This window comes from Argopecten irradians, chromosome 6 (assembly GCF_041381155.1).
Source record: "Argopecten irradians isolate NY chromosome 6, Ai_NY, whole genome shotgun sequence".
NCBI lineage: Eukaryota > Metazoa > Mollusca > Bivalvia > Pectinida > Pectinidae > Argopecten > Argopecten irradians.
This window is the reverse complement of record NC_091139.1, coordinates 17,774,974-18,053,265: the sequence shown is the minus strand read 5'-3', so window position 1 is coordinate 18,053,265 and position 278,292 is coordinate 17,774,974. Positions and strand designations below refer to the sequence as shown.

Here is a 278,292-nt window from a genome sequence, read left to right as displayed (position 1 = left end):
TTCTTATATGCTTTATTCTATATTCAGAAACGACTAGCATATATGTAGATTCCCAATACGTAGAGTATTTTTTTGTGCATGAAGCATGTATTTTAATTAATTTTTTCCTTGGAAGAATTATGGACCGATTCTATTCGAGATGGCAAACGATGATTAATTAAATGAGTTGCCAAAATGTGCTATACCTGTGCTTTAAGTGTGGTAGGTATGTGTGAGTTGTCCCAGGAGTATGTGTAGACACGGTTGCGATGACATTCTGCTCCAGATAATGGTTCCAGCTTGATGAACTCAAGTAAAACTCAAAGACATAATTGCTGTCTCTTACGATAAATTTATTGGACCAATCCTAGAAGAGCACTTGTGTCGGGTTTACAAATTAAAGACAGAGGAGTTCTAGTCAGTAATATAGGGTAGTGTTGTTATCGTACACAAAATAGATAACAGGACACTATTTTTAACGCATTAAAATAAACAAGTCGCTCACCAAGCACGTGCTGCTTATAAGCATATGACGTCATTCTCAAAATGATTGATAACTATGAAAATTAAGGATACAGAAAACTCGGTGGAGCTTCTGTATGACACTAGTCGTGCTTTTAGATCCTGTGCTTAAGCCTGACAGATTGATTGATGGGGCTTAACGTCTAGATGTTCCGGTTACAACAGAGTTGAGGACACTTGTGTGAATGGATATGACAGTTAATCAAAAACACAAGTGTTACAACAGTCAACATGTTTAGAAGGACACGTCTTGACAGGCGACTTGCTGGATGGTAATTTTTACAGAGTTGCTATTGTTACCTATTGCGAATTCCGCTACCACAGAGGAAGGGAACCGTTGTTTAGCTACTGATATAAGGAATTTCACCACCACTGAGGAAGGGAACCGTTGTTTAGCTACTGATATAACGAATTCCACCACCACCGAGGAAGGGAACCATTGTTTAGCTACTGGTGTAAGGAATTCCACCACCACTGAGGAAGGGAACCATTGTTTAGCTACTGATATAAGGAATTCCACCACCACTGAGGAAGGGAACCATTGTTTAGCTACTTGTGTAAGGAATTCCACCACCACTGAGGAAGGAAACCGTTGTTTAGCTACTGGTGTAAGGAATTCCACCATTGTTTAGCTACTTGTGTAAGGAATTCCACTACCACTGAGGAAGGAAACCGTTGTTTAGCTACTGGTGTAAGGAATTCCACCACCACTGAGGAAGGGAACCATTGTTTAGCTACGGGTGTAAGGAATTCCGCCGCCACTGAGGAAGGAAACCATTCTTTAGCTACTGATGTAAGGACAAAGTGACCCTACAAGTTATATTTAAACAGGACTTGAGCAAATTGCAAGACCAGAAAGATACCTACAAATACGGGTGTATTGTTGTAAGTAAACGAACTGTCAGAAAAAAACGCGTGTGTATCTGTAATAAACCTCGGCATAGGATGGACTTGTAGGGTATCCCGAGGCCTATAGCAAAGACCCTTCTCCTATTTTAACCCCTAACCTTCCCGAACATGCGTAAAGCGAACAGTAACAGGAAGGTCGAGCGACGCCAAGCGGACGATAGCAGAACTAGAGGCTGGGGTCTATGAAGTGAGGAATTACCACTGGACATAACTCTGTCATTTGATATGATATCAGATGATAGGAACACATCTTGGCAAATCATTCATACGGTATTGTTCGAGCATATCACAAATTTAGACAGCTTACAAATTACTTGGCATTTTTCAATATAGTGTCATAGACAAAAATGTTTACAACCATCACAACACACGAATGATTTACGGGAAAAATATTTTCCAATATGATATTAATTCACATTTATAATACATACATTCACATCAAGTGTACAAAATCGATCAAAATAATTTTGGGACCAAAATACCAGCATGTTAATCAATCAACGGATTTCCAATCGAACGATACATAAGTTTCTAAAAATATGTCGTACTTTCATGAACTGAAAACTGCGATGTTCAATCTTCAATTAAGAATAGTCTTCCAAAGCAGTCACTATAAGACATCATGAGAATTACCATGCATTCGTCATCGAATTTTGAAGTTTTTTTCTCAAATTAGATGTCTTCTGAAGAACAAAATCCTTTCTACAATCACCATGAATACCTATATCAGTTCAAATCTACTTAACAACAAGCGATTACGTAACAAAACCAACCTAACTTATCTATGAACTTTCAATTCACTCCTATGTTTTCACTCACTGGTATGTAAATATACATGAATTTCAATTCAATAAAATGTAGAGATAATTAAAGCTGTATAATGTGTGTTCGATAAGTAAGCATGTATAACATTGTAATTTTTAAAAATATATATCAGCTGTACAGACCAATGACCAACAGTGGGTGTATATAATAATTACAATAAAAGATAGATTTACAACAGTTTTTGAAGCCATCTCTTCTGAAATGTTTCTCAGAATTTGAAAAATAAAACGTTATTTTTAGGACAAATTATGTTTAGCGTTTAAACTTCATTCACACTCAATCTGGAAAAGTTATTATGAAATGCTTTAGACTTAGTGGGCTGATGTTGATGTAGGAGTTAATGCCGAATTTGGATGGAAAAATCAGCTTAATGTATCTATTAAGAACTAATTATAACTTTATAATCTGTGGAATCTCTTAAACGCTTTACAAAACCTTTTGCATGATTCCAAAAGTTAATATATTCTTTAGTACAATCATAATGTACGTATGTATAGAGAAGTATCAACTTGAATTTACAAGTCAATATTGATAGACAAAACATTTTTCTCTCTATGCTTAATTCCAAAAATAGTACATTTAAGCTGAATACAAAACAATCATTAAGGTAGGCCCAACACCAAATTACCACCATCCACTATCGACTTATGTAATATCCATAACATCGCTTAATAATTAAGCAGTAAAATGTTAGCAAGTCATTTCGTTCATTTTGACAATTATGCAAGTTAATTAATCCATAGTGCCAGAAACCGGATGTATGGACAAACACTTTATTTGTTTAAAAACGAGATGACATGGTAAGGTGTTTTTAACTAACTGTATCTCTAAATATCCGAGAACAGGCCATTTTATGTGTAGATCGTAACCTCAAACGGAAATTTAAGGGTTACTTTCGTTACCAATGAATATGCATTACGCACGAAACAAAAATCATAACCAGCAGCTTACGACAGAAATATACAATACGAAAATACATTTGATTTCAAGAAAAAATCATTTGAAATAGCAAGAATTGCTTTTGAGCCAAACATTCAAGGGGATAGGTTATTTTGGAAAGTAAATGGATCTGAGTTTCACATGTCTTCATTCTATTATTCACGTCTTTGGCAATAAGTATTTTCAAAGACTATATACTTATACAATATAGGTTTTACCCAGCATATACAGCCGAAATGTGTGCCCCATGACACTTGACACAAATCCTACAATATCGCACAACCTCCCTTCTCCTTGAAGGGATTGTCACTGGGCCTTTGGAAGCCCTTTAGCAAAGCGTCCTCCTCCGAGTGTTGCTCACAGTACTTCTCGATGTCGTAAATACACTCAGAAACACGCACGCGCTGGATGGCTGCCTCCAGGCGGAGCTGCTCTACCAACTTCCGTTGCTGCTGAAGACCCTCTTGAAATTTATTCATTGTCTAACTGAAAAAGAGAGGTAAAAATTAGTTATGAGTTCTGTACCTTAAAGGTGATAAAAACAGAAGGGACATGGAAAATGAGATAATAGGCTAGAAACATTTGTATGTCCTATTTAAACATATATCAGTTTGATATTTGCTTATATTTTGTCTCTAAATGGTATTTTTTTTTATCGGATCATGCGTGTATTATTACTACTGTACATGTTATTCTATTTTCGTACGGAAAGCCCCGAAATTTTGTCGAATAAATCCGTAAAACTCATTACAGAACTTTAAAAAATAAATTAGCCTAACCCTTTCTGTGCGATGTCCTGAAGGATTAAGTTACGATTAGGAAATAGTGGTGTGTAGTACATATATAAGGCGGGATAAGGGTACGTTTGTCGCGGTATGATTGGGTTTTAGAGAGGGTATGAAGGGTGGCGGGGTCTACTTTTATAAATATGCATTATATGTATGTACTGTACATGTAGTATGTAGCTCATTGTTTTTTGGGTGTAAAGTTATATTTCTTCATGTTGAACTTTAAAGTCTATGTTTAGAGTTTTAATTTACAGACATAGGTAAAGCGCAACCCCCTCGAACCTGAATTGACATACGCACACGATGTCAAATGGCTTTTGACATACTGAACATAACAAATTTATAGCCCAGAATATGACGATCATAATGAGTAAACGATCTTTTTTATTTTATCAGGGTATGTTATAGATTGTTAACTATATACGAATACATTTCCACTCATCAATATAGCAACTACACGTAGCGCGACAGTTTTAAATATTTATAATCGCCAATACCGAAACACTCCCCAATTGAATTTCCCGGCTATTGCCACAGCTGTTTATCTCAGATGACGTCACGAATCTACGGCCACCTGGTGATACCAGGGGCGCTAAGCGATGCGATCGTTCTACAAAAGGGTCGTTGTAGACTTCGTTTCAAACACATTTTATTGAAATTACGTCTAGGACAACCTGTATTTTTTTGGGGAAATTATAAAGTGCATCACAATAAACAAATACATTGTATCAACACAAAAATCGCATATTTAAAATCTGTTTTTATCACCTTTAAGCAGGAACGGGGCAAGGAATTGTATACAGCGGATTGTTAAATGTACACCAACTTCTTTTCGCGGTGACTTATTTTCGCGTTTTCATGCTAAGCTTCTATTTCGCGGCTATTAATTTTCGGGTTTTTAGATATTACTTTACCTATGTTTGACATTTCTCCGCGACGATTTATTTTCGCGAATTCCACGTGGCCGGGAAATATGATCTCACGCGAAAATAAGTTTGTTTACACTATACTAACATATCCCTTATAAATATTGGAGGTACCACAAAGACATAGGAATAAAGATGGAACTTACTTTTTCATAGGAAATTTTTTTTTAAATAAGAATAACTTTTCGGCATTATATTTTTGTCGGTTGTACTTGAGGAAAAAAACCAATCCAACTATATCAGAGTTCTATTGAACGAAACCATTGTTCTATGAACGAGGTGAAAGAACTGTGCTGTGTTTCGATTTATTTATATGAAGATTGAAAAGCATGCGATGGGTTTAGTTTAAGTTAGAATTTATGTGTGCTTTTTAGGGTTATAAAAGAATACTCATGGAAGATACCGGTACCGAAAATAACCAGCAGGTGGCCCAATATGGTTAGATATTTTAATACCATTGCTTAAGTTTTGTTTTATTATCAAAACAGTTTTCAGAAACTTTGATTCTGCTCGAAAATGAACGAGAAGCTGATATGGCAGATACTTAGTTGAGAGACCGAAAGTGTTTTCATTTGAAACGGATTTTTGGAATCCCTCGTTTTATTACACATTACATCACGAGGGCTTCAGCTGCCGACCTGTTCGATCTACCTGGGTATCGTGCCTAAGCGAATAAAAATACACGATCTTGAAACCCGATAGGGCAGGAATACTGAACAATACATCACGAATCATTTAATCAATGCCTTGACATCTGCACGCGATCTACTGAAGTACCGCTTTATCCCTGCCACAAGGGTATCGAACGGTAATTTTATATGTAAACAGGCATGGATATCAATTATGTATTATGACAATGGAGAAAACATACCAGGGGGCAGCTATCATTGACCAAGGAGTAAACTTCTGCCATGGGCCAAAAGTACCTGGCAATGGCGATAATTCATGCCGTACAGGCGGTCACATCGTGATAAGTTAAAGATAAAAGTAGTGAACATAAAATATCACAGGATGTGGACACAGAACCGTGAATAAATATAATCTATAATTTAATCAATTTCCATTCACATGGCATGTTGTAGCTGTTGTAATAAAACATAAGTGAATAATCTACACAAAGTTTTGAACTTGTTATTTTGTATTTACCATGTAATTTGATACTCTGGCCACGTGAACTAATAATCACGTGCACGTGTTTGGCATTTAATGTGGAATGAAACTGGCAGTTTATGGACTTAAACAGTTGTCATGTTTGTGACGCTGTTTGAGTGAGATAAACATTACACCTCTCCTTGACAAACTGTTTTCTTCAGCAACTTGTTCACAAATCTTTACCTTTTCAATGAGATTTTATTTTAACAAGCACAAAAAATCTGTATTTCGATAACTTTAATGCCATAGTTGTTACTGGTCATGACAATCATACGTTTGTGTATGACTAGATGACTTTAATATCTTTGCAGTATCCTCAAGTTATTTAAGTTTTCCGGAGTTCAGATATTTTAATGTGCCAACATACTTCAACAGATGTTATATTTACTGCTGTCATAACTGCCATTTTATATACAAATTACATTATCAGTAGATGAACCTCTTATAGTTTACAAAGAATACTTCAACTATTTGTTTGTTGATAAAATAAGAGGTAGTTCATGACATTATACGTAACAATGTCCGGAATTGAGATTCATTTTGAATTCGGTATGAAAAGAAAAACATAGTTAGGATGGTAGTTTATGATTGTAATGATGCATATCACCAGGAACTTCTGGTTAATTTGCAATTATTGGAATCCGTGAGAAACATTTCTATGAAAAATTATTTGGCTTCCTGGGCATAATCCATTCAGGATATCAATCAATGACTAGAATAATTCTGAATTGCCTAAAAACGAATTTTGAATGGTATGTATGCAGGACAAAGACTATTTTACAATAAGTTTTTATTTATAGTTTTTTCCTTCTCATTTTACCATTGACTGTAATATAAATGCTCTCTTTTATTTTCCTCAAAACGTTCACTGGAACAGCCAATTAACCTTTTTGCTTAACATAAATAACTTAATCTCCTGGTGATAGAATATCAATAATATACAAGTCCTCCTTCAAATTCCCATTTTTACTACTGGTTAATGTTAGTTACCATTTAGACAACTTCATATTGTTGTGAGAATATCGATACACAAAACCCTAATTGAATACTGGTTTAATCTTCAACTTTCAAATTCTTGGAAACTGAGAACTGGTCATAGAAATGTATGTATTAGTCGTTAATTGACGGATCTGTAGATGACATCTCGCTTGTAAAACGTGAGAGTCAGTTTAAAAGTCGATACATAAGCAAGTTCAAAAGTTTAAAAGAATGAGTTGATGTATTAGAAAGTTTAAGATTGTACAATTGTATTTGGTGTACATGTATTTATATCTACATGTACCTGATAATCATATTTATTTCAGCTTATTTTTTGCAGCATCATAATGTGTACCAATTTTTATTACATGTATAAATGTGATACCGATACCAAAAAGATCATTCAAACTAAAATGGTATGTTTTAAGCAACTAGTATCCCGAAGTAAACAAACTTCCAGACTACCGAACTATTTTACTATACCATGAATAAAATATAAGCACACGTCATATGAAATGATCCGTTGTCACATTAGAGCACAGATGTGAAGTTATAACTTCCTGAATGACAAATGTATATTTTAGCCACTTTTCGCTATTTATTGTGGCGACACATATTTTAGTAAGTGGTGAACACGCTTTAGTCCAACCTACCGAGTTCTATCTGAAACTAGGAATACCGTATATCAACTGAATACTTAAATTTAACCGAGCATTGAAAGATTGTTGATATTTGATTAAAACCACGTCATAAAAACAATGATTATGCGAAAAACGTTAAACATGGTGCATATATAACTATATCTATCTTGATACTCTAAACCAAGCCTTAACACTATAAAAATTGTGAAAACTCCCTATTCGTCTTTCCATGACCTCTACTTAACCTTTGGTCTTAAATGTTTAAGATGTGTATTAAGCATCATGTATTGCACACTATAATTCCCCTCAATGAATATCACTATGGCTTCAAAATTGTTGTTTCTAACATAACGATCTTATCAGTTCTATATAGTGAAAGCTGGTCAGCAGTATCTATAGAAACGTTACAAAGATTTGGTTTGATAATTCTGTCCTGCACTTATCTGTAACAACTATGAGGAGATAATCTAGTATTAGAAGTCTGAGAAAATTTTATCAATAACCTTGGGTCTGTTGGCTAGCCTAGCACTGTCTATAAGAGCGTATTTTGGGTCTCCTAACAAGTCTATATCTAGCAATGCCTGTGAGAGCGTTTACTAAGTCATGAGCATATCCTATTCATGGATACTTTCTTATGTGTTTTGTAACTTGTTCCCTATTTTTAAGTTCTTTGTAGCGATCTTTGATTTCATTTTTGATCTTTGATTTCATTTTTGTATTAAACTGATTTCGTTGTCTTTTATATCCATGATTCTATATACAAAAAACAGCGATCACCATTTCCTGTGAGATACAATTCAATCTGACATATCAATACTGCACTTCAACAAGATTAAGCTTTTACGTATACCTACGATCTACAAACGTATACGAGGCTAAAATCAAAAGGACTGCTAGCACTGATCACATTACGACAGTTCATGTTTTCACATTTGGACATAATTTAGATCATTTACATACATGATTTGCAAAAACAAATTGCGTAACAAACTCCATCACGATTTGCGTTAACTCTTTAGGTGTGATCAGTAAATACACTACTAGAGAAATCGATGTAGATTCTGAACTCCGGCGCTGTTGATTTGTTACGTATGTTATTGAATGATTTTCTAAGACATAGATAAGTGGGTAAACAATATACTTTTTACGAAAAAGAAGTAAGGCCTTGAGTAAAATAACACTCTTTTATTCAGACGAGAATTCCGCCTATATATAAATACTATGATCGATACAGTGCGTGTGTATATGTACATGTATATAAATTTTATCGGGCTGCAACGCTACTTTTTTAGCTATCTAATGTACAACAAAACATGCATGCAAAATCTTGAAAACACCAAAATAATATCTTGAGACATGCAAACGACATATCAAAGAACATATATGCCAAAATCGAAATTGCAAAGAATACTTGAGATAACGAATACAGTAACTCTAATTTGCTTTGCTGTTGTTCATTTACTTCGTTTTTGATTTTCACAAATGAGGGCTCAATTTTGATGTATGCCCTTTTTATTGACCCGAGATTTTTTTTTAGAATTTTACATAAGAGGCTACAGTCACAGTAAGATAAGACAACACGTAGAACCAAAAATCGTTTGTGTCCTAGTGACACTATAGCGTTTCCTTCCGATTTAAAAAAAAAAGTTGTAAAACCTTAATTTCCATATAAAACACGACATACTGTATAGTTGTTACTCTTTACATTTTATTCGCGGGTATTTAATTATACGGAAATGATATCTACCGTGATAGCGAAATTAAATTTCCCTCAAATAAAAGCAACTGTACAGTTATAAATCAAAATACACAAGGCATCTAAGCTATTAAATGTATATATATGCAACGAAAAGAGCCAAACAAATTAATGATAAGTCCTGAAATATGAATCATTCTTAGTTGCTTCGTGTTATCCCATCTAAACACCCATTAAACACTTAACATAGTTATATTTGCAAGGATTAAATAACTGGGTTTTAAAAATTAACATTTAATATGTCACTTGCACTCGAAATTATCTAACTAGAAACACCAAACTCGAACAACATATTTTACAGCTGCCCCTACGGCCCAAATCCCTATATATTAGTCTTCTAATAGAAATGGTATTAACTAATCTAAATCTCAATCATGTAGTTGAAACCTCTTTCCGTAAGCCATGTCGTTTCCATGTAAACTACGTAACGAATACATGTATGTAACTGCTGACGCTACAAAGACACTGTTATTGATGGGAATTGTCATCTTTACAAAACAAAATCAATATCTAAATATAAACTTGAAAATAAATCTATCATGGATAAAGAAACCACCAGCCAAATGATACATATACAAAAACAGTGTGTACGACGGAGATTCAAATGTGTGATTGACATTACACTACAAATATTTGTACTGCAATCACTAGAATGCTGTGCTTATTAATCTACTCAACAGCTCATAGTGATACACGATGAAACTTTGTTCACCGACTTACGTCAATCGTTAATGGAGCTTTACCTTGATGATAAATGATGCATCATCATTGTCATAAGAAAGAAACCTTTCCTTTGTAACACAACAAGGTTTAGTGCATTAATCATTAGTGTGTTAACAGTATAAAAGTGCTTCGTAAGTTTTTTCTAGCAACATAAAATAACCTTGATTTACCTTTCAAGCTATTAATGAATTTCCCATACTTAAGATGTCGATATATCATTTTCTGTATAACGTAGCCAGCCAGATGTTGACGGTACTAAAATAATCATAGATCGATATGTCAGTAATGTGTCGTAAAGAAGTTTATGTCGAGAACCACTTCTAGCTCTAGGATATGATTTTAAACGATACTGATCAACTAAGATGTTTATATAGCAAAGTGAACTGTATTGCAATACCAAAGAGTATCAGTATTCATAAACAGAGTATACCCATCCCTCCTCAACACAAGACACGAAATGACTACAGATCTTAAAATGGTTAAGATATAACGAAGTAAAACTTAACATTCCAAAATGTTATGTACAGTATCAGTGGTTGAACACATATCTATATTAAGTCAAGATTACAATAGCCCATTAAACAACAATCATGATCCATCGGTGTAATTTTTGCTATGTAGTATTTACAGAATTCGAACAACGACTGGACTTTGGAATGTTGCACGTTCATATTATTGTGCATATTTTACAAGGGTCATCCTTGAAATGGTTGTCCTTGACAGGATATACGAGCGGATCGTTAGCAATATTTTGTTGACAAAAAGTTATCATTTCCTGGATCGAGACGCTCATCGGCGTTCGCTGGCATTGCAGGTGGCGCTTCATCTGATTCACGTGACCTGTCGCTTTCTCGATTTGATCACTTCGGCTTAGAATTGGCATGACGACACTGATGACTTGGTACACAGGATGATAATGTGGTGCACAGATGTTGATGACGTGTCACATATATGATGATGGGCACGAAAATGTTTCACAAAGACACCTACATCCAATAAGCAATGCACTTTGCTACAATAAACGAGCAAAAATAAACACAACATAAACAAACCAAAAAAAAACTAAATGCAAGCAAACAACTAAACAAATTCCAAGAAATTCTACTCACAACATTTAACACATTAGGACAACACAAACTGATTAATTCTAAAATGTTAATTGATTGTTGGGCGTTTACGCCAATTTTGAAACCAGGAGAAACCATTTAACATAGTCTTTCATCGATGTTCGTTTTCAATTACGTCTTCTTGTAATTAATTAATCTACTTTTTAACTAAAGGGCGTTAATGAGTTAATTTTGTAAGCGACAGAAAATGAAGACAGACGTTTGAGAAGCAAGGTTTTCATTGAACACGCGGTTGCAGAATGACACTTTGAAATAAAAACATGCCTCTTCATGCTGTACCAAATTAGCGACATCAAATGCACAAGACTGTTAGTGACAGGATTCTCAATACACCAGATACAGGCTTATCTCATGCTTCTGTACACACATTTACGTCTTCCGTGAATATGGAAAGGGTGTTAAGGTTGCTCAAGATGTCTTCAAATGTACAGAGAAAGTCATGCGGGGCCATAGAGTTACACATGCTTTAATAGGGATACTCTATAGTTTAATTTACTTAGGCAAGACATTCCTCTCGGATATTCTATGCGTTTTGTTCATTAATTAGAAGGCTAATACAACCCTAATAAAAAGACACGAATTTCACGTCATAATTGCATCTCCTATGCTTGTATTGTGATTTTAATCTTGTACAGTATATATATAGCTTAAGGTTTGGTAGCTAGAATACTGCAGTCCCACAAACTCATTGCTACTGTTTTACGAATACATTTTTGGAGGGAGTACCGATTAATTTTCTGGAGTTCATTTTCAGTCACAGTTCATAGAATACTAACACCGAATGAACTGGTTTTGCTATTAGAAATTGTCGTGACTGCTTTCAAAATATCTGAGTTTTATATAATAGGCCTACCGTATTTAATCCTCCAATATATACATATAAAGGAGTTTCGAAATTCAGTTAGCAATGAGATAGCACAGACAAAATCAACATATCACATATACTAAATTAAACATCTGGTAATCAAGAAAGTCATGCGCATTTAATCAAGGTGAAACAGAACATTAATACATGCTGAAAATAACATATCTCTAACAGGGAATCAAACATGTCAAAACGACTGAATGGAAGGGAATATATTCATATAAAAAACTTACTTGTGTTGTTATTAATCGCTGATCTTACGCCGATACTACAGACCTGAAAATAAAGTATTAGGTTTTCATGACTGGTACAGTACAAGACGGACTATCGTTTACAAATACGGACTCAACCTTTTGTGAATCAATATACTGGCAGTGATTTCAACATGCACTGAAATATAAAGGTGGGTGTCGTGGTTGTTAGCATAACTGTCTAGGGAAGTAATGAAATATTTATATAATTAGATGTGTATGGTATTCCTTTTCTTATTCGACACAATTAAAAACGAAAGTCAACGCAAGTTTATTTTTTTTTTTAATTCTTCTTAATCGTCCAAGTATTTCGTTTCCACACAATAAATGATTATATGGAAAAAAAATCTTCATTTCTCTTGTTGATTAAATAATAGACCATACTTCTTTCGAATATCAGGTTTTGTTTTGGAAATACTTCTGAGGGTGCAGACGACAAGACACAAGGAAGTAGACATCCAATCCTACATATAGTCTGTTTCATATTTATGTCCACAAAACCGACTCATTTAATTCGCCTGCACGAGATTCTTTAAATGAAACAAGATCAAACAAAGCAGAAAAGAATTTCAAATCAATAAATGATACTCTTGAAAGAGAGCACTCTTAAGTATCGTTCAGCCGATTGGGTTTTACTATAATCTCCCTTCGTGTCCACTTGATACCTTGAATACACAGATAAATGTTGATCCTGGTGGCTGGTTGAAGTTCCTGCCAGAACTTTGCTAATGATGTGAACAACGAAACAAACACAGGTTGAGTCGCTGATCTCGGATCGACACGATTGGCCAAGGATTGGTCAGACATATAGAACACCCGATTACTAATTCGATTTCTGTCGAGTGATTTACCAATAAACCCTGTCAAACGACTCTGTGCTATTTGTTGCTTAATTTGGTTTAGGTTTGATCAAATATTGAAGCGCAATACAGAAAGCTTTTACTATAATGACTACTTGTCTTCTGTTATATTTCAGGATCCTGAGAAAAGGGAAGCAGTCATGTTAAAAATATTTTACCTAAGAAGCTTAGAGCTTCGTGTTTGGGTTATTAACAAGAAAAGAGAGAAGTTAACATATACCAATGTAGTGCTGGCCTGGGATAAGGAACTCCAGTAATGAGCCTCTAGATACAGGTTCTGTTGACCCGAGCTCGAGGTAATTTGGTTATCATGGGGGAGTTAAAAAAGGCATATTTGAAACCGTGAGATAAACCATTTTAAAATATTTTAAAATGTAGGTTTTACAATGAAAACTTGGCGGTGACTGGTTAGATATTAATACATATAATCAGGATTTGTCCTGGGCGATTACTAAACAGATATGGATTCTGATTAAATCAATATAAGCCAAAAATAGTTACTAACCGTACTCATACCCAAGAAATAAAACCATACATATATGACCCTTTTACTTTAAAATGAACGGAATATTATTCATATATTATTAAACTACTTCGAAATTAACTCCCGTCCTATAGGACTAACATTTAATATCAAAATGTAAGAGTTCAATTCCCTCCAACAGGGCAATGTGCGTCATCATTGTCAACTTATTCCTAGCGAACGTAAATCAGGCCAATGTTTCGCCAAACTTTACATATCCTGCCTTGATCACGTGGATATTCCACCAATTCAAAACTTTTCTTATTTTTCAAAGATCACCAAACTCTCCTTATTCTTCAGATATCACGTCAATTGCAGACATTTGCAGTGACCAAACTTATTCTTAATTAATCAGTCACGCCAATGCATCAGCCAAATACGCTACTTATTCATCGTAGTCAGATTAATGTGTCACCAGACATTACTTGCTCAATTTATTTGTCATAAAGCGCCACCCAAATTGCTTTGTCCTTTAAAATGTACAAGTCATAACTTATGATCACCCCGATACAAACGATACAGATTTTATCACGCGAGCATTGTGAAATACACAAACCTATATTAGTATCTATACTTTCTGCTTATGGGTACTTTTTCAGCATGTGACCTTTGATTATAAATTCGTACGTTTTTGAAATTCTAATCGGTATGTTCTGGATATTAAGCAATTGTCAAGTCGAAGTTGGAAAGGTCATATGCTCCCAAACATCGACAGTTCATGTTCCGAACTTCACCTACCCCAGCAATATGCGACCCCATTGTTTTATGCATTCATATAATCCATACTACGACATTGTATAATGTTAGGCTGTATAGACAAGCTTCTGATTCTACCAAAAATTCGACAGACATTTCTATCATCCCTTTATTTCTCACAACAGGATTCAAACTTGATCGGCATTTCTGATTCAAGATTATGGCGTCACTGTATTGCAGTCTTTTTTATTATACTATACCAAGACTTAGTCAAGCTCATAAATTAATTCATGGACTTTTTGTCGGGACATTGGGGGATGTGACCCAATGTCATGTGCATCATATAGTGTTTTTATTTGAAAAAAAAATGTTGGCCTTTTGATTTAATGACATTAAAACCTTTGCCTTGTCGGAATTGCAATCATGTTTGCTGTATGGTTCTGTTTATTATCACATCATTTACTTGGTGCAGAATTCGAAACTTTCTCCATGACACTTAGTTTTGTTGACATTTTTTTTAAAACATTAAATCTTTATTTTTTGTGTTTTGTAATTTATAGGTACAATTAGTTTCAATTATTCTACTAGAACACTGCCAAAACAAGTTTTGTCTTGCTTTATTCAGATACTTCTGGAATTAACGCATTGTTATGAGAATTTGTGCATCTCATCTAACTGCTGTTTTCCATTTGACTGCATTTATACAGGCATTTCCCAGCTATGTCCAGTGTGATTACTTGCTGAAAATCGATTTACTATGACCAATGTTATGACATTAGTTTTTAATTCATTTTATATTGTAAAAGTATGAACTTTTGCATAAAAATGGCCATCAAATTATAGTTACTTCTATAGGCTTGTCCCCAACTGAATCGCAGTAATATAGCTTAATATGGGGTGATTGAAATACAAAAATCTAGAAACAAAGAAAAGAACAATGGTCATAGTTTACATTATCCATAATTTAATACAAAAAATATCCAAACTCCAGCTTTACTTAACACAAAAATACTTTTGAAGCTTTATATACAATATTTACATTTCAAAATGAAATAATTTCTGTTATCCATCATGTGACCTAATTACACTAATAAATTACAATGGCATAGATAATTGAAGCTCCAAATATGAAACACTATTTGCATATATATAGCTACATTTCACAACCAATTCCATTGCACAAAACTCTCTTTACACAGGATGATAATGGATAAATCAGCACTTTTAAAAGCACACCAGATCTAGTGAGAATCTGCAATTAGGTTATATTTCCACATGTGGTCGTGTCCACTTCTGTACCCATACTAATAACTTTAACTTTAGAATAAGATCAAATTCACAAAATATAAAAAAAAATCAATCTTTTGTTATGTTATTCTTTTATTTAATGTAGATTTTGATTTTTTTTTTATAATATGTGAGATAGGGATGAATTGATAAGGTAATAATTAACATAGTGTTTTATGTGTGCTTGATCTAAATTTTTTGTTGATGAAAGATAAGACATCTAAAAGTAATTAATGTCAGTCGGACAGCAGTATTTGTGTATAACTTTATAATAGTAACATTCCAGTAATTAATCCAAATCACATGCGAGTAGCATTTTATATCTATGGAATCAAAAACCGACAATAATGATGTTAAGGCACATTATGAGACCATCCTAAAATTGCAGCAATTTAAAGTGTACTTAATTTAGGCTAAAATGCAAACTGAATACATTTGTCTAAACAAGCCCCTTTATTCCACCTGTACATTCAGCAGGCTCAAATTTTATATCAGCACAGCTCATATTTCAACACAAAAAAGGATTTAATTCAATTCACATTTGAACTATTACCATACGTATACACATCCAAATGTTTCTGTTCTTGAAATCATGCAATCCAACGATATTGAATCAAGATCAGCTACATTATGTATTTATAAAACTCTGAATCATTGATGCATATAATTGGAATATACTACATGAAAGATAACATAATTATAGAAAGCCATATAGTGTTTTCAGAGACATCTAGGTGTATAATAGGAATTCAGGTGAGTGTCAAGAAAAAAAAAGAGTTCATACATAACGTTTTTTTTTTGTTTTTGTTTCATATACCAGGTTAACAAATAGGAAATGTCATCAGAAGACATTTGGTGGCAATCCCAAGCCAATCTAAAGCAAGATGGCATGCAACAATATGCAACTAAAAACCTGGTACAAATTTCTACCACCGATTTCTACATTCTGGTTTATATACAGACAAATATATCTCCTTTTTTATCTATTGCAAGATAACGTCTAGAGTTAAACATGTGTCATAATGTAGACAGATAATACTTAATAATTTTAACAGCTCTAGTTTTTGTTAAAATAGGTAGGCCAATAAACACATCTATGCAACCAGGAAGTATGATCACTAACTATGGACCAGAACATAGATCAAGTGTTAATTGCTGTTATCCACAAAATAAAATATTTGATATTTTCCCCATTCTGTTATCAGCGATTTGTTTATGAACCAAAATGACCTGTTTTACACCCACCATTTTTGAATCAAATAAAATCTGAAGACTATATTTTAGAATTTGAAATAAATCTTAATACAGTTGAATTGCTTTAGTGATTCCTATTTCCACATGATCACCCTAAAAGCCCTGCTTAACTCATTCATCCCTGAAGAAACATTTAGGCTATTCCAAATCAAAGACTAGACCAGTCCATTATGAAATTTCAGGGGTGAATGAGTTCCAAGAAGTTTAATTTGTTTGCTGTTAGATAGTTATTTAGTGTCATATCACCTAATCAATGTTGCTTCACAAGCGACAAGATCCATGCAAAAATATTTAACGACGGCCTTATAGTCAATGTTACAATATACTGCAGGATTTCTTCTCCTTGAAGGGGTTCTCTTTCACTGGGTATACTAAGGGATCCCCTGTGATATTTTGCTGGCAGAATGTAATGAGTTCATTCATGGTCCGGCTGGCACGCACCCTGTCGAGCTTAAGGTGGTGCTTCAACTGTTCCACCTGACCTTGGAGCTTGACGATTTGGTCATTCTTGTTTGGGATCACCATGGCGAACAGATGCTAAGTGAGGATTCAGTCAGTGTGTATACTACGAGCACACCCAGCCACACAACACCATGCACTGATCAGCTAAGGTAAACAAAACGAAACGAAAAAATGAAAATAAAATAAAAAGCTAAATAGAGAATAGACACCATGAGACGGACATGCAGGAGTTCTACTACAACATTCAACACAACATCAAAACAGAAGGCATACTAAAATATAAAATGCGTGAAATCATTCAGTAGAATAGGAAAATTCATTCCAGGAAGAAAAGTGTCAGGCCAAACCAAATAAATTTGTTTCTAGCCAATTACTGACCTTAATTAGAAAGAATGTGTATAATCTTAGCGTGTTAATTAATATTAACCAATCCTATTGACTTGTTATTTATATAAATACCAGTTTATGCCAACAAAATTTAATGAAATGAAAAATGAATCTTTGGATTGGTTGGATGGAATTATAGGATTTCTCAAACCATCAAAAATAATTGGAACACACGTGCACCAAAATATAATTTTTTCTTTGTTTCACCTACATTGCATAATTTGCAAATAGTTCACATATGATTGAAACTATTCAATTTAACATGTGAATTGATTTCATAAACATGACACAAGAGTTATCAAAAGCTGAACCTGAATCTTGTGTAGTCCGTCTATAGACTTTAATTACTATATACATACCCATGAAATATTCATAACAAATACACTGACTTGTACATCTCCATAAGAGCATTTATTTCTAGAGGTAAATAATTGCAATAAATAAAAATCTAGTCTAGAAATAAATAGAAATATCTAGAATAACAAGGCCCCACCTCCATATAAAAGCAGAGTGGGACGCAGTGTAACTATATAGTAACTATATATGGTATATTGAATGTAAATTCACATAGCAAAATAAAGGACTTCCAATTCAAGCTATTTAAATCAAAGTGAAAACAAAATTTAAAGTGCTTTATAATTAATTTACTTGACATAATGTAACTAAGTTGTGTCTAATAATCATTTAAATGTGAATTGTATATATGTGACAACTAGTGTAAATTATCTAGAAAATGTACAATTATTAACACCCGTCATTGAGTCAAATTTTAGTCATTGTTGAAATAAAAAAAATGTTTTAGTTCAAAACAAATGAACTTAGTTAAGAATTGTGTTGAGTCCAATCAATTTTGTTAATTTGAACTGCCGATGAATATTCATTAATTCTTATCCAGGTTAAGTGTTGTTAAATGCAAGACAATTGAAGAGAGGGAGCTACTGTTACCAGCCCCATGGTTCAAATTATTATATACAATCAAATACAGTTAGACTTAGGCTATAGATCGAAACATGCATCATGCAAAGATGTAATATATAGTTACCTCTACATGACACAGACTGTGACAATGTCTTTCATAACTGCTTGTTGCAGTTGAACAGGTCAGAATATCATATAGTTCACCTTTACAGGTAGCTGTGATTTGACAGATTATGTGCTACCCTTGTTATCTCACAGGTAGCTGTGATTTGACAGATTATGTGATACCCTCTATCTCACAGGTAGCTGTGATTTGACAGATTATGTGTACCCTTGTTATCTCATACACAGGTAGCTGTGATTTGACAGATTATGTGCTACCCTTGTTATCTCACAGGTAGCTGTGATTTGACAGATTATGTGATACCCTTGTTATCTCACAGGTAGCTGTGATTTGACAGATTATGTGATACCCGCTAGTTATCTCACAGGTAGCTGTGATTTGACAGATTATGTGATACCCGTGTAGTTATCTCACAGGTAGCTGTGATTTGACAGATTATGTGATACCAGCTAGTTATCTCACAGGTAGCTGTGATTTGACAGATTATGTGATACCCTTGTTATCTCACAGGTAGCTGTGATTTGACAGATTATGTGATACCCGCTTGTTATCTCACAGGTAGCTGTGATTTGACAGATTTATACCCTTGTTATCTCACAGGTAGCTGTGATTTGACAGATTATGTGATACCCTTGTTATCTCACAGGTAGCTGTGATTTGACAGATTATGTGATACCCTTGTTATCTCACAGGTAGCTGTGATTTGACAGATTATAATGTGATACCCGCTAGTTATCTCACAGGTAGCTGTGATTTGACAGATTATGTGATACCCGCTAGTTATCTCACAGGTAGCTGTGATTTGACAGATTATGTGATACCCTTAGCTATCTCACAGGTAGCTGTGATTTGACAGATTATGTGATACCCTAGTTATCTCACAGGTAGCTGTGATTTGACAGATCATGTGATACCCGCTAGTTATCTCACAGGTAGCTGTGATTTGACAGATTATGTGATACCCGCTAGTTTTCTCACAGGTAGCTGTGATTTGACAGATTATGTGCTACCCTAGTTATCTCACAGGTAGCTGTGATTTGACAGATTGTGCTATTTATCTCAAGTTGATACCCGCTAGTTATCTCACAGGTAGCTGTGATTTGACAGATTATGTGCTACCCGCTAGTTTATCTCACAGGTAGCTGTGATTTGACAGATTATGTGCTACCCCTTAGTTATCTCACAGGTAGCTGTGATTTGACAGATTAATGTGCTACCCTAGTTATCTCACAGGTAGCTGTGATTTTGACAGATTATGTGATACCCTAGTTTATCTCACAGGTAGCTGTGATTTGACAGATTATGTGATACCCTAGTTATCTCACAGGTACTGTGATTTTTACGGATTAATGTGTAATATGGTAGTGTTTCAAATACACAATCTGTGGACATATACTAGCATGATTTGCTCATATAGGCCAGAAGGAAAAGTGTGATTTAACGATTACCTGGCTCACCACGTGCAGGTCGTGTCGAACGTAGTCACGCGATACGATTAGGAATCACAAACCCGAAGTCACTGAACATGGCGGTGATTGAAGGCGCTTTATTCAAAACAAGGGATTATTCCTAGATTTCGGCTCTCTTATAGGCCAACATATGCTTTTGGGGAGCTAAATCATCAAGTTACATGTCAATGTTTTTAAATATCAAATGTTTAAGTTACATATCGTTACAACTTTAACAGTCAGGGTCAAGGACAGCCTCCGATGTGTGCGGTGTGTTGCGTGTATGTTAGTTCGGATGGTGTTTTGGGAGACTGCGGTATATTCGTGCTAAATAAATAACATAATAGAAAAAAGTATTTACAATACAGTATTTGGGTAAGTAAAGCATGTATGTGTAACAAGACAATGTTTAAAGACGAAAACTTGGTACTAAAATAAAGAAGCACATAGTATCACAGGAAATCATATAGGTTAAATTTAGGTTAATAATGAATACTAGTCTGTATATCACACAAACGATTTTATACACTTACATCTTCGCTAGCCAATGCTTCTGATTACGTTACACTGAAACGTAGCTTCTGATTACGTTACACTGAAACGTAATCAGAAGCAGATGATACACTTAGAGTGTATTGTACATATATGCTTATATGACAAAGTGTAAAATTTGAGAGTATATATACTTTTATAGTGTGAATTAAAAGGGCTATACTAAGGGATATACTATGTAGTGAGTAAGTAGATATATGTCATACATGTTGGTGATGCGTACCTAGCTTTAAGGATTTCAGTTCCTCCGTGACAGGGCACCACCGGAACAACTCACACTTGTAATAGTCCAGAAATAGAAGGGTCTGTTTGTCATCTTCCCAGTGAGGTCCTTCGCCCTCCCCTAGTTCCAGATTTATGTTGGGTATAGCGACAGACACCGACATGCCACCTTTCTAATGCGACAATAATAATGCTTTTTGTCTCGCAATACAACTTATCAGTTACATAAAGGTTGTTTTTTTTTACTAAACTATGCGCACACACCGTCAAATAAGAAACAAAATTGCAACCAATGCATGTAATGCTATAAATAGCATTCTCCGATAAACCTATGGAGTTTTGTAGATAGTTGTATCAATTTTCCCGTTCTTCGTTGAAAATAGGAACGAAATTGAGCGTGAACATTTTTAAAGTGATAATAACGTAACTCACTGTTACGCACAACTCATCGGAAGATTTCTACCAAACTAGACATCAACAGCGAGGTGTTTCTGATTACCACCACCTCGGGTTAAATATTATGAACTAGAGCACAGTAATCCATGAAATATTTGTATAATATCTATCTTTGAAATTGGGAACGGTTTTTTTTTAATTGAGCAAAGCTAAGCGGTCCATGAAACAAATATCGATACCCTCAGCTTTATACTTTGATAGAACCATCAGAAATTCACGGTTCATTCCAAATATCGAAACCCTACTCAACTTTATCCTTCGATAGAACCACCAGAACGATACTTTAATCCTTATATTTACTGTCCTAACTATTATTTTCATAGCTTAATATTGATCCCATTTAGTGTTCAAAAATGAATTATATCATTTGGCTCCGATGGGCATTTGGAACATTGTCAATGAATATACAAATAAAATGAGTTGTGTTTGAAGAAGCATATGTCTTGGATTATCACAATATGAAACTATAAATCGTTTTATTTTTCATCGGAATGTGCAAAACTTTATTAAGCACAACATTGTTAATGTATCCCACGCACAGAAGAGATTCCCTATTTCGTTTGCGAGAACGGATCTGTCTCAATTTTGGTGAAAGTATTGCATGAATTCTCTTCTTGTTGTAATTAGACATCGAAATATTTCAGCTTTTTTTGCCGAAATGAATTAGAAAAACAAAGAGAGAGTGATAAATATATTTTTGAAACATTTAATTGATTTTCACATATTTACACCTGCTTATTTACTATCATATGCGTTCTCGTCATGGTAAGTGAACTTGGATTATGAGCGTCTTCCTGATAAGCTTGTTACTCTCGTACATTATCCTTTATACACATCTGCTGGTAAACCTTTGACCCCTAACCCCGTGACCTTAAATATCGACCCTGTCATTGGATAAGCTGCGAGTTCCTCCTCGGTTGCTCCTTGTGACGCACATGTAACGTATAATTCGTCAAGATTCTTCCCGCCAAAGCAGCATGATGTTGTTCGCATGGCTGGAATTTGAACAGTCCTCAGCTTTTTCCCTAAAAGAAGTAATCATATAAACAGTACTATTGGTATACGTGTAAATGAAATCCGCAAATCAACCGGAATGCGGAAATGGTTAAAAAGAACGCCTGTAAGACCTAGTATACATATTTTGGGGGACAAATACAATCTAAAGTTAATGAACTAGTCCCGATGTCAGTCTACAACATACGTTTTCAGAAACAATATGTTTGTGATATGTCCCTTGCAGGTCAGAAATGAAATAACAATGATTTTATTAATGGATACCTGTTTTAGGATCAAAACAAATGATTTTGCCGAATCCCCAGTTAGCGATCCAAAGATTTCCATCTACGTCGCTTGTCATTCCATCCGGGCGTCCCATACAATCATCGTCATCATAGTTCTTGTAATCAATGACAACACGTCTGTTGGCTGTAGAAAGATAATGAATCTTTGAGGCTGCGCGGAAGGGTGTGATTTAATTAATGTTCTATTAACACTTAGGATCATATAAGGATGGCCTCCAATGTATGCAGTGTGTTGCGTCTGTATGAAGTTACGTTTGTGTTTTGGGAGACTGGGGTATGTTGTATTTTCTTGTATAGTTGATCGTTTGCCCTTTTTGTTATGCTATATCACTGAAGCATGTCGCCGAAGAGTCCAAGCCATACACCGAACCCGGTCACATATACTGACATTTTTTATTTGTTTCGTCTCTGAAAAATACATAAATATATGTATACCTCTAGCTAGTATTTCTCAAAATCCATCTGATGACCTTGTGCCCATAATGCAAAATAGAATATATGACAAGAAAAACATCCAGGTAAATCTCACCCAGACAAAGTTACCATTATGAAAAAGACTATAATTGTGATGTAACAACATACTTGCTGGCATATGTTTTTAAAATGTAGGCGTTCCGGAATACAGCCCAAGGGCTAACAGTCTTCCCACTCCCCTAGTGCGTGAGAGCTAAGCAGGAGCAGAAACTACCAGTTTTTATAGACTTTGGTGTGTCTTGGCCAGGAGACCAGAAACCCCGGCGATAAAAACAAAATGGAATCCAAATTCAACATAAAAAATGATAATATATGTAAACGAAAATTGATTTCAGCGGAGTTTCTTAATGCATCAGGGAGCAAAACTGGTGTCCCGGAAGAGTGAGTTTTCTGTGTTCCATCGATGACACCATCGGTTATCAAATAATAGTGTAAATATCTTTGTCAAAAATTTATGGGGATAAATCCTGTTCAGCATATATTTGGATGCAGGGGTGATGCTTACTTTACACTGATTTGTAAGCTTATCCTGTTGTTTTAGACCAACTTCAGATAACAAGCCCTGGAAATATTTGAAAGCAGATGCAGTTTTTTTCTATATCAAAATAATAAATAGGTTGTTCCCAAAGTACTTATCAATCTAGAGGATTCCTATTAGTTGTGATTCTATGTATATAGATAAAATATTGTGTTTATATATATAATATCAGCTGGTCTAATATATAAACTTATATATAGAAATTTGGATGAATAGAAATTAAGTCATTATTACCCCTTTTTTCCAATCTTAAAAATGTACTAAGATTATATGTGTAACAACGCTAAGTTCCTCGTTTTTATAAATTAAAGAGTCTCAGAGTACGAAACTGTACAATTTTAAGATTGCATTGTGTCATTCGCAAGTTTTTACTTTATCGGACATCACGTCAAATATTTCCCCACGTCGTTTAAGTGGTGAGGTTCTGTTCTCCCTTTAGAGTTGACGAGTAGTGTTATCTTTATATGCTCCTCCGTGATGAATGTAGTTGTCGAACCCCGCTACACAACCTGTTTCTGGAATGGTATTCGTATATAGTTAGCATGGTACGCGCAAGATGGATCCTGGGTTAGCCAGCACACTAAGTCGCGAAAGATTCCGAGTTCCCAACTTCCGTGCACTCCAACTCCCATACTATTGTTTACTTGTCTCCCTCAGATACTCATTAGTCAGTTATAGTCACTTCCGTTCTCTAGCATCTCGAATAGGTTTAGGATATCGTTCAGAGTATCAGGTGCCACACATAGCCCTACTCTAGATTATCACGCAAACCCCTGACGATACAAATGCCAAATATAATTGAAGGATATTTATTTCATGTCCTTTCACCGTAAATTTCAGATTGACATTCTTTATAATGCTATCGATCGAAAACATTGATTCGGATATGGCATTGATTCGATGGATCGCAATACTAAAGTCAACGGTTATATATAGAAATTCAACTGTGCATGGCCAAGTTCTGCAAGGCCACGCGCACAACACTTCACTCTGATAAGTGACTGCAGTTGTGACATCACATTTGTGTAAACAAGCGGTAACAAACATCAACCGCCAGCTAATTGGAAGCATCTAGCCTATCATTGAAGTCCTAGCACGTGCATATAACTAGCTGTTGACACATGTATTACTTATGGTTACGTATAACCTTTAAAAATCTTGCAAGAATAGCCATTATGAAATATGTCAAGAATATAGTTCGTAATCCTGTTTAATGAGATCGATGATACTTACTCCTCAACTTCCATTGACTTTCATTTGCGATCAGGAAACTGGTATACTAAGTGTGACTGTTCTAAAGTCAGTAATTACCCTTATCCTGTCGCTACCTTTCCAAAGTAGACTATCTAGGTTATCGGAGAATAATTGACCACATAATTTACGATAATTTTCAGCTCAACTTTTAGTTATTTCTTATTTAAATTGCCATCCCGGCTTTGCAGAATAATATTTCAACTTCCGTAACACATGCTTATATCTATGTATAATCTATCCTGTTTTAGTTCCAAATAAGATACTGTTTAACTCATCTAGCGTATATCGAGATAATTTAGGTAAAATTAGTTGACAGGGATAATGTGTATTGTTCGCGTCAGTGTATTCTACGCTACGGCCATAAATGATGATAGTGCAGAAAAAATAATAGATAAACACAAAGTGTTGATGCCAACATTTTGGAGTGACTTATGAGCTCATGCCACAGTAGTATCTATGAGAAGGCTGTTTTGGTATCGTTTATAAAATAATTTGCTGATGACACTGATTCTAAAATCTTCTGGCTGTGTCTACAGAGGCAGACAGATCACCTTAGTGCGTATCCATGTTTGTTCACTTGCATTAAGGATCCATTACCGTGATCCAGAATCATGACTGATTTCCTCGTTAGAAGCTGGAGAAAGGGATTGTTTGACTTATGTCTACAACTTTGTGCATTTTCGCGGTATAAATTGTGTTATCAACCTCATTTTGGTGCCATTGAGTAGTTAGTTTACCTAACATCGTAATTTTGTCACCTTCTGGGGAATGCAAGTCCCATAAATGTGGAAACAGTTCGACCCAGTCCACAGATAGCCCCCTTTCTTAACAACCGGTACCGCACGGCTCCAACTGGATTTTTGTGTTGGTTGGTGTGCTTTGATTGTCATCTATTGATAAGGTGATGTGAGTGTATATATTGGTAACGCTACATACTCATTGACTGTAACTGCTAACACAGTCATTGTGGTTCGAGTTTAACAGGGATACATATGTCATTGTAATCATCAAGACACATTCTTTGACATATCAGAAATTAATCTCCATGGACGTATTTTAGCGGATAGCTGCTTAATCGAATGTCAATCAAGAGATATAAGAGAAATTAAGATTTTTTTCTGGATAATATACTAGCACGTACAGTATCACTGACTAGATTCTACTACGCGATAGAAAAACTATCATAAGCATCGAGAAATTCAGAATTCAACAAAACAAGAATCAATATGAACCGAATCTACTGATCTTTACCTAATGTCACGCTGTCCAGTTGATCTGTGACGGGGTCCCATTTGTAAACTTTATTGGCAAGTATATCCACGAAGAGGAGTTTCTGTTCCTGATCATCCCAGTGTGGTCCCTCTCCGAGGAGATTTTTAATGGTCGAGATAGCTACCTCCACCGCCATAGTTCCGATTACCAAACCGGCTGGCAAAATGTATACAAATATTCCTTGAATAAACATTAATGTGCCTTCATTTTATTTCCAGCAATGTCCAAATCTTTAACAATAATTTCGAAAGTATGTGTCATCATTTCTTATTTATTTCTACTTTTTTATGATTTTTTTATTTGCCTAAGTAACATCCCTGCTGGTGAAATCCCATTTCGATTTTTCCGTATGAATGTACATAAAGCTCCTTCTAAGAATAGTATTAGTCTCAATTAGGAAACATTTTTCAAGGTAACAAAAATATTTTATTTGGCGGTCGCCACATAATTATATAGCTGTCGCCAAATAAGTTATTTTCATTATCTAAAATATCATCGGAATCAGATAATAACTTTTGTAACTTTAATAACTTCTACATGAATTAGTTTTCGCTGGGGAACCTCTGTTCCTATTATACCAGTATTACCGTGATCTAACGCTTTGATAAGTCACGATAATAAACTTGGGATGTATATTCAGGTTTTGTATACCGTAAATAATCTATTCATTTCTTCGTAGTATATATTTTTAGACATTTTGATGCTGAATAGCGTCCTCGCACCCCCCCCAGCCCAAGCCCCTATGGTGTGTTAACAAACGTATTTTTTGTGGGTTTCTTTTTATTTATTATTAATCACTATCATTAATATTATGATCAAATTAACTGATGGATTTATTTTATTCACAGTAAATGTTACGTAATTTGTACCTGTATTTTGCTACTAAAATGTATTATGTTGTATTATAATGTAATCTTTATTATGGAGGCAAATAAAGAAATAATAATAGTATAAGATATGTTTGCGGGAAAAACGAAGATTGAACGCTAGCAGAAGAGAATCCGTTAATGTTCGAGATTTGTTACAGCTACTCTGAATAACCATTTAACCTACACTGTTCTATGTATTAGGGGTTGGACAAGGGGAATACTTGTTTCAAATTATATTTGCTACAAAAGCCCGAAATCTACAAAATAATCTAAAAAGAAATGGTACAGAATGGAAGTTATCTGAACTACCATTATGATGTTTGTCATTAAGGGTCTTAAATTGTATGTTATTTAGGTTGTATAAGATACCGTTAATATACGAAATTGAGTTGAAACTTATAGAGAAAAATATGTTCCCCGAAAAAAACCCACATGCGTGACCAAAATATTGGTGTTAAATATCTTTTATTTTGCATTTGTGTTTTTTTCTTCCCTGAAAAATAAATAAATATACGTATACCCCTAGATACTATTAGTAAAATCCATCTAACGACCTTTTGCCCATAATGCTAAATATAGTTTTTATTTCCAGGTAAATAAAAATCGCAGGTACGATTCTCACATAGATATGATACAGACTATAATCGTTATAAATCATACTTGTTGGTATATGTTTTAAAAAATGTAGTACAGGGCCTCCCCACGGTCGAATAGTTCTATTTTTTTTTTTAACGTTAGGTAGATAAAATATCAGTGACCGGTGAAGTGTGTGAACTGTGACGAGTGATTTAAATTGCGTTCAATATAATTATTTACAATATAGCGATATGAGCATGAAAATTTTCTTACCTGTGTGATGTATACTAAGTCAGTTGATAATCGGTTGTTTCAGGTAGTGTACTGGCCCTTATGATAAGCGGTGGCGAGAGGCAGGTCGCTCCATTCGCCAAACCAAGCGATACCGACATACTGCAATAATAGCAGGAGTGTAATGGATAATCTTGCCTTGATATGTGAAGATGATGGTCGAGTGACGGGTATTTTAGTGAGTTTGGTTACGTGAGGTAACAGTGGGCCAAGGACACATGCAACGAGTTAATCTTGTGATAGTGAGGAAAGTGTCCAATGAAAAATAAAGATATTATCAACGATCCACAATATCGTCGTTTCGCATCTGAATCTCTATCAAACTCGTGTAACACAAATTTTGAATATAAATCTTAAACATTCATATTCATTATACAACTCGTTTTACGAGAAAACTAGTCAAACCCCAACTATTTTTTCGCGAAAACAAACACTTTCTTACCTCAACACAAATGATAACCATTGAGATTGGTTTGTTTTTATTTAGGAGTATCAAGCTCTCCCATTACCAGCCCGGGGTGTCATTTAAAGACGGTCTCCAATCGGCATGCACGTGTGGAGTTGCGAGGTGATTATGTGGTGAGGTACGTATTACATCTTCGTGTTCGTGTCTTCGTGTATTCTCCAGTGTATAGTGGTGTTCATGGTCGTTTTAAAGTATATTTTTTCTTACTGAAGAATGGACGAAAACCGAGGGACCGACCAACAGAAAACGAGGAGCGAAGACACTAACATCTTTGTTACTTGTAGATCTCAGAGTGTAGGTTTGTGTACCGAGGGAAGTCCGATAGGACAGCGAACAAACCCCAGTTTGGAAAGGCAAATGATAATCACTCCCAATTATACATGTCGACCATCATTTACTAATGATGCAACTATGCAGCAACCACTACAATCATTATATATAACGCCCTTCCTGCCACGGGCCAGTTATCATATCATTTCATTTTTCATCTATTTGTAAGGATCTATCCATCTGCTGACAGAGCCTATATCAAAAATTACCATTGGGAATATTTAGGTTTTTAATCGGTATTATCTATATATCGAATAATGTCCAGGCTTGCAGTCTTTTTTATTCAGAACTATCAGTACCTCATTCCTTGTAAGGGGCACTTTGGAATGAATACTTAGTACTCCTCCTAAACTAATTGACCGATTTTGATAAAACTTTGGTACACAGAACCCTGACAAAAGAAGGGGGAATGGCATAAAACTAAGTGGCTATTCTGCTTATGTTCTATTTAAGGCGAAAGCGATTATCGCTAAATTTATGCAGCGTGGGGTTTACGTTTGTCCACTTCTGGCGCCAGTTTCTAGGTCTTCTATTCAGAAATCAGAACAATCAAGCCTCAAACTTTTAGCTATGGTGTGTATACGGCCTATTGTGGTAATCTGCAGAACCAGAGCCTTCCAATAATACAACTACAAACAAGTTAAATTCGACCACTATCGGAAAAAAAAAAACCAAAATAGTTATTCACACATAGGCCATCGTTGCCTTGGTGTGATGTAGACTGACCCAAGACATGCCTCAACCGACAAGGGAAAATGATATATACTCATTTTTCTTTTTAACTGCGAGCCCAGTATACTCTCACTTATTAGTTCATTGATCCTAAATACACGTCCGTTTGGATCTTTTCATGATTTCTTCTAAATATTTGATTAAGCCGTATTATTTATTCTGCTGTTATAACATAGTGTGTTCTACTAGTTAAACATTATATTTTGCTTGTTTGGCTTGATTTCATTTTAACGGTCCGTTTATTAACATCCACTGGGGCATGTAAGAACGGCCTCTCCATGTATTGCGGTGTGCCACGAGTGTGTGAAGTGCAAATTGGTGTCACTGAACGCATGTAGCAGACGGATAACAAGCAGCACACCTCTCCCGGATTCACTATTATACTGGTAAAACGGGCGAACGCTAGTACGTCTCCTACTCTCCTTAATCGACACGAGCGCTAAAGCAAGGTGCAAGAAACTACCACACCTTTTTTGAATCAGACATTGGTGTGTCTCGGCCAGGGGACAGAAATATTCTTAGCAAACATGTAGAAGAAAATCTATCTTATATAATGAGGAAAGGCGTTATTTTATCGCCTTTTGCAACGAAATTTAATTTTGTTTATAAATACAATTTCCAATGAGACACACACACACACTCACACACACACACACACACACACCACACTCACACACACCCACGCCACAAAACCCAATTAATTACAACAAGCTATTAGCTGGATATTACATCATGATATAGGGTCATCCTGCAAGTCTTGTATGTAATGTCGCACAGTTCATACTATTCTCGAACGATTTATTACAAAGTCAATCCAAAAAAAGAAATGATTTCCTGCTGGAATGCAATTCTTCCCTGACTTCATGAATGTTAAGCTACAACAATGTCTTGCTAAATAATAACGGATTGCGCATCATGTTATCCCACAATCAACACAATATAATGCATATCTCCTACTTATTTTCACAATTCACATTAATGGCCACCGTCGATAGGTTTCCTTCGGTACATGAGAACAAGCACAAACTTGGTAACACACAGCCAGAGTCTCATCATGCTTGGTGTCCTACAGTGGGAGGCCTAGAGAGGAAGTTATCCTTGAGAATGTTTGGATCTGTTACCTCGAGAGACACGTCTGTCACATTAATATAAAACAGTTCACGTTTAAGTAAATAGCAGATTATTGGTGCAGTCTAGTGACAGAGGATGTTATCAGACAGATAACGTGAACCGTGGGAAGTAGTACTCGGCTGGTTAATGGGTCCAAACGCAAGGGTAAACACTATTTCATTAATAATCGTAAGTACAAAAATGGAATGAATAATCAGGTGTCTATTTTATCACTTACAGGTATTTGGAATTTATCTAATCAGACAATTACGCCGAAGTATACTCGATAGAATTTTAAGAGTTCCAGTGATTAAAGAATATATTTCGTTATGTCCATCAAATTGGTCGGGTGGTTGGTTGATAATGCACTTGCCCTCCTTGTCATTCCTCGATACTCTCCAGGGGTTTCCGATCACTGTGGTTGACTGTCGTCGGCTTTGATATTAGGCGTCGCCTCTCTCTTATAGTCTTCTAAAGTCTGTCAAACATGTTTTCCGACTGAGCTGCCCTTCAAACTTCTCACTTAATGAGATAGCCCAGGCGATGTAGAGACTAGTCTAAGTGATCGGAAACACCCCCGATGTATACGATGGATGTCTCTCTTGTATAGCAATGTTGTCTTGAGTGGTTGACTCTCTATTTGTTTGGAAGACTGCTGTGTTATCTCTTTACATGTTAATATTAGATAATTAGTCATTTGTTAATGCTATAGAGTTGTACATGAAAACTTGAATAATAGCTTGTATAAATGTTTCTTTATTCAAAGCTCTAAGTTACAAATAACATTGTTTTACGTTATCTTGTACTATCCCGACATAAAGAAAATTGCTTTTTTCGAATTTTGGCCATTAATGTTTATGTGCTCGTCTCGGCATTGATTCGAACAAAGTGTAATAACAGTTATATTACGGTGATTTTCACTTTGGATCTGTATTCCCTAAATTTGAGCGTGAACATCAATGAGTGTACAGTGAGAAAATAAATTGGTGAAAAGAATATCTCATAATTTAAAAACAAGTCTTCTTCATCGTACTGGAAAGCAGTTAAAAGCGGCTCTCAATAGCTTAAAATTCTAACAAAATTCAAGTAGATCATTGCTATTTTGGCTTGATGGGGAAGGAAATCTGAACAAGTCTTTCAAAATACACCTCTTATATTTTTTCAAACGCGTCTGCGCAATTACATTCTGCCAACATTTCATACAGTCTCAGGTTAGGTAAAAAAGTATACTGTGCTTTGAGTGTATCGTAAACAAGTTTAAGGTGTAATCTCACAGGACTCTTATTTGAGATCATTACCAGGGGGGTATTAATTTCTAAGCTAATTACTGAGGCTATGAAATATGATATGAATTCCATGCTATATATCTCCATAGAAAAAGCAGACTAGAACCTATTTTGTTTCGGATGGCGAATGTACGTTATGCGAGCGTGGTAGGTTATTACCGAGTTTGGAGTCGCTATCTAACATACAGTTGCGATATCGACATTAACCAAGATAACTTAATTTACTAACAATTAATTTTTTCACGATCATGATTACATGACTTACACGTATACATCCCGTGGGAGGGTAAGAATGTCATAAACACCCATCACATCCCAGCAAAGCATTAAGCTGCCATAGGCCAATAGTCACGACGGCCGATAACAGATCGTTGATCTTAACAATGATCAAATCTAGGAACCTAATCTTGGATTAATCCAGGACCTGCAACGTACGATATCTCATCTAACAAAGATAATCCATTTGTTGTAAATGAACAAGGCGTTCTATACATACCCAGGCAATTCTCGTGTAAGACGTACTCAGTATTCATAAAGAGTAGGCGTCTAGCTTAGCGAGTCTGCGCTATGCGAATCTTCTTTGTATAATCAGTTCCATTTCTGTTGGCCCTTAAATTAGTATTGTAACAAGAGAGTCTACTGAAACGCCCCTCTAGATGTGGCCTGATTACCTAGTGCGCGTCTAATGATATTTCAACAGAAAAGGAGGCCTCACACAATGGGAATTAAATTCATATCGCTGGATTAGAATGAAGGATTGAAGAGTTTTAAACTTTTAGGTAATGTTTATCTTTATAGATTATTCATCGTCATAAAAAATAAACATGTCTTTGCCACCTATATTTCCAGATAGGTTTTTTAGGTTCTTAACGTTGGAATAATTTTGGTTCATGGCTTATCAATCGAGTCAATAAACAGACTTTAAGACTGGTTATGTGCTTTTGGACGGGTGTACTGTGGATGGCATGTGTGTCTTGAAGACTAGTATAGTTAAGTTGTGTATATTGGAATTTAATGTGCATTAAACCATCTTTGTATATGAAATAAATTGTCTTCATTTATACCTGAGCTTTGCAAATAAAATATTTTTCAATACTGCCGCGCAGCGCTCGTATGAATTATATATCCTGGCTTAAATCCATATGTAAACATACATTTTATAAAAGTAGTTTTATGTTTATATCAGCATTATTTGTCATTTTGGGAGGTTCTATGCTTTTAAGTTTTTGGGTTAAACTAAGAAAAACCATTTATCAACGATGGTTTAAATATAAAAAAAATCTTTCTGCTTGGTTTACTGTCTCACTGAAGCATGTCATTGCGGTACCCTCTGTGCGTTAAGGGTAGGGTGGAGCAGTATTTCTCTGTTCAGGGATAATATGAAATTAAAAGACTTTCACGGGACACTTCCACACAGGTCGAATGTTCAAAGCTGATCGCCAAACGCGAGGCAGTGTCAATGGATACATTACAAAAGAAGAGAAGAGAAGATCCTAAAGAAACCACAGTTTTCACATTAGCAGTTCACTTCTGAACTTTAGCCAGAAAACCGGTAATCAATGTGTAACGAATATTGTTCTCTCATATTTATCAAAATATATATCAATCTCACGTAAGAAGTTAGAAAACTATTCGGGTTTTTGTGGCGATTGCTGTTTAGCATGTCCGAGTGGGGCACCGGATGGATCCGCCTCGACTCAGGTACGATTATAAGAGTTTTAAGTATATTCAGTCAAATTCGCAAACAGTATATATACCTTAGGTCTTAATTAAGTAATTTAATCCAATATTTCCATGGGTATTTTCGTTGTAAACACAACTTTTACGTGATTTACTGTGACTCGTCTGACTGTTGTCATATTCCGCGAGAATTCGGAACTCTCTAGTGCGGGAGGCGGGATACTAAGTTTAGTAGCGCGAGCTCGTTGTCACGGGCAACGTTTTTTCAATATAAATAGCCGTGTTAGCGGCAGTTTCAAACACAGTTAAATACCTAGCTTTTACATAAATATAACCAATACTGTACAAACTTCCAGTCTTTGGGGAACCCGATCTGGTTCATATATTATATTTATATATTACCGGATTTTTAAATACCTAGCTATATAGCAAAGAGGTAAAAATTTAAAAGTATCAAAAACATGTCAATGTCCATGGAGATCGTTCTGAAACTGGTATTGGTATGTGTGTAGCTTATATAGGAACCTACAAGTATATGTACAGCAACCATCATGTACCCTATAAGGTTCTTCTGTACGCTGGAGATGTAACCATCATAAATCTGGCATAATATTTCATGTTTTAATAAATAAAACAATTTGGATGTAAAACTCTGTTTTGGTTTTCTTTCGGTTCAGTGCTAGGCTGGGAACGAACTAAAAAATTGTATGTAACGGTACAAAGCGGGACCCGACCACAAGAGTGGCTATCACAAGGTGTATATCTACATGTACATGTAGAGAAACTCAAATGTGAAAGGACGATAAGGGTCGAAAACGTTACATTGGCGTCGTCGGCAGGATCGGTCAGGATAATCCAGAAAAAACAAAAACAAAACCAGGAAAACATTCAAGTTTTATTTTAATACAAATATAAGCTATGGATGACTCCGATTCAGAAAGTGAGGTTACATTTCGGAAAGATGATGGTTTCTCCAGTGTAGAGAACAACACTGTCGGGCATAGTGTATCTTCTGATATCTCAGAACCATGATTCTCAATCTGAAAATATACAAAGTATAGAACAAATCAGTAGTGATATCATTGAGGGAACTGGGAAACAGTTGGATTCATTTAGCCAAGAAATATACAGAAACCTAGATGAAATTCGATCCGAGATGAGGCAGCAAATTTCTGAAATAAGAACAGATGTAAATGGGCTGGTTAAACGGGTAGATCATTTAGAAAAGAAACTAGAGGGAGATAATGGTTTAGGTCAGTCTTTCTCCAGGGGAGACAACTATAACAATTCCCGAGTCCAAGACAGAAATGAAAACCACCAGGAACCCGATCACACACTTTTTAGACCAATGACATCAAAAAGCAACACAAGGCTTAAACCACAAACATATAATGGGTCAGAGGATTTCGAAGAATACTTATCTCAGTACGAAATCATTGACCAGATAAACAACTGGGATTACAAAGAAAAATCTTTGTACCTAGCAGGAAGTCTCAGTGGGAGTGCTCGTGCGGTCCTCACCGAGTTGATGTACCAAGACAGGCAAGACTATGATAGCCTGGTAGACATCTTGAACATGAGGTATGGTTCTGTTGAAAGATCGGAAATGTACCGTGCAAGGTTTACAGACAAAGGTTCCGAGGTAAAGAGGAGTCTTTGTCGGAATTAGCACAGTCAATCCGTAAGTTAACACGGCAAGCATATCCGACAGCAGATTCTTCACTGATAAATATTTTGGCTCTGGATCAGCTACATTGATTCAATCCAAGACTCTGAGTTAAGATTACGGCTACGGTGAGTTAAGGCCCAAAAATAAAAATGAGGCCGAAAACACATGCTGTTCGATTAGAGGCTCACGTTTAGCTGACAGGCAACGTGGTAAAGCAGTGAAATCTGTTCAAAGTCACTGATAAATCACCAGCTGAAGCCTCTATGTGTCAGGAGAAACAGACATCCAGTTCACAAATGATGGTGAAGTTCTCGACATTGGTTGTCACTAACTAGGTGTTATGTTCAACCTTGACAGGTTCTACCAGATTGTTGGTAAAAGCCTTGAACAATCAAGGAAACAAACCAGCTAATCAAACCCCAAAGGCAGCCAAGTGTTTGGAAATAACACTCCAAAACAGGCAACATGGTCCAAACCGAAATAATGGTCCAAGCAGGGAGATAACCGTAACAGACAAAAAATCATTCATTTAGGCAAGGAGACATCCCTTTCCTAATGGTAATCAAAGGGGGAGACAATTTCCAAAATTGTCAACCAAACTATCGGCACAGAAACCAAGCTTCGGGAAACCGTTAGTAGAAGCTGAGTTCGAGGGTCAGAAATCGGCTAAGGAATGGGGAGAAGACCCACTGATATGATAATAAACTGGTGTAAATAAAGATAGTGAAGGCCTTATACACTTGTGTCAAGATTTTGAAAAAACCAAGAGGTTTTTCATTATTGGTTGACACAGGGGGCCAATGTCACTATTTTAAATCACAAGTACCTTCAAAAGTTGGATTCCAAAAATAATCTCCAAATACAGCCAATACGCTTGAATCTGGTAACGGCTACTGGAGAAAGGAAGCCATTTGTTGGAAAATGTCGGTTTGCCAGTCAGACTTGGTCCTCTTACTGTAGAACATGAATTCTTTATAGCTGAAATAGAACAAAATGGGATTTTAGGCTTGGATATTTATGACAAAACATTCAGTAAACATACTCTTGAACAAGAACTGTTTAATGGTTTAAAGGTGAAGTTGTCCCATGTTTTAGATTCCAAGATGGAATCGAACCTATGTCTAGCAGAGTTTCAATTTTCGAAGATGTTGTTTATTCCAGCAAATAGTGAAACTATAGTTACTGGTAGACTTGTAGATCCAATATGTCGAGAGAAAAACAGCGCCATACACAGGCGCTGTAGAGCCTACACCAAGTTTTGTGCAAAGACACACGAGGTGTTATTTGGCTAAAGCAGTGCGTTGGACCCGAGTAGGGGAATATAATACCTTTACGAATGACCGTTTTCTCATATATAGGTAATGAAAGTTGTAAATTGTACAAAGATTCCATTTGTGGCCAACTATAGATTAGAGTAAGCCAATGTATGGAAGGTACAATCAGAAGAAATTTCTGTTAATAATATTAGTACAGGTAAAGTCTAAAAACCTGATCTGCCGACAAAATACCTGAGCACCTATACCAAGTTATTTCAAGAGTCATGTTCTGAAATCTCAGTATGAAACAATCAGAAGTCTTTCGAAAAGTTTACTGATTGACAATTTCAGGGATTCATTTTCCAAGCCACTCAAATGATCTAGGACGTTTAACCAGAATATCTGGTGCGAGACATAGAAGGTAAACACAATGGTTCAAACACCGCCCCCCAATTTAAACAGCAACCAAGGCGAACTCCCTTTAGCTAAAATTAATGAAGCAGAAAAAGAGATAGAAATTTAAGGACATGGTGGTTGCAAAATGGCCGTCATTGAACACCAGTCAGTTTTGCCTTGGTTCAAGTCCTGTTGCTTTTAGTTAAGAGAAGAAAAAATCAATGAACCATAAGCAGGGAGGGTGATTACGTTTTATGTCCTAGCATATCGACAAATCTGAATGTATTGCTGACTAATAGAAGGGATACGTCATCCCTCTCTCCATGAATAGATAGCAGACCTTAGTTGAAACACATTATGGGTGCAAAGATTGGTTTTCAAAATGTAGATCTAAAAACAGTGGGATACTGGCAGCGTCAAAAGTCTATGCTGCACTGAAGATCAACGCCCAAGAAACCGCCATTCTCCCTACCTTGGAGGATGAGACCTCTGGATAATATGTAACAATGCGCCATTCGGTCCTCACCCAATGCTGGCAGCCACATTTCAGAGGCTTATTGAGGAGAAAATAATTAGCAAAACTATCATGGAAAATTCTGTATGGCATATTCCTGGATGATATCATCATTCTAATCAAAGACTTTTGAATGATCATCTCGGGACACACCTGCACCCAAGTATTCGCGTCGAAGCAGGGATTGCCAACCTGAAAAATGAACGCAAAGAAATGTAAATACTACTTGCATAATGGAAGTTCTTACGTTCCATTGGCCATGTGGATAAATGAAAAACGGTATCAGCGGTACCGATCCTGGGAAATACATAGAGGATACCCCTGTAAGGAATTTGGCCTGTTCCCCAGTCAGTGAAAGATGTTTAGACCTGTTTTCTTGGGTTATGCTTCTTATTACAGAAAGTTTGTGTTCAAGTTTGACTGATATCTGCCAAACCATTACACCAAACTTCCACAGAACAATATCAAAGATTTAACTGGACATCAGACTGTCAAATAAGCATTGATAAAGCTCACAACGAGCTCTAACCAGGAGCTCACCACAATTCTCTGGCTGTATCCTAAGTCTGAAGGACTTTTAGTATATACTGGACACCGATGCATCAAATGATGGCTTAGGTGCAGAGTATTATCTCAGCTACAGAATGGGGAAGAAACAAGCGCTTATTGGTTACTTCAGCAAAATATTTTCAACAAGCTTGAAAGCAAAATATTGCTGTAACTGCTAATACATGCAAAGCTAGGAATTGTATAGATAAATACACGTCGTCCAGTTCAACGTTAAGCCACTTTCATCATCTAAATGTATGGTCCAATACTTTAAAGTAAGAAGTGAACATAGGTGACCTCCTAACACTAAAGGCTTAGCAATTCTCATAAAAACACAATCGAGGGAGTCAGGCATAGCTCGGTACGGCTTCGAGTTTCCTGTCCTAATATACATGTGTCAAGTTAGAAAATAGAGCTGGTCGTCGCTCCATAGGGAAAGACATGTATTGCCTTTTCATCTCGCATCACGTAGGCTTTAAATAAAATATAACGCAATGTTGGGCCAAGGACCAAATGTAGCTACATTTCGCATACACTTCGAGCCCGAAACAGAAATACAACCCAAACTTATCCTACTACAACAATGAAAACTATTAAAACCACATGATTTGCACCTACCAACGTTAGCTGCTTTGAATTCCGGTTTATTTTCAGACTTCTGCGTGCAGAACAGGTCGTGCAGCTGATCTCTTCGATGCAGTAAACAACCAGAAACTATAAGATAGTGCCCAAGAAGTCTGTAGCAACCTTGAAATTTACAGAAACAAATAGTAAACCAAAAACCATGGAGATCAGCTGACACCACGTCTTCAGCCCTAATTAAAAGGTGGCTACACTAAATGGCGCCTCAAAGCTAGGAACACTGTTCCACCTTCAAAATGTTCAGTTTAAATGGGCTCCAAAAGTAACAAACGAGCAGCCAGAATGGCAGTATGAAATATTTCCCTATTTCAAAGGAAAGCCTTTAAATATTACCTGAGGAGCAAGCGTTTGCACTCCATGCTTAATTAAAATAGGATGAGTAATCATTATAGCCTATTAACCGTAGGGAGCACATCTCAATTGCGAGGCCTGGGCTGAGAGCACCTCAAACTCACCCCCCCACCCAACTCCCCCTCACCCCCACCACCCTTCATCCCACCCCATAGTTAAGTTACTTGTTGTACACCTGCCCCCCTAAATCTACATAAACTCATATGACACTACAGCAACTACACATCCAGACTTACTGTAAGCAGCACCGACCCTTGGTGGAGATCAAAATATGAGTTGCTTTATCAATAAATTAGAGGACCCACAGATATTCTTATGGTATCCAGATGTCGAGTACATGTCAAAACATCTGCTCCGGTCATAAGATTATGCGACCGAAGTGTGCCAGAATAAGAATATCTACTATAATGAGCAAAGTAAGCCAAAGGAGCTTTACCCAAACTCTACAACTGTAGCGCGGATGTTCCTAAGAGGGAAAGAGTGAGAGCCTATTCGATAAGTCATCGAGTCCTTTCCACAAAACGCAAGTAATAGCGCGAGAAAAGCACCATTTATTGTGTTGGTCTGTTAGCAGAACTTACTGTTTACGAAATGGTCCAGTCCGATCTAGACCCATCTCCAATGCGCGACTCAGCACGGCCATCATTCAGTGGAACACTAAGTTTCTTTAATCGCAAAGGTAGCGCTGGTTACCAATCGTTATGGACTCAAAGCACCAATGGGAATGACCATTATGTACCACTAGAGGAACTAATTTTCGTAGTCAGGATGATATTCAAAGGAGATATGCAATTATCTTTGGAGGAATAAACAATACAACCTATAACTCAATCTACATACTCTGCTAACATGAACACTAATGTCTGACGCGCGATAGGTTGAACGATGCCAACATGAAACACAACCTTCGAAGCAATGTCTGTCTGCTACTATATATGAATAAAAATTAATAATGAACAGCATTGGGATGACATCTCATATACAGTTTGTTGATGAGCTGAGAGATATCGCCATCTGACGGAACATGAATCCTCCTGGGCAGTGCTCTCCTACAACGATAGATGGTTTTTGGTCGCTTAGACATCCAATCATCCACCCTTGGACTCGACCTGGCACTATACTGGGATAGAATCAGTTCATAGAAACACGTACTTAAGAACATAACAGATATATGCGTATAGGTCCTTACAAAAAATACTTAGAATCTAGACATGATTTCGCCAGAGGGAGGATAAAAATCACCTCTGAGCATATAAAGAAAAACCACGATAGAAATATCAAGGTTAACCAATTCAAAAGGGGAGACCCTGTCTGGCTTTTCAATTCAAGGAAAGGACTTGGGTCAAAGTTATGTTGTCCATGGGAAGGTCCTTATCTGGTGCTTGACAAAATAAACGATGTAGTGTACCGAGTACAGAAAAGTTCCAAAACCAAGCCAAAAGTAGTGCACCATAATATGTTAAAACCATATATTGGTGAAAATAAACCAGCATGGTTGAGGGACTAATACTACTACATTACATTAACGAAGAAGAGAACAAATAGTATCTATCTGTACCAAATGTTGAAAATTGTAATATGATGTAACATTAGTGACAATTCAATACTTACAGATTCTATTGTTCTTTTGTAGGTCACCAGGTACCAATGCCAAATTTGCAAAGCAGAAACAATCAAGCTTTCGCTATGCGAGCGTCACATCACCACAGCCCATTCAGGGGTGGGGTTCCAATGCAGTGATTGCCACGCCATTCTCAGCAGACGTGACACACAACACACAGGCTGTTCTCCCAACAAAAACCCTAAGAATGGTGTCGAGAGCCACAGGGAAGTTCTCGGAGGAGGACAGGATGGCTTACGAGGTGTTCCAAAAGGAAAGAGCCAGGCATGTCAAAGTTATCCGACGCCCTGCAAAGAGTGATGCGGAAAAGAAAGAGGTAGAGTCAAGTAGGGTAGATAGGCCAGCAAATAGGGACCGGAAACGGAAAGCATCACAAACATTATTGCTTACCAGGGCACCAACAAAGCCGAGTAAACCCTACAATAAAAAAAAAGGAAAACTGCCCGAGGTGCCTGAGGTACAAGTTGAGCCACCAGTGCCGGTTTCCTGCTCTTGTAGAGGAGGTCCAGGTGGCTGCCCTTGACCTCAGCACCTCAGGGGGCAAAGAGGATGATGAACTCTCTTTGATTGCTCCGAGTACGTACTCTGTGGAGTCATCAGACGTCGCCTATACTCCAACCAGAAAGCAAGACATGAGGTGAAGTTAAAAGGGATGGCCCTCAACCAAGCCCAGAGGGTAATACTCAACGTTGGCGGAGTCCGCTTCGAAACTAGCGCTCCAACCTTAGAGAGTGACCCATCCAGCATATTGGCAAGCATGGTGAAGAAAACGTTCTCCCTTTCAGCCCTATGAAGTGTGATTTAACAGATTATGTTATACCCTGCTAGTTATCTCACAGGTAACTGTGATTTGACAGATTTTGCTGATACACTAATCTGTAGTATCATTTTACTGTGTCTGTGTAAGACCACTAATCATACATGCATGATGTCAATATACTGCCTGTACAGGTACAATTTTGTAAGTAGATTTATATTTGTAACCAGTGACAATTGCCACCGGATCGAGCTCCACAGATCTATAATCTGTAGGACACACATAGATTGTCATTATTACATGAAGGTAATCTTGTAAACAATATATACACTGCCTGTAGACCTAGTGAACATTGATTTTCTGTACTCAATAATTGTCAGGGGCCTGTACCTGTTCAATTGGGAAAACACTACATTAATATCTTCTTGAAACACGTATATTGGAAAATATTTACATAAAACTCAGAAAAATAAATCACATTATCATTAGGGGAATAGGTCTTTATTTCAGCTCCCATATGTATCCTCCTACAAAAAACACCTGGTGTGAGGGGATCATTTCTAGTATGAGATCAGATTGGACTTCACACTTTCAATTAATCGATTGACAGATTCTGTTGTGTTGCATGACAATTAAAAGTAATTCTTTGAGCGCACTATACTTGGAATAAGAATTTGTCTTTATGTCTTCTTGAACCATGCGGTCATATTTGCACACAATCTCCTTCAAAACGTTACAATTCTGAAAAACAAGAAGGGAACATAGCTCTTAAATTTGAAGACATCAAGATAGATTTAAATTAAAATTTTTGAAGTACCGTATATTTTCCGGACCAATAAACCCCAGGTACCTGTGTATAGAGGCAGCAGAGGCCGTTTAGCTTTTAAACAGATCTATTTTTATTATTTCAAGTTGCGTGTCGACACTAAAATACGCACCCCCGTTAGTATTAGCCGCAACCCAAAAGTTAGGCCCAGCGGTAAACCACCGTAACTCCATGCTGTGGTGCCATTACGATCGTTCTCTATTTAAAGCTATGCGCAATTCACCCGATAGCCTTATTTTTGAAAACTTATCCGGATATTATTTTACGCTACAGAGCTCTGATAATCATTTAAACATAGATATCTAATATGACTGTGCGATGTTTTACAGTCGGTGGGTTTAATGTGCTAAATTTACATGTGATTTACGTTTTTGTTAAACTTGATTGCTGGATTATGTTCATTAAATCACGGCGACAGAGGATTCCGGGAAGGGAAATTCCCCTGTTGACCGACATATTTGTTGGTAACACGTACATCGTTCCAACTTTGAGGTTTCTCATGCGTACTTCTCGTTCATATTTCATAGTGCGCCGGTCTGGTTGTAGTAAACTGTTAAATAAGCGGTAGATATGTAAGGTTAAAATACTATCTTCAGTAACGTTATGATGAGGAAGAATGGATTATTATTTCTTCTTTTTTTGAAAATTATTGTGGTAGTTAATAATATCGTTGGTGGTAAAGAGTTACTGTATTCTCAATCGACTTTCGTTTGTAGAGAGGCTTTTAGTTTTTTCTTGTTCATCACTGTTTGTTAACTAGGTATCACCATGGAATAGCGCATTCCAACACCGAATTAGCCTTTATTTTTGTAACGTACCGGGATTAATACCCTCGTGGTGTGTTTTGCGATGCAGAGATCGAATTTTAAAATGATGTTTTAATAGCCGGTTCGATGCTGTATACCAATCCGCTTTAGAATGTTTCTAAATGTTACATGTAATATAAAACACGCGAATATATAACTTGATTACTGTTTATTTTCTCATTGAAATCACTGGGGTAAAGGTAGATCCGTAGAGAGAAAATTACACCTGATGAGACAGATAAGTCACAATAGTATTAAGATTCTCGAGGAGGAGAAGAGAAGAAAAGCGAGTATATACTTGTTGACATCGTGTTTGTTACCTGTGTGAAGTTGGCATTCATGTCCTGATTCAAAAGTACGTTTTTTTCTTGCTTGTCTCGCTGACAATTTCTTGGCACACAACATTTTTTTTTATATAAGCGAATTGAGTACTGTATTGGTTTTGATATGTTGGTGATTTATTGTTGACGTTTTTTCGGTATTTAGATTATTTGGTACTTAATCTGGTCAGCAAATCGATTAGCGAAATCAGATTCGCCATGAGATGGTTGTGACTGCCATGTAACACAACCACGCTATCATTCCGGACATTGCCCGATTTTCACGTTGAAGATTAAACAATTTTACGATTATTTGATTTTGTTTGACCATGTATTCTGGTACTCGTTATCTTTTTTTATCTTTATGTATATTTTTCATCACATATAAGTATCGTTTTTTAACACTTTTACCGAGACTTTTTTTCGGTGTCATAACTTTACCGAACACCCGCCACTATTGTGTGGTGTTTAGTTACCCCTTTTCTTTCTGCCGCGATTTCCGCTTGAATTAAACACATGTTACGCGTGAACAATGCAATCTGAAACGTAAATTATTTTCATCCTTTCATATATTTTCATTGCATATTTGATTCTTTAATTAAACACTTAAAACAGTGATTTCGTTTCGAGTGCAATAAGCATTTATCTCAAGAAAATGGCGAGTAGGTAAAACTTAGGATTTTCACATTGTGAATCACGACTTAATAATGCAACAAACGTTGGTGCAGATTTTGGGTTTTCGTCCACGGATTTACGCTCGCAACTGGTGTATTAGCCGCATCCGAACGTCCTCGATTTTCAGGGAAAAAGAAAGGAGTCGTCGGCTGTAATACTCCGGAAAATCTTGGGTAATAAAAAAAACCAACAATCGATGACAGGTATAGAATGCGTATTTTGAAAAGGTTTTGGTTTGTCACCAAATCATGGGGGAAATCTCTATTAAACAGTATAAGACATTGACTTCTAGGTATCACGTGCGCAGTCCTTAACACTGAACATATTTTTAGCTTATGGTTGACCACAGAACCCCGACACTTTCTGACACAGGAAAACAATAGAGTGCAAGAGTAACTCTCGCGTCTTAAAAAAGTAGGGCGGTTCCGTTAATATTATCATTTTATTAAGGGTCATCTGTTTTAAAAAGATAGTATATGGGGAAATAACAAGCTTTAACACAAACCCTGGTTAATAATTTCATTGATTGTTGTGCATTTTGATTTACATCAATATGAATTAAGATGAATCCTTGCTTGTATGTTATAACAGCTTCATTAACTATTTTTTTTTTATATACCCTGGTATATGGTGGCCTTAGCTAGCTAGCTACCCGGAAGTCAAATGTACTGTTTCATTATTTATTAAAAAAAATTTTTTTAAAAAGTACCGGTCCTGTCATCTCTATTAACCCCCCCCCCCCCCCCAAATGTTTTCGGGTAATAACTATTTTCCCTTTTTTATTTTAAGATACAAAATTTAACTTCAAAATCACAAATATGAAAATTACATTAACTTATCATAAAGAAATTGTATGTTTATTGATCTTATCAAAGACTGTAACTGTTTTTGTCACAGGGGGCTCAGTCATTGTCACGCATCAGTCCTCCGATAATCCATAATCACACACATAACATGCAAAAGCATATAAACAATGTCTATAAAGTCGAACGCAATATTTTAATCCAAAGAGTAATTAGAGTGACTTCCCCTGCAATGTAGTTCAATGGGTTTAGTCAGAGGTATTCCGATACGTTTGTTTTTGCGGAAAATTTGAATATTAAAATGTATCGGAATACCTCTGACTAAACCCATTGAACTACATTGCAGGGGAAGTCACTCTAATCGCTCTACACTATGACATTACTTTCGATGTCACAAGTCAGAAAGCACCAGTAATTTTGGATTAAAATATTGCGTTCGACTTTATAGATATCGTTTATATGCTTTTGCATGGTATGTGTGTGATTATGGATTATCGGAGGTGGTGGTGATTTTGACTCTAGGAAAAAAGGTAAACTATTGTGATAAAAATAACTTTAATTGAAGTGGGGGTAAAATTCCAATATGGCGACTGTCGTCCCTTTCTCTGTTTTATAGTAAATATACCGATTTTTCAATAATTTTTCAAATCTCGTATTATCTGAAAAAAAATCGTACGACTGTCATACATACTCATCCATCCACCAAATAAAAAAAAAAATGTATGACAACATCCATTTTCATTGAGTTGGCCCCCTGTGGTTTTTGTGTAAAAACATTTAATCATGAATTCTATTTTTTTTTTTTTTACTTTTTACATTTAAAAAATATTTTTCATAATTTCCACGTTCCTCTGATCTTGTATAGATCTACAACATGTTAATTAGTTGCAGGTAAGTATCATTTAGCATTCGGTTACGAATACCATATCAGAACAAAATGACATTTTGGATAGTTGAAATATTGAGTAAGCCGTTAAAATAAAAAAAAAAAAAAATAGCCAGCCTTCCTATGTCCTCTAGCCTACAGTAGATTTCTTAGTCCAGAGCACGGACGTAATCGAGGACGTCAACATACGAGATTCACTCGACCGCACCCATTCAATAATATTATATAACAACCTTAGTCTTACAGGCACACAGACAAAAGTTTAACAAACAGTAAATTATATGTTAGCTTCCATACACTAAGCATCATTACGATGTGATAATTATGCAGAGCAAGATTGTAGGCGATTTACATGTCAGATCACTGGTTTTCTAGATACGGCCACCTGTCTAAATGACATCAGTGGGAATTTCAAATTATTCTCCATATTTTGTTGATAAATACTTTATAAATGACTTGCCATCTACTTTATACATTACATGGACATTATTTCTTACCGACAAAGCGTCTAGATTTTCTCCGATTTAGTTGACAGCGGCGACGGCAGGTAGAGAAGTCGCTTGTTCCTAGATTGGAAATAACAATATGGCGAAAGCCTCGTTTTGGATTGTAATACTTAGCACACATACCAACTATAGTCTGTTTCTGGAAAGTAAGTTATTAGTTTTAATGGCTTAATTTTTATAACGAAGTATATCGCGAACATTTGATTTATTAATTGGTACGTAATTATCTCAAAAACCAATAAGGTGATATTTTAAGATATGAAATGAGGATAATAATGAGAATTTGAGAATCTGTCAATTATAAATATAAGAGTTGTTTCCCTTTGATCAGTCACCCTTCAAGTGTACCAACAAGCAAAATTAAATATCACAATATAAATACAAAATTTAACTAAAGTCGTTATATACGAGTATTTTATGTATGCATGCATTTAATTTGTCTTAATAATAGTAACAAATCAATTTCAAATAATTTTGATATGGATATAGAGGCAAAATGTTTTGCCTCTGCCCATTACTTTACTTATTATTTAGGTTAAGTATATTTTTCTAAAGAAAAAATATTGCAATTGAAGAGTTTTGTTTTAACCATGTAGAAAGCATAATACCTTCCCTGTTGTAATACCTTTTATTATTTAGTTAAAACATCTGTTACCTGTACCAGCCATGACGCGGACCACAAAACAGAAAAGCTAATGTCACCCCTATGGAATTACAAAAAAATAGTGATACCATTTCTGAAATGAATAATAATCATAAAATTATCCAATCAAAAATTTAAAACCAGTATGAAAATAACAAAAAAAATAATTATATTTATAATAATTATTAATAGCAATTGATAATAATAATAGGCGCTTGTCTGATACTGAAAACAAAAGTCAGAGAAGTACTAAATTGAATCATGAATCTTGCACTCGGTGTAACTAACTGAACGTAACTCAAAATGTGTTTTAAATCGACATAAAACTCTATAATAGTGTATTTTTTTGCGTCTAACTTACCCTTGCTGGGTGGGTCAAGTGGTGTAGTCAGAGGGCGTAGGAACGGGGGGGGGGGCAGGGCAGGGTGGCAACTGCCCCCCCCACCCCCCCCCGTATCCGCAGACGGGGGGGGCAAAATATGTCATTTTGCCCCTCCAATTTCGCCGACTGAAATTTTCTTAAAAAGCTTATTTGAAAGACAAAAGGGTCCTCCTACACATTTTTCGTACTGTATTCTAGAAAAATTTATTCCCTGCGCGGCGCATTTACTTAAAACGTTACAAGCACATGAATGTCAACCTTAAATAGTGAAAAATCAATGGACAGCACAACCACAAAACCTAGAACATAGTTCCATCAAGGGATTACCTATGTGAATATATAAAAAAATGTCTCTTAAAAGATCACCATTTGTTATAAAATGAATCATGAGCGAGACAAAATTATACATTCATTTTTTTATGTTACACAACAATTGTGCCGATGAGTAAGCGGATATTTCATATCGAGATAGGGTTGTCATAATAATTATGACGACAGCAATTAATCATTCTAATAAGCAGGTAGCTTAAATCCTGAAAAATTATTACCATGTTAAGAACGCTTTATCTATCATTAAACTTTGATCGTAAAAACTCATCTCAGCACATTCTAAATCGTAATGTATTTTTCACCCGGGGAAACCCCCGGACTCCCTACCTAACAACCAAATTCTCTCGCATTTGTTGTCGCATCGCAAATTCATTCCAAAATGCATCGTAAAAACATCAAAGCCATTCTAAAAATCGTGAAATTTTTTCCTGGGGAGACCACCGACCCCCCAAAACCAAAATCTCGTAGCTGCCGGGCGATCGCAAAATCATCAAAATACATCAAACGTAATCCCGGGGGTCAACCGTCAGACCCTAAATAAAACAACCAAAAATCTCGCGCCTTCGACGTCTCACACGCTAATACGGCCAATTTGCGTTAATTCGTTAATTTCGCTTTAAGCGACCCCCACTGTCTATAAATGGTTACAAGGATAAATTTTAGAGTGATATATGAAAAAATGAACATAAAGCATATATAATATGTTTGGGAGAATGAATTAATCACCTCCTGTAGTGTGTTGCGGGGGGGGGGTATACAAATTTTGAGGACCTTTGCCCCCCCCCCCCCCCCATGGACGATTTCAACATCCTACGCCACTGGTAAAGTGGTGAAGCCGCTTGCCCTTCACCTAGCCGGCCGGGGTTCGGATTCCGTGAAAAGGTTAGGGGTCACCATGTGGGATGACATGGGTTTTCTCCGGTGCACTCCGGTTCTCCTCCCACAGTAATTAAAGACGCCTCGTGCATTTACATCCGGGCCATCGAGAGTGGATTTACATAAGTTTGTTTAAAGTAGTATTTTATTCATATCATGATACATATAATAAGTAAATAAACACATTTCGGGAATCGGAAAACAAGCTTAAAGCTTATATAAATTCCTTTTCCCTGAAATATCAAGCCAGAGGAAAGTTCGGCACTGGAAACACCTTTTACAAGATATGTTATAAAGAAAGTTTAACGCAGAAAAATATTAAATTTAGAAAAAATACGTGTACATAGAAAAACATGTGGTAAATACAAGTATCAAATACTATATATAAGTGTTATTAATAAACAGCCAGTTTAAACAACACTGGTGAAATTTCACTTCAACAAAATCGTTTTACTTAATTTGTTATAGGTTATGTACTGCTAGAAATGTTTCTTCTTTTTTTTTGTATTGAAATAGCTATCATCTCCCCAAAGTAAAGTTTATTTTTAATTTCGGTAAGAACATTATATCTAATTGATGTAGTGTATTTTGTCTAATTATAGTATAGTTAGAACATGAAGAATGAAAATGATGATTAGTTTCGACTAAACCATAGGTACAAAGTGGACTATTTCCTAAGTGTTCTTATATATAAAATGTTGTTTTAGATTATTAACATTTTAGTCTTAAGCGACGTGTGTAAAATTTGAAAGATTTTCCTAACTCCTCAGAGTTAAAATATAAGGGGGCTTATTTATACTTCTTTTTGCAAAAAGCGTTTAATTATGCCAATTAGACGGTTTTCACGAATTTCTACTGGTAATGCATTCCATAATTTAAGAATTTAAAAAATAATCTTTATAAAATTGTGTTTTGCAATTCAGTAGCTGTAAATTGTCCTGAATGTCTAGTATTATACATATAACCTTCTGATATCCTATTTGGAATAAGACGTGATAGATAATCTGGAGTTTTCCCATGATACATTCTGTGGGAACTGCAAAATTTTAACGATTTCTCTTCTTTTAGATAATTTTTCCCAGCCTAAATCTGTTTTATATACTAGACTTATACTTGATAATTTGGTATTACCTGTTACTATTCTTGCTGCCTCCAATTGTATATTTTCTAAATTTTTGGCATATATATGATTGGTAGGTTGTCCCATACAAGATCAGAATATTCTAGAATCGGTCTTATAAATGAAAAGTAGATAGTTTTGGAGAGAGTTCCTTTCTAGAGTATATCTTAAACTTCTTAAGACACCTATCCTCTGGAGAAACTGTTTTTTTTTTTAATATAATCTATGTGGTTTTTCCCATGTACCGTCTTCATTTAATACAACTTCTAAAATGTTTGTGGGATTTCACATTTGATACATTATTTTATTTCATAGTTATTGGGTTCGTAGTGTCTATGTGTTGTTTTTCCCTAGTTATTAATAACGAATTCTTTTTTTTCTGGATTAAAACGTACCAACCATTGGTTTGCCCATGCGTGTATCTTTAAAAGGTCATTAATTAATGTGGTAATCAACAGTAAATGTAGGATATAAACTATACAAGGCAGTGTCATCAGCAAACAATTTAGTTTTACAATTGATATCTTTCACTATATATATATCATCTATATAAATCAAGAAAGAAAAGTGGACCTAAAATTGAACCTTGAGGTACACCTGCCCTTAATAGTATGTGGTCTCAGAAGAAGTACCGTTAATTACAACTTTTTGATGTCTATCAGTTAAATAGTTTTTACACCAAGATAATAATTTTCCCCGAGATACCAGATTGTTTCAATTAGATATTAAACCCCTATGCCAAACTCGATCGAAATGCTTTGCTTATATCACAGAATACAGCTATTATTTCCTTTCTGCGAATCTAAAGCCCTCCCCGATTTCGTTTGTAATGTCTAATAATATGGTTAGTTGCAGAATCTCCAGGCGTAAAACCTGACTAACTTTTTAGTGAACAAATCTGTGTCCCTAAAAACTTGAAAAATATTTGTTTGAAAATGCACCTTTCTATTAATTTCCAAACAACACTTATCAAAGATATAGGTCTATAGTTTGAAACAGGTACTTTTATTGCCTTTTTTAAAACTTGGCGTAACATTGGTTGATTATTCCAATTGTAGGATAAAATACCCACAATCGATAGAATTTATTAAAAAAATGGTAATAGACTAAAATCATTCCTTAATGCTACATGGACTTATAATAGAAAAATTTTCCTAAATCTTTAGAAATTATCTAACAAACTTATTGTATCCTCAACATCCCGTTCTGTAATAATAATATTTTCAAGTTTACGTTCAGAAGTTTTTCCGTTAAGCGGTAAAATGGCATTAGAGTCGTCTAGAGTTGACTGATTTATAAAAATAATTGTTGAAAATGTTTGCTTTTGTTTATCACCCCCATAATTATATGTTATTGTGTATAAGCGTAGGAATATGTGCGGTCTTTTGTTGAAAAAATGTGTGAAAGGTGTTTTTTATAACAGTTACGAGTGGAACGTAGACATGCATTTTATTTTACCAGTGTAGGCTTAGAAATATACATCAACTTTTAGCTTTACCTTATTGTATCAAATAAATTTTATTTCTGGCCCTGTCTAATTCGTTTGCAAACTATGTGAATTTTGTGAACCCTTATCAATTTCCTAAAATCAACTAAACATCCAACTAAGTGTGTTCTTGCTGTGTCAAATTCAAAACATTTTTAATGTAGGAATATAAATTTTTTGGCTGTATCTTGAACTGCAGTATTAAAAAATAATTGCAAGATTATTCAAAATGATAAAATTTCCTAACGGACAAGCCCAATTAATACTGTTAAAACTCCATCTTCAAAGATTATTTTCATGTGGATGATGATTCAAAAAACAACTTTTTAACACCTACGAGATGCGAAATTAACAGGATCTGGAAGCAGACTGCTAGCAGGGAGAATGAAAGTTTTCTAAAATGAGCTGAGATGCTGTAATTATATTTTAAGATATGAAATGAGGATAATAATGAGAATTTGAGAATCTGTCAATTATAAATATAAGAGTTGTTTCCCTTTGATCAGTCAACCTTCAAGTGTACCAGCAAGCAAAATGAAATATCACAATATAAATAGGCCTACAAAATTTAACTAAAGTCGTTATGTACGTGTATTTTATGTATGCATGCATTTAATTTGTCTTAATAATAGTAACAAATAAATTTCAAATATTTTTAGATATGGATATAGAGGCAAAATGTACTTAACTTATTATTTAGGTTTAATATATTTTTCTAAAGAAAAAAATATTTGCCAATTGAAGAGTTTTGTTTTAACTATGTAGAAAGCATAATACCTTCCTGTTGTAATACCTTTTATTGTTTAGTTTAAACATATGTTACCTGTACCAGCCATGACGCGGACCACAAAACAGAAAAGTTCATGTCACCCATATGGGATTACAAAAAAATAGTGATACCAGTTCTGAAATGAATAATAATCATAAAATTATCCAATCAAAAATTTAAAACCAGTATGAAAATAACAAAAAAATAATTATATTTATAATAATTATTAATAGCAATTAATAATAATAATAGGCGCTTGTCTGATACAGAAACAAAAGCTTGTCTATATATATTTTCATTAGTACTGGGTCATAGAAGTAATAAATTGAATCTTGCACTCGGTGTAATAACTAAACGTAACTCAAAATTGTTTTAATTCGACATAAAACCTTAAACTCTTATAATGTTGTATTTTTTGCGTCTAATTCCTTGCTGGGTTTGATCAATTTATTTGGCCTGGTGTAGTTCGGTTATAAGCCGCTCGCCGTTTTCACCATAGCCGGCCGGGGTTCGATTCCCGTGAAAAGGTTAGGGGTCACCTGTGCGATGACATGGGTTTTCTCCGGACACTCCGGTTTCCTCCCACACTAATTAAGACGCCTCGCGCATTTACATCCGGGCCATCGAGAGTGATTTACATAAGTTAGTTTAAGTAGTATTTTATTCATATAATGATACATATAATAAGTAAATAAACACATTTCGGAATCGGAAAACAAGCTTAAAGCTTATATAAATTCCTTTCCCTGAAATATCAAGCCAGAGGAAAGTTCGGCACTGGAAACACCTTTTACAAGATATGTATAAAGAAAGTTTAACGCAGAAAAATATTAAATTTAGAAAAATACGTGTACATAGAAACATGTGGTAAATACAAGATAAATACATATATAAGTGTTATTAATAAACAGCCAGTTTAACAACACTGGTGAAATTTCACTTCAACAAAATCGTTTACTTAATTTGATATAGGTATGTACTGCTAGAAATGTTTCTTCTTTTTTTTTGTATTGAATAGCTATCATCTCCCCAAAGTAAAGTTGTTTTAATTTCGGTAAGAACATTATATCTAATTGATGTAGTGTATTTTGTCTAATTATAGTATAGTTAGAACATGATAATGAAAATGATGATTAGTTTCGACTAAACCACAGGTACAAAGTGGACTATTTCCTAAGTTTCTTATATATAAATGTTGTTTTAGATTATTACATTTTAGTCTTAAGCGAGTGTGTAAAATTTGAAGATTTCTAACTCCTGAGTTAAAATATAAGGGGGCTTATTTATACTTCTTTGCAAAAAGCGTTTAATTATGCCAATAGACGGTTTTCACGAATTTCCACTGGTAATGCATTCCATAATTTTAGAATTTAAAAAATAATCTTTATAAAATTGTGTTTTGCAATTCAGTAGCTGTAAATTGTCAGAATGTCTAGTATTATACATATGACCTTCTGATATCCTATTTGGAATAAGACGTGATAGATAATCTGGAGTTTTCCCATGATACATTCTGTGGAACTGCAAAATTTTACGATTTCTCTTCTTTTAGATAATTTTTCCCAGCCTAAATCTTTATATACTAGACTTATACTTGATAATTTGGTAGTACCTGTTACTATTCTTGCTGCCTCCAATTGTATATTTTCTAAATTTTGGCATATATATGATTGGTAGGTTGTCCCATACAAGATCAGAATATTCTAGAATCGGTCTTATAAATGAAAAGTAGATAGTTTGGAGAGAGTTCCTTTCTAGAGTATATCTTAAACTTCTTAAGACACCTATCCCTGGAGAAACTGTTTTTTTTAATATAATCTATGTGGTTTTTCCATGTACCGTCTTCATTTAATACAACTTCTAAATGTTTGTGGGATTTCACATTTGATACATTAGTTTTATTCATAGTTATTGGGTCGTAGTGTCTATGTGTTGTTTTCCTAGTTATTAATAACAATTCTTTTTTTTCTGGATTAAAACGTACCAACCATTGGTTTGCCCATGCGTGTATCTTTAAAAGGTCATATTTAATGGTATCAACAGTAAATGTAGGATTATATACAAGGCAGTGTCATCAGCAAACAATTTAGTTTTACAATTGATATCTTTCACTATATATATATCATTATATAAACAAGAAAGAAAAGTGGACCTAAAATTGAACCTTGAGGTACACCTGCCTTAATAGTATGTGTCTCAGAAGAAGTACCGTTAATTACAACTTTTTGATGTCTATCAGTTAAATAGTTTTCACACCAAGATAATAATTTTCCAGAGATACCAGATTGTTTCAATTTAGATATTAAACCCCTATGCCAAACTCGATCGAATGCTTTGCTTATATCACAGAATACAGCTATTATTTCCTTTCTGCGAATCTAAAGCCCTCCCGATTTCGTTTGTAATGTCTAATAATTGGTTAGTTGCAGAATCTCCAGGCGTAAAACCTGACTAACTTTTAGTGAACAAATCTGTGTCCCTAAAAACTTGAAATTTTGTTTGAAAATGCACCTTTCTATTAATTTCCAAACAACACTTATCAAAGATATAGGTCTATAGTTTGAAACAGTACTTTTATTGCCTTTTTTAAAAACTGTAGGTATGAAAGAATACATATTTATACTTGCTCAATTGGTATTATGTAAGCCCAGAATTTATCAACATGGGGTGTTACCTACCACGGATCCTTACTTCTGTATTAGTGTATACAACAGCTACCGATATTGAAGGTATAGAGGTGCAAAAGTGGACACCATATCGGGGCATTAATGCTCTGAAAGTAAAAGAAGCAAAATCGCGTCTGAGACATGGCAACATTGTAGGCAGACAAAAACTCTGTATGATAAGTAAACCAAGATGAGGGAAGCTACGGATGAGGAGAAGAGACATAGAGTACAAAAGGAAGTCTGCCTGATGGAAGAATAAACACGAACGTTCCGGAAACCCGGCATGAAGAAGCAGGACACTTGGCTAAGTGGGAAATTGCTCATCCAAAAATGCCAATAGCAGTACATCTGATCCATGGAGGCGCAGAAGCTGTTGCTCCAGGTAAAATCAGTACATGATGTATGACATCTACCGACAAATTGCAGATTATGTGGCAAACCTGTAAATGTAGAACAAATTCTGTCTTCCAACAAGTCTCATGCTCATTTAAGTTGGCAGATGGGACATTATATGCCACGACAAAGTGTTATCTGTCCTTGCAGTTACATTATAGAGAACACATGGAAATGCAAGGAAGGACAAGGGGGAGGGGGGGGGGGCTGAAATTTGTTAACTTTGTCAGCAGGGAACATGTGACAATAGGTTGTGTGGAAGAAAGTTGATAATTCGGTATGGCTGGGATTGGATGTTACAGGCAGATAAATGAAAGTCGTATACATTTTCAACCAGAAATCAATTTCAAACCAAAGGCCATGTATATTGCTATATGGTCTCCATCTTCCGAACAGATTATTTTGGTGTGGATGATGGTATTGAAAAAAACGGTTGCATAACACCTACGAGAGTGCGAAATTACAGGATCTGGAAGCAGACTGCTAGCAGGGAGAATGAAAGATATATGCTGCTGAGATGCTGTAAGACCTTCGTAATCGATGTGGATGGCTTTGGGAGCCATCCGGGTATTACTGGATCAGAGAGACGAAAGTTAGCAGGACTTCTGTGCCGAGAAGTGAAAAAATGGCTTCCTTGTGGCGATAACGAGACGAAAAATGGAAAACCGGTAAGATATATTGTGTATTGATATACAACGAGAACACACAAAATTTGTTGCAGTGATATTCGAAATTGGTGGATAGCTGTGTGGTCGATGCATCTCTGAAGATTGCAGTAGAAAGTGCCAAGATAATTTAAAGAAGGTCCACTTGAATGTGGATTTACGATGTATTAACAACAATAATATGTACTGTCATATTGTTGTTTGTTTTGTTTAAACTGAGTATATATATTTTGACAAGAATAATGTGAGTTGGTGTGTGATTGCATGTATGTCAATGATGGTAGGTGTAAACATCGGTCAGATGTCAACATATTGTGTTTTTATTAATAAAAATAAATTGAACTGGCTGCATGTAAAGGCGTGTGAGTATGAGGCTGAGTATGTGTATGTGTTTTTTTTTTTTTTTTTTTTTTTTTTTGCATGTATGTGTATTCTATATCTGTACCATCTTAATATATGTAAAAAATAAAACAATTAAAAATATACACCACTATGTACAGGTATTTAGGTATATTGTAATATATATCTACAGCACACATAATGTTAGTGATCAGAAGCACTGTCTTCAATAAACAGATTTTATCTGGATTTGGCATCATTTAGGGTTCACAATGATTACTCCCTCACTCATGCCAAAACATCTTATGAATAGTTTGTCACTGTGAACTTCATTTTGACCATTCTCCTGCATCAATGATTCAACTTACTCGGTATTTGATGCTAAAACATAGGACAAAATAGATTACTGCCAGCTCAGCTGTCGGAGTTATCTCTCTTCAATAGTCAATGGTGCCTATGTATATACACCATATAATTGCCTTCATGGTGCCTGTAACCGCAGCCGTTCTGTTTAAAGATTATCGTATCTAAATTAAAAGTGTGGAATGAAGCTTTTAAAGTAGAAGATGAAAAAATGTAGAGTAAACATAGAAGAGTAATAAGACTAGTAAGCCGCATGTGGAATAGAGCTGAGGACAATACATTGAAATGACACGCCAACCGAAGGATACTGAGCAAACGATGGAATGAAGCCAGGACGGAAAATGAAAACAAAAACAAACAAAAAACGTCCGAGACTAAGGTACGGCAGACACCGAATTATAGATGCCAAACATAACCCAGGTGGACAAGGATGAGCCCGAGCTACTTCATACACATGTATGATTTATATTTGGTTTTAGTCAAGGATTCAAGAGACGCTAAAATTGCATAAAAATATGTTCACAACATTTCATTGAATATGTATATTCAATCGCAGTCCAAAATATTATCTTAAATAAAACAGTAACGAAATGTCCTAGATAGGTTGAAAGCAGTTTGGTCTAGACTACGAGGGTGTCCTAGACAGTAGAAAATGATAAGAACGCCTACTAACTATTAACAGTTTATGTACATTGTGGAAACAAGCAAACCAACACGTATCAAGGCAATTATAATTTGGCACCTGTATTTGTTTTAATTGCTGAAAGTTCCAAACTCCAACATACAACGAACATGATTTTCGCTCTCCTAATGGACAGTTGTTTCAGATGGTGTTAACCCGATAGCATTATATACATAGCATGATAATTCAACTGCTTCGGGAACACTCATTAAACAGTAATTTATTGCACAATAGAATCCATCATATCTCAACAAGTGTTTAAACATGCATGTTCGGAATTCACTTTTACAAATTGTTTGCTTTTATAATTGTGTTTACACGGCGGATCGAAATGTATTTTACATAACGTCCAGGGGTTATATAACAGATTGAGACTTCGGTAGAGCAGAAAATAAACCCCTTTCTATTTGTTTAGTTTGTGACTGTAAATAAACACACATAAATGAAATGTTTAGCCAAGCATAACGATGACCGGTCGTCGTTACCACAATGTTCCGGTAACAAGGATGTTTATTCCGCCTTTGCATATTATAGAGTTAGCTCCCTTTTGGGTATGGTATCGATTGTTACGTCATTATTTTGTGAGCGCAATTCACGTCGTTTTCTCCGCAACGTATGACGTTAAGCTCCCAAACACATGACGTCACAATCAATACCTAACTACAAGGGCAGATAACTCTGTATGCAAATTCGGAATAGGGGGTTTAAGACAGACCTTTTTTATTCCATAACACTCGTTTGTTTGGTTTGGCTAAGTTTAACGTTCTTTTAACAGCCAAAGTCATTTAAAGATGCTTCAGCGCCGACAAAGTGTAATCAGTATTTATCATTTGGACAATAACTGATGTTTAATCATGTATAATATGACTGAAGGCAAGGCCTTAAAGGGCGCAGCCAGATGGTTTAATATGAATCATGCACGGCATAGGAAGAGCGAAGCACTACTTGTTTATTTTATATTCTATTTCATGTAGAAGACATAATTTAGAAATAAAAGGACACACTTTAAACTATAAAAGTATCTGATGTTAGAATTGTCTAGCTTAAACTCAAATATTCGGATTTCTCTGTGTCCATTCAAGGCCTGGAGTGCCGCGTATGCGAATCCTATCATTTCACGCCATTTGTTGATGTTGTGTGACGTCATGATTCCTTGTGCTCATCTTCGCCTTTGTGGATATTTTGACTGCATTCTATAGCTTTAAATTTTAAAAGTGTTATTATTATTATTTAAAAAAATAATAAAAAATGTTAAATTACCCCTGGTATGCATTTGCATTAGTTAAATATATATATTTACTGGGGAGAGCAGTACCGGAGCAACGCACAACCTCCCCAAAATGGCGGCAAAAAACTGAAGCTGTCAGTGTGAAAGATTGAATTTTGAAGATAGTGGTTTTTTCTTATGTTTTCGTGTATCCGTTACCTTAGAAGTGCTTCGCACTTCGCTTCGTGCCCTGTGCCTTTACAAATGTATATATGGTACATTGTTTTAGTAACACAAACACACATACAAGGTATAAAGTTTTGTAGTCTGTACAATCAGTACCACGGTCCATAAAGGATACAATGACATGATGTTTTTTTTCGGAATGCAATAAATTATTTCGAATACTTTCATTCTGAAGTAAAATAAGAAATCTAAATTTTTCAATGATGGTAATAGCGTAAAATAAGTAACTTTTTTTACGGAAGAAAAAATCCAATTCTGGCGACCCAGATGTTGAGGGCTCTTGGTGATATTTCGGGCAATAAAAGCTGTTGAACTGTTCTTACTAGTTCAATTATCCCAGCACATATGCGTTACAAATGTATTTCAATCATCTGAAGACTTGATAATGTGACAAGCAGGCCTTCTTTCACTAAGACTATATATTGTAAATCATATCGTTTCAATCACATGTACCTTCCCGTTATAGAGAATGGAACGCATTGTCCTCATATTCAAATAAAAGTAAAATATGTTTAGCGACATGTTTGTGATAATATTATCGTTTGACGTTTACAGTGCGCTTCAATAGTTCACGACTGATTACCGTAAGAAAAATTCTTTTGAGTGCGATTTTATGTCTCGAATTTCGCGATCAAGGTAAATTAGCGAAAAATTATCTCTACGAATAAATATCTGCATTATTTATATTGATATGAATTTCCAGTCAATTTGTAAACCCGTGAATGTTAGTCATCGTGAATTGTTTTGAAATGAAAACCACGAAAATCAGTAACCATTTTGGCTTACAGGATAGCTTTTGAATGAATTCAAAATAATATAAAATTATCAATAAAGATTCCATTGATCACCTGGTATGATGTTACGACATCGGACGTAATATTGACGAATAATTCAGAAATTGGAGATACAATATTGGATAATAATTACCTAACTGTGTTTGTCTGGATCCCATGACGTACGGACTGTCAACTCTAATGTCTGCTAATGATGATTAATACGACGAAGAAACCGACATACTTGCTAACACTGGTCATCTCCGACACAAAGTTCACGACCTTTTAAACTTTCAACCTTATTGATCATTCTCATTGTGTCATATGTCGTGAAAGCGTATCACTGAGGCGGGAGATATATAGAAAAAGTTTTGAAGAATTCCGAGTTAAGTTGAAATTTCGTTTTCGAAAAACAACCGAAACTATCTGCGTGGGAGAAAAGTGTGACCAGAAGGTAAAGACTTATATTGGATACGTCAGACGCGCTCTCCACTACCGAGTATACACACTCTGAGGACCCGTATGTCAAGTTAAGTGTCTCGTCTAATCTCGTCATTACACGTGAATGTAATAAAGGAAAATAGACGTGGAAGATCCCATCGAGACTGAGGAATCAATGGTTACCATTTTTGGATGAGTATCCCCGCGGCTACGTCACAGCGTTATCTACGCTGACCCATTAGGACGTATCAATTACAGGAGGACATATGGATCGGGACATATGACGTCCCGGGGGCACACTTGTATCTTCATCTGACAGTCACGTGCGGTCAGTGATCTGATGCCGGGGCCTCGGGATTGTTTGTCACTGTATCGGTTTAGTTTAATTGACGTCGCTAGCGAGGGAGACTTGTTTGGGAGATGTTTCCGGAGATTTTGAATATATTAATGATTATCCTTGAATTTTAATCCCAGAATTTCCATACCTTTGTTATCCAGAAACATGCTTCGGCCATTACAATCGTGTACACGTACATTTATACATATGTTAATGTTCCATTTACACGTGAGAAAATATCAGCATGATCTAAAGCATGAATAAATAATACAGAGTTCAGTCAAAATCTTATTAATTTTGATTCAATATATATTTATTTCATATACAAACAATTACGAAAATGGTTTTGTTGTGTAATCACAGCGACTGCGAATTACACGTGGCTCAACGTTTCCGTGTTCGTAGCCTTGATAGCATGGTCATCTTTCGCTGATCACCAATAAAATCACTATTTTGACACCAGAGCGTTGAGCGAATGACACCGTATTCTGTAACCATTACGGTAGGAAATACCTCGAGCTGTCAATTTGGAATCCATTTCATCTTGTTTGAAAGATCCCCAAGTTTGCCATAAGACGATGTTCCCGAATATATCTAATAAAATCATTTTACATACAAGTACTTGAATTCAGAAAGAATCAATAACAATTTAATTTTACAGCAGTATATCCTTTAAATTCCCTCGTGGAACACAAATAAGATTAAGATATTTTAAGACTCAACATAACTGACTATAAAAGGTATGAATTGTAGTTCTATATAATACTGCCAACCAGACAGGCAATATTTCCCAGAAGATGCAATGGATCACCAGCCGGAACAACAGAATGAGAGAACATACAGCCAAGTGACGAAACAGCCGACGCATATGGAAACACCCACTTCAAGGAAACGTGAAAGGATTCAATCTACTCCAAACAGGTCCGAACGATCACAAGCTCGCGCCAGATGGTTTTCTCCATGTAATTTGAATGGGCGCGCAAGATCACCGAGATCTACCATTGAGGACGGCTCCGCGATACTGCGACTCAATGGAAATCAGCATCGCCAAGATGAGATTCAACAAGGTGCAAACGGTCGGAGCACGGCGACGGGAAACGGACGCGAACATGATACGCCTAACGACGACGGCGGATTTGATAGAGGTCACGCGCACGGTAACAATCGAAATACAAGATAGGACAACCGGGAGAGTGTGACTGTAACATCTTGGAATGTGTGTAGATATCTTACTGACAAACTGTTTGAAGATAGTTTTCTGGACATTATATGCAAGTACGATATTATCTGTCTCATGAATGTTGGATCAAAAAGGATGATGTGATAGAATTACCTGGCTATACATCTTATGTCGTTGAGAGAACATATGAAAAAGGCGGAGGCATTGTTATTTTTATAAAAATGAATTAAAAGATTATTGTAATGTTATTGAAAATGTAACAGATAGCATTGTCGTTTTCAAAATATCAAGAGAGCTTTCGGTTGATGAAAAAAATACATATTTATTTATTAATTATTTCCCCCAGCAAATAGCAACTTCAATGAAACGCATGATGTAGACCTTTTTGTGAAGCTGGAAGAAAGCATCTCTGCATACTCAGATAGTTGCACTTATAATATAATAGCCATTGGTGATTTTATTAGCCAAACTGGTGAAGTTGATGATTTTATTACAACTGATCAGATTAGCAATATAACTTGTACTTTTCTTTCTAATATTGTTAACTACTTACCTGATAAAGATATGACAAAACGTAAAAATATGGATAAGACTGTCAATCAGGTTGGTAGGCACTTGATATCTTTATGTAAAACGACCGGTTTACGTATCTTAAATGGCAGACATGCAGATGATGAGTTGAGAAATGTTACGTTTTATAATGCCAGGGGCTCAAGCCTTATCGATTATGCATTAATTCATGAATAATGTTTTGATATAGTTAAAAGTCTCGAAGGCGGTATATTTAACACATTCTCTGATCACTGTCGAGTTACTTTTTCGCTTAGTGTATATAAACGTATCGTATCGAAAGGATCGAGTGAGAGTGCTAGAAAACGAAATTGCGAAAGAAATGGCGTTAGTGTAAAATGGAAGGATGAAAACGGAGAGGAAGCTAAGATTATGTTGGAGAGTAATATTGATAATTTAATAGATATTTGCGAGGTGAATGATCTTGGTAAGAATAATATTGATGCGAGCGTATATGCTTTTGTAGATTAAATTAACAAGATTATAATGCCGTTTTGTATTAAGTTACCAATAACAGTATCAACAATACAGGTAGTGGGAAAGATTATGATGATAAACCATGGTTTAATAACAATTGTAAAAGATTATAGAGACTACCAAAAAGCTCTTTACATATTTAATAACCGTAAAAATGACGAAAATCGTCGCAGTATGTCAAACAAGAAAAAAAATGTACAAAAAGGTTGAATATAGACTTAAGAAGGAATACAAAAGCCATCAGGGTAACATGCTGAATTATATGAAAAAAAAACCCCAAATTCATTTTATAAGCATATAAGAACAAAAAATAACATCATACAAAGTGAACTGAATGAAGGAGATTACTTCAATCATTACAAAAGTTAGCCGAGAACAATCCAACCAGACACGATGATATTAACGACTTTTGAAGAGTTAGACGTTAATATAACAGAGGCTGAAATAATGCAGGCAATTAAGGCATGTGGTCCTGAAAATGAATATAAGATTTATTTTAAGGATATTTTAATGCCATGTTTTATTATGTTGTTTAAAGATGCTCCACTGCTGACAAATGGTATTTTTTTCTCTATCAAAAACAGGAGCAGACGATTTAGTATTTTTCTTCAGTTACAAAAGTTTCTTACTTTACACCATTACCACCATTGAAAAGTTTGAGCTTCTGATTTTACTTCAAGTTAAAAATATGAAAATAATTAATTGCATCCCGAAAAAAATCCGTGTCACTATATCCTAAATGGAAGGAAGTACTGATTGCGCATGCACCAAAGGTGAAATAAATTATTTTATATTATTTTTGTGTTAATTAGACATATATATTCATGATCAAACACCAATTATTGTTCAACTGATGAATATCATTTATCTTTTTCGGCGGCGGAGCATCTTTAACAATATTCTTACATCCGGGTATTTTCCGGACTCGTGGTCTAAAGGCAATATTGTAACAGTCTTTAAGAAAGGAGATCCAAATAATGTTAATAATTACAGGGGCATTACTCCTGTAAGTTGCTTAGGAAAATTATTTACGACAATTATCAATAATACACTTATAGCTTTTGATAAGAAATATAATAAAATATTTGATGCTCAATTTGGTTTTAGAAACAATCATTCAACAGTAGACGCTATATTTGCCCTAATCTTTAATTGATAGAAGTTTAAAAACAAGAAAAGGTTATATTGTTGTTTTATTGATTATTCGAAAACATTTGATTTTGTCAACCGGCAAAAATATGGTTTAAGCTAATAAGAGAGGGGATCGATGGAAAGTTATTAATATTAATTAGATCATTATATGAAAATATAAAATGTTGTGTCAAGCATAATAATTCATTATCTAATTATTTCAATTGTGAAAACGGATTATTTCAAGGAGAAATTTTGTTTACCATTACTATTTTCATTAAATGTTAACGATTTTGAGGTGCAGTTTTTAATTAACAATTGTCCATCTATAGAAATCCAGACCTTAAATTTGTTCATGCTTATGTACGCAGATGATATGGTGATCTTCCCAGAAACACCAGAAGGCTTACAAGATATGTTGAATTCATTAGCAAGGTACGCTAAAAAGTGGGATTTAAAAGTCAACACAGATAAAACAAAGGTTATTGTTTTTAGAAATGATGGAATTTTGAGAAATAATAAAAATTGGACATATAATGGATGCCATTTGAATATTGTCAATGAATTTAATAACCTGGGAATGTTACTAAATTTTAATGGAAAGTTTAGAAATACACAACAAAAAATATCAGATCAAGTCAGAAAAGCATTATTTGCAGTAACAAACGTATGTCGTAAAATTATTTTAATGTAGAACTCAATTATCAGTTTTTGATACTTATGTCAATAGTGTTTTAAGTTACGGCTCAGAAATATGGGGTTTTCATAAAGCGCCTGACGTTGGAAAGATACATACTATGTTTTGTAAACGTTTACTAGGCGTACGTTAAATACTTGTAATGCTATGGTTTTCTTAGAACTTGGTAGATATCCTTTGGTGCCCTTAAGAAAATTAAGAATATTAAAGTATTGGTTGAAACCGATGGAAACTCAAAATTGTATTTTGAAATCATGTTATCAAGAAATGTTAGACCACAATGATGTATGGGTGATAAATATAAAAAATGAATCGTATAGAATAGGTTTAGGTTACCTTTGGCAAACAGATGATATAGATTACCATACTTATTGTATAATTAAACAAAGGTTAATGGATATTTATAAACAAGATTGTCTTGAACAGATAAGAACATCTTCAAAAGAATTATTTTACTTGTGTCTTGACCACGATTTTGGTTTACAAAACAATTTAAGAAAACCAATCTTAAAAGTCTTCCCAAAGAAATTTCTAAAATAAGAATCTCTGCAAAAAGTCTCAATGTAGAAAAGGGTCGCTACCAGAATATACCACAACATTTAAGAATATGTACTTTGTGTAATTTAAATGATGTTGAAGATGAATTCTATTTTCTTTTGAAATGTCCACGTTACTAAACTATTAATTTAAAAAACCAAGTATGTATAAACTAATACAACTTTTTAATGTAACAGATGTGAAAGAATTACAGAACTTAGTAAAATACCTTAAAGCTGCGAACTCAAAACTATCTTTATTAATCAATTAGTTATACTCTTCCGAATGTAAGACTGTCTACCTGTATCTTTGTACCATATGTATTATGTGATCCATTTTAATGCCATGTATTAATGCAAGTATGTATATACAACTGTCAGCAGACTCAGAGTAAATAAAACTTTAAAAAAACTTGAAACCTTGATGTGTATCATAGATAGTAGTTTTAATGACGGCGTGTCCGTTTGTGGGTTATGGCAAAATTGAATTTTCAGTATCAAAGCTCATGTATGAAAGAATAGTACTCGGTCATATATAGATATGAAGTATGATGCTATGTCTATAAACTTGAAAAGCCTTTACAGCAGGTTTGGTGACTATGGTGGAACAGCCCTTTCTTTCCTATACCAACAGTAGATATGAACACCTTTGATCCTTGTTCTCTTGCTGTTACCATGGTAATCTCATCCATGCTTGTAATGTCAGGTTTTCGACAAAGCCATAAATATGTATAATGAAAAAACAAAACAAAGAAGACTTGTCTTTATCTACCAAATGTTTTATTTATGTTCAGACAGTATAAAACATTTCTATGTTATTATTCATCATTCGTCACAGTTGATAGATGTCGCGGTGGGTCGGGCCCTGAAATGTCACTCCCGGAAGTATATCATACCCTGGGGAGTATGGGGATGGTACTCAGATACAATGTACCACCGCGGGATTTGAATCTAATCATATCATCCCGAGAGTAGATCCATATGGCAGGTGGGCTCTGGGGTATCTCTCTCCCAAGGGAAAATATAATCCCGAGCCGAGTGACATTTAGAAATAAGAATCCAGCAAATGATTGCCCTATATAAATTTTACGTAGTCTTTACATATCAATTGATATTTGCTATCAATAGTCAATACAAACATCTAAACCAATGCAATCGAAGACAGGCGGAACATTTTCTAGATACGAAACTCTAATCCCGACAAAGCAGTCTATTTAACTACGTGCTAGCAATCACAACGCTAGAATATTCCAGTCTGAAATCTTATTCACAAACAAACAAACAAAACAAATTAAAAAAATTCTGAATGTTGAAAGGTTATTCTAGCAATTATGTAATTGTCTTTTCACAGATTCTAGACATATATCAGTCCAGGTGTCCTGTCAATTCGTTCGAGGAGTCGTTTAGAACACAGAGAAATAAACAATTTTTCACCGAAAACCAGAATTTGGTTTTTGGTCATGTAGAAATTAATGAAATATTTTTTAAAAGTTTCTGTAACAAGAAATGTTAATAGACTATTCTGGGATGTAATGAAAGCCAAGACATAATCAAATACAACTTCAAATAAAACACTATAATGACGAGGTAGTAGAAATTTCATTCTTATTGCTATAACAATTTATCATTCCCACTTATTCTTAATATGGAGTCCGAACAATAAACAGTCACAAATTATTTAAATCTTGCTATAGTCATACCTTGATCCCCACGCCGTTCCGTAAACTATTCTCCGCTGCGCAAATCAACAACGAGTTGTCTACAGAGCAGGGTGGATATCAATATATGATATCAATCAGATTGAGTCACAAATTATCAGTTATTTAGAGGTTATGTAGATAAGTGATTTTCTTATAAAGGTCACATGATTCGACAAACCAACCATAGAGTTCCATTTTCGTTACTGCTATCTGGTCAATGAACTCATCCTCCGGTTCAAAGAATTGGGTATGTGAATCATATTATGCTACAGAAAAAAACTGATACATCACTAACATAACAAGTAACAGTTTACATATATTGCACATAGCCTCCTAGAGGCAAACACATGTATGTGCATATTACTGTTGATTCCACAAAATAAAGAGAAATCACAACCTTATAACAAGTGTAACATGACGTGTATGACGTAACATTATAATAACTAAGTCATTATATAATAATTATATATAATACCCGTGCTGTACAAATCACAAAACTCAAAACTCTTTCTCCCGGCGTAGCATTCACAAGCTTTATCGCAGATGCCACATACATATCGAAAGAGAGAAATTTCAATTTAATGTATATGTATAACGTATCATGTCTATCAACAAAGGACTGCTTATAAAAAACAAATAGCTTTATACTAAAAACGATCAGATTTAATACGAAAACAAAATAACTAAGGGATTTACACTAACATGGCTTTATTTTACTGTCTCCATTTACATCAATGAATTCTGGCCTGGCAGATACATGATACTAAAATGATACCATTCGGTATTTTACTTGTGGGGACATCGATTTTGCGTAAGCTGAAGCTGTGGCATGAAACCGGGTTAGCATTTGTCGAGTATAAATCAATAACACTGCATTGTAGCTTCATGTCTATCTCGGCGTAATTAGGTTTTAATTCTTATACTACCTGTAATTAATGATATAATGAATATACCACACGTGAACATAGTACCAATGAAAAGGAAAATCAATAAATAATGTATATAATATACTCGTAGCTATTGATTTTAATAACAATTCCTCTTCCTTGTAGCGTTGGTTATACTATCTGCAAATGGTGTATTCGTAAGGCAAACAAATAAAAAATAAAATAAAATCAGGCTTTATATTAAAAATAAAAATGTACTTTGTTACACAGAATCATATGTCTGTATACAATGAAGTACACAAAATGGGTACAATGTGCCATGATGAGTAATCTACAATTCATGCACCCATATTTGCACCGTATGCAAATCATTATAACACGTTCCAAAAATCTTGTTTGAAAATGATGCAGCAATTTTACTCAGTAAATGATAAAAATAGGTATGAATATATGCAAATAACATAGTTTTTTCATATTCATTCGAGAAAAAGTTCAATTTTAACAATCTAACACCATTTTAAAAACCATGATTTTCTACACAACAAAAAGTAATCCAGAAAACAAAATAATACACATTGTGTATATATTGTGCACCAATGTTTTGTACTGTAAAGCCCTTTTTATCGTGTTAACAATATTACGTGTCATGGTTATTTTCAACAAATTTGCGAATTCATAAATTTGCCATCAAGGTCTCCTACCTGACAGATGTACATCCATATATACTTTCTAGAATTAATCCCGACACATTTGAATAAATGTAAGAGTTCTTTCGCCCGCGAAGATTTGTATTTCACGAAAAGGACGTTATGTCAACAGTTGCACTGTATTTCAATCTTCACTTCAAAACCATGATCGAACATACCTTAAGTCATGAACCTTAGCCTTGACAAAACTCCTAATATTGTGGCAACCGACTATTACGTGCAAATAAAATTCGCGTAATGCAGTAATAAAATAGGATTATCCTAGAAATTAAGAAATCTATCGCAGCAAAATAATTTAAATACGGGTACAGTAGAACCATGGGAGTTATTTAGTAGTGGTAGGTAAAATCCTGGGTATGAAAACGCGATATTTATTATTCGCGAAAATAAATTGGTGTACAGTAATATGGAATAAACTATGGTTCAGAAAAGCGATGCCAACGTCATGTGGACTTACACTCTATTCTCTATATAAATTGCATGTACAGACTAGTCAGTCAAATCAATATTAAATAACAGTACTAAGTATGCACGTGCTAAACTTAAGACATAATCAATACGTGACAAAATATCTATAATTGTCTATTATAATTTATAGCTCTTCATAAACAGTGCTGTGGACCCGCGATAATATGGACGCCGAAAGTCCGGAAAACTCACAATCCGGGCAGAAATGCCAGGAAAAGCAATTGATTTACTAAGTAAAAGGGATTCAACAGTCCGGAAAATTCGTAATCCGGACGATTTGGGTTTTAAGTGTCCGGTTTATCGAGGGTCCACTGTACTAATATGATTTATCTGCATAGGATGAACGGTTCACATCTTACTGAAACTGCAATTGATACTGTAATTACCTTTCTACACTATCAGACAAAGAATAGGCCTTAGACAAAGGACATATGCTTTATCGTCACTGATATTGTGTTTTAAATAGTTGACACTGATAAAAGCCTGTTTATAGATATTTCATGTTTTCAAACAAGTAAATAGTTTTAGTACGTACTTTCAATAGTATTCTTTATGAGGAAATGCAATTCTTAATTGTCAGACACATTAAGAAAACCCACCTTACCCAGACGGTTCGATCTGTGCTTAATCTTCCTTAGATTTCATGCGTTCGCATACCTATAATAGTGTCTACATATCTACCACTATGTAGTGTTCTACTTGAATATCACAGACAAATTCACTTTACGTTTAAAAGTATCGACTTCTGAGATGATTCAGACTAAAACGTAAGTTATATCGATAAGATACATTTTTTAAACCAAGCGTCTGAAAAACCTTTAACCAATCAACCACAAAATAGGAATAGCACTACAGCAAGTAGACTTACAACAAGCACCGTTAAGAGAGAGGAAACAGAGCAATTCTCCATATGACTGGACTAATTTTCTTTTTCAAATCGGAGATCGATAGAGAAATCCTAGCAAGAAAAGACGGCGCTGTCTGAACGCCAGAAGCGATCCCTGGTGAGTAATTAGACGTTAATGAGAGACAACTCCAGACGAATCTGTATGTCCACCTCTAGTGACAACACTGCTGACCTCCGACTGGCCGAGAACTGACAGATTACACGCGGTCAGTGGAACCCTTCCCTGTCTCTGGAAGAAGACATCAATCACTCTATAAACAGGCAGTTTCTAGGTCGATAGTCTGAATTAATTTCTTCTATGGATATATTTACACTAGCGGGCATTAGAAAGAGATTGGCGTTTCTAGACCCTGGCGATGGTATTAGACAGATACCCTATACGCTCGGGCATCAGAGATATGACGTTAACACCATGCTCGCTGTCCACAGAGGAGATGTGATTGCAACAAGATCAAACTGAAACGCCCTGATCAAGTTTGCCCGCCAGGACAGTCCAAGAAGATAAATGTTAAACGTTATGATGGAATGAGTTACCTCCCTTGAAGTCCGTAAGTTAAGGCTATGGACGAAATGCTACACGTGTGTTTATATACAAATCCACGTCCAAGGAACGTTCACATTACACTACATTTGCCTTTCAATTTTTCCTTCCGTTTTTGTGATTTGGTTTTCTTTGTCTCTAATTGTAAGCTCATAGTCCTGCGTTTTTCTAACTGTAAAAGTTCCTGAAATAGCTCTTTGACGTTATGGTTCGTCTTTGCTGAAGTCTCTAAGAAAGCACAATTCCAGCGTTTTGCTAATTCCGCCCCTTCTCTTTGCGGGACCTCACGGTTCGTTTCATCACACTTATTTCCCACTAACATTGTAGGTATACTTTCCATTTCACTTTTGATTTCCGCGATTTCATCGAATATCGGTTTGAGTTCCTCTAGTGACTGTCTGCTGGTGATAGAGTACACCAGAATGAAGGCGTGGCCTTTGGATATAGACAATCGTTGCATGGCGGGGAACTGGTGACTTCCGGTAGTGTCTGTGATCTGAAGTGTACACACCTGTTTGTTACAGCTGATTACCTGTCTGTAAGTGTCCTCAATGGTGGGGATGTAGCTCTCCCGGAACGTGCCCCTCACGAAGCGCAGCACGAGGGAACTTTTGCCAACACCCCCGGCCCCGAACACTACCACACGATAATCATTGCTTTGTTCAGGCATAACACGCAAGCGCACGGAACGATCTTTAGGGACCTGGAAAGACAAAAAGAACAAAGAATAAGATGCCAGAGGTAAAAATATACAAGACATTAATTTATGGTCTGCTCAATTGTGCTTTTCGGTCCAGTCACAGTGAACATAATATCTTGCTTGAAACAAGCATTTTCATGTTCATCATAAAATGCTGCTGTCGTTTGTTATGTCGCGTCTGATTGGTTGATACAACAGTACACTGATCGCTAAGACAAAATTTTCCCCAATAAAGTTAGAATTTAACAGAATAAGCTACTAGAAATGCATATCTCTAAAACTTTAAAAATCTATTCAAATCAACCCTTTTAAACCATAACATTAAAGAGCCCCGTAGAGCGGGAGCGTCACTGTAATTTATATATAAATCGAAACTAGATGGGAAGATATTAAAGCAAAGCTCAGTGTATTAGTAATTAAGGCGATCTGTAGTAGTACAAGATAACTCAATATACGAGCCTATAAAACATGGCCTTCACTCGTAGGCTCCTGATCAATAGCCTTAAACCAGATCGTGAACTCTCGCTTATATGATGCGGCATTTTACATGAACACACGCTACGCGTCCATTACACGAGATTTGCCTGTATAACTCCGGAGTTGTAATCTCAGGATACTTCGGGAATATCGTTAGCTCTAATACACCAGGGATATAAGCTCCGTTACTTCCGGAATATAGGTCCCCTGGTGCCCAAGGTAGAATGATTTCACGACCAACTTGTTTTTTACTGAACGATATCCCACGAGATAATTTCGCCATACCCCTGGAATATACCCCTTATATCTCCCGGATTTAGTTCCCTCTACTACCCCGGAAAGAGGTCTCCACAGTACCACTTCGGTATATTGGTATTACCATTTGTCCTGGCTAGTGGAACTGGAATGTCCTTCCAAATAATTGGTCTCAAATGTATTCTTAAAAGTTAATAGTCCAAACAGCCTTGGTTTTCACCTTGTCCTCACTCAAACACATTACCCACACTTTGACGATTTTCAGTTCGAGTTTAAATTAAACACATATTATCGAACAACATTGTTTGTGAAATTGTTGATCAATAATCCTATCTCAAACTAAAAATTCCGTGTGAACTCAATGCTGCCGTGGACAATCCGTCATGATGGAACCATACACACACAACATTGTTAAAGATTCACACTCAATCAATAATTTAACATAAGACACGAGATAGAAATCGCTAGCATTATATACTGAGAGGAAACCTTGGTAAAGTCCGAGACACCGATAGTCTGCTCTCGCCGACTGAATCGAGCTAAATGAAGCAGTAGGCGATATTGATGTGAAATCTGTGTATTTATAGATGATTCTCTGTGAATTGACTGGGAGAACAACTCGCCCTCGGTACTTAATGGTGAGGAAACATGAATGAAGCTATCATTGATTATTGATCCGTAGTTGCCGTACTACCGTGTGGGCCCTGGCCATTGACGGAATCCAGGGTCCCACTCAGGTTTCCTTCCGCACCTTACAGGTATACTTCCGCTTCCGGTTAGAAAGAGGGTAATTCGATTTGTCTCTAACGTTAGGGCAAACGTTTTGATGCACATCCAGCCCTAGGTTTTACTGAGGCTTAAACAGTCAAGTAGGTATATTTTTAGAATGAGATGATTAACGTGGGGGTCTTCGCTTTAATGTTGGTTGTTATCTCTCTTCGAGGGTTGTCTTATAAGGCAGTTTGCTATCAAGGATGACTTTTATTTTCGTCGATGGTTTATGTACAACGAGACCAAATGATCACGACTCATCAGAGATATTATAGTATTGTATTGGCGGTGATTAAAGAATTAAGAAATAACTTAAACGGCGACCATGGCTGATAATCGTACGCAAAACAAATCAATAAAAAACCCAAAACGTGTGACATTTGAACAATCTTTCATAACAAAAATAGCTATACAACAAACACATATGCTTTTGGCATCTTTAAGTAATATCAAATATCAAAACCATTTATCGATTATTCCACGTCATATGTTTTCAAATCACAATTTGATCGAAACTTGGCTCGGCAGTCGGCACTCCCTAAGGAGGTTCCTTTGGCACTCGAAAGGCTAATGTTTGTCCATCTTGGACCCATCAATGAGCAGGCAATATTTCAAACATGGTCTACGCCTAGCAACTACACTTGTAAAACTGCCTGTCTATGTACAGCTATGTACTGTACTTGGAGTCCGTAAACTGGTATCCGTGATACCAATCAACCATACCAACACAACCTACGGCCCGGAATGATGGGGGATCTGTCTTTATTGCATATGCATGGGAAACGCAAGTCTTCTGACATTCGGTCGTATAAAATATACATAAGGTATTAATTATCTAACAATCGACCGGTTCAATGGAGCACTATGGACCAGCATTATCGATACGTAACCAACACTATCATATACTAAAATAGTCTTTTAGTGTCTGCATTGGGAGAAATATTGTCTACCGACTGAAGTTAACGTCTAGCGAAACATTCTGTATGACTTGGCTTGGCTGGTTGAGCGAAACGTTCCAAACGAGTGTTCTGGTTGTGTGGAGCATAGAGACTCCCGTGAGATATATTTATACTTTACATGCAACACTAATCATGTATTTATAGAAACAATGTCCTTTATTGAAGTACCAGACGATTATAGATTTTCAGACAAACATTGTTGTAAGTCTTATGTTTTATACAGTCATGTCAACTTCTGATCTAACCAACTTCGAAATATCGGAATGAGTTCTTGTGTCTTAGATAAGCGTAAAATATCAAATAACATGGCACGGTTGTAATTAAGGTTTAGACTATAATAACTGTGCTGTTTTCGCGATAGTTATATACAGTATATAAATTAAAACACGACAGTAGCAGCAATGATGAAAATATAAAAATAAAAGTGACTTCGTTTAATTTATAGACATGGGGAGGGAGGGGGGCACTGAGGACGATAACAATCTTCGTGCTTTCTCCTGATCGTTGACGTCTTGGTTCGGGTCACTGGATGTTTTTAGTCATTAAATGTCAATAATTATGTAGATTGAACATCAACACGTCTTACACAGGTAGGAAGATAAACAACAACAGTCCCGTTAATCTGAGACGAGTGTGTATTACAAAGTGTACAGTACTTGTAAACACCTGGTTCTTTACACCATTATCCTCGTTTAAAGCGTGGCCAGCTGGATAAGAGTATTAGGTTTAAAATAACAACAAATCGATTCCTGACAGAGAAGATATTACTCAGAGAGAGCGTTAGGAAAAAGACGTTTGGCCAATAAACATCGCTCTGTTGGTCATTCATAGTCTAAATCTAGTACAGACGTACTCAGATGTTGATGGTGGAATCAATGCATCTCAACACATCTCTTATCAATATACAGATAACGCCAAAACATATTGCATGACAATCACACTGACGCCATAAACACGTTCCTAATGCGAAAATATTCTTCCTTTCAAAAAACCATATATTAAGAAAACACTGAAACAAACCACTACTAAGCTGTTCCAATCGATCACCAAACCAAAACAATCAACGCCACAAATATACATTTAGCAAGCAACTAACAATCTACCAATATACATTTATCAACCAACTAACAATCTACCAATATACATTTATCAACCAACTAACAATCTACCAATATACATTTATCAACCAACTAACAATCTACCAATATACATTTATCAACCAACTACCAATCTACATTTATCAACTAACTACCAATCTACCAATATACATTTAGCAACCAACTAACAATCTACCAATATACATTTATCACCAACTAACAATCTACCAATATACATTTATCAACCAACTACCAATCTACCAATATACATTTATCAACCAACTACCAATCTACATTTATCAACCAACTACCAATCTACCAATATACATTTATCAACTAACTAACAACTACAATCTACCAATATACATTTATCAACCAACTAACAATCTACCAATATACATTTATCAACCAACTAACAATCTACCAATATACATTTATCAACCAACTAACAATCTACCAATATACATTTATCAACCAACTAACAATCTACCAATATACATTTATCAACCAACTAACAATCTACCAATATACATTTATCAACCAACTAACAATCTACCAATATACAATTATCAACCAACTTACAATCTATGAAATAGACGCGAATAAAATAACCCTCGTCTTCCAAATAAGCGCACACTCCTAAATCACCGAACATATGAAAATTAAACACACTCAACAACATCCAAACAATAAAAATAAACCGCACTTATCAATCTACAAACAAAACGTTAATAAACCGCGATTATAAACCTCCAAACAGAACACAAATGAAGGTGTTTGGTATCCTCGAAATAAAATGCCAATATATCGCGCTCAGTAACTTTCAAACAAAACGCCAACAAAACGCGTTCATCAATATCCAAACAAAAGTTTCTCAGCATCCCCAATCAAAACGTCAAAAAAACAAAAAACACGCTAATCAACTTCTTAACAAAACGCCAACCAGTAACATCAACACAAAACACCTGCCAATCACACTTCCAAATCACATACTGTATAACATTAAAAGTTCGTTGTGTTTGAATTCAATCATCATCGTCATTGTCTAGGAAAGCACGAATATAAAACAAAGAAAGAAAAAATGTTCAATACATCACTGCAACATGATCAGAAATGGTATGAACGAATACATATATTTCTACACAGCAAATGATTTGAAAACTCCAAATCATGAAAAATATTGTTATACAAATAGAGTAAATTAATATATTTTCAGATTAACAAATGTTTATGACATCTTCTACGTAAATAATAAATAAAATAAAAAATGAATTAAAAAACTAAACAGGAACTCCAAAACCATGAAACAATATTTCGTTACCAAAATACTATTGACAATCCGCCAACCAAACGCTGAAAAAATGTAAAATACAAATTCTCGGAACATATTCCAGATATGGTATTACTCAACTGTAACGCAAATTGGTTTAAAAAAAAACAACATTGGCTTAGATCGACCCCTACCATACACCCACCGCCATTCCAATATTATACTGTTATATTTTATTGATATTACCAACTGTATCAGATCAATTTCCGGACATTTACGAAATATCCGTGTATCATTATAGAATAATCGAAAAAAGGAAAAAAAAACATCGTTTAAATTATCCACTTTGTAATAACTTGAAATGTGCCTCATTATGGATCAACCTGACACGTGTCATTAAAAAATATACCATCACTTTAAAATCATAATACACATTTGAATCAACACAACAATTAACGTGGGTAAGTAAAATATATCTGTGTACTTACTTCGTTTTGTTTACCGCGCTTAGTCTTGTCCGAATCTCGTATAAACATTATGTACGCCTGAACGTGAAATGCACATGCAAAATCAGGATCCCACTTGTGCTTTTCTATAGCACTATCTAAACCGCACGTGGGGAAAAAGCACAAATCCCACTTGTGCGATTATAAAGCACTAGGTATGGAGCGCACGTGGGATATGGACTATCCAGTACACCACCTCGACCACCGGCTACTGGAGTCCCGTCCCACACACAGGAAGACTAGACCACGACTAGGATAGACCTTATATGTACCGTATACGTCACTCTGACACTGTGGTCAAATCACCTTCGTCCCATGAATTACTCACGGAAGAGTAGCTCTGTTTATATACCTGTGTAGGGTATACTCCTGTGACGTCGTGTAAACTAAGTCTTAATGACTCGTGCCGGAGCCTTAAACATCTATACAGTTTGCCACTAGAGGGCGTGCTGAAGACCACTTGGGTTTCATTAATTACCGACCCATTCATTACAGGTATAAATCCGTTCGTTATATAACGGCCTTTGTTAAAGTCTTCTAAAAATAGCTGAATACTCTCATTGATCGACTAGACAAAAATAGTTCTGATCATAAGGTACAATAGATTTTAATAGATATATAGGTACGCTTATTCAGTTAAGCAAATACCATTACCCACGCAAGTGGAATCAGTGACGTCATTGGATACAGATTCAAGGATGCGATCTCTAATAGATAATACAATCTAGAACAAAAAGTTCAATTTTCTCACTGTCGGAATACAGTTTCGTTTCTGAAGGCAATACTAGAAACTCTAAAGCTTCATATCTGGATGGCTTTAATTACTTTTCCTGTTCATGCAACGCTAGAAGCATGCATCTCAGTTTTGATAAAATTACATTCATTGAACGACGAAATGTGTAGCCATTACTGGGTTATCTACAGAGTTTGACGTTGTATCCAATGTAGATAACTAAGACTTATTACTACTTGTATGACGAGATTTCTGGTAATTCTCTCTTGACACGTAGTTTTGACAGTGCCCACACATCCATGTGACAAGTCAATAGTTCTTGTAGAGTATCGCAGCACTCATGATAATGTATCTCCTATTTAATCTAGAAATAAAACATTTAAGGAGTGGAAATAAATTATCTAAATGGAATGTATCTGAATTGAGTTCTGATACTTCTTTTCCTCTAGTTCTAATAGCTTAGCCCCATCCTTTTGCAAATTTTGTATATTAAAATATGTCTTTGCGTGACTTGACCGATGGATAAAGTTTATACCGCGGATGCTTTCCATCCGAAAGGAATCTTGCAATAGCTATTCAAAATCCCCAAAGCGCGTATGTACGTTGTAGAACAATCTATGGGACAAACACAACACCTCATGTTGTTCAGACGGTAAGTTACAATATGATGTACAATTCTTTTTAAATCTATTAGACCACTTAAACGGAGCGATGTCGAAAGAGTAAAAGTTACAGAATCACACTGAAAACCAAATTACTGTAAGAAAATAATTTGATGTTAAGAAACCACACATTCTGTTTGAATAAGAACTCCTCAAGTTTAAAGGTGTAATATTTTCAATTTCTATAAGAATGATTGATTGGGCATATACAAAATGTATATTTTGAACGTTTGTATTACCAAATGGCGACTTACATGCAATTAAATGTAGGTCATTTCACCCAGCAAAGTCATTAGTAATCTATTGAAACATTGAAAGGTGTAGGTAATGGTGACGTAATGGATCCCCACTTTTTACTTAAATCAAAGATCATTAAGGTATTGTTCCTAATAATGAAGGTTTTACAAGTACCAGTATCATTCTAGGCTGTCAGTGTTTCTAATATCGTATTTGTGGAGATTTATTTTTGTGGCGATATTTTCATATGATCTAATCTAAATTGTCATTTTATGACCATGGCTAAGCCAGTAAGTTAAAATAAATATATAGATACGTTATACGTTCATAGGGTGCATTTTAAATGGTTAACTTTGTTTTTAATTCGATTAACTTGTCACGATTCTCTATCAGTTTCCAATTCTGAAGAAAAACTGTCTAGACTATTAAAGAATGAGTTGCAGGGCTGATATCCAGGCATCATGTATTATGGAACATGAAACTACGCAGTACATTTCTATATTAATAATATTACATATTTGACCCGATCCGGTCGTGACCTTTAAGCGAGTATGTCCAGTTTAGACATCAACGACACACGAATTGGCACGAACTACAAATATAGAAGCAAACTGGACCTAATTTGATTTTAGACATAATGTTGACCAGTGGTCAAGTGTAAACAGAGCCCGATCGCGCGGAAATGATTAGGTCTGGACAGTGCCTTTGACCACAGCTGTAATACAGTTTCTTGTGATGTTTAGATCAAACATCGGCCAGTGTTTTCTGAACAAGGAAATATCACGATCAACAGAAGCACTCAAACATCATCAAAGCGAAATGTCCGAACCAATATCATTATAGCTAAAATAATTAAGCTTTGTCAATAGAACAAGTTGTTGCTTCAGTCAGTATACATTAATATTTATCAAAGACATCACAAATTCACGTTGTCTGTTCAAATAGTTCAATACAAATAGTATGTATAGGGATTATTGCTTGCCTTTATTAACTTCCAAGCAAATGCAATCAGTATAGAATTACGAAATAAAATAATATATCCGGTTATATACATTGATTTGATAATCGAGCCAGTTTCTTGTTCATTTCATATGTCAGGATTTTATCATATTTTTTTTATGAAATCAATTGGACTTCTCGTGAGCAACAAACAATAAATCTGCATGGTACCATAGACTATATAAGCAGCCAGTCCCAACATCGATGGTATTGATAATATTTTTCTTACTGTATTTTTGTGAAATAACGTAGCATCAAAATTTAAAGGATAGCATCCTTAAAAAATATATGGTCTGGTGGCAAGGCTACCTAAATACCACGATGAAATTTGATTTTCGGGATTTATAGCGGTTTAACCTTTAAAGTTCACTGTGTACAATGTACATGTTGACGTGTCTATCTAATTACTACCGGACGACGTCTTTCATTAATGACATCTACAACAATGACATATTTGGCTGATAACACAAACTTACAAAGAAAGTGCGCCGCTGTCGTTTGTTTCAATTAGAGAAATGCATTAAATGAATGGTCTCTTTAATTTCTTTCCGCAAGAGGTAAATACCAAATACTCATTGACAGTAATAAAATACTCTTGAGTATAAGCTGGTGCGTCTTATATACCGAAAACTTAATGATGATCACACATGACAGGCTTTCGAATCTATAAATATTTTTCTCTATATACACATGTCCATTGTATATGTGTAATACTGTGTCTACACAGTATTACACATATCTTTAGACAAGAATATCTCTAGAGTCGAAAGCCAATGCACACTCTAAGTTCAATCACAGGAGTTTGACGTTCTGTCAATAATATATAGTATTAATATATAAAAATACCCCTATTTACTATATGAATATTTATATATATATATATTTTATACTATATATTATTGACAGAACGTCAAACTCCTGTGGTTCAATACGCCAAATGATATTTTACACAACATTTATGGTGAATTATAGTCACTATTTCATTAATTAACTTGAATAGGCCTAAAACTATAAACAAATCGTTAGTGTAATTGCTTGGTGGCCAATGAAGAAACGAAACAATATTTTTGTGTTATGGCTCCAAAGGATTTAGAGTATTTTTAATAAAACGTTATCAATCAAACTGCTTTGTACAATCTGACTGTCACCCGAAGTTCAAAATTTCTTTATGTTTCCCCCCTTCAAAAATGATTATACGTATCAGCCAATCAGAAACGATGTTACAAAAGACGATGGCATTTACGTTTTGCGCCACCCGGACTGATACAATTAATGTAACTCATTTTCAAGACAATGAAAATGCCTTAACAAAGGTAAGGTCGAATTTTATATTACTGAAACTCAAAAAAGTCGCAGGGTAAGCAATCATTATATATCTATATATATAGGATATAAACCTATATAAGGAGTATATATGTCACCATGGTAATAATATATGGCTTTCCTATTTCCGATTATTTGCTTTGAAGTGACGTCATGGACGCGCTTGAAGTGATTCAAGAGAAATAAGAGCTGGTATTGTCAATTCGATATAAATCAATGACGTATGTCCGATGTATCGTCCGTCCATCTCTCTTTATATATAGCTGCTGGACAAAGATCGGTCACACGATCCAGGTTTGGTATTAATCGATCTGATAAATGCTTCAATCCGGAAGAAGGAAGCCCATTCCATGTGTCCGGTTCTGTATTTAGATACAGACAACACGAGTTTCTATAACTAGTTCATACAACCGACCTGATGTATTCGAGTATTTCGAGTTTAATTGATCTCTTATTTAGGCCATAAGGGATCGATGGTGTTGCTCTGGTCACTACTTAACATTGATCTGTCCACTCCAACATGACCGACACTTGCGCGCGTCATACAAGTTAATTGGAAGATCGAATCGACTATAGGAGGGGTAATTACAAACATTGCTTAATTTCGGGATACATAGAAATGTGTGTAGTCTGATTAAGGATGGGACTCTTAGTTAAAAGCTTCAGTTATTATTTATCGATTTTTTTGTTAGCTTAGAACGAATGTACATCACCCCAGATAATAGGTTGAAATTTTAAGAGCTATGCTCTTTCAAGAATTTTTAAATGTCAAAGAATTGCCGCAGTTCCCGGTTTAAAACAACCAATCTACATCCACTTACTATAGCAAATTATTATTAACTTATGAGCGGCTAATCGGTAGAGATCCAATGATGAAGTATTATATATATCAATTATGTACCTTTGTTGAGGTTCTTATGGTGTTATGTAGAATAGATAATAACCGAGAGCGTAGCACGAGGTCATTATTTTAAATTCTACCCGAGCGGTATAACTAGAAAACCATATTGACCGAAAGAACGGTTCTTAATTTTCATATTGACAAAAAACATTTTCTTATGTGCATGTTTATTAAAAGAAAAGAGTTGTTCAAAGAACGCCACCCTGAAGAATGCAGCGCGTGGGCAATGATGATTACAAAGGAATATTAACTCGTGATCATGATCAGTGTTTCTGAAATTGGAAACACCGAGTTAATATGTTATATGTTGAACGTCACATGATCATGACCATGTTTTAGCCAATGAAAAAAATGGAAAATCAAAGCATAGCTTATATGTAAACTTATATATAGTTTAGTTTGGGTATATCATAAATCATACATGTCATTTACAATGTATACTGATGTTTCCCTTCTAATTAATGTATTAAAACCCTGTATGTCTTGACGCCCCCACACATCTTTATGTTCACTGTTACATTGTATATCCGAAAACGATACAGGGTTCATGAATTTGCTCGCTTTTTTCCCCTTTTATAACATCAATGATTATTAGATTACGATTTAGTGGGTGCAAGAAAGCCAGAGAAAAACCGCCGATCTACATGTATCTACGGTCAATACCTAGTAATATTTAAATCAATAGAAGGATGGCTAGTGGCAAAATGTCAGAATATCCTAACTAAATTCAACGCAGTTGAAAATAAATGGATATATTGAATTTCCCTACCTAAACTAAACAAACTATTGAATTGTCAGATCTCGATTTTCTGATTTTCTTTTCAGAATGTATTTTTTATAAATCAGTCAAAGACATAGATTAACACATTACTGAATGTGAAAAACAAGTTTGGCGGAACCACGACCCCTTTACATACAATTTTGTATCTATACATGAATACAAGAAGTGATCATTTATATTAGTTTAACAATTGTTTACATGCTAGATAATGTCTATGTAGATGACGTTCGTGGCTTATCCTAATGTTGTTCTCCGTGTTGTTTGGTTCAGTTCACACAACGTAAGAAATAATTGTTTACAAACAACATGCTCTTCACCCAGACGCAGTACTGCAGCTGGTAGACCATGAATAAGTACGTCCTCCGGCACTCAGATCGTCACGGTCAGTTGACCAGAAAGCTTTCACTTTTATGGTCGAATCTGGGTGGATTTATTTCCCATTTAGTACGAACTGGTATAAAAAAGATATTATAACACATTGTTTACCGATAATTAACATTGTTGATCTATCACATATATAGGTGCTCTGGTAGATAATACACCAAATAGATTAATGAAGTCACGCGAGAAGGTGAAGTCAATATTGATATTAGAAAACCAACCTTGTGATCATAACGTAACATTTACAATGTATATACACGACCTAAATTCGTATAACTAGTGATGGTGTGACGTCACACATACGTAACCACGCCTAAATAAAGGTTGTAGGTGTGTTAGATAAGCACAACGATTAAAAATAGAACTGACCGAGACATTGGTCAGCCCAATCAGCGCTGACCAAACATGTCAATCATGCTCTCAGTTCTCCTAAACCCCCACCGATAGACATGGATACCCTATCGACCTGAAACGGCATGTATCTGCTATCCATTAAATAGGACTTCCAGTCATGTGGAGGCGAATATACCAACAAAACTATTATTCTACCCCAGTACGTGTGTGTCAGTATCAGGACAATGATTGGAATCGATTCCTTGTCCGTATATAATATTGCTGAATTTCTATAGCTTTTCGATGTAGGGAAACAATATCAAGGAAACGGCAACTTAATGGCAGCTACATACAAATGTAAGATTTTATTGTGAAAGAAAGCCGGAATTCACGGATAAAACGACGCACCGGTCAACAATAAATGGCAACTGGAACCAAGATAATAAAACAGTCTTTAACTTCATTAAGTTTTGACTCACAAAATCAAAATCGATTTAATATAAATGTTTGGATAATAGTACATGTAAAAAATCTATACTATATAATTTTAGAATTTGGACAAGTGTTTCATGATCTTTGCGCATGATCCACGGAAGTTAAAAGACTGATATATAACACTGAAATACTATTGAAATCAATACTTAAATTACTGACCTAAATCCAGATCCTTTTAAAAATCATATTATCTTTAGATAAAAAAAATCTAGTCAGCATGTAAACATCATGCAATATTAAAGTGAACACTAAAGTCGGTAAAAATGTAAATCCAGCATCTTATGAAATGGAAAAATAAAATCTCTCGTCAAAATCTGTCTGCGTACGAAGAAATTAATTTAAAGTATGGAAATTCTAAAACGTCCTCCGCTCACTATGTCCGCTTTCAACTTTTCTTTACTTTAATGGTCATGGGAAATAAGCAGAACTTTATTAATATGTGAGAATTTTTGGAAGGCGAACGCAAACTGGTTTTCTTGCCCGACTATTCACTTAAATACTTTAACGAAAAACATGAATTAACTTAAGTATCATGCCACACATTGAAATCAGACAATGGCTGATATTCCATTTCAAAGAAATACTTCATATGTTTCATAGCTCTTTTGAGACATTCCTTCCTTAACTTTCAGAAAACAGCAATCGCAACCATGCGAAATGACAGTATAAAACCTGTTTCCAAATTTTTTGTTTAATGACGGGTTTTAACCATTACTGGAATTAAGTTTTTAACACATTTTTAGATGTAGCACACATGTAGATATAGTTTTAGCCAACTACTGACAATTTGCCTGTTAACTCTATTAGACATTTTCTCGTGTCCAAATCTATCACCCCCATCGACTGATTGCTACTGGTATGTCGTGTTGAGAAACCCAGCTCGGGTTGCGATATTACTTTTCACACCCTTCCCACAGTACTGTATCGATCTGCCTGTATCCTAGACCTCCCTTACTACCAAACGCAAAATTGTACCAATTTTTATAGATAGACCCAAAAATACACAACTGCCAAAGGTATACGATTGAAATTCCAATACTGGCAAACAAGAAGGTTTCATACCAGCCTTGTGTATAACTGTTTGTATATAAGGAAGGTTGATATCTAATACTGCCTAACGTCATCAAGTCCTGTAGGAAGACTTGTAACTAGTTTCGGCTGTTAGACATGTCTAATGCTGACAAATACAATATGCCTTCAGTTGTGTTTACAGTTTGAACTTGTTCTCTAATACTTTCATAATCAAATTATTTAATTAGACCTTTAGTATTACCTAACACCTTAATCCTTCACGAGTTCCCGTATGAAAACCTCCGGGATTGCCTTTCGCACACTGTTGCTATCAGCTTCTCCTGTTAGACATCTAATACAGCCACACTCCAAATGACTTTAATTATCTCTACAGTTTGGATCCGAAAAATGTCGTAATGCAATTTAATATTGACAAACGCTGAATTTCAGTACCTAGGTGCACTTCATAACCACCAAACACCAATTCAATACCACATTAGACCAACAAGGCACGACACTGTGTTTACAGACTTATACGTAATTGCACCTCGTGACCATTCGCCACCAAACACCATTTCAACGCCAGCTTCTTCAGTTAGACCAATAATGCTACACCTCACGTTAATTTTCTCTGGTCAGTTTGCATGAATTTGTATCTCATAGCTACCGAGCACCATTTAATTACCAGTTTCTATAGTCAGACTTCTAATACTGCCTCGAGTTACGTTATTCCTTTATCCTTTTGTATGTAGTTTCTTTTCAACCGATAGACAAACAGACATTTCATGATCAGATAGTGAAGTGAAACGTGCAACACTACCCACTATCGAGTTATTTTACATGGCTGCAATATATTGTCAATATTGTTTCTAAACCTGTGCCTAGGCTATGATCTAACGTCGAAAAACACCAATTATGTCAGGTTGCGATTGTCATTTAGCGAATAAGGCCCATTTATCTTAAATTCCCATATTTTCCTTGTAATTGGTTTGTTGGTTGATAACGTATAACACCCTATTAAAAAAACTAAATAATTTTCTTTAGACATTTTATGCGATATGTCGAGTGTGGTGAGTATCAATGTCCCAGTTTTAACTCTTATATTATATGACATATGCATTATTTTTACCAAATACAATGTTCATGTTTGGCATTTCTTTAAACAAGAAGACAGAGCTAGCTATTTGATTTCGCCTTTCTGAAACATTTCTAGAAGACGTCGCAATGGCGTTCGCAATATCACGGTCTGCTACCTTTGACGTGCAGTGTAATTATACCTTGCTTATCAAGGCTATATCTAGATACGCATTGTTAACCAGTCTCATACTCAAATGTGTAGGTGAGTTATGAAATATTAAAATAATGTAGGCAGTCATCCAAAACTCATTAAAACTACATCTAGTCAAGATAATATCATAATAATCTGAAACCAGCTCGAATTTATAATCTATCACGCAGTTATAGATTATATTAGAATTAATTTGATACACCATGGTTATATAATTTACAACCTAGATGTACTTACACATGACACGAACCTATTCTGAATACGGACTGCAATATCACCTAGACAACCACGTACACGCTTTCGTTAATGCGGAGGTTAATGGTAGCATGTAAAAGAGTGAACTCACACGCAACTATTCTGTACTTTCTTGTAAATATATAGAAACATGGGTGTCACCGTAAGTAAGCCTTAATTTGAACGAGAGATACATGTATCAGGACATGTGATCATATATTGTTATTACAAGTATGGAGAAATATATCACGACAATTTCTGAACCTAACAGTCCCAGGGGAGTCTCAACACATTGGAACATCATTTGTTTCGCGACATAAGCAACATACTGGTATAGACATGTACCTGACACGGCTTACATAAAGCCATAACGCATTGCACGTACATTAGACCAAACCAGATACCGGAAATACTTCTATGTTAAGCGTCTCTGTGACCTTTAATATAAAACATTTTGCTGATTCCTATTAATTTTATTCCTTAGAGACACGTGGGTGTTTGCTAGCATAGCAATTAAAATCTGAGTAATTGGCAGTTTATTGGGTTTGGTCAGTCGAAACGAGAAGTCGATGAATGCTAATTGCTGACGTCATCTCTTACTCCAGAGAATAAATGTCAGGAAGTCTTAGACATACGAAAAGTCTAGTCTTCGTTTCGTACTGACGTCAAGTCACTCTCAATTACACACTAACCCATGTCCACGCCCTCTACAACAGATACCTATGAGGTAATCTACGACATCAAAAACACAAACATACGACATCACATCGCGAAAGGTTATAGCGAGGGCGTCAACACAAAAAATGACATTGACGATGGATAGACGTGTGGAAGTATCAGAAGTGTCAAACAGGGTTCTCAGAAATGTACAGCAAATTTTCGATAATGATAATATATCGAAAGATTTTCTAAAAAAAATATTAATACTGTTTTTTTTTCGTTACATATTTCAGATGATGATAAAATATCGAGAGATTTTTAAATAATACTGTTTTTCTGTTACATATTTCCGATGATGATCAAATATCGAGAGATTTTCTAAATAATTCTGTTTTGCCGTTACACAGTTTTGCGAAAGGTCAAAGACCAAGGACGTATATAAGCTAAAGCTAAATCCTTGTCAAAGACGTGTGGATCTTTGCACTGTTTATCAAGATGATTATACATTTCCTATACATGTAAAATGTCAAAGACCAAAAGACATTTTCATCATATTTGTATCCATTTAGATAAACATTTTCAATAACCATTAAAAGGGTAATAGACGAAGAAAACATACACACATCACATCTTTCTTGCAGAATCTAGATACTCTGCAAACATTACATTCACAGTCTTAACAAATGCTGGATTTCTTTTGTTACTCATTAAACAACCGTAAAAAACACAATACTTACATACAAATATACTCCGATGAACATCAAATGCTCTTAGGTGAGCCGGAACATCCTCCAATATGGAGCACAGCAGTCACGGATAGTTCGGCGAGGACAACAAATTGAAGGAACGTCTTCACGAAGACGACGAGAGGAAGTAACTAGTCACAATAACTGTACGAGGCCTCATAAAGCCATATGCCGTACTCAAATAGTATATGCCATCCTCCTACAACGCTGCAGGGATTCATTAATTATTAACGAAAAGATATTTTTGTCGGTACTTCAAACAGCGGCCATCTATTTTAAGACATACTATATAATTAAAAGCACCATCGAACAAGCAGAACCAGGTTTCCTAGGATCTTGATACGCTCTTCGTTATGCAGTGAACTATAACACTATATATCATCCCCCTGAAGCCAAATTTGATATGCGTACCACCACAAACATGTCTTAATTTAGAAAAGTTCGTTCCAAAAATCTGGTTTGCACTCTGAAATACTGTATCCTTTGACGTTATATCAATATGCCAATCACACAACCTATACACCCGATGATACTGCTTAAAAAGAACAAAAAATGGACTCGTTAATCTTGCCAATCTCACCTGTTAAGAATAGTTCGTGTCCGCAGGATCTTTGGCCCAGTGATGCAAAGGCTCTGAATTTTTGATGAGACCTCTTTCCCCGGTATATAGCCTGATTATGGCCGGGTTCTCACCTTTCTAAGAATTCACAGGTAAGCCGTGATTTAATTACGAGAAGACATTATGTTATGATAATTGGCTGGGCCAGTAGACTTTATGTTACACAAATCACCTAGGTTATTACGTAAACTGCTATATATAGCCAGATGATGTGTTATTGTCTATAACTTCTTTCTATAACTAAAAATGTCTTTTGTATTCTTCTAGTACAATATCTGTCTAGTGATTAGATGTATATTGTTCGTTGTTTGGCTTTCCGTCGTCATTGATATTTTTAAGGATATCAGAATTTGTTCCTGAAGAAGAACCTAAGTTTTCAGATAAAAATTGAAGCGTTGTTATAATAATGTAATTAAATAAAAAAGAAACTCGATGTCATATAAAATATAATTGTTATAGTAATACAACGTATGATATCATGTTCTCATAGTACCATAAATCCAAATGCCTTTGCAATAGTAAAAAAACAAACAATTTAAATAAATTCCTCCAAAACGGATTTAACATCTCCGTTTATCGAAACACAAAGTTTATCATCACGTTTTCATATTTACGAAAAACACAAAGTTATGTCTCTAACTTTATATAACACACCATATATAGCCATTTGTTTTAATAGCATCAATAAATATCTAATTTGTCTAAGCAATTAAAAAAGGCAACTTACAATACAACACCATTTCAAAATCTCCAATTCCGTACAATAAATTGTTGTGATTTGTTTTATGGTAACACGTGTTTGCATTCACTTGCGAAGACATAAATGCAGTAAAACCCCACATGGTCATAAATGAACAGACAACCTAAAAGTAAATGTTCTATATTTAGTTCTAAGAACGAAAAACTTCCAAAGATAAATATTGCATGTCTATAAAAGGATATATTGGTCTCGTTCTTATAGCGCTTAAGAAACATGTGAAAGTAAGGTGGCGTGGGACTATTGTGATCCTAATGGATACTTGGAGAGATTTCACATCATAGGCTTCACATTGACAGTTAACATGCACATCGTCTAAACATACTTATTAGTTTCACATCGATAGTTGACATGGAGACGGATTTCATCAGCTTCATAATGACAATTACATTTGATTTTAAATATTTACTAATTAGCATTTAAAATATACAACGAAATTGGGTACAAGTTATCCGACGTATTTAAAGTACTCATTATAAAAGATTTACCACATAATCAGGTTCACATTGACACATGACCTGGCCACTTTTACACTGGCGATTGTTGTCATCACCAACCTCTCAAACTGGTGTGATTTGTTAGTTCTAACGTCCCATTAAAGATGCTCCACCGCCGACAGAGCATAAAAGATACCCATCAATTGAACAATAATTGGTGTTTATTTGTGTATATATATGTCTAATTAACACAAGTATAATTGAAAATTATTTATTTTGTTTTCGGTACATACGCAATCAGTACTACATTCCATATAGGACATAGTGCCATAGAATTGTTTTCGTGATTTTTGTTTTGTATTGTTATCTTGAAGTAAAATTTTCAATGGTGGTAATGTTGTAAAGTAAGTAACTTTTGTAACTGAAGAAAATTCTAAATTGTCTGCTCCGGTTTTTGGTACTGAAAAGTTATCATTTGTCTGCATTGGAGCATCTTTAACAATCAGGGCATTAAAAGATGGAATTCTCGGTATGTATTATGTTTTGGAGGCTGTTGTATGTTCTTGTTGTATCTCTTTGCAATAGAGTAACTCTTGCCGTCTTGCAGTGTTATTTCACTCACTCAATGGGTAAGTAATGGCCATTTACCGTTAAACTAAAAAACACCTCACAGTAGTATTTCCCAAAATATATTTATGGCCAAATGATAGTCTATTTTTATTATTTAGCAATAATTATTTTAACTGTTACTATATATCGAACACCTGGGTCTTTTTATGCAATGATACAAGAATACTCCGAGGAAACCAATGTGAAAGGACTGTGTATGACGCCATACCATTTTATGCCCGAACAGGGAATATTTTTCTTGTATTTCTAAACACCATGGCAGAATTAAACAGTAATAAACTGTCAATTTAATCACCTCCAAACATCCTACTATTGTACCGATAAGTATCATAATGTGGCCATAGGGGACCGCCCAACACACCAGGAGTTCACTGTACGCCAGGGAGCTCCCTCCCACATCCAGTGCACTAGTTTATGGCCATATCGACATTTCGTGTATGATTCTGAAGCTCCACGTGTACTGCTCTAGGACTATTCACATTTGATATTATTTTGAGATTTCAGGTGTTTTACAGGTTTATCGTGACGTGGGTGTTAATGTACCGGTAACTTTGGTTTAGACGTTGAGAGCGCTAGATTTAGATTTAAAGTCACCACAGAGGATTGTACCGATGCCAAAACATTGTAGTTGTCACTAGAGCTTACAATACAATTCTTGAAACGTTTCGAGAATAACGCCTGTCTGATGTTTGCCTAATGCGCTTACACATTCAGCAGTTGGGGAATCAGATGACTTTAATCCTTGTGATGGTTTTAGAATTATAATCAAACTTCAGTAACTGGTTTGGTTTATTAAATCCATGTCATTCTAACAGCCAACTTCAAAGACAGCATCCCATGTGTGCAATGTGCTGCGGTGTGCGGATGTCTGTATGTTCTGGGAGACTGTGGTATATTCGTGTTGTGTCTTTTTGTGATAGTGGAATTCTTGTATCTTTATAGTGTTATCTTACGGAAGCAAACCGTCGAAGATGCCGACCGAGCACATCCTACCATTGCTATATAGCTGTTAACGATAGGGATTTCTGACAATGCACTATGAAACAGATTAAAAAGTCTGGTTTTAACAAAGACTGACACGACTGGTTCTTTACAGAGTAATAAATGCTGTTTCGCTAATACAATACGTGCAGGTTAGGAAGTGCGTGTAATTCCAAACAAAACTAATATTTCCACAATTCCATTTGATGAAGATTTGATTTAGTAGTTAACGGCTTATAACGATCAATATTGGTTACACTGGCGCGAGCTGCTGGGCTGATCAATGGTTCCGGCTTTCTTTATTATGGATTTTTGGACTCGTTTTACCATGATCTTTGTTAGAGTGTAGGGCGGCTCTGTCCACTGTCTAAGATAGAACGTGCGGGACCCTCGTAATACCTGCACGTGCGCATGCTGAAATGAATTATTTCTAGTCTTCAAGCAAAAATTGCCTTATCGGAATGGAGCATGTTATATATATCATTTTATATGAAAGAAGCAATATTTCTAAATTATGGTTGAACCAGCTATCCTCCAGGCATTTCTTAGGCTTCAGATTATACGGGAAAACATGCATTGTTGTTTTTGATCTCCGATTATAGAACCTGGGTAAATAAATTTAACACTATTGTAAGTACACCACTTTCATGCTTTATTGCGCTACTGGTGTGGAATGGCACTAGACTTAGACACGTTCATCGAAAACAAACGCCAATCTTTTTCATTCTAATCGATTACAGATTTATATAAAACCTTTGTATCTACCTCCCCCCCTCCTACCGCCTGTGATTTTGTAGTGCGTTTGTACTAAAGACAATTAACTCTACCTAATCGATCAGTAACACGACAATAAAAAGGCCAGCATTTACCGTCCAATGTCAATAAGGTCGAAGCAGTGCTGCAAGGCTTTTGTCCAACTTCAACACTATTTTACTCCTATGACGTCAATTGCACGAGTTAAAGGAAATTTATGAATGAGAATGATGCGTTTTTCTACTGAGAGTATGTGAATTATTTAAAGACGAACGCTGCAATAGCGTTGATTTTCTAAAGAAACTCGGTACTGGCGACACGCGAATGCGCCTTTCAAGCACTAAACTCACTTTCAGGAGTACCATGCAAATTTAAATAAATCAATTTTTCGTCCATTAAGTATTTGCATGTAGTCGGCGGGTACAGTTGTAATGCTATCCTTTATTTAACTGTAAGCTCAAGGGATGTACCAATCTTAATAACTTCCACAACACAAAAATGTAAGCTGTAATTTTCATTTGAAGGTCGCACAGTTAGTCCTATTTTACATCTCCGTTGAAACCTAATGAAAAGCCGATGTTTCTGCAGATTAATCTTCACCATCCACCATACTTGATATATTATTTAAGAATACATTAACAGTGCTAATTGAGCTGTAAGGTGTAAAACCGTCGTTGATAAATCGTTACACAGCTACCTAACTATGAGTGATTACTACCACCCCTCCTTATACCACCTAATTATGGTGTATTCCCCAATCATCCTGACTAAATCAATATAGAAATACTAAGCCCTATTTTACCTGATTTTCTTTCCCTATTATGTGAATTAAATAAAATTTTAAACAAAAGAATTGATATGACTCTTTATAAGCTAAACTCGATACATTTATCTAGAATACTCACTGAACTAGATGGAGACACACAAGACAATAGCATTGCTAGTGTTTTGTACAACAGCGTTGTCAGTATAATGTGGCTGGGTGAGGTGTGCTACTTGGTATCTTCGGCGACATTATTCAGTAAGACAGCACTATAAAAAGGATAAGAGTCACACGATCACATAAGATACACAGCATGGATATACCGCTGCTTCTTAAAATACACAGTCATTCGCAACACATTACATAAAGGGGAGACCGTTCTTTAATGGCCAAATTGTTAGTGGGATACTTAGCCTAATCAACCAACCAATCAACTAAAGGTATATCAAAGAAGCAATATACAGGTAAATGCTGAAAATGGCTGCATGATTAAAAGATATATGAATAATTTGATATCGACCAAATACATGTTTTTCATATCAATTAGCAATTTGGTAAACCTGAAAATGGAACATGACCGATCAGTAGTAGCTATACTGAATATCTATAGGGCAGTGCGACTATGACAGCTCTGAGGGTAAAACACCTTGCATGCAATTACAGAATTTTCGACATTGCCCGTATGTTTGCCGTTTCAGCCAAACACGACGGTACCACTTACTTTATCAAATTGAATTCAAGAAAAAAACACTTTGTACCAAACGGACCCCGTATTCGCTGGCATCAGAACAAAAGACAAAGGTTTGAACTGTACTCAAATCCTTCTGACCTTATCAGCGAACGAAACAGAGGTAAAATACATTAAATCTTTAATGCTCATCAATTCTTTAAAGGTTCCAATGGGCACTGGCCACTAGCCAATGTGTAATTACCGAGAAAGTAAAAATTACATGGACGCGCTACCAGAAACAAAGCAGGAAATGAAATTTTTTTTTATAACATGAAACAGACACTTTTTTCCAAAGTATTTCGTGGGGTCGGACGAAAGGATGGTTATAATACTCTAAATGATTTAATGTAATTTAACATAATTTCTATGCATAATTAGATAAATATGAATGTCCTTTCTTTTGCAAAGTTTGGCCTCTTTCCTATCCACAGACATTGCTGTATATATTTCATATAATTTTACATTTGCGGTTTACATTATCCAGGTCAAATCATGTTCAAGATATTATCACTAAAGGATGAATCTTTCTACTAAAAGAGATACTGAGTTACACTATGATAGTATTATATACAATGTACGTGCTTTCATTTTAGAAAATGTATATTTCGTAAAAAGCAAACTGACGAAAGAACCATGTATGAAGAAAGAGTAAGCGTCTTGTGATACTTGTATTAAAATTAAAATGTAAAAGTCCGAACGCAGAAGACAGCATTGAAACCTTGACTCGCCAAGAATCAAATTTCAAGCAAAAATAAACAAAAAACACAACTCCAAAATACTTTAACTGTATGCCTTTGAGTAGCAGTGATTTTTGAACGTACTTGTATATTTACAGTGACTGCTTATATATTAATGAAAACATCATGGCCACATGTTGATGAATGTAACAACAAAAAGATTTGAATAAACTGTATGCCTTTGAGTAGCAGTTTGCAACAGGACAGACATTATTGAGACATTCTTATTTTGTCCTTATCAGAAAAGAAGTTATAAAAGAATTAAACAAGATTCATACACTGTAAATTAAATTGATAGTTTCACGTTTGCATAAGGCAAAATAAGTTCGATGTAAATATATCCAACATTGAGAACCTTATTGAATTAGGACTATAATGTTTAACTATTAAAAAATTTGGAGGGGGTGATGATTTCTATCCTTATTTTGTCAGTTTTGCTAGTTTAAGTTACTATGTTTTCTGTTGAAATAATGAATAATGTAACGAAATAATGCGAAATTGAAAATATAATACTTTAGTGTAACCATGTTTCTAAATATGAGATTTTCCTAGTTTTGGGGCCGTGGTGGCCGAGTGGTTAAGATGTCTCTACATATCAGCACAATCCCTCTACCTCTGAGTTGTTAGTTCAAATCCAATGTGGGACAGATACAAGTTACTGACCGCTAATCGGCAGATTTTCTCCGGGTACTACGGCTTTCCTCCACTCACATACCTGGCATGTTATTACATGACACTGGCTGTTAATAGGACTTTTACCAAACCAAGTTTCTACACGGATAACGAAAAATTAGTACCAGTGTGAAATGCAAAATTATAGAAGAACATGTAATAATTTGTGTAACCTCTAGGAATAAAGACCATTCTTTCATATTTGAGTGTGGTTTGGAAAATCAGGGAGAAATAAAATACTCGAGGAAAAATAACGATCTGTAAAACAAGGATGACTGCTATAAATCAATTGTTAACTGGCCAAACAGCAGAATCATAGTGAGTTAATGTTACCGGCCTAACGCCACAATCATAGACTAATGCAGTCATACATTAGAAGTCTAGACATACCACCCTACTGTCTGTGACTGTATGATAAGGATCTGTTATCCTTCTGTGTCCTCGATTTACACTGTCTCGGGACAGGCACCCAGACAAAAGTAGACCATCTATTAAGCAAAGGATGTCTTAGTACAGATATTTCATCATTTATTTCGTCTGCATGGAAGAAATCATAGCTACCCTCGGCAAAAGCAACCACAGACAGTTACTCAACAAAATGTCCACTGTTTAAATTACTTACAAAATGTAATGCCATGTGTTCCGAAGGCGTAAGCGTTCGATGATATACATCTTATGAAAAGGTATTGGTACATTGTATATCAAACAGCTGCTGAATCGTATGACTACGATTAGGGAATTCTATATCAAAATTTCTAGATTAAATCGTGAACAATACTGTTGATTTTAATCAAAATTATTGTGTTTATTTTTCATAACGGGCTTCAGAACAATACAGTCTAATGGAATATTTTGCTTCATGGTCGAAAAATGAAATGTTCCGTTAAGACATAACAACAGTAGAAATATAGATGCTGATTAACCATGATCCTGCGTGTGTTCTAATGAATTTCACTTTATGATAGAGGCAGTAGGCAAGACTGACTTGATGACCGTTAGAACACAAGTACTAACACCAGTCAACATTTTGTTTTATGTTTGTAGATAAAGAGCACACATCACGGGACCAATACCCATCTCCTATGCTGTTTACAAACGAGAACCCAGAACGCTAGGTCGGGAGTTTCCGAGCCAGTGTTTACTGAGGGGGAAACCGCAACGAGAAACAATACCGCCCTGTAATGAATATTTCATTGAACATCATAGTAAAGCTTTGCTTCAGATGGCGTCTACAACAAAACAGCTTCCAACAGAGATATCCACTGAGACTAAGGTCATAGACAGCAGGATTTGAGGCCTCTGAACGACCTTGGACTTCATATTACTGATCATCTAGCCATTCCAATATTCCAAAATGGTTTCCTCAATGGAACGACCCTTTATTCCGCAAATGTACAGGCAAAACACAACATCACGGACACATTTTCTACCGAAGCCTCTTGTGCCAAAAACTCACAATGAAAATAAAACATATTACAAAAACGGAGTTTAAATGAGAATATTGCAATATAATTGTAGCGGGATTGGACTGGATCGATCATCGGTGACCAGGTAGCTCAGTCGGTAGTAGAGCACTCGGCTAGTGTTCTGAGGATTTCGGGTTTGAATCCCGGTCTGTGTACTACATTTTCTCCCCTCCTGTTACATAATTGGCGTCCAACTAAATAACCCACGGTGGTTGGGGTTGGGAAGGCCTCGTATGTCTTCGAGAGCGATGACTTCGAGAAAGGAGGGAGGAGTGTAGCAGGATTCGACTGGGTTAATCATCGGTGACCGGGTAGCTCAGTCTGTATAACACTCGGCTAGTGGGTCCCGGGTTTGAATCCCGGTCTGACCGCTGCATTTTCTCCTCTCCTTTTACATAATTTTTCAATAATTAAGCATGATTTATGGCACAGTTTTCTGATGATACTTCATTTACATAATATATGATACGCACTTATACGCTAAGCGGTTCTCAAATCATCGGCTATCATTTTTAAGTTTGCCGTCCTGCTTTGACTAGGATTTTAATGATACCTGATGATATTTCAGCAGAACACACTTGATAATGTAAAAAATCTGTCTTCATAGATTTTTTTTTAAATATTTGTAATCTAGAGACTTTATCAATATGTATGTTGTGATAATGGCGAAATTAGGCATCATTTTAGTCTTGGACATCTTGCCAATGTGATATTCTTAAAGGTGTTCTTCAGCTGGCCAATTCATATCCCGTGTTGAGAAAGAATAAAATCTCAACTTTTATTAAGATTATTACCAAAACGTTTACTGTAAACTCACATACCAAGTCAAAAAATGTCTTCGTTCAATAACAACATATTTTCTTGTGTCTATTCTGTTCCATGCTTTATGTGTTCCAACCAGTACTTAACGAAGTCGGTGAAACGAAACCTGACAATGCGTTTGTAGGCAGTTAATTAGTAACTTACCAAATACATATTTATATGTATGCTTCAAAACACGTTTTGACTGCACACGTTTTCAGGAATGTGACTCCACGCCATACCTAATTATTTCTGCAGAAAAGCAAAAAATCCATATGCAAAGACGCGATTTAAAGAACGAAGGTCACTATGGTGCGTGGGCGGTATGCCACTAGGCTCTGTGAGCTCTCCTCAAAATACCACACTCGCGACAAATAGGGATACAGACGGTTAAACAATAGCAAATATAATGATGCGTTCTGTCTATATAATAAGTCATAAGGACGATCGGGAATAAAATAGAATTCTGATACAATAACCTAGCTGAGGATAAGGTTAAGAGGAATTACTGTTTTATTATCACAATATTCTGCGATGAAGCGCATTTAAGTTGATTCCAGTAACTTAAAACTCTAATACCATTCTTTAATATCTTTCACAAACTAAAAAAAAACGTTTTCCACGAAACAATAAAATACTTATCATAAACATCTTGTGAAAGGATTATTAAGGCATTTGGTATCATATTTGCTGTGCTTGCAATGGGTTTTTAAGTATTGTGTTTTCCCAGGGAACAGTACATGCTGTTACAGTACCCTTATATAACTATGAAAGACGATTCAATCATTTGTACTATTTTCCCCCTTAATTTTCCTTTTTCCTTCTAAAAATATCCACGTGAAATATGAACACAAATTTGCTTAAAATCGAAAAGATAAAAGTATCTTAAAACTTAAAACTAACAATAAAGAAAACAACATGCAGCTAAAAACAAGAAGAAGAAATTAAAAGACATATTGGAGGTCTCTACATTATTTGATATGTGTATGCCTTGTTGCAATTTGTAGTTTGTCATTGGTAACGAATCGTTTTCGATGTGATTTGACTCATTCTGTATCTTTGTTATTGACTTTGTGTCACTTTCCTCTTCCGTATCAACTTCGTTTTTCTGTATTGTACATAGGCCATTCATAGAAGGAAAAAGAAGAAAATATTGTCGTGATACATTAAAAAAAGTTATGAAATAATTGAAACGAAAATTAAGGAAGTTCAATTAATCCACAGTATCTATAATGAGACTATACGATAGCTGAGACCTAGGTACATGTACTTGTGTATTTACCTCGTTAAAGGGAGAAATTACTGAGACTAATTCTTTTACATAACCAAGAAGCAAAATATGGCATATATGTATTGTTCTACATTTATTATGAAACATATAACATACGATATTGACAAATTCCACGTCATTGTTTTGTATTTTAATTGATACCGTTGTAATTACAAATCGTTGATCAATACGATTAAGCAGGTACAATATATATGTACGCTGTACCCATATCCGAGCCAAAGTTACGCACGTTAAACAAATGAACTACATAACCACTGAGAAGGTGATATAATAATTTTTTTAGGCAAGACAATTCACCTAATAAGCTAAACACACTACTGTCAGAGCGATTTGAGCAGTTTTAGACAAAAGTAGCATTACTCTACGAGCAAGGGACTGGGTTCGGCATACAAGATATTCGACCACAATGTGTAATGGCGGACAGCGAGTGAGTTTGAATATTTCACATGCATTTCACCACCATGGGATTTTCTGATATGTCACAGTAAAACCGACTGATTTAATTTCCAGTAAAACTGAGGTTTTTTCCCCGATATATACACAAATTTTAATGTTCTCGTAGAATGAATTGTCCCTTTTATCGCGACGTTGTTATCGCGACAATCAGACGTAAATCTATAGGTTAAGATAATTAGCACTTTTACGTACCATACTACTATATAGTCTCTTTCTTTCATTCGCGGGATTAAAATCGATATTGCGGTCAAGTTACTTTCCGAGTTTTTACGTACCAGAGAGTAAATTGGGGGGGGGGGGGGGGATGCAAGTACAATAACCCGTATGGCTTATTAATGTATCTAAAATAGTCAAATGCGCGAAAACTGTTCGTCGCAAATTTATTTTAGTGAGATGAAAGTACTAAAATTATCTGATGCCAGAACTTTCGACATCAAGAGGTCGGTATTAAGAACGTCAGTGATATGTCTCGCGTTTTCTACGAAATGTCCATTTTATATAAATCCAATATCGCGATCAGCCTGTGCGCTACAAAAGTCTTTGCTATAAACCAAACTGTCCCTATGGATGTCTGTATACTATCTAGAAGTGAGAAACGGAGGTGTCAGGCGGTCAGAAAATCCACACATTTTCATGCCAGATTCAACGCTGCATAGTGTTATAACAGAGACCAACTGAGACAGGGATGAAAAACGACTGAATAGTGAATACAGATGTATGTATATTTAAATAACTAGAACAAATATTTCAAAGTGATTCACTTAAACTTTCTATAAAACTAATGGCAGAAATAGTTGGAAACGTATTTATTATTATAAAAACAAAAAGTGTAGTTTCGATTACTCCCTCATAAAAATCAAATTAGAAAAGCACAATAAATCATTGACGATGATGCATTGTTTATTCGTTATAGATGCAAAATCTCTCGAAAATTTATTGTAAAACTGTTCTCAAATGAAAAATCAACACTGAACTGATTTAAATTTGTAATTATATGTCTGAGGATGAATGCCAACTGGTCGATAAATGCCATACTTGCCTACTTCATGCTTAAATGATATCATATACCAACCGTCAACCTATAAAAACAGTCACGAACCCACAATGCTAAAAAAATACAACAACCGCCAATGTTATATAAACATACAACAACCGCCATTGTTATATAAACATACAACAACCGCCATTGTTATATAAACATACAACAACCGCCAATGTTATATAAAAATACAACAACCGCCATTGTTATATAAACATACATTAACCGCCAATGTTATATTAACATACAACAACCGCCATTTTTATATAAAAATACAACAACCGCCATTGTTATATTAACATACAACATCCGCCATTGTTATATAAAAATACAACAACCGCCATTTTTATATAAAAATACAACAACCGCCAATGTTATATAAACATACAACAACCGCCATTGTTATATAAACATACAACAACCGCCATTGTTATATTAACATACAACAACCGCCAATGTTATATAAAAATACAACAACCGCCAATGTTATATATAACATACAACAACCGCCATTGTTATATAAACATACAACAACCGCCATTGTTATATAAACATACAACAACCGCCATTGTTATATAAACATACAACAACCGCCATTGTTATATAAACATACAACAACCGCCATTGTTATATAAACATACAACAACCGCCAATGTTATATAAACATACAACAACCGCCATTGTTATATAAACATACAACAACCGCCATTGTTATATAAACATACAACAACCGCCATTGTTATATAAAAATACAACAACCGCCAATGTTATATAAACATACAACAACCGCCAATGTTATATAAACATACAACAACCGCCATGTTATATAAACATACAACAACCGCCATTGGTATATAAACATACAACAACCGCCATTGGTATATAAACATACAACAACCGCCATTGTTATATAAACATACAACAACCGCCATTGTTATATAAACATACAACAACCGCCATTGTTATATAAAACACACAACAACCGCCATTGTTATATAAACATACAACAACCGCCAATTGTTATATAAAACATACAACAACCGCCAATGTTATATAAACATACAACAACCGCCAATGTTATATAAACATACAACAACCGCCAATGTTATATAAACATACAACAACCGCCAATGTTATATAAACATACAACAACCGCCATTGGTATATACACATACAACAACCGCCATTGGTATATAAACATACAACAACCGCCATTGTTATATAAACATACAACAACCGCCATTGTTATATAAACATACAACAACCGCCATTGTTATATAAACATACAACAACAACCACCATTGTTATATAAACATACAAACATGTACATACAACAACCGCCATTGTTATATAAACATACAACAACCGCCATTGTTATATAAACATACAACAACCGCCATTGTTATATAAACATACAACAACCGCCATTGTTATATAAACATACAACAACCGCCATTGTTATATATAACATACAACAACCGCCATTGTTATATAAACATACAACAACCGCCAATGTTATATAAACATACAACAACCGCCATTGTTATATAAACATACAACAACCGCCATTGTTATATAAACATACAACAACCGCCATTGTTATATAAACATACAACAACCGCCATTGTTATATAACATACAACAACCGCCATTGTTATATAAAACAACAACGCCATTGTTATATAAACATACAACAACCGCCATTGTTATATAAACATAACAACAACCGCCATTGTTATATAAACATACAACAACCGCCATTGTTATATAAACATACAACAACCGCCATTGGTATATAAACATACAACAACCGCCATTGTTATATAAACATACAACAACCGCCAATGTTATATAAACATACAACAACCGCCATTGTTATATAAACATACAACAACCGCCATTGTTATATAAACATACAACAACCGCCATTGTTATATAAACATACAACAACCGCCAATGTTATATAAACATACAACAACCGCCATTGTTATATAAACATACAACAACCGCCATTGTTATATAAACATACAACAACCGCCAATGTTATATAAACATACAACAACCGCCATTGTTATATAAACATACAACAACCGCCATTGTTATATAAACATACAACAACCGCCATTGTTATATAAACATACAACAACCGCCATTGTTATATAAACATACAACAACCGCCAATGTTATATAAACATACAACAACCGCCATTGTTATATAAACATACAACAACCGCCATTGTTATATAAACATACAACAACCGCCATTGTTATATAAACATACAACAACCGCCATTGTTATATAAACATACAACAACCGCCATTGTTATATAAACATACAACAACCGCCATTGTTATATATAAACATACAACAACCGCCATTGTTATATAAACATACAACAACCGCCATTGTTATATAAAACATACAACAACCGCCATTGTTATATAAACATACAACAACCGCCATTGTTATATAAACATACAACAACCGCCATTGTTATATAAACATACAACAACCGCCATTGTTATATAAACATACAACAACCGCCATTGTTATATAAACATACAACAACCGCCAATGTTATATAAACATACAACAACCGCCATTGTTATATAAACATACAACAACCGCCATTGTTATATAAACATACAACAACCGCCATTGTTATATAAACATACAACAACCGCCATTGTTATATAAACATACAACAACCGCCATTGTTATATAAACATACAACAACCGCCAATGTTATATAAACATACAACAACCGCCAATGTTATATAAACATACAACAACCGCCAATGTTATATAAACATACAACAACCGCCATGTTATATAAACATACAACAACCGCCAATGTTATATAAACATACAACAACCGCCATTGTTATATAAACATACAACAACCGCCATTGTTATATAAACATACAACAACCGCCATTGTTATATAAACATACAACAACCGCCATTGTTATATAAACATACAACAACCGCCAATGTTATATGAACATACAACAACCGCCATTGTTATATAAACATACATTAACCGCCATTGTTATATAAACATACAACAACCGCCATTGTTATATAAACATACAACAACCGCCAATGTTATATAAACATACAACAACCGCCAATGTTATATGAACATACAACAACCGCCATTGTTATATAAACATACAACAACCGCCAATGTTATATAAACATACAACAACCGCCATTGTTATATAAACATACAACAACCGCCAATGTTATATAAACATACAACAACCGCCATTGTTATATAAACATACAACAACCGCCATTGTTATATAAACATACAACAACCGCCAATGTTATATAAACATACAACAACCGCCAATGTTATATGAACATACAACAATTGCTATTATATGAACATACAACAACCGCCATTGGTATATAAACATACAACATCCGCCATTGTTATATAAACATACAACAACCGCCATTGTTATATAAACATACAACAACCGCCATTGTTATATAAACATACATTAACTGCCATTGTTATATAAACATACAACAACCGCCAATGTTATATAAACATACAACAACCGCCAATGTTATATAAACATACAACAACCGCCAATGTTATATAAACATACAACAACCGCCAATGTTATATAAACATACATTAACTGCCATTGTTATATAAACATACAACAACCGCCAATGTTATATAAACATACAACAACCGCCAATGTTATATAAACATACAACAACCGCCATTGTTATACAACCATTGTTATATAAACATACAACAACCGCCAATGTTATATAAACATACAACAACCGCCAATGTTATATAAACATACATTAACTGCCATTGTTATATAAACATACAACAACCGCCAATGTTATATAAACATACATTAACTGCCATTGTTATATAAACATACAACAACCGCCATTGTTATATAAACATACAACAACCGCCATTGTTATATAAACATACATTAACTGCCATTGTTATATAAACATACAACAACCGCCAATGTTATATAAACATACATTAACTGCCATTGTTATATAAACATACAACAACCGCCATTGTTATATAAACATACAACAACCGCCATTGTTATATAAACATACATTAACTGCCATTGTTATATAAACATACAACAACCGCCATTGTTATATAAACATACAACAACCGCCAATGTTATATAAACATACAACAACCGCCAATGTTATATAAACATACAACAACCGCCAATGTTATATAAACATACAACAACCGCCAATGTTATATAAACATACAAACTCCATTTATATAACAACAACCCATTATAAACATACAAACCGCCATTGTTATATAAACATACAACAACCGCCATTGTTATATAAACATACAACAACCGCCAATGTTATATAAAACATACAACAACCGCCAATGTTATATAAAACATACAACAACCGCCAATGTTATATAAACATACATTAACTGCCATTGTTATATAAACATACAACAACCGCCAATGTTATATAAACATACAACAACCGCCAATGTTATATAAACATACAACAACCGCCAATGTTATATAAACATACAACAACCGCCAATGTTATATAAACATACAACAACCACCAATGTTATATAAACATACAAACAACGCCAATGTTATATAAACATACATTAACTGCCATTGTTATATAAACATACAACAACCGCCAATGTTATATAAACATACAACAACCGCCAATGTTATATAAATACATACAACAACCGCCAATGTTATATAAACATACAACAACCGCCATTGTTATATTAACATACAACAACCGCCAATGTTATATAAACATACAACAACCGCCAATGTTATATAAACATACAACAACCGCCAATGTTATATAAACATACAACAACCGCCAATGTTATATAAACATACAACAACTGCCAATGTTATATAAAGATACATTAACCGCCAATGTTATATAAGCATACAGCAACTGCTAATGTAATAAAATTACATCAACCGTCAATGTTTTATAAACATATACAAACCTAAAATTGTATATAAACATACAACAACCTCTATTGCTATATACAGATATGACAACCGCCAATGTTATATAAACATATACAGACCTCAAATTTTCTATACACATACATCAAATTTTATGTTGATCTGCTAACAGACAATGACAAGTAATAAATCGACGTGTCTTAAACCACACATCCACTATCAATCTAAAGTGAAACACTCGATATCATATTCATAGATGGAAACATTTAAAATAGCTAAACGGACGCCAACAGAATACCATACCACCTTCAGTGTAATAGATACCAACCTTTAATGCTATCCAAACAGGCATATACATTGAACTCAATATATTTAATTACAATGTTATCTTTATATATACATCAGTTCTCTATGTTTTTCTTAATAAGATACAACCTTCAAGTATTTTCTAAATGTCACAATTTCTGAAAAACAAAGGTAACATGTGCCCTGATAGGTTTATGTAAATATTGACTTTTAAAGCCAGTAGCATTGCTCCGCACAAGTAAAATAGATGCTAGGGGTACCAATTGGTCTTTTTATTTCGTTTAATTAGTGTTTTCAATCTTCACAACTGTTGCAGACGCCTTTAATTGCATTTTCCGGTTATCGCTCGGTTCGTTTAACAATAAAGTTAAAAGACGCTGCAATGGTTATCGGCTTTGAAGTAAAGGTAATCATGAATTGTGTCTTAATACATTTTATCTTCGCTTTGGATTGGATGAATAGAAGTTTTCAAATTATCGGTCAATACCAATTGTTTGACACTGGCATGATAGGCCTGAATTTAATTATAGAACAGGGTAGTCTTTATCAACAATGCCAGATGCGCACGGTCGTTCACAATAAACCAAATTGTGATAACATATGTCAACGTCATTGGCAATACATTTGAAAATCATCAAATGTGTCTTACAGATAAATCGTTCAATCCTTCATTATAGGTAAAGATTACATAAAAATCGATAATGAATCAATAAAAAACAAGTCATTTATATAGGCTACGAATCGGGGGGTGCCTCTCTTTATCAGGCTATCACTTAATTATATAACATTCCACACACTAACGGAATTTAGTGTGAACAGATCAAATTTCACCTAGTAGTTGCCAGCCTGCATTAATTAAATCCCTCAAAATAGTTCTTTTATCACAAAACTTTAACAACGAGATATAAAGCTTTACAAGGAACTATGTGGACCACAGACCAAACCCTGAACGCACCACCCAGTATACTCTAACCTGCGTTCATCCTGACGAAATACCCCGTCATACCACCGGACAAAATCATCAATACTTCGGGACTCGGTGTCGTAGTAATTTTTGCTCTGACAGACTGAATACTCTTAGTGACAATTCTGACCGCGGTCAAGCGATGTCCGTATCATCCTTACCTGCATGGTTGTATGGGTAGTGTCGCTTGTCTAAGCATCGCCGTGTAAACAAACTATAAGGGTTGGTATCTACTCGGACAACACTCGTCTGGTGCCTCTATCCCAAGAAAACTCTCCAACACATGTATACCAATAGTATCACACCAAAATGAAGCCCACTTGAGCACACGGCGGAAAGGAGACCCTGTGGTAGATCGATAGCATGCGAGATTTTAAACGGCCTGTTCTGATCGTGAGTGTATACAATGTTGCTGCCTCGATGGCGGCTGAGCTTGGGAGACACGGCAGTGACGTTTTGTGTATTGATTGGGTCCCCCCTTGTATAGAGTTACTATTAGAGCCGAAGCCACAGCAAACAAACTTCAAAAGCCACTGTGTTTGTTGGCTATACAATATGATAAATTCAGTCTTATGTGAATATGATGATTGTCCAATGAGGACGTTGCTTTGATGGTACTGCTCAGGACCGGAAGTAGAAACCGTCCTCACACTCCACTGGCAAAATGGCCTTGATTGATAAAACGTCCTCAGAATGGACACAATTCCGTAAAGTGGTTCGTTTAAAAACAGTCATTAAATGCAAACGTTTCTTTTAAATGGAATTAAGCTACGCATCTTAGCAATTAAAACACTGACTGTTAATTAAAAGCGAGGAAAAGGCAGTTTTGATCACCTTTCGTCATGGAATGCCTTGCGTTTATGGTTGCATTCACGTAAAAACGCACGATGATAAACGTTTTTCTAAAGACTGCCATATCATGACATTTTCTCAGGGAATATTTACGTAAATTACCCGTACACAAGATATTAACTATTAGACACCACGACACAGGCAAAATTACACATTAGTAGTAGACAGGTAGATGCAGTAAAATTGGCATGATCGTCAATTGTTGGCTGATTATATTACAGTTCTTTAAGCAGTCAGAGTCATTACTGCTTCTCATGTATGCAATATGTTGCGTGTTTATTTCGTGCAGTGTATTGTGCGACTCTTCGGAATAGTGGCACTATAGCCCTTATTGTATAGTGCTACCTCACTGAACCATGATACCAGCAAGCACACACCACTCGAACACATTATCTTAACAACTGAGAAACCTTACAAGTAGGTATAAAGATATTGTCTAAATTGTACCCAGTAGACTCAAATATTGAAAGTAGAAAAAACAGTGAAATAGACAGTAAGACATTACCAGTAGACACAACAACACAGGGAGCATGGACATTCAACAATGTATATTCATTACAACTCCTTTATGCTAATCATCACGATCTTTTATAAAACAATCATTTAAAAGTACATTACGTAATTTGAAGTGAAAAAGTCATTTCACTTATTGTGTTTTTAGTCCCCTGTCGGTGAAACAGCAGGGACTATAGTGTTTACTCCCGCTTGTCTGTCCGTTTTAGGTTTCCAGATGATAACTGGAGAACGAATTGATGGATTTTGATCAAGCAAAACTATAGGTTGGGATTGAATTCGGGGTGAAAAGGTCAACTACAAAAGTCACTGTTAGTTTCCGGATGATAATATAACTTGAGAACACATCAACGGGTTTTGATCGAACTTCACACAATGGTAGCATATGAGTAACATAGCGTGAATTTAGTTTGGGGTCAAAAGGTCAACTACAAAGGTCACTGTTACTAAAAAGAGATTGTTTTAAAAATTTTAGTTTACGGACGATAACTTTAGAATACATCAACAGAATTTGCTTAAATTACATACAATGGTAGCGTAACTAAGCAATAATAGTTTGTAATAGATAAGAAACTGTAACTGACGGCAACGGACGTGTGTTGCTAGCAACACTTACTCTAAGCTTGTTTCATACCAATAACTTAATTGTTGTTTTACTTCCCCGATCTCCCCGCCCCCTTCGAACACAAAATTATTCTTAAACAATTTGCCTTAAACTTAGAAATAAATTGAAACAAATAGACTGTTGATGTGATTCGTCTCAAAAATATGGTTTATGTTATTTGCATTGAGTATTTCTTTGATCTATTTCACCCTTTCCATCAAGGTTCGAAGCTTTAAGATACATGCATGGTTTAGGGCCTGTCGAACCTTGGAAAATGTACCGTCTAAATAGTGTAGGGTTTAAAAAGAAAATGTGAAAGAGACTATGTATTCAGTATTTTGGGAAAGTGAAATAATTATTTTTCCTTTGTTTTCGTACTAAATCCTATTTTCTGATTGGGTACTACCATTTATCTATTAAAATATCTATTATATATATATATATCTATCTATAAAAATCGATGGAATCATACATTAATTTTAGAACGTATGTTGTTTTTATCAATATATATTTATGTCTAAAAAATGATTCTTTGCATTGGTGTACTTATTTTTCTTATTTCATTGTTTAATGAAAAAATGTTTACACACTTTTGTGAGAATCCACCTAACAAAATAGTGCCATCAATGCTTAATTGTAAATTTAAAATGTGATTTTTAAAAAAATATTGTTTTCTGATTTTCTTTTGACAATACGGGTGATGACCTAATTTTAGCTTAAGAGATTTTAGATATTTTACATAAGTTATCGAGAAAAAGAAATCAATTTAAATATAAAATAATCTGAACTATTAGACGACAGTCACGATCCTTAAAGAATATCTAAGCAAGTTACCAAGCCTAATAGCTATTGCAAAGTATTAATTTATTTAGCTTGGTAGTCTTTCTTTATTTATAACAATTTGAATTGTACCAGAGGCCTTTCAATTCTTTAAATGAATCAAAATAAGAATATTGATATGTATTATTATACCTCAAGTGAAAATCCTGCATTCTGATTGGTCGAGAGATATTTGGTATTTTACACTATCACACGGCAGGTAACATTAGAACAATAGGAAACAATAGACACGTTCGTAGCAACCCCCTAGCAACGGGTGATAGTGTATTTTTGACAGTGCAAAATATTAACCGCCCGAAAAAGATGCGCACTCGTTTCTTTTTTCGACGCCATCTTTGTTTTTTTAAGCGACGCTTCAAAATTTATCTGGAGCTATTTAGTAATAGTTTTGCCAAATTAGTCTGTTTATTGATATTTTTTTTCAAATTAAGGACGGATCTTTCCGTTTACGCCTTTTCGCTTACCGTCCAAGTGCTATATGTTGGTTTTTATGAACCTGTCGGTGATTAGGTGAAAGGAAGACATGCGATTTCAAGCGTCTTCTTGACGTTGCTAATGTTGTAAACAGACGACGGGACGAAACCAAAATTCATTGAGATTCAAAAAACGTTAAGATTTTAACAAACACAGGAGACATGACAACAAGAATTTTCACTAAATGCTTATTGTGAGTATTCTTTTTTATAATGCAGTGATAGTTAGCGCTACTGGTATGCTATTTTACTGCCGACGGTGACTGTTCGACTTTTGTTAAAATCAGTAAAATTGTTTTAATAGATTGCAAACACTTGAAAACTAGTTTTGTTTCTAGACTTTCGGTATAATGAAATAAATACTACCTGCATTAGAGGGTGACAGCGATATCCTCGGGGTGACACAAGGCACGGTCACCCTCTAATGCAGGTAGTATTTATATAATATATCTGTTGGGCATAACATATACATTGCACTGTATAATATATTGAATTTCGCAAGGAGGAAACTTTGTGATTTTCTCATTGAAACTTATTCGTGAGAATTATTCGAGTAATTGTTATTTTTTAACAATAGTACGCAATACAGATTATCATCTTTGGCAATTTTTTTAAATTTTTGATTTCGCGGAGTTTTTTTAACCAATAATATACCGAAATTATGACTTTCCACCAGTGCGCAGATTTGGTGGGTGTTTGTGTTTTTGGACAATATCCTGAAGTTAACTTCAATTTTAGGTGATAACGGGCTAATGTCTCCTTGATTTCAACTTATGTTTGTGGCAATCTGTTTTGTCCCTATAACGTTCTTGCCATACAGTAATTTTCTAGTATCTCATGATAACCATGTAAGTTTATATTTGGCTTAAAAATTGGCAAATTATGCAAATATCCCTATTTTTCTGATTTTTTGGGAGTCAAGAAAAACACTTTCTCAAATTTTTATTTGTGGCGACTTTTTTTCTTGCATAAAACACAGTCATATCTGTATGAAAAACAATGAAAAAAATCTGTTGCAATTATTTTGGGGTAACACCCTATCTTTACTGGACTACTAACATTACTGCCTCCTAAATCGTATTATAAAGGACACCTGATAAATTTGTTTTGGTCGTACAACTTGATGTTCGAGGCGGCTTAAACTAATGTGAAGTCATTGACAGGAGATAAGATCCTAACTAAGCTACAAAGGCGGAAGGAGATACAAATTTTAGGAGAGTTTTGGAAAGTGTCATATAGAAAAAATGCTTACAGGTAGTCACCCTTACGACCAAAATGGCAGAATGACACTTAAACAGATTATTATTTGAAATTGAATACCTAGGTTCTTTTAGTTTTCGTGACAATATAAGTTTTGATGATTAAATATATAATACCAAATTTTGTCTATTTTTTTAAACAAAATCCGTGAAATTAAAATGACCAATTTAAAGTGCAAAGTAGTCACCCTTGCGGTCATGATGAAACAAATGACATATGTACCCTCCCGTAAACGAAATGTGATTGAAAATTGAATGCATAGTTCTCATTGATTTCATCAAGCTAGAGTTCAGCAAATGGATTATCAAATTATTATTTTATTCCTCAAATCACAACATTGCCGAATAAGAAAACATGGTATTTCTAAAGTGCATTATTGTTGCAAGGCAAATCTAAACAAACAAATCGAAAACAGTTCCAATGAAGAGTAGCTGTGATGACAATTAGGAGTCCAACAGAGACTCGGAGAAGAAACAAGTCACACGATCGTTAAGACCTGACAGGCGACAATCAACTTCGTCAGCCTCCTAACAAAACAGCAGTCCCAGTCTGTAGGCGGCAGAACACACTTCCGAGGCATCACGCCCCCGTCTTGGACTTCACATAAAGATTTATGTACATTAACCGGCAGTTCGCTTACCTCCAGCAGCGACGCATGCGTAATACGACCTATAGGACAATACCGAATCGATGTCAATATTACTTGTCAGCAAGTTACTACAAAGATCGAAAACATGTCTTTGAAAAGAGAAATGATTAACGGCTTAGAGTGTGGGAGCGATGCCGCGTGGGAGAGCCGTGTTCATGGTTCTTACATCAACACCACCTTGTAATCTATCAGTTACGTATACAATCGATCATCGGGGTTTATATTTTACTTTCTGTTTATCAGTATTAACGAAATTGAGTTTCCTCTCAACAAAAGGATTTGTGTAATTGGCAAAATGTAGCCCCAGGACAGGAAATGTTATACTCAGTAGACTAGTGAAGACGTATATCAAAGATAAAATTACATCTATAATTAGCTTATTGTGTCCGTTCATATTGCTTGTAACTATGGTGATGTGTTATTGATAGGACTAGAGATTTGAGAAATATCTTGTCATTATCTGGTAATGCTAAGGGGAATATCAATGTTTAATACGTGGCTTACCAATATTGAGTATTTTACGGGTTGTGATATACTAGTTATCTCCCGTACACCATAAAATGGACTTCAAACCTCAGCGTGCTAACATACGAAAGATATATTTATAAGTTACATGACTGCTGGTAGCTTTCAGTAAAACAAAATGCTATTTCTGTTGACGTTTCTTGGCTTTCTGCTATCGATGCTCTACAGATTCTATCCAATATTGGGGAACTAAATCTGACATTTAGCCCAAAGTGCTAGAATTGTATCCGTCGCTCAAATTACAAATAGGTAAAAAGCATTTAAAGATGCTTCACCGCCGACAGAGCATTAATGATATTCATCACTTGAACAATATTTGGTGTTGAATCGTGTATATATATGCCTAATTAACACAAAAAATAACATAAAATAATTTATTTCGCCTTTGGTGCATGCGAAATCATTACTTCACTCCATAAAGGATAAATTAAATAACTTTTCAATGGTGGTAATGGTGTATAGTAAGTAACTTTTGTAACTGAAGAAAAATACTAAATCGTCTGGTCTTGTTTTTGATAGTCAAAAAATACCATTTGTCAGCGGTGGAGCATCTTTAACTTATTGATTGTCGCTTGGGAATTTTTGTCGTTTTCCGAAACAATATCTCCTTTATTTAAGGCCTTAATTTGGGCACGTCCGCACCTGTGAGAAATCTTCCTATGTCCTAGACATTTTGTTTGTTTGTTTGTTAACATTAACGCCCTATTAACAGTTAGGGTCATGTAAGGACGGCCTCCCATGTTTGCGGTGCGTTGCGTGTATAGAGTGCGTGATGCGTGTTGTGAAAGACTGTTGTATCTTCGTGTCGTGTCTTCTTGTATAGTGGAATTATCGCCTTTTTATAAGCATGCAGCCGAATACACCAAGCGAGAGATACACCATAGGTAATGAAACTGGTGCATATACTGCCGTATAACCGTTTATTGAATTTTTCGCGATTTTAACTATATTGAAAATTATTTTAGTTGTTTTAAATTTCATAAGGGCAAACAAAATAACAATTACTCTTACACGCATTAACCAAAATAGTTTGGTTTAGTGTAATCGGCTTAACGTCCTATTAGCAGTCTGGTTCATTAAAGACCGCCCACCGCTGTGTGTAATGTAATGCGTGTGTAGAGGTACTTGTATGTATGGTTTCAAATGCTGTGGCATTGTGGAACTCATGCCATTTTTATTCCGTCTTTGCATATTCAAGTAAGCTCCCTTGCGGGTAGCTACCGATTTTTACGTCATTATTTTGTGAGCGCAATTCACGTCAGTTTCTCCGAAAAGTATGACGTTACGCTCGCAAACACATGACGTCACAATCAATACCTACCCGCTAGTGCAGATAACTCTGTAAAATGCAAATTCGGAATAGTGCTTTGAAGCATGACGCCGAAGACACCAAACAACACATCCCATCCTATCGTAATCAAGATACTGTTACATCTCGTGAATTAGTTTTGACCATCTGCTGATGTAAGTTAGCCTCCTATTTACTTCGGATCCATTGATTGCGTGATCATTTTTCTTGTTGGTTTGACGTCCTTATAACATCCAATGCCATTCAAGAACGTATCAGGTTTATTGGTGGGGGAAAGTCGGCAAATAACCAGTGAAACCTACCCCACATGGATTTCGAACTCGCGACACAGAGGTGAAAAGCTTGAGATAATATCGCGGGACATTTTAACCACTCGGCCACCGCGGCTTCCTGTTTGATCAAAAACGGTGATTGTGGTAATATGCCACTGGAGCACTATTTATACAGCTTTGTGCTGGAGAGATAGTCGATGAGACATGGTCGTTAATTCACTTGCTTTGCCGGTATAACCTGCCTACTGATACATGGATCGTGGACGTTGATGCATCGCCAGTCGTGTAAAAACACATTAGGATTAATCTTAGAGAGTCGGTGTTCAACAACCTACGGAAGTGTGTTTACTGACAACTCGCCATTAAAGCCGTTTAAATGCTGCAGTTACATAATTTGGACTGGTAGTTAATAAAATGCTCGTAACAGTGTGACAACACATTGTTTTAAAAATTGATATCAGTTAATGAACTTCTGAAGTTGTGATGCTGAAACGCGAGATTGGATCTCTCTTAGAGCGAGCCTTCCCGACTGGAAGTGGTTAGCAGAGTAAATGTATTATCTGTTATATACATGTATATTTCATTATATTCCTCTTTAATTCGGTTAGATATACACAAAGCATGTGTAGCAAAATGATTTAAAGCATATATACTGTTTGCCTTTAATAACACCTAGTTGTAAGAGAATTGTTGAAATTAAAAAATGTTGAAGTGAAGAGTCTTGTCGTCTATCTCGTTGGGCAGCGATAACGACAAATGCGTAAACAATGTTAATTTTCTTGCTCTCGAATGGAAGGTTTAGTTTGGCTTATCAGGTTGAAAGTCTTATTAACAACTTTTAAGACTGTAAGAGCGACGTCTGACGTATGTAATGCTTAAAGTCCCACTACCTTTCCGAAACAACCTTTAATTTTTAAAATGGGAATGTAAAACGAGATCGATAATTTTGAAAAGTCGCAAAAGTTATTAAATTACCGTTAATGATAGACTCATCATCTTCTGAAAAAAAGTTGACTATTACTGCGCCAGACGGCAAAATAGCGAAATGAATCTAAAGTGGGAAAAAGCAAGAAATCTAGCATTCCCGACTGTTTGATGTTGTTATGTCAACTTAGGCCATCGATATGTATTTTCTTATGTGATTAATGTTTTCAAGAAACCTTTGAATTTTACTCCGGAAAGGTAGTGGGCCATTAAGGATGGTATTAATTGTTTTTGGGGCTGCCTCCCCTGTATGGAATGCTGGATGGTATTATGATTTGGGGCCTGCCTCTCCTGTATGCATTTGCATATGGATGCCATTGGATGGTACTATGTTTGGGGGCTTCCTCCCATGTATGCATTTGCATATGGATGGTATTATGTTTGGGGGCTGCCTCTCCTGTATGCATTTGCATATGGGTGGTATTATGTTTGGGGGCTGCCTCCCCTGTATGCATTTGCATATGGGTGGTATTATGTTTGGGGGCTGCCTCCCCTGTATGCATTTGCATATGGATGGTATTATGTTTGGAAGCTGCCACCCCTGTATGGAATGCATATGGATGGTATTATGTTTGGGGGCTGCCTCCCCTGTATGCAATGCATATGGATGGTATTATGTTTGGGGGCTGCCTCTCCTGTATGCATTTGCATATGGATGGTATTATGTTTGGGGGCTGCCTCTCCTGTATGCATTTGCATATGGATGGTATTATGTTTGGGGGCTGCCTCTCCTGTATGCATTTGCATATGGATGGTATTATGTTTGGGGGCTGCCTCTCCTGTATGCAATGTATGTGGATTGTATTATGTTTGGGGGTTGCCTCCCCTGTATGCAATGTATATGGATGGTATTATGTTTGGGGGGTTGCCTCACCTGTATGCATTTGCATATGGATGGTATTATGTTGGGGGTTGCCTCCCCTGTATGCATTAGCATATGGATTGTATTATGTTTGGGGGGGTTGCCTCACCTGTATGCATTTGCATATGGATGGTATTATGTTGGGGGTTGCCTCCCCTGTATGCATTAGCATATGGATTGTATTATGTTTGGGGGGGTTGCCTCACCTGTATGCATTCGCATATGGATGGTATTATGTTTGGGGGCTGCCTCTCCTGTATGCAATGCATGTGGATGGTAATATGTTTTGGGGGTTGCCTCTCCTGTATGCAATGCATGTGGATGGTAATATGTTTTGGGGGTTGCCTCTCCTGTATGCAATGTATATGAATGGTATTATGTTTGTAAAGTGCTAACTTACTGAAGCAAGCCGCCATTGCTTCCATTTCGAACCTGCGCAGTATCCAGGGAGATTTGATAGTTTTTTTCCCCATACGCATAAAGTGTATTAAGTGTATGAAACAAAAATGCATTTGTCAAATGAATTTGTAAATATCAAGCAAATTAAATGCATGGCTTTTTAAAAGCAAGTGTTGCTTAAACCTATGGTGTGATGCTATTATCCACTGTCTTCTCAATTTTTCAACTAAGCTGTACCTTTGTTCGCGTGGTCGGGAGGAATAATGGGAATCGGCTTTTGGGTTGCTTATCCCTAGGTACTCCGGTTTCTTCAAACACCAAGACCAGTCGGTTGCTTTCATTTTTTCCAACAAAGCTGATATGTAGTGGGTTCTATATTATACTTCTGTTAAAATCTGGTCTAATTCTTTTTTGGTTTGAGTTTTAAAGTTATGTATGTATTCCTTATTTGTGTAACTTCTCAGAAAACATTTGGCAATGCTATAAACCCATCGTAGCCCTACAACTTTGGAAATACAATGGAACATAACAAGACAACAATACGAAGAGGCATAGCAAACGGAAAAAAAAAATCTAAAACAAATGACATTGAGAGTCTGTTCCATTAAAGACTGTATAAATGGATTACTGCAAACCATTTTGATATATCCCTAAGGAGAGCTTCCACGTCAAACGAAGCAGAGTAGGATGTCATACGAACGCATATTAATCCCAAGTCTCTAAAAGGCTCCAATAGGTCTGCCGGGATCGTTTTTGGAGTTGTATGGCGTAGCGTGAAGATTTTCATTTCACAAATGTAGGAAGCACCGTTAATAACGTCTACACATTAATTAAGCCGTATACGACCTAACTACACGTATGAAGGGATGACTCGCTATTGGCCCCGTAACGTGATTCATTAGACACGCTCCAGTAGTAATGAGATAAGAGGACGCTATTGGCTGGCATTATCCTAAGCGTTAGACCGCCATATCTGGGGAGAACAGATCCGTCTTTAATGAAATCCCAGGAAATCTCCGAGTAATGCTAATATAAACATTAAACAACCCTGATGCAATAAGTAAGCCAATGTGTCTACCGTTAAGGGACTCATTACCAAAAGAGATTACATCTGAATGTCGGTAACATTTTGTGGAAGGACGACATTGCACATGGCTTTCAGGTGATACATCTGTGTGTGATAGTACTTGTGGTACTCTATTAATTTACAGAAGTATCAAAGGAGTTTCTTTTACTACTTTACCCCAACAGAAGGTACAGAGCACAAGAAGAACATGTACATTGCGCGGCTTTTTGAAAGTCATTCAGTTCATCATATGCGACCCTGAGGAAATAATTACCAAATGTCAAAATGTAGCTCTCTCTAACTAAATGCGTTAGTACGTTGTTGTTAGAAGTAAGTGGTCCTCCTTGTGTCGTGTATTTTATTAGATACTAAAAAGTAAATTTGGTGGCAGCAGAATGTTTTTCTCGTTCTTAATGTATACTCTTTAACTGTTAGGGAAAATAAGGACAGGTAAAAAACGAGGTTGACAATGCAGATGAATAAGGAATAATTTTCATAATTAGTGACAAAGTAAGAAAAGAGAGAAAGAAGAATGTTAATTACCTTTGACTTACAACGGGTAATGACCGTTACATTAGTCAATAGTTTCAAGGAAGCCTTAAGGTTTATTATGTAATTTCATTATCGGGGACAAATAACACGAGAAGCACATATTGACGAATAAACTCCTACCCAAGGGGCATATCCGCCCACATAACTCATGTGTCAAGGAGCAAAAAGCTGTAATTCCAATTTCCCGAGAGCTCTTCATTTTGAAGAATTCAATAATGAATGATACGCCTTCTGTTTATGAGCAGAGGTGACATTTCTGGTCCCCTTAACAACTATGTCTGCCAAAATACTAGCTTTCAATCATCTGAGGCGTGGTAAAAATCATGACACTGGTATAATGAGTCCAAATTAATTTAGTCCTTTTCGAGGTCATAAATTACTTGAATATGTTACATTGGTATCAATTTGAAATATTGTCTTTCACATTGTCTAACATCCAAGACGATATCCCCGATGTAAAATGTTCCAAGAAGTCTCGTCGTTTTTGTGGAACTATTGTCCATGATACCGAAGCAAACTAAGTTATCCATTTTGAATTTATAACCCTCCCCTGTTATTGTCGCCAACCCCTTTCGAGGCTATAATCCTTTTATTTTTGTCATGTTTGTTATTTTTGTTGTTGTTAATTATAGTCTCTAACAATTATTTCTGAACGGGGGTAGATGAATGATTGATGAAGGAAAACGTTATATGTCCATAGCCTTATGACGCCCTGACAAGAGGTTTACTATAGTAACATGAAATCTACATAAACTATGTATTTATCTCTTATTCTTATTAAATCAACCTCAGTAATGAGAATTCCAACGAACAATGGGGTATAATGCTGAAAAGGATTTCTAAAAATATATGATATTATGATAACCTGTGCTTTCCATACGATCAATAAATATGGCTATTTATTTGAAGTCTTCTGTTTTGTTTCATTTCCACCCATGACATATTTGATGACAGGATCGTTAATCCCTACGTGTATACACTTGTAATGGGATCCACGAGCTGACACCTGGGTACCTGGCTCTGTTACAGCGATTAGTGTCCAGCTAATCCTACGAAACTAGGGACTGTTCATGCCACTCTAACGACATTTTTATTGTAGCTATAACTCTGGCTTTGACTGTTATTGATAAAAGCTATTTTATGTCTCTAATTACGAGTGTGGGGGCCATGTAAATTTATTGTTTACAAGAAGCGAATGCTATTTAACTCAGTCGGACCTTCGTCAACAAGACTCGTATGTTTAATATATTGTATAACATGATTTATTCGCAGTGTGGAGCTTTCAAAGTATGAGGACAAAATAAGTTTCATTTTCTTGTATAGCTGAATTAGATTCATTTGATGTAAGCAAGCATTGCGTTTGTATATATTTGCTTATATACTGTAACATGATATATATCAGTATGTACATTTATTATAAAACTAGTCATTAACTTTGACCCAAAGTCAACCTCTCTATTATTCGAAGTACGGGTACATGAAATATACTAGTGGGATAGTAATGAATTCCATATTGGTTAGCTAGTTGATAAGACTTTATCTCTCCTATGAACAGCTAAGGTCAATTACCATTGTGTGCAATGCGATGCCTGTGTGAACATATGTATGTTTTGTGAGGTTGCGGTCTATTCGTGTTTTGCCTCTTTGTCATTGGAAACTCCTGTCCTTTTTGTAGTCCTGTCTCACTGAAGCATGCCACCAAAGACACAGTATATATACCTCCCAGGTCACATAATATTGACGAAGGGCAACCAGTTGACATAAATCATCAGTGGCGCCAATCAACAGCAGAAACTATGTATCTTGGCCACGGGACAGAACCAAGAACCTTCATCACAGGGGCTAGCACTCAACTCAACGCCGAACGTGAGGTGGCATGATGGGAGACGTAAGGAAGAAGAAAGTAAGTTAGGAAGAAACAAAAGGAGAAGATTTCAAATTAGATCGCCTTTTACACTACCTCGTGCAATTAAAGCAGCAGGTACAAATCTATCGCCCTACACGCAGAGAATATATTAAAACAAGTCAATCCTTCTGTCGCTTAAAATACCGGTATATATGAAACGCGAGATTTCACATCGACTAAGTTTAGTTACCTTACGAGACAGTTTTAATTGCAATTACATATTATATATCGAAACAGGCGGATGAAAAACATATATTTCATGTACAGATTAGAACCGCAGCGTCATTGATATCTTATGCGAAAGTACGGCAATGAAGATCTCGTTAAGAGACTAGTGCCGACCGTTACTCCAGACCTTCATCTTGAGGGACATTTTCAAGAATTAATGTTCGCGACCAAATCCTTAAATATATAAACGTGGTATGTATGTCTCGAGGCCAAGGTCGTTGAGAATTTTCATAATATCCCAAGCGTCGACTTTGCGACCCGCATAATTGGCGAACTGTCGTTTTAGTCTGTATAAAGTCTTTGTGTACGAGACTTCTAACGTGTAGACCCAAACACTTCCGGCAAAAACAATGATATTAAGGACGTTTCATAAATAGGTGCTAAGTGGTTTGGTGGAATTAAATAAAGCGGTCTTACAATAGAGAAGTATATGCATAAAATTCCATGTAACAATATGGGACATCACTTATACAAATATATATATACATCACTTATACATATATATATATATATATAGGTAGGAAATATAAATTCCTATCTATCGCCCTGTACTTAAGGAATATGTCTCCACCCCAGAAAAGAAATAAAGGTGACACATTTCCAGCACTATAATTCGAATGAAATGTGTCAAGTCATCTTCAATCATAATCGACATATATAAGTAGGGTCTAGGCCAGAATTAATAGGTGATTTACATGAATAAAGTCAGTTCCCATGGTCTGTTAAGGTATACCATCACTTATAATCATCACGCCATAATCCTGCTATACAGCACAAACTTAGCGCAGTCTCTCGAAACATATGCACTATAATCTTACAGGTAGTGTGATGCTGCAGTCTCCATCCGCACTGTATGTACAGAAGACCGTCCTTAATTAACTGTTGTTGGAAATAGGACATTAATCAGTCAAATCAACCAACCTTCCATTTAGGAACAGCTTCCCAAGCATGTCTTGTGCTGACATTGATGTTATGAATGTTTGTTTTGGGAGACTGCGGTTATTCGTATTATGTCTTCTTGTCGCATTTAACATTGCTTTCTCATTGAAAGTATTAAATATAACGAAGGTGTTAAATAGATGATAAACAACAAGCATCAAACCTGTTCCAGTAGCAAGGAAAGGGTTTTGACAGAGGTGATATATCAAAACAACGTATTGCAATATACGGCAATACTAAAATAAAGTTCATTCTTTGCGACATAGGTTGGTTTGGATTATTCGGCTCAACTAGGGTCATTTAAGGACAGTTTCACACATATACAATGTTTTCCCCTATATACAGGTATACAGGTGTGTGAATGTCTATATATTGTAATTGGCTATAATGTAGTAACAGCGTATGGCAACATATCACCATGTGAATGCAATATTAGGCTTACCTTTTCCCGCGGTTGCCAAACCTCTGTCATGTCGACATTCATGCCTGTACTTTTAGAATTCGACCGCACCGCCCTCCCAGATGCGGCCATTTCTCGAGGGAACGTTTCCAGTGTTGCTATTTTGTTGTGCTATCCCAATGAACATGTATTTGACACCGTGACGTTCTACACAGAATTTGTTGACGTGTTTTTAACACCAGTTACTTTGAATTTTCACCATCTGAACACGTGTATTACACCAAAATGATGATGAATGCGGGGTTTACTTCGACGTTTTTATGCTGTGACTAGAACAAACCGTTCACCAATAGTCTATAAAGGTCACAATTCATATCCTAACGAATAGTACTTCCAAATAGGAATCTGTTTGTCTCTTCCAAACTGTTCCTCCGTCCTGTAAACGCTGGGTGGATCCAGAAGATATTCCCTCTGTCTGGTTTATACACAAAATAGAGACGGCGATATTCAACTCCTGTTCGTCCCTACTTGGGAAGGTGGACAATGATATTTGGCCGGATCGTTATGGCAGTGGACAATCCAGTGTCACCGGCAGCCGCACAGTATCTGCCAGTAATTAACGTACTGTGCCGACACCAGGCTCACTATGACACTCCACCAGCCTCTTCTGTTCCCAAAACCCAACAATCATTGACAAATTGATTTTCTGAAATAAGAAAAAGACAAATAGATTTTGTAGTGGAGCATGATCGATATATTTTAACATGTATATATTTAAATATGTGTAATAATACAGCGGCGTTATAGACTAGCGGAGCGCCGGTGACAAGACCGCACCTCGGGTGACAGTAATTTGCTGTGAGAGACTTGCCCTTATATTCTATAGCAGCCTCTATCTGTTTGTGTAACACGTTGATAAACAAGCACAGGGGGCTCGTTACACCGAACGTCATTAAAAGGCGAAAAGACGGGATTCCATCGGTGGTCATTTACATAGAACCCATCGCCTGTTGACTGAATCAGACGACACCGTATGGTTTTGGTTCTAACCTTTCAAGAGTCGGTTACATGCTGTTTGTCCTAATTCCACGGTGTATAATATTCATTGATATCTGTATGAGCAGTACTTTTGAAAGCGATTTTTATTATTACTGATGGTAACATTATATATATATATTATCAGGTTTAATGCGTCTTTACATCGAAAAGACTTCCCCTATGAATTATATATGTTCATATAGCAGCATTCGTGTGATATATGTTTGTATCCGTCTCTTTATGCCAATCACTATATCCATTTTTTATCTTGATATTCAGTTCAAACGCCATGAAGAATCTAACAGCTGTTTTTTTTCTGTACATCTCCCCGGTCATTCGAGTGTAGTGAGGAATGTTTGTCATATCATCTGCCATTAGATATAAAAATTTTAATAAATATATTTAATGAATTTTTAAACACGTGTATGTAAAGCACGTATGAACGAAATTGTTATGTATTTTCTAGACATTTATTGAAATATTGATACCTGCTTGTTTGTTATGGCATTTTATAACCCGGTGTATCTTTAAAATTCTTTGCCAGTATATGTTTAAATTTATATATTGACATTTTTGTCCTCGCATCAAAAGTTGTCACTGTATCTCCAATCTTGTTATTCTCTTTATGGAAAATGAATAGATAGTGAATGTGATCACTACTTTGTTAATAAATCTTTTCTATAAATAAATTTTTCACGTGCGATCAAAAACCGCGAAAATAAATCGCCGAAAAAATATTTCAAAACCGGTAAAGTTCGCAAATTAAATCTTCATACAAAGTGCTTTTTAACGAAAACGCAAACGAAAGAAAAAGCACAAGTACCAAAATTTGTCTTCAAATTGTGAAGTTTTCATTTATAATTATCTATAAATACAGTACTTACAATTAGCATTTGGATCTAATGTTTATATGGCTTTTTCAACTTATAATCAGAAACTCGAGATAAGAAGAGCAATAGATTTATCATAAATATATTTATATAAACATTTGTGGAATGAAATAATTAAATAGTTCTGAAAAAAGTATGCTAAATGACTCTTTAATAAAGAAAGAGTATGCAAGTTTGAGGGTACATGAATGATAATATATGGAAATTAGTATGAGAGCCTTTCTGTTCATGTATGTAAAAAAAAAAAATAAAAAAAAATAATACCTTATATAAGTTTCTTTAGAGTTGCTACACTTGTCATTCATTCTTATCGAATTCAATAGTCCTGTCATTCTTTATACGTTACGTTTCTAACATCATAAATCTCTATATATAAGCATACTATTATGTACCTTTAATATATATATCTGTGCATTTATTATTTAGATAACCTCATTATGGTCCATTATGCCACTACGTTTCGAAACACACACTTTTATACATGAGCATTACACATAATTGCAAGATCGTAAATGGCAAATTATTTGACGGTTTTTCACGTTTCCTGGAACGTTTCTCGTTTTCACAATAATTGTTATATCATGTAACTCGATCTCACACTAATAAATACAAACACCTGCTATGTGTGAACGCCAACTGTGAAAGCTGTCCTTAGACAACATTGCATACACTTTAAGACTAAAGTTATTTTTATTGCTGAACCTGTCATTACGTTCATTAGTTCACTCTCTGAGTGTATGTGTGTATAAGTCATCTTCTATCATATACGAACGATGGAAACAATATTAGGATCAAAGGTAAAACTATTGTGCGGCCATCAATAGCGATTTAGGTTCAGATGTATAGTTTCTCTTTTTCCTAATGTCTACCTTGTCACCGCCTTACCTTTGGCATTGGGTTGAACGTTCGCTTCTATGGGGGAAAGTGTTAATTGCTTTGTTCCTAGTACTTCCTACTTAACGTTTAGCATAGCGAGTGCGGTAAGACTGTTTCGTTCGTTGTCTCTTTACTGTTTGTTTGATTAATTTACGTCATATTAACAGACAGGGTCATGTTAGGACGGTCTCCCATGTGTGCGGTGTGTATATGAGTCTGCTATTCGGTGTCGTACTTCAGCTAAATACCCCAATATAAAAAAGGAGAGCTCCACCATTACAAAGATACACAACACGGATATACTACAGCCTCCCAAACTATACAAACGTTGACATATTGCATTTATACAGGAGAGACCGTTCTTATATGGCTTGTTTGTCGAGTCCAATCTGCCACTAAACCAAAACATAAATGTATGTGCCTTCATGTCTCTACATTGGTATCCTTCTCATCAACTGTATGTGTCTCTATCGCGTCATATTATACATGTATGTGTCTTCGTGTCTCTATCTTCTCCTATCTCTATTAATTCATCAATACAATCTCAACCCGCCTCTCACTTCATCTGCCTTGCCGTGATGTGTTTCAGGTCTGTTTGCTTAAATGGCAATTTATCAGTATCCACCGATGGGGAGAATGAACGCGATACACGCCTGTTGGTTGTCATTTTGGAGATTGATTTTGTCGGAAGTCACAACATCTTGGCCCCATATGTCTGTCGTAGAATCACCACCTTTAGCAGGACTCATATGGCCTGGCCAAATAAAATCTGATATTTATGGAACAAGAGTTGTGGTAGTAATAGTGCTCGTAAAGGCGTATATAACCTACACAACATGCACGAAAGCATACTAATTAGTAATATTATATTGGGCATGTATATATACCCACATACTAGGAAGATGAGCCTAGGCCTATTTATTCATCATCGTATAGGGGCATCCATAGCCACATGGCATGTTTGATTGGGTTTATTAGACTTTAAACGTCTTATTACAGCCAAGGTCATTTCAGGACGGCTTCCCATGTGTGCTCTACATTGCATGCATGGATGTTACATGAGACGTCAAGACATTGATAACATTATAAACTTTCCGCAAATGAAGCATTTGTAAAATGTTACTAGGCCAACATTTAGGCACACATGCAGGGAATAGCGGACATAAGGATAATCTTAATGAACATATGCACTCATTTAATAGGCAATGCGTTTTCGCATAAGGCCCCTCCTATGTGATGTTTTAGGTACGATCAGGCTGCTGTATGTTTGTGTTTGTTTTGTCCCCGTGCGATGTCGAAAGTCTTGTCCATTTTAAAATGCCATTTCACTCCCTGACTCATATTGTCAAAGATACCGAACAGTGTATCCCATCCGATCATACCATACTGGAAACCGGTGCACTAGTCGCACCACTCGCTTTATGCTGAACACGTCGACTCCAGCTTTTACAAGCTATCACTAATCCACACACATCTGTAGACACTGCCATTTTTATTATCAAATATGGTTGTTCGTTCATGACACATCACCCTGTGGCGTCATAAAAGAGTTTAGAGAGGATATAATTATTTGTTAAAATAATGAAATATGTATCATGTCTAGTCTTCGTCAAAGGAGACAACAGCAGGTAGCATGGGTCTAACACCTTAATACTTCAAGGGCAGGGACGAACAGAAAAGTAAGGGAAGTCATATTTTATGTTGAATATATACTCGTGCAACAAACAGTAGAGGAAATAATTCTATAGGGCGCATATGCACTGTCCTATGAAGTTTTATCGACAATATATACCACTGAGACTTACAGCGCTATTTCATTATTCATGATTCCATTGCATGCCTTTCGCAGTGATGCGGAATTGAGGATATAGAACTGGTAACAACTATTTCGCCAATAATTCTGAAAACACTATGGCAGGAGTTTGTCTCCAAAAGACACGAAGCGTTTATTTATATGGTGGTGGTGAGGGAAGTTAAGTTGTATAAAGTAAGAGTTCCTCTATTGCAGGGAGACACCATACGGATGTCCACACAATACATTTGTACATACAGACATTCATACGCAACATATCGCCTACAGTGGGGGCCGTCCTGGAATCATTAAAGCTATTATTATGAATTTTTGCCTATCTTTGTTTTTTTTTGTTTATTTGTTTGATTACAGTAAGGCAGTACTTACATTACTTAGATTTTTGATATTCAGCAATATAGTCATTAAGGTTTTCTATCCAACCTGTCTTTGTTATCCTTTTTATGATTATATATCTGCAAATATGCTTTGACTTTGATACAGAAACTTTGAATGTCTTTCGATAAGATATGTTGGTGTGAAGCTTCGACAAATGCGTTGTTACTGTAAATATAAGATGTGCATTAAGCTAGACTTACCGTTTTCATCATGACATCGTAAGCTGCAGGTTTAATGGATATTTTCAATAAATCTATTTGTTCTTAAAAGAGAACGTTTTTCATATTATCCATGTTGTTTCATGGATTAAGCCAGTGTAATTTTCCTGGAGTAGCGAAACTAAGTCTTTCGAATATATGGTTTACACACAAAGCGTAGTTGCAAGTGACGTGTAAATTAAAACAAACATTCCCGTTTCCATGGGAACCAACTGCTGAGAGGATAGTTTGTAATTTCATACAAAAATGAATTATCAAAGACCAATTGTAAGAGGCATCACAGTGATATTAAAGTTTGGTTTTGTTTATGCGATCGGTGGTTTGTTGGTAATAGCGGAAGATGAACGAGCGGCTTTAGTCTGAATTCCACTTAATTAATAGAAGACAAACCAAAGAAGAACTGAATTGCATTAATTGTTTTTTTCCGAGGTGTTAATACGCAGGAATTCGATCCTAATGTAATTACCTTAGTGAAGACAGACGAGCTAATCGAGAACAAGCAGCCGTGGCAAGAGGGAACCTTAACCGGTGTTCTTCACAATGCAGCTACTCTATCTCGTTACGGATATCTGTACGAATCTGCTCTTTTTTCTATTGATGGATTTCACATGACAGTTGTGTTTTTTAAACTCTTTTGTTAGGATGTTCCATTCATCTATTGACTTTTATCTTGTACAGACCATCGGCAATGTCATTTAAGGGCGACATTTCTATCAAAGAAGTGGGGCAACTGGTTTGCCAATTGTTTGCGTAATGCAGCCGGATAAAACGTGTGTCATTTGGTGTCGTTGGCGACTGGGCATTACTTCTACTATTACACAACGAGGCATAACAAGAATACAACACAGCTTCAAGCATATTCACAAACGCAACGTATTACATACAGGAAATGGCCTTAGATAAATGATATATATACTAAATTGATTGTAAATGGCAAGTATTTAACCAAGGAATTTGCTGAACAAGGAGAACTGTGGCCAGGTGTAAGTTAATAGATCTCAATACGTCAATTGTGACACAAAGAGAAAATCTAAACGGCTGGTTTGTCATTAATAAGCAAATGTCTTCATGATTATCGATCCGACATATAACAAACTACTGCGAAGGTATATGAAAATTAAACGTTATGTTTCTAAAGATACATAGTTGGAGATGACTAACATAGCCACTGCCTGTGCTAAATCTAGATATATCTTTCCGAAATAACATTGTATGAAATTTACTGTTAACAAACCATAGTTCTCGGTCAATCTACGCACTGGCATTGTCTGATAATAACTGCCCTTAGTCCACGAGACCCGGAATCTGAGCTACCTGTTCGATCGGCTGAGTAGGGGATTAATTCAAGATCAATTCTGCGCAGTCATACCTATGAAAGGGGATACAAACTAATTATTGATCCCTTTAAATCCCCTCTAACACAGCCCCATAGGGAAACGTTACATACCTGGAATGACTTCCGCATCAAACGTCCACGACATATTTCGATGACACCGATATTGTTGTGTTAGTTATGTTTATGCGTACAATGTTGTAAAAATAGTATATATCCAAGAGAATTATCTGATATCTTTACCTATGTACCTTGAGGTATATATGTGTATCCCTAACCGCTTTATGTTGGGAGCGTTATCTAAATTGTGTTTGAAGAGCTCATTGCTATCATTTAGGATTATTTACAGATGGGACTTTAATGTCACACATGTGTGTATGTTAGACCTACACGAATTCTACCTCTGGCAAAGACCGACTGAGCTCCCTATTGAGCTCCAGCCAATGAATTGTCGTATTTATTGTATTTCTTGGCTCTCCATTATCAACTTCCGGTATGGCATCCTGTGTCGATATGATATTGAATGCCCGGATCGAAACTCGGTTATGTCAGCCCAATTACAATACACTCGTTTTGATGCGTCAACGCTATTCATATTTTAATCATCCTCCTAGAATTTTCATATTTTATCGACAAAGCAGGTCAGGGGATAAATCCAAATTCGATACGAAGAAATGGTTCTATGAATATTGAATTATGACATACTCAATAAATACATGTTCATGTATAGACACTAGCTACAGCAATAAAGATGTTAATTATTCATAAGTGAATAGTTATATCACCCATGGCAGAAGATAATCTTTATGACTTGGAAAAATGCTTTTATCACGAACCATTTCAACTAATACATAGACTCGACTCTTTTATCCGAAAGTGAAATTAAGCAAGAAAAGTTGTTTGGCTCGATGAATTCGGATTTGTGGTCATAACTCTTCCTCGATTGCCACGTTGGCTTTATTAAATGCGTTGGAATTCTCAATCTCTCACCATAATCGATACTATAAAAATAATCAATAATTCAATATTGATATTCAAACATTAAATCCATTCATGTAGATTTGTTTATGTATTAAAGGATTAAAGGAGCGTTTCAGTTCGTGGTCCACATTTCTATAGATGAAATTAATACTTCCTGAGAGGTGGATGAAACAATGATTGTGCAACGCGCCAAAGACAGTCTATATTGAAATAATTATATTTTGCTCAATTGCAGGATGACAGTGACATCTCTATCTTTCGGATACAGTATTCGAATTGAACTTATTTACTCCTTTTCACACAATTGAAAAGACACCTGATGTCGGGATATTAATTTTTAAATCAGTAACAACGCTTCAATAGATTTTTGGGAATGTCAAAATGAGGAGAGATTCTGGTCAGTATGTTTACAGAAACATGTTAGAGAGCGTTTCTACATCATCCGGCGTCTGAGGTATGGGATAACTAATTAATTTGTTGGCAGAATGATCATGTCGTTTTCTACAGTATATGTAACGTCCTACGGACAGTTACCGTGGCTACAACAAGACACACCAAATAGATCATAACCATTGATCATACTGGTAAATGCTGACGACCAGAAAGCAAAACGAAATGTCGTTTATAGTGAATGTATGAGTAAAGAGTCATAATTCTCATTTCTTTAGATAAGAAAACACAAATCCAAAGACTAGGGAGATAACGAAAGCTTTGAAGATGGAATTTTTCACTCAAAATGGAAAAAAAATATCACATTGCATATGATCTGAGATAATTTCCGCCCACAGACAGGTAGCACGACCTTTCGTTATAGCATGTCCGTGATACAAGAAGACAATGGTGGTAGGTAGATTTTATAGCATACAATAGATGAAAAATAAGTATAGATGTAAAAAGTACCATTTATATGATGTCGTCATTGGATGTTCACATAAGTGCTATCATGTTAGGTCATACAATTCATTGGTTCTCACAGGAAACGGAAATAATTGTCATAACAACATAATGTAATACATGATGGTGATGGGGACACAGAACGACGATGTATGCATGAGGATTTATAATGATTACTATGGCGACGTCTACCATGTCGACGTAATTTCGGAAAGCTCCATTGTAAACATAATTATTGACATTGCAATTCTTGACACTTCATTCCGCATGGTATTCTGGACATAATTCCAATCAAAATAAATATCAAACTAAGTAAAAGAAAATGAAAAAAGTCATTTAAGTCTGTTGTTGTGTTGCTCGAGAACTTTAACTTAATGTTAATCAAGTTAATACACCAGAAAGTTTTAAATTATATTGTTTAGCAGTCATCGTGATCACAAGGGATTTAAAATCGCTTAAATAATGATCTGCAGTCGTTATATCATGAAGTGATAAGCCACAAATGACAATTTACATTTATTTCAGGTCGATGCCCCAGCTTATCAACCTCCTACGGCTATTTCACAGGTAGCTGACCAACCCTCGAACGGTCTCGGCCCGTGTTTGTACTACGAACTCATATCACTGCAATTTATCTGTTTGTAGAAGACAGTAATTTCCGACACTTCGTCATCGTCATAGTTGAGAGTTATGATTTAATAGAGTGATGAAAAATGTTTGTCCTTATCTCGCGATCACACCGTAGTCATAAAACTAGCTGAATAACATGTTATGTTTTTGCTACCCCGGGGGTAGAATTGCTATACACACGGTTCTATTTCAAATAGGGATTCTGCGGGGAGAGAGTCGGTCTCGACCTGTAAGAGAATGTTCCGGGAGCAGGTCCTCTCCCTGAGGGAAGACCTGTTACACAGAGTATCTTTTATCGCTTACCCCCGGGCAGACGATAAATGACGCGCGCCTAACAAATAGATTGTCAGGCATGGGACATGCATACACAGCTTATATTGATTTTATGCAACATTTTCACCGCAAATCCAGCCTTTTTCTCTCGTGTTAAAACCATTTCCATGCATCGCTACCATTTCATCAAAGAATTGTATAATAGAGATTGTATAACGTTATCTATATCACAAACTCCCGAACATCCATCACAAATATGGACATTATTTCAACATTGTGTGTATGAAGTCTGTAAATGATGTAAGAAACTTACCGCAGTCCGTGCACCCTCTACTCAATCAATGACGATGCTGGGGTATACTGACAGACGACATCTCCCGAACATTTCCCGCCACTTCGGCTCACACCACATTCCATTGATTTAAAGCGTTCGATAGTGTTTGTGTATTGGAGTGCTGATTGTATACCACAATCCCGTCTAGATCAGAACCTACTGCACACCAGACATGGTGGGGTCATTGGATCTTTCATGTAAATGTCCCCTATTGCTACAGTCAAGTAGGTTAAGACGTCCAGTTCGTAACCGTAGCTGTACATGATGGCATGCACGACCTTGGCAAAACACGTCTGGCGCGTGTTTGCTCTACTTGAGCAAGAGACTGCGATTCTAAATCTGCGCAAGCCAGCATTATTTTTCTCAGAAACTTTTCTGGAGACACGAAACTAGTAATGCGACACGGAAGAGTACATGTCAAATTCACCGTTCATGTACGTTTCATATACATCTTGTAATCTTGTTGATCACTTGTTGTTCCCTTTCATCCTTGCTGGAGTTTTCTTGATCTCCGTAATTTCTCACGTTCTAAGTGTTCTGCTCTTCTGTGCCTTGTCATCAATTATATGTATGCTTGTCGATTATCACCCATTCTCAAAAGAAACTGGATCTTTAAAGAGTATTCATCATATTGAAAGATGACGAAATTATTCTGACGTGTTAAGAAATAAATATCTTTCTATTCTTTTGTGGCTTGTACACGAACTTAAGATACAGCATGGCAGCTACATATCACAACGTCTGTCTGTCATTATAAAGCTACGTTATCGCAACTGTGGTTTGCTCTATTCGAATTACATAACGTGCAGACAAGTTGGAGAAATTCAATCGGTGGATCGATATGGATGTCAATGGCCTATTGTTATCTCCAGTCATAAATAAACGAATAGATACCTAAACTCTAATACCCATAATCATTGGTTGTAAAATGTCGTAGTAACTTGTTAAGAAGTTGTGGTTAATCAATTCTGCCAGGGAGAAAATACACTTTGCAAAAAATCATGCACAGAACAAAGTGTCATTATCTCTGAAAAGTAGACCTGCATCACAATCAGAGTAATTTGATGAATCACTGGAGCTTAATGAGAAACATCACACATACAGTAGATATCAAATTCTTATCTTCACATGTTTACCTGTCTTGCTAAAGCATCTACAGCCTATATTCGCCAGACTTAATCTATCATGATTACACGTGTTTACCTGTAACTGTACACTCGCAATATTGACCATTTGTTTCTAAACCGATGCAGACATACATTAATACATTAGTACTGATTATTCGTACTATTTCATGCCGATGTTAGCCTTTGCTTGGTAAAACAATAGGACATGAAGTCCGGAGAAAAATAGCCCGACTAATAGATATTCAAGTTTTTCGTCAAAACATGTGCATTAGCAAAAAAACAGCAGGAGAGGTGTATCGTGGCCTTATAAATAAGAGCAATCCTGAATGGAACGACATCAATGGTTGACGATGTAATGACCTCCGACTGAGACAGTATAGTAAGGATAAATCATGTTTGCTGTCTATAATAAAGTATTACAACTTGAACAGGTACATATGTATACAATAAATACAAGGTACGCTTCAGTGATATAGCACTATAAAATATATAATAAACGCATCTATTAAATGAAGGCATAAAACGAACATACCACAGTCTCCCAAAACAAACAATCATCACATGAATTGAAGCAGCTGACATGGGAGGCCAACCTTATATGGCTTAAAATGTTGATACGATATCTAAGGAAGTAAAATCAAACCCATTTATTTACTGCCCAAATCGTCGTTTATCTAATAACAAATTCTGGTCTTTAAAACAAGGTCTTCTAAAACACAAAAACTTACTAATCACAGAAATTTATACAGGGTTGTGACGTTTAATGGCCTTATATTTTATAGGCGAAAAAGTCATTATTCTGATAACTGTATCAAGTGTCAAATATATTAAAATTCGTTATCATGCCCAGAGCTTCTTCTTAGTAATAACTTTAGTGCTATTTACACAGAGTTTTGTGTTACACAGAACAAACATTAACAAAATAAAAGGTATAAAAACATATGCGTATTCTTTCTCAAGTATAGGATGTTTAAATCCGAGGTATTGATGAAAATGAAATTATGCTCTCTCGTCAAACCGATCGATTGCGAAGGTATCAAACTAATTTACACTTGTTGTTTAATCAATTGTTGAGCGGGTTTTTGTATCTCTTGCATGCATAGAGGAGCACTTCACAGCAGCATTAACGAACATATCTAGCTTGCATTGCTGCACACTGTAATAATCAAATCACAATAAGCAGTTGATTAATCAGCGCGGCTCGAGAACCTCGATCAATGGCAACTGAACAGTGCTTCTTCGAATGGTTAAAAATAAGACTTTGTAAAACTTTAATGGAATATGATTATTACTCTCAGGACTTGGCATCATTTGGTTTTACCAGATTGCTGTAGGCTGCATAGCGATGTACAAATATAACAAGAATACACACGAGCGATTGCGTCTTTAGTATTTTAGTGTGAGGCTGTGTGTTTTTGGTATGGAAATCTATAGGAAAATAACGACATGTATCCAGAGTGAATAACATGAGGATTCTATCCCGCTCACATATTAAGTTCATTACTATTCATAGCCGTATCAACCTGACCGGGAACCTACTCAATATAACATTAACCTTATGATCTAGGAATATCTATGCACTCGTCAAACTAGCGGGCACTGAATAACTCCATTCTCATCGACCTAGCAGGCACCTAATGTACTTCATGGCGGGCACTAAATATCGCCTCTCATCAAAGAAGCAAAGAAAAGGACACTGAATATAGTTCAGTAGACACTTTGTATTTTCGTACTGATCTAACAATTTGGCACTGAATATATCCGTGTTCATCAACGTTATCTAGCAGGAACTGAACGTGTCAATGCTCATCTAGTTAGCAGGCACTGGATACCCATATACTCATCCCCTCCAGCTAAATGTACATAATAGCATAGCGTGTGCTAAATACCCTTCGCAAGTATTTCCGTACCAGTCGACTATTTCCGTGCTCACCAACTTTACCTAGCTAGAATCATTCCCATCCTCATCTACTTAACAGACACTAAACATTACGATACTTACTAACCTTGTGAATATTGACTATCAATATATTCGTCTACTCAGAAGACACTTAATTTCTCCGTACTCATCCACCCAGATTGCAATGAATATCTTCATATTCAACTGCTCAGCGAGTTCTTATTATCTATTGGGTTAGTATTTAACTACGGGTACCGAATATCACCTTAACATAGGATACGAGAAAAGGAATCATTCATCCTTTTTGGGGTAAGACAGGAGATCTCAGTCCTGGAGATACGATTATTAATATAAGCTGTCAAACACCCGGCACAACCTCGTGTTTGACAACTTAAGAATCTTACCCCTCGGGTTCAGATCTCCTGCCTCACCCCAAAGAGAGGAATAATTCTTTTACTCTTTCGCTATGTGATCATGTTCAAAGATCAATAAAAAGGACTGTAAATATCTGAATATTGTGGCCAACAAAATTGGTATTGAATATCTATAATGATCAGCGCACGGAGAAAATCTTCTTACTATTCTATCTAGCGATCACTAAATATAACATTCCAATATCAATCTAGCCGCACAAAATATCCACAAGTAAGAGCAGACGTAAATCAGCATCTGAAACCAACACTAACTGCCCAGTCTGTTCAATATCATGGAATAGCACATACAGACGCAGCAGTTTCGCTTTTCATGTATAGAATATTTATGGATGTAATCATTTAGGTAAACCTCAAGATATCCTACTAGACAAAGAACGCGACGTATACAATCCGATATCATATATCCCCAATAACTATACATATTCAAGTTTCATGCAAAACAAAGTAATTCACTATAAAGTTATATGTGGTATTTATCTCAATGGACGTATGGTATTGTGTCTAATAAGGGTAGTCTTCCTGGTCAATAATTGCTTGAACGGAGAGGATTTATAACAGAAAAAAACCCAATCCGATCACATGATACCGTATGTCCCTTCCAATCTCGTTCACAGACGTTATTTATCTTCTTATGATCGAGCTTGAAGTATTAAGTGTATTTTCGTTTTATGTCAGTTTCTCTTATTTCGTGACAAGTACAGTATTGGAGAAAATGGCTTGTTTCAAATATGTCCAAAAAGCTTATTTGAAACGAGGAGCAATGTCGTAAAAAGAGTCCTGTTGATTTGTTAAAGGTATTTGTTCCAGAAATAGCTTAAATTTTTCATATTTTGTCTTCAGTAATCTATTGAAAAAGTTTTCACGAATTGCATTATGAAAATCATTCAAAGGCATGGGTAAACATGTTTGATGCTTTAAAGACAATTTGCATCAATGCATTTTATATACTGTATACTTTTTACTTCAATTTTTATGCTTTTTGTATGTTTGGATGAAAACATGTCTGAAGACGTCACATTATAATTACTAATATTACTGTAAAATGTGACATTATATTGTAAACCACAATTTGTTTTGTTAATTTGACCATGAAAACCCATTTTACTGCCATTTTGTTCAACTTTTAGTTGAATTTATAAAACCTATATATAGCAAGTTATGCAGTTAACTGATAGTTCTCAAAATTTTGATAGTTTTACTTAGTGGTGAATAACATATCAAAGCTTGACTTGTGAGTATGAACATTACGGCACATACAACTTTAATATAAGCAAAATCTATGCCCTCCAAAAAGTATACGTGCAGTTTTACGAGTTTAATATATGAAACAGAATCTTTGGAGGACAGTGTCTGTCACGTTAGATTTCAAATGAAGACTTGGTGCGGCATCCATGTAAAATATTTGTGATCAGCTAATCAACTCTCCTGCTTCAGTATGCACAGACACCATCAACCCTAATTCATTCATTTTAGCTGCCCTGTAGTTGTTAGTCGTTATAATTGTACTTGGTATACCATTGCACCACAAAAGGCGACTAAAGTGATCTTTTCTTTCTATCATATTATCCTCCTGAATAATGGAGTAAGATATCCCAGTGGCCTAAAGGCTACCTTTTTGCATCTTTTCGACAGCAAGGAAGAATAATCTTGCAAATTTAACATATTATGACATCTTTATTGGTCACCGAGTTGAAACCTACTCTGGATAGTGAAATATTGGCATTTCAAACACTTTGCGTTAAAGAACTATGAGAATAGGACACAATTGGTCTCTTCGTTATAAAATGGCTCGTGTCGCATTTTAGTAATGTTCCTAAGCTTTAGAAACTCTTCGAAAATTCTCTTATTTTAAGTAATGTCTCTACTCTAGCAAAGTAATATGATCGAACAGACGTCATATAACAAAATACATGTTTTAGGCGAAAGTGACAAGCAAAGAGTTACATAATTTTGAAAAGGAGTCAGTTATATAAGTAATACTCGTAAAGAAATGTTAGTGTATATCGTTTGATAACGTCAATAGAAACGACAGGATGTTTTGCACTCTTTATAAATATCACATTACCACCTAAGGTAATATTCTAAGCATAGCCTAAAAGGAGATCACAAACGGAAATCAATAGGAATCATGACCACAAATCTATTATTTTCAAAAATGTCTCGTATAAAAACAACTTATTAACGATCATATGTGATATGAAATTATCTTAAAGGCAATGAAAAAATATTTATAAACATATAGCATTTACAGTACTGGGGCTCGTCTTTTGGTTTTACGCCATAAATAGACCATTACCAAATGGATACGTACATCGCATTGTAGATCTGATATAACAAAAAGATTGCAAAATAGTTAAAATACCATCAACCATCACATTAAGGTCAGCTCTGTACAAATCTGTATTTTCATATTTGTGATGTGTGTTGCAGATTCTTATGATAATCCCCCATTTACCTGTACGTAGAAATATGCATTACAATGTAATAACCTTTGTAACGATGTTGTTAATGCATATCTGTACATAACTTAAACAATGAATATTATATTAATAAAACACATCATAACTTCTGTCCAATGGACATTTCGTTTTATATACTCTCTAGGATGAATTATCAATGGTCTTGTTCGTAAATGTTTCTTGGGTGTAAATATATAGAAACGCAAGTCTTTTCATTGTTTTCACCACTGCTGTTGATGCCTTTTAAGTCGTCTCCGGAAAGCTGATCCATGTTCCAATGAAGTCCATAAGCATGTAAAAGTTATGTTGAGGCTCATTTATTAAAAGGTAATTAATGTGACGGGAAGCCAAATAATCCGAATTGCGAACGCTACGGGCTGCTGAATTCATTTTTTTTACGAAATCATAATAAATCAGATTAGTGAGGTTTTCTGATAATAATGGATACATTGTAATTTGTTACTTGTCAAAATATTGACTGTCATTGGAGGTTGTAAATTATCCTCCATTTGACGTACATTTTGCATTTTTCACGAAATGAAAAAGAAATCGCTTGTTCTTCTGGGACTCCTGGTACTTTAGTAGGACATTATCAAACAAAAAGTATATTATTCACTAAATATTAGTTTTACGCTTTGTGAACAGCGTCATTATCAAATTTTCATAGGCTTTGCTGGTTTATAAAATCCATATGTACCGTCGACGTTGTCAATACAATATGTCGACATGAAAATGGTGTTTTCACTCTTCATGTGAAGCCAGTTTTCGAATTCATTTATCTCTTGAACTCATATCTCGAATTCCTGATAAAGAGAACCAATTGTTTATGTTTGGAATTATGTTCATGTTATGTTAAGACAATATTGAAAGGAAATGTATCTGAAATAACTCTTTGCCGTAGTAATGCAATGAAGGCAAATTGCCATTTTAATGTTACTTGTACTTTGGAAAAAAAAACCTGTGTTAATTATGTTGTGAACAGTCAATTGAAGTCCGCATTTTATACTATTTCTGATTAATATTTACATCTGCTCATCTGATGAATTTAATAGAACACCTGTGTCTATGTTAAATTATTAAACCACCTTTTATAACTTCCTGATTAATTTTAACAATACCGAAACACCACTTCACACACCTATCAACTTGTATGAACGTTCCAATTAATTAGTTTAAGTCATACGTATACAATCTGTTTGTTTTAGATGAGTTGACGCTTCGAAAATAGGAAGGTCACACTTCCCGGCCTCATTCTGTTGACTTTCACATCACCTTTTGTTCCATATACAGGTTGTGATATGGTCACATGTACTTATTGTCGTCAACATGTAACTCTTGCTTCTACGTAGTTCAGGCATTGTAAGCGCTCACAGGTTCATGTATGTGCTGTGTTGTTCCAAGTACTCGGATATTGCTTGGTAACAAAATCGGTACTGTGTCTGCAAAGGAATATGGTTAGAAAAAGTTTTTAAAAAATCCAAAATGGAAACCATCAAACAGTTTATTTGACGTATGTGACTATATTTTGTTCTGCAGGAAAAATCTTCGGAAAGTAATTAAAATTATTGTATTTAAGCTCTTTATCACTTTCATCATACTATTCATGTTTTATTTTAAACTTATTTTAAATACGTGTATATTTATAATTTATCAAATATAAGTACATTAATTTAGTTAATGGCACATTAAAATATTCACTATAAAGCAATATACAGGGAAAATATCGGTGTACCCTCAACGAGAAAACAAAGACTGAAACCATTTAATGATTGGTTCTATAATTACTAGTGATATATTTGAAATAGAAGCGATGTTCACTATAAAGCGAAATTCACAGGTCGTTTCTCGACAGCACTGCCTTGTCCATTGTCAAATATAACACAAACAATGCTATATACTGTTAATCTTCAGTATTAATCTCATGTTTGTTTGGACATTGTAGTGAAACTACAATGATGAACGTGGGCGGGGTGTAGTAACTTCTGTGTATTGAAGACAAATCCAATTTACTGATTGTGAAAACAGTGGGAGACATCATTTTATCTCCAATCTGTGTCACCCTGATCACTAAACAAATGACTACCGTAGGGGAAAAACATCGTCAAATTATGTTATAATGGGGTGCAAAGAGACCATGGAGTCTCGTCTTTATCGCAATTACCAAATTGAAAAATATGATATATTATATAAATGTAAACGTGTCTTTAATAGCCATTGTTGCTTGTGGTATGCTATCAAATAGAAAAGTTGAAATGCAAAAGCAGATCTTGTATGCCCTATTTCTTTATTTAAGACCTTTGTTAGTAATATTAACAGTATGGAATCTATGATTTAAGGTACGGTTTATTCAGCAATTATCAAATTGATTAATGACTAAATCTTTCAGCGTCGTGTACCATACTGTCGTAGTAATGTTTAAAGAAGTAATATCAACGTAGTATTCCAGACTACACTTGATCCTTATTAGATGAATGTGGTAGATGTAGCGACACCAGTTGCCTATGATAAGTATAGTACGGAGACGTAACCATGTCCCAACTATTTTACAGGGTTTTTAACTTAACGATTTGCACTTATTGTACAATACCTCGTTAATGATTATCTGTGGCTGCGCTCGCCTCATCTGTTTAATGGTTGTATGTATGTCCACGAGTTTCGTGACTTCAGCTGACTGAAGGATTGAATCCAGAACACAGTAGAGTCCACTCTTGTCCAGTCCGTTCCTTTAAAACACAAAGTGGCGATTATATGTGAAACAATATACATAAATTATATAGTTATGAAGCAAATATGTGCCACGCTCAACCGATTTTTGTGAATATTTGCAACTTTAAAACGTCGACAGTTTAATCTATGAAACAATATGAAACAAGGTAAATCATATTAAATCCTTTAGCGTAATTGCTGTTTTTTATTAGATTTTTTCTTCTTTTCAAACATACTTTTTCCAATTTAAACTTCCCGAACATTTTGTTTTTCGAGAATGTTTTTGTTATCATCTATACGACAACTAATCTTTGAAGTTTGTTATCATCATAAGTATATTGAAAGAGAATATCGTACATGAAATATATTTAAAAACAAAAAATAGAAATAATTCGCTTGCAAATACTATTCACTGTAGTTTTGATTTGTAGAAATTTCACTTTCCCATGAGAGTTGTCATGGCCGTTGTATGATGAAGACAGCCTCACCAGACAGTTACCTTGATATACAATACACAATCTCCGCGGAGTTATTGGAAAGCAATCATAGTGCTTAGATATAGCTTAACGCCTCCTCTGTGGTTACAACCTTTGCCATATTATCGATCACCAATCTACAGCAATGCCAAGACATTGCAATGTAGATTTTGTTTTATTTTGCGATACACAAGGTACTTCATGACGTAATAAAGAGTTGTAATATTTCTGAAAAGTGGTTAAATGATATGCCGATATTTCAAAAGAAATCAAAAGTTGGCAACAGGATATGTAGAGGTTCCGATATAATTCAACAGTGCACTTTGAAACCAAACCTATTTGTTGTGATTTTGATCATGAAGAGGTGTGATTAAATCTATTTCTAAAAGATAAATGAAATGATGTGTCATATTTTACCAGAAAAATTATATTAAAACATCCAAAAAGTATTTGATACTACAAAGTATCACATTTGTCCTCAAGAAGAAAGTAAACCCACGTGCAGTGTACCAGTAGAGGTCCTTGATGGGAGGACTGCCATTCGCGAACAAGACCGAGTAATTTAAGGAACTCCTTTGCAGACTTAGGGCATGCTTCCGAGTCTGGCCACACCGATGATCGAAACTGCCGCACAATTGTAGGCACCTGTATGTTTGATAAAAGAAAAAAAGTTTAACAATTAAATGGACCTTTTGTAATGTGGCTTATTTTTGTCGTTCGCCGTTATATCGCCCCTCTAATAGATCACCCTAAATCACAAACAAAAACAAAACAAACAGACAAAAAATAACCCGAAAAATCATGACTCAACGCGTCGTAATTAAAGCGAGTCGAAATTAGTAGAGTGAGATTATTTGCCTTGCTGGATGTTAGTGTAAAGTTTACAGAAGATCGTTATTCAGAAAGAAAAAAATATATTTATATTTTTAGTTCATGCAATTCTGTCAACAAGTGTTAGACTTTTCGATTTGAAAGACGTTATTCCGATGAAAACAAAAACAACATAAGATTTAAATGATAAAAAAAAGATATATTTGATTCCTAACCTCGGGAACAAGATGTGAACCTAGAACCTTTGAATTAACAAAGGATGAGAAATGGCCTGCTCGATATGTGTTTCCGGTACACGTAGTATCTTCTATGAGATCCAATCAAGCAATCAAGGTTGTATCAGTCACTTCATTACAGTGTAAATCCAGTGAAGCCGCGGTCATTGTGTTCGGGATACGGTGTGTATAATTTCCGTATGTGGTGGTAAGATGTAAAAGACAATGACAATGGACAGAGAAAGGAAGATGGATCGGCACGGAAAGGTCAGTCCCCGGCCGCATAATGAATGTCAAGGACATTGTTTCACATTTAAGTATAAACAACTTCGTATTTTTATAAAATAAAGTAGGTGTACGATCAAATACTAAAGATCAACTAGACAGTTAAATCTATTTCATAAACATGTACCTGGATTGTCTCCAAATCGTTCTTTGTATAACCAAATCGGGGGAATTTAAGAACACTAATATCGTCTACCAACGTTTTTTTTTTGTTCTCGTATGTCTACGTTTGACACTTTTTTGCAGCTAATTTCAATGCGCCGGCGAAATTTAACTGTTCGCAAAGACACCTTACTTTACAGTATGGCATATTTTGCATATAAGAATCTTAAATCCTGCACAACAACTGACATTTGGACATATATAAGACATAAAGTACATGACGATTTATTTCGTGTCGTATATATACGATTGATATCATTCACTCTGAATAACTAGCATAATTGCCGCCGTTTTACCTGTTTTTTGAAAGCGTTATAATACAACAACCAACAAAAATTGAAAGTACTCGTTAAATTCTGTAAAATATTTCAGTATGGTATATGAGATCGTCTATATGAACTCATGGAGAATTATGATTCTTGGTAATATGTTCTGTGTCTCATTTTTTCCATACTTGAAGTGTTTTCACTCTAACGTTTTGCTCATATCCTAGCGGCAAAACTATTAGTTCGATATATAGGCCGGTCCTCCACCATTAATAACACCTACATTTGTATCATAAACACAATAAAAAGAAATAATTGTTCCATGATTACGAATTTACCCCAGCCTCCCAAAACACACTTTTTTGTTTGTTTGTTTAGTTTTACGTCCTATTACCAGCCAGGGTCATGTAAGGACGTGCCAGGTTTGTTGGTGGAGGAAAGCCGGAGTACCCGGAGAAAAACAACCGGTCAGCGGTCAGTACCTGGCAACTGCCCAACATGGGATTCGAACCCGCATCCCAGAGGTAGAGGGCTTGTGGTAATAAGTCGGGACATCTTAACCACTCGGCCACCGCGGCCCCTAGATATGCACACACCACATTGTACATAAAAAGACTGCCCTTAAATGTCCATGGCTCCGATCGACAAAGACAGCGTTAATGTTAGGACTACTAAAATCCTTTTATATTTTTATTCACCTTTCTATTACATGCAACAAATTCTGTAACACCTGTTTCTACAAGTATTGCTATCGGGGAAATAAATACATAATTTTCGAACGTTAATACAATGTGATAATAATGGATTGTCTGAGATGTTTGAATGGTCTTTAGGGAACTCTTTAGCATTCTGCTGTCATCACGGAATAAATTACAACTCTATATGATGCCATTAAAATCACCAGCAGGGAATGTTAATATCTGCTATATAGTCGAGCAATGGGCCTACAAACACAGCACCGCCATTTTCTACAGCGAGATAACGTGGTAATAAAACTCAATTATTCCGTCACATAAAGCTCTGGTTTGAAATATTAACTAGTCTATTGATTGTTACGTTTGTATGTAGATCTGCAAATGTCTAATTTAAAAGGTTTGCATGTGTGGTGAAGCACCTTTCTGGCTCATGTAACAACAATAACGCACATAACCATTGCTTAAAAATATTCATTGTCGATATTGTTGTAGACTTCATTTTAGCTATTTCATAATTCATCAAGTGACTATTTTAATCATGCTGGCATACTGCACACTAGCGTACCTTTGTGAAAAATAATAGGTCCAAGTTACGACTCCATGATCAGTTATTGTTGAATCCAGAAAGAATAATGAGTTAAATCAACTGAATAGACATTAGTTCATCTAAAACTTGCACTGCGGAATAATCTGCATAATGGCTGAATGATTTCTCAATGTAGACCAGGTTCGAGGAGTTACTTGCTTAAAATTCAAAGCGGTTTTATTTGATTGAAAAAAAATAATCCCTGCCACAGTCTGGCCTGATGGTTTCGTTTAAACGTTCAATCCTTGGTTTGAACACCAGAAAAATGTTTATCTAAACAAATAATTTAAATTTAATTTTTCTATAATAATATAATAATTATCGAATTAGGCTGTAAATTAAAAAAAAAGTGTTATAAGTTTTTAATAAGTTTCGCTTTTTTTTTGCTTCTTTAAAAACGAATGTCAAGAAATTCGGTTATCTGACTCAGTGCCAGTGCCATGTATTGCAGGTATGGGTTTAATTAGCATGTCCATGACTCTATTGAAAGAAAATTTAAAGCGTATCAAGTTTATATGCATAATATTCATTCATATCGTTCAAAGAAAATGAAAATTTCATCCCAACAATTTGTTTAATTTTGAAAGTTATTAGCAAACTTTGATAACATAATGACCAGTGGTTTTTAAGGAGAGGCTGTTTTTTTGAACTGTTGACGGATGACCACAGAATGGCATAAGCTTACTTTGGTCCATTGGACTCGGTGGACTAAATGTATGCTCTTAACCTTGATAGATGGTTAAACCTATACCATGCATTTTATTGTAAGGTACTCTAGTACTGCGATATTCTAAACCTTTTTATTGTCCATCAGTCATTTCCATTCGCGATAAGTTTTGTATCAGCATAAGAGAAACATAACCAGCCTCAAAGGAGATGACCATTTAAAAAAATAAAAGTTGAAAAACTAAACCAGACACAGCAGGCATACAATTTCTATTTTCCTTTCAGTCCATTGTGTGATCTTCGGGATATTCTTAGACTACACTAGAACGTGTGTTACATAAGTAATGACATTAAATATCATGGGTCGTTTTTGCAGACTTTAAAGGAGTAAAATTAACTTTTATATGCTTTTCACAGACTACAATTATGTTTGAATCAGCTTAACATGATCGTTAGCTTTTAGAACATTATTTTGTTAAAAACCAATCTGCAGACATTGACTCGTAGCAATCTGACCGCTTTTGATACTGATACTCATCAGGATTTGTTTTTGAAAGAGGAGTTAGGAAATCATTAATGCTAGAAAATTGGTTAACTAACCTCTTGTTTGTACTGAAGAGACAAAGTATAAACATCTGTCAGATCATTGGTTGATCTGGATTGTTCGGTAACTACAAATGGTCCGATCGTCAACGGTTGCTCTTCTGTTGGCCAGTATACTCCCAATGTAGCATCCTACAAATATAAAGGTCGTTATGCAAACTAGAAAGCAATCATGAAACCCATTTAAAATGTTAGTCTTTAATTCATGCTCTCATAAAGAAACTCAAAGATACTAATTCGCTAGAATTAACATCGACATTAACATCATTTAAGTTGAAAACAATTGGAATTAAACTCCCATTTCTGTAATGGTGTTAATTAGTTCATGTATTGTTACCGTTAAAGATGCTCCACCGCTTACAAAAGGTAACTTTTTACTATCAAAAACAGGATTTAGTACTTTTCTTCAGTTATGAAAATTACTTACTTAACGCCATTACCACCATTGCAATGTTTGAGCTTCTAATTTTACTTCAAGTTAAAATTACGAAAAATAATTAATTGCATCCCGAAAATAATCCGAGGCAATATATCCTTTTTGGAATGAAGTACGGATTGCGCACGCACCAAAGGCAAAATAAATTATTTCCTATTATTTTGGTTTGTGTTAATTAGACATATATATATATATATATACACACACAATTAAACACCAATTATTGTTCAAGTGATGGATATCATTTATGCTCTGTCGGCGGTGGAGCATCTTTAATTAACGTGAGGTTTTGTCCCCAATGAAAGCGTATGAATAGGATTCAATAAACATGGATGACACTTTAGGGTAAAACGTATTATTGAATCACAGAAGTGACAACCACACCCTATACTTAAAGCAGGAAGCCATATCAATATAATTAACCGACATTGACTAATGATAAAAACGTTTTTGTTTTCTTTGATTACAACAATGACCCCTGCTCTGTAGATAAGAGCCGTTACATGCAGATCATTGCCATCATTGTTACGTAGAAGACCACATCTTTAGTGACTATGTACTGCTCGAATTTTATGACAACGTAGCTTAATTATTACCTGCTGATCGTTGTCAGTGTTGAGCATAACAATAGAAGCGACGTGCTGCTCGTGAACAAGTCTCCAGAAGTCGATCACGGTATTAGGGAGGGGCATCTGTGTGCTCAGGTACTGCATGTGTTTACTCCCATCCTAGGAAACAAACCAAAAACTAATGAAACACATAGACTTGCCTTCGATCTGATATCGAATAAGAATCGAACGTTATAATTCATGACCAAAGAGTCATCTGTCTGCATATTAGCATTATGGTGACAGTGCATATTAGAGTGAGTGATTGAGTTCTAAAAACGTGGCTCCTCCCTTTTGTAGGGATATGAGAATTTTTGTTTTCAATTTCTCAATATTCTGGAAGTAATGAAATAAAATGTACGCGATATTTCATATCTACATAATCGTTATCATTTTATGTAAAACGGAAATATCAAAGGTTAACATCATCGTGATTTTAAAGTTTCCAAAATAATCCGCTAAATTACATAATTAGCATTAATCACTCCAAACTTGACTTTCATCATCCATGTTTGCATGGATTTCTCAATTTGAATCCAATCAATCAATCGAATATACAATATCTGTGACACAATCCTTTAGCATCACGCTTAGATTTGATGAGTGTACAGATGTACTTACTGATAAGAAGACTGCATTGATATAGTCATTAGTCCCCTCTACCGGTGTCGACAGAATTGGGCGATGTTTATCAACTAGAAAAAAACGGACATCGTCAAAAAGGACAGGACAATATACTCCAAAATAATGATTCACAATCATTTAAGTAATCTTAGAACTGCTTAAGCCATTGGTAGAAGAAGTGATTCAAATTGATTAAAGCTTTCAATTTGATCCAACATGAGACAAAAGAAGTATTTGGTATTTCGAGATTATGAATTATATGAAGTAAAAGGGCGCTTGTCCTTTATTTGCCAGGTCTACTGAATGTTATAAAATGATATGTACTCTATCTAAGTGAAAAAATTCTAGAACAATAAAGCCCTGATGCAGCACACATACTTTTGTATATAAAATGCACTTTTCTTTCAAAGTGATTAATAATAATACGGCACTCCAATCAGCCAATGATCTAGGGCATAATCGCTAGCCTGTTCATAAATGGATACTATTTAATTTTTAAATGTCTCCTGCTAGAATGTGGCTGTAGACATAAGGAATAACGCCATGAAGGATTTTATATTCAGTACCAGATTAGGAGTGTTGTACCTGGAAGGAGGTTACTGTATCTATTTTTAGATTTATTCTCCTCCTTCTTTCCATCCAAGAAAGCACTTTCCGGTAACTTTGGCGCAACACTCTGTAAAATCTAAAATGTTATGTTAACATTGTTTTCCCTATAATGGTATTTATCAAACATTTTATGGCATGTATGTTGTAGTTTTTTCAAACAAAATCTTATATATACATATGCATAAATTTGCCTTTCTTCAGTTCATTGATAAATTATTCATTTATAAATTACTGAAGTCATTTAATGAAATGTCGACTCACCCTATATTCCTCTTGGGGTTCCCTCAAGTTTGGCTTGAATTCACTGACTGGGATAGCAGTATATCCGTGTAGGTGTTCTAGCAGGGCTTCGTGAATAAACACGAATTGTTTCTGTATAACGTTTAAAGGGAGATAAATTTAATTTCAATATGAGGACACGATCATGGCAAACTTGCATACATTTGGAAGCATTGCATACCAAATTTTCGCAATATCCTGTTTTTAACTTTTATATGTACATTTTATCTCCAGAATAAAATTCAAACTCTTGGTATTCTATGTACATGCAATAGCCGTTTTTATCAAAGCGTAATGGAATGGGCACGTACAGTTTGTCTTTTGATGAAAAATCACATTTTATAATCATGGCATAGTGAAATTTCATTCTATGTAATAACTATTTTACAATATTAATTATTCATTTCGAAATATTTACGTATGTTATCTATTGTTTTCCTGAAAACCTGCAGTTTATAAGGCTGATTTCATTTGATTACGCAAGAGGTAAGACTTGATCATTTACGCAGTTGCATTAAAACCGTATGGAGATATTATCTCACTAATATTTGTTTTCAACAGGATATTAGGTACATGATACTGAGACATATGTACATGATGTAAGAAGATAATCGCAAATCAGTATGATAATCATATGATAATATGAAAATTACGCAAACAATAAAGACAATGCCGTATTGTACAGAATAAATGACATTATATACGTTATAAAAAGTGTAAGATATATGCAATAATGTCGTGGATATATCGTACACACCGTTGTCTGGACCATATTAAGTCGTTGTCTGCGCAGCGTTTCCACGCAGCGCGTAACGCTGACGTAGCCAGTAGCTGTTACTTCCTGGACCAGGCACGCTAGGGCTATGTACGTACCTGTTCTCCCTATACCGGCACTTTTGGCAAAAATAACCAAAACGATGCCGTGTTAATGATACATATCACACCAGAATTTCTTATAATTTGCTATATTATTGTCCCAAATGAAATACACAATTTAAGTGAATAGGCATTTAGTTGAATTAAGTTCAGTGACATATCAATTCTTAAAAGATTCATTACTGGACATGATTTTTTTTCAAAGAGTAATGAAATAAAATGACAATCATTCAATAAAAGAATTTTGTTTTTAATTTAAAACCACCACCCCAGTCATTAATTTGGGATCTTTTTCAAATATCACTTTTATTGCTAAACCCATGACGTTGTCCTCTGGCCTACTAACCTACAATGCACCACTAGAGGAACATCCGGAGGCTGTATGAGTGACTCCACCTTCCGATAAAACTGGACAAGGGAAGTAGCGCTAGGTGGTGCCTTCTGGTCTGGCCAATCTGTATAGTGAAACTGAGTGACGGATCTGGTCACGGTGTCCTTACAAAACATTTTAAAAAGTAAGACACATTATCAAAACTTACATTTCAACTCAATTCGAAAATTCCACGACGTTCCATGCATGCTTAACAGACAATTTTATATATTGGTGGTGACAGAGCCGTAAATTTAATGGCAAATGTACAAGGTGCCCTAAAAAATATGTCCCGAGTTTGACGCTTTATAAAAATATTTTGAAAGACGGAGGAATTTGATCTGTATATCATTAGAAAGGTAGTGGTCTGCGCTGTACAACGATATATAACAGCCCGTACAAATATCTTTTTGTTAATACTTACATTGAAAAGCGAGAGAAAGTCATATTTCGCTAAATATCCGATATGTTCAGAAGATCAATAACTTTCAGTTAAAGAAAGGGCGCGAGGTGTCCGCCTTTCTTTATCGATGGTATAATGAATAAATTCCTCACCACCTCACAATCCTGTAAATCTGCTTCCTGATGATGGACTGCATACCTGGGTGACATTTTCATAACATTTCATTTACTAAAGTAGGGGATATTCCGACCGCATTGTAGAGTTCAATAATTTCAGCCGGAATCTTCTTGGTGCTGGAAAGTCACCAAAATGTGACATCATCGATGATGTCATAATTTCTATTAAGACGTCATCACACATTACGATGTTGTAATTTGTACATTTGTACTCAATTAAGTTAAATTTGGATACTCCTGCTTTCCAAATTATTTTGAATTTTCAAAAAAATAGTATTGCAAAAGTAAACACCTGTCAAAGTCGGGACATGTATTTTTGGGACACACTGTATATGCCTGCCTAGTGATTGCTTATTTTGCATTTATCGTTTCTTATAGACAGATCGTCAATCAAAATTATTAAAAAAGTACTGGCTTGGCTGATATAGGCTTTGCTGTTTTGAATAATTTTTTTTAAATCAAAATTGGAAACTGACTTGAATTAGCCTTTTTATGTGCATTTTTGCGGATGCGATATCAATATTGTAAAATGTATATTAGTATACCTTTGATACTTTGAAGTATCTTATAACAAACGTTCCAAAGTTTTCTTCTCTTTTCATGGTAACTGTGATAATACCGAAATTTTCAGTTCCTTTGCTTGGCCAATACTGCTGACATTTTGTCTGAAACATAACGGTGCATTGAAACACTTGAATTCAATTTTATACGATATTAGTTATGTTAGTAGTTTTTGGCTTAATATAAACAAAACGTAACACTTATATCATTTTTGCGGGTCAAAATTGAAGCGGTTTTAAAATTCCTCAATTTGGCTTTATGGTCATAGATGATGTATCCTTATTCGTAATTGAATATTTCGCAAATCAATATTTCACGACCATAAAATGTACCGCGAAATCGCGAAAATAACCGGCAATACGGTAAGTTCATGAAACTACCACTTAGATGAACTTCCTCATGAAGATATGAAAAATGTAAATCAAAGTATATAATTTCTAAATTACTAGTCGAACCGATTCTATTCTAGACGATTACTATATTGATGTCTTCGATCCAAAAGACAATTATATCTTGTATCTGCATTTTTATGAACTGCGTGTAGTCAACAGCTTGTGTACCGGATACAAAATTTATTTTTCGCAATATCACCTTTACCTTTCCGCTCTCAATCAGATTTGTCACCATCACAATTTTCGTACTACCAAGTTGCCACATCATCTTCCAAAATTCAATTACTGTAGTTCGCATTGGTCCTGAAATTTAAAATAAAGAGGATATTGCAAAAATCATTTTCACAGACTTTTTGTTATCTTAATAGTTTAAAAATCATAGTAAGACAGGACAATTACCATTGTCAAGGTGACAACTTAATGTTTAAAAGTAGCTACAAAACATTGCTCATATGCAAAACATCTTGTTATTGTGTTTAGTGTTGAAAGGGAGATAATTCAGTTTTATCCGATATCATCTTTCTCTGTCCTAGCCATTGATAATTCTATGTTCACCAATTTTATATCAAGAAGTTTGATTACATATTTTTCTTAATTGTACAAAATTTCTTAATTCATACAAAATATGGTAGCCAGTTATCTTTTTTTTCATTTTTTATTGTTAAAAATACATATAAAATGATTACCGATAATTATGAAAACTATTTTGTTTCTGACTGGTTCCGAAATTCTAAATTAATAACAAAACAAAAAGATGGATAACAAATAATAATTAAATGTTAGCTAGTTTCGAATGGCATATTTTGTCGTGGAACTGACTTAACATATCTATAGACTCATGCTGTCAAGTGATAATTTTAAGTGATCGTCAGGAGTGACTAAATTTGAGATCGTCTGTACTGGCATTCATGAAAGACGTCCTTCATATTTATGAAACTCTCTGTTGATATCGGACCCCTTCCCTCTTTGAGGTGAGAGTTTGAATGCTCTGCCGCTGGAGAGGATAAATCACAATCTGTTACATTTCATTTTGCTTCCTTTGCCTCATTCCAAGGTTAAAGGCCGCAAGAGACAGTTTCAGCGCCTAGGGTCCATTTTCGTCTAGTTTCCGGAACGACGCAGATAATCAAGCGTGCAGCGTTACATTTAGAAGAGAAAAGTACCTTACGACTTACCTGCGTAACAGTGAAAGTTAAAGTTAGACAATATACTACATCATATAATATTAAAAAAACTCACCTTGGGCAGCAACGTACTGATGGATCTTTTCAAAACCCTTGAAAATGGAAAAGCTATATTTTAACCCTTAATCAACCCTGTACATGATAGTTTTTTAAAACTAATAATCCAAACCTTACATATAGTCGTATTGTATTTATTGTTTATCAGTACCCTTAACTCTGATATAATTTGAAAATGCTTTTCCGTGTTGGTCGTCTATTGCATATCATCCAATCAACCACACATTAAGGACGGTACCAATGTGTTGCGTGTGGTGAGTACGTGGGTGTTTTGGCTGATAGTCCTAGTATACTCACAAAGCACATAATCGTCATGATTTATAGGAAATTTAGCAACTATTAACCACAAAAACTTAGTATTACTGAAAATGCATTAATCCAGTCGTGACAATCGTAATATTACCCAATAAGAAGTAATGCATAACTGAGCATATATAACGTATGGTAAACATGTTGTTGAGTGGGCACGATTGTAAGTTTAACTTTGTTAACAGTAGTAGATACAAACATGAAAAGATATGCCGATTAACATGCGTACATTGATATAACTCGCATTAATGTAGTCCGACGTATCGCCAGCCTCTTTCACCAGGCAAACTCGAGTCGTATCATCTAAATAAGGAAAATAACACATGAAAAGGAAAAAATATCATAAAAGATATATATTACACAAAGCTCCTATATCAATTAAATTTCAGTCCGTATCTTAAGAACCATATGTTGAGAACAAAGCCGACATCAGGCATAAGAGTTTAGATGTTGAAGCAATTAACCGCAAAAAATAATCTTAAATACTTTTCTAAAATCATATATCTGATTTGCTCTTCGTTCCTGTTGAGACACTTTTCTTAAGTTATTAAGATATAATTCAACTTTGCATTTTCATTAGCTTAAAAATTTACTTTATCAACTCATAAAGGAAAAAAAACCTCGTCGTTTGTAATGTCGTTTATGATTGGCTGAGATGATTGCGTAATGATTTAATAGACAAAAGAGTCCCAGAATGAATATTGAATATTGAAGAGATTATCTTTAGTAAATTGAATAATAAGATATAACACACAATCTGAGTGTACTCTAAATAAACCGTTAAGCGGTTTTTGATGAGAGTACACTGAGGTGTTTGGGTTATATCTCCATGATATAAAAATCTATTCAAGTTAATCCTAACAATGTAACAACGTGAAGGGATTAAAATCAATCTGTACTTACATGGAAATACGTGTTTGTATCTGTTTTTGGTTTTGTTCTCGGGTAGATTCGCTACTGTCGCTGGATCCTGTAAACCTTCCTTGAATTTCTAAAAATAAAAAAATCGAACACTAATTCATATTATACATACGTAAAATTATAACGTTATGTAAATATTTCCACTTGTTTATAGTTTTGTTAAATGTACTTTAGGATATTCCAGAGTTCCATTACACAAGAAGGTACGCCATACACACGGGGCCCGTTCTGATATAGCCTCGACTGATGAAAGTACTTAATAGTATAAACAAACCAAACCAAATATGTACTGCGCACTGTGATACTACGGAAATGGATGAATCAAGATTCAATAGTTACGGCGAATGTTGAGGAGATATAACCGTCAGCTTTCAGACCCTTGTTGACAAATTGCGGGAGATCACCAACAGCTATTGTTCCTTCTGGTGTACAAGACAAGGGAGTGAACTCGTAATAGGGGTTATGCGCATCCTTTGGGCCTTCTATGTACTCGAAACTATCGCTGAAGGAATCGAAGTCATCTAAAGAAAGGTGGTTAAAGTATTATATAATTTAATTAACATGACACTTCCTTTACTTCATTGTTTGGGAAATTACCACATATATTACTAATTGATTATGTGTACTTTATAAAAAGAACATCATTTTAAAAATTCTAATTTGCTGATACAGTAGTGTATACTAATTTCAAAATATGAAAATATTCATATTAAGTCATTGAGAAATTCACCTTTTACAATAAAAGAATTGTTGTAACATTACGTCAGAAGCACTTAACTTTGCAAATGTTTAATAGCATGCATTGTACATGTACATTTTATTATTCCGGAAGCATTAAGATATATCATTACCTGAAATATCTGAGTCCATTTCATCATAGTTCGGTTTAAAAGATTCCATTTTTATCCGACGATTGACACTAGGCTTTTTCTTCCTTTTCTTCCTGAAGAAATATCAGCAAGTTGATAATGTAAAACACATATATATTGCAGTTCACTATTACTGTTAAAAAGATGTAACAAATGTTTATGATAAAAAGTAAATTTTAACGATGGCGTATAAAGATAGAAGCAATCCCCATAGATAAACTCAAATAAATTATTCCATACGGACTCCAGTTGGAGACACTCGTGTGGTCCGTGTGACTCTGCTGTTTAAACATCCGACAGACCATTCTCTTATTGAGAAGATAAACTTTTATTTAGTTAGGTTTATGTTGCATTACATCCCGAGGGGTTGTAATCGGACAAATAAAGACGAATAAATGACATACGAAACGAAAGTGGTTAAGCTCTCACCATATATCACAAATAGGAGATGGGTTACCCAAGTCCGTTTTGTCCCTCAAGAATAGATTTTGACTGGGTGTTTATATCTTATGAATGTATCAGGAGAGGAGAAAATGTAGCGGTCAAATCAGGATTCGAAACCGGGACCTCCAAACACTAGCTGCTCTTGTCACCGATGATCGACTCAGTCAAATCCCGCTGCACGAACATGCCTAGTCATCTTATATTAATGTAGAATTGAATTCCAAGAATGATTAATCCTGGTACCTCACCTTTTCTTGGTAATGAAAAAGACCATGATCACAAGGGCTGCTACTAATACAATGGCTGCAATTAGACCCCCTATAAGGCCAGACGACATTTCCGCTTTCTGAAGCTCTGAGTAAAACGAAAACGTAATAGTAACAACACATCATATATATTAAACATAACATAACAAGTGCGATATGATATATCATTTCGATATACAGAAAAGAACCGTCATGAACTTATGGATAGGTACACGGTAGCTTGAAATGATGCTGAATGGTTTATTTTTGCAAAAAAAAAACTATACTTAAATACAAATGTAATTTAAAATTTAAATGATTGCTATAACATGTGCATGAGAACAATGGTAAATGGATATTTTGGTTATACGATGATTTTTTTAAAGAAATAGTTTTACATAAATCACTCCAAAACAGACAAACGAAACACATAATAGAAAACATTTTCTGATTTTCGAAAACCATGATCCAATCTCGTAACACATCGCACACATGAGAGGCCGTCCTTACATGACCATGGCTGTTAATAGGATGTTAATTAATCAAACAAACAAAAAATGATCCAATCTTTTATTTACTCTGTCATATTACATTACCGATACCAACACCAACCTGATCCACTTGATTGGACACACTGTGGAGGTGGGGCACTCCATGTTCCGTCCTCTTCACAAGTGATAGACGCTGACCCAATAATCACATGACCCGTCGGACACGTAAATCCTACATTTGTACCAGAATGATGACTAGCCTCTCGAGACACATTTGGTTGTATCATTTCGTCGGGGATACTGAGGGCAGGACAATCAAGTAGGACTGGGAAAGATAAAAACAATTTATTTTATAAGTCCAGCAGCCCTGATGACTGAAATGCATGTCTCATTACATACAAGTATGCAGTTTTATTGAAATTTTATATTTCCGTAAGTTTTTTTATACGATGTTGATATAGTAGACGCATATGTTTAAATGCTATTTTAAATACATTGACAGTCATATATTTAATTGTATCAAGTCGATTTGTTTGGAAGTCTTTAACGTTCGTACGTATCTTTGAATATTTTCGACATGGCCGCAGTAACGTAAACAATCACCTTAATTTCAAGGTCAATAAACAGATGAAAGGATCGAAGTTATTCAGTTAGAACTGTTTGTATATACGTCAAACTAAAAGCATGGTGTATACTCACGGAGACAGACCGGAAGATTTCCATCCCATACCCCGTTCGCCTGACATACAAGTGTACTTCGTCCATCCACTCGGAACCCTTCTTCACACGAAAACTGTAGCTCATCCGTATACCTGTATAACTTTTCTGTCAAGAGTAAGTGTTCCACTGTATTATCTGGCATTGGACAAGGAACTCCTGTGGATATCAATGTATAAACAACATGGATTTAATTAATTTAAAGAGCAAAGAAGTATTATTTGTGTAATCAATGTGAGCATACATACTGGGATTAAATTTCACCCAACCATAAATCATTGGAATTACATGTAGCATTGCTATAGCGAATGTAATTACACTGAAAGACAAAGAAATATTCCTGGTGCGTCTCATTGCCATATCATAGTCTTGTACAAACTAATAGTGGTACCTCACTGAGGTGTACTACCAAACATCTGATACTCGTTAAAACGTTCTGAATAATGTACGAAGAAAACGTCGCATTTCGGGACAATAATTTGTTTTCTCTTCACAAAATGGCCTTTCAAGTCAATATGATTCAGCTGTCTGCAGTGGTGTACTAACCCTGACATGTAGGTAGTTCTGCATCCCAGTTGCCGTCTGCTGAACAAATCAAAGATGAAGACCCGATCATCGTGTATCCATCCTGACAAGCGAGAGATATGGTGTCGCCGTACCCATATATCTTGTCAGCATACAAAAGGTGATGTTCCTCACCAGGGGGCGCACATAAGACAGCTGTCAAAGGAAAACGATACCATAATGAGAAATATGTGCATCAAATATAAGTATGAGTTTATTGATGAAAAATTGACAAAACGTGAACGTGATACCTAGCAAAATGAAGATAAGCTGTAGATCAGTTCGTTTCACAATATTTTAACTATACAGTTTTTTGGAGCTTGATACGAGGAATTGGCTTAAATCGTAACCTATAAAAGTGTTAGTTTTTGCGATCAAAATACCAGGGGTGGGACGGCTGGTTCGCCCCTTGTTAGTGTAATGTGAACGGTTGGGTTGTTTTGCTTGTTGTCTTCGTATCTTGAGCAGCATGGGGCAAGAGATCCACTGTACAATAAGACATAACATGAATATACCATAGTTTCCAAAGCACGCTGTATGCGATATACTCACACATACAGGTTGGATACGGCATACTCCAAGACCCATCCGCAGTACAAAGGAGAACCTCCTGACCGATAATACTGAAACCCAACGGACACGAGAAGTGTATTTCGTCCGAGAAATGGTATGTCTTTAATTGGTACCTTAAATGTGGATGATGACCTGAGATTCCACACTGAACAGCTACAAGGAAATCAATGTTCCATTTTGGAAGGTTTCAAGGAAACATCAACAGATAAATACGGTCAAAAATAGCCCCTTGTCGAACATATTTATCCGCATTATGCGGTGGTAAATCGTTTTGAATAAAAACAAAAATGAACACTGTGCGACAGGGTGCTGTTTTTTCAACTTGCCTATCGTAAAATTGATTTATTAAACAAATTTTGAATTCCTTCTAAATAATACGTTTCATCAGTAATTTCACCCACCTACAACCTCCCGATAATAGTTTTAATATAATTAAATGTCTTTTGTATGACATAGATTTTGCTTTTGTTTCTATAATGTGGCGGAGTTTGGCAACCCCCACACAGGCATTTAGTTTTATTTTGTGTAATTTCCATTTTGTGTTATGAATTTCCAGATGCGTTATAAGGGATTTGTTATGCAATGGTAATAAAATGTGTTTGTTGAAATTTATAGACTTGTTGTTTAATATGAAATTTTAAATGTCACCATATATTTATAATGGCAGCCATGTTCATTCAAATCCTTCTTTGAGTTTTTTTTTTTTGTCAGGACTGAAGATGAATAAAATAGATTTATTATTATCATAACGCCGTTATCTCGGCCAATCAGAAGTGAGATTTCCAACGGCGACGCCATTTTGTCTTTAATATGCTGATAAAAAAGTTTAAACCAATGAAAATGGTTGTTTCACGCAAAATTGAATTACGAAAACATACGACATACGTCTGAAGTTCTTTGTAGATGAAATAACATTTCTTTTTAACTCAATGTTTGTTAAATGCTGCGACCAATAGTTCAGCTTAATGTTCGATTGAAATGAAATTAATGTTTGGTTTTTGGATTGCAGGGGTCTGAATATCCTCATTGTTTACAGCGAAACCAAGCATGGACAGTTTACACCTAAGTTGTATGACAAACAAGATGACTTTAACTCCATGGTTGATATTTTCTAAGTTTAAAGATAGAAAATGTCATATTCCTGCTTCCCCAACATTCGGTGTTTCCATGTAACATCTGATATTCTGGGCATTGTTTGACATTTCACGACTTTCATGAGAACAGATGTGAACTACTAGCAACAATATTCGACGTTTGAAATATCACTTGATTTACAAAGCAGGTAGGAGATGCGTGACACCACAGCGTATGGTAGGCAATTTTGTAAGGACTTATTCATGTACCACGTGATACTCGTTAATGTTTGTGTGGGATTAGTATCTCCAGAGGTAATAGGACCTAACTCTTTGTAATGTTCTTGCTGAAGTGACGTTTCATCACCAAAAGTCAAAAACAAATGTCCTGCATAACGTCATCAGGTATCACATGGTATGTGAATGAGTCCCATTGAACACCGGGGTGACATATTGTCATTAAGTTAAAATCTTACCCGAACATGTAGGAAAAGTGCTGCTCCAACTTCCGGTACTGAGGCAGGACAAACTCGAACTTCCCATCAGGACGTAACCATGGACGCATGACAGTTCCACGATATCGTTGTAATAATAGGTACGGACATGGTACATTATTTTGTTGTCAATATTGGATTGTATCTGACATTCAATAGCTGGAATGAAAATAAACAAACAAACAAAATAAGATGCTAATTAAAAGATAAATAAAACTAGAATAGGTTATTACTACAACAATTATTCCATCCGAGTTAATGTTTGCATTTTAAGATCAAAATGTACTTTGTAAAGTACCATTCGATTGAAAACACGCTTTTATAGGCTTGAAAAAATAACATTCCACTAGACTTAAGCCTTGACAGATTTTAGTATGCTACGGGTAAATTGTCACAAGAACAGATAGTTAACATAACAATCAGGCTAGAAACAATGCTTAGCCTTTACTGCATGTCTCTAGACAGATGAGTACAAACCTTGACAGGTAGGGAATACCGTTGACCAACTGCCATCTGATGTACACTGCAGACTCCGTGCGCCAATCAGTTCATACCCATGAACACACGACAAGTAGGCTCTGTCTCCAAAATAGTATTCCTTTATATCCACCATCAAATGGCTGTCATACTCAGTCGGTAGTTCACACACTATATGACGTAATGGTAAAGTCACGATTGAGGATGCAATACAGTAAACGATACTTTATCATAGAAAAACACCAATGCTCAATGTATTTGTGAGTGTTGCATGATTAGTTAAGAAATTAAAAAGAATGCATATTTTTTGGAAAATTCGTCATACTGATATTCTCTTGTCGTAACGTTTACAAAAAGGCACCAACCTCCAAACGTATATTCATAAAATCGAAAATTCCATCATGGAAAAGTACTGTGATCGATTTCTCGTCGTGACTTCCATTTGCTTTACCTTAAATGCTAAACCATAAAAAGGGTAACAGTTCCATAACACAAGAAACCGCAACACGACCATACCGAAGTCTCCCAAAACACTCATACCTAGGAAGCCGTCATTACGTTACCATGGATGTTAATAGGATGTTAAAATAATCAAACAAACAAACACTTTACATGTAAAATGGCAATGGTAAAGAGAAAAAGGAAAGAAAACCAATACATCTCTTTTTTTCTATCTGGGCTCAGTTTCAGGATCATTTCTTGATTTGAAGAAATTCCTTAACTTAAAATTAAAAAGAAAGCAGTACAGAAGTTAAGGACACAATTGTGGTTTAAAATATGCAATGTTTTCATATGAGAAACTTTAAGTTAAGGTTTAAGAACCAGTTTAAACTAGTAAGTTTGTATATGCCTATATATCGCTTCTTAGGTGTATTTGAACATGATTAAGTTACTAAAAATGTATATGCATCCGTCCTAACCTTAGATTTTACACTCAAAAACATCATTGTTTCGTTTCAACGGGATTTTATTTAAATCTTTTATATTAAGGTAAGCTGTGCCTTGGAGATATGATTTTTAAACGAATACTCACCACAGCGAGGTATGTCACATAACTCCCATTGTACGCTGGGATCTAAGGTGAAACACCAAGGACCTACAACGTTGTGGTTGGGGTTTCGGCAGTAGTTGGACTGGTCAGCTAGTTTATAGTACCCGTGGACGTGAGGGGTCTGTGAGGACCAGCTCTGACACACTCGACCTGACGTCGTCACATTCATATGACCACTGTAATCGCGGCCGTTCAGCTTTAACTTGCATTCCTTCGCTGAAAACATTCGAACACATTTTGAATCCCTATGCTAATTTATTCTGAACATAATGAATCATTTGATTAAATTTGTATACGCAATTGCTTAGTTTTATTTACATCCTATTAACAATATTATGCATTAACAAAATTGGGATAGGTAATTTAACGGGATGTTGGCGTATGAAACATTCAAGAGCAACCACATAATAGTTCAAACTTGGTGAAATATTGAAAATGCTTTGGAGCTCAAACTGTGTTTAAGACCGTCGAGGGAACGCCTTCCACAAAGGGGGCAACGATAATGATAAAAAAGAGACAAAAACCAATGCGTGCCTTACGTTCTTATCAAACTACTATAATGCGTATTTGACATGACCATCTTTAAAAGTATTTCAGTATAAAGAGTGTTTGCATCTTAGATAATCATTTCGGAATACGAAGTATCTTCCACTTGCAAAGGTTAGGAAGATTGGGGTATGTAGATAGACATATTGTTTCTTATTTTATTTTTTATTTTTTAGGTAGGTAAAAAATTATTGTCCAGAATATTCTATAGAAACTGCTAGGGTAGAGGCCCTTGAGTCAGCCTCCTCACAAACAAATGCCCCCACACACGAGGGTTCTCAATCATCACACACACATTCATTCCCACCTAAACACATAAACAACTCTCAACCATTTCATTCTCAAGTACATAACTTACATATTTAACATCAACAAAACATTAATCCTGGCTCTCACTCCATCTGATTCTCACTATCATTCTCCCATATAGAACCATATCAACTTTTCTTATTACAAGTTTTACACAGATTATAAACAAAAAACTTAAATGAGTGAATCAAACAAACAAAGGAATAAGTATAAAAATAACTGCTGACAAATTCATGAAATAAATAAATAAATAAAAATAGATAAATAAGAATTAAAATGACAATAATAGTAATTGCCATGGTTGATATAACTATATATATATTAATTATAAGTGGATTGATTATAAATGGTTCAGACCCACTATGGTACAGGTAACATGTTTCTTATTTTAATTTTTCCATACAAGGCGTGTGGTGGTCTGTATACTGAATAACATGTCTGTGTATGAGAACCATAACAACCAGACTGGAAGAGAAAAACACATATTATCTCCAACTCCAAATTGATGTAATTGTCGAGTAAGCAGTATTAAAGTTTTCTATCTTTTAATGCTACACTTGTGTTAGATAATACATTTTCATACCTATGCATTCCGGAAGGTTCTGACCCCAAAGAGAATCAGCCCCACAGGTAAGGACAGTCGGACCCTTCATCTCATATCCTATGGGACATGAGAAGGATACAGTATCTCCGTAGAAAAACTTGGTATCGGAAGGATACAACAATAGCTCGCTGTCCACCAAACATTCTATTGCTGTAAGAGAGAGAAACAATCGATATCTTATACTTTGAAATCTCGTTAGCCGTAAATTATTTAAATAAAAAAATAAAACTTAAAAGAAAATAGTGTCCTATAGTACATTTCCAAAATGTTATTTCCTATTTCTATGACTCGGATGAACACGAAGACATTGGTTTTTATTGGAAGACAGTTACCACCATCAGATACCTTAAGTTTATGTATAGAATTCTTGACACCTGAAATCAGTAGAGAAATAGTTAAGTATTACAAAACTAAAAAAATCATTAGAAAACTCAAATAAACTCTTACATTTTATCGAAATATCGCAAACGTCAATCATCACAGGCATTATCTATGGTAGCGATTCAAACTAAGTATTTCTCACTTTCATTGAGTTTAAACTGATTGTGGACTGGATATGTGACTGCAAAGTGAGCCAATTAACACCCATATTTTACCAACTGCGCCAAAAAAAAAAAAAACCATTTTATAGCTTTGGTTGAAATTGACATCAACGAATATGACTGTTGTTGTCAGGCTCATATTTTAATGAACATATTGTTTCAGAAGACCATTGTAAATTACATTAGTGCCACGATGTTAAGATATATTGATGTGGTTTTCCTAGTTTAGCTTTTTTACATTAAGGGCACGAATCTCTTGATAGAAAAATTGCTATGTTCCTGTGTGACAACGTATCGTTATGATGGATTTCAAACCCAGAACAATTGATTTTCGGTGTGGTATTGAAGCTGCAGTAAAGCCTACCTTGACAACCTGGAATGGCTTGGTCCCATGTGCCGTTCTTGCATTGGGCGAAGTAGTAGATCGATGACAGCTTATAACCAGAATCACAGGTAAATACTACGTAGTTGTGATATGTCGCCGTGTCCATCATCAGATGTGGATCACTTGATACGGGGTCTGGACAGTCTATTGATATAATCAAATCATATACTTACTGTTACACCACCTTTTTGTCTCTTTATAATCAAAACCACCCAACACTTTTATAAACTATTATTCTTTCTAAGTTGTATCTGCTTAACATATTTGTAGGCATGTGACTCCGAGACCAACTCATTAAACAAAGGGGAACCAATTATAACGGGACTTTCATGAGACCCCTCCTTATAATGGTGTACAATTACTTAACAGAGGAGTGTCATTCATATCTTAGATCCTCAAGGTCCTAATTGTCTCAAAAAATTAATTTTTGAAATATAAGCTAGCACCTTCTCTGGTAATCGATATAAACTATCTTTACAGTTCATTAGGAACTATCTGTGAGTAACACATACTCAATTAAAACATAGTTTTCGCTATTTTCGGCAAATGTGAAAAATAAAGCAATGACGTGTTTGGGACGGATTGGAGAAAACTGATGTATTTACTGTAAAAGAATTATTAGCGGTGTGAAAGCTATCGCTGATTTCGCTTTCATTAAACATAATACATATCAACAATTTCAAACTTTGACATGCGAATACTTAAGGCATAAAAACAAGATTTTTACGGTGCCTAATTTCTGAGCTCTAACTAGCGTTTATAAAACATCACATTTATTTGTCCGTGCCTTTGAACGTTTTTCACAGTATAATGCACCAAACCTTATATTGGTTTTTATTAGTTTACTGAAGAAAAAATATTATATCAACATTTTCACCCAGTTACGGCACATATGTCTATCTTTAAACGTTGTGAAAATGATATCACTTTTTATATATTTACGATCGTAGCGGTATTAATGTGTGTTTAGGGAGGCCGATATTTAATTATCTCCATTCTTATCTTATGTATTTCATTTGTTTTGTATTCGCGGGGATTCAACTTAGTTTTACAGATATCTGCGGTCAATTTTTTTCCGCGAACATATCAGCATCGAATTACAAATGGCAAGTAAGATAACATGCATAGCTTATTACTGTTAGAAATTGACAAATGAGCGTTCCTTCTCCCTGCAAATACTGTCTCTATAGATATATCAAAGACTTTGTTTTCCTGATATGCCTGTTTTAAACAAGTATGCAGTGTAGCATGTCTATTGATGGAAACTCAACTCAAAAACAATGCAATCTAATAAGCAAGACCCAAAAATATACAATAATAGAAAATAATATCGCAATTCCGCGTGAAAATATCTAACCTCGATTTTATACCGATAATCAGGTATTTCAATACATCAAAAACTACCGATGTACAATATGATAGTAAATGTATCAGGTCAGGGTGACATCAAGGCACTTGATGTTTATAATACACAAGAATCTAAACTCTTACATTGACATAGTGTCCAAAACTATTAGCACAGTGTCCAAAATCATTGACATGGTGTACAAAACAATTATCACAGTGTCCGAAACCATGACAAAGTGTCCGAAAAAATTATCACAGTGTCCGAAACCATGACATAGTGTCCAAAACCATTACCATAATATCCGAAACAATTATCACAGTGTCCGAAACCATGACATAGTGTCCAAAACCATTACCATAGTGTTCAAAACCATGACATAGTGTCCAACACTATTGTCATAGTGTCCGCAACAATTATCACAGTGTCCAGAACTATAATATGGTGTCCGAAACTTGTTTCTTTGACGGTATCAGAGAACAATAAACTCACTAAACATCAGTTAAGTACTCATTATGTATAGTATTTCATTTCCTTAGCTGTCTATATATACAAGAATCATACATGTTATATTAATGGTATATTATATGTTCACACTATCGAAGTCATATAGGCAACAATCCGAGAATAATCTGAAATCCCCAACTATGAAAGGAAGAAATGGGTATTGCTGTCAGTGACATTGTGCTAATCATCGATATGACGCAATTACATGAAGAGACGTCATTAGATTGGAAGTTAAATAACATTCGAAATATATCACTATGACACCGTAGAGGCTCTGCAACGATCCATGGCAAACCAAACCAAAGATTATTTGATAACGAATATGATATATAGAATAATATATTAACATAAACACTATTGGAGATGATTTTCAAAGGGAAAATACGAAACTACAGCAGAAAATTAAGTAAATATAAACCAAAACTCCTTACCATTTTTAACTTGACCGGAAACACAAAAGACGCAGAAAATTAGGATGATGAATGGTAGATTCATATTTGATACGATCGTTGTACTGTCCTAGTAGGGTTATAAACTAAGTTGCATCCTTTAAAGTTATACACATGCGATCCGGAAGTGGACAAATCCGTAAATCAAACAGCACTTCCGATCATGCAGCATGTCTACATCAGTCGTTGAGTAAACTTTCATACGTTACGCCCACTTTAGTATGGAATATAGCTATATTTGTCAATCGTGGTAATTACAATTTCTTTTATAATTTCTTTGTGGGTGGTTAATTTGTCACAAACTTTAAACCATAAAGATATACCTTCACGTGCAACTCTTCATCACTCGGCTCCGAGCAGAGGAGAGGAAATATGAGGATAAAAGTATGCCTAGACATGATTGCTTTTGTGTATTAAGTTATAAGTCCTATAAAAAGCCAGGGTGTGTGAATGTATTGTGTTTGGGAAAGCTGTGGTATTCTAGGGAGTACTACAAAGAGAAAAGAAATCAAGAAACCGGGAGAGTAGGTTTTTCTTTGATCACTCAGTTATTATATATAGATGAAGCAACGCACGCCTATATTCCCGGCGAATGAAGCATTATTTTCCATGTACTTGTTGTCATTGCTACACTAAGAAATCGCCATGTCAGAAGAGTTTCGTCCCCAGCAGAGGATACCGAGGTCATGTGTTACACCCTAATTATTCAGCTTCAGATTCACGAGTGATCAAGAAACCCGGTTTTCACTATACATGCTTCGTAGGTTCGCTAAAATCATCCTTTTTTGTAATGACACGGATTTGTTACGGTTCATTTTGTTTGTACGCTGTGTCGGTGTAATTACAATTACTATCTAAATACATGTCACATTAGATTGATGCTTTGAAACTTGCAGTTCGTATTAGGACGTTTTATTTCTTGAGACGCCTTTCTTACTACATCCTACATCTATGTCTGTGGTTCATGTCATAAGTAGTAAGAAGTATATGCTTAAACCTTTGGTATATTTTGAATACAGATAATAAAATGTCATTTCCTGTATTTTGTCTATCCTCGATCATATGTAATACCCGCGATTGCGTCCGTCTGTGTATTTTCAAACAGCTATTGTGTACATGTTCACGCTTGACAAAACAAACGACGCTCTGACGTCGATAATGAGAGTGTTAAAGCCATGAATGGACTGTACTGCCATTAACAATCGAACGGTTATTTTTTCTACAACAGTCTGTACACGATACCCTGTCCATTTACTATAACTCTGCACCGTGAATTCGGATCAACAGGTATAAGGCACTTCTTTTCATACAGATGGCGATATCTTTGACATGCTGATCTAGATAGAACGGGTAAGTAATGCTATAATGTTTATATTATCTATATTGTCTGTATCCAATTTTAATAACAGTCCTTGCTGAAGCTATCCCTCGGACCTGAGCTAGGTAAGGGTGTATCGATAAATGCGAGACATGGTTATAGTGCCTTGTTGTTGAAGTGTAAATAAGGTCACACATCACTGAAGCTCCCTACCCTAAATTTCATTTGGCAATTTAAAATATTAGTGGTAGATTTTGTAGTAGTAAAACCCAGACCTATTATCCTGTTGACCTCAAGTAAATAAAACGCTTAACATGACTCTCAGTCACAATGAAGTTAAATACCCTCACCATGTCAGGCTGACCGCATAACATATACTATGACTTGGCTTTCGAAATGCTGCTTGGTATGACGTTTACTATTACAAACAAAACAACTTTGAGATTCTTATTTAGAAGCATTTAAATATCTGTACAAATAAAAGGCCCAAAGCAATATGTCTGTGAGCAAATATTTATCATTATGTTCTATTATGTGCAATATATTTGTAATAATTACCTTTCTGAAAATGCTTGAAATATGTTTGTTTTTTTTAATTCAGCGTAATGACCCAGGGTTTGAACCAGGTACCTCCCTATTTAAAAGTATAGCTATCTATAATCGATGATCGGCCAAATCTACATTTAGTTCCTCTATGTCGATAAAAAAATAAATGGTATCAGAACATGCCACCTGATTCTGCTGAAAACATTCACTCAGTCACAAACTATTTCAAAAACGCTGAGCGCTGACAATGTTTCAAACCATCAAAAGGAAAAACTGGTATAAAAGTGAAAGTGTTAATCGGATAGATTATATATCAGGCAATGCGCTATTTTTGTTTAATGTTTTTAATGTTTAAATTTATATCTTGACACACGTGTATGCACTTCAGATGGTTTGAAGATATGCTTTAGTAATACAAATCTGGTGTGAAGGGTTTATAAACTTTTGAAGTTCTAAAGAAGAACAAGAAATTACATGTGCAAAACATCCGTATGTGCTGTCCCATTCTTGTCAACAAGAAAACATTCCAAAGAGAGTATGTTGTCCCTCTATCTATACGGTGATGAGAAATTATATTTTTGAAGTTATTTACCATTTCAAAGAACAAGAAACTACATGCTTAGATTATCTGTATGTGGTGTCCCATACCTTTTCTACAGGAAAACATTCCAAAGAGGGTATGTTATTCCTTTCACAGTCATACAGGAATGTATAAACGCTTCATTATGCAGGGATTTTCTAACCTCCCAGCTTATTTTGAGTCATTACAAGATACAATAATCGAGAGAGATAATTGCACATGATTGCGTGATATATCGCGTGGAACATGAAATCACGGTGAGTTCATATCGAATACCTGTCAAAAAGTAACAAAGGAGAACGAAGCGAAAACAAAATACGACTTTTAGTGAAAAACATTGGGACTGTAAAACATAAAAAGTGTTAATAAAATAAAAAAACAGAGTTGTATAGGTTAAAGAATGAGGAAATTATATTTCTTGTCCAAATTTAAATACTAAACAGCTTGGTATGATAATTATATTTCCTTTTCATAATAATCACTTTTCGAGGACGACTTCATTTTCAACACTTGAATAATCACGGTTGAAATATGTTATAATGAACAGGTCTTTAACAGACAGGTGGTATGAGTATTTAACTTATATTACCGGGTAAAATATATAATGATAATGGTGTAATGAGGTAACGTGTTGCTACCTGGCCACAGGTACAAGTCAAGGCCAGACTCGGGCGAGGCAACAGTATGTACCATAACATACATAAGTTGGGTCAAGAAACTGAAGAAATTCCAACAGTGTACACAAACATATTGTCAAATTTTCAAGACAATATGACCCTATAAAAGGGCAAGGGTTCAACTGTTATAAAGAAACACAACACAAATATACGACAGCCATCCAAAACATACACGTACCTTAATGCCACATTTACAGCAGGCCGTCCTGAAATGACCCTAGCTGTTAAAAGGACGTTGAACATAATAAAACAAACCAATTCAATGGATTCCAAATACATTATTTCTGTGATTGTGCTGAAAAAAAAAATAAATCCGAACATCTTTATTAACCTTGACTATTGTCATTGCAGATGTTTTGAAGAAGATGCTTAAAAATGGTTCGATTTATGCAATCCTTGCTACATGTATCTTGTATTTCTCAAATTCAGGTAAGTGACATTAAAGAAAGAATGCAGATATTGTAATCGCTGTTGTTTGACAATTTGTATCGTCTTTGTATCTTTGGTACAATTATTTGTATTTCAATTAAAGATGCTCCACCGCTGACAAATGGTATTTTTTCACTTTCAAAAACAGCAGCAGACGATTTAGTATTTTTCTTCAGTTACAAAAGTTACTTATTTAAAACCATTACCACCAATGAAAAGTTTGAGCTTCTTATTTCACTTTAAAATAAAAATATGAAAAATAATTAATTGCATCCCGAAAAAAATCAGTGGCACTATATCCTATATGGAATGAAGTACTGCTTGCACATGCACTAAAGGCAAAATGAATTATTTTATATTATTTTTCGTGTTAATTAGACATAAATATACACTACTAAACACAAATTATTGTTCAAATGAGGAATATGATTTATGCTCTGTCGGCGGTGGAGCATCTTTAATGAAAGAATAAGATTAAGAAAAGTATTTATCCTTTTCATGTAGAAATCTTCAGAATGTTTACCTGTGTCACCTTCAATTGGAACGTAAATTTAACATGTAGCTGGATCGAGCCAACAAACTACGGTAGTGATGTTACTACGAACATCACATGGTAAGTGAAGTCTATATTTGCATTAGTCTTGCATGTTAAGAGGAATAATTCACCTGCTATGGTAACGTAACCGGGCTAGAAGCCTGTTTGATTTTTGATAGTATGGTTCAGTAATGTTACACTATAATTTAAATAGAGGTTATGCAATGAGTGGTTCTTGAAATTTGAATTTATTCCACGCAAGTGAGTTATTCTTTTGAAGCTACAAAAGACACGAGCTTTAGCAATGTAAATCGTAAAATGAAATCACTAGGCATGGTTTACAGAAATTGGCAAAATTGAAATTGTTTTTCTTCTGGAGAACATCGTTGAACCCAAGGGGTGTATTTCCACTGTTTTGTTCAATGTACTAACGATCAAAGATGTACTGTATAGGAAAATATTGAGTGAGATGCACTTAATGAGATACACGACAGTCTCCTAAAATATTTTAAAATAAAAAAAAACTAACTTCATTAGAAAAAAGACGAAGGGAGGAAGATTACATTACAATCTGTGATATGTTTTATCCATTTGTAGGGGACTGTCATTTTTTGGAAATCGAGCTTTTTCGAAATGTCCGGTGAGAACAAGGTCATCCTGCAGCTGGGGCTTGGGAGTTGGTACAAGCTATGATGTTGACCCGGACAGTCGGATAACAGTGTGTCTTCAGTTGGTAACATCCCACGGAGTGTCGGCGAAAGAGTGTCATCCCATAGACATAGCTGATAATGGTAAAGGGTTATAATGACTACTTGCATCTCGCTGTCATTGTCATCAGCAACAAAATGATAATCAGCGTCTTTTACTGACCTTGCAGGTGTAAAATGATGAATATCAATTATGATTTGAAAATCAATATATATATTAATTAGGAAGAAGTTTTAATGCCTTGCATACGACAAGGTAATTTTTTTATAATAGCAGAGTCCTAAAATTAATGTGTGCTTATATATGTTTTGAAAACAGAAACTATTTTAAACTAATATGATATTTGCAAACTGAAGGAATTGCAAAATTGTTCAGATTACATAACTTGGTAGCAGTATATGTAGATATGTATTCTTTACTCACTTTGTTTCCAACAGTCAAACCAGCTGCCGTTAGTGACATTGTTGCCATTTCAACGTCGCCGTTGTGTCTGAACATCTCATGGAGTCACGGCAGCACCATCGAATCAAAGACGTATGAAATGAAGTTATTGTCAGATCAACATCAAATTGTAATTGTAAGTAGACCTTGTTTCGATTTTCTTAAAGGCCCACTATCTTTACAAAGCAAAATACTAAAGTTTCTTAAAAGCATTAAATATCAGAAAATACATGCAGATGGCCTTAAGATGAGGTTACAAAACCAAACGCATGTAAGATTCCCTGCTTAATTTATGGAAACAGTGGAGAGTCAATTCGCTGTTTTGCCGTCTGGCGCAGTGATATTCAACTACCGCGCGGTATTTAGGAAGACGGCGGGAAACATAACACGACCCGCGTTTTGTTTCCCTCCGTCATTTTATTAACTTTATTTAAATTATTCAGAAAGTGATGATAAATGTAATATTAACGGTAAGTTAATAATTTTTGCGACTCCACAAAATTATCAACCTTGTTTTACATTCTATTTTAAAAATTAAAATCGATTCGGAAACGAAGTGAACATTTAGTTGGGTTTTTTTTTGTTTTTGTTTTTAAATTTTGGAAAATGGAACAAAGAACAAAATTAGATAAAAAGAAAGTTGACAATGTTTTCTAAAATGATTTGAAATCGATAGTCGATCAAGGAATGCGTTGTAGATTCTTACATATTTACTTGTTTTAATATAAACAATCACATATCCATATCTTACAGAAGTATATTGACAGTGAAACTAATGAATGTTTAAAACAAGTTGATAACAAGATCTCTGCTCTCTATCTAAAACTACTGACTTCTTTTTGACAGAATGTCAACTCCACGGAAGATCCAGAACATTTGGATTACGCAATTGAGGAATCATGCCTTGTTTGTAATTTGTCCCATTACACATCGTATATGATATCAGTGAGAACAAGACCACTCAACTACAACGGCAATCCTACGGGATATTGGAGTGACTCCATGACCATTAACAAGAAAACCCCTAAAAGTGGTAATGTATCTGCACTGTCACTATTAAAGATTGGTTTCATTTACACAACAGTGACCATCTTGACACATTTAAGCATTGATGACACTGTCTTATAATTTCATCAGGATATGAAATATGTTTTGTTTGCAAACTGTGAATCCGCATAGCCATTCTCAGATTTGTTCTTCATAGAAGTATAAAGAAAAAGATCGGCCAATCAGAAAGTCAAACAAACATTTCAACTTGATCGTGAAGTTGGTACACACACATTTCGCAATAATTTGGTTTGCATTTAAATTACAAATTGATTGAATAATAGGAAATGTTTGTTTAGGATTACTTTCGATTGATTTTGAAGTCCAACTCATTACGCGAATTACGTTCCTAATTCCTAATAAGAATTTTTCAATGCATTATCCGTGAACTTTGGTTGAAAATTTTTGGGGCAAAATTGGTTTAGGACAGCAAAGCGCAGTAAGGTATTTATGTATTTGATATAACTGCTACAAGAACCACAATTTGATAGTTCAATCAGTGCGATCATATTTAGCGCAAATGTCCTGGTGCAAAAAACGCCACATGTATTTTACGATATATTGATCTTCCTTTCAATGCGACTAAGAATACAATGTGTTAAGGGTTAATGAATGCCAAGAATTGCATTAAATTATTTATACAATAGTATCATATTATATTACATTAATAAACACATGATATGACGGGAAAATATATCATCGTATTTCCATGTCGTATTTCATTGGGGCGCGTGCCACTATGATATCCACCGTCTTTCACACGGAGTTATCTCCCGTACCGATTCTACAACAATGACGGACGGAGCCTAAAATGACAATTATTACTTATCGAGAACTTAAGTGATATTTTCCAAATAAATAGCGAATTGTTAACTATTTTCAGTATAATAAACAATCTATATCCCCGGTTGCAGTGTGATATAAATGTTTATTTACCTTCAGATGTAATATTTCCCACGCACGGGGAAGTCCTCGAGAAACATTACACCTTCGGGTATTATTTTTGATAAAGGGGCATATCGTCAATTCATCTGTTCGTACTATAATGTTACTAACGAAGACATATTACGTTATTTTGTGTATACATATGTATGTAATGAATCTCTCGAAACCACTACAAATGTCTGGTTTATGAAAGAATACCTTGATTGGTAACTATAATCATAGGTTCATCATTTTATATTCTAGTTCCAGCGAGGTCTCCTTCTCTATTACCAGGGGCCTTTACACGATCTCCTACTAATGTTGAAGGGTATAGTAACGTCCATCTTTACTGGTTGGTAAGTGACGCAATCACCTGTTGATAATAGAATAATATATAATAGCAGAAATTACAAAAGATTATCATCATCAGTTGACTCCGTCTATATTGGCCCGAATGTACAGTGTAGTTGTTTTAAAAATTCACCTATTCTATACTAATTCGTGGGGACAAATATGAATTTCAAACAGTAATATGTTAAAGATGCTCCACCGCCGACAGAGCATAAATGACATTCATCATTTGAACAATAATTGGTGTTCAATCGTATATATATATATGTCTAATTAACACAAAAATTATAATAAAATAATTTATTTTGCCTTTGGTGCATGCGCAATCAGTATTTCATTTCATATAGGGTACAGTAGCACGGAATTTTTTTCGGGATGCAATTAATTATATCTTTATATTTTTAACTTAAAGTAAAATTAGAAACTCAAACTTTTCATTGGTGGTAATGATGTAAAGTAAGTAACTTTTGTAACTGAAGAAAAATACTAAATCGTTTGCTCATGTTTTTGATAGTGAAAAAAATACCATTTGTCAGCGGTGGAGCATCTTTAAATTCCATTTTAATTCCATAAATCTAAGTTCCTGAAATAACTGCAAATATAGTGAAAGTTAATCCCCGCTGAGCACGCAGCAACCATACAGTAGTCTATTTTCACGGCAATTTAATTCCGATGTTCCAGTGATTAATTTCGCGTTTTTGAGCGCAATGATTTTACTGAGCAGATGCTTGAAATGGTTTCACGGTGTAGATTATTTACATTTGTTGAAATTTGTTGTTATGTTCCTCAAGTATATGTAGCCGTCATTCGTTGTTTTACAGGCTTTGTCTCGACGTTCCTGGAATGGTGATCATCTTACATACGTCATAAATGTTACTACCCTAGAGCCGTGTAGAAGACAAACCAAGAATCTGAATCGACACGAAGCCCCGATGGTGTTGGAAATCCTTTCAAACTGTTCGTATGAAGTATTAGTATGGGCTAAAAATGAAGTCGGGCAGACAAATGAACCCAATGAGATATTGATACAGGATAAAGGTAAGTCAATAATCGTTACATCATCTGAAAATATACAATACATATAAATTACTTCAAAAAGGCATCGATAAACGAATCAGTCAGTTTTATCCATTAACGACACATTCACGTCACAATAAGAATAGTCTAATGTAATTTACATTCAAGCGCGAAGGGAGTGTTTGAAGTCGGGATTAATATCAAAAGGAATCTATTGATTGCAGATATACCTTTATGTAACACCTTTCGCATGTATTAAGTTTGCTTGCTTGTTTTACGCTTACCGTTTCCTATTTAATTTGTGGATAACAAAGTAATCAAAAAAGTATTATGCATATGATTCCATATTGTTGCCTTAATATAATATTCTCACGAAATGTGTACAAAATTAAAAAAAAAATATGTATTTGGTACAATGACAAAAATATCACCACATTCCATCTATTGTAATATTTGAAGTTCAAACTACATCAATATAATTACAATGTTGGTAGGGTTCTGCCTTTTACAGGGTTTGCCCCTCCTGAGGATGTGTTCCTTAACACCACGAGTCAGTCTGGTGTAGTAGACATCTCATGGAAGCGGAAATCTGACGTAACCCAGTACACTGTGTATTGGTGTCAGTCCAGTCCTTCTAGGTCATGCGCTGTACGTATCAGTCGAACATTTATATTATATCAGGATGAATACAGAATTTACTCAAAGCTTTGAAATTATCTCAAGTTATGATATTAAGGAGCCTATATTATATGCATGCAAGCAAGGCGTAAATCGTGATTAAAATTCAGAATATTAATCTTGATTTCACGTTAATTCTGATTTGGATATCGTTCATGCAAAATGTTACTTGATACATTAATTACTAGTTCTTCTCTTCGTAATATAATTGTCTGATTTGAAAATAAATGTGTATATCAACATTCTTTTTTGATGACGTTAACTCGAAAAATTGTTGAAATTGTAGACTGGGTTTAACCACAAAACGGTAAAGGGCAACAACAAAAGCACTTTTGTTACCTTAAAAGGATTTCCTAATATATCATATATATTCGGAGTGTCCGCTGAGAAAATACGTAACAGGAAAATAATAAGCAGTGGATTCCTGTGGACTGATTGTTCAACTCTGCTTCCAAGTAAGCTTCTTCTTATACAATGTATACATAGTTATGGAAACGTAATACTCTGTAAGTGTAAACATATTATGACAAACAGGTTCAAGAGAGTGTTTTACAACTTGCAATACAAAGAAATTATGTTTTATATATTTTTATACAAGTGATACCCCACACACGTTCATGATGTACTGGACGTTCGGTTATTGATTTTACAACTTTTTTAATTCTTCACGAAGTATTCACCTACAGCACATTTTACCTGGTTCCTATTTAATTGGAAGCACAATTAGAATTGTCTTTCTTTGCTATGCAGTTCCATTGTCCAACTTTGTGAATATTTAGGACAAATATTCTATTTCATGAGAGAAAAAAAATGTTGTTGGTTTACTAGTATATGACAAATCATAACTGATATTTCTAGTTCAGATATTTCGTCGAGCAAGTTTTAAAACATGTATTTCAGTGTAATAATGCCTGTAATACACATGCATGTAATATTTCCATTTTAAGTGTTTTGAATATTTGTCTTTCTTTCAAAGTCTTTTGTTGTGTCTCACTCATCACAATTTAATATTACGACGTTCTAATCTTCACAATGTCTGTTTCAGACATTCTACAATCACCAATCATACACTTCCGTGGTTACCCAAAAGATAGAATCGTATCAGTCACGTGGGGTTATTCTCACTGCAGCGATTTGATCTTCAGAAAACTGAAATACGGCACAGACTACCGAATAAAAATAGACACTACTGTTAGACAATATAACCGTAAGTCATAACATTTATTACAACTACATAGAGGTACAATAGAGACAAGCGATATCCTGAAGTTAATGTACTGGTATATTGTATTTTTTGACACTAGAGGTTTATGGCAAAATAGATTTTAGAGAGGTTAGGCCGAGAGCAAAAATGATTTGAAGTATTCCCAATAGTTGTTATATTAACAACTTAGTACAAAAAAGTAGCAAGATTTGAGGGGAAAATTTCTATCGCTAAACAACAACAGTCATCTGAAATGTATTTTAAAGGTGAAAACCAATTCTGCATAATTATGGTTTTACCGAAAGCATTTTTATTAGATCAAGTCAATGAAGTGAAGAAATAAACCAGTCGATATCAAAAACTTATTTCAAATAATCTATTATAGGTATCGTTCCTGGGAATACCAACTCCATTGTACTCCGTAACATACCGTCAGGTATAAAGGTGTGCGTAACCATAGCAACCAGGTTACTGTCGGATCGCGAGAGTCCAGTCACGTGTTACATACAACCAGGTAAACAATTCAAATATTTCTGCATTGAGAATAGAATAACAATGCTAGTGAGTATTTGATTGGTTTTCAATTATTAATTTCTATGACAGTAAACTGTGTTTTTGGATGTAAACAGTACTATTTTCAGCGTTTGTGCTGACCATCGTAAATAGCATGGTATGGTTTTATATCTGTCAGAGTTATGTCCCTTATTACTGTATGCACTTTAAGCTGTAAAGCAACTAAAGTGTATGTGCTGTTCAATCTTTTACAAAGATCGTTTTTTTTTCTTTTTTATTTTAATTGGACCCAAGCATAACACACATAATGTAAGTTAACGTATTTAGTGTAAAATGTCTTATTTAAAAGTTAAAACAACAAAATATTATTTTGTTTCTTCAGATGAAGTAAAGTGTTATTAAAAAGCGGTGTCATCACTACAAAATACATTTATAAGCAGTCGTTTAAGTATTTATTTATATTATATTTTCAGAGGAAAGCGATGTTCCATGGGGATTTGTTCTTGGTATAATGTCGAGTGTAGTAGGACTAATTGTCGTCATTGGAGCGATGTGTTTTATGAGGTATGATAAGTATAATTGCTCACAATCAAAGTTATCATATATAGTTTAATCTAATGCAGCTGCTTTAAATATTTTCTGAAAATTGAATAACCTGGTTTTAACTGATAACATGACATAAAAGTACAAAACAATTATTATAAAATAATTTACTTACATTAGCTATGTATATCCGGGTTTGCAATAATAGTACTACAAACTATAGAAAGTTATTTGTCCAGTTTGCAATCAAAACTGACGAGGTGCATGTAAATGTAGAGATTCCTCTCCACTTCAACATACAATATAACTACTGTATTAATTAAAACAGGTTAAAGTTTAATTTCGCTTGGAGATAATTTCGCGGTCTTTTCTTTGATGCCGATTCACGGGGAAAATACTCAAGCAATAATAGAAGTTCCTGCCGGTAATGAGCAATACAGTGCGTTACTTTATTTGCACTAGTAGAAACTAACTTATCCAAAAATACAACGAAATTTGTTTCCCAGCAACTAGATTTAACTCTTACTATCACATGCATATTATTTTGGTGTTTTCGCGTCTTCAGCTTGTAGCCTTTGTTTTACCGACTTTTATTTTTAACAGGAAATGTTGCAGATGGTGGCAAAAGGATATTCCTATTAAGTTACCGGATGTACAGGTACGGTATCTTGTTTCCGCTTTGCATATTAGTTTCGGGGTCTATTCAAAATTTTCATATTTTCTGCAGGTATCTTATACATTCATGATTTGAAAACAAATACAAGTAAATCGATGAATGTGTAGACGGACTTATTGCATTTACTTCGAATTAACCTATATTAATTATAATATATAGAGTACTACATAAATGAGATCTACTATAATTTACTGAGTTTACTAGAAATTGCCTGTATTTATATTCTGATGTGTTTGTGACATTATCACAACACTATTACTTAGCAAGGTGTCATATCTAACTTTTACAGCATTTTCAAAATACATGGTAATAATAAAAATAATGATAGGAATAATGTTTCGAATATGTATCTGGGATCAAATATGATCTCTATATTTTTATAACCTTCTGAGATAAATGTTATGTAAATAATGTTTCTTGTTAGAAACCACAAGGTTTGGTAAACTTTGTGAATAAATAAACTTCTTTAAAGGCCAATTTTTTCTATCTTTAGGAAGTCACGGAAACACTGGTATAGGTAAGTATTCATTCCATCAGTTTATGCAATAGCAATTCAAATTTGTCATGTATTAATTAATGGAAAAAAACTTTTAACCTACCTTCTTTGACCTTCGCTCTTGGCATCTGAGTTCAGCATTTGCTGCTAAAATGGTTTTTGTCCTCCCGCTGAGACACATCAGTTTGTTTTTGTTGTTGATTAGTGATCACAAAATTTATCACATTACGTGAGCTATTACCATCACCAACATTTAATACATAAAGGCTGTTTTGGCCGGTCGAAAATAATGATCTTGAAATACTGGCCTTTACGACAATGCAAAAAAGAAAACCCTAACTACAGAAGAGAAAAGTCAATGTTGTTCATAGATGTACTTCATGATAGACCGATATGCATGTACAGGTACAACTAAGTCTACAAACTACATCAAAATAATGTAATGACTTCTATTTATCTGTAAAATATTAGCTATTGTTTTTATTTCATTGTAGGTTATACGAGTGCCTTATCAGTCGCATGACGAACGTTCAGCGACCTATTGTCAGTAGTCCCTTGCAAGCATCCTGAAACAACAAATGCATGACAGAGGCAAAGAACAGACTTGGCGAACTACATAGAGGCGACCGAATTATGACTACAAAGTTAATTGTATTCCACATAAGTAACCAATTGAAAACATTAAGCCAACGTATCCATACTGAAACAATTAATCCAATATTTTATTTATCGTGGAACTAATATAATTTATAAATGTTTGTATAAGCTTTAATATTTTCTAAATGACATGTTGGTGCGTTTATTTATATTTTAATGTTATAGATAGAATCAGGATATACATATGCAATGTACATATTGTACGATGCATTGACGAGCAATAACATTTCAAATGTATGTTTAGCATCTAATGCAAATTACAGTAATGGTCAGTGGACTATAAATCTAATAGTAATATTTGTATGGTCTGTCTGTCTTTCTGTCTGTTTTGCTGGTATTCTGGATTTGGTTTACAGATGCTATAACTTGCGAACGAATTTGTGGATTTTGATCAAACTGCACGTGGTAGCATATGAGAATATAAGTTTTTGATTGAATTCGGGGTCAAAAGGTCGACCACAGTGATCACTGTTAATAAAAATAGATTGTTTCACAAGTTTTAGTTTCCGGACATTAACATAATTTGTTCAAACTTAATGCAATGATAACATAATTAACAATAATAATAACTTGCCATAGATTAGAAAATATAACTGACGGCAGGGGACGTGTGTTGCTTGCAACACTAATTTTGTTATGATAGTGTTGTCATTTATCATTTATTTATTAATGTTTTTGTATTATGTCTTAATTTCATCTGAATTCATGGCATTTATCTCTTAAAGGATAAACATTTCTAATATGAAATGTTAACGTTATTTTCCTATCATGTGACATATTTAGAAATGTTTTAATGTAATGCAATGTTGTCGGTTCATTCATAACACTATTAATTTTAATGAGGATTTTGCCAGATTTATGAGTTTGTACATAAATTGTAAAAGGCACCCTCGCCTTATGGATTTCAGCATATCTGTTTTTCTTTTTTCTTATAGCAGTTTAATTTTTACAGTATTTTATTTAACTCACATATCGAAGTCAAATTACACAGCAACATTTCATGGTTTCAATGATGAATGGCTAACATGTGGATTGCTTATGAATTATTCACACATCAATGTACCATGTATAAATTATTTATCTCCCTTTTGATATTTGTGAAATGTACTTCAAAAACAAAATATGTCCTTTTACACTCAGGAATTAACAATCAAAATGGCGATATTGTATAGAAATGAATATATCAAGTTTTCGTTATATATGCTGCTTCTAGAATATGCAAACAAATAAATACATTTATTTATGTTGGATAAAAAATAACGCTGTCATGTACCAAACTCAGAACATAACGTATTCAGTCTCAGTGTTTTGGATTTTACTGTACTCATTGTTTCATAAATAAATCTTGTGAACTATGCAATGCTTTTGTTACACAGCCTGTGAATATTTTACATGTATGTGTGACGTGTCCGCAATCTTATAGAGCATACCTCTTTACATAGTGCCGTCGTAGTCTGCTCAATGCCCTTTATAGTACTCAAATGCCAGAATCGTTATTAATATACAATCAACCATATTCAACAACGATATGACAATTTTGTGGGATATGTTTTTTTAATCGGGATATGCAGCACAATTTAATTCTGATTGGACAAAATCGTATCGACCTATATTTTGTTATACATTGAATTTTATTTCATATTTTATTGAAACAATACTCTACACGCCGGATTTTAATGACAAATACTCAGAGATTGATTGCCAACAAAATTTAACATATGTAACAGAACTTTCGGAGAACAGTGTGTTACTGATACATACTTTTTTATTCATTTTATCATGATACAGTATATACTTTTAAAACCTATATGTTCTTCCTTTTATGATGTATATTTATTTAAATGTTATTATAGTGCGATATCTTTATCAGATTTTACTCGAATGAACTAACCTTTCCTACTTAATTGAATTAGAGAAAGCAAAGAATCAGAGGAGTCGTGGAGGAGTCGTATGTATTATATGAAAATATATTAATTTTGAAGACGACCCCTAGATCCTAATATTTCTTACCAATTAGATTGTCCGGCCTTTTGATTTGTTCAGGAGGTGATTGTGCTGTTGCTATATTTTACCAGGATGGTATAACACACTATCCTACTGAATTACACCGAATCCAATGTCCATTAAGTTTAACCTATTAGTTCGCATATAATAACAATACCTTGCCTTCGCCCCCATTCTGACGACGACGATGTTATATGTATAAGTCACCCATTCATCATACAGAGCTACGTTAACAAGAAAATGAGTCAAACTTTCTTAGAATTATTACATGTAGACAGATGTAGTATTTTAACACCATATCCATATTGGTCCTGGTTGACCGCCTAGGGGGCAGAGGGGGGAATTCATTTATATTATATTAACACTTATTAATATATTTATGTATTCCTGATTAGTCACTGTACTATAATGTATATTGGTGTTTAAAAATAAAAATTTATATTCCTGAAGAGTCATCAAGAAATAGCGAAAGAACTAGAGGAAGGTCGTTGAGTTTTATTATTTTGAATTCATCTTGGCCTTTTATTTAGAATTATTAATTTACTAGCTTTATATCATTTTTATCTCATAGTAGTAATCTTTTAATGTTAAATTTTACTAGTTTATAATGCAATGCCTCGTGGTAACTGTATCATATATACATGTCAAAATTACAAACAATCTAAAGTCATTTGATTGCAGCACTTTTATGGTTGTTTTTATTGTACATGTATATCCATAGACAAAAACGAAATACAAGATGTTTTATCAAAGCAATAGTGTGAATCCTCTTTATCAAATGTTGTAACTGGCCATGGGTGTGGCCTATCTGAAGGCAACGACATTATCCAATACTGTAATGATGTGCAATGTATTGTTAATAAAAGACTGCACAAAACATTAACATGACTAAAACATACATATTACAGATTCATCTTCTTAGGAACACACACGTGATGATTAAAAATTCAAACTTTAAAGTAATTGTTCTCTTTGTTACAAAACCAGTGAATCTTTCAGTGTGTGAGTGTTCCGATAACTAGTATACACAGTCACCTCATCAGACAAATGAACAGGCCGCATAAGTACACAAACGTGTTAAAAAAGATGTGCGAATTATCTTCGAAATCAAAGACGAAGATCGATGAGTGATGTTCAGAAAATACTAAAATACGACTATAGGTTTATTATACAAATTAACTGTAAATGTCAAAACGTTTGAAAACACGACTTCCCGTAACAAAGAATTTGGAAAATGTTCAATAAATGTCTCATTTAAATAAAAGTACCAGTAACACACAGCAATCATTGAATTTTGCCGAATACATTGTATGATGCTACTGTATGAACATTATAACGTACTCCAGAGGTGTAGAACAGGGGTCACTTGTTTACCCGAAAGTATATCAAATAAAACTTTTTCTTAATTGTAATTTAAGAAAGGTATTTGTCTTATAGCGTCTGCTACATTTATATTACCAGAGTTTTAAATACTTCAAATTTAGATAATTTCTTCGAACATTCAATTACATTTTATGTGTATATAGATGCACATGTAGTTCAACCTATATAATGCATAATGCATGTTTATTTGTATAAATTGTGAAAATGCTGAAATTTAAATTGATTACATATTATACTGTTATGCATGATGGGGTTACATTTCAAACTATACATTTTTCACACTTTATCATTGTTGTTATTTGGTACCACCAAGGACGTAGATGAGAAATCCTTGGGTATCTCATATAAAATGTCTCTGTTTTAATTATTTTGATTGAATTAATGAAAATATTAAAAAAAAAAAAATCAAAACTTGATATATCCATGTTTATAATTATCTGTTGTACGTATTATTTAGATTCCAACAATGGATTTATTTTATCCTTGATTATCTTTTTTGCAAAAAAAAAAAAAGAAGAAAAAAATGGTTGTTAACGGAGAGTTTATATTAAAAAATGCAACGAAAGATACTAGTACACGACAATTCGGCTGGTAATATTCTATTATTGTAAATATAAGCATTCCTACCTATACTATTTTACCAACTTTAGCTTTCTTTTGACGACGCAATGACTGCTCCCTCATTCAAAGACAAAATAATGATTGCTCCCTGCAGCTTATAAATCAACATGGCGGCCGACTGGGAAGGCTACCCGTTGCACAAATGTGTATTTAATGACGATAAATGTCGTTTGTCTCAGTTGATCCGTGTACATGATGTCACACAAAAGGATATCCACGGTAAGATTTAATTTTTTCTTCAAAAATGTCAAGGACAAGATAATTTTCGCTCCGTTCACGAGACGGGAGTTCGTTGACGTTTGCGTGTTGTCATTTTATGAATGAATCATAAATGTGTGGGATGGAATATTGAGTTGTGACGTAACCGTGGTCGGTGTTTGTATACACAAGCAAACAAAAATGCGATTACTTCAAATGTTGCGTTAAATGCATGTCCTAAGTACTGATGATTGGCAAAATGCTAATTATACTTGTTGGCAGTTCGCCTAAAATTAGGAAATGTTCCAATCAGCTTTCTGAGTAACCAGTAGGCATACTCAGTACTGAACTGAGAATCAAACCGTTCTAGGGCCTATTATTAATATTGTCGGAATTGAAATTCAGTTTCCATGATACTTATATATATGTAAACAGCCATGATACATAGGCTATCATACATGTACATGACTTATTTAGTAATTAATTGATAAATTTTAGATTCGAGAAATATTCCTTTTCTCGATGTTATTGTTTTCTGGACTGAAAGTATTTTATTACAAATAAGTCTATAACAGTATTTAAACAAAAGTTTTCATATATATATATATATACATACGCTATACATTTGTAGGTGTATATATATATAGCTTACTACAGTTTTTAAATCCAACTAAAATTGTGACTGTCCAATATAAATTATAATCAAGGATTTAAAAATGAGAAGGAAATGTCATTGTCTCTTTACACTAATGTAACAGGGTGAAAATAGTGCGCCGCAAGTGGGGCTCAAATCTGCGACCGCGGACTTACTGGTCCATCGCTCTACCGTCTAGCTAGCTGAGCTAAGAAGAAATTCCACCTGTATGATAGCGCTAGAAGGCAACCGTGTTACTATTTACAATTAAAACCTGCCATACTAATAAATACCATGTGAGATGCCTATGAATTGGGGGAAAAACCATTTTGCTCATCAAGTCAAATCAAACACCAATGTAATGCTTAAAAAATTTCACAATGTCTAATCCTTACATGTACTTTTACAAGGACAGAAGATTTAGAATAAACTTCGTAAATTTCATGACAGCCAGCTTCAGAAAGTAAGCTGGTTATTCTCACATGTACACCAGCCACCTACATCATAGACTAAGGTTGCTCCGGCATATATCGAAGGAAAATAATAAGTCTTCGCTCAATGTCACAGTCAGTGCACAAACACAAAAGCGCTTACGATTTATTCGTCCCAGACCTTGAGTGACTTATAATCCTTCTCATCTATGTCGTTGATTTTGATATATAAGGCTACATTATTTAATCAAGGTGTATGGCTTTTACAAAAAAAAAATAGCTCCCAAATATCATAGATCTGGTCGATGGCAGCATTGACAGATGCTGTATATGCGAATTTCGAACAGATTTACAAATTACAAGTTAAGTTCCTTAATATAAGGAAGAAAACTTATTTTTATGCTTGTAATAGTGATTTTTATCGTGATGCCTGCATACATTTAATGACAACTGTTTTTTAGGCTGAACTGACCTGAGATGTTTGAAGATAAAGATATATATTCAAAACCAATCAAATTCTTTGTTGGATGAATTTATTAATTAATTTATATGACTTAAATAAAAATGAATTTCAATTACCGCTGTAGTGTATGTCAGGAAATACAAAGTACTGGTGTGTTTATCTTATCCTTGCCATATATTTCTTCAACTAAATTTAAAGCAAAGTATATGGAAATTGTGGTAGAAACAGGTCACATGATCGCAATTTGTGGTTGTTTAATATGGAATCATGGCAATATCTTTTAAAAGTTACATAATTAAAGCAATCAATTGCTAAAAGTTTCATGTATATTTCCTTTTATTTATTAAGAATAATTAATTACACTTACATGGAAAATTTAAATTTCATATCAAACACTCTTATTTGAATAATACATGATTTTTATTTTTTGTTGTTTACTGGTGGGTAACTTAAACTGCATTTGTTGGACAGATATTTATGAAAAGAAGCGTGTTAAAATGTAGAAATGTCTTTCCAACAAATGCAGTTAACACACCAGTAAACAACAAAAAATAATAATCATTCCTTAAATGTACATTTAATTTCAACCAACTATTTTTTTTCAATTTAATGTTCTGATTAAATAAAACATCATTTTTCCAAGGTTAAATATATATATGATGTACTCATGATCAGCACTCGCAGCTTGTCAGTTGATGCATGTGGAATCCAGGAACAGCTGCTGGCTCCAATTCGGCGGGAAATGTTTTCAAGTTCAGAAATACAATTTAAGATATTCATTACATTCAAATTGGATAATTAAAGAATTAAAAATACAGAAACAAATATGTAGGCCAAATCTGATACAGGTTTAATTAACACTCAGTGTTTCGGTGTATGTATTCTTGCATGACAATTGACAACGTTTTCACAAGTGTAAACGATTTTCCAGTTGGTAAAGTTATATAGCAAAGATTAAACAGAAATGTAAATATATTTATATATTAAATCCTGCATAGTTTGGTTGGTTTATCCTCCTGCAAGCAAAAACAGCTTTGTAGGATCAGAATGTGAAAAGGTTATTAAACTAAGAAAAAAATTGGTAAATTAAAGTAACATGTGTATATATGTATGATTTGACACGTCACATATACTTCAATTACAGTTACAAATGAAACCCCAAATTCAAATTTAAGGTAATGGAATTCTAATATTTCTCACATGTAAAGTATAACTATTGCAAGTAACAGACTAACAGAGAGACATGTAGTATTGGTGATTCTGGTTCTTTAAGGTGATATTTGATATTTTAATAGCATATATCATTCTTACATTTCCAAATAACTTTTAATCGATCCATTATAGAAGTTAATCACTTATACCTATAATATAATTATATATTTATACTTATGAACTATATTTTGTTACAGGTAACACACCTTTGCACCTTGCTGTGATTCTGGGACATAAAGGTGAGAATATATCCTTGAACCAGCTTTTTTCCTCAGAGTAAAACATTATAGAAGACAAGAAAAAAATCTTCATTTAAGGAGTCGTCCTTAAAATTTGTAATGCTTTCCTTTGGAGAGTTTTAAGTAAAATGATTCCTTAAATTAAAGCAAACATGGCTATTTTCTCTTTATTGGGAAGGGGCCTTATTTTGGTAAAGAAATTGGCAAATTGGGAAGGAACTTTCCAGGATCGGGGTAAACTGTATTTTTGGGGAATTTAGCATAAATATGAAATGATTTCCATTGGGAATGGGGCCCATTATAAGCCAAAAAGCCCAAGGAATGTCTGTGAAACTGGTCCCAGTTGTAGTAGCTATATATAGGATAGGAAAAAGCGTGATGGCCAGAACATGTTTTGAAACTAAGACCTTTAATTGTATATATAATTAGAACACTAGCTGGCCAAGGGATGTGCATTTTCTACTGACTGAGTTACCTAGCAGCAATCAACCAGACCTAGAAACATAGACAATGTACACATTTCTGATGAGGGCATGACTATCTATGACATTGACTACCTATTGATTATTTCTACATGTTTATTTTTGTAGAATGTATCCATCTACTCCTTGCACATGGAGCTCCTGTTCGTGTAAAAAATACCCAAGGTTGGACGCCGCTGGCAGAGTCCATCAGCTTTGGAGATCGACAAACAAGTACTTACTAAAATTATATTGATATTTTATCCAGTCAGTTCTTAAATATATATATCTGAAAGCAAATGTTTACCCAATTTTACAATCTTCAGAATTATCAGAATTTTTTTAATATGAACTTTGAACATAGTTATATAAGGCTCTATGAACTTTGAACAAAGATATAAGGCTCTAATTTCCTTTTTTTATATATATATTTCAGAAAGTTTAAACCTTCTTTATGCTTCAAGCTTATTATTTTATTTTTGATGATTTTTAGTTTTATGTCTACTAAGAAAACTCAAACAGCAGTCCAGAGAATCTCTAGAAAGTCGGAGGCCTTCTCTTGTACAAGCATTAAGGGATATAGGGGATTTCTACTTAGAACTTAAGTGGGATTTTCAAAGTTGGGGTAAGTTATTTAGTGTTGTGAAAATGACTCATGCTAAAGTTTTCAATGAGACATATGCTTCTTAATGTTTAAAAGAGATGTTGAACAAGAGAAACACACAAAATTCCATATTAAAATTATGTATCATGCATTATTGAATATGATTTAATGTCATCACATACTTTTACTTTAGGCCACACCAAATTAATTTGTAGTTCTTTGGGAAATTGAAAAATAAAAAAGGAGCGAGCAAGCGAATTTTTTTTGTTTAAAAAAAAAATTAGAATCAAGGATTTATAGGTGCGAAGGGGTTCAAACTTCAAAGTTGAGCGAGCGATTTTTTTTCAAACCATGGAAGTAAATATTAATAAAGAAAACACTGATAAACCTGTGTACTGTGGTTTTCAATCATCCTGGATACTTCTGTATATATATGTATTCATGCATAAACAAAAACAAAACTGTAATTTAAACAACAATGTAAATTTTTGATAAAAAAACCCAACAAAACAAAACAATGATCTATCTGATCAGTTAAAACAAAAAAAGCATATCTTGTAAAAAGTATCATCAGAACAATCACACATGTACATTAAAGGTACACCAAAGTTGACTAGATTTTATAAATTTCTTTTCCATCAGATACACGTAACAAAAGTATCAGAATGAACACAAACTTTCAATTGAAAATCTAATTAATACAATTTACCAGGAAAATCATTTATTTTTGCGCAACACATACAAATTATGTTTCATAAGAAACAAATGATAGAAAGATTGACTGATTCAGTTGTCAGGTTTTGACTATAGCTTCACTATCGACTTGCTTTAAGCAAAGGTATGGATGAATGAAAAGAAATACCGATTCATGATTCTGTATTAAAAACAATGTTCAAAAGAAATAACACTGCAGCTCATTTGTTACAGAAATTCATACTATTTTGTGAAATTTCAATCGAGTCATGTCTTGGTTTGTGGATATCTTGATCGCTCGAATGTCATCTAAATCTCATGTCCGATGCAGCATTAAATAGATTTTACTCAAATTAATGTCAACAAGACGATTAAAAAGATCAACAAAAGTTTCATCATTTTCGGCTTCAATAGGCGTGTTTGACATCAAATATGTTGGGCCTCGCCGAACGGTAACAATTAAGACACCAATAATCGAAAACAAAGTGCTGAGAGTGAAGATTACAAGAGTGAACAGATGAATGTCAACAACACAAAAAGGTCCCCAAACGTTTCATTTTCGACCGCGATCGCGATCAAATAGCAGCAAGGATGCTAGGTCACTCCGGACGTTCATCATTCACCACTCATCGTCCAAAAATTAAACGTTAAAAGTTCAAAAGCATGTTGGTAAATACGATTTTTCCGTCAGCACTTTTCTCCTTACCCGCCATTTTTTGTAGTTAATTCATCTATGTCAGACAAAACCTTCACTGTCTCAATTTCCGCAATGTAATTCAAGCGTCTGCAAGCGCCAGTATAGCACTAAGTGACTCGGATCACGGAAAAATAAATCCGGATTTTTTTTTAATGTGCGGTCGCAAATTTTTTATATATTTTTCTCGAACCCGGAAATTTACGTGCGCTGCTCCCGACGAACTACACATTAATTTGGTGTGGCCTTAAGATAATATAAATTTTTGACAAAAAAAGCCTTATTTAATGTTTCTGATCTTAATTTATCAACAGTTCCTTTGGTGTCCAGAATTCTGCCTTCAGATGTATGTAAGATCCACAAAAAGGGTTGCTGTATACGGTAAGCTTCCAATGCAAATCTGCCACAATTAGCTAAAAGAAAAAATGTCAATACATCAACCTATATATAGCTATACATGTTTTTGAAATTATGTATTAATAGCTAGTCTTCATGAATTGGTCAGCAAAAATAAAAACCTCAACTAAATGTTCTATAATGTATTAATAGGAAACCGTATTTTGCTATATTTTACAGCCTAGATACCACTCTAGTAGATTTTAACGACATGCACTGGGAGCGCGGGGACATCACATTTGTTTTTAATGGAGAGGAGGACCCCCAGAATAGCCTGACTGTGTTAGATAACAAACTGTTTGTTTTCCAGAGGATCAGATATGAGGTAGGTACATCTGATATTAGGTAGGTCAGGAAGATAGGATCTGAGGTAGGTACATCTGATATTAGGTATCTAAGATCAAGAAGACCAGATAGCTGTAGGTACATGTGTTATTAGGTAGGTTAAGAAGACCAGATATGCTGTAGGTACATGTATTATTAGATAGGTTAAGAAGACCAAAAGATATGCTGTAGGTACATGTGTTATTAGGTAGGTTAAGAAGACCAGATATGAGGTATGTACATGTGTTATTAGGTAGGTTAAGAAGACCAGATATGAAGTACAATGTAGGTATATCTGGTAAGAAGACCAGATATGAAGTACAATGTAGGTATATCTGGTATAAGTTAGGTAAAGAAGACCATATATGCTGTAGGTACATCTGATATAAGGTAGGTTAATGAGACCAGATATGCTATAGGTATATCCGATATTTGGTTGGTCTGGAGGATATATGAGGTAGGTACATATATATTAGGTTAGTGCCTCAGATATTTGGCTTGTCCATATGATCAAATATGTAGTTGGTACATTCTTTATTAGGTTTCTGCATCAGATACTAGATTGGAACATTAATAATGAAAATCATAAAATCAACAAAACTTTGACAGTTAACCATTGCACATTTTCTAATATCCAGTTCTGTATTTCAGGACTACTAATATTAATTGTTATATTCTTTATCATACAAGAAGATGCCATTATCTTTAAATTTGATCTGAACATTTTTTGAGAGGGAAGATAACTTACCTTTACATAGTTTAATGGGACAGGGGAGGTAACTCTAACTTTGCACTAAAACCATGTGTAAGTATTTGATTTATTTTGAACAGGAGAGTGAGCAGGAGATGGATGATGAAGTTGATATTTTGATGAGCAGTGACATCATGGCTGCTCAAATGTCAACCAAGAACATCACATTCACAAGGGCACAAAGCGGCTGGCTTTTTAGAGAAGACAAAACAGTGAGTTTATAATTTTTATTTCAGTAGCAAGTAAAGAATTTGGTATTTATTATAAACATAACTGTTTTTTGTGCAATCAAATATAAGCGCACAATCAGTCCTTTGGAAATTAGCGCAACAATATATTGTTGCAATCTACTTTATGCCATTTAGCGCAATTTTATATGAGCAAATTTCAAGTGTGAAAAACACTCATGTTTACAGTACACTAAAGCCAATTCAGTATAAAAATTGTGATAATTGCACTGAATTGCCAACCTCTTGAATTGTCAAATTAAAATCAATCTACTGTTGTTGGTGTGTGTTAGAGTGAACAGTTTACTTCATACTCTTTATACCTCTTAAGAAAACTTGTTTTCCTTTTTAATCACAGGAAATGGTCGGTGACTACCAAGCTGACTACTACTTTATTAATGGCCTCACCTTAGACTCTAGAAAAAGGTAAATACACGTTAAGTTTCACTGACTATTTCTGAACCATCTTTCAATTATTTAAAATTTTGAGTAGAAGATGGTTGTAAAATAACATTTATTAGGTTTTTTTACTGACATGAGATAGATAGTTTTTTTTACTTATGTAATATAGACTTACTGGGTACTTCATGAATTGATTTGTAAACATATTCATAAAATAGTTACTGGATTAGAAAATTAAACCTCAATGTGAAACTTCATGAGGCATGTGGAATTGTAATGGTAAACTTTGTTATTGTATGGAAATGAGGATGAGGTGTTTAGAGTCAATTTTATCTGCTAAAAAGGGCAATAGGACAATTATAGGGGACACAGCAGGAATGTACTGCAGCCTTCTAAAACCTAAAGACTTTCATACATGCAACATATTGAACACAAGAGAGATCAACCTTACTTGACCCTAGCTATTACTGTCGACGCAATAATAGTGTGAACAGTTTCGGTTGATCACTACATAAGCCATCTGTTGCTATTGCCTGGCAGGCTGTTGCTACACTCTCAATATCTTGGTCACAGACACAATAAAATGATGTCAGGAAAAATGACGTGACGTCAGGATTACGAGGAAGGCAGGACAAAATGGTGGCCTCTGCTGGATTTTAAGAATACATTTTGACGTGAAATTCTTTGTTATGCAGGTATTTGTAGATATATGATAAAAGTATCTTAAATTTGTGTTCATTTCATGAGATTTTATGCAACTCGTCTCAAAGTTTTAATTTTTGGTCGCCAAGGCTCGCTAAAATAAAAACTTCTTAGACTCGTTTTGTAAAATCTCATATGAAATGAACACTCATGTAATATCAAATATATATGTTAATCATAGATTGATTAATAAGATTATTAACACAAATGATGTAATATTACAGGAGGGAACACCTGTCTCCTGAAGATGTACAGAAAAACAAAGCGATCATGGAGAATCTAACCAAAGGGACGTGGGATAACTGTGATGTAAGTATATATTGTTCAGGTACAAATGGCAATGGTGATGTCAGTCATATACTTTGTTCCAGTATCTGAACTGATTTTTTGTAGGACTTAATCAAAGAAATAGTTTGGACCTTTGATCATAAGAACAAACCTTATTGGAATTACATAAATAAATAAGTATTTTTGTTTTTTATCCGGCATGCAAATGTACTATGCGAGCATGGCATTTTCAGAATGAATCAAAAGTCAACAGAACAAGTCACTACTACGTGTGACCGATTCTGTCAAAGGAAATGAAAGGGAAACAACAAGTAAAAAGTTTTTTCTTGTGGAAAACTGCTTCTGTATACATGTCTTTTTCTTTCAACCCAAATTGAATTTAAACCAAGCTTTAATATCTGTTATTTGTTGAAATGATGATAATGAGCTGATAAATGAAAAGTAAAAAACCCATTAATAAGAATAAATCATATTTTAGTTTCAGAGACGCCCATCTTTAAACCCACCAGAAAGACCAAACATTAGCTGGGAGGAGTACATGTCGGCTCCAGCCGGTAAACCACCTTGTCTGGGACGGCAGTGGATTCCTAAGGGAAGCTCCAAGTCCTTCAAAGCTACAGTGGCTATGGTAACTAATCTGTAGTTAAATGTTCTTTGATATATCAAGATAGATAACATACTTGAAAAATGATGGAAGTAATTTTCTGCTGGTGTTTAATTTAATAAGATGCTAACAATTTTGTAAGTAGAAAAATTGGCTATCTGTAGGTTTCCTTTTTCAAAGGATTTTTAAGGCATATTAGAGTGAGTTAACCAGTTTTCAAAAATAAGACATTTTATTCATAATCTTTTGGGTTTCTTTTTCAGAGTAAATCTTTTCCTATGGATGTCAGTGTGTAAGTATTTATAGATTGAAACAGAATCTTCTTCTCAAATGGTTCTGGTTAAAGAACTAAAAGATTGTGCTCGATTTCAAATAAAAGAAACAGGAAATATGTCCACTTCTTTCTGGCATATATTATTGATGACCATTCCAAACCATTGAAATTTTTCATTTCAATATTATTGACTTTTGAAATATCTAGAAATCCATGATTTTTTCTGAGTATTTGAAATTATATCTATTTATTATTACAGTTTACTGGATGTACTGGAAGTGATTGCACCATTCAAACAGTTCCAGAAACTCAGGGATTTTATGACCACAAAGCTGCCTGATGGATTCCCTGTCAAAATAGGTGTGACCATTTAAATCTGTTTATGATTCCAATCAATTTAATTTTGTTGGTTCCAATTACACATTTTAATGGCCCAAAGGAAATATTTAATGGTCCCTGTTATAATTGAACATTATAATGGCCCCAATAAATTTGTTTTAATGGCTCCAATTAAACATTCATACCACATGTAATGAATTGCTTTAAACTGAAATCCATACTTAGAGTACACTGTTATTTTTACAGTGATCCTGGTGTTTCTGAACTTTTCAAATTGATATCATTACTTTGAATACACTTTCAATTTTACAGAGATTCCGGTATTTCCGACAGTGACTGCCAGAGTAACGTTTAACTCTTTTGAGTGGAAGGAGAACCTTCCTGACAGTCTGTTCTTTATCCCACCTGAGTACATTGAGGATCCCAAGCGCTTTCCTGACTTATGACTCTACCTGGAAATCTATTTCATCCATATACTTACCAGTCTCCGCGAAATGAAGAGGCCGCCAATAGTTGAGGACTCTAACGCTTGTGAATCGGAGACGGTAGAAGAAGAGCCGGAATGTTTGGTTGGAATGGAGATACCAATGACCAATTTAGGTAACTCCTGTGGTGAAATGACTCTCTTGTTTTAGGTTTTGTTCAGAACAAGAAGTTGGCTAACATAGCTGTAATTATTTTAATGTGTCTAAGTATATCAAGGTTTTATTAGGTTCTAAAAGATTTATTTTGATTATGTTTTATGCAAAAAGGCATAACAAAAGTATAGGGTTCTGGTAACTTCTAATATGATTCATGAAATTAGAAAAAGGATTGAAAAATGACTTTTAAAACTTTTTTTTTTTTTTTTTTTTTTACTTCAAATTAACATGAATGATTCCTTGCTCAGATTTGAACAAAGTAAAGCATATGAAGAGAATATTGATTGAAAAATTATGGAAATCAATATGAGATAAAATGAGCATAAGCATGGACAGACAAGTACATTGTGATTGCATAGAATTTTGAAATAGGGCTCTAAAACGACGACGACGCAAAATTATGCTGAATTAGCATTGATTATAAAGATAAAATTTAGAATCAAATTTCAGCATTAGTGCCAACTAGTTGTAGGATGGATATACATTTATATTTCATTTTGTTTGGTCTTTGATTGTATCCAGTATATTGGATATACATTCATAATATGGATGAAGTAGATTTCAGGTATTAGTTGTGGGTTGTGATGGTGTCAGAATTTCTTTTAGCTAAAATTAACAAATATAGGAGGAAAGGTACACATGGTATCATTTGATACTGGTTAAAACTGCAGCTCAAGTTTGAGTGCAAGGAATAGAGAACTGTTCTACAGCTCAAGTTTGAATGCTAGGAATAGATAGACAACTGTCCTACAGCTCAAGTTTGAGTGCTAGGAACAGAGAACTGTCCTACAGCTCAAGTTTGATTGCTAGGAACAGAGAACCGTCCTACAGCTCAAGTTTTAGTGCTAGGGATAGATAGACAACTGTCCTACAGCTCAAGTTTGAGTGCTAGGAACAGAGAACTGTCCTACAGCTCAAGTTTGGATGCTAGGAATAGGAAACAAATATTAAAGTTTCATTTGTCCATTCAAAGTATTTGTCTTATGAATTACCTCTTTAAGTTAAATTGAGAAACAGCAGTAGAATTATGATTTGTATTGGAAAATATGATCTTTTTTTAGTATAAGAAGCACATGTTGCTGGAATTCTGAATATTGAATTGTTTTTGTATGAATTTTATAGATCAGGATAATTCTTCATATTATAACATGTAATTGATTTTGTGTTGTCCATCTAAATCTTGAGTAAGTCGAATATTCCAGAGAATTGTGTAAAATCTTGGTAAAAGTACATGTACAGGTGATAATAGCAAACATGATTTAGTGTAAGGAAAATGATAGATATATAATTGCATAGCACAGTCATATTTAAAAAATTATATTTTGTTTCATTCTGTATATAGGAAGATAAGGCTACTTAAAATTTGTGGTTAAATTCAAGAATCATAGTTTTAAAGATGCTCCACTGCTGACAAATGATTTTTTTCACTATCTAAAACAGGAGGAGACGATTTAGTATTTTTCTTCTGTTACAAAAGTTACCTACTTTACACCATTATCACCATTGAAAATTTTGAACTTCTAATTTTACTTCAAGTTAAAAGTATGAAAAATAATTAATTGCATCCCGAAAAAATTCTGTGACACTATATCCTATATGGAATGAAGAATATATCCTATATGAAATGAAGAACTGATTGCGCTTCCACCAAAGGCAAAATAAAAGATGCTCCATTGCAGATAAATGACATTTTTTTGGCTATCAAAAACAGGAGCAGATGATTTAGTATTTTTCTTCAGTTACAAAAGTTACTTATTTTACACCATTACCACCATTGAAAAGTTTGAGCTTCTAACTTTATTTCAAGACAAAAGTATTAAATAAAAAAAATGCATCCTGAAAAAAATTCCAAGGCACTATGTCCTGTATGGAATGAAGTATTGATTGCACATGCACCAAAAGCAAAATGAATTATTTCATATTATTTTTTGTGTTAATTAGACATATATATACACGATTAAACACCAATACTTGTAAAATTGATAAATATTGTTTATGCTTTGTCGGTGGTGGAGCATCTTTAATTAGACATATATATATACAAGATCAAACACCAATTATTGTTCAAATGATGAATATCATTTATGCTCTGTCGGCGGTGGAGCATTTTTAAGTTTTAATGAATTTTGAAGAAAATATTGTACACAAGTTTATACATATACAGAGTACTGATGCACTGCATAAAAGACAGTCAGTGTGAATTGAATTCGTAATAAGGAATCCAGAAGACTGCATTTAGATATTTTAGTTTTAGTAGAACACCTTCATTCCCAATTTCATACTTGAGAAATTTAGAAAAAACATGCATGTATAATATCCTTGATGATCAATTCATAACCTATTACTTAGGAAGGTATGAAGTGTTTTGTACAAGAAAATTCCTTAAATAGCTCTGCAGGCATCGGGAATTGATTCAGACAGATTCTGCTGATCTTTTGATAAAAGTGATATTATACTATGACTAAGTGCACCTGCTCAGATTTTGTGTAACACAGTTACCTTTCACATACCGTCCATGCGTGACATCCGACATCATTACCACTGAAATAGCTTTGAATAGGTTTTTAATGGATCATAAAACTTTGATACTTCTGCCATTTTTATAATACTTACTTATATCCATGGTACACTGATTGTCGGCTTTTAATTTGTATCATAAATCATTTGAAAATAGAACACTGCAGACAAAAATAACCTGAATGACTCAAGTAATAATTATTTATAGAACTTTTGTTACATATTCATGTTTGAAATCTTTCACAGGATGTTTTTTTATAAGTTTTCTGCATAAACAGAAAATGTACATAGTCGGGATCTTTGTGAAATCATGTCAGTGAATTAACAGATGATATCAGGAAAATATGTATGTCTCATGAATCTGTATATTGTTGAAATGAATACGTCATTGATAACCATGATGATCAATTGCTATTGTAATTATTGAATATTTATTAAATATATTATTGTTAGTTGTTTATACTGATGATGTATAAAAGGGAACATTATCTTTTAAGTAGTTATTGCTTTTGCTTCATATCTGTTGCTTTGTTTGTTATAGCTTGGCTTCTTTTCTAGTCATTTAATCAAACGGTGCTTCTTATTATCTAGCACTTATTATATGCTACTGTATATATATATGATAATGTCATTACTTCTGGGGTACAATTACTGAAAATGTGTGGGCACTGTATACACTTTTCTGAATTGTTAAAAATTTCACAACAACTTGTTAAAAATTATCGTAACCCATGAAGCATATCAGTATTTAAATCATGTTGTTTTATATGTCAGTCTACATGGAGTTATCTAAAATTAATGTAACCTTGTTTGTAGGCTTCTTTTATGATACAAATCTGTTCAGTTCACAGCATCTGAAATTGAAGATAACCTTCATGTTCATGATTTTTTTCCCCAGAAAAGCAGTATAAAAAGTCAGCTGAGAACAAAGTCTTGACAAATGTATCACTAAACAGCTACACATTAAAGTATAAAAATCATGTACAATGTACTGGGAGTTGGTGATGGCTTCTCATAATGAGAAGCTATATTTAATGCGGGCAACATGTCCCAAATCATTCATTTACCAGTACTGAATCTATAACCCTTAGATTATTTTGACAGGGTGAACTGTATTAAGAATTTCTACATATCGTTTTCTGATTGAAGTTCGGACAAAATTTTACAGTGAATTTAACTTTTAATTAAAGGAAAAAACAAATCAGGCAAAATGATGCATACATACTGCTGTCATTTTTCTATGTGGTGAAATATGTGAGAAACACTATTGATTATTGTATCGTCTATATAGACTAGTTATATGGGATTATTTGTTCATTGTAACAAGGTGAGAGAGCGAGAATGAAGATACAGATGAATATATGACATTAATAGGTGTTGTAAACATCTGATATAAGTATTGTGTGTTAATTTTTATCCCCCTGCTTTCTCCTAAACGGGGGGATATTAATTTGGGTTTGTCCGTCTGTCTGTCTGTCTGTCTATCTGTAACGCTTCGTTTCTGTGCCATAACTGTAACAAATATAAACTGATTTTCTTCAAACTTGGTGATAAGCTTAAATGCCTTAAGGGCTCGGCCAAGTTTGATTGCAACTGTCGATGGACCTTATTTGCGGAGTTATGGCCCTTTGAATTACTAAAAATGTCATTTTCTGCCATTTCCGTGCAACAAATATAAACAGATTTTCTTCAAATTTGGTGATCAGATTAAATGCCTTAAGGGCATGACTAAGTTTTATCACAACTGTCAATAGGCCTTATTTAGCGGAGTTATGGCCCTTTGAATTACTGAAAACGTCATTTTCTGCCATTTCCGTGCAATAACTGTTACAAACATAAACCGATTTTCTTCAAACTTAGTGACAATAACAAGGTTAAATGCCTTAAGGGCTCAGCCAAGTTCGATCGCGACTTTCCACAGACCTTATTTAGCGGAGTTATGGCCTTTTGAATTACTAAAAACATCATTTTCTGCCATTTCCGTGCAATAAGTGCAACAAATGTAAACCAATTTTCTTCAAATTTAGTAACAAGGTTAAATGTCTTAAGGACTTGGCCAAGTTCGATCGTAACTTTCAACGAACCTTATTTAGCAGAGTTATGACCCTTTGCTTATATAAAAAAATGTCAGTTTCTGCCACTTCCGTACAACAACTGTAATAAATATTAACCAATTTTCTTCAAACTAGGTAATAAGGCTGCAGTTTCTGTGTTAATAACTAACAAATGTTAAAACTTTCAATGCAAAGTTGTTCAATGCCTTAAGGGCTTAGCCAAGTTCAATTGTCACTTTTGGCAGATATTAATTAGCAGAGGTTTGGCCCTTTGATTTCATAAAAAAGGCATTTTCTGCCACTTGGTAACAAAGTTAAATGTCTTGCTTCCGAATAAGACTTACTTCAGTTTATTTTTTCATGATTCAACCAAGGTTAAACCTAACCTCAATAATGTTTACCTACAATATGTCCTGAAAGCGGGGGATGGAAATTCCACAAATTTGCTGGTTCAGATCAGTAATAATATCCTGTTTGATATTTAACCCTCCGTATGTTCATTTGACTAAATACCGTATTCCACCTAAAAGTGCTAAAGAGACTTAACACAGAGAGAGTTTCTGAACTCAAATTAAGACTTCTAACAAAGTCCTAGTGAAAAAGTGAACTGCAGATCCATTTGCAAAATTAACTAAAAGAAAATAAAATATTCATTCCTTTCAATTTGCATTTTGAATTTTCAAAGTAAGTGAACAACTTGAGGCCTCAAAAATGAGGAGGTCTCTCATTTATATAGGGACATGTGCGCGTATTGGGTTGAATATTTGATTTGTGATTTTCATAGTATATTTTTTATTTTGTATATACAGTATAAGTATATTCTTGGCTGTGTATTATTACCAGTAGTTATCTTAATTTTGTATAAAAATACCATAACGATAATATCACAATCATTTAGTTACACACTTGTTAAAGGCCACAATGTACCATTTTTACAATAACAAGAGCCCGGGAATTGTTTCACCCAGTTATTCTTTACCCAGTTATATTTCATTTTGCTGCATAACATGTTTTTAGTCAATATTTAATTGCAATTGTGACGAGAAATATTGAATGTTCCTATTTATGTCTCTTTAAGATTCCTGTAAGATTAATGTAATTAAAAGAACTTTACGGAATGGGAAAGGGAGGCTTGGTTACTTTGAAGTACTGTTGAGGTCACAGAAAAGGGAAGGGAGGCTTGTTTACTTTGAAGTACTGTAAAATGTATTTAAAATATACAGAAGTGATAATTAGCACATAAAATTCTAAATTTTCTAGATAGGTGAAGTCGATTTTTACCCTAAATATGCCAAAGACTTTTATTTTACTTAATCTCTAATAATTATCCATTAACTGAAAATGACATATAAAAATTTCCAATGGTAATTATTTTATCTCACAGACCGTAGACATTCTTGTTTTGATTCAAATATATTGTTAGCTCACCTGGTCCGAAGGAATTTAATGAAATTTGACTGCATGTAGCATCTTTATGGGGCACTAACTGAAAATTTTACAAAATAACACCCGAGGGCCTGAGGGGCGGGACCAAAATGGTCAATTTGGCGATTTCAATATATATTGTTCTCTGAAACTTAGCTTTGGATAGCAATCATATTGCATTGTTAATATCCTTATGGGTTGGGGATTCAAAGTTGCACAAAATAAAGAGCTGACCCCCCAGAGGCCTTAGAGGGAGGGCCAAAAGGGTCAATTTAACTATTTCCATATAAACAAATTCTTCTTTGAAACTACACATTGGATAGCACTCATATTGCATTGATAGCATCCTTATGAAGTGGAGATTCAAAAGGGGCCTTGGTGGCCGACAGGTTAAGATGTCTTGACATTACCATAAGCCCTCCACCTCTTGGTCTCGAGTTCTAATCTCATGTGGTGCAGTTGCTAGATACTGACGGCTGGTTGGTGGTTTTTCTCAGGGTACTCCGGTTTTCCTCCACATCAAACCTGGCACGTCCTTACATGACCCTGGCTGTTAAAGGAAGTTAAACTAACAAAACTCAATCCGGATTGAAAGTTGCACAATTTGGGGCCACTTTTCAATTTTGCTATTTCAAATTGTAAGTGTTTTTATGATAATTACTAAATAAACCAGGTGAGTGATACAGGCCCTCTAGGCCTCTTGTATTTAATGCTTTCTCCATTTTCTTGTGCACAATGTGTTCAGTGGGTGTTTTAGAATTGCCCTTGACCTAGAAACTTCAGACATTTACAGTGAAGTCGACACCTTCCTTACACCTCGAACCAGACACTTGCTACCAATCAAGGCCGTGCTGTTTTTAAAAACACCTGAAATATGATTCAGAGTGTTACCTGTCTAGAATTGTAAATATTCTCTCTGTTGTGTATATCTAATCGTCTGTTGAAATATGATACAAGATGAAAGTAATAGGACAAATCGAAGTTTGTAACTAAAAAATCTGAATGATTCACAAGCTCAAATCAGTTTAAAAGGTAGGCATATCCTATGCAGTAAGAACTATTTGCGATCAATGTTCACGTTTATTTGCCCACTATTCTGCTTTCTTCGGAGTTGACAAACTGCTAATATATGTTTTATTTGTCACCTAAGATAAACACAACTTATTTTTTTGTGACAGCTTCCTTTTTGTCCATTCTGTCATCCGTCCTTGAACAAGCTGCAGCTTCCTGTAACCTTACAAGTGACCTAATGTTAAGTAATGACGCATGATCATGGTCAAGTTTCCCATATGTGGACCCTATGAGATGTGCTCATTTGGATTATATACACTGTCAATGGTCTTAAGTTGATGAGGACATCATTCTGATAACTGTAACATCTCTTGATTATTACGTAATATAGATAGAAATGAGGTTTATCTTCGTCAGACATTTGATCTGCAGTGATTATGTTACTCGAAGGCAAGCGATGCTAAGGACGATGTGCTATGCTAGTTGTTAAATCTCCAGTGTCGTTGAAAATCTGAATTATGCATGTCGTTACCAGTGATATCACAATACAATCCACCTTTGTGTTTATGCTGAAACGCCTTGACATGCGTACTCCAGATACTCAGAAAACATTATCTTTAGCGCTATTGAATGACATGTACATAGTGTATTATACTACATCAAATAATGTAAGTATAATGCTGTACGAACCGGTACCATGGTTGGTACTTATAAGTACATTGAATAGCTTAATTTTAATCTGTCGACGAAATATGAAGAATTACCCACTGGTGTAAAACAATGTATGTATAGGCCATGGTTTGGACTTGTATAAATTGACAATCTTTGGATCAGATTTTCAACCTTGTAAAATGACCCAAATCACCCTGGAATACCATACACTATTACTATGGATGGATTATGGATTTTAAATTCTGCAACTTGCAAGTGTCAACTAAAGTTAATTATTACTGACTGAATATAATTAAATTAAGCTGCATTTAATTTTGCCATTTTGTTTGCATTTGATACAATTGCATTTGAAACTTTATGCGTAATGTCCTAGTGCTTTTAATTATACTTACTGCATTTTGATAAACCATTACATCCAATGTGGTGAATACCGTATATGTGTACCTATTTTGTTCTATATCAGAGATCATTCTGTACATATGAATGTTTAAGGAATTGTGTTAAAATCTGTGTCACTTGAATGGGTTTTTTAAATTATCGACAAAAAAGTGCTTTTGTCCATTAACTTTATAAAGTTCACATATCGTCTACTGCTGTCACCATTGGTAGAGCCAGGAAACTACATCTCAGGACATACAAATGTTCATCAGAATACAAGTCATGTTTTGAGACATAGCCGTACTCATTTGGGGAAATGTGTATAGGAGAAGGGAAGGGATCTGGACAGAGCGTTAAGGGACAGAGTAAAGTGTGTAGGAAGGGGACAAAGAGTGTTGAAAAGGGGAAGCATCTTTTGGAAATATTTTCCTTTTGGACTTGCTGTTCCTTAGAAAAAGTACAGATTGGCAAAACGCATCGAAGTAATTATCATGCTTCGGAAATTCCCTTTAGAACAAACTTGTTGGTGTTGGTATGATTTGCCATCAGTCAATCCATCTTTTCGAAAGTAAACTGGTCTGAGGAAAAAATAAATAAATTGATAACAAATAAATTAGTTTTAACTCTTCAGATTTTCAAAGTTACACAACCATTTGGCATGTAAGTTTGAACTACCAAGGGGCAAAGTATTCAGCGATATAGATACCAGTCCATGCAAATAATGCATTTTGTATGTTTGAATGTTTTGGAAAAAAAGACATTGAAACAAAATGATTTGGATGTTTCGATGAGGATTTTACTGTATGACACCAAAGCAAATAGTTTAAAGTAAAGCACAAAGATAGCCATGATTGTGTTGACTCATAAATACACCAAGTGCCTTTTCATTATTATAGAAAATTATTTTCTAGAAATTAACACACATTATTTTCAAAGATAAATCTCGTTTCTTATATGTTACTCTTCTATTCAACAGTGAGTCATACTGTAACACTGCCGTATGTTATAAATTAATCGCAAGGTAGCCAAACCTTATTTACTTCTGAACATTGTATACGTCAAACAAACATTAGCCAAACTGCCATATCATATGTCACTATATTCTAATAATGTGTTTTTACTTCTTTTTAATTTTTTTTTAATTTTGAAACCATGTTTGAGAGGCGCCAATTGGAGGCTTTGTATGCGTAAGACCTGCTCGCTATATTTAATGTTTTAAACAGTTTACCTGTCCTGTGCATGCTATTCACAACACACAATGGCTATTCAATATACTAAGTAATCAAGCTCCTTTTTGAGATTTTTCTCTCTATCTCTGCACGCACAACCTAGACAAAAGCTGGCTGTTTGTATCGATCATATAAATCTTTAAACGATTTAGTTTTAACACAAATCTAACATGACACCTTTTTCATATATGTACATGTATGTGGCAAATATTCTTATGTGGTATTTATTGATGGTGCATACTGCTTTCTGCTTGAATATTGTCCTACTGCATTGCAGTACTTGTTGATTTAATACGTTTCATCATGCATCGTATAAAATGATTGTGTACAACATGTATGTTATTTATTGGATAAAATATATAAACGCTTAAATGAGGCTATGTTCTCCGATGCTTTCACCGACAGCGCTGTCTAATTGTCGTCCTTTATGAGGTGTCATGTGTCGTCTCAAATACTTCGTTTTTAAAATGTTGATATCATGTATGGAAGAATTACAATTAAATTTTGTCAAAATGTTGTGTCTGTTTTTATTTAGATTATTTCAGGGGCTAGCAGGACGGCATACACCGTGACATTATATTGAAACTTGCTGCCTCCATACAAAAATGTATCTGTTCGTTATGTTCTCCTAGATTTACGATAAACCATAGCATGTAGCATTTCTACACCTGTGTTCGATCAGAAGGTACATTTGTGTGTATCAGGGGTAATATGTATGTTATCATGTAATCGGTGTTTAATATAAAGCATAGATGGACAAGAGTGTGTTATATCATTTTGTATGCTGAGCAAAGGAAACAACCTAGTCTCTCGAAAAATTGGTGATTCCCTTTATTTACTTAAAATTTCAGTCTGCAACGTAAAGATTATTCTAAATGACTATCTTCATTACAAAGTTACAGATGTGAGCAGAGTGAAAAGTGAAGAAAATTAAATGTACGGAGACTTCAAAGTAAATGAATGTGGTAGTTTCGGCTTATTGCTCAGCATTATGGGAGTTTCACGATTTGTTCACCAGTTGTCACCACCATTTGTATAACACTATAATGATTTCGAAATGTACACGTAACGCACCGCGTCCAGGAGACGAAGGGAGGTAGTCCTTAGATGATAGGACGCTAGTTTAAACCAACCAACAAAATTGTTAAAATTGAACCTGTTGTCTCTACTGGGATTTTTTTGGCCCTGGGTTGAGCATTCGCCCTTGTGATTCTGTTCCCGGACTGATGCACACCAGAATCTATTAGTTTATCATAATGATCGCTCATTATGAGCGTGTTATAAACAGTTCTTAACGATTTTGCGTCGTCGATTAGCAAGAAGGCTGAAATAAGGAAATGAGTACTCTATGACGTTATGATCAATCCGTTGTTTGTGTCGGTTCTAATGTACCGAAATGAAGTAAATGGTGAAAAGTATATACTCGAATTAACAACCTTTACTATCACTAAATGCTACTACAAAATCTAGAGATTAATTAGAACAGTATTGAATACACCACATAGATTTCCGCACCAATTTTAAACGATTCTTTTGATGACAGACATAATAACGCGTGTAATTAACTTTCCATTACTCATTTTTATTTTCATTTTCGAACATATCTTGATATCCAAACGAATGATGCTCTTTTAAAAGACCACACTGTTTGGTCCACACATTATGAATAAAAAAATATAAAAAAAGCACCACACAGCCAAATGAAATATGTAATGCAATTATTGAGAGCGTGAAAGTGTAATGGAGATTAATTAATTACTCTATGATGATGTCGAAGAGCTGATAGTCTTGATATTAGACAGTTGTTAATATCTCCCATCAGGAATGAGACGTAGTATTATTTTGAAGTGATTAATTCAAAATAACGACAGTTGTTGAAATACTACTTGAAACCATGCTATGAAATACTGTCCTTGTATTGTACTAGAATATTGTCACAAAGCAGCATGTGGTTTTATTGAAGGTTAATTCAGAAAAAATACATGAAATGATCCATAAATATGCTATTGATCCGACTGTCATTCGGTTGTTGTATTTGATATTAAGTCACAGTGTAGGATAACGGTAGCATGAGCTGATGAGAGATGGACAATGTACTTGGCTGTTTCAACCCAAAGCAGATGAAAGAAAGAAAGTAAGTACTTTCCTGTTGTTTGGTTACGGAACAAAAATGGGTCTTTCGTAGCCAATATTATTTCGTTTGCATAGCTGAAATGATTCATACAATTATATACAACTTGGTCAAGCATAACTTCAACTCGGCGAAAGTTTAAACTTCAACTCAATGAACTTGAAATAGAATAACTTTATCTCAACAAATTACACCCGAAATAGCTTCATCTTACGCAATGACACTTGCCCAGAATAACTTCGTATCTACAAACCTCGCCTAATGAGATCCTTTTCCACAAACCTGGTCTATACTAGCATTATCTTTAAAAATCTTGTCCATGATAGCTCAACAAATGTCGTTCTTTCTTTTCCGTGAATCGCTTTGGACGGATGGTGTTTAATACACAGAACATGTTGATCAATATTTGTGGATGTAATTAAATAAGTATCTGCCAGTATATTTTTCTCTAGAAGATATCGGTTTGTATCTGTGATATAGTGTCTTTTGCCATATTTTGTCTTTGATATCACTTATGTGTTACTGTTTGCAAGCAAACGGCTGTTGACACCAATCAAAGATCAACCTTTAAACATATAAGATCTTTTTAACTTGCACTGTACAAAATTATAGTGCAGCAATAACGTATTCTGCTCAATTATGCCACCTCCAAGTGAATAACACGTATTCATACTGTGTTATAAAATGCGCAAAATACACATATAGATAGAATTTTATTTAAAAACATTATCATATAAAGAGTCACCAATGCTTCACGCCAATATCAATATCATATACAAAACGTACAGATGTATAACATAAAATACTGTAACATTTGTGATACCAACTTGCCGCGCCAATAACCAGGCCAAGGTGAGTAGATCCCATGTTGTCAGATTCGTCATTCAGCCAATATTTTTTATCATATGAACAATTATGTGAGGTGTTGCATTCGCTTGTACAGTTCAAACTATCTGATTCTGAATAGGGATCAATTTTCAATTGCACCAAGGTAACCGATGTACATATTTTGTCAATGCTTCCTCTGTTATGTCACCGAAAACACATTTATCGCTGATAAGGGGACTTCTTTGTGATATCTATATTTGTTTGACATCATGAAGGCATGACTGACTTCCACCAATGCATCATTGTTAATAAACATTCCAATAGAAATCAACACAGTATAGTAAGAAGTCCAAATCGTCATGCATGACGTATCACCTAAGACCACCTGAATACCCTCTCGTCACGTGACACTAATTTTACGTGAGGAAGGTGACACTAGACGAGAGGCTCGGTACAACAGACTGGAATACGCATTAGGTAAGTTCTGTAAAGCATACAGTGTCGTGATCATTTTGTATGTATGCGAATTGAATTTATAAAAATGATCTATGATTATATGCGGTATGGGCTTAGATGATTTTTACTGTAAGCGACATCTATATATTTTATAGTCATGTCAGCCTATCACTTTATTTTTAGGAGAATGAACTACACAAAGTTGATATATTGGTTTAGTAATAGCTCTTTTTAGAAGATAAATCTGTTTAACCATATTTCAATATTGTAATTTTAAAATAAATTTAGATATTGCCTCGGGTTATAATATGTGACGAGATTGTATAAGGAAGTTAGCAAATATCCTTTTGGAGATAAAGAAACATGTACGTTTTTTAAATAACACGATGTTGAAGTCGCGAGTTCTTTCACACACATATTTCGACGTTAGTAATCATACAATGTGTTTTAAAAGATAAATAGGTCTTAAATGATAATTTCATAAAAAAAGGTTTTAATAAAACGAGTCTAAGAGCTTTTACGAGCCTTGTCGAGATCCACATTTAAGATACTTGGAATCACATAACTATATTTCGAAAAATCTTATAATCAACGTCACAATGTGTTGCATATATCCGGCTAAGGCTGCCATGACGTCACGACGTCATCGAAACCTGACGTCAAGTCACTGGATATCAGGCGGGCTGTGTGATTAATTCAAATGTTAATATAAAAAACATTCAGGTCTGCAAAAACACATTACATTCATCTAATATTTTATCAAAGTAGCATTCACCATCCGGTGAATTTTCCACCGTTTTAATAACAATCTATACCAAACACAATACATATACTGGAATAATAACATTTACATAACACTGCATATTTTAACAAATGACTTATTAAAACAACCTAGAATCAATAGAAATTGTTTCAGTTCTAATTTCTCGGTTGTCTTATGACTACAAACACAGAATTAATCATAGTTCAAATTCGTTCAAAATATTTTTTTCATATCCATATTGCATCAATTGACATTTATTGTATTCTAATGTAGCTGCTGTTCAACTCCTATCAACTAATGATTAATGGAAATTGACTAATTTTCATTAGCTACGTTTTTTATCTATATGATATATAGTAACATCACTTAATCTTGGTTTTGGTTCGTTGGGCTTACCGTCCTAATAATAACTAAGGTTATTTAAGGATGCATGAAATGAGATGCGCGTGTGAATGTTTTTTCAGGTACCATGACATTTTTTGACAAGGCAAATGTTGCATCAACTGTGACACTAATGTAACAAACAAGCTCTGTACAATTACCTTTGTTCGCAGTGCATAGCATGTAAGAAATGTTACCTTTGTTCGCAGTGCACAGCATGTAAGAAATATGCGAATATATCTTGCCACGAATTAGTATCAAAGCGGAAATCGCGAACATATCTTGCCACGAATTAGTATCAAGCCGGAAATCGCGAACATATCTTGCCACAAATTAGTATCAAAGCGGAGATCGCGAACATATCTTGCCACGAATAAGTATCATAGCGGAGATTGCGAAATTTTCTCATCGCGAAATTAAACAATTATATAGTAAATAATATAATATCTAGCCTGGCATAGATGACGACACAAAATGATTAAATTTCGTTTTTTTTCCCACTGGCAGTCCTGTTTGATAACTGTTGACGTGGAAAGTGATACTATCTGTCCCCAATCTGACGATTTCACAACACCAAAACTTTTAAATCGCAAAAAGAACATTATTATGTAGGTTCTATATTCTGCATTGATATTTATTTCAATTTGAATAGACACAACACCGTTTACCTGATAAACCAGTCAGCCTTTTATACATCATATAAAGAGCGTATTTATAGAATGGAGTCGGCAGTCTTCATCAAACAAAAACCTTAACTATTAGTTACATCTTTCGACTTTGCTGTACCGCGTCTCCGCTTTTGAAAAAAAACACATTGGTATGTGACTATATCTTGCTGTGGTGGAACTTCCCTTTGGTATGCACAATGGTGCTTCCCTGACGAGTTGGTGTAGCAATTTACAACCAAAAACCTGTTCAGCTCTACATTGTATCGGCGTATCAGGTTTATTGTTCTATATGTATAGCCCATAAACTATACAAAGTCATATGTTTGTTGAGTATACCATTATTTGAGATGTATGTACTTATTTCTACATATATGGTGATACATTTTTTCATGCAAAAAAGTTAGAAGCCTTTTTAAATCTTAAAAATATATTTTGAATATGAAGACCACTGATTTTTAAATATTTTTTGTGTATATTATGAAATGTTTTCAACTAAATATATATTGCTATATTACATCCTACTGCAGGGTTAGTGTTGTTTATGTCTACACAAAGATAATTAAACAAAGGTTAAACCAGGAAATTTAAAGTCGCATGTCAGTCTATTTGTCATAAAACTCGATAAGTCTATCCTATCTGATTCGTTTTGTGTGCTTCTCGCCCTGTCCTGACCTATGTGGAAATTATTTTCATGTACAACGCAGATACAACAAATAGCAAAATAGCTTTTTGAAAACATTGCCTCTTTTGTTATTGTGTATTGTCAATTACCTGTCTGGACATTAAATGTATAATGTCTAAGGAACAAGCGGAACTATTGCGGAAATTTAAATGTTACAATGGATAGATTACAAAACTTATTAGCCACTTATACATAATTGTATGTTAGCGATACACGTATATTCGAGTAAGTTTTTTGCTGTAGAAGCGTAAGTTTAATAAATTTTTAGGAGCGCAAGGGTGATATCGTAGGTTCGTTCTGCAGAAAGTGAAACTTTTTACTGTTTTTAAGGCATTTGTTTGTTGATTTTTTGTTTCACTTTTGTTTGTATTTATTATCACAATTAGTATAAGACAATCTCCGGAAATGAGAACCAATTGTGTAATAACATGATATGTAGTATACCACTGGCTGTCTTGCAGCATAACGTCAGAATCTCCAGTGTTAGTGACCCTGTTTTGTAACTGTCAAAGCCACATTTATAGGTAATTCTATAAGGGAAAGACGATTTCATTGTTTACCATGGCCTACTTTCTTCTGGAGTTTTCAGATTCGCTGAACCCTCGATAAGGGTATAAAGAAAAACATTTGACAACAAAGTGAAATTGAACGAGTTTATTTTTTACACATGACATATATGTCACTGGGTACTGTTTGGTTGATTATGACCATATAATAAACTCTGGTCCCCCCCCCCCCCCCCCCTTTATGTATCAGAACGACGGTTTATCCGGCGAACGAGTTCATTTGTTGTAGCAGTAGGCGTCGGCCATTTGGTCTGAAAATAGTTCACATTATTTTATTTTATTTAGTCGTATCTCAGTAGGTGTTAACCGATACTTGTATCAAACATTATAGTAACATATGTAATCAGCTTTATATATATATGCACACGTAATAGAAGCTAATATCATGTAAACAAACGCGTTGTTCCCGATTGATACAGAATAGTGAATAGACGATCCTAAAGTTCTCTTTAACCTGCTTGGTGTTCAATGGGTACAAAGTACAAGTACATTATATATGATTATTCTTTTTCACAAAGAATTCAGAATTTTTAAAAACAGATCAATCAGTTAGCTACCTGTGAAATGATATCGAATTAGAAGTCAAAATAATTGTCAAATATTCTGAATATATTTAAACATACCGATCTGGTTGATATAAAATGTACATATATATATAAATACCATTAAAGTTTTGTTGTTGTAGGAAAAGATGGTTACCCCAACCCGGAAGAATATTTGGCTTAGTGCTTAATTTGTTTTTGAATAAAAAATCTATTTCAAAAGCGCAGTTGCATACGATTAAATAACAATTATATATCTTTAAAGAGCAAATACACAGCTAGCTGATAGACCTCTTACCTCTTCCATATATCATAGCATTTCAACTTTACCTTTCAAAACCGGTTTCTATATCACTGAGTATCAGTTATGTGTTCGTGCAGAATGTCACATTCACACTGAAATCTTATTTTTCAACGATCTGTGCGTTACTTTCAACATCTATTTTAATCACTGACACATCACTTATTTATAAAATAAGCATGATGTATGGGATACTGTTATAACAATTTAATACATTACAATATCGTACAATAATATATAGTAGCAATACTTGCGAATAAAAAGTACTAAAATTTATTTATCAGTTATTAATTACCATTGCAGGAGAATAAGAATCTAAGAATCTGTCAGTTTTTAAATAAAGAAATAATAATGCACTGGTACTTAAGTAATATTAAGACACAACATGGCAATGTAATTCTGCTGAATTTACTCAAAGAGTACGGTAAGCAGTTGTTGAAGTAATGATGATTTGGTACTATTTGATGACGACCACTATTGACAGTGTTGTAGCGACGTGACATTGACATTTACTATGCTAAAGCGGTGACCTACTTTACAACGGGTTGGTACACCCTTATATGGGTACTCCGATCTGATGAATGGCTTTCAGTTACCTTTTTGTTAAAATAGGTATGAAAAATGAACCTAAAGTAGTATGGGTATAACCCATTTGTACTGATAAATCATGCTTAGTCAATCGTGGTTTTCACTGGTTATGTGTTTACCTGTGTATAATAAATTCAAAGGGTACTTTTTCGTTTCCAGTAACCATAATATTTTTTCACATTTATTTCTACTTCAACCGTTCAGATGATAAAGATTTTATGTCATAATTTATATAAAAAACGAGTTTGACCTCTAACACTAGCAAGTAGATTAATTTCTTCTGAGAGGAACGCGTTAAAATGGAAAAAGTGAAACTCAGCCTAACGAGCATTCTTATGATTGTCTGCCAATCTCTGGCATCTATATACCATAGATTCCATAGGAAGATGGTTAAATGGTTATATATTTACATTATTAACTCATTTTTTCGAGTCTCTGCGTTAAATTGTGCAAGACAGATATATAAATCCAAATATAATCAGCTAAACGTAATCCAAATGCCTAAAGGTCCATTTGTTAAAATAACTGATAACTCATTTCCATATATGCATATATTTTATGTTCATTAGAATTCTTGACATAATTTTAAAAAACACATTTAGCAAAATAGTAGACGCTTCCTTTTAGTTTTGTAAAGGTTATTATGACATCAAATGAATACCATAATATGTCTGCAGGATAGCCGAGACAGAGCGCATTATTACCAACGGTTACACAGGATACGATTCCGTAATGGCACGAGACGATTCAATGCAGGAGGAGCGCACATGGACGCAGAAAATTGGAAAGCTTCTACGTCAGAACTTGCTCATTATTCTGATGGTCATTGCAGTGATCATTGGTGTTTGTCTAGGATTAGGGCTGAGAGATATATGGGAGCCGCACGAAAAGAGAAAAATATTTTTCCTGAAGTTCCCTGGAGACTTGCTGATGAACGTGTTGAAAATGCTGATTCTACCCCTTGTGGTGTCCAGCTTGGTATCCTCTCTTGCTACCCTTGATTCGCGAGCCTCGCGGAAGATGGGGCTACGGGCTGTTGTCTATTATCTCTCCACTACATTTGCTGCCGTTGTTCTGGGTATCATCTTGGTATTAGTAATTCAGCCAGGAACACGGGGGAGTACTATTAACAAGTCAGGAGCAGCGAAAAAGTCTCACCCTATAGACTCGCTTATGGATCTCATCAGGTACGCATATGTAAAAACCAGGGTATGAATTTCGGTCTGCATCTGTATTTAGGAATGCTGGATTAAAAAATATTTAATTTGAAAGCACGGCGATTAAAGTAATGAATTACTTGTTTTGAAGATAAATTAAGATTAAATAAAATGTTTTGAAGATTCAATGACTAATTAATGCTATGTCAACTTCATTAATGAACTCTGTTTAAACCAAATATTACCAACTCTCCTCCTCAATCAGCTAGGTAAGATATATATTTATTATAATTATACCGTTATTTACTTTTGAATATATGAACTTGTATCTAACATTTTAAAAAAGCGATTGTGTATGGCCATTTAAATCACTTCTTTTATACTTTTATAAGATTTTGATATTTGATTTTTATTTCATCTGATTGCAGAAATTGCTTTCCAAACAATTTGGTAACAGCGTGTTTTCGAAAGGTTTGTATGCAAAATGATACGAAAATAATTGATTCCGAAATCCGAATATAAGTTTGCATCTGTAATGCCTTACCCGCGGCGCCTATAAATAATTTATTTATTTCCCATTCTAATGTTTACTTTGATACCTGATCGATATACACCATAGTCCTGCGTGGCGCCCATGCAGTTTAATGTGACATGCTAAGGTATGCTAATTGGTGTTTTGGCGGCATCCTTCAGTGAAATACAACTATAAAAGTGCACAGTTCCACTATAGCAAGGAGACACAACAGGAATATACCACGAATTTCAACACATACAGACGTCCACACACACAGTACATTATACTCAAGGGATTGTCCTTGAATTGCACCAGATATACTATTAAGAAGACGCAACCAAACACATCCGAATGACTTATTTCCCCTCGTCCAGTTTTTAATCTCCCGGATAAGAAATTTTAGAACAACTTCATAGTGATACTGTTAGTAGTTTTGTCTCGTGCCCTTCGTATTTCTTCGCAATCCCTTAATTATATTCTAGTTTAAAATAATTTGGTTATTGTTTGTATGTACAATATTTTAACTAGATTCACGAGATTCAGCAACATTTTCAATTTAAATTTTAATGCAATGCGATTTCCACCAGAGGCATACTTATACATCGGCAACCAGTCATACCTATTATTGTAATGATAATTAAAGAATATATGCCATGATTTGTGCACAAAGATTTCTGCGAAGCTTAATTTAATGCTTTGCAGACAAAGCCTTGGAAAATGTTGTTTTGATTCCATCTGTTACATACAGCAAGCGACCGAGGTGGACCAGTATGAGATTAAACCACCCACGATGACCACTTCATCTAATCCAAACGTCTCTACGACCATGATGCCAAATTATACCCAAGCATCAAGTAAGTAAATGACTTCAGCATATAACAAATGTATAACCCGCATCGTTAAATACTTACCTGCTTTTTGGAGCAAATATCCATCTAGTTTGGCTTTTGAATTTCCAATATGAAGGTCATTCATTAGGTCACCGCCGTGGGAAGGTCGCGATACTTTACAAGTGAATAGTAAGGTGGAACTGGAAGGAAATTTCAAAGAAGATGCCAACGAATAATCCAGTTTTTAAATTGAATGTGTTGAAATGGGTTGAAGTCATCTCTCTTTGGTCGCTATTTTTATATGCACAAATAGCAAAACGTGCAAATATACTGGAGTTTATTTAACACTCACTATCTTGGTCACAGAATCATTGCTATGAACAAAACGCTCAGGAACCAGTAATCTACAATCAGCGAATGTTCAAGGGACATGTCACAAACGCTGTACATAAAACAAGCTCACCAATATCAAGCTAACTTCAATTGCTTAAATAAGGTTTTGAATTTTACGACTAACTGTAACAGGCATTTTCGTGGACGACCCTTACGTCAATGGAAAGGTTGAAGGTATGAATGTCCTCGGCTTGGTCGTCTTCTCAATCTTCTTCGGCTGTATCCTACAGCGGATGGGCAATAAAGGCAAACCCCTGGTGGACTTCTTTGAGTGTCTTCACATCGCCTCCATGAAACTTGTTACACTAGTTATATGGTAAGATTTCGAATAACAATCATGCAAAATGTTTGTTTGGAAGGTTATAATGTTAACCAATAAAATAAATTGTATGATAACCAGTGCCATGGGTGTTTTATCATGCACAAACAGCACTTCGATATATCAGAAACGATAATAGATTTTGGAAAGAGACAAGATAGTTCTCGTAAAATATGCTTATCTCAGGTTCATTGCACGATGAGTCACATTAATCGTGTTTATTGGATATACGCATACATGGAAAATCGTCCTTCGATGACCTTACCAACCATCGATAGATCATCTAAATAATCTGATAACACATACACTGAATCTTTATTCTTTTTCAATTTCTAATTGGATTTGTTACTCCATCTCTTGGCCTTGAGATTTAACATATATGGCATAAGTTTCTGGGTTACTTTCAGGTACTCTCCGATTGGTATCATCTTCCTGATTGCGTCTAAACTCGTAGCCATGGAGAGACCCGAGGAAATGTTTGAACAACTTGGCTATTACATGGGGACGGTACTTGCTGGTCTGGCCATTCACGCATTCATAATTCTGCCTCTATTATACGTCATAGTTGTAAGGAAAAATCCGTACAAGTTCATGTACAATATGCTGAAGGCTCTTCTAACTGCTTGGGGAACCGCATCAAGGTAATACGTCTGCACATATTAAGCTCGCGATCAAAAGAGGCGAGAGGGATCGAGAGACCAAGGGAGATTTGGTTATTTGTTTGATTGATAAATTAACGTCATTGGTCATGTAAGGACAGCCTCCTGTTTATGCGGTGGGTGTTTTGTGGTATATTCGAATTGTATCTTCTTGTACGCTCCCGGTCATAATATACTGATTGTTTGTTTGTTTCTTTGTTGTTAAGTACATTATAATGACAATGAGGGAGATGCAATACAAACTTATAATGTTTTATGTCCAGACAGAAACAGTAAACGCCAGTAGAAATCCTTTCTAAAATCATTATACATTATTTTTGATATATCTGTCAATCGTGTATAATGAGAAACTGACAAAACGTGGGTATATACAGACGTTACGGTCCGCTTCGTGCCCTGATGTGTGATTTTTTTTAACTATAACAGATGATTTGGTACATAGAGGTTCAAAAAGAATTAGGTTGTCGTTAAGACTAGACAATTTATAACATCGATCCCTTAACAACTGTCATTATATCAATTAAATGTGATATTTCTAGGCTTAGTTGACTATCACTACACCACGTGGTAAAATAGTAATTAACATATAAATTGGTTTAGTATACTTTCATCTTATGCCTTGCAAGTAGATTTTCAGACATTAGAATTGTTTAAATAAACTTTTAGTTTTTAAATTCATGTTTGGCAAATGTAGTGGGGTAGAATTAGCAATTATTTTTTATTTACAGTTCAGCTACACTACCAGTAACAATGGAATGTCTTGAGGACAACAATAAAGTGGATATCCGTGTTGTTAAGTTTGTTACCCCTATCGGAGCTACAGTCAACATGGACGGCACAGCACTGTATGAGGCAGTGGCATCCATATTCATAGCTCAAAACATAGGAGTAGACCTGGACGTCGGCCAAGTGATTATCGTGAGGTAAGAACCAATCAGATTATTAGCTATGTGAAACAAAAATAAAATTGCCAAAAGAAAAAATAATCAATATTGAGACTTTTTTGTTAATTATTATCAACGGCAATATAGCAAAGCCGTTCGATCTTTGTAATGATACGTATAGGTTGGAGTTTTGGAGCTATGATACAAAAAATTAGTTTACAATCACAAACGTTTAGAAGCAGTCTTATAATTACTGATTACTATTTATAAAGGTTCATAAAATATAATCTTAAAGGACTTATCTATGAATAAAGCCGTCTTATTACCATCTAAGTTTGACGTCCACCGCCGCTGCCATTGGAGCAGCAGGAATACCACAAGCTGGCCTTGTTACCATGACGATTGTCCTATCAGCGGTCGGTCTACCAATTGATGAAATAACTCTTATTTTGGCGATTGATTGGTTTCTGTAAGTTTTTTTAATCTTTCAGTCTTGTATTTTATAAAAGAACAAAATATGTAAATTTAAGTAAATGATATTGAAAAAGTTCTGAAATAACACAATTACGTGAAAAAGTAAAAACAAACAATACAGAAAAAGAACATGTGTTGGTATATTTGACATCGAAATGGTATTTAATTTTTTGAAGGGACCGTTTCCGAACGGCTGTAAACGTTCTTGGAGATTCCTATGGAGCCGGTATCATTGAGCATTTGTCACGAAATGACATCGGAGCTTGCCCTAAGTATGCCCTTGAAACAGACGCCAACGGTGTGGCTATGGCAAATGGATACGATGGTGATAACCCCACATTTGCAAAAGAAGAATATCCAATTACAAAAATGTGACTTTGAACTTGTACGGAAGCTGTGATACGAAATGACATTAAGTTGCTGCTTGGTTAAGGCTTATATGTTGTCAGTATAACGACAATCACCGTATGATCATTCGTAAACAATAATACATTCCTACGAGAATTTCCCTGATTAGTACCCGTTGTATTTCTGGCTTTTGTCTTAAAGGCGAGTCTTCAAAACTCTTATGTAGCATTCAATAGCTTGCAGGCTACGCCAATGTTTGTGACGTTTCAGGTGTATTGATTGGTGCCATTTGAATGTAAGCCTCTAACACGTGGCACTATGGGTAAGGGACCGATTCCATGGATCATATTGAAATAAGCGTCACATGAATTTAAAACACGTTTCCACTATGGTATTGGATTTACTAAGAGACGGTTGCCCATAAAATGGGAAACAACATGTATATATAACATGTGTCATGTGAAGTGAAGAATCCACTTTTCATTACTAAAATTATATCATAATGATGAAAGGAATATCAATTGAATGGTAAGATTAAGAATTCTTCAAAGTTGTCTTCACTTTGCTACTATGGCACATCTTATTACGAGAACAATTGAAGTTACATGTACTTATAATCGGTATAATTTTTAGAATGGCAAAACATATAAACATATACAGGTGTTATGGAATTCATGTTCATATATTTCAATTGACTATACATGTGTATAATACGATTATTACTTAATCACTGTAATCAGAAAATGTAACCCATTAAATTTACCTGGTAAGTTACACATGTATGTATATAATACATGTATATATGTCCGTTTTCACCGTAAGTGTTGTCATTAATTGCTATATCATTACAAGGAATACATATTTACTCTTATACTGCGAAATGAAATGAAATCCGTGCAGCCAGTTTCAGAATGAAACATTAAAAAGGCATCAATTCCTCTTCACAACAAGAATGTTCTGCAATATTCCAAAAATACGCACCTCGCACTTCACAAACGCAATACATCGCATACTTTTATGGCCATCCTTAAATAACCCTGCTTGTTAATACATATAGTACATTAATGTAATCAACAAAGAAATTGAAGTAATCAGACTATGGCGTGCTATTATTACGATGTTTATTATATGTTATGGAGTCGTATAAATTAAAACAATATTCATATGACACAACATTATATTTTGTTTATTAATAGTTTATATATTAAATTGCAAAATTAAAACTAGAAATATGTTTGTTAGACATTAAGTGCTCGCTATACTTCCTAACCTTAATTTTCGGTATGAAATCATCCTCTGCAACAGATGTAAGTAACACTCATTATCCTTGGGACTATTGCAAGGAGATAGTTCACGCCCTGGTGCATTGTAACAAATAATTACCTTAACTTCATCAGAACTTTAAATGTGAAATTACTTGTAAGATCTTTGTTCGATGAAAGTGTGTTTATCATCATTTTGATATTGATACGATAAACTTGTTTTTAAATGGAGCTGGACATTCCTTCTGTAGCTGGAAAGCCTATCGATGATGCCTGACGACGTTTAATCTTACAACACAGTTTTCTATAGAGAGAAAATACGTTTTGATTACAAATAAAGCTAAAGAATATGAACAAGCCTTGGCAGCCATTTAGGATACTCACAATAAAACTGTAAACAGATAATGGTAAAAACGTGTCAATGATGACAAGAATCCAGGTTATTCCTGTGATAGAAAACAACTTCAGGTAAATCACAAAGTCGTGTTTGCGTGCCTTGGTGCTCTCTACTTTCGGAAGAGCTTTAATATGCATTGCCACTTTGATGAACATGAACATGTTTAGGAAGCAAATCAACACAACTGGTGCGAAAAATGTGGAGTATACAGACACATTGTTGGAAATAAAACACGCTACTCCACCATATCCGAATGTGGTCAAATCGGAAGTGACGTCACCAGATAGGGACATGCTGTATGACGTAATTATGTTTGCAAGAACAAACAAGCCGGGAATACCGTATGAGTATGAAAAGTATATTGCAAGTGTCTTCCGTGCGTTGTTCGATCTCCCTAACAGGATGTTTGTACCAAAAACGCTGAACATGTGATAGGAACATACATTCATACATGTAAACGTGGCCAACCAGAAATAATGAATGACCATTCCAATAGCCATACACACAGGGACGATTGATGTTTGATTAAATCCAACATGGAAGAATCCTTGAGAAAAGAACATTGCAAACACGAGACTCATGTTCGTAACACCAGGGATAGAGCGCATTGTACGGAAAAACAAATATGTACAGAATGTCAGGAACAGACAAATTAGTGAAATAACCGTACATACCATCGTGGTTATATACAGAGCATCTTCCATTGTATTGTTCTCATTACTGGTCTCGTGTTCGTTAATAATAGCAAGGTAGTCATCCAAACAAAGACGGGCTTTTCTATCAGTCATGCGCACAAACCTGTTCTGTTTAAACTTCTTGGACGTGTATTTAACATAGAGTTCGAGTGTTGCAGGATTTATGCTGAATTCACCATCATCAAGTGTCACTTGGCGACAAATCATTACATCCGACACAAGAGTAGTCCGAAAGCCAAAGAGAGCTAACGATTCTTTGGTGTTGAAAAACATACCTTTGACACAATATCCCCCGAAGTTAGAACCAATAACGGTCGGTAGCATATATGCCTCAATGGCAGGTCGTTGTCTGAACATAACACCTGAAATGATTAGATCGTCCTTGCTCATATTGAGAAGTATTCTTTCAATATTTAACCTTTCGACGACTTCAGTTATCATGACCGTTGTTTGGAAGAGAATGTGTACGGCTGTTGGTAAGGTTACGTTGCCTAATTCACAAGAAACATTAGTCGTAAAACGGAACAATACCATTGTGAAACCAATGTCCAACCTGGATGTCAATTCAGAATACACCGCATTCCTAATATTTCCTAGTATCGTGTTTGTTTGGCTGATACTGGGAATGGTGCCTTCCAGTGATAAAGCCAGTGTATATTTAAGGTTGGTGGTCGTTCGAAGAAGAGGACGGCACTCGGTACCTTTCAGCACTTTACCCGGATAACAGGTCAGCTGACGATGTTTGGTCTGCAATCAGACAAAAATCAGAATATCATTTAGTCTTTACAATCAGTGATGAATTACAAAATTAATTACCTAGTGCAGTTCCCATAAACTAATAATTATTATGCTATGGTATCCCTTTGAACATGCTTTGCAGAGTTGCAAAATATTGAAATACACAGGACAAATGTTGTCATGCTTTTACAACTTCTAGAATGTGATTAGTATTAAACAACTAGTCACATGTCACAAATTGGAGACTTCTTATAATGACAATTAAAACATGATAGATTTATCTTATAACATTCACTATAATGCGCGTATACATACCGTTATTGGGTCGTAAAAATGTGTCTCATTGAGTTCCTGTCCTTTCTTTACTATTTGGGTCGCAATTGGTCTGAACAGATTTCGAAAATTGGTCTTAAAGTCTGGTTCTTTCGACATCACTTTCGAGCTGTGGGCATTGTACATTTCAAACATAATCCGCCGAGGAAAAGGGATGTCAGATCCGTTTGAGTTGCAATAATGACAGAACACGTTTTTCATGGGAAACATACTTGTCACTTCAGGTAATTCGTGACATGCGTGGGACAATTGCAAGCCATATTGACTACCTCTGTCATTCGTACAAATTTGGATGGGTTCCGATGTCGTTTGTACCGAAGGGTTACAAAGGAAACAAAATACATTTCTATATGCTTCATATGGGTTTACAAGGGAAGATTGTTCACACGACCATACTATATCTGAATCATATTCTGCCCAATACCCCGTGGTATTACATTTGGCAATATAAGCAGGTCCAAAAAACCCAGATCGTTCACAAGTTTTATAACGGTTTACACGATCAGTAGACACTTTAATAATACAACCGTTTCTGGTCGCCATCGCAATTATACTGAAGATTGTACTATGGAATCGTATGTTCAAATCACTCCCACACTGCACGGATATAGACCAAGGAAGGTATTTATTTCGGGATAAGTTTTGTGCTGAGAAGATTTTAAAATTCTGGTTGCAAAGAAAACAATCAAAGTTTCTGTAAGGCATATTGCCCTCTGCCACCACAGACAAGGTTGAATATATATCCTCACCCGGAGATCTACATCTGGACTGAATGACATCGGGCAATGCGGACTGGGAACAACCGTCGATGAAATAATAACTAGGCCCTTCAGTGGCTAAATATGGCATCTGGCAGGAAATGGAAGATTCCAGAACAACATCCAAACAACATTCTATCATAGGATCGAACAAACACCTCGAGTCACACGAACAGTTGTAGTTCCCGAACGTGTAAGGAACCACATCCTGTCGGCAATATCTGTAGTACCCCGTCACACTGAAGTCATACTGCAATAGCTTAGATAGATTCATTGCTACAGAGTGTTCCATTGTCGGGTCTACTGCTCTTTCATTGCTTGCAATAAGTTTATTATAAAACCCGAGGTTATACTCAATGGACGAAAATACATAATTGTGAATAAACTCTTCAGAACCTAACTTTTCAATAATAGATAACTTCTCTGAAATATTGTCTACATAAACATCATAGTAAGGTGCAGAGTGACTGCTATTTCTGTTGCAAAGGAAACAAAATATATTCTTGTAAGGTACTGTGTTTAACGACTGCGCATGTAAACTACATGCTTGTTCGATAGGTTCCACTTTCTTATCCCATAGCCCGGTAACATTACAGGACGATATGATATCGCCATTAGACATAGGAGGGTTACACATTAAACAATATACATTTCTATACACACCAGAGGTAACATTATATTCTGAGTGGCAAGCTAACTCAATATCGGAATTATATGTTGTCCAAGTACCTGTCTTATTGCAGTGCGAGAAAATGATTTCTTCGACGAAATCTGCTTTACATTCGAGAACATCGTCTGCCACTGTGTCGAAGCCAATATTACAACCTTCTTTTTCAGCTTTGTCAAGTACGTCGTCAAAAGTGGAAAAGAAATTAAAATCGGTCAGTGTCTGGCAATCCATTGATAAACTCCACGCCACATAATCATACACACCATTGCATTCCGCACAGAATTTGTTTTTAAATGTCTGCTTGTACTGTCTGGACGTAACTGGTGGAAACTCGATGTGGTTCGTTGTAAAGATGATGTCGCTAGTGTTACATTTGATTCGAAGAGTTTCATTCTCTGTGCCGTTAGGACAAGCGTTAATCATGTAGACCTTCCTTGAATTTTTGTTAAGGAATGAATTGGCGACTGATGGCATCAAACAAACCGGAAGTGGAATCGAAAATACCACATCTGCACAGCAATCTCCCGTTTGAGTACAATTCCGGTTACATGAACAGTCTTGACAAACATTTGTGTGACGTGTTTTGATACTATCAAAACCAAACCCAATTTTTTCCGGATTGCAAAAATATTCCGGACCACAGAGAAGATAGTATTGGTAAAGGAGTTCCGTAGCATTGGAAATATTTGCCTTATTGACGTTGTATCTGGAGGAACACGTTACAACAGAAATTAAGTAATACCAGAGGAGACGTAAACACCGCATTTTTAACCTGTAAAATACCAAACATGGAAACATAAACAAAATGTTTAAAGTAGTTAAGAAGGCTAGGTAATTATCTCATTGAATTTTAGTAGTATATTAGCATTTAAACCCATACATTAATTTTGGTGAGTTTATTTTACGATATGTAGTCATGTTTAGAAAGTGACAGTTCTTGAAATAAATTACATTTTTACGCTATAACCTAATGTTAAGAAAATCTTTTTTAAAGAAGCTCCACCGCTGACAAATGTTTTTTTTTTCACTATTAAAAACAGGAGTAGACGATTTAGTATTTATCTTCAGTAACAAAAGTTACTTACTTTACACCATTACCACCATTGAAAAGTTTGAGCTTCTAATTTTACTTCAAGTTAAAAATATGAAAAATAATTAATTGCATCCCGAAAAAATTCCGTACCACTATATCCTATATGGAATGAACTACTAAATGCGCATGTGTTAATTAGACTATTATATACACGATTAAACACCAATTATTGTTCAAATGATGAATATCATTTATGCTTTGTCGGTGGTGGAGCATCTTTAATGTAAAATCTTACCTTCTAGTTCGTAAAGCTAGTTTGGTATCGCAGAGTGACAACCGTCGCTAAAATGTACACTTTTGAGTTTGTCAGGGCTGTGACCTGCGGAGGGACTGAAATACCCATGCTATCTATTGACTTGCAATAATCTAATTGGCTTTCGCATCAATAGTAATCTGTAGAATCTATTGATATTTCGTGGACATTAACAAGACGGGAATGGCTCCGAAACAAATACAAATCCGGTAACACGATACATCGCTTGTTGTTAGATATCATAAAATGGATGACACTTTGATTTAAGAGAATAAGGTTAATAAAGTTAATATCATTAACAGATACAAATATTTTATAGTTTGCGTCAAATAATGTTAAAACCTCAGAATAGACGAGGAAATGAGACCGTCTGATATGCAAATGGAAATATTTGCCGCTATGTATTCTAATTTGTTGTCAATTTTCTATCAGATTTGATATCGATTACTGCGACCATCCGCGTATTCTCTTTATCTTGTATAATCCTTTTAATTACCAGATGGTAGATACATTATTTCCACTGGATTATTCAGCCAGCGGAATGACCTATTTCTAATGTTTAAATTACACATATTATCTATGTTTGGTGCATGGTGGCCCACAGCACATCATAATTGTATGTATCATTGTGGACTTACGTTTGTAACAGGAGAAGATAACATGTAGCGGCCAGACTGGGATTCGAACCCGGCACCTCCAAACACTAGACTCCCTTCTTTTGTAAAGTCTTCGCCCTCGAAGACACATGAGACCCTTTTTAACACCACCGGTGGTATTTTAGTTATGCGCCAAGTTTAATAGGAGATGCTAACATGCAGTGGCCGGACCGGGATTCGAACCCGGGACCTCCGATCACTAGCCGAATGCTTTACCGCTGAGCTATCTGGTCACCAACGATCGACCCAATCCAATCCCACTACATGTTATTTTAAACAAGGAAAATTGGCAAACGCCATTAGAGCAGCGGCACTTAATCTTAACTCAGTACAAATGTGTATTGTCTCCGTAAATTCCAACATTTTCCCCCATGCGATATATTAGAAACAGTGTTTATAATCTTTGATGTTAATTTTTTAAATGTGAGTTTAGTATGAATGCGCCAAATAAAATCTAAAAATGCTGCTTTTCACAAAAATGTACTGATTAAAGTATTTAATCGTCAGGGTATTTTAATTATATTTGAATACTTATCTTTATATATATACGGATAATAAAGGCCATAAGAAATATCTATATAACGAAGGATTTTCATAAAAAATAATGGAGTTTTTACAGAAAGAAAAGAGTTTAAAAGAAGTCCCCTCTGTAACACATGCAGTTCATATGTAAATAGTAATTTGCTGTTGTAACAGCTACTAATTGTTGTTGGAGGTTATATTTTTATTGATTTGCTGTGGTCTTCGATTGTAAAGTTATATGTGTCATCACTAGGCGAACATTTTTACATTGCGTTTTTTCTTCGGCACAAAATTGGAATCGAAAAATAACACTTTTAAATTTTGTTTTCGAAACAATTAGTGATAAATATATCTGAAGTTGCGAGACAAATGAAAGATACTGTCGGAAGGAATGTTTCGAATAATAATGACTTTTAAGGTCAGTCTTTTTGAACAAAGGAAACAAAAATGCTTCTAGGTGGTGTTCAATATTTAATAAAATGGTCATATACAACGAAGTATAATTTACTAGCTGGGTTTTAATTCAACATTACTTCACATTTATATTATGTGATTCGATTCATCGTTACACATATCTTTTATACTAGATAATAGGGATGTGAAGAATTCAAGATAAATTGCAAATGAATATTATAAAGTACAAATGAATATCAATTTGACATAAAACACATATAACTCATGATACAATATAAATTGCAACGTTTGACATGCCTTAACCGAAGGTCAAAATGACAATAGATTTTTTAAAAACTCATTTTGATTATCAAAAATGGTAGAATCAAAGACTTCATAAATGTGAGTCTTTCCGAAGCAAATACACTTCATACATGTAAGGTCTTTATAACAATGTGAATTCCATGACTTGTTTCTTTGATTAAAATAACGTCCTATTAACAGTCAGGGTCCTGTAAGGTCGTCTACCTATATGTATGCGGTGTGTATCGTGTATGAAGTACGTGTTTTGGGAGACTGCGGTATGTTCATGTTGTGTCTTCTTGTATAGTGGGCCTCTCTCTTGCATTTTTTTTTATTTCACTGAAGCATGCCGAAGAAGGAACCATGCAACACAACCCTCCTGGTCACATTAAACCGACAACGAGCCAATAAGTCGCCCCAAACACAGTATGCTTAGCGCAAAGCAGGAGCAGAAGCTGGGAATTTTACCAGTGGACAGAACCCGAGCCAACGTCAGATGTGCGAGCGCTCCACAGAAGGCCAAAAGTGAGGCGGAGACGTTAGGAAGAATACTGTTAGGTAGAAGAGAAAGAAAATTAAGTCGCCATTTACGATCATGCAATAGGGGCAGCAGGTGCAATTCTAACGTCTTACATGCAGGGCAAATCTGAACATCTTGAAGTAATTATTTGTAAGGATTTTAATCAAACAAGAGCTCAAATGGGCATTAACGGTCAACCTAATATTAATTTCATATACAGTAGAAGTGACGTAACACTAAGTCGTAAGCTTACCTGACCCCTATGACCTTCAAGGTCATTGATTTGACGAAACGTTTTAACCTTTATCCTACATTAGTACTCTGGGCATTTCGGTTTTTCTGATGAAGTCATCAATATAATGTGACCGGGTGGGGTTGTGTTGATCGGTGTCTTCGGCGGCACGCTTCAGTGATACAGCACTATAAAAAGGGCAACAGTTCCACTATACAAGAAGACACTACATGAATATACCGCAGTCTCCCAAAACACGCATCTCGCACACATACACGCAACACACAGCATACACGTGCGGCCGTTTTTACATGACCATAGCTGTAAATAGAACGTTCATTAATCAAACAAACAAATGAATGAAACGTTTACGCACAGCCCACGACTCATGGCGGACGGAGCATGGTGACTATAGTAATCCTGACCCTTTAAGAAAGAAACTAAAATTAATTGTTTTTTAATAACAATATTTGTTGGGAAAGCGTTACGTGATTATATAAATTCAGATTTCGGCCATTCCTCTGAGGCGCCGCAACAGATGCTGGAGAGAATATATACAATGATTTTCTCAATAGCTATTTTGTAGTACATTTCACTGCATGGGTGTGAAAACTGATTACATTATATATTCATGGTCCTTTCCTAGTGTCCATATACCATTTAAAAGATCCAGATTAAAACCGATAAAAATCACAGAAAGTGTGAAAAGTTCACCGAGACGAAATATCTACGCCACTTAGCTTTAGCGACTTCTAATATGTTTTGTTTTATTAGATTAACGTCCAGTTAACAGCAGGGGTCATGTAAGGACGATCTCCCAGGAGTGTAAAGTGTTGTGGCGTGTGAATGCTGTGTGAGGCTGCGGTATATCCGTGTGGTGGCGTCTGAATGTATATGTTTTTGGAGGCTGAGGTATATCCGTGTTGTGTCTCTGTCTTAGCGGAAACTCTTGCAAATTTAGTGAAGGATACCGTCAGAGACACATGACATCACATCTCACCAACTCACATACCGACAACGCACAAACTAGTTGCCCCACTATCTTTATGCTGACTGCAGAGCAGAAACTACCAGCTTTTTAGACAAATATGTATTAACAAATACGTACCGTTGCTACCGTTGGAAAGATCGATAATTTTGTTTTTAATAATTCATTTTTTACAGTCAAAGAGTGAGTAAATACTGTTTTCAAAGATTAAAGATGTTAGTATTTTAATCCAGGATAGATTATAGTACAAATGTAATGGAAAAGTTGTTAGATCTTAATTGTTATTTTTATTATCAGTCACGATTCTTTGAAAAAGTTATCAGTAACACTGTTCAAGGAGCATGTGCTGGTATAGAAATAGTTAACACATACAGGTAAACGAGAGGTGCGTGATCTGCATAATATACTGTCAAATATAAAGTCAACGCGTTAGTCGAAGTAACCGTTTTGCTGCTGTCTGATGACCCAGTGAAATATATTGTCGACACATTCTTTCTGGAAAGGAATACTACATAAATGAGAAAGTTGTTGTTAGTCAGAGCCGGTAGTGATATCACGTCAAGAACATGTCGCGAAAACACTGTTTGAAACTATTTTGTAGGTTCTTAAGAAACAATACTTTAGTGGTGTTCCTGATCGTAGCTATGATCTCAGGAATTGGACTTGGCTGTGCATTAAGGACAATGTGGTCGCCATTGGAGAAAAGGAAAATCGGTTACCTGAAGTTTCCTGGTGACATTATGCTGAACACGCTGAGGATGGTGTCAGTTCCTCTCGTCGTTTCCGGTATAATTACCTCTCTGGCCACCTTATCGATGAAGACTTCTGGTAGTATCGGACTGAGGGCATTGTGTTATTACCTATTTACTACAGTATGTGCAGTCATTACTGGTATTGTAGGGGTAGTGTTGGTCCAACCCGGGAAACAAATAATTGGTGTGTCCGACAAACCAGACAATGGGATCAACCACTTGGATTCTTTTCTAGATATGATAAGGTTTGTTATTGTCTTCCTCGGTCGGAATTTTTCTGTCAAACTATAAGTTTGGATCACGAATATACCAGTCTCCCAAAACACACAACCGCACTTCATACACACAGGACGTTATTTATCAAACCAACAAACAAAATGGAGTATTGGCTTGAAGATTGCTTCCAAAAGGAACTAATTATCTAGCTACACCCTTTTTTGTAGTAGTACTGGTGAATTGTTACTTACCATAAGATTTATAACATAGGTGTGAATGCTTGATTATGCTCGTCGGGTATAAACATATAGGGTGCATGGTGTTAGTGTTTTAGTAATGTTGTTTGTCCTTGTAATAGTGAAAATACATGAATTGTTAAGTACGATCGCACTGAAGAATAATGTGAATGACATCATCATCTCAACCTGTCACAATATACTGACAAGATTTAATTGTGATATAAACCTTTTCTAACACATTCAAGAGCCTAACGTAATATTGAATTGATAAACTTATGATATCATTCTATTGTTTTCAAATTTACTGCATCGAACGGAATAATACCACAGAAACGCTTTACCAGACAACATTATGGCCGCCACGTTTTCCAAGGTACTATATTTACTTACTTCTAACCATTATGATTAAACTAAATACCTAATTTTCATATTTTTGGTGAAATACAAAATTGGTTTCAAGTAAATAATCAATTCAGTGTTGTTGTTTTTGTTCCATTACAAAAATGAAGTCTCTGTGATAAAATAAAATAATATTGAATGGTTACATTATTCGCATTTTCACTTTTTTATAAATTGAACAGCTTCATTTCCTTATATCAGAAGCGAACAGTTGTAGCAGAAGAAATTGTGATTGTAGAAGAAGGTTATATTGGTGATCACTCAAATAATGGAAATCATACGGTATTGAATATTACAGGTATGTGTGTACGTCGCCGAATATGTCGATTTTACGTAACTTTGACAGGTTTATTTTAACTGCTATGTTATATTGATTTGCATTATCTTATTAATTTACACATTGAATTATTTAATACAATAACTGATTTCTTTTTGAAATAGAATGATATAATGTCAGTGATAAAAAGCTAATTTATTGTGATCGCAAAATGTACATATAGATTATCTACATGTTTAGATATTTTATACTGAGGTATTAATTAGTATTAATGGAATTCATCTAACTTTATATTTTTTTTGCTGTATTCCGCACTGACGGAAAGCAACTGTCTTTTTTTCACGTGGAAGAATTCGATGGAACTACTTTTTAATTGCCCGTATCTTAACCTCTGCAATCGTTAACAACTTCGCATGGACACCGTAAATATAAACAGATATGTCACACAATTCATTACAAAATTATAAAAGCAATATATTATAATTTATAATAAATGGTTATGCGTGAAATGATTTATTCAACTCAAGGAAACTATTTTGATGTTAAGTATATTCACTGCATCAATCTTTGTTTTACGATGTTTTAACGTCGTCTGCCGAACGTCAACGTCACAACTGTCAATGAATACAAACGACGTGAAAATAACACAAAATGTCTTAGGGCCAAATTCGAGAGGAGGAAGCCTTTCAAATACATTGTAGACACGTGACAGCAAATGTTTGTATTGCTAAGCTGTATTAATGACGTCCCTGGCCATCATGGTATACCTGTGAATGTTGTAGGCCTACATGTATCTGATGTCGTACCTGTGATAAGTATTATTAGTTATAATGAATAGCAGTTACCACCTACTCCAAATGTACATGATATGAAACTAAGAATTGCTCCCCAAGCGATTAAATTTGGTAGAATATCCAATGAATTCAACCCTGAATTGTTGCAACTAAAGCCGCTGCCGCAACTGCTACCTGAATATCAGAGTACACCAGCCTCTCCCACCTTAACAAACACACCAGTATGATAGAACCATGAACAATCTCGGATGTATGGCGTCACTCTTAATCAGGCATCTGACGAGCAGGAATATTAATAATTAAACTAAAGGCAAACTCGCACGGGTTTTAACATTTGTGACACGTGGGAAACTGTGCCAAACATGTTTTCAATTGGATGTGAAATTATCCTGTTCAAAATATATCCAGAAAAACAACCAAATGACGGTCCGTTTTTATATAGCCCCCAAAATAATGCTACTGACTGATGGACGCTTTTAAATGGTTTAAAGCAAATATTGGCGAGAAAAAAAATAGGTTCTCTTATGAAAACAATTGCATTGAAGAGAAACTTAGATCCACACAAGAAGCTATAAATTCGCATTGCTCGAAAAAATCTTATTCACAAATTAAGAGATAAAAAAACCCGCGCCAACTGACATCATGTAAATCAGTAGACACAAAAACGCACCATCCATTATAAATTACAGCACAATCACCGAAAACTAATAGAGGGTTGCTTAACCTGACTTTCTACAAAAATGGATAGACAAATATTAACAACATCGTTAAATTGTTGAAATCTTTTACAGTTTTCAGATATTAGGATAAAAAGGATACAAGGTCAATGTATTCGCCAAGGGTTGTCACTGTTTTTCTTTACCCTTCTATAATACAGCTTACATTTTACGACACCGACCACGCACTCTCTATGTAATCACAATGATGTGTTTGTATATTGGTGCCAGGTACAAACATGACAATTGACGTCCCAAGTCTGGAATCTGATCCGGGGACGAACATGCTTGGACTGATTGTTATTTCCGTGCTTGTTGGCTGCGTCCTATCCAGTATGGAAGAGCGAGCCAAACCAATGACAGACCTATTCCGGTGTTTGTATGAAGTTGTGATGCGGCTGATCGAAATCTTTATTTGGTAAGAACGTGTATCATTTAAAAGACAAAGATTAAATGTATCTTAGGCTGCAACACAATAAAAGCAGCGTTCACAATTAAATCAAATCGCAACGAATGTAAATTCTGAACCTGTTCACACCCTAACGTTAATTTAGTCTCCACAGCCGAAGAGCTTAAATGATATTCATCATTTGAACAATGATTGGTGTTTAATATTGTATATATAAAAATACTATAAATAATTCACGTTGCCTTCAGTACTTCATTCCATATAGGATATAGTGCCACGGAATTTTTTCGGGATGCAATTAATTATTTTTCATATTTTTAACTTTAAGTAAAATCAGAAGGTCAAACTTTTTAATGGTGGTAATGGTATAAAGTAAGTAACTTTTGGGACTGAAGAAAAATACTTTATCGCCTGCTCCAGTTTTTGATAGAGAAAATACACCATTTGTCAGCGGTGGAACTTCTTTAACCAAAAGGACTGCTAATTCTTTTTTATTGCAAAAAATCAATAAAATATAACTGATAGTAAAATATGACCAATTGTCACTTTTGAGTCGTAACCTTTGAAGATTTTACCTCAATGTAGATTTCGTTTCAATCTGATTAAAATGTTTGTTTGTTTGTTTGATTTATTAACGTCCTATTAACAGCTATGGTCATGTAAGGACGGCCTCCCATGTATGCGGTGTGTTGCGTGTATGTTGTGCGAGATGAGTGTACTGGGAGACTGCGGTATGTTCGTGTTGTGTCTTCTTGTATAGTGGAACTGTTGCCCTTTTTATAGTGCTATATCACTGAAGCATGCCGCCGAAGACACCAAGCAACATACCCCACCCGGTCACATTATACTGACAACGGGCGAACCAGTCGTCCCACTCCCTGTATGCTGAACGCTAAGCAGGAGCAGAAGCTACCACTTTTATAGACTTTGGTGTGTCTCGGCCAGGGGACAGAACCCAGAGCCTTCCTCACAGGGGCGAACGCTCAACTCAAGGCCAAAAGTGAGGCGGTGCCAAGGGAGGCATTAGGAAAGATAAGGTCAGTTAGGAAGAAGAGAAAAGATAAGATCCTAAATTTAGTCGCCTTTTACGATCATGCAATAGGGGCAGCAGGTACAATTCTAACGCCCTACCTGCAGGGCAGAAATCCAGATCCTTATTATCACTACGTTTGATAAGAGGATCTGAGAACATCCCATTAGGAGTCACGTCCAGATGACCTTTGGAAATGGCCAATCAAATTGGCACTGCCATAATCTTGACTGAGGACGAAGCAGTTTGAAATAGCTGTCCGAATTATTTTCATGTACGTAGTCATCTGTCCCAAAAACATAACAAAGTATACTGAGACGAAATGACGTTATCAATTGACGTTGCAATGTGTAGGACAGTGTATTTGATCTGAAGTACACGTGGTAAATAGGTCATCCGAACACGACCCTTATGGTATGTTGTCTGATCCTCTTTTGAACAGAGCTGTTATAAGGATCTGTATTTCAAACAAATAGGATTTCGTTTATGAAAGATATTGATACGAATGCACTTAAATGTAGTTAGATAATGCGGGAAACAAGTCTTATGTCCTATCTATAGTTATGGCCACCTAACGATATAAGAGACATATTTTGGGTGGCTAACGATTGAGCGTTTCTTGAAGCTGTGGTATATATTTTTATTAGTTTTCAAAATGCAACTCTATTTACGAAAATTTTCTTAATGGTGTTTACAGACTCAAGATTAGTGATCTGCGAGAAAAAATACCGTTATATTCAAAACGTTAACATAGGTATTTATACATAACAATTTATGCTTTAACACCACAAGACGCCTATTGTTTAAATGGTATATTTCAGGTTTACACCCGTCGGCCTACTCTTCCTCACAGCGGCCTCAGTAGTTCAGACAGAAAATCCAACTGTCGTTCTTCAGGAGTTAGCAGTTTTCTTCCCGACCGCCATCATATGTATACTCTTGCATTCATTTGGGTCATTGTCGTTACTTTTCTTGGTGGTGACGAAAAAGAACCCTTTCCTGTATCTCTTACACATGTCAAAAGCTTTGTTGACAGCTTTTGGTACAGCATCAAGGTGATTTCTAATATGAGTAAAATACAGATGCTTATATATACTCACGCTGAAAGAATCTGACAAAGTCCAATTTAGTTGAATATTTATTTAGTCATCTCGACAAAGTATTACAAAATGTACATGTATACGAGTGTGTGGGAGAAAAGGCATTTCCAGTTAATAAGAGGATGTCTGTTTGTTTGTTTAATCAACGTCCTATTGATAGCCAAGGTCATGTAAGGACGACCTCCAATGTGAGTTGAGTGTATGAAGTGCGAGTTGCGTGTTTTTGGAGACTGCGGTATGTTCGTGTTGTGTCTTGTATATTGGAACTTGCCCTTCTTACAGTGCCATATCACTGAAGTATGTCGCTGAAGACACCAAGCAACACATCCCAGCCGGTCACATTATACTGAAAACGTCATACTCCTGGTATGCTGAGCGCTAAGCAGGACAGAAACTACCACTTTCATAGACTTTGGTGTTTCTCGGCCATCTAACAGAACCCAGAGCCTAAAGTGAGTCCGTGTCAATGTAGACGTAAGGAAAATTAAAGTCGGTTAGGAAGACGAGAAAAGATCCTAAATTTAGTCGCCGTTTTCGATCAATTCAATAGGGGCAGCAGGTATAAGTATAACGCCGTGTCTGCAGGGCTTCTTATAAGAGGAATAAGTGCAGCTGAACTGAAGTATTGTGATCATAGAGATGTATTTTAGTAAGACTAAGTGGATTTATTTGATATGTGTCACCAGAAAACAATCCTAGCAAAATTGTTTTTATTGAACACTAGCATAAGACCCAAAATTACAATATACAGACAGATATTAATAATGCATATAATGCAACGTAAAACTTTTGTATTGATATCTGGTAATATCCTTTTGCTCACGAAATATATCCTTGTCATGCTATGTTCATGTGATCTTTCATACCAAATCAATGGTTTGAGAGAGAAAAAAACCCTGTCAAATCGTGCTATTTTGGTATGTGTAGCTGAAGAAAAATCAAACACTAAGTCTGATTTTTGTTTTATTTTACTGAAGATAAATTTGTTTGTTTAGTGCTGCCACGCTACCTGTAACAATGGACTGTTTAGTCAACAAGAACCATGTTGATCGTCGAGTTGTGGATTTCATCACGCCGATAGGTTCAGTTATCAACATGGATGGGACAGCTCTATATGTATCCATGGTAACCATATTCATATCACAGAGGCTCGGGGCGACATTGACCTTCGGAGACTATATAATTATAGGGTATGTTTATCTAAAAAAAAACATTATTGATATATCAAACTACTTAAAAGTATTTATTGTTTCCGTGAAACAAACAACAATTAATTCAATTTATGCAATTAAACATACCACACGAACAAACAAATTAATATTAACACAGCAACAATATTTCAAACTTTTTGGTTTGCTTTACTAAATTTGCATGTCATTAACAGCCACGGTCATGAAAGGACGGCCTCCCATGTATGTGGTTTCATTAAGCATAATCAGAAGATATTCAGTATAATTTGTCGCAAACTCATTATGTGTTTACATAATTACTATAATTTTTAATTACTATAATTACTAATATTATGTTCTGATTGTCCAATTATTCTCATGGAATTATTATAATGGTCAATTGTTGATCGATACACCAAATTAATATTTCTTTTGTGACGTCACAACCGGTTGTGCGCTTTTGAACTCAATTGTTCTTCAGGGTGACTTCAGGCCTGACGCACTACTAGGTACAGTGTGACTAACACACAAACCTACCAAGGCAAAGTCTTGCAAATTATTATTAAAACTAACGTCGCCAATTACTCCTCACACCTCCTTTATATCAACTAAACAGTGTCACATGTGGAGAATAATCATAAAACATCTCAGATTGTAACCTCAAACAATATCTATTTAGCAATGTTAATGGATTAAATATCGTCCTGTTTGGACCAATTATGAAGATACTTACTAGTAGGTGTTTCAATACACTACTATTGTATCGGTTACAGCTTCACGGCGTTTGGAATCTCTGTCGGATCAGCAGGTGTGCCTAACATGGGTATAATGACGATGGCCATTGCAGCCATGGCTGTTGGTCTTCCCGTAGATCAAGTACTCCTTGTTGCTCCTGTAGATTGGATTGTGTAAGCGTTTCTTTATATTCCTTTTCGCAAACTCGTCATAGATGTCATTTTGTAGTTGAATTCATATAACCTTTAAGGACTACACGTCAAAAATGGATAATGACAAAATGATATTACGTACAACAAACTTACAGTTAGTAAACACACGTCCCCTGCCGTCAAATACATTTTCTAATCTATGGTTAAAAGTTGTTAATTGCTTAGTTATGCTATCATTGTATGAAGTTTACACAAATTTCGTTGATTTGTCTCAAATTATCGCCCGGAAACGAATATCTTTTAGTAACAATGACCATTGTAGTTGACCTTTTGAGCCAAAAATCATTTCCAAGCTGTATTTTCTCATATGCTATGATTGTGTAGAATTTGATCAAAATCCGTTGATGTTTTCTCAAATTATTGTCTGGAAATTTTTTTTTTAAATCTATTTTTTAGTAATAGTGACCCTTGTACTTGACCTTTTGGTTCATAAATTCAATTCTAAGCTGTATTTTCTCATATGCCACGATTGTGTGAAGTTTGAACACATTCTGTTGATGTTTTCTCAAGTTATCATCCGGAAACTAAATTTTGTGAAACAATCTATTTTTAGATGCATTGACCCTTTGACTCCAATTTCAATCCAAACTGTATTTTCTCATATGCTACGATTGTGTGAAGTTTGATAAAAATTCAGTCATTAGTTTTCAAGTTATTATCTGGAAACCAAGTCTGGACGGACAGACAGACAGATTAATAAATAATGATTCAATAATGAGACCACAAGGGGCCAAAGCAAAATGAAAAACAATGTTTTTCGTTTTCAAAAATATACGATATTCCAATATCACACTCTATAAAAATGACATGACATTGTTGAATTCTATGGTTCATACTCACACATTAACGAACCATTTTGTATTGCATCTTCTTCGAAAACAGGACTATTCGGTAAACGTCTAGGTAACATTTGCAAAGAGCTTTTGATGTAACCTATGAGTTCATTCATGTTCTAACTCCTCTATAACTTACCTGTGTAATTCATTAGTAGGTCATCTGACCCGAAGGGTCATGATGACCTATTATCATCATGCATAGTCGGTCTTCGTGCTGTGTGCGCCGTCCGCCGTGCATCAACTCTTCATTTAAACGACTTCTTCTAAATAACCAAAAAGTCCAAGGTACTGATATTTGGCCTGTAGCATGTCTGGATAAAGGGCTATCAAGTTTGTTCAAATGAACGGCCTTGACCTTCATTCCAGGTCACAGAGGTCAAATATACTTATATCTTTAAAGGTCCTCTTGTGAATAACTTAGAGGCCAGAAGACCTGATATTGGGCCAGTGTCAAACTTGGATGAAGGGCTACCAAGTGTGTTCAAATGAATGACCTTGGCATTCATCTTCAATCTTTAATGCTGTATGTCCTTCTTTTTCAATCTCTGAAATATTTACTCTCGAAATTATCTCTAATTCACCCGCCACAAAAAGCTTAAACGATAAGTCATTAAATTCAATGTTTTGGTTTACATATTCAAATTGGAGGAAGTGATGTGGGTATTTTTGTGGGAAACAAACTGAATCACACGACTTACGCTTACCGTTTTGAAGGAGATTTAGGTTTTACAACCTTGTCAGAGCTCAACTTATCCTCACTTTCACTTTCCATGGAAGACGAGCGCTCTCCGAGTAACCTAAGATATTTTAACATTTTCTCTTTGAACTTAACGACATTCCGCTCATACCTCTTAACTTTTTTAAATCAATATCTAAAGACGCTTGACACATCTCACCTTTACCCAATTTCTTAATGTTCTTTTGTAATGTTTTGTGTTCCTTCTTGGCACTATTCTTCCGGGACCTGGTATAGTGAATGACTTTTAACCTTTATTCAAGGTCACAGGAATCAAATAGGCTAAAATCCTTAAACAACTTCTTGTAAATAACAAAGAGGCTTTGAGACTAGAGGATATTGGATTTGTAGTATGGTGAGGATAAAGGGAACTTCATTCATGGTTAAACTCTTCAAATATATCAGAACCTGAACTTCTTTCAGTGAAAGAGTTCTTTTCTATTGCCCTAATTGTTTGCCACTACTATTTTCTTTGATTTGCGGTATAATGCCAATAGTCAGATGACTGTTAAGGTCCATGGGCCTCTTGTACTTATATCCGATTTGTTTCTTTCTTGCAGCGAACGCTTTCGAACTATTTCAAATATTTACGGTGACTCCATCGGAGCTGGAATTGTCCAACATTTATCGTCGAATGTCTTGGTTAACTTTGAAAAAGAAAGCATGCGGCCAGTTGTTGTTGAAAGACTTAACTCTCATGAAATTGAAGAATCCGATAATCTAGTTTAAACTTATATGTGCCATAACTGGGCAAAAATAACACGTTTTTATAAAAAAATCCGACAAATAAATTTAATGACTTACAAACATTAGTTATAACATAGAAAGTTTTGCACTGTTTTCTTCTTTTATGCTTAATTTATTTATATATCAATCATATCGCAATGATTAAAATTACCAATATCACAAAAACCAATATTGAATAAAACTGTCAACCAGAACTTTATTTTATATGGGCAGATCATAAATATGTACCATTTCACTGTTCACGTAAATATGTGGAAGTTTTGATATATTTGTATGTTGACCATGGCCATGGTGAAGTGTGAGTGTATAAGAAAGTGATATTGTATAATGTTAGTTCTTATATAATGTATTGTCGTGCATGTGTACGTGGCTACCGTATCTATATATAAATTCTACTTTCACTTTCATCTCTATCCTGTATTTCAATTGGTTCTTCCTAAGCTGTACTCTCATTGGGCCAGTTAGCTATAAAAGCGCGGTTTCACTTCTATTTCATAAGTCTGGAGCTTCTATCCTGGTGTCTATATGTAGAGCGTGTGTGTGTTTGTTCTCGTTTGAAGCTATTATTAGCTGACCGTTGAGATGGTGTGATGTCATTGTGTGTTTGCCTTACCTGTAATGTGTCCTTGGTGTGTGTGTAAGTTATACAGGCGAAGCCGCGAGCTGGCGAGTGTGTGAGCACTGTACATGTGTTATATTTGTTAATAAACTCTTTAACTGTATTAAATGTGTTGTTTCTTTGTCAATACGGAACCTGGATATATGGGGCGGACGTAGGTTCAGTCCTACTACAAATGCAGCAATCTGATAAAAACACAGATCCTTATCACTCCGTTCAATAGAGGATCTGACAATATCCCATAAGGGGTCACGTCTAGATGACCTTTATACCACGTGTACTTCAGAGCAAATGCAGTTTCTACACCTTACAACATCAATTGAAAACGTCTTTACGCCCGCGTATACATATACAATGAGCTTTATTGTGCACTTCGGGTGAGATGACTACATACACGAAAATAATTTGGACGGCTTTTTCAAACTATTTCGTCCCCAGTCAAGATTCTAGCAGTGCCAATTTCATTGGCCATTTCAAAAAGTCATCTTGACGTGACCCCTAATGGGATGTTCTCAAATCCTCTTATCCAACGTAATGATAATAAGGATCTGTATTTTAATCAGATTGCAAATACAGTGACGTGCCACATATTTCATGTATTTATAATGCGTCGTCCGTTAATATTCAAACGTAATTACTGTTTCTTTCATTTCAATTGCTTAAATTGACGTCCTATTTATAGCCAGGGTCATGTTAGTACTGCATCCTATGTATGTATGCAGTATATGGTGCGTATTTGAGGTGACTGTTATGTATTTCGGTCATATTATACTAACAACGGGCAAACCAGTCGCGCTAATTATATAAGCAGGTCGAACAGAAACAACTATGAAAGACATGATTCATACTAGATTGAAAACCTTGTGTTTTGCAAGATGTAACGTGGGAGTTATCTCCTAGATCTCAAATTTGAGTGGAGCTACAAAATGTATATATATAAGCGTTGTAGCAAACGTTAACAACTATGCACAGTGCTTCGCATGGATCTGACCCGAGTGAAGAGCAAGCGTTTTAAAGACAGTAGGATATTTGTAGACGTCGCTAAAATTGTTGAAATTTTGCCATTAAACCACCAGCAACATGAAGAAATAGAAACCAACTATGTGGGCATAAACAAGGTGAGGGAAAATTTTCTCGCCTTGTAAAACATGATCGTAGACTGGTTTTATTTTGTTGAAGTTCTATTGATTGAATTTAATCGTCATTAACCATGTGATAATTCTTAAATAAGGGGCTGTGGTGGCGAAATGGTAAAAATGTCTCACATATTACCACAAGCCCTCCACCTATGGCTCGCGACTTCGAATCCCATGCGGGGCAGTGCCAGGGTACTGATCACTGGCTGGTGGTTTTTGTACGGGCACTCTGGCTTATTTCCACCAACAAACCTGGCACGTCCTTACATGACCCTGGCTTTTAATAGGACGTTAAACTAATAAATAGATTAAACGAATTCTAACGATTGATGATGATCAAGGTGAATTTTCATGTAGCATAAAAATATCGTAAATGTATTGTGTCACAAAGATTCAACACAAAAAAAAACCATTTTATTAATGTCACAGAACAAGAATCGACCTAAAAAGTCGACGCGGACATACCTAACTAGCTGAATTTCTATTCAAGTTAGGAAGTTGATCATACGACAAATTGACTGCATTCCACTTATGAAAAGACCCCAAGTCAAGTGAAGTGTGAAGGAAATGCCCTAATCGGATATTTTATTCCAAACAACCTTGGCTTTCAACACTTTCCTCATGCAGACTCTTCGTATTTAAAACAAAAAAATAAATATAGGGGGGGGGAAATGTTTCAACCATGTGATCATGAGGCCATTGTTATTAGAAACGACATTTATGTTTATATTCAAGATTTTTCATTACAAATTCCAAAGGAGATTCTATTCTATGCACAAAAATAGACCGTTGGTGAATACAACAATGATTGTTGGTATGGATAGCTACATTCTAAACGTGTTGGGACATCTTGCTGGTGTTGATGGCACAGAAATGATTAATTAATCACATTTGTTTTTTTTAATTTATGACCTATTATCATCCATGGTCTGCCTTGCAAGTAGGTCATAAGATCCTATTGCATGGTCGTAAAAGGCGACTAAATAGGATCATGTCTTTTTTTCTTCCTTCCTAATAGTCCGGTCAACTTAGAGAAAATATAAGCCTAACTTACAAAAAATTGTAATAGAACTGATCTGGATAGGTTAAAATGCTAAATCTCAATTGGTAACGATTCTAACCAAGTTTGATTCATTTCCTATGAAAATTGAGCAAATGATGATCATAAAAGTGTTTTTCCGCTTAAGACCTTTCAAACTATGAAGAGTATCTGGTTCAATCAAATGTGTGAATTCAGAAGAAGATTTTTTAAGTCATTTTGACACCTTTTAGCCCCGTCCCTCTGCCCCTGGGGGTCAGCTAGGACCAATATGGATGTAGTGTTAAAATAATATTTCAGGCTAATAATTCTAACCAAGTTTGACTCATTTCTTATGAAAATTGAGCAAATAATGCTCATAAATTAATTTTTCCTATATAAACTATCGTAACCTTGACCCCTATTGGCACGACCCTAGGCTCCTGAGGGGCTAGGACAATATCATGCACAATTTTGATTGACCTTTGGCAATGGAAGGCTTCTACAAAATTTAAACAAATTTGGTTCTGCAGTTTTGCAGTCAAAAATGTATATTGTTTATCATAATACGATGGAGGACAAAAGGCGATTAGAATGGTTGACTTTAGACTTCGTCTCAGGTGTTCTGAAAATCCAAATATGGGAAAATACTTTTTTCGTCTATCAGAAGATCAAGAAAATAGGGAAAATAGTTCATATAAGCTGAAACGGAGAAATTGTAATTGAACAAACCGTTGAGCAATCAATATGGTGAAATATGCTTTGAAATGTGTCAATTTTAACATTTAAGCCCTAGTCAGCTATAAAAAACACTAATATTTTACCCTAAACAAAATTAGTTTGTGATTAGATCCTTCAAACATGACATTTTGTATACTTTTATAGTGATTTATTTACATGCCATTATTGATACAAATAAACAGGAATCTTCAAAGTTCGCTGATATTGCCAATTTTTATGTTACATTTATATCGTATCCATATTAACAGTTTCCATAATTCTTGAGTAAGTATTTCAAAAACTTGGAAAGCAGTTATATCCAAAGAGCAGATTACATTTTGTATACATTAGAGTACATATCGAAAATAAGCAAATTTTAAATTAATTAAGCACTTACACATATTGTATTTCATGAGATTGGGTATAAGTGCTGAAAAATGGTCAAAAAATAAAAGTCCATCAATCTGAACAAATAAATAAAAAAAAAAGAATTTTCTGGATATGCTTTGACAAATCCAAAGAAAATTTTCCATATTTTACCTAACACAATAAATGATTTACAGAAAAAAATTGAACTTTAACACACAGATAACTTCTTTAAGATGATATATCGTCCCGTTACTCTCTATCGAGGGAAATGAAAAAGTCCCCAATATACCAATTTTTGTGGTTCAAATGAGCTTTTCGTAACCCTGAATTAAATCTTTACTAGTAGATATTTTAAATAAAATATCATTTTTGCTAAGAATAACCGCCATAAACAAAACATCAATGCATACATCAAAATTTGTCAAAGATTGTTTTTAGATATCCCGTATCTAAATCTGTAGCTCGTGCAATTTTGACTTAATAACAGTCAAAATGAGATCAGCAAGCCAAATTTGATTGGTCTTATACATGTACTCCTAAAGGGTGGAAATAAATTTTCTTCTATGGTCATAAAATTAATTAAGAAATAAATTAAGGGATCTTTATTCAATCAGTATTAATATCTGTGCTTATTATTTCATACTGCTTGAAACAAAAATCAACAAAGGCCAATATAGTTGGTAAATATGAAGATTTCGTATCTTCTTATAGGATAGTTCGTCCAAAACATATTTTGTTTGAAATATGTTTCGGACGAAAACACGGTTTTCAAAAAAGTTAACATTGATTTATTTTATCTTGTATTACAGAGAGGAAAGTTATCGAAATTTAAACTCGGTCAATTAAGAAATATTTTTTGTTTAATTTTCCTGATATATTCGGGGTTGAAATAAGCACTTTCTCCACTTTTGATTCCTTTATCAATACATACATTAACATTACAGAAAAAAAAACCTAAATTGACTGGACTATAATATCTTCCTTGATACCGCCTCAATTTTACCTACGGTTGAGCTCTGGCCCCTATAAGGTAGGCTCTGGGTTCAATAAAAGTTGTAGTTTCTGCTCCTGCTTAGCGCTCAGCATTCACGGAGTAGGACAACTGGTTCGCCGTTGTCAGTATAATGTAAGTATGGTTTGTATTTGATATTATATTAACTTAAATTATAACTTTAGTCCACTCATTCGTTATATTCTGTGGAAACTTTATCACAATAGTATTATCTTATCATTAAACTCTACCTAAGTGTTAATCAACACATCTTCTATGTTATATTGTCTTTATCGTCATGCTGGACAATCCGACATAAGTAATACATTTCGTTGGTGTATCATTCAAGAAATAAACCAATTCAAACTAAATTATTGCTTTCTTCCATATCCTCCTGATTTGGTGGTTCATGCTCTAATTCTTTTTCCTCAGATGATAGCATAGACCGACACAAATGGTCAACAATGCCAGCTCCAAACGAGTCACCCATAACGTTTATTGTTGTCCGACATCGTCCACTGAAAATATGGAAGATTTGATTTATTAATATCAGAAGAAATACAAGAGACCCATTGGCCTAAACTGTCATCTGAAAAAAACCAAACACAGAATGGGTAGGTAACTTCAGTATTTCATAGCAGAGATTGAGCAAAGTTCCCAACTTAGATCTCTTTCCGGCCGGCCTCTGTCCCCAATGGTCTCATTTATATGAAATTGAATTTCTACTCAAACAGATGTAACTATATTTTACTGCAATCCTTGCAAAATGTCACGTTTGGAATACCGCCCATGTGTCTACAATGAGCTTAATAAAGACTATGAACAAAACCATTGACTAATTATTTACTTTTTAGGTCACCTATTGCGATAGTCTTTTGTCCGTCGTCCATCATGCGTCTTCCGACTTCCGTTCACATTTCCTTGTGAACGCGATAACTTGAGTAAATATATATCGAGCTTAATGAAACTGTGTGTAGACTAACATTGGAATGGTCTCCGACAATATTGAAAATCAGCATGATTCAACGGTAACTTACGGAGTTATTGCCCTTCTCAACAATAATTATTGAACCTTGTGTACACGATAACTTGAGTAAATATAAAATGAGCTTAATGAAATTTGGAATTTAGACTAACATTGGACAAATCTCGAACGAATTCTAAAACTTGCTTGATCCGACGATTATTTATGGAGTTATTGCCCTTTGCACTAATAATTATTATAATTTTTGAAACTTGTGAATATGATAACTTGAGTAAATATGCACTAACATTGGAAAGATCTTGAACGAGTTTGAACATCAGCTTGATTCAATTGTAACTTAAGAGTTACTGCCTTTTGCAATTATAATTATTGAATCTTGTGAACATAATAAGTTGAGTAAATACGATCCGAGCTTAATGGAACTTTGCATGTAGACTATATCGCTAACATTGGAAATATTTTGAACAAGTTTGAAAATATGCTTGATTCGACTCTAAATTATTGACGGAATTATTGCTCTTTGCAATTATAATAATTGAATCTTGTGAACACGGTAATGTGAGTAAATATACACCAAGCTTAATGAAACTTTGTATGTTGCTTGGTGTCTTCAGCGGCATGCTTCAGTGATATAGCACTATAAAAAGGGCAACAGTTCCACTATACAAGGAGACACAACACGAACATACTGCAGTCTCCCACAACACGCACGCAACACACCGCATACATGGGAGGCCGTCCTTACATGACCATAGCTGTTAATAGGACGTTAATTAATCAAACAAACAAACAAAAACGTATGTAGACCTATTAGATGTGTTCCTATTTCGTGAACAAAAGTCATCCGTTGGCTATTAAGTTACAGAACTAATTTGTATCAAATATCAAGTAACCGTTATGGCCAATGGGCCTCTTGTTATCTATTTAAATTACTCTGTCATTACCTATTATTTATACTCTCCACTATTTATAGTAACCATACATCGTAGTTACTTACATGACAATTAACAGGCTATTTGTAAAGGGAGGAAAACAACATTATCGCTTATTCCTTTAGAGCGTCTGGTTATCTCAATGTATTTTAGTCATCAAGGACATATTTTTTCACTCAAAATAAACTCAAGGTATAGATAGCGGCTTTGAACGATTACATCGATATATAGCTAAAACCTTATGATACTTACAAAACCCACTCAAATGGAGCAGTGAGCAGGACTTGCTCTACAGGCAGCCCAACCGCCATCGCCGCTACCGTCATATACATCAACCCTGCTGGTATAGCTGCTGCTCCGACAGACACTCCAATAGCTGATAATCTGTTATCAAGGGGAAAACACCAATACATATGGTATCTTATTTTTGTGCTGTCAAATTCAAATTAATTTGATTTCTCTTTTTTTTACAATAAATCCATAAAGAAAAGGATATGCAATGTTTTACAGCTATTTTCTTAAGTGATTACAAGTTTTACATTACTTGTACATATAGTAAAGGTTTCATGGAAACTAGCTTGCTCAAACACTCGAGGTGTTTTCTACGTTAACACAAACATATACCGAAAACCTACCCAATTACAACGTAACGTGCAGGACTAAGACTAAGTCCAAGTTGATGAGAAATAAAAATCAACAGCATTGGTATGTACACTGCCGTTCCGTCCATGTTGATTGTCGCTCCGATAGGAGCGATGAAGTTAACAACCCGTTTGTCAACCTTGTTTTTCCTTATCAGACAGTCCATCGTAAAAGGTAGGGCAGCTGCACTGGAATGAAAATAAAAAACCTTATTAATATATATTTGGTTTTGTTGATTTCATTTGGTGAAACGTCATCTTGACAACCAGTAACATTTTAGGACGACCTCCTATCTGTGCATGTTGGGGAAACTTGAGGATATTCTTTCTGTCTCTTGTACCAGTGAATGGTCTTTTTACAGGAACTTCTAAGTAATGTTTCCTATGCCATTTATTTATCAATTAACGTCCTATTCATGTGAGGCACCCTTCCGTGTATGCGGTGTGTGGTGAGCAGGAGATTTCGGTATGTTCGTATTGCAGTTATATTTCACTATAAAAGAGCAAGAGCTGCTATATAATAACGTTAACAATGGCGTTATCAATTGACGTAGCAATGTGTGTAGAAAATGTATTTGATCTGAATTACACGTGGTAAAAAGTTCATTCGAACATGACCCCTTATGGAATGTTGTCAGATCGTCAATTGGACGGAGTGGTTATAAGGATATGTATTTTAATAAAATTGGACGTTAGAAGAAGAGAAAAGTATCCTAAATTTAGTCGCCTTTTATGATGTTATTTGGTTTACTGAATAAGCCAATACCAAGTCAAACCGATGCTTAAAATTTGTTATTTATAATGCCATGTGGTTAAAATGTCTCGGAAAAATCTCATATGTCCATCGCGACTTTGAATTCTATTTAATTTCATTTCAACAAATTTGATTGACAATATACTACATAGCCAAAAAGATAAATAGTTCTCTCCTTTCATTTGAATCTTATCTGGGGCAGTCGCCAGCTAGACCAGAGATCACTGTTGTTTATCTTTGTACTCCGACCTCCTAGCACATCATCGACTTGACTCGACCATTGTTAATATGACGTTAAAGTGAATAGTCGGGCAAAGAAAACCAGTCTAAATGCGTTCATTGGCCTTCCAAAAGTTCTTACATATTAATACGACGGTCAAGTTCTCCTTAGTTTCCCAGTTCTGACCATTTAAGTAAAGAAAAGTTGAAAGCATCGAAAGCGAGGCTGCGTGGAAATGTAACCACGGACATAGTGAGCCGGGAGGACGTTTTAGAATTTCCATACTTTAAATTAATTTCTTCGTACGCAGACAGATTTTGACGAGAGATTTTATTTTTCCATTTCATAAGAAATTATACTGGATACATTCACACCATTTTTACCGACTTTAGCCATCCTTGCCCGATTGTTCACTTTAAATCAATCGATATGAAAGAATTACGACTGATTTGTTCACTCAGTATTTGATTGTCTTTAGTATGCGTGTTCAGCGAAATAACAACTTTAAAATTGCAACAATAAATCTCCTCTCGGAAAAACACATAAGACATTCAATATGAAGATATCCTGACAAATAAACATGTAATTAAAATTAAAACAAGGAAAAGATAGCGTAAGTATTCACTTCATAAAGACTACCTGGAAGCTGATCCAAAAGCGGTGATGAGTGCTTTTGACATATTCTTTAAGAAAACATATGGATTTTTCCTTGTCACGACGAAATAAAGCATCGGCACTGTGCCAAAGCCATGCAACAGGAGACAGATGATGACTGTAGGTATAAAGAGAGCGAACTCCTGTAGGGCGTCTCGTGGCCGCTCTACCCCTACAACTATTGACGCTATAAGGAACATTAGTCCTATAGGGATACACCTATAAATAAAAAAAAAACAAAACAAACCACATTGACACTGTTATTGTAAAATTGTGATGGTTGCATAATGATTATAATTGTAAAGTAATAATATCAACTATGTTTACCCTGTGCCTTTGACCTCTAAATTACCCAGGCAAAGTCGGGTGTTTTTGATATAGATACAATCAAAAGCAAAATAAATTACCTATCATTGGGTCCCAGTTATACGGTCTAAAATGATACATCTCCTTTCAAAAAGCATTGTTTTTCAGATGACACCAAATATTAATACGATGTACATTGATGTTGAAATAATGTTTATGCTTGAAAGCGGCATTACCAAATAAATATCAAAACCATCTTCATCATGACCAGGTAGAGAGTCTGGAAGAAATCTACGAGTGGCTTTCCCTTGTCCTCCATGCTGGAAAGTATACAGCCAATGAAAATTGAGGCTACAATTAATCCGAGTATGTTTGACCCGGGAACAGATATAACTGTTGGCACCTCAACAGTTGTTATTTTAACTGGAATGTAAAAACGATTTTATTCAGTGAAAATATATGCAAGTTTCATTTTTCCTTGTTTGTATAGCAGGTCTTTTACAAACGTTACAACGGTACACTCTCTGTATTTCTAATTTACCTTTATAAAGTCATTTCATGTATTAAAGGCACATTTAATTATTCACAAATGATATTTATCAATAACAATATTCTTAAGTAGCGATAAGAAAGGAAACAAGGACATAGTCATTCAGATCCCCCGCCAATGGAGATATCAAAGCTGAATTAAGTTTGATTGTGGAGACTTATGTGTATGAAAAAACCCAGGAAAAATGAAGTTGAGCTAAAGAAAGATGGAGTATAATTCAAGTAGAACGGGGCTGCAATTGTTGAATCAGGTATACAGCCTTGACATTTATATTAGACTATATACACAAAGATGGGTGGAGTTTTGCAAAGTAACATTTACCATTTACCATGATATTTTCAGCAATGTTTCCATGGTAACGGAAAAAGTGCAAAAAATGAAAACTTAAAAATAGCAAAAGGTACTACTAGACCATAAAAAGAATGTGTCTATGAAGTTTCATGGAAATATCTCAGCTGGTTTTAGAGTTGTGCTCCGGAAACGATTCTTACACAGAAATCTGCCATTTTCAGCAATGTTTCATGGTTACAGAAAAAAGAACAAAAAGTGAAAACCTTAAAATAGCAAAAGGCACTACTAAACCAAAAGACCAATGTGTCTATAAAGTTTCGTGAAAATATCTCTTCTGGTTTTAGAGTTATGCTCCGGAAACGAACTTGGTACAAAAATGTGATATTTTCAGCAATGTTTCCATGGTTACGGAAAAAATGCAAAAAATGAAAACCTAAAATTAGCAAAAGGCACTATAGGCCATGGGCTAGGAGGGTTCCACATGCACCCCCCCCCCCCAACCTCCGAACCAATATTTTTCTGAACCCTTTGCATAGGTTGGGATGAACTTCCGGTTATGACGTCATCAAGATGGCCGCCATCTCGAATTTCACTAAAAATTGAAAAATAGTCATAACATTAACATTTTTCAACCGAAGTAGACAAATGAGATATCAAAATGACCACAATAGAACAACAAATACATATCAGGACCAAAACATCCAATATATGTAGTGATTTCTACACAGGAAATGAAAAAATCGGATTTAAAGCTCAAAAATGGTGATTTTTCAGCAAATATTTCATATTTTGTTTGACGCAGCCAAAATGTTTCCCAACAGCAATCTATTATTTCTAATAAGTTTTTGACCACTTGTCAATCAGTTTAAGCAACAAAAACAACCAAAACCAATGTTAACATCGTATAAGTTCCGGTTATGACGTCATCAAGATGGCCACCATCTCGAATTTCACTGAAAAATGAAAAATAGTCATAACATCGGCATTTTTCAACAAAGTAGACAAATGAGGTATCAAAATGACCACAATAGAACAACAAATACATGTCGTGACCAAATAAGCCAATATATGTAGTGATTTGAACGCAGGAAATGAAAAAAATAATATTTTAAGCTCAAAAATGGTAATTTTTCAGCATTTTTTCATATTTGGCTTGACGCAGCAAAATTGTTTCCCAACAACAAATTGTTATTCACAATCAGTTATTTGACCTCTTATCAATCTGTTAAAACAACAACAACAAAAATATATAGAAATGCAACAGAGATTTGTTATACCATCATTTGGTTTACAAAACATCACCGGATGCGGCATATGATTGTTATTTTTTCCAAACCGCTAACACTACAAATACCATGACACTTTTCGAAACATATTGTGTCTTTTAGAATGAGCACATCCATTGTTTATTTCCTGTGTATAACGCAAGATATAATATGGTTACTACAGTGTCACATATTTCTTTCACTAGTTCTTAATGCTTATCATTTTCGTTGTGCGTGCTTTCTCGCCAGAGTGTCGTCTTCGACCTCGGTGACCTGATGTGACATTACATTACCGGGTTACCATCGTGGTTCTAACTTGTCAACTCTCCATGGTCAGAGTTAAGATCAGAAACATCGGCTTCAGGGATGTGGGAGCTCTTCCTGTTTCCAACCTAGTTTCACCTAGATTCACATATCGTATATGATGTTCCAGACTTCCCCGGCATGATGGAAAAGACACCAGATCAACATTCTGCGGAGGGTTGAGTTGGTTCTCCTTAATTCGTATGAAACACAATTCCTATTTTTTGTGAACCATAGGTGGCACAGGTGGATTCTTTGAGGTCATAAATGAGGTCTGCAGTGAAGTTTCACTCTTTGCCAAGTCTGGAAAGCACTTTAGAGAACTTTTTACTGGAGAGTCTTCAATGGTCTCTTTGCGCATACACCAGATGTGACACAACCAGCACCTTCAAGGGAGTGGGAAAAGTCAGACCAATGAAAAACATTTAACATTTATGCCCTCATTAATGACCTCGATGATATCATCAGTGCCATTTATGGTTGCACGAGAGTCCACAAAATTGATGAATAGTACTTCATACGAATTATGGAGTTATGTGCTTAAGAGAACCAATTCCACCATTGGAAGAATGTGCATCTGGTGTAATTTCCATTATGCCGGAGAAGTCTGAAACAGCATATACGTACGATATGTTAGAATCTGAAAGAGATCCCACATCCCTGAACCTGTTGTTCCTAATATGAACTCTGGTCATGCATGGGTCATAAAAGGCTAGAACAACACTGGTAATGCAGTGTCACAGGAGCTCATCAACATCGAAGACGTCGATCTGGCTTTCGACGAATTGGATACTGATATCTCGAGTACTCTGATTCGGACTGCATGTACCAGCTACCAGATATGCCGAGTCTCTTCAGTGGATAGGTCAGTGAGGCGAGAAAGCACGCACAATGATAATGGTTATCATTGAGAACCAGTGAAAGACATATTAGTGACATTGTAGTAACCATATGACATTTTGCTAATGCTATGCATAGGAAATAAACAATGAATGTGCTCATTTTCAAAGACACAAACGCTTTGGGAACTGTTAATGATATTAACGAAAACACAGGCTTAGCTTAGGTTACATTTGTTACGCTATCAGTAGGTGTTGTGTTATTTTTGAGACGCTGCTAATCAATAAAATTGAGGGTATAACAATCATTCTTTTTTGCATTTCTATATATTTTTGTTGTGTTGTTTTAACAGATTGATAAGAGGTCAAATAACTGATTGTGAATAACAATTTGTTGTTGGGAAACAATTTTGCTGCGTCAAGCCAAATATGAAGAAATGCTGAAAAATGACCATTTTTGAGCTGAAAATATTATTTTTTTTCATTTCCTGCGTTCAAATCATCATATATTGGCTTATTTGGTCACGACATGTATTTGTTGTTCTATTGTGGTCATTTTGATACCTCATTTGTCTATTTCAGTTGAAAAATGCCGATGTTATGACTATTTTTCATTTTTTCAGTGAAATTCGAGATGGTGGCCATCTTGATGACGTCATAACCGGAACTTATACGATGTTAACATTGGTTTTGGTTGTTTTTGATGCTTAAACTGATTGACAAGTGATCAAAAAACTTATTAGAAATAATAGATTGCTGTTGGGAAACATTTTTGCTGCGTCAAACAAAATATGAAAAATTTGCTGAAAAATCACCATTTTTGAGCTTTAAATCCGATTTTTTCATTTCCTGCGTAGAAATCACTACATATATTGGGTTTTGTGGTCCTGATATGTATTTGTTGTTCTATTGTGGTCATTTTGATACCTCATTTGTCTACTTCGGTTGAAAAATGTTAATGTTATGACTATTTTTCAATTTTTAGTGAAATTCGAGATGGCGGCCATCTTGATGACGTCATAACCGGAAGTTCATCCCAACTTATGCAATGTTAACATTTTGATCAGTGGGTCATAAGGGTTCAGAAAAATATTGGTTCGGAGGTTTGGGGGGGTGGGTGCATGTGGGACCCTCCTAGCCCATGGCCTACTAAAAAGAACCATGTGTGTATGAAATATCTCTACTGGTTTTAGAGTTAAGCTCCGGAAACCATTCGTACGGACGGACGGACGGACGGAACCCATTTATATATCCCCCGCCAGCTTCGTTGGGCGGGGGATAATTAACTGGTGTTAATGTTTCATTAGGGTTATCGGGTGTATATTTGTTGATACAAGCGATACCTGTTCCATTGTTTGTAACATTGACAATCGTTTGGTTGCCAACGAAGGATCCAACATTATCTTGAAACTCAACATTTTGGGATGGCATCACTGATTGCTTCTGAAATAGATATTATACATAACACGTTTTATCGATATAAGACAGTTATTTGTTATCACAATAAGTACACTTAGCATACTATCGAATATGAAATACCTCATTTCCGCACATTACCTTTGAAAGTGTCGCTTCAACCAAATTATCTGGGAAGGCGTTTCTGAAAATAAAGTTTGAATACAAAGGATCCTTATTTTATTTTTTACAAGCCATTATAAGTTCAATTTTTAGATGCCATTGATTTTGGTTTGGAGTTGTTTATATGATTTTAGTCCCTCGATTTGTACCCATTATACTACCATCATTTTTATTCTTGATTGCAAACACTATTTGATATTGATATAGTGTTTAATAGATGTATACACCTGTATTTTGGAGGCCACATGTAGAACATTTATGTGGTAAGATGACACTTAGAAAATACGAGCCGGTGGTATAATTAAATGACTCTGGATGTTAATAAGATGTTAATTTAATAAAAAGCAGAAACACACAAATGTTGTCTATCAGAATTATCCCGATACTGTAATATGACTTTACACAACCTACATTTAACGTTCTGTTGTATATCTATATTACCTTAGCATGTCCAAGAGTGCATCAAGTTGACTGGTTCCTTTTGTAGTACCCGCAGCTTGTTTCACACTTTTCTTGCCGTTTGAAATTATCACAATCCCAACCGTACCGGTAATCACTGAACAAACCGTGGTGCCCAGGTAGTATACGACTGCCGTCATCCCGATTCTACCGGAAGTCTTCATCGACAACGAGGCTACTGACGATATGATACTAGAGACAACAAGAGGAACAGAGACCATACGCAACATGTTCATCATAATTTCTCCTGGGACCTTTAAATAAAATATTTTCCTTTTGTCCGATGGTGACCACGATGTCCTAATAGCACATCCTAGTGATATTCCCAATATAATAGATACTGCTATCATTACCACCATCAGGTTTCTTCGTAAACATTTTCTCACTGTTTGTCTTCGTAGTCCTGAGTTGTTTCCAGCAGCCATATTTTGGACTGAAATATCGAGTGTTAAATACTTAGCTAATTGATAAATATTTAGAAAATTGATAACTATATACCTAAGCATATAACATTGAATTTCACTAACCTACAATGATTAAACTGCTTTCCTTTCGATCGCTGTATCATCACCACGTTCTATTGGAGTAACAGTGAATAACATACGGGTAGCGATTTGTCTGCTTTGGATTGCCCGTGAAGATACATGACAATAGCATACCCACATATATACAAACCAAGGTGCAAATTAATATGTTTGTTTCGATTGTAAATGTAAATGAGGATACAATATATTAACTATTGGAGTAACAGTGAATAACATACATGTAGCGATTTGTCTGCTTTTGATTGCCAGTGAATATACCTGACAATTGCATACCCAAATATATACAAATTTATTACAAAATTTGTTTGTTTGTTGATTACATTCATATATTGTTTAAAATTGAAATTTTTAATTAACCAAGTTGCACATAAACATGTTTTTCGATTGTTAATGGAAATGGGGATACAAAATGTTAACATGGGATACAAAAAAGTTTGGCCAAAACACAAGAGAGGCCTTTCCTTAAGGGAAGTCACTGTTCTGCACACAGATATACACTCAAGTTAAAAATAATCTATGATTAATTTTATTTTGTACTGGTTCAGAGTACTATCTCCGGTGAAAATATGTCCGTAATCACCACTTCTCTTAAGTATTCAAATTTTGAATTTTATATCTATCACTTAGCAAAACTTAAAGCACCAGTTTATATTTATATTTTGCTTCCACAGGCTGGAGCTAGCATACAAGGATCCACTAAAGACAGTGCCCCACTCATCAGAAGGTTTAGCTCCTTCTCCTCAATCTTATTTATTTTAAAAGTAAGTAGTGCAGATGGTACTTAACCCATGTTTTATTCTTTTCGCCCCTGTGAGAAAGGCTCTGGGTTCTATCCCCTGGCCGAGACACACTAAAGTCTATAAAAGTTGTAGTTTCTGCTCCTGCTTGGCGCTCAGCATACAGGGAATGGAACGACTGGTTTTCCCGTTGTCAGTATAATGTCGCCGAGTGGGTGTGTTGTTTGGTGTCTTCGGCTGCATGCTTCAGTGATATAGCACTATAAAAGGGCAACAGTTCCACTATACAAGGGGACAAAACATGAATATACCGCAGTCTCCCAAAACACGCATCTCGCACTACATACTCGCAACATGCTTGGGAGGCCGTCTTATATGACCATAGCTGTTCATAGGACGTTCATTAATCAATCTAAAAATCCAAATCTGCCCTGCAGGTAGGGCGTTAGAATTGTACCTGCTGCCCCTATTGCATGATCGTAAAAGGCGACTAAATTTAGGATCTTATCTTTTCTATTCTTCCTAACTGACTTTATCCTTCCTAATGCCTCCCTTGGCACCGCCTCACTTTTGGCCCTGAGTTGAGCGTTCGCCCCTGTGAGGAAGGCTCTGGGTTCTGTCCCCTGGCCGAGACACACCAAAGTCTGTAAAAGTGGTAGTTTCTGCTCCTGCTTAGCTCTCAGCATACATGGAGTGGGACGACTGGTTCGCCCGTTGTCAGTATAATGTGACCGAGTGGGATGTGTTGCTTGGTGTCTTCGGCGGCATGCTTCAGTGATGTGATATAGCATTATAAAAAGGGCAAAAGTTCCACTATACAAGAAGACACAACATGAATATACCGCAGTCTCCCGAAACACGCACCTCGCACAACATACACGCAACACACCGCATACATGGGAGGCCGTCCTTACATGACCATAGCTGTTAATAGGACGTTAATTAACCATAGCTGTTCATAGGACGTTCATTAATCAATCTAAAAATCCAAAAACAATCAGTGTTTGTATTTCAATTCTAAAAGTATGTTAAAGTAAATACTTTAAAGGAATATAAATGTAAATAAGTTTTGTCTTAATAATTTGACAATTAGGTACAGTCCATTAAACAGCAAAACTTCGAGAAGCGTTTATGTCTTTGGAAACCTCTCCAGGATTCTAACCCGCATGGGGCACAAGATGGTTACCTCATACTAAACTGGCGCTGTGGCAAGTGATTGAGGGCAAGGAAGGGATGATCCTCCACCTTCAACAGGTATAAAAGATTGTTTTTCTATTGATTTGGGTTTAATTGATGAAATTGCTACAAAAAAATCGTGTTTTTTCTAACTATTTTTGTGATTTATTAATGATAAAAACAGATGAAGCAAAATCCTCCGAAGGAATCCAGCTGTATAGCTAAAACTTTCTGAAGCTGCTACAGGATACATCATTCAAGTACTGGCTCAATTTCACGACAGATGTTGTGAATTGTTTGGCCAAATTCTCAAATACCCTTCAGGAAAAGAACAGTTATGTTGGAAGAATCACAGAGCTGGAAGGAGCAAAGACTTTACTGGCTGAATTAAAAACAAGGTAATATAAAAGGCATGTACTTGTATATGGTGCTGGTTACTTTAAACCTGAGCATGCTTTCACTTTGTGTAAATTAGCTTTCTTTTCCTGACTAAATTTATAATTATATCCTAGGTGCTTTAATAGTGGCATTTCCCTGCTTCCCTTTCATCGCATTCTGTAACACGTTTGTGCATATTAAACTTCCCCACAAATGTAACTATGTGCTTTCTTTAACCATTAACATATCAAAGTCAGCTTATGTATATTTAACCACCTCACTGCTTTGAAACTCTTAATAAGTAAAATATAGTGCTGGTCCATATCTGCGCAAGGTGTCAACTGAACTGGATCAAACTCTTCATTGCGAAAAGAGAAACTGGTAAACACCCTGACCAATGCTATCTCAAGCAGATTGCAGGTGTTGGCAGTCTATTTGCAGGTGCAAATGTGATATTAACTATCGGATCATGGTCTGACTTCAATGAAGATATAGGTAAAATATGAAAAAAAAACATATAAAAAGGTATCTTACAGGGTCAAAATATTAATTTTACTATCATAGAGTTGCCAGTCACTTACATTCTCAGTTGAATTAGAAATATGACTTAATTTAAAAATGCTCCACCGCTGACAAATGGTATTTTTTCATTATCAAAAACAGGAGCAGACGACTTAGTATTTTTATTCAGTTACAAAAGTTACTTACTTTACACCATTACCGCCATTGAAAAGTTTGAGCTTCTAATTTAACTTCAAGTTAAAAATATAAAAAAAATTAATTAATTGCATCCCGAAAAAATTCCATGGCACTATATCCTATATGGAATGAAATACTGATTGCTCATGACCCAAAGGCAAAATAAATTATTTTATATTATTTTTTGTGTTAATTAGACTTATGTATACACGATTAAACACTAATTATTGCTCAAATGATGAATATCATTTATGCTCTGTCGGCGGAGGAGCATCTTTAAATGAAGAAAAATATCACAAGAATAAAATTATGTAATGCAGTTTTGTAGACTTATGCTAAAAGCCAATTACCACCCTGGGGAAGGATTATCAAATATATTATAATTATTATTATCCAATAATATTTGAATTTTATTAGGTCACCTGACATAATGTGATCGGGTGGGGTGTGTTGCTTGGTGTCTTCGGCGGCATGCTTCAGTGATATAGCACTATAAAAAGGGCAACAGCTCCACTATACAAGAAGAAATAACACGAATATACCGCAGTCTCCCAAAACACGCACCTCGCACAACATACACACAAGCACTGCATACATGGGAGGCCGTCCTTATAGCTGTTAATAGGACGTTAATTAATCAAACAAACAAACCAACCATAGGTCATGGTGACCTATGCGATTGTTTTTTGTCCGTCGTTGTGGGTTGTCCGTCGTCAGTTAACATTTCCTTGTGAACGCAATAACTTGAGTAAATATTAACCGACCTTATTGAAATTTTGTATGCAGACTAATATTGGAAAGATCTCGGACGATTTCGAAAAGCATCGTGTTTCAACGGAAATTTAGAGTTATTGCCCTTTACACTAATAATTGTCATTGGACCTTGTGAACGCGATAACTTGACTAAATATAAACCGAGCTTAATGAAACTTTGTATGCTGACTAATATTTCAACGATCTCAAATGAGTTCCAAAATCAGCGCGATTTGAGTATTATTTACAGAGTTATTGCCCTTTGCAATAATGATTATTATTGGACATTGTGAACGCGATTACTTGAGTAAATATAAACCGATCTTAATGGAACTTTGTATGTAGATCTTGGACGAGTTCGAAAATCAGCATGATTCGACTGTAATTTACGGAGTTTTTATCCTTTGCACTAAAAATTGTTATTTGACATTGTGAACGCGATAACTTGAGAAAATATGAATACATCTTAATAAACCTTTGTATCTAGACTAACATTGGAAAAATCTCGGACAGGTCCAAAAATCATTGTGATTCAATAGTAAGTTTCGTAGTTATTGCCCTTTGCACTAAAATTATTATTCAACATTGTGAATGCGATAACTTGAGTAAATATAAACCGAAATGAAAGAAAGCTTTTTATGTAGACTAGCATTGGAAACATTTCGGACGAGTTCGAAAATCAGCGTGATTAGATTGTTAGTAATGGAGTTATTGTTCTTTGCACTAAAATTCATTATTGGACATTGTGAACGCGATAACTTGAGTAAATATGAGCCAATATTAATAAAATTTTGCATTAAGAATAACATTGGAAAGATCTCGGGCGACTTCGAAAATTAGCTTGATTTGGTCGTAATTTACGGAGTTATTGCCCTTTGTACTAATAATTATTATTGGACCTTGGGAATGCGATAACTTCTTGGGTTAAATAGACTAATCTTAATGTAATTTTGTATGTAGACTAACATTGGAAAGATCTTGATAAAGTTTGAAAATCAGCGAGATTCGACTGTTATTTACGGAGTTATTGCCCTTTGCACTTATAATTATTATTAGACCTTATGAACGCGATAACATGAGTAAATATAAACTGAAATGAAAGGAGACTTTGAATGTAGACTAACATTGGAAAGATATCGGATGAGTTCAAAAACAAGACTGATTCGACAGTAATTTACGAGGTGATTGCACACTGCACTAATAATTACTATTGGACCTTGTGAACATGACAACTTTAGTAAATATGAACCGAAATGAAATGAAACTTTGTGTGTAGACCAACATTGGAAAGATCTCTGACGAATTTGAAAATCAGCTGGTTTCGAAGATCATTTAGGGATTGATTGATTGCCATTTGCACTAATAATTATTATTGGACCTTGTTAATACGATAACTTGAATAAGGATGCACCCAGCTTCGTGAAAATCTGTATGAAGACGTATTAGATGAACGTTAAGGCCCATGGACCTCTTGTTTGTATCTTTAATGTCACAGGTTGGATATGAGCATGTTCAGAAGTTGGTAGGTATTGCAACACCTTCATGAGAAACATGCTGCCCTGAGGTTAATGTGGATAACATAGAGACGGAGTGGACCAAATTGAAAGTATGCCTTACAGTAGGCAGAGAGGGAGTGGGACGACTGGTTCGCCCGTTGACAGTATAATGTGACCAGGTGGAATGTGTTGCTTGGTGTCTTCGGCGGCATGCTTCAGTAACATAGCACTATAAAAAGGGTAACAATTCCACTATACAAGAAGACACAACCCGAACATATAGCAGTCTCCCAAAACAGGCACCTTGCAATTCACACTCACTACACACTGCATCAATGGAGGCCGTCCTTACATGACCGTAGCTCTTATTAGGACGTTAAAACAAACAAACATACAAAAAGCCTTACATATAGGCACGTACCAATACATTATGGATGTCTTTGTAGCCAAATAAGTAGGACAGTATCAAAGTACGTCATAATTAGTTAACTGTGCTTTTATAATAAACATTTATTTCATGATGCAAATTTCTAGATGGATTTTGTTTTCATTGATAAAAATTGAATGAATTTTCAATTTGATAAGAAGCAAAATGTCCGAGGTATGACAGCCATTGTTAGAATACTCCATTGTGGAAAGTTATTGCCTTATGTTGCTACAAGTTATTTGTGACACATTGCTTTTTACTTTGCAGTCTGAAAATGGTCAAGAGTGACTTGAGATCTCGACTTGGGGAGGTCAATTGGTGTGATCAGATGCTGATCAAAATGTGGTTTGCCAAAATCGTAGCATTTGACCCCATGCCAGCTGTTCACCATTGGATGACTTGTGAGGAGAGAAGCAGGCGTCCATTCTACAAGAATGATCTAAAGGTAAATACATTAAATGAATAAAGAACAATATCAAACATTACAAAATTGCTATTGTTATTATTATTTCTTATTTCAAAAATGTCAAAGGGCAAATCAATTCTTAATTAAGATCAATTTCTCTCTACTAATTACAGAAATGAGTATTCCCAGGTTGTCATCAGACAGCCATTATTAGTGTTAGATTTATTCAGGAGCATGCAGAGGAAGTTGAGTAAGTTCATGAGGCAGAGGAGGAAGATGCGATTCTCCAGCACACCGACCTAGATGATGATGAATTTGATAACATGTCCCGACTTGTTAGAGTTGCAAAAGAAAGCTTATCAGCTTTTAATGGAAAAGCTAATTATATATTTATCAATGAAATATTTTGCGTGATTTTTCTTTTTGAATTATAGGTATTGTACTACCCAAATTGTTTCAATGGTAAAACATCAATCAACTGCAATCAGATGACTTCATTCATATGTGATCATTTAAAAATTGTATTTATCAATATATAAATTGCTCAAACGTCAGGGCCCTAGATTTCCATTAGGGCCCCCACTTAAACTTTCAAAGGAGCAAGGAGGTCTCCTTAGCAAATAAAGTTAGTGTCTAAGCCTGTATACGTTCTATAAACAGTTTTTTCTTCTTTTAATCAACGTCCTATTAACGGTAAGGGTCAGGTGAAGAAGCTTGAATGTAGTGAGCGTTTTCAGAGGCAATTAACTGCAGATGCCATGTAATTATTTTGTTTATTTCCTGTCTTTATGACTGCTGAGTAAAGTCAATCTGGGTTATCTTCCCATATCAATATTATTATTACTATTAGCTGTTCATAAATCAATCAAAATACACGTACAATGTACTAATACATACAATTTTTCCCATGAAGATTCTAAAAGCAGGTAAAACTAATTTATCAAATATAGTAATTCGCAAATTCATCTTCACCAAAATAAACAGGTTTTTTTCCCACATACATACTTAGTCAATATGCTATATGCTATGCCGACAACTAGTCGTCCTACTCCCTTTATGCTTAGCGCTAAGCAGGAATGAATAGGCTTCGGTGTGCCCACAGGTATTTGGCTCTATAGACATTTTTCTCTCTCTATGAACACGCCAGGGCTAATCGGTAGCTCAAAAACCACTGTTTGTTAACACTTCAGCTTCATAAGCATGGAAGTTTTGTTAGTTAGTTCATGTCTAAATACCACCCATTTGCCGTATGTAGCCCTTTTGAAATTTCCGAAAATTTTGAAAAAAATGTGCCTTTAGCCGCTATGTTAGTATGTGTGTAGTACATTTGTTTTCTGGGCGTTAATTGGCTCTCGAAAATTAATTGACCATTTAACGCCGAGAAAACAAATGTACCACACACATACTAACATGGCGGCTAGAGACACAAGTTTTCAATTGGAAATTTCAAAGAGCAGTATTGAGCAAATGGATGGTATATAGATATACACTTACATACCGGTAAGTTTCTCTTTTCGACATAACTTTCATTCTGATGACGCTGAAGTGTTGACATGCAGTGGGTTTTTAAAGCCCTGGCGTGTTTATCGCAGGACAACGCAGTGTCCGACCAATTGAAATCTGTCTAAATGTTTCTGGATACCTAATGACATTTATACGGCACGATACATATTGTATCATATATCAAATTAAAGTATAAAATATATAGAGAGAGAAAATGGCTATAGAGCCAAATGCCTTTGGTGTTCCTTGGTCAGTGAGTGGACAGACTCTAGAACCTTCCTCACAGCGGCGAGCGCTCAACGCACTGGTCATTGCTCTCAGGCTGGTGTCCGTCAGCACAAGCGGACGCCTGCGGAAATAGACGCCACTGTAGCATCCATCCTTGACCCGCCAAATAACGAAGTGACTAGGATAGAAATCGATGAAAATTGCCCTCCAGTAAAACGTTTGAAGACAGACAATGAAAACTAACCGCAGGGTGAAGTTGTTTGGCCAGCGCCTATGCAGGAATGGATGTCAAGAGGGTCAGCAGATATAGCATCAATATCGGATGCGAAAAGTAGTGCGTGATTAGTCACGAAAACTAGGCTAGAAAATTAACAACTTTGACAAATTTGACAACGTTGAAACTTTTTTGTTAATATAAAAAAATGGTTAAAAGTTTTGAAAAAAATATCTTTCTTTTTATGCCGTTCACTCTCATCGATAATTTCTACGTTCCCTCGCTTTTTGTTGGCAGATTTGCAGTTGTACCACGTCCAAAACTTGACTAAGCCAAGTCTCCATATATAGGATCGTGCTACAATTGAAAATTATTCAGTTGTAGAACACTTCAGCTTTTAAGCAAACAGAAAGCAAGGAGTGCATAGGAACATACCTTAAAACAATCAGATAATGTTGTATTCAGATGTTTTTTCTAATTGTATATTAATTTCTTTTAATTTGTTTTAAATCAGAAATTTAGACAATTACGGAATAAAAAGTGTTCGGATTTACAATCCTATTGTCATAAAGCTATAATTCGGAGAGTGTAAATCTGCATATACAGAGTTGTAATATAAAGTGTTTACTAGCCTAGTACATGCATATATTAAATTCACGTACATCCATTTTTGAAGAGTAAGGTTACATATATATTCTGTTAAATAAATAAAAAAATAGCACATTTCTACTTACTAGTCTCTACAGTCTAGAGTATGATTATGCCCTACCGATAGGGCGTTAGAATTGTGCCTGCTGCGTCTATTCCATGATCGTAAAAGGCGATTAAATTTAGGATATAATCATGTCTCTTTTTCCTAATCGAATTTATTCTTTCTAACGTCTCCCGAGACAAAACCTCACTTTTAGCCTTCTGTTGAGCGCTAACCCCTGTGAGTTAAGCACTGGGTTCTCTCCCCTCGGCGAGTCACACCAAAGTCTACAAAAGTTGTAGTTTCTGCTTCTGTTCAGCGCTCAGCATACTGGGAGTGAAACAACTGGTTCATCCCGTTGTCAGTATTATGGGACCGGATGGGATGTGTTGCTTGGTGACAGCAAAGGCATGCTTTAGTGATATAGCACTATAAAAAGTGCATAGTCTCGCTAGAAATACACGACTGAAAGGATGTTTTTGAAGCTGTTCGGCAGAAAAAAACCCATTTCATTAAGAAAAGTTTCAACAATGATGACTATACTGGAAAGAGTTAAGGGGAAAACAGACAATGTCTTGTTACAAGGTCAACCAACAGCTTTTCTACGGCGAAATAGAACAGGAACTGGCCAAGAGGTTGAAAGATGCGGCAGCAAAGGATTTCGGGCTTACTCACCGACTCTGCAAACGGACGAAGCTTAAAACGCTGTTTAGAAATTTCCGGGAAAAGACTGGCTTGGCGGATTCATCAAAAGACACCCAAATCTAAGCATTAGAAGCCCAACCGCTTTATCAACTGTTTATGCAGGAATGCTAAATCCTGTGGTAACAAGAAATTATCTCCATGCATTGAACTAAACCCTTGATTCCCTAAAACTAAAGGTTCAACCCATGATGATATGAAATATAGACGAAACTAGTGTCCCTTTAACATATAAACCAGCCAAGGTCATAGCGGAAACTGAGGTCAGAAATTTCCTAGGACGCGTTGTAACTCTACAGATAATGTAAAGGTTATGGCATGTTTCAACGCCGCGGGCAATTATACCCCCTATGGTAATGATCAAAGGGGAAATGTACAAAAGTCTGTAAGCTTGCAGCAGAATGGAGGGCGTCCCTAGTTCCATGTACACGTTCCAGAAACGTGCCTGATTGGAGATACTTTAGAACTTAGACTTAACAACATTTTCTGAGTCACTGTGGTCCTGAACGACCACAACATATTATCCTTAATTCACATTCTTCCCACGAAACCCTAGGTTTGATAGAGGCTGCCAGAGAAAATATATCGTCTCCTAGCCTTGCCACACACTACGCAATGCCGCTCGACAAAACTGTATTTGGCCCTCTTTCAAGAGCTTACAGTCGCATGTGTTCAGGAAGTTCATGACCAATAACCCAGACAAGTTGGAGTGGCGGCTAAAGCTGTTTCGAGAAGCACAGAAAGAGGATTTCACACTTGAAAACATCAAAAGTAGGTTTCGGAAATATTGTCTATATTCTGTTGATCAGTCCGTACTCACAGAACAAGCATTTGCACTATCTGTCCCATTTAATACTACACCATCTGCTGTCGTATGAGCATCCGGTGACGTTTCCTCCAACACGGATATCTAGAGCATGAACGATACTCTTCCCTAAGTTGACGATTTATGTGTAAATGTAAACGGTTCACCTTCTTCATCTGGTGATACCATTGCTCTTACCAGCCCTAGTGTTCCAATAAATGTCAATCAATCTTAGTGCCGATTTACGTGGTCGACTCTAGGTCCCTCGCTGTTAATTCTTCTTTTAGCGTTTCCTCGCCTGATAGCCGACAAACTGTAACTGTATCCGCAGCGATTGAAGTAAATACAAGCGAAGAGAACGGTGATTGCGTAGGCAGGGTATTGTCATGGACAGATATTGTAGAGTCTGTTCTAAGCAGAGAAATCCAGGCTAGCTGATAGATGTGTGACTACATGTATAAATATAATGACGTACAATAAAGTACATTGCATGATCTAAAGTTCGAATTGGGAAATTGTACAAGTGTGCATGCATATACATGTATGCATTGAATATGTTTTTGTTTAAATTATAACTTATTTACATAAGCTTTACATTATATAATATATATTATTTTTAATTTCAATAATGATACATTGTTCATTAAGAGTTATATATCAATTGAATTTCAAAGGTAGCAACTTGTTTTATCTAAAACTATGTTCATGGTGACTCGTTTTATACAGTTTGAAGAGAAATAAACCGGTTGAACATATAAATCGTATCGGGTATGGGTTTTTTTCATATTTAAGCAACACCGCTTGCTTGTATATATATATACAATGTAATTTATCTACTCCAAACCGGATGTTAACTGGATGTCATCATGCACCGTCCATCGTCGTGCGTAAACTTTTCATTCAAACTACTTCTTCTCAATAACTGAAAGACCCATGGTTCTGATATTTGGCATGTAGCATACTGGAATACATGACCTTGACCTTCATTCAAGGTCACAGGGGTCAAAAAGGCTAAAATCTTTGAAAGACTTCTTCTCAAGAACAATAAGACCCAGGATACTAATATTAGACCTATAGCATGCTAGAATGAAGGGCTACCAAGTTTGTTCAAATGGGTGACATTGGCCTTCATTCAAGGTTACAGGGGCCAAAAAGGCTAAAATCTTGAAAGGACCTCTTGTGAATAACTAAAAGGCCTAGAGACATGATATTGGGCCTGTAACATGCTATGACAAAGGGCTAATAAGTTTGTTCAAATGAATGACCTTGACCTCCATTCAAGGTCACGGGAGTCTAATAGGCTAAAGTCTTTTAATAACTTCTTATGAATAACTAAGAGGCCTAGAGACCTGATATTAAGCTTGTGACATGCTGGGGAAAATGGCTGCAAGTTTGTCCAAATGAATGACCCTGTCTGTCGTTCAAGGTCACAGGTGTCAAATAGGCTAAAATCTGTAATCAATTCTTGTAAAAAACGAAAAGGCCTAAATACATCGTTTTGGGCCTGTGTCATGCTGTGATGAATGGCTAACAGGTTTGTTCAAATGATTGACCTTGACCCTCATTTATGGTCACAGGGGTCAAATAGGCTAAACTCGTTGCCCTTTTAGCATTGATGGGGTCTAAGGGACCTTCATTCATAGTCTTATTCATCAGATATATCAGAACTTGAATTTCTATTAAGAGTTCTTTGTATTGCCTTAATTGTTAGCCACTGCTATATTCTGTGACTTGTATTGTGTCAAAAGTCAGATGACTGTTAACGCCCTTGGGCCTCTTGTAGTATATATCCGGTTTATACAGGTGTGTGATTTATAGAGGATATATCAATCAGTGATAGTGATGTTATTTTGCCTTGAGGTCGTCAATCTCAATTATATGTCAACATTTTACGTGTAGACTTTTAATTCAAACACGATTTATGTATTTTCCCTTAATGAACTATTTCTTGATTTAAAACGTGTATTCCAAGATGACATGATTAATAATTAGGGATTCTCATACAGGTGTTTCTGTTCTGTGTTTTCTTCTAATATTATTATTATTGATTTCCATTCAGGATGGTAATCTCATTGTTTTTGTTAGGTTTTTGTTTCTTTTTATTATTATCATTTTTAGTATTTCCACAAAACTTTCTTAACACTTTTTCTCAGGAACGGAACAAGTTACGACGCTCAACTTTGGACACATTTTGTAGGTACATTAGTTCTTGAAAACGTATGTTCGGTTTTGTACGTTAAAGTTCAAGGTCAATGTCACAGACGTGAAAAACTACATTTTTAGAACGAAGTTTAAACGTTCATAATTTCGTAACCATACATTCTTCGTCATCCAGGTTTAATTATTAAGGTAGATCCTGACATAGCACGTGTTTTCGCATTACATGTTATCAGAGATAATTTCAAGGTCAAGATTTTGCTACGGGGTCAAACAAAGGTCGAAAACGAAATTTACCACAAAAAAATATTGAAAGTTGGATATGAAATGGGCATGCAGACACCCATAAGGCCAACCTTAAAATATTCTTAGTTTGGAATTTACCGACCAATAATGTTTCATAATTTTGAAAGTTGGTCGGTTGGTAGGTAAAAAATATTTTATTTGAAACAAGAGGCCCATGGGCCTTAACGGTCTTCTGAACATCATTTCAACAAATTTTAACAAGAGGGAAGGAAAAAAGATTTTGTTAAATAGAAACCGGAACATCGGTGTTGGGCAGAGTCACTATACAAAACTTTTTCCAATTCCCAAAAATGATATTTGATAAAATTTGGCCAAAATTTTAAGATGTGTTTATGACTACTAGCTTTTTCAAAACATATTTTTAATCTTCTATTAGGGCCACACCCCTCCTGCCCCAGGGAGGGGCCAGAGCCATCATTTATACAAAAACATTTCACATTTCCCCAAAAATGTTCTGACCAAATTTGGTCAAAATCCAATGAGAACTTTATGACCAGAAGCGTTTTGAAGGAATTCACTCTATTTCCCCTATTGTGCCCCGCGAGGGTCAGAGTAACTGTGTATACAAAATCTGTTCCCTTTCCCATAAAGATATTTTAGAGCAAATCTGGTTGAAATACTTTCGAAACTTTATAGTCTGGTAGCGTTTTAAAGAATTACCCAAATTTCCCCAATTAGGCTCCGTCCAACCTGCCAAAGGGGGTCAGAGTTATCATTTATACAGAATTTGTTCTCCTTCTCAAAAGTATGTTTATGGCCAAAATCCAATGAGAACTGTATTACAAGTAGCGTTTCGAAGGGATTTTCCTCTATTTCCCCTATTGGGCCCCGCCCCTCAGGCCCCAAGGGTATCAGAGTGTCACTATTTATACAAAATCTGTTCCCCATCCAATAAAGATATTTTAGACCAAATGTGGTTGAAATCCTTTGGGAACTTTATGACAAGTACCATTTTGAAGGAATTTTCCTCTATTTCTCCTATTGGGACCCGCCCCTCATGCCCCAGGGGGATCAGAACCATCATTTATACAAAATCTCTTCACATTCCTCAAAACACGTTTCTGAACAAATTTGGTCAAAATCCAATGAGAACTTTATGACTCGTAGCGTTTTTAAGAATTATCAAAATTTCACCTATTTGTGCCCCGCTCCTAAGGCCCCAGGGGGGGGGGGGGGGGGGGGGGGGCACCATTTATACAAAATATGTTCCCCTTCCCCCAAGGATGTTTTTGGCCAAATTTGGTTAACATCCATTTGGGACTTTTAGACTAGTAGCGATTTAAAGGAAAAGTTTACGCACGACGACGGATGGTGCACGATGACAATAGGTATACACAAAGTCAAATGTCAAAAGATTAGTCCTCAAAACCATTGGCAGATATTGCGCAATGTTGAATGTTGAAAAATGGTACCAAGTCACCACATTTTGTCACTTAACAAGAGGCCCATGGGCCTTAGTGGTCACCTGAGTTCAGACACAGAATGAAACAAAGACATGCATATAAACACTATATATTTGCCCATCTGACCCTTAAAGTCAGTCAGTGATTTTATAAATTTGACTTTTTAATCTATGAAGATTATTTGGTTCCATCAAATCTGTGAATTCAGAAGAAAGATTTTTGAAATGTTATCCATTTTGACCCCTTTTGGCCCCACCCCTCTGGCCCCTGGGGGTCGGCCAGGACCAATATGGATATGATGTTAAATGCTATCTCAGGCTAATAATTCTAACCCAGATTGACTAATTTCCTATGAAAACTAAGCAAACAATGTTCTTAAATGTGTTTTTCCTTATAAACTATATAGTAAATTTGACCCCTCCCTAGGTTTGTTTGTTTGTTTGTTTGTTTGAGTTTTACGGCCCATCGACAACTAAGGTCATTTAGGGCCAAACTACAAGTCATGCATTAATATCAGGATAAAAGTTCAGGGTAAGAAAAAGCAAGTAAGGACTAAAACACAGATTGTAAACGTTGATTTGATAAAAAAAAAAAAAAAGGGTTTGCATGGGATAAAATAAATTTGGCTAAAACACATGAGAAAACTCATGCAAAAAGTTGATGAAACGATGAAATGTTGAGTTGATACGATGTATGATGAGAAAACGTTCATATTTTGCTTAAAATACCGATCTCTTTGAGATAATTAAAAATACGATTATGTCTCACGGCATGAAACAAAGTGTACATGTCGGAGACATCATAGTATTTATCTCGTATGTGTTTAAAATCAATACAATGCAATAAAATATGCTCCACTGTGAGAGGAGACTCACATGCATGGCATGTGGGAGGATCCTCCCCTCTCAATAGATAGGAATGTGTAAAATATGTGTGTCCAGTTCGGAGCCGAGAGAGAACAACTTCCTCTCTGCGGTCTCTCCGACTGGACAGTTTAGGATTAAGTGTAGGTTGAATTTTAAACAGTTTATTGTTTGTTTCGGTAGACCACCTTTGTTGCCAATGGTGTTTGATGGCTGACTGAATTGAAGGTTTGATGTCGGTGTATGGTAGTTTCAAATCTGTTTGTGCTAGGCGAAGAGCAGTCTTAGCTGCTTTATCAGCCTGTTCATTCCCCTTTATACCCACATGACTGGGAATCCAGAGATAAGTAATTTGAGTTTTAGAAGATAATCGAAATATTCGGATTAAAAGATTTTGGATTAGAGTATTTCTAGGGCTTCTTGATTTCAAAGCCTGAAGAACCGAAAGAGAGTCTGAACAGATGATTGCCTTTTCAATGCGGTGTTCTTCGATATGGTCAAGCGCCAGACCGATAGCACATGCTTCCGCAGAGAAAATGGAGGCAATATCCGGGAGTCGGATAGAGGAGCAGTGATTAGATGTACAGCATGCTGCCGCAACATTATCACCATCTTTTGATCCGTCAGTGTAGATCTGAACATGGTCAGGGAAAGCCCTAATGCACTCCCGAAAGGAGGATTTGTGTTCTTCGGGTAATGCACTGGATTTTGCCCTCTCATGTAGAGATAAATTGATATCAGGTGTTTGAATGAGCCATGGTGGTACATCCGATACGGTGTACTCGTCAATGGTGTCGAAAGTTATATTAAGTTCCAGCAAAAATTTTGAAATTCTGATGCCAAATGTTGGTATGAGCTTTTGATTTTGTGTAAATATTTCTTGATGTTGTGGATTGAATACAAGGTTAAATGCAGGATTTTTGGGGTTGGATTTCAGTTGAGCAGCATACTGTAAGGATAATTTCTTTCGTCGATCGTCTAGTGATGGCTCATTAGCTTCCACGTGGAGACTCTTCACATGTGTTGTTCGAAAAGCTCCAAGTGCGAGACGCAGTCCCTGATTCTGTATAGGGTCAAGCATCTGTAGATAGGAGCTGCGAGCCGATCCATAGACAATAGAGCCGTAGTCAAGTTTTGATCTAATAAGTGCCCGATAGATACGTAGAAGCATTTCACGGTCTGCACCCCAATCAGAATGGGAAAGAACTCGTAGAATGTTCAGCGCCTTCGAGCACTTATCCTTCAGATGTTTGATATGTGGAACAAAGGACAGTTTCGAATCAAATATTAGTCCAAGAAATTTAGTTTGTTCAACTACTGGAATTTTAATTCCATTGAGTGTGAGGTCAGGATCATTGTGTGGTTTTCGTTTTTGACAGAAGTGCATACAGACAGTTTTTGATCTTGAAAATCTAAAGCCATTTTCGTCAGCCCAATTTTGTAATTTGCCTAAACATTGTTGTAGTTGCCGTTCTATAGTGTGCATGTTTTTTGATCTGTAACAGATCAAGAAATCATCCACAAATAGAGACCCTTCCGTAGATTGGCCAAGACATTTGGTTATGCTGTTAATTTTTAGTCCAAAAAGTGTGACAGACAAGATACCACCCTGAGGGACGCCCATCTCCTGTGTTTCTGTTTCTGAATATGTTGAACCCGTTCGAACTTTGAAATGCCTGTCAGATATAAAATTTGATATAAACTTTGGCAAATTACCACGTATACCGATATCATGGAGATCGTTCATGATTCCATATTGCCAAGTTGTGTCGTATGCCTTTTCAAGGTCAAAGAATACGGCCACAAGATGTTCTTTCTTGGCAAATGCTTCTCGTATAAATGTTTCTAGTCTAACTAAGTGGTCTACCGTTCCTCCCTAGGGGAAATCTGAAATCCCAGGGTCATGAAATTCACAATTTTTTGTAAAGGGCCTTAAGACCTTCCAATCTATCAAGAGTATCTGGTTCCATCAAATCTGTGAATTCAAAAAGAAGATTTTTGAAATTACCACTTTTACCCCTTTTAGCTCCGCCCCTCTGGCCCCTGGGTGTCGGCCATGACCAATATGGATATGATGTTAAAATGCTATTTCAGGCTAATAATTCTAACCCAGTTTGACTAATTTCCTATGAAAAATAGGCAAATAATGTTCATAAATGCGTTTTTCCTATATAAACTAAAGTAAACTTGACCCCCTCCCCAGGGGGAATCATGAGACCCCAGGGTCATATTTTTCAAAGGACTTTAAGACCTTTCCATCTATGCAAAGTATTTGATTCTACCAGTTCCAGAATTTCAGGAGAAGATTTTTGAAGTTTTAGCCTATTTGACTCGTTTTGGCCCCGCCCCTAAGGCCCCTGGGGATCAGTCATGGAAAATTTGGTAATAAGATTCAATGGCCATCACATAGGGATAATTCTGACTACAATTGACTAATTTCCTATTATAATGACTAAATAATGCTCAAAAATGTGTTTTCTCTATATCAACTATTATAGTAAACGTAACCCCTTCCCCAGGGTCATATAATTCACAATTTTCATAAAACACCTTAAGACCTGTCCATCTATGAAGAGTATTTGATTCTACCATTTCCAGTATTTAAGAAGAAGATTTTTAAAGATTTGGCCTATTTGCCCCTTCTGGCCCCGCCCCTCTGCCCCGAGGGGGTTGACCAGGACCAATATAGATATGGTATTAAAATGTTATCTCAGGCTTATAATTCTAAACAAGTTTGACTCATTTCCTATGAAAATTGAGCAAAAAATGCTCATAAATGTGTTATTCCCTATATAAACTATAGTAAACTTGACCCCCTCCCCAGGGGGAAACGTGAGACCCCAGGGTCATATAACTCACAATTCGCAATAAGGACACGACAAAGTGCATCATTGGACAATAGTACACACACTCATCAAGTTTGAAGAATATCCATTTTATGGTTGGAATTGTTTTGTATCGATGGTACACATTTGTGTGCAACTATCTGTGTGTACATGTCTCGGTCCATTTTTGTCATGCAGGCTACTAAGACTCTACAGCAGAATGAAAATATCTAATATATCCAAAACGAAGTTGAATTATGACAAAATTAATTTGTGTCAATTCAAAGATCTTTCAAAGCATACAAGGCATTTTCCAAAACATTAAACAAAATATATATTGAATTGATAAATACCTGGAAAGCATTCACCATGTTGACGAAGTGGCAGTGATTTCATGAGGTTTTGGCTGTTCATCAGGAGACTTAAAAAAATTCTTCCCTGACGTGATTTCATCATCGCTCAAAAATGCTTTTATATTGAACGTAATGTAATTCAACGAGGAGGTCGAAGTTTGTGGTAACCTCTATAGACTCGTCAATATGTGGATGGAATAGGGCCATTCGGGCTGACACAACACTGGTCAGAACAATAGATTAGGCCACTGGTGGTCTAAATATTGGCTTTTGCTTCGTAGAGACATGTAGTAAAACAAATACAAGTAAGTTGATAACTATCGACAAAGAAATGACAGTGAAAACTGGAAGGCATCATTAGAAAGGGAATAAACAAATCTCCGTTTTGGTGTATGACATATAAGGATCCGTCAGAAAATGAAGAAGAAACGTTAATTAACAAGAGATCCCAGAGGGATCTTGGCGCCCACCAAAGAATGATCTATGTCTGACAATGAAAAGAGGAATCTTTTCCCTGCTTTTCAAACTTTTTCAAACATACTACATATATACGAAATTTTAGACAGATCGCTTCATTACTTTCTGAGAAACAGCGGTGAAATCCAAGATAGCAGCCGGTTGGCCATCTTGTTGACCGATCGATCCCAAAGGTACTATGCTCAACTAGGGCCCAAGGGGAACCTACGCATGGAATTTGAGAGATATCCCTTCAGTAATTTCTGACAAATAGCGATAACTATAAAAATCCAAGATGGCGGCCGGTCGGCTATCTTGTTGACTAATCAGTTATCAAAAGCAAAATGCAAAACTAGGGGAACCTAATAGGAGATTTCAGAAAAGATGGCGATGACGTCACACAAAGGTACATCCGGGCGCTCAAAGGTACAACTCCGTATATCTGTACACATAAACATGTGGGAACACAGCCGCTTGAGATGTCTGTTTACATTTTATTGTAATAAATAGTACGGCAATCAGAGAACTATTGCGTTATTTCAATTTTTAAAAGTTTAAATAATAATATTTAACAATATTAGGTAAATATAAACATCTGGCATTCATATATTTTACTCTGTTTATACTCCATTTTCGACCGCCACGAGAAAAAAACAAGGTCGCCATTAGACCTACGTATAAACATTGACAGAATATTAAAAATATCAGCTTGAAATTATAAATTTAATTCCAAGTTGCCCGAAATATCATAATGACATTTTAATAAGCGATTACTGTTGTCTAAGTCTTACTTGGTAAACACCTTACGATGTGTGATTATGACCAAACTAAAATTTACCCCAAGCGCACGGCAGCCATTACGTACAGTACTGCCGATATCCCGAATTTCGTCATTTTTCAGAGTCACAAAATTACGTATTCTGGATAACTTTTTCGTCAGAAATTTTGGAATTTAGTTAATGACATACAAATGAGTCAGTTTATAGTTACTTTTTATAATATTTTGAAACAAAACTTCGAGTAATTTAGGATTCTCGAAGCCGTGCGCAATGTGTCCTGGTCGGCATTTACAGTACTACGATCTAGCTATATTGTAGTCCATCTAACATGTATTCAAATTATTTAAAAGTAATATCACTTCAATGTGGGACTTCACATAGCAGCCCATGGAATAAAAGTGACCAAAAATTAAAAAAAACTCTCTACAGCATGAAATTGAACGATTTCACCATTTTATTTTTTCGAGATATCGGCAGCCATACTGTACGTGCACGTACATGTACATATAGATCTGCATTTACGTGTAACACAGTGGCTTATACCATTCCTTTAAAACAAGATATACATGGAAAATAACGAAATATATATTTTACAAGTACTTATTGAGATATGTGTTGGTAATTACGTATTAATATTATTAATTTCCCAACTATGGGCTGTGGCCCGAGGTGATCTACCAGCGAAGCCATGCACGAGCGGCCGTGGTCTGGCCAGGTGGTCCACATTCGTTATATTTATATTAAATAGTATTGTGAACATCTTTTTCATGTATAACAGAAACAAAATACATTGAAATCAGTTAGATTTCAGAAAAGATGGCGATGACGTCACACAAAGGTACATCCGGGCGCTCAAAGGTACAACTCTTATATCTGTACACATAAACATTGTACATTGGAACACAGCCGCTTGCGATGTTTGTTAACATTTTATTGTAATAAATAGTGCGCCAATCCGAGAACTATTGCGTTATTTACATTTCAAAAAGTGTAAATAAAAATATTTTATAATAATATATATATTTAAACTTATAGTATTCATATATTTTACTCTGTTTATACTCCATTTTCGACCGCTACGAGAAAACACGGTCGCCATTACGTATAAACCTTGACAGATATATTGCAAATATCAACTTGATATTACAAATCAAACTCAAAGTCCCTCAAAATATAATTATAAGCAATTACTGTTTTCGAAGTGTTCCTCGATAAAACACTTTACGATGTGTGATTAGTGCAAAATTAAACATTTGCTTTCGTAGATTACCCCAAGCCCACGGCAGCCATTACAGTACAGCCGAGAACCCGAATTTCGTCCATTTTCAGTGTCATTAAATTACGTATTCTGGTTATTTTTTGTCATCAATTTTAGGATTTAGTTTACAACATACAAATGAGTCAGTTTGTAGGTTCTTTTTATCATATTTTTAAACAAAACTTTGAGTATTTAGGATTCTCGAAGCCGTGCGCAATGTATCCTGGTCGGCATTTACAGTACTACGATCTGTAAATTATATCAATTTAAATGAAGTCTACCTAATATGTATTCCAATTATCTAAAAGTAATACCACTTCAGTTTGAGACTTAACACAGCCGGCAGTCCATGGCATAAAAGCGGCTGAAAATGAAATATTAAAAATATTATTTTACGAGATCGCCATATCATTTTACGAGATCGTCAGCCATACGTGTACGTGTAAAACAGTAGTATAATTACTATTCGTAATTTTGTTATGATAAAGAGTATTCCATTAAAACAACATGTACATATTAAATAACGAATATATATCTTAAACAAGTACTTTTTGAGATAAAAGTGTTGGTAATTATTAATATGATTTATTTCCCCAACAATGCTGTGGCCTGCGGTGATCTACCAGCGACGAAGCCATACACGAGTGGTTCACGTTTTGTTTATATCATATCGTATTGTGAACAGTGTTTCATGTATAACAGAAACATTATACATTAAAATAGATCATCTTTTCATAAACACCTTTTCACAACCTGAAATTATACGTATGGACAAAATCGGGTAGGCCTACGTGTGATGGCCCGGCAGCGCTTCGATAGGTGGCTTCGACACTAAAATTTAGCAATAAACAAATGAAAATATAAAAATGTTAACATCCGTAACCTGTAAAACAATAAGAAACCATTTCAAAATCAGAATTTGCAAGTATGAAAGCGTAAACTTTTGTCAAAGTATCGATTATGAAGATTGGATGTACGTATCTGTTATTGTTTTTATCAGTCGCCATATTGTGTTTGTACCTTTGAGGACCCGGATGTAAACTTTCTGTGACGTCACGCCATCTTTTCTGAAATCTCCTCTATGAAACTTGAGACAAATCCATTCAGTGCTTTCTGAGAAATAGCGGTAACAGTTTCTAACTATCAAAATCAAATATGGCTGCCAGGTGGCCATCTTGTTCACTGATCGGTCCCAAAATGCAATATGCACAACTTGGGTCCTACATATGAAATTTGAGAGAGATCCCTCCAGTACTTTCCGAGAAAAAGCAATAACAAACTTTAACTATCAAAATCAAAGATGGCCGCCTGGCAGCCATTTTGTTGATTGATCGGTCCAAAAATGCAATAAGCACAACCAGGGCCCCAGGGGAACCTACATATGAAATTTGAGAAATATCTCTTGAGTACTTTCTGAGAAATAGCGGTAACAAACTTTAACTATCAAAACCCAAGATGGCCGCTGGTTGGCCATTTTGGAGACCGATCGGTCCCAAAATGCAATATGCACAACTTGGGTCCTAGGGGAACCTACATATGATATTTGAGAAAGATCCCTTCAGTACTTTCTGAGAAATAGCGGTAACAAACTTTAATTATCAAAATCCAAGATGGCCATCTGTCCGCCGTTTTGTTGACCGATCGGTCCCAAAATGCAATATGCACAACTAGGGTCCTAGGGAAACCTACATGTGAAATTTAAAAAAAGATACCTTTAGTACTTTCTGAGAAATAGCGGTAACAAAATTTAATTATCAAAATCCAAGATGGCCGTCGGTCGGCCATTTTGTTGAACAATCGGTCCCAAAATTCATTATGCACAACTATGGTCCCAGGGAAACTTACGTATGAAATTTGAGAAAGATCCCTTCAGTACTTTCTGAGAATTATCGGTAACAAACTTTAACTATCAAAATCCATTTGTTTGTTTGTTTGATTAATTAACGTCCTATTAACAGCTATGGTCATGTAAGGACGGCCTCCCATGTATGCGGTGTGTTGCGTGTATGTTGTGCGAGGTGAGTGTACTGGGAGACTGCGGTATGTTCGTGTTGTGTCTTCTTGTATAGTGGAACTGTTGCCCTTTTTATAGTGCTATATCACTGAAACATGCCGCCGAAGACACTAAGCAACACACCCCACCCGGTCACATTATACTGACAACGGGCGAACCAGTCGTCCCAGTCCCTGTATGCTGAACGCTAAGCAGGAGCAGAAACTACCACTTTTATAGACTTTGTGTAATAGAGGAACTATTGGCCGAGAAGGTAGGGCGTAGGAATGGACATGCTGCCCATATTGCATGATCGTAAATAGCGACTAAATTTAAGATAATGGAGTAGATCTGTGTATATCCGTACACCTTTGAATGTTAACCCATTATTCCATTCTTTCACTGCTATCATAAGGCCAAAATTAAAATATTGTTTGTTTGGGATTTACCGACTCAAAAAATGTGTTACTGTGTTCTTAGATTAAATAATTTATTTTATCGCATTATCCGGAATTTCCGGTTTTGGTTCCAAGTACTGCCATCTCGCCTTATTCGCCAAAACGTTTTACGGCAAGGCGTAAGTTACCGTGTCACCGTGATGGAAAGCACAATGACGAAAAGAAAAGTCTGCCGACTATCACTGTGCATGTCAGTGAACTTTGGTGACACTGACAATAGAAAACCAATACGAAATAGAACATTTGAATATTAAACTAAGGGAACGTTGGCATAGTAGTCCAAGATGTCCATGAAAATAATGATGAATTCACAAGGAAAAGCGAGTGACGTCTGTATCGGCGGAAATCTTGTCAGAGTTATAAGCCCATTCATACTGTAATAAGTGACGTCACAATGGCCAGTTAAGCTCCGCCCACTGGTGGTCTAACGTAAGTTATTTGGCTTTGTATTTATGTACAGTGTAAATGTTTAGCCCACCATCTGCCACCATCATCAGATGGTGGGCTATTCAAATCGCCTTTCGTCCGTGGTCCGTCCGTCCGTTAACAATTCTTGTTACCGCTATTTCTCAGAAAGGACTGAAGGGATCTTTTTCAAATTTCACATGTAGGTTCCCCTGGGGCCCTAGTTGTGCATATTGCATTTTGGGACTGATCGGTCAAAAAAATGGCCGACAGGCAGCCATCTTGGATTTTGATTGGCCCTGCAGGTAGGGCGTTAGAATTGTATCTGCTGCCCCTATTGCATGATCGTAAAAGGCGACTAAATGTAGGATCTTATCTTTTCTCTTCTTCCAAACTGACTTTATCTTTTACAATTACAATTTGTACCCGTAAACGTTATATAATTCGTGAAGATACGTTAAATTCTTAAAGTAAAACTCTATTACAAGAAGTTACAACGGGAATATATCACATTCTCTCAAACGTTCACTAGCCCTTCATACACACAATACACCGCAAGACGGGAGGAGGTTCTTACAATGGCGATATTAATATGACGTTAGTTTAACCTCAAAACAAATAAAGGCCATGTAATGTGACCGAGTGAGATGTGCTGTGTTGTTACCTTGGCGAAATATGTCATTGATACATCACTATGGAAATTATAAGAATCCAGTTATTACAAACAAGAGCTGTTGGAGAACAACAAAGCTCGCCTATTCAGAAGAAGTTGATGTTCAAGTATTTACTATTTAAACATGGAAATATGACAAATTATCAGACTCAAAAACCCCCTAAAGGACCCCAAATTGGTTGTATTATCACGTTCAGCATCCATACACATTAGGAAAATAAAATCATAAACATTTATGATGACTTAAGCTTAAACAATAGACAAAATAGAAAATTGCTCAAAAACTTTAACATGGAAATATGACAAATTAACAGACTCAAAAAAAACCATAAAGGGCCCCAAATTGGTTGTATTATCACGTTCAGCATCCATACACATTAGAAAAATAAAATCATAAACATTTATGATGACTTAAGCTTAAACAATAGACAAAATAGAAAATTGCTCAAAAACTTCAACATGGAAATATGACAAATTAACAGACTCAAAAAACCCCTAAAGGGCCCCAAATTGGTTGTATTATCACGTTCAGCATCGATACACATTAGGAAAATAAAATCATAAACATTTATGATTACTTAAGCTTAAAAAAATCGACGAAACAGAAACTTGCTCAAAAACATTAACGTGAAATGGGACGCCGACGCCGGGGTGACAACACCCCCCCTATTCTTCGAATAGGCGAGCTAAAAAGCGCTCGAAACATACATATATTTACACAGAAAACACAGAGGTAGCCGTCCTGAAATTACCTGGACTGTTGATAGGATAGGGCGTTTCGCTTTTTTAACCATCCAAGCAAGCATTGTTTGTTTGTTTGATTAATTAACGTCCTATTAACAGCTATGGTCATGCAAGGACGGCCTCCCATGTATGCGGTGTGTTGCGTGTATGTTGTGCGAGACTGCGGTAAATTCATGTTATGTCTTCTTGTATAGTGGAACTATTGCCCATTTTATAGTGCTATATCACTGAAGCATGCCAAGCAAGCAAGCTAATTATTACATTTCGGATAAATATCCTATCCTCAAGCAGCGTCGTAATACAATGCATTTATTAATGATGTTCAAATTGTTATCTTGAGATTTGAGCTACATTATCAACCACGTTTTCTTATATCGATTGAGAAGTAACTTTAACGTGCAACCTGGAAATAATCAGCTAGCCAAAGGATAAGTATTGTCAGAATAACAAAAGATGTGTTAATATGTGTTTCCAGAATGTGTAATTAGTGTGAACATATCGATTAAAAATTATACATGTTACTGAGGTTTAACCAATGCGTGAATGAAACATACCTTATATGGTCCTTGAAGCGATGCAATATGAATTATTTTGATCATGTATCCTTGATGTTAAGTTAAAGAAAGATTTTTTTATGGTTTCCATCTCCTATACACACTGAATGGACGATTTTTAAGATTTTAATGATTAAGCATTTTCCCATAGATCGGACTCAGAAAGCATAACGTCTGAAACATATTATTGACAATATTAGATTACATCCATGGAAAAGTACTGGACCAAGTATATTTCACGAGTCATTAAGTTTGCCTAACACTCGTTACAAGGATATGTATTTTAAGGTCACCCGAGAAAAGTTTCAAGTGATCTCTAATAATCGTTTTTAGTCCGTCGTCGTGCTTCGTGTGCTAGTAAATTATTTACATTTTCGACTTCTTCTTTAACACTGCCGAAGCAAATTCGATGAAATTTTGCACAAATCTTCTAAGGCATAACGCCAATCAAAATTATGAAATTATAAACTGGTTGCAATATGTTTAAATGATCGTTATAAACAACAACTGCAAGTTTCAGGAGTCGGTTTTAAGCGCAAGCGATTTTATCTCCAAAAATGTTGTTTTTCGCCAGTTTTGTATCGCTACTAATTTGGGTAGCTATTATATATCGCTATGATAGCAATAAATTTACATGTGTAGCCTGGTCATAGTGACTAAATTAGGTCATCGTCCTGCGACAAGTGATGTCGCACTGTCCAGTAAGGACCGCCCTGGTAGGCTGGTTTCACTAGATAGACAGTTGTCTGTAAGCGGCAATATCTTCTTTATTTAAAAAAGATATTGAGTGGTATCATATAAGTCTGATGTTCTGTCAATAATATAAAGCATATATATATATAAATATTTACAGTCAGTGGTGAATTGTCAGTATAAAGCCTGTTGATTTATTTTGTTTGTTTGATTTATTAACGTCCTATTAACAGCTATGGTTATGTAAGGACGGCCTCCCATGTATGCGGTGTGTTGCGTGTATGTTGTGCGAGGTGAGTGTACTGGGAGACTGCGGTATGTTCGTGTTGTGTCTTCTTGTATAGTGGAACTGTTGCCCTTTTTATAGTGCTATATCACTGAAGCATGCCGCCGAAGACACCAAGCAACACACCCCACCCGGTCACATTTTACTGACAACGCACTCCCTGTATGCTGAACGCTAAGCAGGAGCAGAAACTACCACTTTTATAGACTTTGGTGTGTCTCGGCCAGGGGACAGAACCAAGAGCCTTCCTCACAGGGGCGAACGCTCAACTTAAGGCCAAAAGTGAGGCGGTGCCAAGGGAGGCATTGGGAAAGATAAAGTCAGTTAGGAAGAAGAGAAAAGATAAGATCCTAAATTTAGTCGCCTTTTACGATCATGCAATAGGGGCAGCAGGTAAAATTCTAACGCCCTACCTGCAGGGCCACCGTTGATTTAAATCAAAGGCTATTCAACATTATTTCTCGATAGATTGAGTATGTCACGCGCAGTTTGGAGCCGCGCGGATGAATTTGTAACGGTCCGTATCAGTGTTGGGTGTTTTCAGTAGCCTACCGATCGTACGTTCGAGGAATATGTATCAAAATAGGTTTGAACACACATATAGATATACATGTACGTGTGTAAATACAAATGTAGAAAAATTACATTGTTCATGTTACAACCGTATCTCTTTTAGCAATGCTTCCGTGCGTGTGATTAATATACAGTGTTTTACAATGTACAGTTTTGCAGCACTCAGCATAACGGGAGTGGGACGACTGGTTTGCCCGTTGTCAGTATAATGTGACCGGGTGGGGTGTGTTGCCTGGTGTCTTCGGCGGCATGCTTCAGTGATATAGCCTCTGTTTGTCTGTTTGATTAATTAACGTCCTATTAACAGCTATGGTCATGTAAGGACGGCCTCCCAAGTGATATAGCACTATAAAAAGGGCAACAGTTCCACTATACAAGAAGACACAACACGAATATACCGCAGTCTCCCAAAACACACACCTCGCACAACATACACGCAACAAACCGCATTCATGGGAGGCCGTCCTTACATGACCATAGCTGTTAATAGGACGTTAATTAATCAAACAAACAAAACAAACAAACAAACATTCTAATGACGTCGCAATGTTTACATGTTGTGTCGGCTACGCTGCGTTGTTCGATACAACATGTAGACTACTATACTATTTGTACTATAACATTTCCGTTGCATGCAAATTGATAAAAGATGTCAGGACAATAACAGTATTTGAGTTGAATAAGTTTAACCAAAACGATATTTTACTAGTAGCACGACACTGCAATACATTCATGACCATAGCTGTTAATAGGACGTTAATTAATCAAACAAACAAACAAACAAACATTCACTTCAGGGGACTGATAAGTCCTCTCCGCTATCTGCTGTGAATCGACGAGAGTAGGCCTTACATACAATGTACGTTTGGGTATTTCGACATATTAAAACAGCATCCTACAGTTGTAGCTTTACGATACTTGCAATGGATATCTCTGATATTTATTGAAGTGTTTCAAACAACAATACAAATATATGCTAACATTCTGAGAGCGCTATAGTAAATGTTTACAGTAGTGGGCCTACCTGTTATTGTAACTTTGTCCTATGTTCCTCGAAACGACGTCCGATTCATTTGAAAACCTCCAAAATCCGGACATGCAACCATTTAAACATCACAGTATTCAAGTTATTTTAAACGTGAACTGGTCAAATTAGAACTCGTCACACCGGCCTTGACACAGGCGATTTGAATCGGACGCCGTTTTACAACTTCGTTGAATATCATGTCACGTATGAATTGTGTAAGAGTGTGTAATCATACGACGCAATAGATTTTAATAAAGCAGTTTTATACTATGGAAATTTTCACATCAGGTAAATAAAATGATTTATATATAGTTTCATATAGGAAAAACCCCAGATATATGCTTATAGCTGTTAATAGGACGTTAATTAAACAAACAAACCAAAATCATCAAAATGGAACTCGTTTTAATTGAATGTTCATTGATAATTTGGCGGGAATTTCCACCACTTCGGGTGGCTGTTCCAAATGCCTGTCGGAGCCGAATGGTACAAGTCAAGTTTAGTGTTTTAATTGCCATAAACACTAAATATAGTAAATTTTAAGCTATGTTAATAATGGTTAAGACTGTAAATATAAGGAATAAAGTCTCTTTCTGGTGGTTCTATCGAAGGATAAAGTTGAGTAGGGTATCGATATTTGTTTCATGGACCGCGAATATCAATACCCTACTCAACGTTATCATTCGATAGAACCACCAGAACAAGACTTTACTCCTTAAATACCACCTATCGTCTGTTTTCCCCTTCACTCTGTCCTGTATTGTCATCACAGGAACTCAAGTTTTCTTAAAGATGCTCCACCGCTGACAAATGGTATTTTTTCACTATCAAAAACAGGAGCAGACGATTTGGTATTTTTCTTCAGTTACAAAAGTTACTTACTTTACACCAGTACCAACATTGAAAAGTTTGAGCTTCTAATTTTACTTCAAGTTAAAAATATGAAAAATAATTAATTGCATCCCGAAAAAATTCCACTGCACTATATCCTATATGGAATGATGTACTGATTGCGCATGCACCAACGGCAAAATAAATTATTTTATATTATTTTTTGTGTTAATTAGACATATATATACACGATAATACACCAATTATTGTTAAAATAATGAATATCATTTATGCTCCGTCGGCGGTGGAGCATCTTTAATTAAAGTTTTTTTTTCTTCTGCCGAACAGCTTCAACAGCCACACACAACTTTTCTGTCGTGTATTTCTGGCGAGACTGGACACTATTTATAGTGTTAAATCACTGAAGCATGCTGTAGAACACACCAAGCAACACATCTCATTCAGTCACATTATACTGACAACGGGTATCACTTTTATAGACTTTAGTGCGTCTCGGTCATGGGAGAGAAACCCAGCGTCTAACTAACAGGGACAAAGAAGTATTTCAGAAGGAGATTTTTGAAATTTTAGCCTATTTGACCCCAAAATTTGACTCGTTTCCTGTTTACTTTGAAAGACTTTGGTGTGTCTCGGTCATGACAACCCAGAACCTACCTTACAGGGGCTGGCGCTCACAAGAAGGCCAAAAAACACGAATATACCACAGTCTCCCAACACACGCACTGCTCACTTCATACATGTACACGCAATGCTTGGGAGGCCGTCCTTACATCGACATGGCTTTTTTTAATTAGAAGTGGTTCAATTTTATTCTGTGTATCTATTTAGTTTGCATATGGTGATAATTATTGATATATAAACGAGTAAAGCGTTGCCTGAACAGCATTCTTTAAAGATTCTCCACAGGCCGACAGAGCATAATTGGTATTCATCTTTTGAACAATAATTGGTGGTTAATCGTGTGTATATATATATGTCTAATTAACACACAAAGTAATATAAAATAATTTATTTTTGCTTTTGGTGCATGCCAAATCAGTACTTCATTCCATACAGGATATAGTGCCACGGAATTTTTTCGGGATGCAATTAATTATTTTTCATATTTCTAACTTGAAGTAAAAT

The 278,292-nt window shown here is 35.3% G+C and overlaps 9 protein-coding genes and 2 long non-coding RNA genes across 15 annotated transcripts; 4 read left to right on the top strand and 7 right to left on the bottom strand.

The window, feature by feature from the left end:
* Positions 1-8,829: 8,829 nt before the first annotated feature.
* LOC138325218 (uncharacterized) lies at positions 8,830-17,320 on the bottom strand. The gene is made up of 2 exons (XR_011208747.1): positions 12,364-17,320; positions 8,830-11,150 (listed from the first exon to the last, which is right to left on the bottom strand). It is a non-coding gene; the product is annotated as an uncharacterized lncRNA (long non-coding RNA).
* A 4,940-nt stretch (positions 17,321-22,260) lies between these two features.
* LOC138326295 (regucalcin-like) lies at positions 22,261-23,004 on the bottom strand. Its single transcript, XM_069272411.1, has 2 exons — positions 22,849-23,004; positions 22,261-22,595 (listed from the first exon to the last, which is right to left on the bottom strand). The coding sequence occupies exons 1-2, from the start codon at positions 22,943-22,945 to the stop codon at positions 22,390-22,392; spliced, it is 303 nt and encodes a 100-aa protein (XP_069128512.1). The 5' UTR covers positions 22,946-23,004; the 3' UTR covers positions 22,261-22,389.
* An 11,628-nt stretch (positions 23,005-34,632) lies between these two features.
* On the bottom strand, positions 34,633-36,346 carry LOC138326294 (uncharacterized). The gene is made up of 2 exons (XR_011208886.1): positions 36,245-36,346; positions 34,633-34,789 (listed from the first exon to the last, which is right to left on the bottom strand). It is a non-coding gene; the product is annotated as an uncharacterized lncRNA (long non-coding RNA).
* Positions 36,347-65,393: 29,047 nt separating this feature from the next.
* On the bottom strand, positions 65,394-129,618 carry LOC138325205 (GTP-binding protein Di-Ras2-like). Of its 3 annotated transcripts, XM_069270693.1 has the most exons (3): positions 129,323-129,618; positions 119,731-120,394; positions 65,394-70,548 (listed from the first exon to the last, which is right to left on the bottom strand). In XM_069270693.1, exons 2-3 carry the CDS (start codon positions 119,818-119,820, stop codon positions 69,919-69,921), a joined length of 720 nt encoding a protein of 239 aa, XP_069126794.1. In that variant the 5' UTR covers positions 119,821-120,394; positions 129,323-129,618; the 3' UTR covers positions 65,394-69,918. The 3 variants fall into 3 exon arrangements, with proteins under 3 accessions (XP_069126794.1, XP_069126796.1, XP_069126795.1); XM_069270695.1 differs by lacking the exons at positions 119,731-120,394; positions 129,323-129,618 and adding an exon at positions 105,217-105,374; XM_069270694.1 differs by lacking the exons at positions 119,731-120,394; positions 129,323-129,618 and adding an exon at positions 75,863-76,291.
* A 5,351-nt stretch (positions 129,619-134,969) lies between these two features.
* On the bottom strand, positions 134,970-160,327 carry LOC138326383 (receptor-type tyrosine-protein phosphatase epsilon-like). The gene is made up of 28 exons (XM_069272492.1): positions 160,306-160,327; positions 159,923-160,087; positions 158,996-159,166; positions 157,540-157,773; positions 156,507-156,677; positions 156,012-156,188; positions 154,442-154,615; positions 153,872-154,045; positions 153,308-153,484; positions 152,730-152,933; positions 152,121-152,226; positions 151,411-151,502; positions 150,899-151,080; positions 150,542-150,629; positions 149,868-149,941; positions 149,328-149,364; positions 148,294-148,391; positions 147,681-147,800; positions 146,533-146,681; positions 146,068-146,203; positions 145,293-145,403; positions 145,008-145,107; positions 144,420-144,493; positions 143,787-143,918; positions 142,752-142,886; positions 138,945-139,090; positions 137,851-137,986; positions 134,970-136,702 (listed from the first exon to the last, which is right to left on the bottom strand). The coding sequence occupies exons 1-28, from the start codon at positions 160,325-160,327 to the stop codon at positions 136,631-136,633; spliced, it is 3,657 nt and encodes a 1,218-aa protein (XP_069128593.1). The 3' UTR covers positions 134,970-136,630.
* Positions 160,328-163,418: 3,091 nt separating this feature from the next.
* LOC138325203 (uncharacterized) lies at positions 163,419-178,340 on the top strand. Its single transcript, XM_069270690.1, has 16 exons — positions 163,419-163,594; positions 165,717-165,794; positions 166,299-166,407; positions 166,927-167,120; positions 167,475-167,614; positions 168,325-168,511; positions 169,714-169,805; positions 170,622-170,838; positions 171,329-171,465; positions 171,782-171,950; positions 172,541-172,702; positions 173,085-173,213; positions 173,686-173,776; positions 174,359-174,413; positions 174,925-174,948; positions 175,422-178,340. Exons 2-15 carry the CDS (start codon positions 165,731-165,733, stop codon positions 174,946-174,948), a joined length of 1,770 nt encoding a protein of 589 aa, XP_069126791.1. The 5' UTR covers positions 163,419-163,594; positions 165,717-165,730; the 3' UTR covers positions 175,422-178,340.
* Positions 178,341-179,445: 1,105 nt separating this feature from the next.
* On the top strand, positions 179,446-199,973 carry LOC138325204 (ankyrin repeat domain-containing protein 13C-like). Its single transcript, XM_069270691.1, has 13 exons — positions 179,446-179,811; positions 182,728-182,769; positions 183,360-183,464; positions 183,724-183,855; positions 185,536-185,602; positions 185,798-185,942; positions 186,773-186,904; positions 187,278-187,345; positions 188,248-188,332; positions 188,790-188,939; positions 189,179-189,207; positions 189,449-189,549; positions 189,841-199,973. Exons 1-13 carry the CDS (start codon positions 179,700-179,702, stop codon positions 189,972-189,974), a joined length of 1,302 nt encoding a protein of 433 aa, XP_069126792.1. The 5' UTR covers positions 179,446-179,699; the 3' UTR covers positions 189,975-199,973.
* A 2,764-nt stretch (positions 199,974-202,737) lies between these two features.
* Positions 202,738-214,169, top strand: LOC138325202 (excitatory amino acid transporter 3-like). Its single transcript, XM_069270689.1, has 9 exons — positions 202,738-202,891; positions 208,039-208,548; positions 208,947-208,989; positions 209,781-209,886; positions 210,388-210,571; positions 210,982-211,215; positions 211,962-212,156; positions 212,452-212,586; positions 212,768-214,169. Exons 2-9 carry the CDS (start codon positions 208,094-208,096, stop codon positions 212,964-212,966), a joined length of 1,551 nt encoding a protein of 516 aa, XP_069126790.1. The 5' UTR covers positions 202,738-202,891; positions 208,039-208,093; the 3' UTR covers positions 212,967-214,169.
* A 254-nt stretch (positions 214,170-214,423) lies between these two features.
* On the bottom strand, positions 214,424-218,215 carry LOC138326382 (uncharacterized). The gene is made up of 2 exons (XM_069272491.1): positions 217,772-218,215; positions 214,424-216,040 (listed from the first exon to the last, which is right to left on the bottom strand). Exons 1-2 carry the CDS (start codon positions 218,213-218,215, stop codon positions 214,424-214,426), a joined length of 2,061 nt encoding a protein of 686 aa, XP_069128592.1.
* A 4,968-nt stretch (positions 218,216-223,183) lies between these two features.
* LOC138325201 (excitatory amino acid transporter 1-like) lies at positions 223,184-233,875 on the top strand. Of its 2 annotated transcripts, XM_069270687.1 has the most exons (8): positions 223,184-223,749; positions 224,290-224,332; positions 224,560-224,656; positions 226,377-226,563; positions 228,406-228,639; positions 229,680-229,874; positions 230,627-230,761; positions 232,933-233,875. In XM_069270687.1, the coding sequence occupies exons 1-8, from the start codon at positions 223,319-223,321 to the stop codon at positions 233,099-233,101; spliced, it is 1,491 nt and encodes a 496-aa protein (XP_069126788.1). In that variant the 5' UTR covers positions 223,184-223,318; the 3' UTR covers positions 233,102-233,875. The 2 variants fall into 2 exon arrangements, with proteins under 2 accessions (XP_069126788.1, XP_069126789.1); XM_069270688.1 differs by lacking the exon at positions 228,406-228,639 and having other exon boundaries at positions 232,933-233,874.
* Positions 233,876-238,310: 4,435 nt separating this feature from the next.
* Positions 238,311-276,511, bottom strand: LOC138325200 (excitatory amino acid transporter 1-like). Of its 2 annotated transcripts, XM_069270686.1 has the most exons (9): positions 276,313-276,511; positions 247,732-248,182; positions 247,270-247,312; positions 247,056-247,155; positions 242,701-242,887; positions 242,144-242,377; positions 240,525-240,719; positions 240,142-240,273; positions 238,311-238,490 (listed from the first exon to the last, which is right to left on the bottom strand). In XM_069270686.1, the coding sequence occupies exons 2-9, from the start codon at positions 248,172-248,174 to the stop codon at positions 238,334-238,336; spliced, it is 1,491 nt and encodes a 496-aa protein (XP_069126787.1). In that variant the 5' UTR covers positions 248,175-248,182; positions 276,313-276,511; the 3' UTR covers positions 238,311-238,333. The 2 variants fall into 2 exon arrangements, with proteins under 2 accessions (XP_069126787.1, XP_069126786.1); XM_069270685.1 differs by lacking the exon at positions 276,313-276,511 and having other exon boundaries at positions 247,732-248,374.
* Between the last annotated feature and the right edge of the window lie 1,781 nt (positions 276,512-278,292).

Coding starts and splice junctions, on each gene's coding strand:
- LOC138325200 (XM_069270685.1), bottom strand. CDS start 248,255: ATGCTTAGGTATATAGTTATCAATTTTCTAAATATTTATCAATTAGCT. Junction 242,888..247,055: donor TGTTACAAACAATGGAACAG/GTATCGCTTGTA, acceptor TTTACATTCCAG/TTAAAATAACAACTGTTGAG. Junction 240,274..240,524: donor GCACGTTACGTTGTAATTGG/GTAGGTTTTCGG, acceptor CCTTGATAACAG/ATTATCAGCTATTGGAGTGT.
- LOC138326383 (XM_069272492.1), bottom strand. CDS start 160,327: ATGAATGACACTCCTCTGTTAA. Junction 159,167..159,922: donor AGCCATTCCAGGTTGTCAAG/GTAGGCTTTACT, acceptor TCTCTCTTACAG/CAATAGAATGTTTGGTGGAC. Junction 143,919..144,419: donor TCAATGCAGTCTTCTTATCA/GTAAGTACATCT, acceptor TTTGTTTCCTAG/GATGGGAGTAAACACATGCA.
- LOC138325201 (XM_069270687.1), top strand. CDS start 223,319: ATGTCGCGAAAACACTGTTTGAAACTATTTTGTAGGTTCTTAAGAAAC. Junction 224,657..226,376: donor TACGGTATTGAATATTACAG/GTATGTGTGTAC, acceptor TATTGGTGCCAG/GTACAAACATGACAATTGAC. Junction 230,762..232,932: donor GCTCCTGTAGATTGGATTGT/GTAAGCGTTTCT, acceptor TCTTTCTTGCAG/CGAACGCTTTCGAACTATTT.
- LOC138325204 (XM_069270691.1), top strand. CDS start 179,700: ATGGCGGCCGACTGGGAAGGCTACCCGTTGCACAAATGTGTATTTAAT. Junction 179,812..182,727: donor CACACAAAAGGATATCCACG/GTAAGATTTAAT, acceptor ATTTTGTTACAG/GTAACACACCTTTGCACCTT. Junction 183,465..183,723: donor CTTTGGAGATCGACAAACAA/GTACTTACTAAA, acceptor GATGATTTTTAG/TTTTATGTCTACTAAGAAAA.
- LOC138326295 (XM_069272411.1), bottom strand. CDS start 22,945: ATGGGACGCCCGGATGGAATGACAAGCGACGTAGATGGAAATCTTTGG. Junction 22,596..22,848: donor TTGTTTTGATCCTAAAACAG/GTATCCATTAAT, acceptor TACTTCTTTTAG/GGAAAAAGCTGAGGACTGTT.
- LOC138325203 (XM_069270690.1), top strand. CDS start 165,731: ATGCTTAAAAATGGTTCGATTTATGCAATCCTTGCTACATGTATCTTG. Junction 171,951..172,540: donor TTGTTCAACTCTGCTTCCAA/GTAAGCTTCTTC, acceptor TGTCTGTTTCAG/ACATTCTACAATCACCAATC. Junction 173,214..173,685: donor CACGTGTTACATACAACCAG/GTAAACAATTCA, acceptor TTATATTTTCAG/AGGAAAGCGATGTTCCATGG.
- LOC138325205 (XM_069270693.1), bottom strand. CDS start 119,820: ATGGCCGCATCTGGGAGGGCGGTGCGGTCGAATTCTAAAAGTACAGGC. Junction 70,549..119,730: donor TTTGGCAACCGCGGGAAAAG/GTAAGCCTAATA, acceptor TTGTCTTTCCAG/GTCCCTAAAGATCGTTCCGT.
- LOC138325202 (XM_069270689.1), top strand. CDS start 208,094: ATGGCACGAGACGATTCAATGCAGGAGGAGCGCACATGGACGCAGAAA. Junction 209,887..210,387: donor AAATTATACCCAAGCATCAA/GTAAGTAAATGA, acceptor TAACTGTAACAG/GCATTTTCGTGGACGACCCT. Junction 211,216..211,961: donor GCTTGGGGAACCGCATCAAG/GTAATACGTCTG, acceptor TTTTATTTACAG/TTCAGCTACACTACCAGTAA.
- LOC138326382 (XM_069272491.1), bottom strand. CDS start 218,215: ATGATTAACGCTTGTCCTAACGGCACAGAGAATGAAACTCTTCGAATC. Junction 216,041..217,771: donor CCTCTGGTGTGTATAGAAAT/GTATATTGTTTA, acceptor GTCTGATTGCAG/ACCAAACATCGTCAGCTGAC.